Consider the following 273724-nt stretch of genomic DNA (forward strand, 5'->3'; position numbering starts at 1 on the left):
TATCTACACGCCTAATGATTGAATCACCACCAACTACAGTATAGTGACAGAGAGGTAGTCACTTAAGTATAGTTGTGTTGTGCCTTTGGGCTTGTGTCCTCTAAACAGACAGACAAAGAAGCTACAGTTTCCTCTTTCCCAAACTACTGGGATGTATGATGAGGATCTTTGGTTTACTGGGCTGAAGCACATTCTTCTTGTTAAGATAGATGACGGATCTTTTGCTGTACATACCATAACTATGTCAAAGGATAATACATTTGTTTTCAGCAGTTTACTGAGCTGACATGACTTCCTTTTGTTTAAAGTAGATACAAGATCACATAGATCTCTAGCTATGTTGTATAACAAAAAGCCATCAATTATCAATGGAGTATTAATTATGCAAAGAGTATTTGCTAACAGCTACAATTTCTCTAAAATGCCTGCTTCCAGGAAAGGGGACGAGTGGTTAGTCAGCCCTGCAGAAATTGCTTATTCACCCACAGAAGAGAAATGTCTATATTATTTTGCGCTTCAGTTCTTTGAGAACAAAAATAAAAATTGTCATTACAGTCCTGCATCTAACAAGGCATGTGTGTTCACTAGAATCCGTATAATCTCTGCATAAAAGTTGTTTCAAACTGATACGTGAGCAGACTTTTAAACTATAAATCATAGATAGGAATGTCCTCCTGTTCATCACAGCTCTATAGTTTTTAAATTGTTTCAGTCTCTGGCTCTGATGTTTCTGGATGGTCCAACTGAGCCTGAATGATTTCCCACAGAACCTGAGGCAATTGTTATATTTTTGGCATTAATGAGTCCATAGATTTGGGCATCTCAGTTCGAGTGGTAGGTACAGTTGTATGTCATCTGCAAGTGAGTGGATCTTTATGTGGTGTTTTAAGGCAATATCTATCCCTGGTCTGATATAGAGGTTGAGAAGCAGAGGTGACAGGAGAGCTCCCCGAGGTTCTCCATATTTTATTGGTTTAGGTTGCGATAGAGTAGACTTTAGTAGCATGCTTTGGGTCCTATGGCTCAAGAATGACTAGAACCATCAGAACGCTCAGTTGCCAACTCCAATATTTGCGAGTCTGGTGAGGAGGCAGCGGTGATCAATGGTATCAAAGGTGGCACTGAGGTCTAGAAGGACAAGTAGCCTGTCATTCCCTTTGTCTAGTATGTTCCAGAAGTCATTGATTTATAAGACTAATTCTCCACCAATAAAATATATCACTCTGACTTAGAGAAATATATTTTATAAATAAATTTTAGCCTGGGAAAAAAAGCATGCCTGTTTAAAACTTAGCTCTATATATTAGATATACAGTATATATAGATATAGATATAGATATATTGAAGGACCGAGACTCAGAACATTTACAAGCAAATTGGAATTTTATTTCTTACAGAGCAGAATTATAAAATTAAACAGGCAGTTACAAATAAAATCTTTGAACAAGGGAAAATGTGTCACAAAACAAGATATTGCTAAAGCAAAATGATTAATTTAGCTGGATTCAAAAGTTACTCACAATGATGCAGATCTGTAGAAGACATGTTGCAATATGTCCAACGCTGATTCCCAAGAGAGAGAGCATGGGTGAATCTTCCTGTTTTTATGGATGTTGGTGGATTGAAATTTGGTCAAATGAGGCAACAGGAGCAATTGTCCAATCCCAAGGCAGGAATTTGGAGGCTATGTCTCCTCCCTGAGGCTGGCATTGCATCCAATCGGAGAGCAGTTTTAATTCAAAACTTTTTCTTATCTCTGTCTGAGTAGCTATATATTGTGTTCCAGTACTGAGCATTGTCCTTGAAGACTGTGGAAGGGAGGGGGGGGGGGTGATGGTAGTTCATGCCGTCCTTAGCTGAATGTGGTTGTGTAAGAGATACTGGCATATACCCTGCCTTTCTTTTGTTCTCCACAGATACACCTTATGGTGCAGTAAAGTTCTGTTTAGCACTGGTACCCTCCCTAGCTGTTTTTTGTCTTTCTTCTGGGTAGATGGCTGAAAACAGTGCTGGCTCAAATCTTTCAGAAACCAAGTTAGAAATACACTTTCAAAATTCAATCATTTGTTGGCTCTGGCAATAAATCCATAATTTAACTCCAGCAAAATTAATCATATCATGCTACACCAGGACTGTTTCTGTGCTATGGAATTGTCTGAAGCCAGATTGGTAAGAGGAGAGGGCATTCTGTCTGTCGATGAAGGCCTGTAATTGCAATAGTATAGCCTTTTCCAGGATCTTGGAGATAAATGGGAGGTTGGAGACAGGTTTGTAGTTTGCTGGATACGTTCGGTAACTAATAGTGCCTGACAGTACGAAGTGTGGTAAGTCAGTATGCAACAAAGCACATGGTATGGCAGACAATACATACAGGAGCATGGCACGAATATGACAATGCAAGGCATGGCAAGGCATGGCAGTATAATACATACCTGTGAATGATAATATATGCTAGGCGTGGTATAACATGGAATGTCTGGCAAGGTGTGGAAGTATTAGAAATGACAGTGCATGACATGGCAAGGTAGTACATAAAAGCGAATGATAATATGTGTTAGGTATGACATGGTATGCAATGTATGGCAGGGCATGGTTGTATCATGGTTGATCTTTTGTGTACACAGTGGTATTTAGACAAGAGCTATTTCACAGAAGGTTAGAGGAAGAGGTGAGTTTTTAGCCACTTTAAATCATAATGCAAATTAAAATAACACTCCTGCTGCAAACACTTTGAGAACCTGACCCAGGAAGGGCATCTCAACTGCCGCGATCGTGGCAGTTTGGGAGGGGGGCGAGGATCATAATCGCGGCAGGGGAGATGAGGCATCTCTCCTGCCGCAATCATTGTGAAGGGGGGGGGGGAGGTTGGATTTTGTAACCGGTATTGTTTTTGACAGATGCCAGTTACAGAATCCAGCTTTTAGGCGAAGGACTGGCCCCTCCTTCGCCTAAAAGGTCTTGTTTTGGGCATTTGGGACTTGGGCTATTTTTTGGTTGATAATGTGTTCTAAGGTTAGACGTAGTGGTGTTCTGGGCGATTAAACTGCTGAACATAGAGGTAGGTCATTCTTTTTTAAAAAACTCATTTTGGACATAGAGCCTTAGGCCAAAAGGGGACTTAGAAGTTGTTTTTTTTATTATGCCCCTCCACGTCTTGAATTAAAATAACCGAATGCATTGAAACTAACGAGAAAGGACTTATCAAAGATATGGGTTTCCTATCATACTACAAACTGTAAATGCTTTGTTATCTTCTTATCACCTATCCATCTCTCCCTTCTCTACCTCCTTCCCCATTACTTTTTCCCCTTCAGACAATCATTGCAATAATTTTATGATTCACTCACATTTTCTAGTATTGCCAAGTTTATTCCTATGATGCTAACTGGAAGATGGGGGCTTTCATTTCTGACAGCCAGTCGAAAACTGAATTGTTCGTCTAATAAAAAGATCTTAATCACTGATTTTACATTTTGTTTTTATTTAGTAGCTCTTAACCATGGTATTTTCTGGTATTCAGCTGTCCTTCAAAACCTGAGATTTGCTTCCTTAGCGAGGTTTCTACCACCTTACTGTCATTAGCCTGAGCCCTGGGGTTTTAGAATTGAAGCTGATTATTACTGACAAGCCCTGGCTGTGAGAAGATGCTAGAAGAAATGATTTTTTTTTTTTTTTTTGCAATGTTATGTGTAATACTCAAAATCAAATCCCACAATTTTAAAAGGCACAAATGTTGAATATAAAAATGATAGTATTATTCTGTTTCTAAACATATTAAAAGGACTTATTGATTTACTCTTTGTACATTAAAATCAACGGCTCTCAACATTTTTGTTACATCATGGCATAGCTGATATTGGGCTTATTTTTTAATACAGCATACAATCAACTTTCTTTTCTGGACTCTACTTCCCCTATGGTATCACAATCTTCCCTTCCTTCCAACCCACTACCCTAACTATCAGTGTCATCTTCTCTCCCCTCTATGCATCTCCCTCCTCTCCTGATCCCAGCATCATGCCGCTGTACCAAGCCATGGTACGCCCCCACCTGGAAAACTGCGTCCAGCACTGCTCGCCGTATATGAAGAAGGACATGGTACTATTCGAAAGGGTCCAGAGAACAGCGACTAAAATGGTTAAGGGGCTGAAGAAGTTGCCGTACAGTGAGAGATTAGAGAAACTGGGCCTCTTCTCCCTAGAAAGAGGATACTGAGAGGGGACATGATCGAAACAGTCAAGATAATGAAGGGAATAGACTTAGATAAAGACAGGTTGTTCACCCTGTCTTTATCTAAGTCTTTATATAAGAACGAGAGGCCACTCTCTAAAGTTGAAAGGGGATAGATTCCGTACAAACGTAAGGAAGTTCTTCACCCAGAGAGTGATAGAAAACTGGAATGCTTTTCTGGAGTCTGTTATAGGGGAAAACACCCTCCAGGGATTCAAGACAAAGTTAGATAAGTTCCTGCTGAACCAGAACGTACGCAGGTAGGGCTAGACTCAGTTAGGGCACTGGTCTTTGACATAAGGGCCACCGCGGGAGTGGAGTGCTGGGCACGATGGACCACTGGTCTGACCCAGCAGCGGCAATTCTTATGTTCTTATCATCTTTGATTCTTTCCAATCCTCTCCCCTTCCACACTTTGCCCTGCTTCCAAAGCTGCTCTCCCTTTTTGGTTTTCCTCTTCTATTAACTTCCTTCTAAAGTAAGAAATGCACAAGGCCCTATATTCTTATAAAATTTTAGGGTCCTTGCATGGTCAATATTTCTGAAGGAAGCCAGTGCAGGAGAAGGCGGAAGCAGGCTGGGTGAGAAACCAGGAGCAAAACTCCTTTCAGCCATTGTTTTCTCTCTGAAAAGGTCATAAATTTCATGAAATACTCAAGGTTCATTTGTGCACTGGCTCCGTGGTGATGCCAGTGGCAAAGTCAGTTATCAGTTTAACACCTCGCTCAGCTGTGTCATTAACCACCTACACTGTGTTGACAAACTGTTCAGCAATATGGAAGTTTGGATCTTCAGACCACTTCAGTGATTTTCCCCTTTTTTAATGCCATCAGAAAAATATGGAATGAAAAAAATGGAAACTGCTGAACTAACCTCTTGTTCTACTAAACCGCATTAGCGGTTTTAGAGCAGGGAGCTGCGCTGAATGGCCCGTGCTGCTCCCGATGCTCAGAGAGTTCTTATGAACGTCGGGAGCAGCGTGGGTCATTCAGCGCGGTTCCCCAAGCTAAAACCACTAGCGCGGTTTAGTAGAAGAGGCCCTAAGTGTTTAGCCCTCGATGGAGACTATCCCAGTTTGCTGGTTGGGCTGAGAACTTTTCAGCAGCCCCTCATATTTGTTTATTTTTCCTCTTTCTTCTCTTTTCTTGATGGTGGGGTCCTTGAGTCGTCCAGATTTATTCCTCTTCAGTTCATCTTCTGTGGCCCTACTGTGGTGAGCCTCTGATGGTCTACGTGAAGAAAATTTTGTTGCTTATACTGTTGATCTGGGATAAATTTGGGGGTCCTCTTCCTTGGTTTAAATAATTAGGACCCCTTTTACAAAGCCATGGTACATAGTCCTAGTGTGGCAAATGGGACGCCGCCCATAGGAACTGAATGGGTATCATATTTGCCATGCAGGAATTGCTACTGCAGCTTTGTAACAGAGGCTCCTAACGAAGCAATTCCCTAGATTTCTTTTTTTTTTTTTCTAATATAAATTTTTAACCCACACAACTTTTGAACTTTGAACTAAGGAAAATTAAGAAATACCCCCCTCCCCCATTTACAAAAGCACAGAAGAGGTTTTTAGCGCAGGTCAGCGTGCTAAATGCTAGTCCGCATTGCTCCGATGGTCATAGAGTTCCTGTGAGTGTCGGAGCAGCAGAGAGCCTTCAGCGTGCTGGCCAGCGCTAAAAACGGTTCATAGACAACAATGCGGAAGACAAAGGCGTGCAGCGACAACTGAGCGCAAGACGAAGGCGCACGCCGAAGAAAATTACTGTTTTTAGGGGCTCCGACAGGGGGTTTTGTTGGGGAGCACCCCCAGTTTACTTAATACAAATCGCACCGGCGTTGTGGGGGGTTTGGGGGATTGTAACCCCCCACATTTTACTGTAAACTTAACTTTTTCCCTAAAAACAGGGAAAAAGTGAAGTTTTCAGTAAAATGTGGGGGTTACAACCCTCCAAACCCCCCACTACGCAGCGCAATCTGTATTAAGTAAAGTGGGGGTGTTCCCCCCATTCCTCCCCCGTCAGAGCCCTAAAAACAGTAATTTTCTTCAGCGCACGCCTCTGCGCTGCGCTCAATTGTCTGCTCGCGCCTTTGTCCCGGCGCGCTTTTGACCTGACACCCTAAAAACCTCTTACGCATTTTTGTAAAAGGGGGGAAATTATTTCCTAATTAGATTTTTGTCCTATTCTTATACTTATGATGCCTACATTAAAGAAGGGACTTTCTCAAAATCTGAAGGCACTCATCCATACACACAGCAAGCATTCAGACAGTGCTGTTGTCATAGCAGTTCACAGTACAAGTAGAAGATCCTTCATCCAAAATCCTTGGGACAAGGCACATTTTGGTTTGTGGAGCTCTTTGGATTTTGGAACGGTAAATGTTAAATCAGAAAATGATAGTGCATAAGACATAAAATTGCCACCCTGAGTGGAATCTTCAGCTCTTTGCCATTTTTCCATCCCTTCGGCTTGAATTGCACAGAGAACAGGAGAAACCCACGCACCTGCATTGGTTTCAGCCTGTGTCACGTCAGGGAAATGTACTACTTTAGTTCGCATCAAATTTCAGTTTTCAGAGCTTTTCAGTTTTCGGAATTTCAGATAAAGGATCTTGTACCTTCAAGACTTAGTTTAGTTCAACAACAGCTTTGCTAACCAATTTAGGTGATAAGGCGCTTCAGTACAGCTGGACTTGAAAATAGCTATCAGCAAACTGTCAGCAAGTTCTCTGCTCTATGGCAGCAGTTCTGCAAGCTTTCTGGTCTTAGAACCATATTGTAACTGCTGTTTTATTTTCACAAATCAGAATTTAAAAAAAAAAGAAACCCAAAACTGATCAAGATTGCTTCTCTCACAAATCAGATCCAGCTTACACAGTGCTCAACTTCCTAAAGTATAAATCCGTTTACCGGCCTTTCAACCAAATGTACATCATTCACAAATTTCGGTGTCAGGTCAAAAGCGCGCCGGGACAAAGGCGCGAGCAGACAATTGAGCGCAGCGCGGAGGCACGCGCCAAAGAAAATTACTGTTTTTAGGGCTCCGACGGGGTGTGTGTGGGGGGGAACCCCCCCACTTTACTTAATACAGATCGCACCGCGTTGTGGGGGCGTTTTGGGGGGTTGTAACCCCCCAAATTTTGAAAACTTCACTTTTTCCCTGTTTTTAGGGAAAAAGTTAAGTTTACAGTAAAATGTGGGGGGGTTACAACCCCCCAAACCCCCCACAACGCCGGCGCGATTTGTATTAAGTAAACTGGGGGTGCTCCCCAACAAAACCCCCCATCGGAGCCTCTAAAAACAGTAATTTTCTTCGGCAAGCGCCTCCGTCTTGCACTCAGTTGTCGGCGCGCGCCTTTGTCTTCCGCGTTGTTGTCTATGATCCCAAATTTCTGCCACAAAACTGACAAGCATCACACAGCGCTTTCAGTCCTCTCACCATTTATTCTTTCATCACTACCAATCCAATCACCTTTTATCACTTCTCTTGTTAAATTTTGTGGTCACGCAGGAGTACCTCAGTTACATGTCTAATCTCTCGTGTCTCTAGCCATGTTCCCCAACATTAACACAGCCTGCTTCACTGGAAACCAGCTCTAACAGCCTAAGATTCTCCCGTCAAGAAACCTCTCAGCCAGTCAGAAGCCTGAAACTGAAAACTCAGTCTGAATTGGCATACAAGTACTGACCCGCCTGCAAACCTTTTTGAACACAAACTCAAAGCTCTAAACTTTTTTTTTTTTCTAGACATAAGTTAAATAAATAATACTTTTCTATATTTTTTCAACAAAGGGTTTCTTTACTCTTTGGAAGCTTCGGTCCATTAGAGCTTATTTTGAAGTTTCATCATTTAGAATTTTGGTACAATCTCTTATATTAAGGGCTCCTTTTATCAAGCCGCACTAGTGGGGTTAACGCGTGTGACGTTTCATCACGCGCTAACCCCCACGCTGGCCTAAAACTACCGCCTGCTCAAGAGGAAGCGGTAGCAGCTAGCGCGGCCGGCGGTTTAACGCACGCTATTATGCGCATTTAAACCACTAGTGTGGCTTGATAAAAGGAGCCCTAAGCTGCGCTAGGGCATTAACGCGCAGAATTGCTGCGCGCGCTAGACCTTAACGCCAGCATTGAGCTGGCGTTAGTTCTAGCCACGTAGCGCATGGTGTAGCATGCGGTAATATCCTGCGTGCGCTAAAAACGCTAGCGCACCTTAGTAAAAGGAGCCCTAAGTCAACTTGATTACTGCAATATTGCCTACTCAGCAATTTCTGAGAAGAATAAGCAACGATTGCAAATGGTGCAAAATGCGGCGGTCAGGTTAATTTTTAGGTTGAAGAAATACGATCATGTAACACCTTCCTATCGGCATTGGTTGCCGTTGGAGGCACGTGTGAAGTTTAAGCTTGGTTGTTTTTGTTTTAAGGTTTTATTTGGTTTAGCTCCTAAATATATAACTGAGCTTTTCTCTTTTGCAACCAACAGACATAAGAGAAGCTCACACCTGAATTTTGTTTTTCCGCCGGTTAGAGGATGTAAATATAAAAAACATCATCAATATCTTTTTTTCATATCAGGCAGCATTATGGGGCAAAGATCCAGAACAATTGCTTCTGCTTACTGATACTTATGGGGAATTTAGGAGACATCTAAAAACATATCTGTTTTTGAAGTACTTAGGTAGCTTATTTGTAAAAATTTTATTATGCAATAATAAGATCTTTTTAGGGTTTTTAGTTATTGGCTTTTAACTTTTTAGTTTTATTCAATTTTGTTGTATTTTTAACTATTGTAAACCGCAAAGAACTTTACGGCCTTGCGGTATATATTATTATTATTATACTGTATTAACCAAGTTATATTAAAATACTTATTTTAATCCACTTCAACTGTTTACATCTACTTACTATATTGTAAATACCTCATGTCACCAAAATTTGTCAAAAATATGCAAAACCCCTCTCCACATCATAATAACATTGGGATCCTTTCACCATGCTGGATTGAGGTTTTTAGCACAAATCGGCATGGTAAATGCTCTTACGCTCGTAGAATTCTTAGGAGCATTGGACCACTTATCTCGCCGGCCTGTGCTAAAAACCTTTAGCGCAGCTTGATAAAAGGGAAAGATTATTTTTCGGTTCATAGACAAAACCGCCTAAGACAAAGGCGCGCGCCGACAACTGAGCGCAAGACGGAAGCATGCGCCGAAGAAAAAGTGTTTTTAGGGGCTCTGATGGGTGTTTTGTTGGGGAACCCCCCCACACTTTACTTAATACAGATCGCAGTGGCGTTGTGAGGGGTTGTACTGGAAACTTGTTGTGGAGGTTATACTGGAAACTTAACTGTTTCTCTGTTTTTTAGGGAAAAATGAAGTTTTCAGTAAAATGTGGGGGGTTACAACCCCCCAAACCCTCCACAACACCCCACAACGTGGCGCAATCTGTATAAAGTAAAGTGGGGGGGTTCGCCCCCCACGCCCCCTGTCGGAGCCCTTTAAAACAGTCATTTTCTTTGGCGTGCGGCTCCGCGTTACGCTCAGTTGTCTGCGCGCGCCTTTGTCCCGGCGCGCTTTTGACCTGACACCTATTTTTCTGACCACCCCAAAAAGTCAGAATTTCTTCACTGTTGTCCAATGATTTTAAAGTCCATTAAAATAAAACACACTATATTTAACTTGAAATAATGCTTCCCCAGACTTAAAACCCCTTAATTCACACTTTTTCCACCTTAACTAAACTTGGTGGGGGGGGCCTTTTATCAAGCTGCGCTAGAGGTTTTTAGTGCAAGCTGGTGTGGTAAATACTCTGATGCTCATAGAATTCCTATGCATGTCAGAGCAATTACCTCACCAGCCTGCTCTATAAACCTCTAGCACAACTTGATATATTGGGGGGAGGGGGGTTGTCAAACACTTGTAAACTCTTCCTTTTTTTTTTTTTTACTTTAATACACTCTGTTCACAAACCACACTAAAACTGTTCCTAAACTTTAAAATTGAGCATGTAATTTGTCCTACAATTTATGTATTACTCAAAATTCATATGAGGTGTTCAAAAATTTATCTATCACAAAGATAGATAAATAAATAGATTAATAGATAGATTAAAAGAGTTTCAACACATTTTTGTTTTATTTTACAATATAGTCCCCTGATAGCACTTACATTTGGTCCACTTTTTCTGCAATGACTTTAACCCTTTTGAAAGGAATTCTTCTGTTTGACCTTCAAACCGGGACGCTGCAACTTCCTTGATGTCTTCATCACTTGAAAACTGCTGTCGGTGAGATTTCTTCAAAACTTGGAACAGGAAATAATCTGAGGGAGCCAGGTCAACACTGTAGGGTGGGTGGTTCAGCTGCTGAAACCCACATTCTCAGATGGCAGCCTGGGATTGTCTTGACATGTGCACCGGTGCATTGTCATGAAGAAGTAGCACGCCTGGTGTGAGTTTTCCTCATCCTTTCTCTTTGATTGACTCCCGTAAAACAACCATTGAGGTAACTCTCCCTGGTTATGGTTGTCTTACGTGGCGTGAACTCCAGAAGCAAAAATTTTTCATCATCCCAGAAGACAGTTGCCATGACTTTGCCTGCAGATTTTTCTGTCTTTAATTTTTTTGGGGTGGGGGATGACTTGTGCTTCCACTGCATTAACTCCATTTTGGACTCAGGATCTATATGATAGGCCCAAGTCTCATCTCCAGTTACCAAACGATGAAAAAAATTCACTTGATCTTCACGGAGCATCTCCAAGTTCTTCTGTCAGCATTGGAGCCTTGTGGCCTTTTGACATGGCATCAGCATTCTTGGAACCGATCTTGCACTAACTTTGGACATGCCCAACTTTTCATGAATTATTTTCCAAACTATACCTTCGAGATGCCCATTTCTTCAGCTAGTCAGGAAACCATAATTCATCTGTCTTCATGTCAGCCCTTGATACCCCAACCCGTGCCACAAACTCCATCACTACCGCAAAAAGATCTCAAATGAACTATTCTGGTCCCAGTTTCTCAACAAACTCCCTCCCCTTCCCACTCACACGAACCCTGACTCAATCTGGCACAACTGGGTGACTCTTTCCGAATCCACGTACTGTGCCCTTGCCCCTCTAACCACTAAAACCATCTCCTATTCTCACAAGGCTCCCTGGTACTTCCCTTACCACAGAGAATTAAAACAGAAATGTCGGGCCCTGGAACGGAGATGGAAAAAATCAAAATCCCCCCTAGATAAGCAATCCTGGAGAGAAAACATCAAATCCTACAACTCCGTACTAAAAAAAGCTAGGAAGAATTACTATGGAGACAAAATCTCCAGGTCAAAAAACCAAAACAGTACACTGTTCCACATCTGGCGGAACCTAACTTCTAAAAATGACTCCGCCCCCTCCCCCCCTCCCATCTCCAAATGACCTAGCCAAATTTTTCAACGAGAAGATCACTACCATAAAGAGCTCATTTCCCTCAGCTATCTCCTACAACTCTCTCCCCCCAAAAGACTCTGACGCTATCCCTGCCGACAGATCATGGACTACATTCGATCTTGTATCCGAGACCCAGATCTCTAAACTTTGCCTCAAACTTAAATCCTGCAAGTGCATCCTAGATCCCTTCCCATCCTACCTTTACGAAAAAATCCCTACACAGGCCATCTCTTCCCTTACTAACCTCATAAACAAAGTCTTACTATCGGGCCTGTTCTCCACCGAAATGGGACACATTGCCTTATCCCCTCTTCTGAAAAAACCCGATCTTGACCCTTCCTCACCATCGAACTATCGCCCCATAGCAAACATCCCTCTTTTAACAAAACTTCTAGAGACCATAGTCGCCACTCAGCTCTCCTCTTACCTAGAGAGATTCTCCATTCTCCAACACTACCAATACGGATTTAGGCCCAATTTCAGCACCGAGTCCCTCCTAGTTTCCCTAATCTCAAAGGTGCAACAACTACATGCTCGAAACAAATTTGCTGTTCTCCTACAGTTTGATCTCTCCGCGGCTTTCGACGTCGTGCATCACGACATACTAATCTACCAACTTTCTGAGATTGGGATACACTCTTCTGTCCTAAAGTGGTTCTCAAACTTCCTTCGCGATCGTTCCTACATTGTCAACACAAACGGCTCCAAATCTGCTTCATGGACACCATCCTGTGGTGTTCCACAGGGCTCTCCCCTATCCCCTATTCTCTTCAACATATATATGACCTCCCTGAAGCTCCTTAAACTATCCCCCCTTGAAACAATTTACACATATGCAGACGATATCCTCATCCTCCTGGAAACAGATCCAAACCTTACAAACCTCCAAGAGAACATCACATCATGCATAATGAGACTTCATGCCTGGTCCCTCTCAGTACAGATGAAATTAAATTAATCAAAAACAAAATTACTCTGGCTCGGCCCAAAATTAGCCCACCTGTCCGCCCTCTTCACCCTACCCTCAGGCCCTGCTCTACACCTTGAGTTCTCAAGCAAGGTCCTTGGCATCACTATCGACTCCTCCCTTTCCCTCAATGATCACCTGAATTCCCTGGCAAAATCTTGTTTATTCAGCCTCCACATGCTGAGGAAAGTTAGATCCTATTTTCACCAAAAGCATTTCACCGTCCTTGTACAATCCATCATCCTATCCAAACTCGATTATTGTAACGCCATCTACTTAGGCCTAACGAAAAAAAGTCTTCGCAGACTCCAGCTTATCCAGAACACTGCAGCTAAGCTGATTTTTGCTAAATGCAAATATGACCACGTCTCCCCTCTACTTACCAATCTTCACTGGCTCCCAGTACTTTCCAGAATTCATTTCAAATGCTCCTGCCTGGTTTTCAAGATCATTCACGGCATCCTTCCGCCCCTAATCCCTCTATCCTTCCTCGCCCCGACACCAACTACCACCAGATCTGCCCACAGACATAAACTATCCTTCCTCTCTCTACACGGCATCCTCTACGCAGGTAAACTGGGTAGATCCCTCCTCTCCAAAATCACCGGCCTCTGGAACGACCTCACTGTCCCGCTGCGGAACCTGGACTCCCTCCAACTATTCCGAAAACAACTGAAAACCTGGCTTTTCTCTAGCATATAATAATCTCTTCTCCTGATTACATCCCCTCTTTTTATGCTTTGTAAACTCTTTCTCTTCTCTCTTCCCATATTTTTTAAACTCTGTAAACCGTGTCGAGCTCCACTTCAGTGGAGAAGATGCGGTATATAAACCTAAGGCTTAGTTTAGTTTAGTTTAAATTCTCAACTTTCTTGCACATTTCTGTGGAAGATGCTTCCACAGGCCATCCAGTTTGAGGGCCATCTTCACTTAAACTGCTTGCCCCAAAATTTTACTTGTTTAAAAGCAGACTGAAAACCCCCTTTTTGATATAGCCTTCAATCCATAAACCCCATTCCCCACTGCCCACCAACCAAGCCAGGAATTAACCATTCCCCTTAACTGTATCCATGACATCTTGTTTGTCAGTCTTGTCTGTTTAGATTAGAAGCTCTTTTGAGCAGGGACTGTCTTCCTTGTGACTCTGTACATGTCATATGTCTGGTAATGCTATAGAAATAATTAATAGCAGTAGTAGTAGTTCAGTATAATCAGGACTGAATTAACTTGTCCTGCTGATAATCTTGGCTGACTCTGTACTATTTAAATCCAATATAATTGTGCTGCTTTTTCAATGACCAGATGAAAGAAGTATAACTTATTAAATTAGCCATAGAGATACTGAGCAAATCCAATAAGAGTATCACCTACAGCTTGCTTGTTCACAATTATTCCTATTTAGAGTTACCATAAGTCAATAAGAAGATGGATAGGGAGCCAATGAAGTGATCTGAGGAGCGTGGTGCATAGCAATTCTGGTGGAATATAAGTCATGTAGCAGAATTTTGAACAGATTGAAGGGAAGAGAAATGGTCACATGGATATCCTGTGAGAAGCAAGTTGCAGTAGTCCTAGATGAGAAGTGATAAGAGTGTGGATATGGGTTTTGGTAGTGTGCTCAGAAAGGAAAGGTCTGATTTTGGTGATATTATAGAGAAAAAAAAAGACAGGTTCTAGCAGTCTGCTGGATTTGTGCAGAAAAAGTAAGAGAGAGGAGTCATAGATGACTCTGAGGTAGTGAGCTGACAAGGCAGGATAAGAGTGTTATCCACAGAAATAGAGAATAGCGGACGAGGAGAGGTGGGTTGCTTCTGCCCTGATGACCCCTAGACCACCAGGGATTTGAAATGTTGGTCTGGGAAGGAGAGCTACAAGGTGTGGCAGTTATTTTGGGAGGGAAAGGGAAGATGAGATTTGAGGGGTGAGTTTTTGCTTTTGGTGGGGGGAGATGCGAGGGAGGAGGATCAGATCAGGGGCCTTTCCTTGAAACATTCCACCCAAAGAAAGAGGTCCTAGTGGGCCGGGCAGAGGCAGCCTGTTTAGATTGCTGCCTCTGCTGTCCACCCACGACACATTTCATGGACAGAGGGAGAGAGGGGGGTTATAGATAGCATGGATCTGTGGGTGGGCAGAGGAAGGGAGGGTTGCCTGACTTGCAGAAGGAGAAGTAATCAACTGCAGGCAGCCCCTATCATTGGGCAGCCCTGGACATTTTGCAAAGCTCATTTAGTGGTAACTACATCCCTGTCAATAGCCCTCAAATATTTAAACATCCATATCACACCTCCCTTGTTCCTTTTCTTCTCAAAGGTATATACATTTACACCTGGAAGTCTGGCATGCCTTCTGAAGCAGATCTTAGACTATTTTGAAGTTTTCCTTCGGACTACCTCTTTCTATCCTTGATGACATACAGCTTCCAAAACCAAACATACACAGGGAACCTACACAAGGGTATTATTACCTCCTCCTTTCTGTTTGCCCTAGTATCAGTCCAGATTCTATAATAGACACCTAAATTTAGGCGCCTAGATTGAAAATTGCAGTTAGAAAACAAATTGCAGTTAAATGGAAGGCACCTAACTTGGTAGGCACCTACCACTTCTTGGTAGGCGTCTACTTCAAGGAACCTACCAGAAAATAGGAGTGGTTGTGGGCAGATCTTGGACGTGTTTTGACTTAGGCACACTCATTTAGGCTAAGAAAACTCTAGCATAAATAGAGTGCACCTAAGCTTTCAGCGCTTACCGGCACCTAAGATCACTTTAGGCGAAACTAGGTGTGATTCTATAAATGACACCTAACTTGTGATTGACACATACATGTTAGTCTCCGTTTATAGAATTAGGGCCTAAATTTCAGCAATAATACACTTTATTGTAGCAGAAAACAAAACTAACAAATGAATATGTACGATCTATGTGTATGAGGAATAAGTATCTCTAGTAATGTAAATGATAAAACAAAGACTGTAAATTTGCTAGATCAACATAGGGTTACCAGATGTCTGGATTTCCTCGGACATGTCCTCCTTTTCGATGACATGTCCATGGGTCCGGACAGCTTTTCAAAACCTGGCATTTTATCCGGGTTTTGAAAAGCTTCCTCATGTCTGACAAGAGCAGGCAGCGGGGGGGAGGGGGGCATGGCTAGGGTAGGACTGGGGCATAATGGGGTGGGATAGGTGGAACTGGGTGGGCCTAGGGATGGGTCTAGGGTTCTAGATTTTACTAAAGTAAAATCTGTTAACCTTAGATCAACATATAACAAAAAAATAAATATGCTGTCTCTCCTTTTAGTTTGTAAGCGATTGAAAAAGTTTGTAAAAGAAAAATTTAGGGCTCCTTTTTACAAAGCCACAGTAGTGAATCCTGGTATGGCAAATGCAATACAACCCATAGGAACTGAGTGGTCTGCTTTGCATTTGCCACACCAGGAATCACTACCAAGGCTTTGTAAGAGGGGCCCTTAATTTTTAAAAAACCAAAACAGATCCTGATATTATTTTCTAGGCAATGTAACTTTCAAAACTTCTCATATTTATGAATAGCACATTAACATTGCATTTTTATATTTTGGCTTATTGCACAATTTAAATTTCATGCAATATTATGGATGATTAATATTTAAAAAGTTGCCATAAATCATTTGCATGGCAACTTCATATCATCAATTTTTTCTGATGAAAAATAACTGATGGTAATTTATTTGTTCAGCATTTCTTTCTATAAATGCCTTATTTAATCCGGCAAAAAGTCATTTGCGTATGATAAATTCATTATTGCTATTAACAGAATAGATCTCAGAAAGAGGAAGCAGTTGTTAGGCATGTTGCTTATAGCTTAGCTAAAAAAAACCTAGGATTGATGATTTTCAAAGCAATTTAATTGACCATAAAGGGCTCCTGGCTGGTTAAATTGCCTGTTCAGGGTTAACTGCTAATTTTCAGCAGCACTTAACTAGTTAGTGCCACTGAAAATAATCAGCACTGAATTGAAAACCAACTATTAGGGGAGTCAACACTTGGCCAATTAAGTGCCAATATTCAGCACATAACCAGCCAGGTTAACTGCATAAATATGACCGCATAAATGTCATTCTATCTTCCCCCTACCCCCCACCCCCTTTTACCAAGCCTCAGTAGAGGTTTCTATTGCGGCCCGGAGCGCTAAATGCTCAGACGCTCATAGGAATTCTATGAGCATCGGAGCACCGTCAGAGCATTTGGCATCCCGGGCCACAGTAGAAAACTCTACCGTGGCTTAGTAAAAGAGGGTCTTTTTGTGGCAACTCGTAGCTGGTTCCAGAAACCCAGAAATTCCGTGCTGGTGCCTGGACATGGCCTGGAATTGAATTGCCAGGTTTTATACCAGCGGCAGTCAGCAAAACACTGATCGCTGCCAGCTGACTATCAGGCCATTATTGTTCAGTGTTTGATTCCCACTCGCCCCAGGCTCAATATATGCTGTAAAAATTACTTGAGGATAGGAGGAATATTTTACAGTATGTCAAGATTTAATTGGGCATCTTTATCAGCAAGGTATTAGGCCTTAGGAATAGATTTGTTCTGGGTCCTTGAAGTTTCTCTTGAAGTAAGCATAGCGGGGAAAATTCTGTAAATGGCATCAAAAAAGATAGACGCTTATAATAATGGCACATATCATGTGCCAATCATGCCTAGGCACCTTTTATATATCACACATACCAGCATATATATTTAAACATAGGTACCTGTAGTATAGGCCAGGGTTTTAAAGAGCTACATTATAGGCATCTAAGGGCTAGATTCACTAACCTGTTTTGCGTGCCCGATCCGTGGCCAATCCGTGCAGGCCCGACCAATCCACAAAACAAAAAAATTAAAATGAGGGCGATCGGCGGAACGCCCCCCTCGGATCGCACAGATTGCTAGTGTGTGATCCCGACGCATTTACAGACCATCTGTAGATGGTCTGCACATGCGTCTAAGAGCAGCAACTTTTTTTTTTTTAAACTTTTACTAGCCCAACGAGCCCGTGGTTTTAACCCGCTTTAAACCCATGGGTTAAAACTACGGGCTCACAGTGCGGGGAAGGGCAGGAGAGTCGGGGCAGCAGGAGAGATTTGGGGTGATAGCAGGGCGGCAAGTCGGGGCAGCAGGTAGGAGAGATTTGGGGTGAGAGCACGAGATCGGGGCAGGCAGGAGACAGCAGGAGATCAGGGCAGAGAAGCAGGGCAGAGAGCAGGGCGGCAGAAGGCAGGGCAGTTGGAAATGACCTCAGCGACTGATCCTCAGCAGTCGCTTATTTTGGATCGGCCAGCCCAATCGGTGTTGCTTTTTTTATTTTAGTGAATTGCTTCCTGTCTGCATTTGAATGCTGTTCCCCCTCATTTGCATGCATGGATCAGAGGATGATCGGGACAGAGGTTAGTGAATTGGGTCAGAGGGAAATCGGGTCACAAAGGGCTTGGAAACCGATCGGTACACGATCGGTTTGCTTAGTGAATCTAGCCCCAAGTCCTTTAAAGAATCACATCTAGTGGCACCTAAGTCCTTCTCCAACTCTAAACACACCTACTTTGGCGTTAAGTGTCGCTAGGCACCATGCAATAGGCACCTAAGAAGGCACCTAAGAAAGTAGGAGCCTGTCACCTAATTAAATGTCATAATTGAAGCCATTTAAGGCAATTTGGCCAATTAAATTAGGCACCTAAATCGGCAGTTTAGGTGCCTAACAGCCACAATTTGTAGAATTTCTCCCAAGAGGGCTTAATATTCAATGTTTTCAAGTTTCAAGTTTTATTATCATTTGATTGATCGCTAAATTACAAAAATTTTAGAGGGCAACAAAACAAACGAAGAACTAAACCTTGCCAAACATATTAAAACAAGAGGAAATAATGGGAAAAGAAATACAAATTGTTGAAATAGAGCTGTGATATAATAAAGATTATTATTATTTAATCATCACAGAATACTATTAATTGACTCCCTAGTAGTGGATATATGATAGTAGATAAGACAGTTATGGGAAAAAACAATAGGAAGGGAGAGAGCAATGTACTTCAGGGAAGTTAAAGAATGGAGTTGGAATGAGACTCCTAGTCAAGCTTTCTAATTATCAAATGCATCCTTAAAAAGAAAGCTTTTTAATTTGCTCTTAAATTTATCCAAATTGAGTTCTTCCCTTAAATAAATAGGGAGGGAATTCCATGTTTGAGGGGCTGTGACAGAAAAGATGACTTGCCGCCGTGTGTTAATAATTTTAAGTGAGGGAATAACTAGTAAATGTTGATCACTGGACCTCAATAATCTAGTTGAGGTATAGGGAATCAGTAATTTATGAATAAAAGCCGGAGTTTTGTATAGCAAAGATATGAAAGTAAGCAGACTTAGTTTATACATTATACGGTGCATGACTGGGAGTCAGTGCGCCTTCTTAAGAAGAGGAGTCACGTGATCGAATTTCTTAGCTTTCATTATAAGTTTAATTGAAGCATTTTGGATGATCTGTAGATGTCTGATTTCATTTTGGGCTATTCCCTTGAACAGGGCATTACAATAATCAATTTTTGAAATAACCAAGGAATGAATTAATATGTTAAGAGACTTTGGACATAGAAATTTTGAAACTGAATGGATTTGATGAAGTCTGTAAAAAGTTGATTTAACAACTAGAGTACCTGAATAAATGCATGTAAACCGTTCTGAGCTCCCCTGGGAGAACGGTATAGAAAATGAAATAAATAAATGTTACTAATGTGATCATAATAGGTTAATTTATCATCAAAGATAACCCCTAAGATCTTAATGCTACTTATTGACTCTAAAGTGGTACCCTTAATAGAGATTGGAAAAATGAGTTTAGAGCTATCTTTCCAGGGAAAGAACATAACATTTGATTTATTAACATTAAGAGCTGATCTGTTAGCGTCAAGCCAATAAAAGCTGAGCTCTTAAATCTATGCTCTTAATTTAAGCTCTTAATTTGGCCCTATTTTCTGAGCATAAGTTTTCATCTGAAAAATTTCCTTAAGATTTGAAAGTATGTGGTGCTTAAATTAAGATGAAACAGAACAAAACAAAAAAATGAAGTTCCAAGGAGAGGTCCAACCTGGAATTGAAGCGTACTCAGAAGCGTGGATGATGAAGAAAGTCTTTATTCATATAAATCAATATGACTCATCATCCATGCTTCTGAATATGCTTCAACCTCAGGTTGGACCTCTCCTTGGAACTCCATTTTTTGTTTTGTTCTGGTTATCCTTGTGGAGATCCACAGGGCTAACCTGTGGATCTCCTTACTGCCTAAATTAAGGTACCAGAAAGGGGCACCAATTCTATAATGGTGTTGCGGTGGGCGCTATCTACCATGCTACATTTGCCATATTAAGCTTGTATATATATAATACTATGGGCTCCTTTTACTAAAGTGTGCTAAGCATTTTAGCATGTGCTAATTATTAGCATGCACTAACCACGTACTAAACGCTAGTGCGTGCATGTTATTCTATGGACGCGTTAGCATTTAGCACACGCATAGATTTAACGCCGCTTAGCGCACCTTAGTAAAACGGGGGCGTATGTTTGTCATGCTATGTTTGTACTGTATATATAATATTATGTTTGCCATGCTATATATGCCATACTATGCTTGTATATATAATACTATGTTTGCATTGCTATGTTGTATATATAATATTATGGTTGCCATGCTATGTTTTGTCATACAATGTGCATCATTCCATATCATGTTTGTCATGTTATATTTTACCATGCTTTGTTAACTATGTTTTGCCATCTCTATCAGCCAATGTCCTGCCATGCCATGTTTGCCATCATCTTGTATAAATACACTTTAATATGTATGTAAACTTGTAACCCGTTCTGAGCTCTCCTGCACCAAAGCCCTTAGGAATTGAATGGGCTTCAGTGTATTATCGCGGCAGTATCACTACTGCAACTTTGTAAAAGGGACCGAAAGTTAGAAGTATAAATCCTTTGCATATCAGACACAAAGTAAATAGCATGCAAATCACTCTACTCCTTAGCAACTCTAAATAACTAATCAATTTACCAATGCTAAGATGCAGGCAGCAGTCCAGCAGCAAGACTTGGGGGGGAAGAGCTATCTTGTGTTTGCAATAACTGCCACATTTTTGTTGTTGTTGTTGGAATATTTATTTTTTAATGTAATTTATTTATTGAAAATATTGTATAAGAATAGTTTAGAAGCAAAGGGATTGTATACAAACATTATACAAATATGAGTTGAGAAACTAAGAATTATACAGCCCTTTCACTCCCCCCAATGCACAACAATGCCCCTAGAGTCAGTCAGATAAAGAATGGTCTAGGGTAGGGGTCTCAAAGTCCCTCCTTGAGGGCCGCAATCCAGTTGAGTTTTCAGGATTTCCCCAATGAATATGCAGAAGATCTGTGTGCATGCACTGCTTTCAATGCATATTCATTGGGGAAATCCTGAAAACCCAACTGGATTGCGGCCCTCATGGAGGGACTTTGAGATCCCTGGTCTAGGGCAGTGGTCTTCATTAATATTTAAGTCAGGACCAGTTTGGATTCACCAAATATCTTCATATGTGAGATATAACATTGCTAACAAGTGTATGCCGCCTATCTTTAGACTTTTTTTTATTGTGTGCAGCCCAAGGAGGTGAGCATTTTTAAATACATTCTTTGTTTTTGAAAAAATGCTTTGGCTCTTCCTTCCATCCACTTCCCCCTTTCTATTGAGCTTAGGTAGATAGAGCGTAGGGCCACCACTGGTCCCTAGGACTTGCATTGAAGAACACTGGTCTAGAGTTTCTTCTCATTCCAAAGAAGAATAAAAATGGATTGTATTGTGGTAAGGTCTGGATGCACTCCTCAAAAGTTGGGGAGGCAATTCTAAGACCTCATCTGGATCGAACACTATTCTCAATTGGATAAGGGGTTTCAGGACCTTTTTAGACCCTAACCAGCTCAGTATCTTCTCAGGCAGCCTTCAGGTATAATGAAGCTGCCGTCAACCATAACAGAGTTTTTGCCTCTAAGAAAGAAACTCAGATACAGACTTAGTTAGCATTGTACATCCTGCCACAGATCTTTCTCTTCATACCCTAGTGTACTTGGAGTGACTTTATAAAAGTCCAATTCTTCCTGCCAAAAGTCCACTTTACTCAAAGGAGACGTTCCTGTGACCATTCTGGGATCACACATTTGCTGACTCTCACTTCTCCACTGGAGAACAAAGCTTATAAAGATAGTCTATTTAGCCTTATTTGCATTTGTAATTACATGCACCTGACCTTATCCTCATTCTCCTCTAACACAGATTAGGGTGTTTTTTTTTTCCTTTTAGTTATTCACATCCACATCCTGAATGGAACACACATTTCATAACACTTTTCACGCATTTCATCCTCCACCCCTGACCGACAACTAAAAAAGAAACACTAACAAAGTACCCCTTCTCTGCATTACTGCATTACTGCATTTCTACAAACATTCACTTCCATTCAGTACAAAGTTTCTTGGTACCTTTGTCCCAGAGTTCTGTCTTGTCAAGTCTTACGTTCTGCTTGTAGAACTTTATGTCCCCCAAGGACCTCTTCAATATGTTCAGGCAGGCTTCTTTCTTATCAGGCTTAGACAGTTACTTTCACATCCTCTCCCCCTTCCCTTCTGGTCCATATACTTTTATGCAGGGCTGAGAAGTTCTGGAGTAACTTCACCCAGAGACCCACCCCTGGTTAACTCAGGGTACCTCTTCTGGTACCTCCCTCTTCCTGATGCTACTGGAAGGATTTGTCTATCCCTTCATAAGAAGATTCCAGACCAGGACCTTGCTTCCCCAAGATCCCAAAGAACCAGCCCATGGCTGCTCAGCCTCCTGGACAGTGTGGTACTCCATGAATGCAAGCCTGACCTTCTCTGGTCATCCTAGAAACAGTACCATAGAGCTCACCCCCCCCCACCCCCCTCCCCACACACACACCCACCCAGTGGCCTCTGGGCATATAGCAACCCTATACCAGCTATTCCTGGTCATTGAGCTCCCTCCTGTGGCATCTGCCCTACATGACAGGCCCCTTGATTGTCAAAGTATATTTGTTTCTAATTTGTAGTTCACCTTCAGGTGAGAAATTCTATTACCATGTAAGTTATGCATAGCAGTTCCCCCAACCCTAAAGGCTCCCTCTAGTGTACGACGCCCTCACTCATAATTGTCCCCTCTCCCAACCCAACAACTCTCCACCCCACATAGTAGCCCCTCACCTCGGCAAGCATCTACTGCCCTTATTCAAAACATGAACCCTAGCAGTAATACCACAAGACTGCCATTTTGGAATAAGGCACTGATGAGGGCAGGGGTGACTAGAGATTACTCCTGCCTGGACCGCTAGAAAATAAAGATTTCCAGTAGGGTAGGCCTGTGGGGAGCCTGAGGGAAAGGTGTGGGATTGGGGTGTGTGGGATTGAGGAGAGGACAATTATGGGTAGGGTAAAGTTATTCACTAAGAGGACTTTCTTGGGGAAACAGCTTGGGCAGCAAAAAGGGAGTATGATTGGTGGCAAGCCTAATAGGGAATGGCACACTTGTCATGCTTTGAACCATGCCAATACCATTAATAGATGTCCAGGAAGTATCAGGTCACGGCTTGGTGGTCCATGTTCCCAGGACAATAATGCTGCTTGTGAGGTGGCTCGTAAGCTGTTTTATTCTTTTATCAGAGTAAGTTAGCAACCTCTGGTACTAAAATATCACAGACTCCCATGATAAATCATGGTGTGGTAAAAGCATACCTCGATAACTTAAATTGTAATGATGGGTTTAGTGGATAGTTGGAACTGGCTATGGCTGGAATAAAATTAGAGGTGGCCAATAAAAAGAAAGAGGTCAGTGGCTAATAAGAACCGGGTTTCCATTTCTACTTAAGTTGATTAATGCCCTGCACTGCTTCGTCTCTTCCTATTGGCTGAAGCTGGAGCAGTAAGCTTAACTCAGGAAGGAGGATGCAGAGTCTGCATATGCACAGACAGATGTGGAGGCAAAATATAACAATAGCACCAGAAGCATAGAAAGCGCTCATTTTTGGAGGGCAAGAAGCTGTGGGATCCAAATGTGTGGAATACTTTAAGTTCAAAACTGGGTAATTAATAGCATTAAGCTACAACACCAGCTCCTTTCTACTGTGGGGCCATTTTTGTGAGATAAGCCCTGACATCTGGATGAAAGAATGGCCCCTTGATGGGGCAAAAAAGCAAAAGATGTCTCTGGGCACCGCAACCCTTTGAGAGTGTCATGAACGGGGCGCTCATTTTATCAACAATGATTAGTCAATGGATTATAAACATGTATCAGAAGATCTATTTCATAGTGGCTACCGCTTTAAAGTAAATAGCGGTGGATATAAAATTCATAGCCAACGGGAAAGTGGTAATGTAACATCAGAAAACTGTGTGCAAGCTTGCTGATTAGATACAAATATTTGGAGAGAGAGACCAATGCAAAGCCCTCAGGAGCACCTTGAAGAAGCTGAATTGTACATTATTAGTACCAAAACAGAAACACAGTATACCCTGTCAAGTTAATATACTATCACCAGAAACCCCTGAAGACCCACTCAAATAAGCTGAGAAAGCAGAAATAAATCTATCATAGTTGTTGACAGTGTCAAAGAGAGGCAAAAGAGCCAGAATCAGCAGCAGTGAGAGCTGACTGCAATCAGCTTGAGCTCTCTAAATTTACAGGCTTCAAATAGTGCTATTTCAGTGCTTTATGATAAATAAAAACACTGAAAAATGAAACAGAATTGCTACATATTATAATAGTTTTATGAAATATTCTACTGTTTTGAGATATAGGGCTCCTTTTACTAAGGTGCGTTAGGGCCTTAACGCGCGGAATAGCGCACGCTAAATTGCCCCGCTCGCTAGACCTTAATGCCAGCATTGAGCTGGCATTACTCTCAAAACGTGCTGTGCAGTTTAGCGCACGGTAATTTTGTGCATGCGCTAAAAATGCTAGCGCACCTTAGGGCTCATTTTACAAAGGCGCACTAGCGATTTTAGCGCATGCCTAGTGCGCACTAAAATGCTGCATGTGCTAGCTGCTACCGCCTCCTTTTAAGCAGGCAGTAATTTTTCAGCTACCACGTGCTATAGCACACGCTAATCTTGTGCATGCGCTAAAAACACTAGCGCACCTTAGTAAAAGGAGCCCTTAGTAAAACATAAGAACATAAGAAGTTGCCTCCGCTGAGGCAGACCATAGGTCCATCCTGCTCAGCGGTCCGCTCCCGCAGCGGCCCATCAGGCCCATTGCCTGAGCAATGGTCTATACCTATCTGTACCCCCAATCCCTTTTTCTTCTAGGAATCTATCCAAACCTTCTTTGAATCCATTTAGTGTTTTCTTGTCCACAACAGCCTCTGGAAGCGCGTTCCATGTATCTACCACCCTCTGAGTGAAAAAGAACTTCCTAGCGTTTGTTCTAAACCTGTCCCCTTTCAATTTCCCCCAATGCCCCCTTGTACTTGTGGTGCCCCTTAATTTGAAAAATCTGCCCCTGTCTACTTTTTCTATGCCCTTCAGGATCTTGAAGGTTTCTATCATGTCTCCTCTAAGTCTTCGCTTCTCCAGGGAGAAAAGTCCCAACTGCTTCAATCTGTCGGTATATGGGAGATTTTCCATTCCCTTTATCAGTTTGGTTGCTCTTCTTTGTACTCCCTCAAGTACCGCCATGTCCTTCTTTAGGTATGGCGACCAGTACTGGACACAGTACTCCAGATGCGGCCGTACCATTGCACGATACAGCGGCATGATGACTTCCTTCGTCCTGGTCGTAATACCCCTCTTAATGATACCCAGCATTCTGTTTGCTTTCCTAGAGGCTGTGGCGCATTGCGCCGATGCCTTCAGTGTTGCATCTACCATCAGCTTCTTCATAGACCTATTACTTTGTTCTGGTAGATGTTTGTACATAAAGGATGTGCACTGAAAAAAAAATATTCATTTTTGGAACATTTTCAGACTGATTTTTGGCCTTAAAAAACATGATCACGTAAGCCCTTACTATCTGAAGCTTCACTGGTTACCATTTGAGGCTAGAATTCTGTTCAAATTTGGCTGTATCTGTTTTAAAGTTTTATTTGGATGGTCTCCAACCTACCTCTCTTCCCACTTTGAATTGTATAATTCTAACAGGAATGTACGAAGATCCTGCTGGTTTTTGTTCCCTTCAGCAAAAGCATGTTGTAATATGAGATTTTTAGGGAAAACCTTGGCATTTCAGGCTAGTGAAATGAATTCCTATTGGAATGCTCTTATCCTCCAAACCCAATTTATTATTTATTTCAAAAACTTTTTAAAACTTATTTGTTTGGCAAGATGGCGACCAGAGCAGACGTGCGTGTTTAAGCTCCCGCTTCGGCAGCAAACTTTTTGCTAAAAATAATAATTACCTGCGATACACATGCCTAAGAGAAGGGGAAGGCAGAGAAGTATCCCTCTTTCTCTGTCAGCGTCTTCAACACCGCGACAGACTGCCATTACATCCTATGCAGTCTCATTATCTTCGGCGTCGGGCGTTTCCTTAGCTGAGCCCCAGGAGCGACTCAGCATGGACAGCGAGATATCGCTGAGCCCCTTGGGACCTGACCCTCCTACACCCCCGGTAATGGCATCGGTGATCGACCCCCGTGAAGAGGGACCTCAGGAGCAACTGAGAGTGGAGGCGATACCATTGCCGGTAACTCCGGGGGGAGCATCTTTGGAGGAGACAGCACTGCAGACAACTGGTGGTGAGCTCAGGGGAGGAGAGATCCAGGAAGTTAGGAGGACACCCGAGCAAAAACTTCCTCAGTTGCCAGAGCTCAAGCCTCTTGTCAAGCCGGCAGTGGTTACTTTGGACTCACTGTGGGAAGCCATAGAAAATTTGCAATTGGTATGTTCCGGTTTCATTTCCCTTATGGCTAATGTTTCAACTAAAGTTAAACAACTTGAGACTGATATTCAGGATCAAAAAGAGAAGATGGGGGAGATCCAGAAGTCTATGGCGGATATAAAATCTTCAACCAAACAGCAAGTATTGGATAAAACTTTTCTTCTGCGTAAAATAGAAAATCTGGAAAATCAAAATAGGAGCTTAAATCTAAGGATTTTAAATTTTCCTATACCTAAATTTAAAACACCTAGGGAGATTTTTAATGATTTTCTAACCTCAACATTGAAAATACCGGACGGGCATTTGCCCCCTTTGCAGAAGATTTATTTTTTGAAAAGAACACTAAGAGAGCTACACGTAAGTACAGATAAAGAAATTTCATCAATATTGGAATCATCAGATATTGAATTAACAGGACGGGCTACATTAATAGTTTCTTTGGTTTTTCACCAGGATAAAGACTCAATTTTGAGGCTTTATTATAATTTAAAACAAGTTTCCTATTTAGGAGAAAGAATATTTGTATATCCTGATGTTTCCAAATGGACACAATTAAGAAGAAAAGAATTCTTAGGTTATCGTGATAAAGTGATTTCATTGGGTGCTTCTTTTCAGTTAAGGTTTCCATGCAAGTGTTTCCTATTGTATCAGGATAATAAGTATATATTTTATGATCCCGACCAGTTGCGTTTCTTTTTAGAAGGGAAAGGGATTTCTTTTGCACCCCAGTGAAGGACAAAGTAATTCAAGTCTGTAATTAAAGCCGAAGTTAATGCTCTAATTTCCTTAATAATATTAATAAGTTGTTTTCTTTCCTGGAAGAATTTCTTTCTTGCCTTCTCTCTCCAAATTTGAGGACTATGTATTAAGGTATATTATTTCACAGCCATTTTGGCTTAATTTAATTTCTAAATCCATTAGTGAATTGGATGTATCAATTTCTGTTAATTTCCTGTTTAAGCACATTTTTGTACTTAAATGAAAATCAATAAATAAATTTTTAAAAAAAACTTATTTGTTTGAAAAATGTTCGACTTAACTGCATTTTCTATCTTGTAAGAAATATTTGATAAGTATGATCCTTATTTATTGTATGTTCAGTCTCTTCTCACTTTGAACCGCCTTTGAGATAAATTTTGATTTTGATTTAATTGTAATCTGTATTTTTCTGAGAAACCATTTGACAATTATTATAATTCGCTTTGTGTGAAAGTTTGGCGGTATACAAGAATAAATTATCATTATTATTAATTGCTGATTTTTAAAATCTTTTTTCAGTTTATGTCACAGATTTGTGTACTAATTATTATTTTTTATTAACATAATATGTTAAAAAGTTCAAACATGCATTGAACAAATCAATATCTTTAGGGGCCTTTTTACAAAACTAATAACTTATCAAACCCTTTTGCGGACCTTTCCCACATGCTAAGCCATTTTTAAGACTACAGTAAAAAGGATTTTCTAATTTCAGGGTTAATGGCCTATTCTGTAGGTGATAAGAGCTCACATGCTACTCCTGCACTAATCAGTTAGATATGGATCCTCTAAACCAGTGCCTCTCAAACTGTGTGCACCAGAGAGATTCCGGGTGTGCCATGAGAGATTCCAGAATTTTACTTTATTTTTTAAAATTCCCTTCATATGTATATACTAGAATAGATGACATGTATGTTACACACACAAGAATCTGTCAATGTTATGATTGTTTGTGTGCGTAAGGATATAACCATCCAGATAAACATCATTCTTTGATGTGACGGTCCTTGAAAACTAATGGTGAGTAATTTTTTTAAAAATTTTTTATGCAGTAGTTATTCTAACTTGAGCAACAAAGCAATCAAGGCTTTGTTACCATTTGGATCTTCTTATCTTTTCAAACTTGGATTTTCAGCTCTGACAGAAATTTTTAATTTTTTTTTAAAAAGAGAGAACTGCAGATGGTGGATGATGGAATGCATGTTTGCTTGTCGACTATCAAGCCCCATTTTGAGTTAATTTGCACTCAGAAACAAGCAAATCAATTGCATTGATTAGCAAAACAGTTTAGTACATCACTTTGAATTTCAACTGGTCAAACAGGAAAGTATCCTATGACCATATACTCAAAATGATGTATCAAATATGAAAATATATTTGTACCAATTTATATGAGAATTGAAACTGTTTAGTTATTGTTATTCTCTTCCCAAACCTTGTTGCCTCTCCTACTTACTAGGTTATGTTACTCCTCAACATGTTACCTTATTATTTGCTGTACTATCTGTATTTATACCGTCACTGAACCATTCAAGCTTGTATCTATAAACCTACTGAGTAGAGAGTTGCGCGGGGACAGAAATCCCACCCATCTCCGCCCATCCTCATCAGGATCCTCTCCGTCCCCACCTGTCCCCGCCAGGATCCTCTCCGTCCCCACCCGTCCCTGTCAGGATCCTCTCCGTCCCCACCCATCCCCGCAAGGAATTACCTCCATCCCTGCCCGTCCCCATAAAAAGCAGCAATTACTTCTGAAAGGATCATCAATTCCATAGTTTCTTTTACTGTTTTCCTTGTGGAATATCTTTGATGGAACCCTTTTTTTTTTTTCTGTTCAGGTAATTAACTTATAAACCCCCTCTTTTACTAAGGCTGACGTGTCCATTATATTATATGGACGAACCCTTCTTCCAAAGCCTTCCATCCCCGTGGGAGTCCCGTTGGCTAGAGGAGGGTCCCCGTGGGAGTCCCGTGGGTTATGGAGGGATTCCCGTGGGACCCCCGAGGTACCCGCAGGATTCCCGCAATCCCCGTTTCCATGCAGACCTCTACTACTGAGTGCTTCTGAAATGATGGGCTACAAAACCAAACAAATAAATAAATAATAATGTGGGATGGTGGTGTGGATGTCATTCATGCACATTGGTCAGCAGTATCATGACCTGGCATGGGATGATATTTGGTGGCCCTCCTTCAGTGGCCCCGGTTTAAAAATTACTAAAGACCACAGGTCTATGAAGTATAGTGAATGTGGAACAGAAGATAACAAGCAGATCATATGAAGAAAAAACTTGCATTTAATCAAAATTCTCCAAGGAATAATGCCCTATGTAGCTGCATTTCACCTACAAGGCTACATCAGGGGCATACAAATAATCCTAGGTCTATAACTAGTCACGAGAACTGATGGCAGCTGTGCAGGGAGTGGCACAGGACCAGGAAGGAGTGCAAAAAGCTTGCGCTTGTCTTGTGCGCCGCTCTGCCGCAAGACATGGAGGTAGCTGTCCAGCGAGGGAGGGGCAGGAGCATGTAAAGCGCCTGCCGATACAGCACTGGACCAACAGATTTTTTAAAAGGTACTGGGGGCTGCCTACGAGGTGGGGGGGCTATGCCTATGGGGGGTGCTGCCCTGTACCCTGTCCCAGCCTACCACTAGACCATCAGAGGGGAGATGGGGTACAGGGCAGGGCGGTGGGACAGGGTACACCAGTTGGTTAAATTTTTTTTTCTTAGTTTATCCTCCTGTAGAGGTGGGTGCATCTTATGGTTAGGTGCGTCTTATAGAATGAAAAATACAGTATATTTTTTATTTAGTAATTTCAATTCTACATATCAAGTATAGATATATAAGAAAAGAATAACATTGATGAAATATTTTACAAGAAATTTTACAAACAGAAAAAAACAAATTCTAAAGTTCACTTCAAACAGAGATTTGCAGGATAAACTGCATGTTCCATTTGGATTGTTTTGTTATTATTCTATTTTGTGTACTAAACTCAATAAAAATATTGAACACAAAAAAAAAAAAAGTAAATAATTCCTGATGGAAATCCAGTTAGCATCCTAACTATAAATATTGAGACCCATTTTCTGTTTTAAATACCCCTTTTTTTCATGTTCCAATAGAAATTTCTCCAAATAGGAATGATCAGAAAAACTATAAATTGTTTACCCTGATAATGTAAAATATATTTGCAGGGAACACAAAGGAACAAAGTTGCTCCAGTAGCCAAAACCCTGGCTTTCAGGGCCAAGAACTGTTTCCTACATTCCTGAGTAGCTCTCGTTACATCTGGAAAAATTTGAATTGGCTGCCCACAAAAAACAATTTTCATATTTAACGTAAGTCTTTAAAACTAGCAATTTATCTCTTTCTGACAAGTTGAACAAGTGGAAATTATATATTGTGTCCTCTAAGAAGGCAGTGAGTTCCCCAGCTGGTAATGCTGGAGCTACATCCACTGCTCCGCTAGTTGACATTGCTAGTGATGATGGCAGGTACATAACTTTCTGAAATGCAATTGCCTGAGATCCAGTTTTAAAATGTTCCAAAAATATTTTCTATGCAATATTTCAGCTGAAAGTAAAGGTGAACAAGGGAATTTTAAAAAGCGTAGATTATTAACAAGTAAATAATTTTCCAGTTGTTCCAATTTATGATTCAAAATCAGCCTAACTGATCGAAGTGCTTTCACTTGATTTTGCATCTCTTCACTAGCAGATTTAATTTTTGTAACATCATCCTGTAATACAGAGATAAAAGATACAACTTGACTAGAAAAAGTACATAATTGTACTGCTTTCCCTTTAACATAGTAACATAGTAACATAGTAAATGACGGCAGATAAAGACCTGAACGGTCCATCCAGTCTGCCCATTAGTTATACTCATTAAAAATTAATGATTATATTAACTTGTCTCTTTTGATATTTATGGAAAATAGACTGTAAAGTCCACGTGGTATTGTCCTACGTTCCAAATGCTGAAGTTGCTGTCCACGCTTTCTCCAGCCTATCGAACATCCTGTTTGTAGGATATCTACCATAAGTCTGGCCAGTAATATCTTCATGTTCCAAGTTAGTGGAGTTCCCATTGATGCCCTCCCCAGCCCATTCTACACAAAATCACCACATATGGGACACAGACCATGCAAGTCTGTCTAGTACTGCCCTTAGTTCTTTAATTTGCATCCTTCATTTTCTAATTAGGGATCCTTTATGTTTATCTCACGCTTTTTTGAATTCCTTCACTGTTTTACTCTCCACCACTTCCCTCGCGAGGGCATTCCAGGTATCTACCACCCTCTCCGTGAAAAAGAACTTCCTAACATTGCTCCTGAGTTTTCCTCCCTGCAACCTCAAAATATGCCCTCTAGTTTTACTATTTTCTCTTCTCTGGAAAATATTTGGTTCTATATTAATACCTTTCAAATATTTAAACGTCTGTATCATATCTCCCCTGTCCCTCCTCTCGAGTATACATATTTAGGTCTCCCAGTCTCTTGTCATACTTTTTTTGGGTTCAAACCCCTTATCTTTTTTGTCATCTTGCTCTGGACCATGTCAAGTCTTTTTATATCCTTCTCCAGATATGTACTCCAAAACTGAACACAATACTCCAAGTGCAGCCTCACCAACAACCTATACAGGGGCATTAACACCTCCCTTTTTCTGCTGATAAAAGAAAACATCGATAAACATTTGGAAAGAAACGGACTTCTGATAACAAGCCAACATGGTTTCTGCAGGGGGAGATCATGCCTAACTAACTTATTGCACTTCTTCGAAGGAATTAACAAACAGATGGACAGAGGAGACCCCATAGACATCATATACCTTGATTTCCAAAGAGCCTTTGACAAGGTGCCTCACGAGTGTCTACTCCGGAAACTGAAGAACCATGGGGTGGACGGAGACGTACATAGATGGATCAGAAACTGGTTGGCGGGTAGGAAACAGAGGGTAGGAGTGAAGAGCCACTACTCGGACTGGATGAGGGTCACGAGCACTGTTCCCTCTAAGCTGAGCAGGAGTCCTCCATCCACAGTCTCACCAATAGAGGGTGCTGTTTTACTGTCACATTTTTCAATTGTGAGGGACAGGCAAGTTCTGCAGGACTCCAGGGAACATACCTGTCCTTAGCGACTGAAAATATTCCACCCCCTAGTGGTAGCAATGCAGCTGGAGGACACCTGCTCAGCTTAGAGGGAAGACCACGAGTGGTGTTCCGCAGGGCTCGGTGCTCAGGCCGCTGCTATTTAATATATTCATAAATGATCTAGAAACAGGGACAAAGTGTGAGATAATAAAATTTGCGGACGATACAAAATTATTTAGTGGAGCTGGGACTAAAGAGGAATGCGAAGAATTGCAAAGGGACTTGAACAAACTAGGGGAATGGGCGGTGAAATGGCAGATGAAGTTCAACGTTGAGAAATGTAAAGTATTACATGTGGGAAGCAGAAACCCTAGGTACAACTATACGATGGGAGGGATGTTATTGAATGAGATTACCCAAGAAAGGGGCTTGGGGGTAATTCTGGAGACCACACTACCGGAAAGATGTGTTGAGAGTTGAGTCGGTTCAACGAATGGCTACCAGGATGGTCTTGGGGCTCAGGGATCTCACGTATGAAGAAAGGTTAAAAAAACTGCGGATGTACTCACTGGAGGAGCGAAGAGAGAGGGGGGACATGATTGAGACCTTTAAATATATCACGGGGCGTATAGAGGTGAAAGATGATATCTTCAGTCTTACAGGGCCCACGGTAACCAGAGGACACTCGCTGAAAATCAGGGGAGGGAAATTTCAAGGTGATGCTAGGAAGTACTTCTTCACCGAAAGGGTGGTTGATCATTGGAACGAGCTGCCTCAGCAGGTGATTGAGGCCAACAGCGTGTCAGATTTTAAGAGAAAATGGGATATTCATGTGGGATCTATAGGAGAGTAAGAATCAGGGAGTGGGTCATTGGTATGGGCAGACTCGATGGGCTATGGCCCTTTTCTGCCGTCAATTTCTATGTTTCTATGTTTCTATGACAATGAAGCCGACGGCACAATGCGCAGCGGCCGCTAAGAAAGCAAATAGAATGCTAGGTATAATCAAGAAGGGTATTACAACTAGGACGAAAGAAGTTATCCTGCTGTTGTATCGGGCGATGGTGTGTCCGCATCTGGAATACTGCGTCCAATATTGGTCGCCGTACCTTAAGAAGGATATGGCGTTACTCGAGAGGGTTCAGAGGAGAGCGACACGCCTGATAAAAGGGATGGAAAACCTCTCATACGCTGAGAGATTGGAGAAACTGGGTCTCTTTTCCCTGGAGAAGAGGAGACTTAGAGGGGATATGATAGAGACTTTTAAAGATCATGAAGGGCATAGAGAGAGTAGAGAGGGACAGATTCTTCAAACTTTTGAAAAATAAAAGAACAAGAAGGCATTCGGAAAAGTTGAAAGGGGACAGATTCAAAACGAATGCTAGGAAGTTCCTCTTTACCCAACGAGTGGTGGACACCTGGAATGCGCTTCCAGAGGGCGTAATAGGGCAGAGTACAGTACTGGGGTTTAAGAAAAGATTGGACAATTTCCTGCTGGAAAAGGGGATAGAAGGGTATAAATAGAGGATTACTGCACAGGTCCTGGACCTGTTAGGCCGCCACGTGAGCGGACTGCTGGGCATGATGGACCTCAGGTCTGACCCAGCAGAGGTATTGCTTATGTTCTTATACATCCTAGCATCCTTCTGGCTACAGCCACCACCTTATCACACTGTTTAGATGCCTTTAGATCCTCAGACACAATCACGCCAAGGTCCCTCTCTCTGCAGTGCTTATCAGCCTCTCACCTCCTAGTACATAAGGTTCCCTCGGATTTCTACCCCCATATGCATCACTCTGCACTTCTTCACATTGAATTTTAGTTGTCAGACATTAGACCATTCTTCTAACTTTTGCATATCCTTTTTTATGTTTTCCACTCCCTCCGGGGTGTCCACTCTGTTACAAATCTTGGTATCATCTGCAAAAAGGCTAACCTTACCTTCTAACCCTTCAGCAATGTCGCTCACAAAAATATTAAACAGAATTGGTCCCAGCACCAATCCCTGAGGCACTCATCTAGTCACCTTTCCCTCCGAGCGAATTCCATTAACCACCACCCTCTGGTGTCTGTCCGTCAACCAGCTTCTAATCCAGTTCACCACTTTGGGCCCTAACTTTAGCCCATGGAGTTTGTTTAAGAGCCTCCTATAAGGAACTGTGTCAAAGGCTTTGCTGAAATCTAAGTAAATTACATCTAGTACACGTCCTTGATCTAGTTCTCTGGTCACCCAGTCAAAGAATTCAATCAGATTTGTTTGGCACAATTTACCTTTAAGCAAATTTTCAGTCCGGGTGACCACTTGCCAAATATCTTTCAAGGAATATCACCCTCAGGAATATCATGAGTAGAAACCATCTCAACCGTATTAAAACTGATCGATTGCAATTTAGCTATCAGTTCCTCAAGATGCTACAATAGGATTTTGCACTATTTCAGGTTTGTCCTGCAACCCATTAGGTACAGACTCTATCTGAATATTTACATCTGCAGGCAGGGGTGGAGGTGATCTAGTATCAGGACTCAGAGATAACCCATCTGAAGAGAGAGAAGGTGAAAAAGTACTTACTGTTTGAGTAATTCCAGTCAAATGTTTGTCCATAGGACCATTAATCACTGGTGTAGATGCAGCAAGATTTTTTCATATATTCCCTTCATTTCCCCATAACTCATTCACTGTTTAGCACAGCTGGCTAATATACCGGGAGAGCTCTGAAACAGAGCTGGCTGATATACCGGGAGAGAGGGGTGGAGTCTGTAAACACTGCAGGCAGAGATAGAAGGCTCTTTTCTCAATTCCAACACTCTCCAGAACCTCCTGTCTTCAAACACTCTCACTTCACTCTGAAACAGAGCTAGCTGATATACCAGGAAAGATGGATGGAGTCTGTAAACACTGCAGGAAGAGATGGAAGACTCTTTTCTCAGAAGAAAGGTCCAGCAATCTACTTCTGGATTCTGCCATGAAAACTTAGTGGTGATGAGACAAAGAATTGACATATAGTGCTGAAAGTTGATCCCTTAGGTCAAAAGGCACTCACCATACTACTAGGGAAGAGTTGACTGTCTCCCTCAGTATGCCCAGTGTTTATGAAGCTGACAGATCAAAGCCACCAGGACGTCTAATGCTGATGTTGCTGAACAGAAAAGAGAGATCAGAAGCTGTAAAGATATTCTCAACATAGGAACATGGAACATACGAAGCATAAATCAAGAAAAACTGGAAATTGTTAAAGATCAAATGGAAAAAAACAAAATTGATTTGATAGGGATCAGTGAGATCAAATGGCCAGGACAGGGCTATTTTCAATCAAGCGAGCATTGAATCTGCTACTCTGGTCATGAAACACACAGGAAAAATGGTGTGGCATATATGGCGTGGCATTCATCCTCAATAATAAGCTTTCAAAGACGATACTAAAGTACAATGTTTTCAGTGATAGAGTCATGTCAATCTGTCTGCAGGGAAAGCCGATCAATGTCACCTTGATCCAAGTATATGCTCCAATGACAGATGAGAATGTAGAATTGTTCTATGAACACCTTCAAAATGTAATAGATCAAACACCAAAACAAGATCTACTGATCATTATGGGGGCTTCAATGCAAAAGTAGGAAGTACATCTGAAGATTTTAAAGTAATACCGGTTCTAAAATCTCTTATAGATGTACAAGTGTAAACTGCAGGTGCACAACCCTTCCAAAATCATCCCCTAAATCTGTTATACTGAATTTTACTCCAGATCAAAGGGGTGACGGATCTAACATGAGCCAACTCTCTCACTCTTGCTTAGCACATGATTGACCTCACTATAAGAAAACATAAGGAAACAGCATCTGCAAATCATTTGCCTATAAAACCTTGAATCAGTTAACTTGTGATATATCAACTTCTGATTGTTTTTGCTTTGTTTTATTTGCATTTTCTTCTGGCTGTTTTTCAATAAGTCAGAGTGATGATTAGAGCATTTCCATTTTAATACATATGCATTTCTCTCCCTTAAAATCCTAAATTAATTAGTGACCTTCTTAAGAACCAGAGTTTCCAGATGACCTTGCAGAGTGACATTTAATATTATCTTTGTGGGATACTCTTCAGTGAGTTGTTCTAATTCTCTGGAATGGTAAACTAAGATGTTTAGGCTGCATCATTTCACCAAGCAGAGCCAAAATAGCAGCATCAACATCAAACAAGGTCAACTTTAGTAGGGAGCGAGATTAATTCTAGTCACATCATATTAAAGTGCATCCTTTGATTGCATATTAATTTAACTATATCTGTAATTGAAAAAAAATTACTTCTCATTTATATTTAGGAAGACTTTCCATCACCTTCTGAGTAATAAGGCATTGCATATGCACATTAGATGTAACATTTTACATCTTGCAGTACTCTTTATCAACCTCTGAAGGTTGATCCTTATTGCCAAAGGAAGCCCATGTCATTTGAGGGCAGTGGGATCTGGAATCTGTATTGTAAATTCTAGAAGGGAAAGTAGGATGGGGATTGGTGGTTAGATCTGGGGTTTATGGATTAGATTCAGGGCATGGCATCAAAAAATTGGCAATAATAAAATTTGACGCTAAGCGCTATTCTATAAAAAGCACTTTGGTGGAAATTCTGTAAGAGACAGCTAAAGTTAAGGCATCTAGATCTATGCTACTGGTGCCTAACTTGCCCCCTCACCCCCTTTTATAAAACCGTGATAGCGGTTTTTAGCACAGGCTGGTGCGCTGCTCCTGACACTCATAGAGTTCCTATGAGCATCGGGAGCAGCGCAGAGCATTCAGTACACTGTCCAGCGCTAAAACCCACTATCACAGTTTTGTAAAAGAGGGGGTTAATTGTTTTAATCAACTTTAAATGTTGTAATAATTAAATGTACCATTAAAAGTCAATTAAAAACAAAATAAACATTAGGAGGCACTAGGTGCCTTCTGGGACCGGCATCTAGTGATACCTAACACGGAAGTAGGCATGTTTAGGAGTAGTGCCATACTTAGATATCATTAGGCGCCACTATGTGCGATTCTTTGACACACTTAGTTACCGGCAACATAGGCCTTTAAAACCCTGGCCTACATTACCAGTACCTGAGTTTTTTGTTAGGCGCCAGTAGCCGTGATTCTCAAATTGGTGCCTAAGCGTAATTGACATGTTACAGGTGCCATTTATCTAGTTGCCGCTTTGAGAATCTGCCCGTTAGAGTTCAGTGCCATTAGGTGCCATTATTGGCACCCAATTTTAGGTATGAGGATTTACACCAAGTAAAACCTGGTGCAAATTCTCACTCGGATCTCCCTTATTCCATAAAACTGTGCATAAATTCCAGGAATGACCCAATCCGCCCATGTGTGCCCAAAATTTTGTTTGGTGTCCTAAGCATACCAAATTTTCAGGGGGACTCATGGGGGACATGAGGATTTTGACAGAGTTGGGGGATGTTTCTAGATCCACACACATAACTAGGTTACAAAATCATGAGTCCTGGAAGTATGCTCTTTAGTTCTGGGCAGTAATTTTACTTATGTTCAAATCTATTTTATTAAGCAAGTACAACAGCAAGTACAACAGTAGTAGAAAACATGGTATACAATTTCACCCAACAACCGCGCCCTACCCCACAGAGAGAAACCCCCACCCCCCACACCCACCCAGAGAAACATACAACTCTCAAACATGGAAAATCAATGGCAAACAGATGCACTGAATCAAAGGTGGAATCTGTTCAGGATACGGCTACGACTCTCAGGGGACAAAATGTTCAAGTGTTGACAAAGTCTCTGCTCCGGCGACGAGAAGAACAGGCCAAACGGGCCTCCTAGCCCATAAGTTCATGAAGTCGATTCCTCCAATGCCAAAAGGAGGAGGGTTCAGGAGAGAGCCAGCAACATAAGATACATTTCTTCCCCAAAATAAAACATTTACTAAGAAATAATTTTTCAGAAGAAGCATACATGGACAGGAAGGAAAACTGGGCAAACAACATAGAAAGCACTGAGACAGGCACAGGTGTCTGCACCAGGCCCTGTAAGAAGGATGCCAGCACCTTCCAAAAGGCCTAAATCCCCTCACAACTCCAGATACCATGGAAATAAGAATTAAACTCCACCATCCCCTTGGCAATTATGTCACCTCCATTGCCAAGTGGTTTCATCACATTTACCCGGTCTGTATCAGGTCCTACCTTTCACTGAAAACTAGACCTAAAATATTTCCTTCTTGCATAGGCTCCAAAACCAGCTGCTCCATGAAGTAATCACTTATGACATCTAGAAATTTTCCCTCCCTACCATAAGACAACTGTGATATTCACCCAGTCAGTATTGGGATAGCTGAAATCTCATTCTACTTAGAACATCATAGCAACATAGTAAATGATGGCAGATAAAGTCCTGAATGGTTCATCCAGTCTTCCCACCAGTCATACCCATCAAAAATTCATGATTAAATTAACTTGTTTCTTCTTTGATATGGCTAGAAAACGTACTGCAAAGACCACCTGGTATTGTCCTAGGTTCCAAATGCCGAAGTTGCCGCCAAGCTCTCTCCAGCCTATCCAACCATCTCGTCCACAGAATATCTTCCACAAGACTGGCCAGCAACTTCCTCATGTTCCGAGTTAGTGGAGTTCCCTTTGATGCCCTCCCCTGCCCATTCCACACCGAATCACCACACATGGGACACAGATTGCGCAAGTCTGTCCAGCACCAGCCCTAGTTCCTTAATTTACATCCTTCATTTTCTAATTAGAGATCCTTTATGTTTATCCCACGCTTTTTTGAATTCCATCACCGTTTTCCTCTCCATCGCTTCCCTCAGGAGGGCATTCCAGGCATCTACCACCCTCTCTGTGAAAAAGAATTTCCTAACATTGCTCCTGAGTCTTCCTCCCTGCAAGCTCAGATTATGCCCTCTGATTTTACTTATACTCTATTCCTATCCGGAGGGGTAATTTGACTGCTGCAGCATAAACAATACAATAAAGTGAAGAAGAAATAAAACTTCAGTATCTCCTGCACCACACTAATATAGCAAACACTAGAAAATAGCAAGTACAGCTTAATCATCAGTCATAAAAACTCCACTCTCATCATGAATGCCGCAAACTGTCTCATGAGCAAACAAAGCAAAAGCCCAAATGTTCTACAGTCAAAGAACGGAGATCCAAGAAACAAAACAAAACCAGACTGTGGTGAGCAATGATTTTGATGAGGCGTTTATTATGACAAAATAAAAGTACAAATCCCCAAAATAATGTATACTAAGGGCTCCTTTTACTAAGGTGCGCTAGCGTTTTTAGCGGACGTAGGAAATTACCGTGCGTTACACCACATGCTACGCTTCTAGAACTAATGCCAGCTCAATGCTGGCTTTAAGGTCTAGCGCGCACGGCAATGTAGCATGCGCTATTCCGCGCGTTAAAGCCCTAGTGCACCTTAGTATAAGGAGCCCTAAATGAATGATGGACGTGTGATGTGATGTGGACCCTACACGGTCCGTGTTACAGCAAAAAGCCTTCTTCAGGGGTCCTAGGGGTGTGTGTGTGTGGGGGGGAATTAAAAATGTGAAGCATAAGATTAAATGTAAATAATTTTTAATGATAGCGTAAATGGTGACCAATACTGTGGGTGCAAAATGAAAATAAATAAAGTGAATGAGGAAGGATTCTCTAAAAAAGTGCCTGAGGGATAAATTGTGAAAAAAGCGTGAAGGGCACAGGAGCTAAAAAAGCATAGTGCGGAGAAAGGTCCAAAGACCAATCTAAGAGCATACGGATGGAAATAGTGAAGGCATCCGAAAAACAGACAAAAGCAATGTGTGTAAGTGACATCTGAACAAGAAAACAGTCTCATACCACCTCCCGGCGGTTCAAAAGTTTAGCTAGCTCTCTTTATCTTTCCAATCATGCAAGGACCAATTGCACAGCATTTAGCTCAATACTTCAGCTCAGCCATCCTCTTCTCTTATATATTTTCAAGAGTCCTGCATCCCATATTTCTCGACAGGAGTATTTCATGGATTGCGTTCTCAGGAGAAATCCGAAATAAAGTCACATCAAGAGCGGCTGCTTCAAAATGACCCCTCCAGATGGGAGTAGATTTTAAGAAATCAATCTAGACAAATTTAAAAATAAACTGAAAACTTTCTTATTTAACGATGCTTTTGTAATCTAATATCATTGGTTCCTTTTAATCAATATTCAACAAAATTTTGGACCTAACTGTCTTTTCTCCTCACATTCAACTATTTTTCATCCCATCCTTTTGTGTTTTCCATTTTTGGCTTCCCACTCTGCTCAATTACATTGTAACTTCTTCCCCTACCTTCCTCTTGTTTCCAGTTTGTCTAGTTATCGTCTGTGTCTAGTCAGTTTTTAATTGTTTTAAAATTCTTTTTATTCTGTAACTTTTATCCATGTGTAAATCGCCTTGAATATTGACAAGGCGATTAATCAAATAAATATTAAACTTGAAACTTGAAGTAGTTCTAAGTGGTATGATAATTTGCCTACTCTGAACCCGAAGATATTTTTCTGATTGTTGAAATCTCCCATTGCCATACTTCTCCAATTTTTATTAACCTCTTTTAGTGTGTCATTATCCTGGTCAGGTGAGCCTTGCACCCACTATTTATTTTTAATGATCCAACCTTTTTGCGCCCTGTGGTTCAGCAGCAAAGTGGAAATATTCAAACTCGGCTTTTCAATTCTTTCAGGCAAGACAGGGGAAAATAACATTTCAAATGCCTTAAAGAAATCTTCAGATAATTTTGTCTATATGCTAGGAACAAGTCCTCTCCCCATGTAATCAAGGAATGTGTGAAAAAACACTTGATTAACTAAATCTACTCTGATTATCATTCCAGAATGCCGTGCTGTTTACAGAGTGATCAGAATAATATTTGGCAGTGTTAGTAGGACTTTACAACTACCGTGTTCATTTTACATGGTCATATCTTGGGGTTTTGTAAGTGGCAAAGCCTGGTAAGATTAAGATATTTTTTTTTCTGTAGGTACAAAAATGGAAATTCTTTTAATTAACTCACAGAAATTAATGGCAGAATCTGCTGCATTTCACGCCTAGTTGGAGGGGCTTTTCTATAAAGTGGGTGCTATAATTTATGCATGAAACTGATTAGAATACCAGCATATGAAGAGCGTTCAATAATTTATCTACCTGAGTATGAAAGAAAGTAGTGAGTGTGTTGAAACAAGTCTGTGCATGTTGTGACATGTCTCAAGGTTACTCATGCACAGATGCAGCTCATTGCGAGTCTAACATTCCAAGAGACAGGATGTCACGAGAGTCCTCATGCGAATCAAGTAAGAAACCGCTAGATTTGGAGCACTGTTCAATGATAAAATTTCTCACAAACGAAGGGAGAAAGCCACAGGAGAGTCTGCCCCATCATCCTACAAAGTAACATTTTGGAGCAAGCAGCTTAAATGAAGATGACCTTCACAATGGATGGCCTATAGAAGCAACTTTCTCAGAAATGTGGAAAAAAAAGTTGAGGATTCAATTATGTCAGACAGATGAATTAAATTTTCCTGAATAGCTAAAAAAATTGGCATCATGGCAGGTACAGTTTGAAAAACAATTCATGAAAAGTTGGGTATATCCAAGATTGGTATAAGATAGGCTCCAAGAATGCTGATGCCAAGTCAGAAGGCCACAAGGCTCCAGTGCTGTCAGGAGAACTTGGAGATGCTCCATGAAGACCAAGTGAATGTTTTTTTTATTGTTTGGTGACTGGAGATCAGACTGGGCTTATCACAGAGATCCTGAATCCAAAATGGAGTCAATACAGTGGAAGCACAAATCATCCCCCATCCCATTTTATTAACAGCAATAACAATTCGTGGTATGAAAGGTTTTCAAAATGATACCAGCCAGCCTTGAGACCGGCATGATTTTCCTGTACTGTCATATTACAGCATGTATCCAAAGGAAAAAAAAAAGACATCTGCAGGGCCATCTTGAACATGGGACCCACAGTGGATAATTTAGTTTTTCCCACTAACTGCTTTTTGGCATATAACTCCCTTTTTTGAGAAAAAATTGTCACCAAATACTGTCAACAGTCTCTGATATATTTCCTCCACATCCTTTTTGTCATCTTTAAGATGATGCAACTTCATCATCTCATATGCAGATTCCTTCAAGTGATCCAAAACTATCTCTGGAGGAACTCATATCACCTTCAGGGCAGATCTGGACTTTTCAATCCAATCCTACACTAAAGGGACTCCTGATCTGTGGATAGCCACTAAAGTTTGGCATCTGTTTATTTCATGGGATGAAGTTTGAGGTTATGATGTTTTTGAACTTTTCTATGACTGTCGTAGACAGATAACAAACAAAGCAAACAGAAAAGGTAGGATTGGACAAAAGTCTTTCCAAATCAAAATGAGCTAAAAGGATCAATAAAAAGTTTATTATATGGAGTCACAAAAATGTTGACCTGACACGGCACCGTGTTTCAGCATATAATACACCTGCCTCAGGGGTCAAGAATACACTGGGTGAAGTTGCTATGAATACAGTCACCAGTATATGTAGAATAATGCCTTGTGGATCAGTGGTTGTCCAAATATGCAAGGTAAAACAAGGGAAACCAAAACTTTCATATGATTTATTTATTTATTAAAAAATTTATAAACCGCATACAACTATGCGATTTCCAAATGACATACATAGAATCTTGTTTCCCTCCAATTGTCACATAACAGATATATCAAGACAACATCGTTAATCATTCCTGTTATAATAGGAATAGAGCACAAATTCGATCAGTTCATTACATTAGGGATTTCTATTCCGCCATTACCTTGTGGTTCAAAGTGGATTACAAATGGATTGTCCGGAGATTAGAAGTATTTAGGGAGTAGTTTGTACATTTCTTTGATTGCTAGGATTACATCTGAGTTGTCATGATATTGGAGGTACATATGTAGTAGTTGCAGGTGATGCTTGGGACATTCCTGATTGTGTTAGTTCAGTTTTAAGTGTTTTTTGAATAGAAGGGTTTTTATTTCTTTCTTGAAGGTTTTGTAGTCTGTGGTAGTGGTCAATAGGTTGTAGAGTTATTGGCCAAGTGTTGCAGCTTGAGTGGCTAGGAGATTGTCATATAGTTGTTTTCTTTTGACGTTTTTGGTTGGAGGGTGTGTGAATGATGCATGGATTCTCCTATGTCTGTTTGAGGTGGATTGAACTAGTCGATTGTTCCAATAGGCTGGGCTGTCTCCATTTATTGCTTTAAATAGTAGGCAGTAAAATTTGAAGTGTATTCTCACTTGTATTGGGAGCCAATGTGAGTCGTAGTATGCCTCTGTGATGTGGTCGAATTTCTTCAGTGAATAGATCAGTCTTAGGGCTGTGTTTTGTATTGTTTGTAGTTGTTTTATCATGGTTGCTGTGCATGGGAGATATAGTACATTGCAGTAGTCTATTAGACCTAGGATTAGGGATTTACCAAGAGTTGGAATTGTTTCCTGTCGAAGAATTTTCTGACTTGCCTTTTTTTTTTTTTTTTTTAAGTTTATTAGGATTTTATATACCGCCTATCAAGGTTATCTAAGCGGTTTTTACAATCAGGTACTCAAGCATTTTTCCCTCTCTGTCCCGGTGGGCTCACAATCTATCTAACGTACCTGGGGCTATGGAGGATTAAGTGACTTGCCCAGGGTCACAAGGAGCAGTGCGGGGTTTGAACCCACAACCCCAGGGTGCTGAGGCTGTAGATCCAACCACTGCGCCACACACTCCTCACAAGTTTCTCATGACTGCAAATGATTTTTTTATTGTTTTGCTGATTTGTGGCTGCATTGTACAGGTCTGGACAGATACCTGGAGGACAAAGGGATTGAGGGGTACAGATAGGAGTAGAGGTAAGGTTATAGGGATAGGATTAGAGGTAATTCAAGCAGTGGGCCTGATGGGCCGCCGCGGGAACGGACCGCTGGGCGAGATGGACCTCTGGTCTGCTTCAGCGGAGGCAACTTCTTATGTTCTTATGTTCTCTGTCCATTAGCACTCCCAGGAGTTTTAAAGTGGGTTGAATGTGGTATGTTGTAAAGTTTATGACAAGGTTTGTTATGGTTGGAGTTTTGTTATTTTCGAGTTGGATAAAGTTTGTTTTGTCCGGATTTAATTTTAGTTTGTGGTCTTTCATCCATGTTGCTATTGTTTCAAGTGTTCTGTGTATCGTGTCTGCCATGGATGGTGCTGGTTGATTGTCATCTGCATAACTGTAGGAGGTTAGACCTTGTTTGTCAAGGTAGGAGCAGAGGGAGGCAACGTATAGGTTGAAGAGTGTGGGAGACAGAGGTGATCCTTGGGGTACTCCGCAAGGAGTTAGACCATGGCTTGGATTTTTCTTTGTTTGTTTTAACTCTGTATGTTCTGGATTGTAGGAATCCTTTAAACCATGATAGTACCTTTCCACTGATTCCTATTGAGTCCAGTATTTGTAGAAGGACATTATGGTCTACCAGGTCAAAGGCTGCGGAGAGATCTAGTTGGATAATTAGCATTTTTTTGCCTGTGCTGAAACAAGTTTTAAATCATACTTCGATGTCAGAAAAATTCTAGAAGGCGATTGTGAACTGAAATACATCTTAGCATAAGAAGGCATTATAAAATATAAGTTATATAATATAAATTATTACCACTTTGCTTTGAAACTAGTGTTAGAAGAACTCTTCCTAGATAAGTATACATAAACTTTAATCAACACTATTTACGAAGCTCAAGTACATATGGATATTTACCCCCTCTTCTACGAAACTGCGCTAGCAGTTTCTAGAACAGAGAGCCGCGCTAAATGCCCCGCACTGCTCCCGATGCTCATAGGAACTCTATGAGCATCATGAGCAGCGCGGGCCATTCAGCATGGCTCCCCGCACTAGAAACTGCAGTTTCATAGAAGAGGCCCTTAGTTTTTTCTTTTTCACTTTCTGCTTTACCAGATTCTATATTTATGTAATCTAATTTCTATCTCTTTTTGTACTGATTTCCTCTTTGTCTGTATACGTATGTCTGTCTTAATATCTGTCTCTTGACAATTTTAGCTGCAATTTTCATACTCTACTCAAGGTAGTTGCAGTTGAAGCTTGCATGCAAAGGGGCCCAGTTGGTATTAACCTTCCCATTCCAGATTAGGTTTCTTTGGTCTTCTCAGGAATGCCCCAGGACCTACTACACTGTATCTCTGTTCTCCATTTTACTTTTTTTTTTTTTTCTGAAATCCTCATGCAAACAAGGTAGTGGAAGTCACATCTAGTATGTTTGTCCCTGCATAGGGTTACCAGATTTTACTCTTGTAAAATCCAGACCTATGTTCCCGCCCCCATGCCTGCCCAGTTTTACCCATCCCCAGCCCGTTACACCCAAGTCACGCCCTGTTCAGTCCCAGCCCCAACCCCCCTCAACCCATTCTCATGCACAGAGCCACGTTGGGGGGGGCATCTGCACGCGTGCAGGGGTGACGCAATGACATTACACGCATGAGTGCATGTGGATGATGTCACTGCGTTGCATTCGCGCATGCGCAGATGCCCTCCCGACGCGGTCCCAAGCTGGAAGCTTTTCAAAACCCGGACAAAGTACCGGGTTTTGAAAAGCCGTCCAGATGCCCGGACATATCCTCTAAAAAGAAGACATGTCCAGGTAAATCCGGATGTCTGGTAGACCTATCCCTGCATGCATTGGTTCTGTAGTTTATTTCTCAGAGCCAATTAGAATACAGAACAGCATGACTATGAACCTGTAACCAGAATTGTCAGCTGTGAATCCAAGAAGTAACTGGTTTTCTGATTTTTATCATCTCCTATATAATACATATTTTATTCTCAAAGTGTTTCTCACATTTACACAGTCTTAATTACGTATTCATCACTGCAGCCACCAGCACCAGCAAAGCTGCAAACACCTTCTGGTGAGTTGAACTTTTATTCCCTTTTTAGATTTCTCACTTTATTCACACTGGCATTTTATAATGGAATCGGGATGCTCAGATAATGTTATAGAATAAGCACTTCCCACACTGGCATTAGGGTGCCTACATGGAGACATCCTGGTACAGAATTGCCCCCATAATTTGAAGGTGGGTGTATATATGAATGGAGTCTAAGCAGATTGTAGGCAGGTGTGCAGTTAAGCATGGTGAGCCCAATATAAAAAAGATATAAGCTCATAACTTTTGGGCCTTTCACAAAGCTGCGGCAAGCACAAACGCGTGCTTATCACAGCTAGGGTTACCATATGGCTCCAGAAAAAGGAGGATGTATTGAGATATCTGGGTGAATAGAAGTTAAAAATGTATGTCTCAATCTGTTCTCCTTTTTTTTTTGGTAATCCAAACCACAGCAGAAAATGGCATACCACAGGGTGCACTGAGACATACCATAGTTACGCAGTCACGAACTTCACCAGCAATCAACACTTGCCGAGTGGCCCAGGGATGCAATAAAACAAGCCTGTTTGCCATTTGGCAGAGACTCAGGAGACTCGTTGCATATTTGGATTAAGCTATTCTCTTGCACTAGCCGGTTTTCATTCCTTGTGGAATCTGTTTCTGATCCCAGCTGGTTAAATGCCTCTAAAGCAGCCTTATTTAACATTTAAGATCCTACGTGGAGAGTCCCCTGATCGTTTTCCCAGATTTGCTGAGCTGCTAGTAAGATCTACTGAACAACATAACACTAACCGTTTGATATTATCCTTTCCATCCCTGAAAGGAATTAAATATAAAAGGCTACACTGCCACTCATTTAACTATCAAACTATAAAAATGTGGCCCTCACTATCCATAGAGATTTGGCTGTTTCCTGAAAACTCGGCTCTTCCAAAAATCCTGGCTAGGAGCCTAGCTCAACCCTAATTTTGAACTATATGCTCATGACTATGATGTGAATAAACTACCCACAAATTCACTGCACCAGAAATCTTTGCTAGGAGTAAAACGAGACCATTTCCCGCACTATATATTTATGTTTGCATTGAAATAATTGCTCTTGTATTGTTCTTGTTGCATTAATTGCTTTTGCAACCCACCTTGAACTCCAGAGGATATGGCGGGACACTGTAGAAAGGGAGGGGCCATCTGGCCTAGGTGCCATCTTGATGAGGGCGCAGGCATCCATCCTCATCACTGCCACCTGCCTCCCCCCCCCACTGCCATGTGTGTGCACTACTTCCCTTCCCCCATACCTATGTAACATTCCTGGTGCAAGCGGCAACCCCCAAGCTGCTGTTGCACCAGTGTCAGCTCCTCCTCTGAAATCACTTCCTGGCCCTGCACCTATGAAGTGACATCAGAGGAAGACCTAGAATGTTGTAGAGGTATAGGGGAAAGAAAGCAGTGTGTACGTAGCAGGAGGGGGCGGGGAAGGAGCATGTGGAGGTGGGAGAGGCAGAGAAGGGTGCGGGGAGGGACGCCACTGTCCCAGGAGCCTCTCACCCTCGCTACACCACTGGCAGGACGCTAGACCACAAATAACAGAACCTCCCATTCCAGATGATGTTTCTTCAGTCTGCTCAGGAACTTCCCTGTACCTCTAAGTTTGTGATGCGCATGTGTAGCATGAAATGATTTTCTAATTCTGGTTGGAGTTAAAATACGTGGCATGATATAGTTAATGTTTCTAGAGTTATGAATTTTGAATTTGAATTATTGCCTGACACAAGCAATTATTAATTCTGAGGGACTTAAAGTAAAAATGATAATTTTATAATTCTGCTTGGAGTTAAAGTATATTAATTTGATGAATTTAAAAGTGAATTTCTGATGTGGTCTTTGAGCCAGCACAGCTATCTGTTCAGAAAAGTGTTAAATGCACCCATTCAATGGAGTACAAAAGAAAGCACTTCAGAAAGTGTTAAGTACACCTATTTAGATAAGACAAAGACATGGCCAAGGTGGATACCAGAGCTAAACAGAATTCTACTACCCCATAATAGAAGATGTATCAGTGGAATAGGATGTAGATCAACAGAAGCTCTTCACACCAAATTCATCTCTGGCCTAGAAGCTCTTCACACCATTTTAAGCCACTCAAAGAAGATGCAATCAGATGACTTCATCCTCCTGTTATCCACCTAGGAACAGAGAAAAAGGCTGAATTGCTATGCATCATGGGTCCAGAGAATAGATTCTATTTTTAGAACAGGTATCAGCCTTATAAGTATGAGAGGAAATCCTTTCTAACAACACGCTCACTCTCTCTCTGGAACCAGCCCTGGATCAAGCTGCAGCAACTTTTCATCTCCCTGGATCAAGCTTCAATACCACTCTCGGACCTACCAGGTAGCCTCTTCTCCATTTTAAGGACTATTCACATCATGAGTAACTTTTTGAATCCAGATAAATTGATCCTTCTGCTTTAGCAACATTTGTCTTGTGTAATACTATCTTTGCTTAACAATCCTACGGCTCTATCTGCTTGATTTTAATGCTTTAAATAAATTTTTAGTTTGATTATAAATGTTCTGAGTCTTAGTCCTTGAACAAATATTCACATATATATATTTAATTATTCTTACAGAGCTATGTTTTAATCAAGCGAGCTAACTTTCCTCAAATTAATAGTTCTTTATAATACATATTTCTCTAAGCCAGAGAGGGATATATATTATTGGTGGATTTCCATCCATTTAATAATAATTTTTATAACACATTCACTACCCATGTGATAAAAAATATAATTTATTTTTGGGCACAGTGATGTGTCTGGGAATGAAGAGTGAGTATGTTCTGTGCAAACCAGTCAACACAGCTTCATTACAACATGCTAACCGATTAGCGCATGCTTAGTGTGTGAGCCCTTATCACTTAAATAATGAGTGGTGGTAAGGGCTCATGCACTAATCTGTTTTAATGACCAAGTGCTTATGACAGAATTAATGCATGACCATTAATACAAAAAATTTGGAAAGTCAGCCATTTTACCCAATGGAAAAAATAGCTGTTAGTGTGTAAGAAAGACCCATGTAAAGGCATGCTAAGGTCACTTTTTACTGCTGTTTGGTTAAAAGGCCCCTTTGAGAGTTACGCTGATAAAATGACCTCTGAATTTGCTAGGGCTCAGTACATAATGTTATACTGAAAATGTCACCACTCCTGAATCTGAAAGCAGAAAAAGTAGATAGCAATAGGATAAAATTGAAGTCAGTGGGGGGGGGAGGGGGGGAGGAGTTAGGGGTTCAGAACTGATTTTCAGCACTAGGCTCATAAATTCAACTCATAAATCGAAATAAATGAATGGTAGGTCTAAATTTATAAAGCGCAGTTTTTATACTCCTAAATTAAGATAAATTTTCAGCTGAAAATTGAGGGGTCCATATTCAGTCCCTGGCGATATGCGGCTTATATTCAGGTTGATGTGGCAACACGGACACTAACTAATTACTGGTTGATATGCAGCCTAGACTAGTGTACAATTAGCTTAGAGCTGATTCCTGTGCCAAAGGTTGAGCACTGAATATGGCTAAACCTGAACTCCTTATCTTTCCACCTAAACTCACCTCCCCACTCTCACAGTTCTCTATTTCTGTGGATAACACTATCCTCCTCCCTGTCTTGTCAGCTCACAACCTCACGGTGATCTTTGACTCCTCTCTCTCTTTCTCTGCTCAGATCCAACAAACCGCTAAAACCTGTCGCTTCCTCCTCTATAATATTACCAAAATCCGACCTCTCCTCTCTGAACACACTACCAAAACCCTTATCCATGCTCTCAACAACCCACACTTACCCCCTTTTTTTACAAAACTGCGCTAGCAGTTTTTAATACGGAAAGCCGCGCTGAATGGCCCGCGCTGCTCCCGACGCTCATAGGAACTCTATGAGTGTCGAGAGCAGCGTGGGTCATTCAGCATGGCTTCCCGCGCTAGAATCTGCTATCACAGTTTTGTAAAAGAGGGGTAAGACTTCTGCAATGTACTTCTCTCAGGCCTTCCGCATATCTATTTCTCACCCCTTCAATCTGTTCAATATGCTGCTGCATGACTCATATTTTATGAGAGCTGCTATTCTCACATTACTCCTCTCCTCAAGTCACTTCATTGACTCCCCATCTGTTTCCGAATACAATTCAAACTCTCTTACTGACTTGCAAGTGCATTCACTCTGTAGCCCCTCAATATCTCTCCTCACTTCTCTCCCTCTATGCCCCTCCCCCCCATGAGCTCCGTTCATCGGGTAAGTCCCTCTTATCTGTACCCTTCTCCTCCATTGCTAACTCCAGACTCTGTCCCTTCTTTCTTGCAGCACCGTATACCTGGAACAGGCTGCCTGAATCAATGTGTCATGCTCCATCTCTAGCAGTATTCAAATCCAAGCTAAAAGCCCACTTTTTTGAAACTGCTTTCAACTCTTAACACCCACTCACTGCTGTCAGATACCTCTACCCATTGTTTCATTTCTTCTACCAGATTCTCCCCAACCCTGAAATGTCCTGTCCATCTGTCCAAATTAGATTGTAAGCTCTTCTGAGAAGGGACTGTCCATTGAATGTTAAATGTATAGCGCTGCATATGCCTTTCAGCGCTATAGAAATGATAAATAGTAGTAGTGCAACAGCTGAAACCTTTAGTAAATGCTGGTGCCCAACTGTTAAGTTGTTGCATTGGTCTTTGATTAATAAAGTGTTTTTGCATCTATGACATCAGCACAGTTTTATGGCGGTGTCTTTTTGAACACAGGGGCTCCATGTTTGGTTGCGATAAGCCCTGTGTATGAGCTACAACTCAGTAGATTTTGAATGGAATTGAATCTCAAGATGAGTGGAACTGAGACACAAGTAAATCCCTGAAGAAGATAGTGAAACGGGGACCCTCAGTGGATAGTGTTGGTACTCCAATTCCACACTATATGAGAAGTGTTTTGAATGTTGAAAAAATGAATTTTTCCTGTATTTCCAGGCGATTTTTCAGAGATTATTCACATAGCAGACTTCAAGTTTATCAAGTTTATTTAAGAATTTTATAAACTGCCTGAGTTGATTCACACACATCTTATAAGCACAAAAGTATATTATGAAATTATAATAATATTTGAGGAGCAATATGATGTAAGAAATGGTGACAATATGAGTTAACTACTCCATTTGTTTTCAGTTATGTGTCAGAGATTCACTGATACCTCCTCCCAATATATAAAAAAGGTTGGATAAGTTTCTGCTGGAATAGAACATATGCAGGTGAGGCTAAACTCAAATAGGGCATTGGCCTTTGACCTAAGGGCTGCCACGTGAGCGGACTGCTGGGTACGATGGACCACTGGTCTGACCCAGCAGCGGCAAATCTTATGTTCTTACGTTGTTTTCCACTTGTGTGCTTGCTTCCTAGTAGAGAGTCTCTTATGTTGGTTTATTGTTTTTTTGTGTGTAAGCGCTTTATATATTTGATACTTCGTCATTTTTCCTGTGGTCCTTTTTTATTGAGTGGAGTAATTCTAGCCTCCAACTCATGGCATTTTGGTGCAGAAATGTAACTTTCCTATAAAACCACGCAAAACCTTTCAGAACAACCCTGCCCCTTCGCTTGCCACACCCCCTTTTGACATGTGCACTAGGGGATTTGGGTGCCCAGTCATATAGAATAGCACGAAGGCAGATATGCCCACAAATCCAAATTATTGTCAAATAACTGCAATAACTGATTGTTTACATCAAGTAATTGCTAGTTAATGGCCCATTAAACAATTTTTGTGTGCATCTTTAATCTGTGCTGAAATTTGGGTGCCATCTGTACAATCTGGGGATTAGTGGGATATTTAGCAGCACTATCCAGTTATGTGCAGTTGAATTTCTGGGAATGGTCAGCTCAGTGGGGTTTAACCAGGCACATAAGAACATAAGCAATGCCTCCGCTGGGTCAGACCTGAGGTCCATCGTGCCCAGCAGTCCGCTCACGCGGCGGCCCAACAGGTCCAGGACCTGTGCAGTAATCCTCTATCTATACCCCTCTATCCCCTTTTCCAGCAGGAAATTGTCCAATCCTTTCTTGAACCCCAGTACCGTACTCTGCCCTATTACGCCCTCTGGAAGCGCATTCCAGGTGTCCACCACACGTTGGGTAAAGAAGAACTTCCTAGCATTTGTTTTGAATCTGTCCCCTTTCAACTTTTACGAATGCCCTCTTGTTCTTTTATTATTCGAAAGTTTGAAGAATCTGTCCCTCTCCACTCTCTCCATGCCCTTCATGATCTTGTAAGGCACGAAAGGCTCCCTTTGAATATAGATCCCTTAGGCGCATAAGTTTGATTGAAAAAAAGGGCACAAACTATGACTAAGTTAAAAGCATGAATTTAGGTGCTCAGCTTTTTTTGAATATTGAGCCTATAAATTATAGACTACTCTAATTTAAACACATTTCAGCAATTTAGGCGTGAGCATTTACACCAGCTCTATGGCTGGCTTAAAAGCTTTCACATAAATTATAGGCTCTGCCTAGACAGCTTTTAGGTACTTAGTTATCAAATAAACAAAAAAGGAAGAAATAAAGAAAAACAGAAAAAAAAATGATATACAAACTGAATCCCATCATACCATGTTGTTCCTTGTGACCCTGGGCAAGTCACTTAGGTCCAAATTCTGTAGCTGGCGCCAAATGATAGGCAACTATTTTGGTGGTGCCCATCTAGATAGGCGCCTATCTGAATTGATTAACAAGCTCAATTAAGCTTTTTAATCAGCACTAATTGAAACCTAGGCACCTATCAAGATAAAGCGATTCTGCAATAAGGCGCCTCTAAAAATGTAGGTGGCCTTCAAAAAAATTAGGCGCTAGGCACGTTAGGCATGGGCGTGGCTACATGTTAGGCGCCTTATTGCAGAATCGCTGCTCTTGAGCGTGCTTAAGCGCTCACATTGACGCCTAACTTTTAGTTGTGCCTATAGCTGGCCTATTTTTTGGCCTCCAAAATAGGTAAGAGCAAAAGTGGAAATGTCCAATCAGAATGGTGCACAAAAAGTGTCTTTCAACTCATCTGATAAATCCAAATGTCTTTATTCATCCAAAGTAACTCAATGACTCGACATGATCATGTTTCGGCCACCCGGCCTGCATCAGGAGTCTTAAGAGTCTTTGGGTATCAATTGGATAAATATGCTCTAAAACACAACGATCAAACCGTTGCTCCGAATCTTGTGGCGCTACAAACCAACACGATCTTGCAGTCCAAAATAGGTGCCACTCAGCGTGATCCATCAAACAGTACCCAATTTTACTTGAATCGCGCTGAACAGTGCCTACTTCGGCGCCTAACTTTTGGGCGCTTCTTATAGAATTTGCCCTTTAATTCCCCCATTGCCACAAGGTACATTAGATAGATTGTGAACCCATTGGGAAAGACAGGGAAAAATGCTTGAGCACCTGAAGAAATCCATCTAAACCATTCCAAGCTCCCCTGGGAGAACAATATAGAAAATTGAACTAAATGAATAAATCATAAATAAAATACAGCTGCAACTTGGAAGTTGTACGTGTAACAGACAAGCTACAAGACTGCAAGCTAAGGAAATTCGAGTTTAGTTAAAATAAATGTAGAATAAGAAGGGCTCAAATCAAAGTGCTAGCGATCTTAAAAATTTCTAAGAAGAATTCAAATGATTTAACAGCAAATTGTCTGTGATTAGAAACTCAGAAGAGAACAAATGACTAGCTGAAAAAAATGTTCTGAGCTCTTGAAGGCTAGAAAGTAAGTAAAGCACAGTTACTTTCTTGTAACAGGTGTTATCCAAGGACAGCAAACAGTTATTTTCACATATGGGTGACATCTCCGGTGGAACCCCGGTGAGGACATTGCAAGTAAAGGATGTGCATACAACTTTAAGAGCCTCGGGCACGCCCGCCGCATCTGTGCGTCAGCCCTCCTTTATCTTCCCATGGTGTGGAAGAGCCCCAGGTCAGTTCCAAGTTAAGAAACCAAGAAACGGAGGTGAGAGGGCTGTAAGAATAACTGCCTGCTGTCCGTGAATAACATGTGTTACAAGGAAGTAACTGCGCTTTATCCAAGGACAAACAGGCAGGGTTATTCTCACGTATGGGACTCCCTAGTTGCCAGGATCATGGTTTTGAAAAGAGGGTGTCTTCCACTTACCATGAGCCTGGAGAGACCAAGCTGGATGGGGAGACCTTAGCTTCATGAGGCAATTAAATGTTGTAAAAGAGCTTGACCAAACTGGCTATGTTGACTGGAATGTGCCTCAAGGCAGTAATGAGTAGTGAAGGTGTGACTTGAGGACCAGGTGGCTGCCCTACAAATGTCTTCAGTGGGAGTCAGTGGAGATAAGCTGCGGTAGTGGCCATGGCTTGGACTTTGTGTACCATGATACGACCATCAAGGGGCTGTCCAACTCTAGTATAGCAGAAAGAGATACAGTCAGTAATCCATGTAGAGGTGGTCCTTTTGAAAATGAAGACACCCAGTCTACTGGGATCAAAGGACAGGAACAGCTGAGTGTAGGTCCTGTGAGGCTTTGTACAAGTCAGGTAGTTAGGCAAGAGCTTGCTTGCAGTCCAAGGTGTGGACAGACACTTCATCAGAGTGAGAGTGTGGCTTCGGGCGGCAAATAAGGAAGCACAATGTACTGGTTGAGATGAAAGTCTGAGACCACCTTTGGAAGGAATCTAGCGTGGGTTGCATAAGGGAGATCTGGCACAAGGGCTTGGAGTTCACTCACTCGACGTGTAGATATGAGGGATATCAGGAAGGTCACTTTCCAGGTAAGGTACTTGAGCGATGAAGAAGAGAGTGGCTCAAAGGGAGGTATCAGGGCATAGAACTCTACATTAAAGTCACATGGCACAGCTGAAGGCTTGATTAGTGGTCTGTATGAAGCAAGCCCTTTATGATTTTGGACCCCCAACAGGTGTTTAGAGAGTGGTTTGCCATCTAGCAGCAGATGGTAGGTACTGATTGTGCTAAGATGGCCTCTGATGGAAGGGATTTGCAGACCAGAGACAGGTGCAAAATATAGTCAAGTACCACTGGCAGAGGACAAATGCCAGGATATAGCGAGCTAGCAGTGCACCACTGTGTGAAGTGAGTCCATTTGAGGTGATAGGACCATAGCATAGAAGACTTCCTAGAGGCTTCCAGGATGGCTACACTAGGGCCGAGAGAATTTTGGCAGCTAGCGGCTGAGAGAGAGGAACCATGCTGTGAGCATCAGGGAATGAAGGTTGGGATGGAGAAGGAAGCCCTCGTTCTGTGTCAGCAGTATTGTAAATACTGGAAGGCTGATGGGTCCCCTCGTCGTAAGTTGCAGGAGAGGGGGTCCACGGTTGGCATGACCATCTGGGTGCTATGAGGACTAAGGTGGCTCTCTCCTAGTAAAGGTTGATCAGAGTTTTCCCTATGAGTGGAAAAGGAGGGAAGGTATAAAGGAAATGATGACTCCAGTTGAGGAGATATGCATCGAGCTCCAAATGGTTGGAGTTTTAGAGTCAAGAACAGAATTTTATGGTTGTCAGGAGAAGCAAAAAGATCCACTTCTGGGGTCCCCCAAACTGAAAACAAGTGGTGCACAATTAGGGGGGAGGTTGCTGTGTTCTGCCTACCTGTGACTTGACAAGTTGGTGCTGTTGTGTTCAACCTCCCTCTCTTCCTACAGGGCGTTTGACGAGCTGTAGCTAGAAAGAGCGGTATGTTGAGTGAAGGCAGGCAGAACTTGCTTTCTGGCCCATTCTTCCTGCCTCAGCAGCAGGGCCAATGGAAGAGTTGCAAGATGCTTCCTCCTACCCTATCTCCCTTGCAATATGCTTGGACAGGACTAAATGGAGAGAGAGATATCAGGGCCACAGTTCAGCTTCATGCTCTCCCTCCCCCCTCAGTTACAACTTTAACTCCTTTTCTTCCTGTAGCGAGCATGATAAAATCTCAAACCCTGTTTCTTCTCCCTATTTTAGAACCCTTAGACAAATTCCAAAAGAAGCTTTGCTTTTGGTTATATCAATTATTTTATATGTCTGCTCCTGATCAGTGTTTCCTCTTATTCCTTTCTCAGAGGCTAAATAGTCTTGAAATCAATCAAATTCAATCACACTGTAGCACAGAGGGGTTAATATTGTTATCCAAGAACAGGCAAGCAGGATCATTCTCACATATGGGTAATGTCTCCGGCAGAACCCGGGCACGGATATTGTAAGTAAAGGATGTGTTTACAACTTAAAGCTCACCCGCAATGTCCATGCGTTAGCTCTTCTATATCTTCTTGCGGTGCAGAAGAGCCCCAGTTTTTTCCATTTCTAGCAAAATGGGGAAGCCTGGCATATGTGTTTACTAATCTCTTCTTTTTTCCAGAAACAATTTTGTGAGCCGGTTATAGGTGGATGGAGGGGGAGTGCATGACATCTGATGACCATGACAGGGGGCTCTGGTTTCCCCTTACTGCCTCATGCTGAGGCAGAAGACAGGCTTTTGCAACCCAGCCATTGCCCTTGGGCAGCCTCTACTAGTGCCAGCAGCCCAGTATAGGAGGTGCAAGTACAAGCTAGCAGTGTTACCTTGGTACCTTTGACAGGTACTACTTGGATACCCGGTGCAGCCTTAGCAGCTTAAACAGGCACTGGTGCAGAACTATGCTGGGGACAGCCTTATCACAGTCGCATCCCTCATTGGCATAACGCCATCGAGGGAGCCACATAAGAGACCCAAAAGTGCAAGTAAGAGACTCTTCCACATCAACCTTCTCAAGCTTTGGGTGATTTGCAAAGCTCTCTATGCTTTCCAGGAACACCTTCTCAATCAAGTCGTACTCATTCATATGAACAACCACGTAACGATCTGCTATGTGAACAAACAGGGAGGCACCGGATCTTGCCACCTTTGTCAGGAAGCGATCCAGATCTGGTCAGGGGCAGTTCCTTATCTAAAGGCTGTCTACCTACTGGACCGCAGAATCTCCTTGCAGTCACATTGAGTAGACTGCTGCAGCCGCACGAGTGGTCCCTGAATCCCACCATTGTGCACCAGTTGTTTTCAGTTTGGGGGACCCCAGAAGTGGATCTTTATGCTTCCCCCGACAACCACAAAATTCTGTTCTTTTGTTCCAGACTCTACACCTCCAACAGTCTGGAGTCCGATGCCTTTCTCCTCAACTGGAGTCACCACGTCTTAGATTCACTAAAGTATACGTGTTCTTAGTTTCTCCATAACATGTGTGTTATTGATCCTGATGACTTCTATGTACGTATCTTTGTAACCTGTTCTGGGCTCCTGGGGATGATGGGCTATAAAATTAACTAGCTAAATAATTCACCTATTACTACTACTATAACTATTTATTATTTCTATAGCGCTGAAAGGCGTATGCAGGACTGTAAATTTTAACATACAATAGACAGTCCCTTCTCAGAAGAGCTTACAATCTAATTTAGACAGGACATAACAGGGTTGGGGAGATTCTGGTAGAGGAAATGATACAGTAGGTATAGGTATCTGACAACAGTGAGTGGGAGTTAAGAGTTGAAGGCAGTTTCAAAAAAGTGGGCCTTTAGCTTGGATTTGAACACTGCCAGGGATGAAGCACAACGTATTGATTCAGGCAGCCTGTTCCAGGCATATGGTGCCACAAGAAAGAAGGGACAGAGTCTGGAGTTGGAAGTGAAAGAGAAGGGTATAGATAAGAGGGGCTTGCCTGATGAACGGCAAACACAGGGAGAGCACAGGGGGGAGATAAGTGAAGAGAGATATTGGGGGGCTTCAGAGTGAAAATAAGAACATAAGCCGTGCCTCTGCTGGGTCAGACCAGAGGTCCATCATGCTCAGCAGTCCGCTCACGCGGTGGCCCATCAAGTCCAAGACCTGTATAGTAACCCTCTATCTATACCCTTCTATCCCCTTTTCCTTCAGAAAATTGTCCAATCCCTTCTTGAGCTCCAATACCGTACCCTGCCCTATCATGCCCTCTGGAAGCGCATTCCAGGTGTCCACCACTCATTGGGTGAAGAAGAACCTCCTAGCATTGGTTCTAAATCTGTCCCATTTTAATTTTTCCGAATGCCCTCTCGTTCTTGTAGTTGTCGAAAGTTTGACAAATCTGTTCCTCTCCACTTTCTCTATGCCCTTCATGATCTTGTAAGTCTCTATCATATCCCCTCTAAATCTCCGCTTCTCCAGCGAAAATAGCCCCAGTCTCTCTAATATTTCAACGTATGAAAGGTTTTCCATACCTTTTATCAAACGTGCCACTCTCTTCTGAACCCTCTTGATTATCGCCATATCCTTCTTTAGGTACGGCGACCAGTATTGGATGCAGTACTCCAGATGCGGGCGCACCATCGCCCGATACAATGGCAGGATAACTTTTTTCATTCTGCTTGTAATACCCTTCTTGATTATTCCCAGCATTCTATTCGCTTTCTTAGCGGCTGCTGCGCATTGTGCCGATGGCTTCATTGTCATGTCCACTATTATCCCCAAGTCCCTTTCTTGGGTACTCTCACTCAATAACAGCCCTCCCATCGTGTAGCTGTACCTTGGGTTTCTATTTCCTACGTGTAAGACTTTACATTTCTCTATATTGAACTTCATCTGCCATCTCGTCGCCCACTCCCCTAGTTTGTTCAGGTCCCTTTGTAAATCTTCGCAGTCCTCTTTAGTTCTAGCCCCATTAAATACCTTGGTGTCATCTGCAAATTTTATTACTTCGCTCTTTGTCCCTGTTTCTAGATCATTTATAAATTCATTGAATAGCAGCGGTCCAAGCACCGACCCCTGCGGAACACCACTCGTGACCCTCCTCTAGTCCGAGCAGTGGCCCTTCACTCCTACCCTCTGCTTCCTGCCCGCCAACCAATTCCTGATCCATCTATGTACATCTCCTTCCACTCTATGGTTCTTCAGTTTCCGAAGTAAGCGTTCATGGGGTTCCTTGTCAAAGGCTTTTTGAAAGTCTAAGTATACAATGTCTATGGGGTCTCCTTTGTCCATCCGTTTGTTAATTCCGTCGAAGAAGTGCAATAAGTTCGTTTGGCACGATCTTCCCTTGCAGAAGCCATGTTGGCTTGTTATCATAAGTTTATGCCTCTCTAGATGCTCCTCGATGCTATCTTTTATCAGCGCTTCCGCCATTTTCCCCGGAACCGAGGTCAGACTTACCGGTCTGTAGTTCCCCGGGTCACCTCTCGATCCCTTTTTAAAGATGGGCGTAACATTGACTATCTTCCAATCCTATGGGATCACGCCTGTTTTCAGGGATAGATTACAAACCTGCTGTAGTAGTTCCGCTATTTCCTCCTTTAGTTCTTTCAATACCCTAGGGTGGATTCCATCCGGGCCCGGTGATTTGTCAGTTTTTAATTTTTCTATCTGTCTGTGTACGTCCAAAGCAACCTCAGAATTCAAAGGCTACTTCAAAGGATATTAATTTTTCTGCTTGGTCTCCTTTGAAGATTTGTTCAGGTTCCGGTATTTTGGATGTGTCTTCTTTTGTAAATACTGATGAAAGAACATGTTTAGTCTTTCCATCACTTCTTTCTCCTTCTTCACCACTCCCTTCCTATCTCCATCATCCAGCGGTCCCACCTCCTCCCTAGCTTGCTGTTTCCCTTTAACATATCTGAAGAACGGTTTGAAATTTCATGCTTCTCTGGCTAGCCTCTCTTCACATTCTTTTTTTGCTTTTCTAACCACAAGGTGACATTCTTTTTGATACTTCTTGTGTTTTTTCCAGTTCTCCTTGGTTTTGCCCTTTTTCCATTTCTTGAATGAATTCTTCTTATCACCTATCGCTTTCTTCACTTCTTTAGTTATCCACGCCGGGTCTTTTGTTCGGCTCTTTTGGCACCCTTTTCTGAATCTGGGGATATACAGATTTTGCGCCTATATTCAGAAATGGATGGGGAGCCAATGAAGTGACTTGAGGAGAGGGGTAATGTGAGAATAGCGGCTCTCACGGAATATGAGTCGTGCAGCAGAATTTTTAATAGATTGAAGAGGTGAGAGATGGGTGCGCGGGAGGCCTGAAAGAAGTACATTGCAGTAGTCTAAGCGCGAGGTAATGAGAGTGTGGACAAGGGTTTTGGTAGTGTGTTCAGAGAGAAGAGGACGGATTTTGGTAATATTATAGAGGAGGAAGTGACAGGAATTGGCAGTTTGTTGGATCTGAGCAGAGGAGAGAGGAGTCAAAGATCACCACAAGGTTGCGAGCAGACAAGACAGGGAGGAGGATAGTGCTATCCACAGAAATAGAGAACGGCAAGAGGGGGGAGGTGAGTTTTGGTGGAAAGATAAGGAGTTCAGTTTTAGCCATATCAGACAGGCAGGTAACATAGAAACATAGAAACATAGAAGATGACGGCAGAAAAGGGCCACAGCCCATCAAGTCTGCCCACTCCAACAACCCTACCCCCTTGAATTTACCCCCCTAGAGATCCCACATGTGTATCCCATTTCCTTTTAAAATCCTTCACGCTGCTGGCCTGAATCACCTGAGGTGGAAGTTCATTCCAACGATCGACCACCCTTTCGGTGAAGAAGAACTTCCTGGTGTCGCCATGAAATTTCCCACCCCTGATTTTCAGCGAATGGCCTCTTGTGGCAGAGGGGCCTTTAAAAAAGAAGATATCATCCTCCACCTCAATACGGCCGGTGATATATTTAAACGTCTCTATCATGTCTCCTCTCTCTCTACGTTCTTCAAGTGAATATAGCTGCAATTTATTCAGCCTTTCTTCATACGGGAGGTCTTTGAGTCCCGAGACCATTTTGGTGGCCATTCTTTGAACCGACTCAACTCTCAGCACATCCTTTTGGTAATGTGGCCTCCAGAATTGTACACAATACTCCAGATGAGGCCTCACCATGGATCTGTACAATGGCATTATAACTTCGGGCTTCCGGCTGATAAAACTTCTTCGGATGCATCCCATCATTTGTCTTGCCTTTGATGAAGCCTTCTCCACTTGATTGGCAGTCTTCATGTCTTCGCTAATGATCACCCCCAAATCACGTTCCGCCTTGGTCCTAACTAAGGTTTCACCATTTAGTGTGTAAGTTTTGCATGGATTCCTGCTGCCGAGGTGCATGACCTTACATTTTTTAGCATTGAAGTTTAGCTGCCAAGTCGAGGACCAATGTTCCAATAGAAGTAGGTCCTGCGTCATACTGTCTGGTAAAGTGTTCTCACTTACTATGTTGCATAGTTTGGCGTCATCGGCGAATAATGTGATTTTACCCTGAAGCCCCTGAGTCAGATCTCCCACAAATATGTTGAAGAGGATCGGGCCCAAGACCGAGCCCTGAGGCACTCCACTGATCACCTCCGACGTTTTTGAAGGGGCACCATTTACCACCACTCTCTGAAGTCTACTGTTTAGCCAATCACCGACCCATGTAGTTAACGTCTCTCCCAGTCCCATTGATTTCATCTTGTTCAATAGTCTGCGGTGCGGAACGCTATCAAAAGCTTTACTAAAGTCCAAGTAAACGACGTCCAGGGACTCACCCACATCCAGTTTCCTTGTTATCCAGTCAAAGAAACTAATCAGATTGGATTGGCAGGACCTGCCTCTGGTAAATCCATGTTGGCGGGGATCCCGTAGATTCTTCTCGTCTAGGATTGTATCTAATTTATGCTTAATTAGTGTTTCCATGAGTTTACTCACTATGGATGTGAGACTCACCGGTCTGTAATTTTCAGCCTCTGTCCTGCAGCCCTTTTTGTGGAGTGGGATTACATTGGCTGTTTTCCAGTCCAAGGGGACTTTTCCCGCCTTCAAGGAAAGATTGAAGATCACAGACAATGGCTCTGCCAGGACATCACACAGCTCTCTAAGCACCCTGGGGTGTAGATTGTCCGGTCCCATGGCTTTGTTCACTTTGAGTCTTGATAGTTCGCAGTAGACGCTGCTGGGTGTAAACTCGAAATTCCAGAACGGGTCATCTGAGCTATGCCTTGCTTGCAACTGTGGACCGGACCCTGGCGCCTCGCAGGTAAAGACTGAGCAGAAGTATTCGTTTAGTAGTTCGGCTTTATCGGAATCTGATTCTGCATAAGTCCCGTCTGCTTTCCTAAGGCGTACTATCCCATTTGTGTTTCTTTTCCTATCATTGATGTACCTGAAAAAGGATTTATCCCTTTTCTTAATGTCCTTTGCTAGATTCTCTTCTATCTGAAGCTTGGCCTCTCTGACTGCCGTTTTGACAGCTTTGGACTTGGCCAGATAGTCTTCTTTTGCTGCTCCTCTTCCTGAATGTTTGTAGGAAACAAATGCTTTTTTCTTTTTCTTAACGAGGTCCGAGATTTCTGTAGTGAACCACTGGGGTCTGTTATTCCTCCGTCGTTTGCTTGTTGTTTTTATATAGCGATTTATTGCTTCATGTAGGGTAGATTTCAGGTTTGCCCACATGGCCTCTACATTATTGGTTTCGGCATGGTCTTGCAGTGCCCGATGGACGAAGTCTCCCATGCGTTTGAAGTCAGTGCCACGAAAATTTAGGACCTTTGTTGTTGTGGTCGATCTGGAGAAACCCTTCCGAAGGTTGAACCAAACCATGTTATGGTCGCTGGAGGCCAGCGTATCACCTACCGAAACTTCTGATACGCTGTCTCCGTTGGTGAGTACCAGGTCTAGTAACGCCTGGTCCCTAGTGGGCTCCAATACCAATTGTTTGGTAGACAGGGAGTGGGCATCCCTCCTGCCATTTATTTGGGGTTGGGTTGGGAGAGGCATCGGTGGGGGACTTTTTTCATTGTTTTTTTTAATGGGGCAGATATTTTGCATGTGTAATATATGCAAAATATTTGTGCCATTGAAAAAAGAAAAAAAAAACCAGGCAGACCTGTCAGTAACACAGTTACCGATAGGTCTAAAGCAATCGAGTTTTAAGATCAGTAAAACCTGATGCTAAATAGCCAAGCGATGTTAGTGCATCAATCGCTTGGCTATTTTGCATGGGGTTTTACTAATATGTATCGAGGGGAAAACACGTGGTGGGCCCTTTAGTGCAACAGTTATCAGTGATCGCCGCTAAACCTGTGAGAACAGGTTTAGCGACGATCGCTGACTTTAGTGCATACCCCAGAAAGTTTGGTCAGAACATTATTTCCAGTTTGGAAAAAGGGTTCTCTAGAAATCTGTCTCTGTAATACTTTGCTTCTGTCCCTTAATTTTCCTCACACTACAATTCCAATTTCTGTGTAACTGTCTCAGCTTTCTCTGAAAAGTAAGTTTCATGCACATTGTAAGGAACTGTAAAATAATTTTACTACTATAAACTAATAATGATGATATATGCTCTTTCCTTACCAACAGTGCTGCAGCTTCTCATTTTCACAGCAAATTCCATTCTAAAATATCCCCGAGAATGCATCTTTTGCAGCTTAAAATAACAGAAAAATGTTTTAGTAAGCCATACGGTTGTGCGACCTTAAGGTGAGTTGTCTTTTCTTTTTCATAGTAGAAAAAGAAACATTTCCCTCTAGAGACCAACAAAGTAGGAACAGATTAATATGAAAACTTGTGGGTCAGGATACATCCAAATTCCTTTTGGCATCTGGAGAGAAAACAGAGTTAAGGATCTGCCAGGTATATTTAAAGGATCTCTCAAGATCCAACATCTCAATCTAGATACAGCAAAGAAACAGCTCAGAGGTTTTCTAGACATAGTAATACCCACTTGTGTCCCAACATTACTCAGGCCAACAGAAGTAAAAGTCGAAGATTCGCCTAGAGCTCCTAAATTGTCGATTTGCCTGCTGGTCTCTCTCCAAAGTCATGATTTCAGACACCACCTCAACAGTGTCTCTACCTGGCACATTCAGGGAGGAAATGGAATCATCAGCCCGCATTTATTCCATCACGGGTGTCACTTCTCTCACAACTACTAGGTTGGCCAGTAGGACCTCAGCAAAACACTGCATTCAATGGAGAGCAATGAACCTTTTTCCCAGCTACCCCTAGCAAACCATCCCCAGTTGATGTCATCTGACCACAAAGGCGTCCACTGTAGAGGAAATCAAAAGAGGAACTAGGATAGCTGCGCAGATGCATGCTCAAGGCAGGCAGGCAGAAGCCCGAGGTGTCAGGTCAAAAGCGCGCCGGGACAAAGGCGCGCTTTGACTATGAACCGAAGCCAGAAGCCGGAAGATTTTCTAGGTTTGCGAGTCAAAAGTTAGCAGTTAAAAGCATCTTTAAAAAGAAAGTACAGTCAAACCTCGGTTTGCGAGTCAAAAGTTTGCTGAGTGTTTTGCTCGTCTTGCAAAACACTCGCAAACAGGGTTACTCGCAAACCGAGGTTTGACTGTACTTTCTTTTTAAAGATGCTTTTAACTGCTAATTTATTTTTTTTAGAACTCCATCACTATTTTAATTAATTTTTACCAGATTTTTAGCGCCGTCTTTCCCCCTCCCTTACTCGTCTCCTTTACTGTGAAAATATTGTATTTCTTCCCTCATTTTCCCTTAGGCTCCGTTTTGTTTGTTGGTTGGCCTACGTTAATGAGGTCGTCTCCCTGTAATGAGACATGTACTACATGTTTTTAAACTTGTTCATCGCTTTGTATTATGATTAAGCGATCCATCAAATTTTATTTAAAAACTTGACCGTGTTTTGCCTCTCATTCAGGAACAGACCATGTTATTCGTGGTTTCACTATATTCACGATGGTTTTTAATAGAAAACAGCGAATAACATATGAAAAAGTTATTTGCAGTTTTTCTGTATTTGTGGTTCTGTTAATCCACTATCACAGCAAATACCGAGGGAGAAGTGTACATAATATATAGTTTACCGTTAATATTTGCCATAGTTATCCTCACAGTGCAGGTTTTTCAGTACAAGTTTATCCTAATTGACACACAGACAGTTTACAGGTTGGATTTGACAAAGTTACAATGCAAGATACGGTATAAGTTTCTTTATGTGACACATACCAGTTTCTGGTACTAATATTCATTGCTGTGTGATCCATCGCACATAAGTGCGGACCAATGTGCATATACGTTGGTATTCTTAAAATTTTCCCAAGCAGTGGGCATGTAAATGTTAGTGCCTAGTTTATAGGGCAGCTCTTTTAGTAACAATAATGGAGCTTGCATCGAATCCTGATTTACTAAAGTGAAATCCCTTTGTCAATATATGCTTCCTACAGTCTAATAGAAATTATTAATATTTCCCTATTAAAATAAAGGAAGGAACATGTTTATAGAGATTTTATATCAGGTTTTCTCAACTAGCTTCCCAAAATATTCTGCCACTTAAAAGCAACTATATTGTGATACTTTTAACTGCTCAGAGATTGCAGTTCCTTTAGTTTTTGACCCTATGGCAAGCCATTTATCATTGAAATGCCACCACCAAGATTTCCATCTGCCTTCCTTGTTCTCCTGTATAGCACACCAGTGAGTCCAACATCTGTGCCTCAGGATGAGTTTGGCTCAAAACCATAATGTGAATCATGTCTCTAATACATGGAGACTAGTAAAGAAAGCATTATATGTGAACTTTTGTTGTGGTGATGTGCCAGAGGTGGAAGGAAACTTGGGCTCTAAAGCTTAGCTTAGAACCATGAGGAAAGCTGTATTAGGATGTAAGCGGGACTGGCTGGTTTAAGTTTGAACAGGGGCTGGATTATCTCTAACCTTGAGTCGATATTCACTGGGAAAAATAACATTTTGCATTATTGTGTCAGCCCTTGCTACCCTTTGGGGGACAATATTGCTGAAATGAATACACTGCAAGTTGTATAAAAGTGATCCATGAGTATCAAATTATGTATTTAATAGACTTACGCTGTATAAACCAGCGGCTCCCACGCACATGGAATCACAATATCAATAGATGGGGTCAGAGACTGCTCTCCTCCTTCTGGACTGCCAGCGAGACAAATGCTTAGTAGGGGTGTTTAGAATGTTCACAGACCCTGCTATTGGTGCAGGCCTCAGTTTTATCTATTCTAGACTATTGCAACATCATCTATTTAGGAACACCCAAAAAAATTCTAAGGAAATTTGGTTTAAAAAAGAACGACCGTATTAGTCCATATTATCGTTTACTTCATTGGCTGCCTTTGGAGGCAAGAGTATTATTCAGATTTTCCTGTATCTGCTTTAAGCTGATAGCGGGATTGTCTCCAGCTTACCTTTTTCCTCATTTTGTGTTGCATAGACCTTCAAGAGAAACTAGAAACTTCTACTTATTTGCTTATCCAAAAATTAATGGGTGTAGATATAAGACCTTCTTAGATAGGACCCTAGCATTTCAAGCTGGTAGGCAACAATCTTGGTTAGATAAATGTATTCAGCAAGCTATGTTATCCTATTGCAGTTTTCGGAAATTAATTAAGACCACTTTGTTCGATAAGTTTATTACTTAGTGAGTTGTAGTATTAAAATTCTATTTTACAAATATTTATATTTTTTACTGTATTATTGTATTTCGCTGATTGTCTTTTTAGTGTAAACCGCCTAGAACTTTTGGTTATGGCGGTATAAAATAATAAAGTTATTATTATTATTATCCCGCTCCACCCCAATCCCATTATATGACTCAGTGTTCTCCTTTTATACTAGAAGCTCATACATGATACCAAGGGTTCCTTTTACGAAGCCACGGTAGCGGTTTAACACGTGTACTAGTGCGCACTAAACCGCCGGACCTGCTAGCCGCTACCGCCTCCTCTTGAGCAGGCAGTAGTTTTTCGGCTAGTGCGGGGGTTAGCGCGTGATTAAAAGTCACATGCGTTAAAGCCGCTACCGCAGCTTCATAAAAGGAGCCCCAAGTGTCTCAGCGCACATAGAGCTCTATGCTAACTTCTGCCACTTACAGCAGCTTAGGGAGGGAAGGAGGACTTGTGCCTGACATCACCATACTGTGCACCCCCTCCCCATTGCGTGTCCCTCCAGTGTAGCTCTTCAAATGATTTGTCAGCAGTGAGCAGCATCTCGCACCAACCTCAGCTCTCCTTCTGACACACTTCCTGGTCCCGCAACTAGGAAGTGATGTCACAGGGAGGGCTGAGGCTGGCGCAAGCAACAGGTCAGTGATCATTTGAAAAGGTAGGTTTAGGTGGGTGGGCAGAGAGGAAGAAAGGTGCGTCCCTCGCTAAACTTTTAGGGTTCCTTTTACAAAGGCGCGCTAGTGGTTTAACGCGCATAATACCGCACGCTAAACCACCGCCATGCTAGCCCTACCGCCTCCTCTTGAGCAGGCGGTAGATTTTAGGCCAGCGTTAACGCGTGATGAAAAGTCGCCGCCTTAACCCCACTAGCGTGGCTTGATAAAAGGAGCCCTTAGTATCGCCTTATTTTCGGCAAATGACCATTAAACCTTTTCATAGTAACATAGTAGATGACGGCAGATAAAGACCCGAATGGTCCATCCAGTCTGCCCAACCTGATTCAATTAAAATTTTTTTTTTTTCTTCTTAGCTATTTCTGGGCGAGAATCCAAAGCTTTACCCGGTACTGTGCTTCCAACTGCCGAAATCTCTGTTAAGACTTACTCCAGCCCATCTACACCCTCCCAGCCATTGAAGCCCTCCCCTGCCCATCTTCCTCCAAACGGCCATACACAGACACAGACCGTACAAGTCTGCCCAGTAACTGGCCTAGTTCAATCTTTAATATTATTTTCTGTTTCTAAATCTTCTGATTCTAAATCTTCACGCTAGCGGGGTTAGCGTGTAGGACATTTCATCACGCGCTAACCCCTGCGGCAAGCAAAAAAACTAACGCCTGGTCATTAGCAGGCGGTTTAACGTGTGGTATTCCACGCGTTAAACCCCTACCGTGCCTTGATAAAAGGACCCCTTGAACTCACTATGCTACTAGCTACTACCTTTATGTATAAAACATATGATATAAAACATTTATTTATATCCCACAGTACCTTACAGCTCAGAGCAGTTTATATCAAGAAGAACTACCAAATGCAGCGAAGATACATACGTATATGAACACATGCCTGAAATACATCTCTAACTGCCTCTTTTACAAAGCCTTGCGGCAACAGCCCTGAAGCCTTTTAAATGTCTATGGGCTTCGGGGCCGTTAGCACAGGGCAGCTGCTAGCGCGGCTTTGTAAAACAGGCCGTAAGATAGTTCAGACAAATTTATCATATAAGTAAGGTTTCAAAGATCTTCTAAATGTTTGATATGTAGAAGAATTTAGTAGCAATTGAGTAGTGGTTTTGCCCCAAACACCAGACTGATAAGATAAGAGTGTTTTCCAGGAATTTTTTGTACGAACATCCTTTCAATGTAGGAAAAAAGAAAATAGAAGCTCCGCGTATATGTCATAGATTCACATATAATACAAAATGTTTTGAAAGGTAAATAGGCGCAAAGCCTAAAAACATCTTATAGCATAAACATGCAAATTTAAATATCATTTCTATCCCCCCCTCCCTCCATACCATCCCTTTGGTTCAACTTCTCTCCCTTTATTTTCCCTCCCTCCATTCCATTGTCCACCATCTCTCTCCCTCTCCTCTGTTTTAAGAACCATTATTCCTTCCCCTTCCCCCCACCCTGCAGAGGGTCCCCGGTGATGTAGCAATTCTAGCTGCCGTCAGCCTCTGCTGCACATTCCCTCTGTCGTGGTCCATCCCAGACCAAAACAGGACATGACGTCAGAGGAGGGGCAGGACCGCAGCAGAGGGAACGTGCAGCGGAAGCTAGAATTGCTATGTCACCAGCGATCCTATGCAGGCCATAATTAGTTTTGAAAGTGAGACCGGGAAGCCAAGGGGAAGCCGGATGACAGTGGAGAAAAGGGAGAAACATGCCACCCTTTGGGGGGGGGCCTGGTGTTACTACTAGAAGTACACATAGGGAGGAGACCCAAAGAGAAGGGCATATGCTGGACTGAGAGTGACCCAGGTGCCTAAAGCCTCTCCTATGGGAGGGGCCTTAGGCACCTGGGCTAATCAGGGTCTTAGGCCCCTTCCTGGTGCATCCCAGGATGCACCAGGAATGGGAAGGCCCGTCATTCTGAAGAGTAGGCATCCCTCTGGCTGGCCTTGCGGACAGTGGGGGTGGGGGTGGGGGGGTGGGGGTTACCTTCTGCTGCCACTCAGCTAATTGCGGCAGGGAGATTCCCTTGCTCAACAGCAATGCGATTCTTTAAACAGCGTCTGTGACATGGATGCCGGTTAGGGAATCGGGATGGTTAGGCGGGGTTAGGTGTCTGTCCATTAGGACAGATGCGAGTCTATACAGGAAGCCCATGTGCAATTCTCAAAAGCCACTTAGGTGGCTGCTAAGTCCAATCATCCTATACAGAATCAGGCTTAGTCTCTCTAGTTAGTTAGGTGTCATCGACTCGTATTCGACTTGATGAATTACAGATCTAAAAAGAAATTGGTTTTGTGCTAGTCCAGTAAGGTCAACCAGTGTCATCCCCATGGTTTCAACATGGCCAGCCATCTGATGGTCCAGCCATCTGATTGCAGGATACCTTCTTCGCCTGGTTCTTTCGATCTTTCCAAACTTAATGTCCTTCTCCAATGATCTTTCTCTTGACAGTCATAACTTCATTTGGGCGTCGAGTGACATAGCCGGTTTGAGCTCTTCCAGAATCCATTTGTTAGTTCTTTTTGTGGTCCTTGGCACACATAAAATCCTTCTCCGGCACCAAAGATCAAATGAGTCATTCTTCTCTCTGTTTTGTTTCCATAGTGTCCAGCTTTCACAACTGTAATTGGCCACTGAGAAAATGAATGCGTGGACAAGTCTGATCTTTGTTTGGAGTGTTATTTCATTGCTTTTGAAAACTTTACTTTGGGATAGATTCACTAAGCAAACCGATCGTGCACCAATCGGTTTGCGACCCCTTAGTGACCTGATTTTCCTCTGATCGGATTCACTAACCTCTGTGCCAATCATCCTCCAATCTGTGCATGCAAATGAGGGGAAACAGCATGCAAAGTAGGAAGGACGCATTTCACTAACAAAATTCAGGCACACCGACTGGGCTGCTCGATCCAAAGGGAAACGACTGCTGGGGACCAGTCACTCACATCCTTTCCAACTGTCCTGCCAGCCCTGCAGCCTTGAAATAAACCTGCTCTCCTGCTCTCTGCCGCAATCTGCTCTCTGCCTCCCCGAAATGGCTCTCTGCCTCCCTGACTCTCCTGCCCTTACCCCGCAGTGCGAGCCCATGGTTTTAACCCGCAGGTTTAAAGCGGGTTAAAACCATGGGCTCGAAAGTGAAGTTAAAAGAAAAAAAAAATTGCTGCTTTTGTAAGTATGTGCAGACCATCTATAGGCAAAGAAGATGATCTGTGCATGCTTCAGGATTGCACACTAGCGATCCATGTGCTTGGAGGGGGGAGTTCCTCCGATCAACCCCATTTAAATACTGACCCGTTGTGGATCAGTCGGCCTGCTGCGGATCGGCCACAGATCGGGCAAGATCAGCAGGTTAGTGAATCTAGCCTTAGTCGGTATTCTACAAAATGTGTGCACAATTTCCATAGCAAACAACTGCAAGGGGGTGGTGGAACTGGGAGAGGTAGGTGCAAGTCGGGGATGTGCCTGGCACTTATGCACACATCTTATAGAATACGCGCCTAAGTTTCTACAATTGGGCATGAGCATTTATACCAGCCATTCAGCTGTCTTAAGTTGGGCGCATAACTGAGGACTTATGCTAATTGCGCATGCAATGGTCGATATAGAATTCATGTTCAGTGTGCAACATCCTGGAATACTGATATTTGACTGCTAAGTTACGCATTTCTGGATTCATATGCAGTGATTAAAGTAAAGACAATTATCAGGTAAAACATCATTTTCCCACTTTTTGATACTGTTTCATATTAGTCTTATTATTTGGTTTCAATTTGTTGTTTCCAAATTTACCTCTTTTACTCTATTTATGTTGATGTTTTGTCATTTTGTCAATGTTAGGCTTATCTCCTTGGTTAAATTTCTTCATAAAGGCAGTTAATACAGTAAATCCCAATAAATAACTAAGGGCCCCTTTTATTAACATGGTCCCCATCCCTATGGTCAGACCACTACACATACAACTTCAACATCAACTGGACCAAGACCAAACACACACCTCAATCTAAAAAAACCACATATACCACACGCAAACATATCGACCCAACCATTTTTTGGTCAAATGTAGACGAAACTATCCAAGACTGCGACCCAAAAAACTTCATCTCCCACTGGAAAAATGTGTCCACCAACATCCTTGATGATCTGGCCCCCCTACAAACCAAAACCAGAACCAGCAGGAAATCAGACCAATGGTTTGATAATGAATTGCTCCAACTCAAAAGACAGTGTAGAAGATTAGAAAGAAAATGGAGAAAAAAGAACCAAGATCAAACAAAAACCGACTGGAAAAAAATCAACAAACAATACAAAAATCTACTAAGGGATAAGAGGAAAAACTACTATACTAATCTCATAGGCACGGAAACCCAAGACTCCAAAAAAATATTCCAAATCCTGAAAGAATTAACAGACACCAAACCATACACAACCACCACGAACACCCCTCCACCATCACCCACCCTCTTAGCAGAACACTTCAAGAACAAAATTACAAACACCAGAGCCACTCTCATCATTAACCCATCCCATCAAAACACAATCACAATCCACCCTTCAGGAAAAGAGGCAACTGCAGCAGACAGAATTTGGACCCAATTCCCCAATATACAATGGTCAGAATTCAACAAATTCTACAAAAAATACAGTCATGCCTCCTGTGACCTCAACCATTGCCCCTCATATCTCCTTACCACCTCTAGTGTAAAATTCCGCACCATAATTCTACAATGGATTCAATTCACGCTCACAGAAGGCACATTCCCTGCCGACCTCAGCGAAATCATCATCACCCCAATCCAAAAAGACCCAAAAGCACCACAAAACCACCCATCTAACTTTAGACCTATAGCCTCAATTCCGCTATATGTCAAAATTATAGAAGGCCTAGTAGCCAAACTCCTCACCAATTACATAGATGACCACAACCTACTCCACCCCATGCAATCAGGATTCAGAACAAACTTCAGTACAGAGACACTACTAGGCTCCCTTATGGATACCGTCAGACAACACCTCAGTACAGGGAAAAAAATGCTTCTCATACAACTGGACCTAACTGCGGCATTCGACTTAGTGGATCACAACATCCTTCTACAGATCTTAGACGCAATAGGCATCTCAGATAAAGTATACTCTTGGTATGAAGGATTCCTAAAACTTAGAACCTACAGTGTAAAATCAAACAAAGAAAAGTCAGAATCCTGGTCAAACCCCTGCGGCGTACCACAAGGATCTCCACTATCCCCTACCCTCTTCAATCTCTACACTGCTTCTCTAGGAACGCATCTGGACAATCTAGGCATAACCACCTATAGTTATGCTGATGACATCACCATCCTCATCCCATACGATCATTCTAAACCTACCATGACAGACAAACTTCACCAAACACTTGAAACAGTCACAACCTGGATGAAAAATCACAAACTTAAACTCAACCAAGACAAAACCAAATTCATCCTTCTCGAAAATGACAAGGTCCAAACCACAACCAACCTAGATATAAACGCAATCAAATATCCCATCCAAACCACCATAAAACTACTTGGCATGACCATAGACAGATGCTGCACTATGCAACCGCAAATAAATAAAACAATTCAGAAATCATTCGCAATCATGAGAAATCTGAGACAAGTCCGAAAATTCTTTGAAAGAACACAATTCCAACTTATAGTACAATCCCTAATACTAGGTATATTGGACTACTGCAACATCCTCTTCCTTCCTTGCCCTGTAACGACGATTAGACAACTCCAAACAATCCAAAATACAGCTTTGAGACTCATCTACTCATTGAGAAAACATGACCACATCACTGAAGCCTTCATCAACTCACATTGGCTTCCAATCCAAGAAAGAATCCAATTCAAATTCTACTGCATATTATTTAAAACCCTACACGGAGACAGCCCATCATACTTGAACAATCGCCTCACCCAAGCACCCACTACCAGACACAGAAAAACGCACTCCCCATTCATACCCCCCCCAATCAAGGAAGTAAAAAGAACAAAACTACACGACGGCCTCCTAGCCACTCGAGCCGCAAGGCTGGACAACCAGATCTCCAACCTTCTGATGACCACCCCAGACTATAGGACGTTCAGAAAAGAAATAAAAACCATACTTTTCAAGAAATTCCTGAAGCAGCAATAACATCACGACCTCTTAGTAACTCTAAAACTGACATTTGATCTACCCATTACCGCACTAATAATAACAAAAGAACCTCCACTATGACCACCTATTAATTCTTTTACAAACCACCTCACCCTCAACAACCCGTTAAATGTTTATAAGATCTACAACTTACCTCTCTAGCTAATCATTGTAACTCTGTTTTTTTAAATTAACCTTTTGTAATCTGCCTTGAACCGCAAGGTAATGGCGGAATAGAAATCCCTAATGTAATGTAATGTAATTAAGATGAGCTAAAGGATTTTAGCATGAGCCAGCGTGATAAATACTCCAACGCTCATAGAATTCCTATGAGCGTTGGAACACTTACCTCACTGGCCTGCGCTAAAATCCTCTAGCGCAGCTTGATAAAAGAGGGGGTGGGGGGTAAATAAATGAAGTTAGAGCCTGCAGATTACACAGAGATTCTCACAGCTGGGCCTCTCCCTCCTAGCATTCAGCCAGTTCCCTCAGATATTTTAAAAACGGGACACTAATGCTAAATTTCCAAAGGGATTTTATTCAGTTCATCTGGAACAAAACAATTACAGGGAATAACGATTTTTTGATAGGCAGATTGTCCCCTTAGATTTCACAAAATGGAGGTGGGACTTAGAGACCAACACCAATTACCACTTCCCTGAGTGCAAAACACCATTAAAAAAAATCATCAATCTTGAAGAAAAATTGGAACATTAAATAGTATGACACACATAGAAGTTTTTATTGTTCCAATATATAGATAGATTTGAGCATAAATTAAATCTTATACACCACTGATATTACAGACACAAGTTTAAAGCATAAATTTAATTTACAGATTTTTGTTTATACAAATATTGGTCATTATATTAAGGTAATGGAGAGGTGCTAAACTAGTGTGTAGGTGAGGAGGAAAGACAGCATAATTCAGTCATTAATGAAGGCCTATAGTCCCAACAAGCAGCCTATGCCCAGTTGCAGCTGGACTGGAATTCTGTAACTGTGAAGAGGTTAGTCAGATCCATTAATTAGGCGACTGGCTTTCGGTAATGACAGAAAAATGCTCCAAGCTGAGTAAGACAGCTGGAAATAACAGAGGAAAGTATTTTTTTATTGAGCAGCTGCTGCCATCTGCTGGTGCATGCTTTAATCTGCAGTACTGGCTTCAAAATGTGAACAGTTTTGATCCCAAAATAATCTTGGGTTTTTTTCTGCCAGACTCATGGTTGTTTCAGTCTGACACATTTCCATGGTATTTGATAAAATTAATAGGCCTGATCAAACAACCGCCTGATATTCAGCACTGTTGAGCTGCCAGGAACGGCTTCTGGCCGCCTACGAGTGTTAAATTGGCTAACCGCCAATAGTCAGCGGGCAATAACTGGCTATTTCCTGCTGAATATCTCGGTCAGCGGCTAGCTTAGTCACCAGGCCGGCTAAGTTGAGCGGCCTGATAGACCGGCCTAAACAGCAGGTCTATCTTTTGCCTCTATGGCTTAGTCATTCAGCCGACAAATAGTGGCTTGGCCATCTCTGTCAAAAGTGGCTTAACATAGACTGGAAGTTCAATGCCACTCACTGGATATGACCCTGGTACTGAATTTCTGAGTCTATCGCTGTCTGCAGGAGGCTTATCTCCCATTGAGTACCTGTTGAAAATAATTTTGATGAATTTAACTCTAAGCATATAAAAACTTTGAGGCCCTTTAACTAAAAAAATGAATTAAAATTGAGCTTTGTGCATTTTAGCAAGGGACTTTGCTGTGTGTTAAGCCCATTGTTAATGCTGCCCTATAGGGCTTTTTTTTTTTTTTCTTTTTACAGGTCCCATGCCAAGTTTTTCATTACTGCATGAAAGTGTCAAAAATAATTAATGCAAGAACCCTTACCAACTCCTATTCAGGAGGCACTAAGGCCTGGATTCTCTAAACGGCACCAGTAGGCACTCATGCTCAATGAAAAACATCTTTTAAACAACAGTTTAAACCAGGTGACATGGTGACAAAATTCATCACCGTTCCTGTCCCCGCGGATAACCGCGGGAAACCATCTTCATGTCATTCCTTAAGGAGAGAGGAAAGAATCAGAGTATAATTGGGCACAACCACTGACCCGCAAACTTTGCTTTGAAGAATGCTGGTGTAGAAAGACCGAGGTTGAAATAGACACTAGAAAATGACATGGGATTATTTCCCGCGGTTATCCGCGGGGACGGGAACGGTGATGAATTTTGTCACCGTGTCATTCTCTACCAGGGATCTCAAAGTCCCTCCTTGAGGGCTGCAATCCAGTCGGGTTTTCAGGATTTCCCCAATGAATATGCATTGAAAGCAGTGCATGCTCATAGATCTCATGCATATTCATTGTGGAAATCCTGAAAACCCGACTGGATTGCGGCCCTCAAGGAGGGACTTTGAGACCCCTGGTTTAAACTGATTTTCAAGTAGGGTTACCAGACATCCGGATTTACCCAGACATGCCCTCTTTTTAGAGGGCATGTCCGGGTGTCTGGACAACCTTTCAAAACCCGGCACTTTGTCCGGGTTTTGTAAAGCTGCTTTTTTGGGACCGCGTCAGGAAGGCATCTCTGCCCATGCACGGATGCAACACGGTGATGTCACGCACATGACGCCATCGCATTGTATCTGCACATGCGCGGATGCCCTCCTTCCCGACGAGAACAGGTTGAGGGGATGGGGCTGGGGGCGAGTGATGTGGACATGTGGACAGAACTGGATGGGCCTGGGGGCGGGGCTAAGGGTAAAATCTGGTAACCCTATTTTCAAGGCATCTACCAGTGCCTAAAAATGCAGCACTGGAATCAAGCCTCCATAGGCGTTTACGGCACCTAGCGCCGCTGTAGGCATGGCTAACGCTACAAGTGGCATTAGGTGCCATAAAAACACCTAAGGAGACACAGTTCACATCAAAGGCAGGTGCTGGAAATGTAGGCCTGGAACACCCCGACCTACATTTCTGGCACTTACCTTTCCCAAAGATGTGATTCTCTAAACAGTGCCATCATGTGATTGACACGTAATTGGTGGCCACTTTTAAGGCGACCGCTGACAACAGCACCGGTTAGAGAATCCAGCCTAAATGGTTCCATTTAACTCTTTGTTTTTATCCAGTTAGTGTTAACACAGACATACCCATTCCCTACCCATGACACTAAGGTTGGCCAGAAAAACTTAGGGCTCCTTTTACTAAGCTGCGTTAGGGCTTTAACACACGGAATAGCATGTGCTACAATGCCGCGCACGCTAGACGCTAACACCAGCATTGAGCTGGTGTTAGTTCTAGCCGCGTAGCACTGGGTTAGCGTGCGCTAATCTGCTGCGTGTGCTAAAAACGCTAGCGCACCTTAGTAAAAGGAGCCCTTAAAGTTGGGAAAACTGTGCAAATTGAAGATGTCACATGAATTTGATTGTGTTGTATCAGAAAATAATTTTTTTTTTAAAAAACAACTTTTAAAGCCCATCCTGGAGTCACTCAACATCACTGATTACCTAAAGCTCCATTTTTTCTTAAAATTTGCTTTTATTTTTGCTTAATGGAGCAAATTTCTTGGTATTAGAGCTAAAGCTTTCGTGTTTTCACACTCATCAATGATACATTGATAAAAAGGCATTGCATGCAAAACAAATCTAGCAGTATTTTATTACATGAACCTTCAATATCTTCACTTTAGTGTGGAAAATAACAGAAATTTAACATACTTTGCTAACAGCTAAACACTTTGGTTTAGTCATCTACCGATGGCGTTCCAAACATTCAGGCATTCGATGTCTTCTTGAGATAGGATAGAGCCTGCAATGCTGTTCGACTCCTTGCAACAAGGCCTCACGCCGCGCTGAGTCTGTGGTGAAGCCAGTGGCAAAGTCAGTTATCAGTTTTGCACCTTGCTCAAGGATGGGCTTTAAAATTTTTTTATTTTTTTTATCTGATCAAGCACAATCAGCCCTACCATGACATGCTCCCTTCACAAAAATAATTTTAAAAAATTCTTCAACTGGTGCTTAGCATGCAGAAAATGAAAAAATTTACACAAAACACTTTGAAGTGTTTTGAGGTAAGTGTTTTCCAGCGTGCTAAGCACACATTAGGGATTAATGCCCTTTGGTGAAAGGATCCCTTCATTACATACAATTTGGCCCATTTGTCCTGTATCGTGTTTGAGGTCTTTTTCCACAGCTAAGGGAAAGTTGTGTGTATGCTAACAATTAATACCAAAGGTATATTATGTGTGGGGGATTGGATGTGTTTATATACTATACTCTATGGCACCGATATTCAGAGCCTGGATATTCAATAGAGGGCCATTTCTAGGTAGGGATTGTCTCTCACATGTTTAATGTACAGAGCTACGGACGTCTAGCAGCACTATCTAAATGATAAGTAGTTGTACTAGTAGTATTAGACCAGCTGTTTAAACAGCTTGAGTTGGCCACTAAGCTTAGCCAGCCAGTGCTTTAAATTTCACGGATAGCCAGATAAGTTGCACGCTATAGCCAGCTATCTGCAAGCCGCTAAGCACTAATATTCAACGGCCAGGAGCTATTCCTAGGCAATTAAATAGCACTGAATATCAGATGGCATGTTTAAAAAAAAAAAAAAAATCCAGCATAGTTTATTCCAAGCAGTTCTATCATGGTTTAGTGCAGGGATGTCTCATTCTGGTATCCAAAACCATTCTCCAGGTCCAAAATCTAGTCTGGTTTTCAGGATAGCCCCCATTAAATAGCCATCCATATTTACAATAAAGCTGTCTTGTACCTAATACTGTCAAACATCAGTTCAATTAATTCTCATCTTGCACATAACTCTATAATATGCTAAAGTACAAATATCACCTTACAATAACTTTATTACAATTGTCTACACAGCATGTGGTAGTACCTATATTAAAAGTGACTGTTACATTACAAAATTTAAACCATACAAACAACTTTTACCACAGCCACATAGGCCTTAAAATTTGCAGCAGGAAAATTGAATTCTTGAATTTTACAATCCACCATGTGGTGGCAGTTCACTCAGGCTGAAATGCTTTTTTCAATTCTTTTAAGTTGAGGTTCTCTTTTTTTTAGTGTGTCCACTTTATATTGCACTGAGACTGCTCAAGCAGTCCTTGTGTTGCCAGAATTCAGTTCGCACATGAAATATTGTCCACCGCCACACAGCTCCTGATTGGTAAGACCCGATTTTAGTGCAGGAAGAGACGGTCGGAGCATACCATGAGTGATTTATTTCACTCACCAGCTCTTTGGCTGCTCTATCCTGCCTCTCCCGTCTCCCCCACAAAAAACCGTATTCACAGTTTTTCAAGATTTGCGGGGGTTCCTGGAACGGAAACCCGCAAATATCGGGGGAGTACTGTACTTTATATTTATTGTAGATATCCTGAAAACCTGACCTGCCTGTTGCTCTCAAGGACTGGAATTGCCTACCCCTGAGTTAGGTGAAGAGGTATGCTTTTATCACTTTCCTAAAGCTGAGGAGTCTTTCATGAGATCTGATCTGCAGGGGTAGTCGATTCCAGTGGCTCGGTATGAAGTGGGAGTAGGAACGTCATTTGGCAGTTTGCAGTTGAAGAGCACGACCAGGAGGCATTTTGAGGCGTATTGCATCCTGGGAGTGGAGGGACCTGTTTGGCACATACAGAGGAAGCTTAGGCATCACATAGCCCTAGTCAAATTATGTGGATTTCTAAAGCACCAATATTTTGGACAAGGCAAAATATACTATAGGGATTCTTCCATTCGCCTTGCAAAGCACAGAGGAGCCAGCAGAGGTGGCTGGAGCCTTTCCTACCACACCTGGCTTCTCTGTTTCTCCTGCAGCACCATCACCATGAGCAGGGCATGATTAGTCTTTTGGTTGGCCCTTAGCAAATAAGTATATGCCCCCCCAATCACCAATAATATAAATACAATTTTAAACTGCCACAAATAGGGCTCCATATGGATCTGACTACATAGGAAAACCAATACACACACAATTTCCTGGAGGAAAAGTCCATAGTCTGTTATTGAGACATGAGGAAGCCTCTGCTGCATGGAATATTACTACTCCTTGGGTTTTGGCCAGGTACTAGTGACCTGGATTGGCCACTGTGAGAATGGGCTACTGGGCTCGATGGGCCATTGGTCTGACCCAGTGAGGCTATTCTTATGTTCTTTTGTTCTTAATCATGGATTTACAAAATAGTGCTTAGGCAGAATTCTGACAATTACATGCATATGTACACATATATGCAAAAAATGTCACTATTTAAAATATTTGTGCATGTAATTAATACATAAATGTCAGTGCCTATATTATAGAATTACCCTCTAAACCAGGAGTGGGCAACCATAATCTTTGAGGGCCACAACCAGTGGCGTAGTAATGGTGGGTGGGTGGGTGCCATCTTGGTGAGAGCGTCGGCACCGGTCTTCCTCTCTGCCCCCTCCTCTTCCCCCAGCCACGCATGTGCCTTCACTACCCTCTCCCACACCGTACCTCTTGTTCTTCACTGGCACAAGCAGCAACTTCAACCTGTTGCTCGCGCCAGCCTCAGCTCTCCCTCTGACGCCACTTCTGGGTCCCATGTCTGTCTCAACAGCAGACTATGGACTTTTCCTCCAGGAACTTGTCCAAACCTTTTTTAAAGCCAGCTACATTAACCGCTCTTACTACATCCTCTGGCAAGAGCTTAACAATTCTCTGAGTGAAAAAATATTTCCTCCTATTAGTTTTAAAAGTATTACTTCATCGAGTGTCCCCCTAGTCTTTGTAAATCTTGATGCAGTAAAAAAAAAAAAAATCGATCCACTTGTACCCGTTCTACACCACTCAGGATTTTGTAGACTTCAATCATATCTCCTGTCAGCCATCTCTTTTTTCTAAGCTGAAGAGCCCTAACCTCTTTAGTCTTTCCTCATACGAGAGGAGTTACATCCCCTTTATCATCTTGGACGCTGTTCTTTGAACCTTTTCTAGTACCGCTAGTCTTCCAATTTCCTAAGGTCTTCCGGCAGTTTTTCACAGTCTGCAATTGTTTTAGTGTCATCTGCAAATTTAATCACCTCCACTCGTCATTCCAATTTCCAGATCATTTATAAATATGTAAAATAGCACAGGTCCCAGTAGAGATCCCTGCCTGGGGTAGTCTGCATGTCCCGTCCTTTTCCCTCATTACACCACTGGGTCCAGGCTCTTTTTCCTGTGCCCTGGCCAGCTTCCTACTAGATCTGGAGTTATTTCTATGCTTGAGACCTATTTTCATATATGCTGCTTTGATCTCAAGCAAATTTAATGGAGGATATCCTGGAAACCAGACTAGGCTTTGGACCTGGAATACCAGAATGGGACAACCCTGCACTAAACCATGATAGAACTGCTTCGAATAAACTATGCTGGATTTTTGATAAACATGCCGCCTGATAGTCAGTGCTTGGCTCCTGGCTGTTGAATATTAGTGCTTAGCGGCTTGCAGATAGCCTTCTATAGAGTGCAACTTAGCTGGCTAACCATGAAATTTAAAGCACTGACTGACTAAGTTTAGTGGCCAAATCAGGCTCCTTAAACAGCTGGTCTAATACTTCTAATACTACTACTTATCATTTCCATACTGCTGCTAGACGTCTGCAACTCTGTACATTAAACATGTGAGAGACAATCCCTGACTAGAAACAGCTTAGATTATACTCGGATGGGGTAGAATAGAGAATGAAGTTTCAAGGTTGTTTTGGAAAGAAATATGTTGTTTCTAAAACAATTTTTCATTCTTGGCACGCAGTTGCGTTCATAAGTCTACAGTGATGATGGGAAATTACTCCTTTCTGTTTGAACATTTACATCAGCCTTCCCAAATGCCAATAAACAGCCTTTTATTATTTCACTGTAGATATAAAAGTGATTGCTCAACATTTTTTTTCCCAATTTCTTTTTAAATTATCTAGTTTCTCAAGGGGGCACTATAGAGCTTGCAGTTGGATGGACATGAGATTTGCTCTCTTAGCAACGTGACAAAAAAAATTGGAAACCATGTAATTAAGTTTTATGTTTCTTCCACATATTTATTGCAAGAGATAACTGTCATAAAAAATGGCTAAATCAGGCAAAACAGAAAGAAAAGTTTCACAGCTTTACATAGAGTCAAAGCCTTAAAAAAAAAAAAAAAAAAAGAACCTTTGGCAAAGATATCCAGGGTGTAGACATATGAAGAGCAAGCTGTAGAGGCCATGAAAATTGCAGGACATATAGACAAACATGGTTTCATTGGACAGAGTCAGCATGGGAAGTCCTGCCTCACAAATTTGCTTTATTTCTTTGAAGGTGTGAATAATTATGTGGATAACGGTAGGGTTACCATATGGCTCCAGAAAAAGGCGGAGCGAAGAGAGAGGGGGGACATGATTGAGACCTTTAAGTATATCACAGGGCATATAGAGGTGAAAGATGATATCTTCAGTCTTACAGGGCCCTCGGTAACCAGAGGGCACTCGCTGAAAATCAGGGGAGGGAAGTTTCAAGGTGATGCTAGGAAGTATTTCTTCACCGAAAGGGTGGTCGATCATTGGAACGAGCTGCCTCAGCAGGTGATTGAGGCCAGCAGCGTGTTGGATTTCAAGAGGAAATGGGATATTCACGTGGGATCTATAGGGGAGTAGAAGTCAGGGAGTGGGTCATTGGTATGGGCAGACTCGATGGGCTGTGGCCCTTTTCTGCCGTCAATTTCTATGTTTCTATGTTTCTATGTTTCTATCCAGGTTTTACTTCCTTTGAAAGCAGTGGAAGTAACGAGGACAGATTGAGACATCTGGGTTTTACTTCCATTACTTTCAATGGAAGTAAAACCCGGATGTGTCAATCCGCCCTCTTTATTCTGGAGCCTTATGGTAACCTTAGATCAGGGGTGTCAAAGTCCCTCCTCGAGGGTCGCAATCCAGTCGGGTTTTCAGGATTTCCCCAATGAATATGCATGATATCTGTTAGCATACCATGAAAGCAGTGCATGCAAATAGATCTCATGCATATTCATTGGGGAAATCCTGAAAACCTGACTGGATTGCAGCCCTCAAGGAGGGACTTTGACACCCCTGCCTTAGATAAAGATGAGACGGTTGATGTAGATTTTCAAAAAGCTTTTGACAAAGTTCCTCATGAGAGACTCCTGAGAAAATTGAAAAGTCATGGGATAGTCGTGGGAAGTCTGCATTTACCTTGCAGACTTCTGGATGAGGTCTAAAGCAACATCAACAGCTCCAGGTCTATGTTAGAAGAGGAAAGCATAAACCTGCTGCTGTTGTGGCTGCTGGTCATGCAGGCTGAAGACAGGAAGAAGCCATGGTACGCCCCCACCTGGAATACTTTGTCCAGCACTGGTCGCTGTACATGAAGAAGGACACGGTACTACTCGAGAGGGTCCAGAGAAGAGCGACTAAAATGGTTAAGGGACTGGAGGAGTTGCTGTACAGTGAGAGATTAGAGAAACTAGGCCTCTTCTCCCTTGAAAAGAGGAGACAGAGGGGACATGATCGAAACATTCAAGATAGACTTAGTAGATAAAGACAGGTTGTTCACCCTCTCCAAGGTAGAGAGAACAAGAGGGCACTCTCTAAAGTTAAAAGGAGATAGATTCTGTACAAATGTAAGGAAGTTCTTCTTCACTCAGAGAGTGGTAGAAAACTGGAATGCTTTTCTGGAGTCTGTTAAATGGGAAAACACCCTCTAGGGATTCAAGACAAAGTTGGACAAGTCCCTACTAAACTGGAACGTATGCAGGTGAGGCTGGACTCATTTAGAGCACTGGTCTTTGACCTGAGGGTCACCGCGTGAGCGGACTGCTGGGCGTGATGGACCACTGGTCTGACCCAGCAGCGGCAATTCTTATGTTCTTATGTTTAGGCCACTAAAGGACGAGAAACGAAGGCTGCTGTATTTTATGGACATCCACACGTAAGCCGAGCCTTCTGTATATGGAAATTTTAGAAACGGTTTGTGGCCTAGAGCCTCGAATATGCATAGCCAGAAAGAGGGTTGCAGGTAAAGCAGAAACACTGGATGTCCTGAGAGTCCTTGTGCGAATCGAGTAATAAACTGCTAGATTTAGAGCACCGTTCAGTGATAAAATTTCTCACAAATAGAAGAGAAAAAGCCAAACGAGATCCGTGAACACATGACTACAGTTTATGGTGAGTCTGCCCCATTATCCTACAAAGTAAAATTTTGGAGCAAGCAGTTTAAGTGGGATAGAGAGTCCATTGAAGATGACCCTCACACTAGACAGCTTGTGACAGAAATGTACAAGAAAGTAGAGCATTTAATTTTGTCAGACAGATGAATTAAGGTTTCCTGAATAGCTGAAGAAAAATAAATCTCAAGTACAGTTTGGAAAATAATTCATGAAAAGTTGAGCATGTGCAAGATGAGTTCCAAGAATGTTGATGTCATATCAGAAGGCCACGAAGCTCAAGTGCTGTCAGGAGAACCTGGAGATGCTCCATAAAGACTCCGATTGGTTCAGATACTTTAAACCCCTCCTATGGGAGGGGCTTTAGGTATCTGGGCCAATCAGAGGCCCCTCCCAGTGCATCCTAGGATGCACCAGGAAGGGGGCCTACAGCTCTGATTGTCCTGGTGCCTAAGGCACCTCCAATGGGAGAGGTCTTAGCTATCCAGGCCAGAATCTTAGGCCCTAACCAGGAAGTGGAAGGCCCACCATTTTGAAGAGGCAGGGCTGCTGGCAGGAGGAAGTGGGCATCCCTCTTGCTGGATTTGTATGATGAAGTATGGGGTGGGGGGTTGGGATGTGTGCGTGAGCTGACTTCCCCCAGCCCACCAGACCACAGGGCCTTTTGGGTACTTGGTGGGGTGGTGGAAGAGGGCCTTTGTATCAGAAGGGAAGTGGTCCGGATGGCCCAGATGCATTACAAGAGGCCAGATTGCCAAGGCAGGAGGGAGTGTGCATCCCTCCACTCTGTCTTATTTTTTTTGGGGGGGGGGGGAACATCACCATCGTTGGGGTGGCAGCCATCATTGTGTGGGGGTGCGGTGGCTGTCATTGGGTGGCCTACAGTTGTCATCGGGGGGAAGCTGACATTGGGGGGGCCCATGACTGTTGGGGGGTGGGGCTGGAACTTTTTTTTTTTTAGAGGACAGGTATTGTGCATGTGTAACACATGCACAACATCGATGCCCATTTTAAAAAATGAAAAGAATATGGCCGACCTTTACTCCGCTGGTAATCCACCACCCAATTTCTGAAGAGTGGTGGTGGTGGGGTTCTGAGGCTTTTTCCTCTCCCTGTTTGAGGGCTGGTCTTTTTCCTTGCTGAGTTCAATGCTTTAAATTTTATTCATTCAGTCTAAGTGGTGTGTGTTCACTTGAGTGTATACTTCTGGCTAAAGCATTTAGATGTAGTTTGCTACACCTGTAGAACAAGTAGACATATTTGGTTATATTTTGCTGAATAGGGGGGTTGTATTTCTGATAACAGTTACTGACATGTCTGCACCTGCCAGTTGCTTACTGTCATTTGAGGTAATCGCTAAATTTAGTGCATGGCAAAGTTTTAATATTAATGACCTCATTGTAATACTAATGAGGTTGTTTGCTTGGCAGAGTCGGAGAATGTATGAACACATGGAAATGCACATGGTGGGCCATTTTTACATTATGTTGGCAAATTAAGTCGTTGCTAAATCAAACTGGTAGAGCGATGATTGGTAGACAATCGAAGCTCTATAGGTTACTATGTAAGTCTAAGTGCTTTAAAAATACACCTCAGTATCTCTCAGACTGTCTCCAATATGAGCCCACTCTTTGCTAGTTCAGAACTCTCAGGGGCTATGGGACTTATTATCAAAAAAGAAAAACATCCCAAACTGGCATAAACCTTCCAGATCACTATTTTCAAAACCCATTTTTGTAGACAGATTTCTAAGCAGTTTGTCTGCATTGTGTCTAAATCTCAAAGGGGGCAAATAGGAGACATGTTTTGGGTGGGACTAGGGCAGGTTTATGATTTGGACATTTTTCTGCAATAATGGAACATTGTAGAACAGGGGTCCCCAAAGTCCCTCCTTGAGGGACGAATCCAGTCGGGTTTTCAGGATTACCCCAATGAATATGCATGAGATCTATGTGCATGCACTACTTTCAATGCATATTCATTGGGGAAATCCTGAAAACCCAACTGGATTCGACCCTCAAGGAGGGACTTTGGGGACCCCTGTTGTAGAATATGTCCAGAGCACGATTTGGATGTCTGAGGCTAGACCTGTTTTAATAATGAATAAATGCAAAAAGGCACCTGATAATGCAAAACTTACCTGATAACCTTTGGAGGGATGAAGGCATGCCTCCACCTAACTCCCACAGTGGTCACTGACACCCTACTACACCCAAAAGATATGAATAAAACAATACATACCTGCCTGTATGACTTCAGATGTTATGGCCAGTCCTATTATAGCAGCAAGGAGGTTGCTGGAGTAGCCTGGAGGCAGTGTAGTGAGCTGTAGAGATGGGAATTCAGGCCCATATACCACTCTAACTATTACACTTATGGTGGAATATGTGAGCCTTCCAAACAACACCCTAATCTCATTATACCTACATATAGGTGACACCTACAGGCATAAAGGCTATTGGGGTGGTGTACAGTTGAGACCAGTAGCTTTGAGGTGGGTTTTGGAAAGCTCACCGTCCAATATAAGGGGGTAATGGTGAGATGTTTACCTAGGACTTTTTATGTGAGGTTCACTGTAGTGCCCATAGGGTGCCCCACTGCTGTGCTGGGATGTCTATGTGGCTAATCTTCTATGAATGCTGACCCCTCTCCTATATCCCAATGGCTTGTTTTGTGTGATTTCCTTTGGATGGGTTTTGTTTTAGTTTTTTTCAAAAATGGTTCAAAAAGATTAATGCACTGAGGACCGACACATCTGAGAACTGGCTATTTTTGAAACAAAAAAGATGGATGTTTTCCTCATTTGAAAATAATTGTGGCCACACTCAGTCACAGTTTTACTCTCCACCACCTCTCTCGGGAGCGCATTCCAGACATCCACCACCCTCTTTACGGAGAGGGTGGTGGATGCCTGGAATGCGCTCCCGAGAGAGGTGGTGGAGAGTAAAACTGTGACTGAGTTCAAAGAAGCGTGGGATGAACACAGAAGATTTAGAATCAGAAAATAATATTAAAGATTGAACTAGGCCAGTTACTGGGCAGACTTGTACGGTCTGCGTCTGTGTATGGCCGTTTGGAGGAGGATGGGCAGGGGAGGGCTTCAATGGCTGGGAGGGTGTAGATGGGCTGGAGTAAGTCTTAACAGAGATTTCGGCAGTTGGAACCCAAGCACAGTATCGGGTAAAGCTTTGGATTCTCGCCCAGAAATAGCTAAGAAGAAAAATAAAAAAAATTAAATTGAATCAGGTTGGGCAGACTGGATGGACCATTCGGGTCTTTATCTGCCGTCATCTACTATGTTACTATGTTACTATGTCACTATGAGTTAGACGCAGGGATCTCAAAGTTGAGGGTTGAGGGCCGCAATCCAGTCGGGTTTTCAGGATTTCCCCAATGAATATGCATTGAAAGCAGTGCATGCACATAGATCTCATGCATATTCACTGGGGAAATCCTGAAAACCCGACTGGATTGCGGCCCTCAAGGAGGGACTTTGAAACCCCTGAGTTAGAGGGATCTTGGAGTCTTGCTGGATTGGGAAGAGGGAGAGAGAGAAAACAAGGAAGTAGAGAGGGAAAGATAGCTGGAGGAGAGGGAGAAAGTGAGGGAAGGGGGAGAGGAGATGGAAGAACTAAGGTAGGTTTACCAGATGTCCGGATTTCCCCGGACATGTCCTCCTTTTCAAGGACATGTCCTGGCGTCTGGACGGCTTTTCAAAACCCGGCACTTTGCCCAAGGTGCCGTGTCAGTGGGGGCATCGTCGTCTCTCTGCCCCGCCCCGTCACACCATGCCACATTCGCACCATCCCTCCCCCCCCACCTCTGTAAATCTTCGCTAGTGCAAACAACTTCTCCTGCCTGTTGCTCATACCAGCCTGGTTCCTGGGTCATGGGGCCAGGAAGTGATGTCAGTGGGAAATCCAACGCTGGTCCGAGGAGCATGCTGCAAAAGCCACTAGTGTTGGTAAAGATTTAGATGTACGGGGGGGAGGGGGAAGGGACAGCGATAGTGTGAAGTAGGGGCGGGAAGGAGTGGGGAGCGGGGATGCAGAGAGGAGGGAGCGTGGGGAGGGACAGGGGGTGCCACCGCCCCGGTCGCCTCCTACCCTTACTACGCCACTGGCCACAACCACCTTCTGCTGTCCCGGTTGCTAACAAAGACAATATTCAGTGCCAATGGCCACATACCAAACCTGGCAAGTAGGATCAATTAAGCAGAAGTCCTAACTGCTTTGTTTAGCTATGTGGGCACAGCACTGAATATACAGACATTACCCTGCATGTTCACTGCTACCTGCTCAATATTGACTGGCAAATGCTTGCATTGAATTCCCTTAGCAGAAGGCTTGGCCCCTCTCCTGACAGCCCCCATTTTCTTTTTCCACAAGCTCAACTTCACCAGCTAAATCAACTATTTAGCTTGAGCTCCTTTCTGTGCTGATCTCCTTTCATCTCAGCAGGATAAGCTTTCTCTATCTGCCCCTTAGTTAGGGTCACCAGATTTTCCGGAACGAAAATCCGGACCCGTGGCCCAGCCCCCAGGCCCTCCCAGTTCTGCCCAAGTCACGCCATGTTCCGCCCCCAGCCCCGCTTGTCGGGAGGGCATCTACACTTGCACAGGTGTGACGCGTGTGACGTCACCACGTTGCATCCGTGCATGCGCAGATGCGTCCTGATGTTGCTTCTAGCTGGAAACCTTTCATAACCTGGACAAAGTGCTGGGTTTTGAAAAGCCGCCGGACCCCTGGACATATCCTCGACAAGGTGAACATGTCTGGGGAAATCCGGATGTCTGGTAACCCCCACCTTAGTTCTTCCATCTCCTTTCCCCCTACCCTCACTTTCTCCCTCTCCTCCAGCTATCTTTCCCTCTCTACTTTCTTGTTTTCTCTCTCTCCCTCTTCCCATTCCAGCAAGACTCCAAGATCCCTCTAATTCAAGGGTCTCAAAGTCCCTCCTTGAGGGCCGCAATCCAGTTGGGTTTTCAGGATTTCCCCAATGAATATGCATGAGATCTATGTGCATGCACTGCTTTCAATGCATTTTCATTGGGGAAATCCTGAAAACCCAACTGGATTGCGGCCCTCAAGGAGGGACTTTGAGATCCCTGCTCTAACTCAGGCAAAAACCTCCATATCTCTGTCCCTAAGATTTCTCTCCTTCCCTCTTCCACCCATCTCTCTCTCTTCCTCCTCAGGAGCAATCTCATCAACTTGTTCCATCCATACCCAGGTATTCCTTCCAACTTGTTCAGCACCCTGCCACCCAGGCACCCCGTCCAGCTTGCCCATTTATTCCCCTCCCCCCCCATACAATAAAGCCCCTTAATGTGTTTTCCATTTCCTTCACAGCTGTTCCCCCCCAAAAAAAACCCTTTCTTTGCCCTTCCCAGCAAAACATATCATCTTCTCCCTCTCCCCTGTCCATATATCAGAAGAAAAACCCTAAAAATGTTTTCTCCTCCTCCCCTTCCTCCCTGCAATAAATACAGCCTCGTACAAGGACGACACAGCTAGCTGTGCTTACGAACCAATACATAGCAAAGATGAGGACAGGGGCTCCTCATTGAGCCACATCCTCCTCCTTTGCCACCCGGTGTCAAAATTCTAGTTGATCCACAGGATTCTACAGCGTACCACATGGTTCTAATTAGGTATTTGACACTGAGCATTAGGAAGACATGGCCCAGTGAACATCTGCTCTCATCCTCCATGCCATGCATTGCTAAACACAGCTAGATGTCCATGAATAAATAGGAATGGGAGTACCGTAATTGCTATGGGAAGAGGAGTTAAAGAAGAAGACAACATATTGAGATGTTTTTCTTGCACAAGATTGGAGGGGGAGAGGGGGTGTTGAGGAGAGAAAAAAAGTTGAGGGATTTTCCAGCACAGAGGGGAGAGAAGACAATCAATGCTGGCTGCCACTGCCTTTGCTGCTATCCTTTTCCTGTGTAGAATTCTGGTGGCAAGTGAAGCAATCTGCACAGGGTAGGAATTATACACAAATTCTGTATTGCACAGATGTGCAGAAATTTTCCCAAGGGTAATCATAACCACACTAAGATAAGCACTGCTCTTGGTGTCATAAGGGAAAACAATATCATACCAAGACAGAATGACCTTGTGACTACGGCAAATCCTCTCAAAAAAGCCAAACTCCTTTATTGAGGTCAAATTAGCACAATGAAGGCAGATATTAACTAGGGTCCTATGGCAATATAGTAAGAAGTAAATTGAGCTGACAAGGATTTACAGTCTTTTCCAGCTGTAATATTCTGTGTTTCATTGTGCCTTGCCTCAACATATTGACACAACACTCAAAAATGCATGAGAAGTGGGAGTTATTCTTGCATAGTATCAGAATGTCCTCAGAGTCAATATAATTTTAAGCGAATATATCCCACAACAGTGACAAAAAAAAAAAATGTGAGAGGTACAAGGGAACTTAATTCTGCCATCAATTTTTAACTGACTGGCTGAAATTGTTCCCATGATTACATAAGAGAAAAGAAAAACAAACACAAGAACATAAGAACAGCCTTACTGGAGGGGCCTAAGGGATCTGGCCAATCTGAATCTTAGGTCACTCCCCAGCGCATTTCACAATGCACTGGGAGACAGGCCTAAGATTCCGATTGACCCAGGCACCTAAAGCCCCTCCTATGGGACGGGTCTTTGGCATCTGGGCCAATCAGGCCTTTAGGCCCCTCCCCGGTGCATCCCACAGATTAAGTTGGGCCTACCGTACGGACAGAGGAAGCATCTGGTCGGCCAGTCAACTATTAAAGGCTTGGTGGGGGGGTTTCCAGCTGGGTTTGGGGTTCCGGCTGGGGGGTCAGTGGCCTACCATTACGGGGATTGGGGAGTCCCTCCCAGGTATGGTCATTACAGGGGGTGTCTGGCAGGAGGGACTGGGCATCCCTCCTTCTGCGATCATTACAGGGGGTGTATGTCAGGAGGGACTGGGCAACCCTCCTGCCACAGTCATTACGGAGTGGTGTGGGGATGTCCGGTAGGAAGGACTGGACATCCCTCCTTCCGCAGCCATTATGGGGGGTGCATGGCAGGAGGGACTGGGCAACCCTCCTGCCATGGTCATCACAGATGGGTGTGGGGGTGTTCAGTAGGAAGTACTGGGCATCCCTCTTGCCGCTGTCATTACGGGGGGTGTCCAACAGGAGGGACTGGGCATCCCTCCTTCTGTGGGATGTGTCAGTGGGGTGGCGGCAGGAGGAATTGGGCACTTCTCCTGCCGTGGACATTCAGGAGTGGGGGGGTCCAGCTTCAGGGGTCCCGGCAGGAGGAACTGGGCATTCCCTCCTGCTAGTAGTCTTCACAGGGGGGGGGGTGTCCCTGCCACAGCTGCTAAACTGATCAAAGCAGCGAGGTTCCCTTGCCGATCAGTTCATCGGCCGCATTTACTTGAAGGCGCCTGAAATTTCAGGCACCTTCCACTGGCCTAGGAAGGCACCTAGGGTTGCCTAGGGCCACCTAAGAATATAAGAACATAAGAATTGCCGTTGCTGAGTCAAACCACTGGTCCATCGTGCCCAGCAGTCCGCTCACACGGCGGCCCTCTGGTCAAAGACCAGTGTCCTAACTGAGATTAGCCCTACCTACATTCTGGTTCAGCAGGAACTTGTCTAACTTTGTATTGAATCCCTGGAGGCCACTTCCAGGTGAAACCATGCCCACGCCTAGCCTTAGACAAGGTTAGTTTGCCCTATGTGCCTCACTAGGTTCTCGGAGGCGCCTATAATATAATATAGGAGTTCTTTTTTCAAAAACATTGGCTTTTAGGCAGCGGTAGGCCACCTAAAATCGAGACGCCATTTATAGAATTTGCTCATTCCCTTCCCTGCCCAATATCACATTTCTACCCTCTGTACACTCTATCCTCCTCTCACTAATCTCCATGGCTCTCTCACATTAGTCCACTATTCCCTGCATCTTACCTCCCTCTCTTTTTAGCACTAATTTATAAAAGGGATCTTTCTGTATTTATGGATAAATTCCTCCACACATTTTGGTATGATCTTTATTTGCTATAGATTTGCTATAGATTTGCTATAGTTGTCCTTTATCTTTATCTTTATTTTCCGTTGTTTTTCATCCACACATCCGGGGGCTGGGGAGGGGGGTGGGAGCGGGAAGAGGGTATATCTTTTGTTTTGGTATTATTCCTGATGGTAATGATGGATGGGGGAAGGAATTGTTATCTTTTGTATATATTCTGATTGTTTATAAATGCTTATTTGATCATTATTATTATTTGTATGTAAATTATATTGCACTTTTTGTTGGCATTAAAAATTAAATAAAGTTTATTTTTTTAAAAAAGTACCTATAGCATAATAACTTTGAACATAAGAATAGGCATATCAGGTCAGACCAATGGTCCATCTAGCCCAGTATGCTGCTTCCAACAGTAACAGAAACCCAATAGTAGGAACATTCAATGCTACCGATCCTAGGGCAAGCTGTGACGTCTCTCATGTCTGTCCCAAGTTCACCAAGTTTATTTGATATACCAACCATCTATAAATATCTGGTTGGTTTACAATGCTAAAATTAGGTTAAAAGAAAAAAAAAAGGGTCAGTATATAATTAACATACCGTATATAATCGAATATAAACCGAGATTTGGGGGCATACAAAGACAAATTTGATATGAGAGGTACTGGGGCAAGGGTAAGAATAAAATTACATCGAAGCTGAAATAAAATTTAAGAGGAAGGAAAGAAGGGGTGGGGATAAAAACTAGAGAGGGGGTGGCTCTTCTTAGTTTCTGTATCAATAGCAGACTATGGACTTTTCATCCAGGAACTTGTCCAAACCTTTTTTAAATCTAGATATGTTAACCACTGTAACGTCTGGTGATAGTTTCAGAGCTTAACTACTCGTTAAGTGAAAAAATATTTCCTCCTATTCGTTTTTAAAGTATTTACCATGCAACTTTATTGGGTGTCCCCTAGTCTTTGTTCTACACCACTCTTGGCTGCAAGAGTGACAAATACTCTATATTAGTAACAAAATATTAATAGCAATGCACTGGTATAATCCTTATAGGCTTGAAGCCATTCTAATATTCTAATTAACATCTAATAATCCTAGACACCTTACCTTATTTCCCATGACACACTTCCCGAGTACATTATTCCATTCACTATTTCTCTTCCCTGAAAACTAATAAAAAGCAATTATGCAATATATATTTTCTCGTCCTTAGCATCTTATGACTGCATCTACGAGTATTCTAATAGAAATAAATTTCAGTTCTAATCCTAAAAGTCTATAAAACCTAGGAACTCTAATATAAACAAATGGGAAGCAATCATGTGTGTGCATAATTTAGTCAGGCTTAACCCTACACATGGCAGAGCACAATTCTGTAACAATGCACCCATATTTAGATGCATAGCATAACAGGTAAAATAAGCACCTATATTTAGGCATGAGTATTTATAACAACCTTGGAGCCAGGAATGTTAACGAGTGAAAAGAGAAGAAAATCTCTAAAATTAATGGGGGTCTGAATGTACCTGATTTTCATTTTTATTATATCGCATCATTGGCCAAATATGGAGCCTACTGGATTACTAACACTAGTACCCAAGATTCACCAACCTGGTTTGACCTGGAACGATTTTTATGTGCACCACTACATATTTCATGCTTGTTGACGGTGCCAGTACCCAAACTCTTGAGAAAATACTCCTTATTGAGTGCAACGCAGCATGCCCTTCATATACTAGACACAATCGCAAAGATTTCAGTTAAAGACAGTCCACTCTTGTCCATTTGGAACAACCCCAAAATCCAAATCAATAGTAAATCTCTTTCATGGAAGAGGTGGCAGCGGGCTGGTTTGTGGTCTCTCCATCAGATAACCACTCTCACTTCGTTTGTTCCCTTTGACACAATTTGCTCTACTTACTCGTTGTCTCCTTCTGCTTACTCACAGTGGCTTTCTCTTACTGAGATGTTATCTTCTATGTCTATACGCTTTGATTATATGACATCCACTCACACTTTGTATCACTGGTCCACATTGGCTATATCAAAAGGTAAAGCGATATCTCTCTTTTATAGTATTCTAAGAGATCACTCTTTTACATTTTCCTCTCACTCCATGAAACATTGGGAACCTATGCTGACAACCTCACTTTCTGATGTTGACTGGGAACTCTTTTGGTCCTCGACAAACCGACCTCTTTTATCATCCAGAGTCTCACAATCAATGTTCTTCATTATGTGGAATGCGGTATGGACACCTTTTCGGATGTGGAAAGCTAATCTAAAACAAGACTCTATATGTTGGAACTGTATGAAAGAAGTTGGGACTCTTGATCACATGCTTTTCCATTGTGCTCAAGTTCGTTCCTTTTGGACGTGCATTTGGGACACCATAAAGTCTATTACCAATTGTTCAGAAGAAATTTCCTTTGACACTATAATTCTCCGATCTCAACACCCTTGTTTTACACAATCTAACTGTCCTCCTAAACTCATTGATGCAATGTTTGTGACTGCCCTTATGCACATCTTGAAAAATTGGAAGTCCTCTTCACTACTAAACTATACCTTCTGGTGGAATTCTTTGAGCATGTATCATAAATTTGAATCATATGCTTATGAAAAGAAAAATATAATTCGACTTTCCAAAAATTTGATACAATGTAAATCACCCTGGAAATTCCTGGACTCATATGTTAAATCTATTTCATAGACACTCCTCTCTTCTTCTTCTTCCTCTTCCTCTTCTTTTTCTTCCTTCAATTTCTCTTTCCTCTTATCTTTCCTTTTACTAATTTTTCATGAACAGTCCTAGTACTTTAGATCTTTTAAAACGATTCAATTCTACAATGCACAATGTAACTGAATATTAGTTATACTAAATGTTTTGTTTTAAATTTTGATACCATGTACTTGAACTGTTTCCTATATTTTTTCAAAAAATCAATAAAAAAATATTGAAAAAAAAAAAAAAAAAAGAGAAGAAAATCATCATAATAATAATCATAGCACAGATAAATAGATTTATCAGGAAGTTAGTACAGTACTTCCAAGATGAACATAGGTCACGATACAGATACTAAGCGCGAATTGAAATAGGAATAGTATGAACACAGTATACGATACTAAATTTGATGTATACATTATGGAGCTCATAATCAAAAAAAAAAATAACATCCAAAAAGGGACCTAAATCGGTACTTGAACGATCAAAAAGCCAGATCGTCCAAGTACCGATAATCAAAGCTGATTTTAGACATATCTAAAACCAGCTTAGGCCTTTCCCCTGCATCTAAACGCCTAGAGTGAAAAGAGGCATTTTTAGAGGAGGGGAAAGGGCGGGAGGTGGGCCGACCTAGACCTAGTTGTACAGCAAGTATAATCAAAACCTTGAACAGGTTACCTACTCATAACTTATATGTTTTGACTTAGACCAAGTCAAAACAGGTATAAGTTCCGAAAAGGGGCCACTGAGCTTATCGCGGCTGCCGTGATCAGCTCATTGGCCCGGGCATCCTGCCCACCCCCCACCACAACGATTGCGGCAGGAGAGATGCCTCATCTCCCCTGCCGCAATAGCGATCCCCGAACTACCGTGGCACTTCGGGGAATCGCTATCGCATCAGGAGAGATAGCCAATCTCTCCTGCCGCGATCCACTCATCCCCTGAACTGATATGGGCTAATGCCGCTTTGTAAAAGGGGGTGGGGGGTAAATAAGACCATAAATAACACCTTAAAACTAAAAGAACCTAATGATAAGAACCGGTTAAAAATCCATTATGAGGAGTGAAAAGGGGGTTTTAAGGTCATCTCAGTCTTCATTTACTTTCTCCTGCACTCGGAGCATCCGATAATGTCATCACACATGGATGAGGTCATTGGAATACATGAGGGTATTGAGGGGTTTTTTTTTTAAGCATTTTTAAGGTTTTATGAGCAATTTCTGCATTGAAAAATTATGTTTCTGATGTAAGTTTGCTCAGCATGAGATGCTCTTTCAAATGAGGCCATCAGTTATAAAACTGGTGCAGGCTTAAAAAATTTAGAGCCTCTTTTACAATGCCACGGCAGCAATGCTGCTGTGGTAAACGCACTGAAGCTCATAGGAACTGAATGGGTTTCGGTGCATTTACCGAGGCAGCATTGCTACCATGGCTTTGGTAAAGGGGCCCTTAATATATTTGAGTCACCATGAACTTTTTTACTCCTCAAAATTTATTTTTTAAACTGTTGAGATGTTCATATGTTCTTATCATTAGAATCTCTTAGTTTAAGGTGTTATTTATGATCTTATCTCATTGGTTTAAAGTTATTTTCTTACAGTCCTTCAGTCAGTCAGTACTGAGTGCCTCAGTCAGTTCAGACCAACTGGCAGCGGGTAAGTCATTCAGGAATCAATGGCAATGTGCCATTTAGTCTGGAAAGACAGTCCCACAGTCGGTCAGGACTTACTGACAGTGGGTGAGTCAGTCAGGACAGATTGGCAATGGGTCAGTCATTAAGGAGTGATAGTTCCTCATTCAGTCAGGATTGAATGACAGCAGGTCAGTCATTTAGGATTAACTTGTAGTGGGGCAGTCAGTAAGTCAGAACTAACAGTATCTCAGTCAGTCAGGACTCGACCAAAAGCTTATTTTAATTTTCAATCATGTTTTCAGTTTTGGATGAAAATTGCCCTATTTTCGGTGGAGGCTAAAAATGTTTGCTTTGTTTCATTTGTTTCCCTCTCACTTTCCCTCTCCCTAAGAACATAAGAATAGCTTTACTGGGTCAGCCCAATGGTCCATTAAGCCCAGTAGCCCATTCTCATGGTGGCCAAACCAGGTCACTAGTACCTAGCCAAAACCCAAGGAGCAGCAATATTCCATGCTACCAATCCAGGGCAAGCAGTGGCTTCCCCCATGTCTTAATAACAGACTATGGACTTTTCTTCCAGGAATTTGTCCAAACCTTTCTTAAAACCAGCTACACTATCCGCTTTTACCACAACCTCTGACAACGCATTCCAAAGCTGAACTATTCTCTGAGTGAAAAATATTTCCTCCTATTGGTTTTAAAAGTATTTCCCTACAATTTCTCCGAGTGTCCCCTAGTCTTTGTAATTTTTGACGAAGTGAAAACTCGATTCACTTGTACTTGTTCTACTCCACTCAGGATTTTGTAGACTTCAATTATATCTCCCCTCAGCCTTTTCTTTTCCAAGCTGAAGAGCCCTAACATTTTTAGTCTTTCCTCATACAAAAGGAGTTCCATCCCCTTTATCATCTTGGTCATTCTTCTTTGAACCTTTTCTAGTGCCACTATATCTTTCATTAGATAAGGAGATCAGAACTGAACACAATACTCCAGGTGAGGTCACACCATGGAGCAATATAAAGGCATTATAGTATCTTTAGTCTTAAATAATTCCTAGCATCTTGTTTGCTTTTTTGTCTGCCGCTGCACACTGAGTGGAAGGTTTCATCGTATTGTTTACAATGACACCCAGATCCCTTTCTTGGGCTATAACCCCCAAGGTGGATCCTAGCATCCGGTAACTGTGATTTGGGTCATTCTTCCAAAAAGCCTTCGACAAGGTACCTCACGAACGGCTACTAAAAAAGCTGTGGAACCACGGGGTGCAAGGGGATATCTACCGATGGATCAAACACTGGTTGGCAGGCAGGAAACAGAGGGTTGGAGTAAAGGGCAAATACTCAGACTGGCAATGGGTCACGAGCGGAGTTCCACAGGGGTCGGTGCTAGGACCTCTATTGTTCAATATATTTATTGATGATCTGGAGACGGGGACAAAATGTGAGGTTATCAAATTTGCTGATGACACCAAACTCTGTAGCAGGGTTAGGAACACAGAAGACTGTGAAAACCTGCAAAGGGACCTAACGAGACTGGAAGACTGGGCAAATAAGTGGCAAATGAGTTTTAACGTAGAGAAATGCAAAGTCATGCATGTAGGGAAAAAGAACCCGATGTTCAGCTACAAAATGGGGGGAACACGGCTAGGGGTGAGTAACCTTGAAAGGGATCTGGGGGTGATGGTTGACACATCACTGAAACCATCGGCGCAATGTGCGACAGCCTCAAAGAAAGCAAACAGAATGCTGGGCATCATCAAAAAGGGTATCACAACCAGGACGAAGGAAGTCATCATGCCGCTGTATCGCGCAATGGTGCGCCGCACCTGGAGTACTGTGTTCAATACTGGTCGCCGTACCTCAAAAAGGACATGGCGGTGCTCGAGGGAGTGCAGAGGAGGGCGACTAAACTGATAAAAGGTATGGAAAATTTCTCTTACGCTGACAGGTTAAAAACGCTGGGGCTATTCTCTCTGGAGAAGAGGAGACTTAGAGGGGACATGATAGAAACCTTCAAAATCCTAAAGGGCATAGAGAAGGTTGACAGGGACAGATTCTTCAGACTGTGGGGAGCCACAAGCACTAGGGGTCACTCGGAGAAATTGAAAGGGGACAGGTTTAAAACAAATGCTAGGAAGTTCTTTTTTACCCAGAGGGTGGTGGACACATGGAACAAGCTTCCGGAGGAGGTGATAAGCCAGAACTCTGTACAGGGGTTCAAGGAAGGTTTGGATAGGTTCCTGGAGGATAAGGGGATAGAGGGGTACAGATAGAACTTGAGGTAGGTTATAGAAGTGGTCAGTAACCTCTTCACAGGTTGCGGACTGATGGGCCGCCGCGGGAGCGGACCGCTGGGCAGGATGGACCTCTGGTCTGACCCAGTGGAGACAACTTCTAAAAAAAAAAAAAAAAAATATGCATCACTTTGCATTTGTCCACATTAAATTTCATCTGTCACTTGGACTCCCAGTCTTCCAATTTTCTAAGGTCTGCCTGTAATGTTTCACAATCCACATGCAAGAACTGTGACAGAACGGGACCTAGGAGTAATCATTAGTGAAGATATGAAGAATGCCAATCAGGTGGAGAAAGCTTCATCCAAGGCTAAACAAATTCTGGGTTGCATCCGAAGAAGTTTTGTCAGCCGAAGGCCTGAAGTTGTAATGCCGCTGTACAGGTCCATGGTGAGACCTCATCTGGAATATTGTGTTCAATTTTGGAGGCCACATTATCAAAAGGATGTGCTGAGAATGGAGTCGGTTCAGCGAATGGCCACTAGGATGGTAGGAAATGTTCAAATAAAGAAGGGCTGAGACTGAAGAAGGAAAGAAAATTGGAGAGACTGAGGTAGGAAATGTTCAGAGAAAGAAGAGCTGAGACTGAAGAAGGAAAAAAAATAGGAATAAATACCTACAGGGAAACACAACATCAGGAGCATACAAAGAAAAAAATACAGCATAGAGGTTTGCAGGAATAAGGAACACATAGAGAAAGTAGAGCAGAGACCCCTGCAAGAAGAAAAAAAGAGCAAAGAGACTAGGGATGAGAAAGAGAGCAGACATGCTTGCAGGAGAAAAAACGAGGCAGTAATGTTACAGTTGGAGAGTGCAAAGTGAGGAAGAAAGCAGAGACAGCGCTACACAGGGAAATGGAGGGGGAGAGAGATAGAAAGAAAAAAAAAAGACAGACATATATTCTAGCACCCGTTAATGTAACGAGCTTAAAGACTAGTCTGTAATAAGATGGCTGAGGGACTGGGAGAGCCCTCAGTGTGTGCATACAGGATACGACAACTGACTGATGGAGCAGCTGGGAACCCTCAGGGCGTGAGTCTGCGATACGATGCCTGAGGGGCTGGTAGCCCTCAGTGTGTGCGTGCAGGATAAGACAGAAGTACTGAAAGAGTCCAAGGCTGGAGGCAGCCTGGTACTCTGCGAGTATTGGACAGAGTTCTGAGGAGCGTCCAGCAGAGGGACCAGCTGGGTTGGTGGCAACTGGTGGAGCACCAGAAGCTGCAGAAGACCTGGAGGGCCAATGCAGGTTTGAGGAAGGATTCTTGAGAAGACCTGAAGAGATGGAGTCCAGGGAGGACTTGGAGAATGACCAGGAGGAGCTGGGAAGACCTGGTCAGGGTTTTAAAGGAATGTGTGATGTGTATGTAACCCTGCATTTGTGTTTTAACAGAGACCAAAAGTGCCTAAGAGAAGTGGAATGTGATGGGTGTTAAACCGTTCGGCCCGGCCACGTAATAACAAACCCCCCTCTTTTATCAAGCTGCACTAGAGGTTTTTAGAGTGGGCTGGTGAGGTGAGTGCTTCGACACTCATAGGAATTCTATCAGCATCGGAGTATTTACTGAGCTGGCCCACGCTAAAAACCTCTAGCACAGCTTGATAAAAGCCATCCTAAATTATCTCCAATTTATCAGTTTAGTCACATAAGAGCTACATCTTAGACCATTCAAAATATCTCTTGTGGTCAAAAAAGTCTGTGTCTTCCTTGTTTAGTCTCACCTCACCATTCAGCAGTCACTGGAATGCCCTGCAACCCCTCCACTTTGTAGCTGTCTCTCTCATCAATGCACCCTCAGTATAGCCCCAATGCTACATGTAATTACAAAATACTTTCCATGACCTTCTTACTTCTTCCCCTGATTCAGAAATCCAGGCTGACCTTGTGAAAAGTATTTCTCATTTCCACTGTGCATTATTTCACTCAACAAGCCTCCCCTTTATGACTGTTGCAGAGTACCTCCCACATACAGTTCTCAGATATGCTAGGCCAAGTGTGCTCATGGAAATGCATTTTTCTCATAGGCAGAAAATGAGAGAGACTAATAACATGTCCAGCCCATGTGTGTGTGGGTGTGTATGTATGCGAGCTATGTGTCTATTATCATTACAGATGAGCCCACAGCTCATTACTCCTGTTAGGCAGAGAGAATACCTCCATTTCATGGGTAATTAAACACTTTCAAATTCAAGGAAACATGCCATGATCTATATTGTTTATACACTTTTCAGAGTTATTCTCTATCATGCATGTGTTCGTTTAATTTCAAAAGAAAATTTTTTTAACTTTATTTAGTTTTTAATGCCAACAATTTATATACAAATAATGATAATCAACCAAGCACTTATAATCAATCAATATTTATACAAAAGATAAAAATTTCCTCCCCCATCCATCATTACCATCAGGAATAATACCAAAACAAAATATATACCCCCCTGCTCCCACACCCCCTGGATGTGAGGGTGAAAAACATCGGAAAATAAAAATAAAGATAAAGGACAACTATAGCAAATCTAAATAAGACGTCAATGGACCCCAAACTAATTTGAATATCTTATTATTTTTAAATGTAAGGGGTAATTTCTGTTTCTAATTTAAATAACATTATCACAACTGTATGTTTAAATACACCATAATAAGACGATGATCTCTCTTCACAACAGATTTATGAGCAGCTAGTTTGTTATAAAGAGGGCTTGTGATGTCAGAATTAGGATTCTACCAGAAGCCTTTTGCCTCATTTTCAATAGGAGAAAGCACAATTTCTGTTTTATGTATTGAAAAACAGTGGAAATGTGCATATGGAAGCAAACATTTGTAGGCTGGTTGATCTCATACCATTGTGTCTAGGTTGGTGATCCACAAACAGGGTTCTGCAGAAAACAGAATCCAACTCTTTTTCAGCAGTCCTGCACGTGAGGACATCAGCAGCATGCTTCGGACGACGACGCTGGCACTTCTGCACATGCTCAGTTCAGCATTTGAATGTGTACATATAGAGAATAGTGGCATTTTTGCAGGTAAGTGTACACTTAAGCCAGGAAGTGGATGGAAAGCTATTTAGTGCTGTTCTGTAAGGGTGCATGTCAATGGCATAACCAGCAGTCAATTTGGGGGGAGACCCATAGCTGAACTGGGGGGGACATGAATTTCCTTTTTGCTCTTCACCTTCCCACTGCTGCATTAAAAATCATCTTCTGCTCTCTCCCCCTCCCCCTGTGTAGGTCCAGCATTTCTCTAGGACATACCACCCCCCACACCTCTGGACCTCCAGTCCCAGCAGGTGACTGGCACTGGCAGTGAAACAGACTTCTGTGGCTTTTCCTCTGTCGTGTCCGTCCACAGGGAGTTACATAATAAGAGGTGGGACACAATATAGGAAAGGCCCTGGCAGGAACCACCGCAGAAGTCTTTTTCACCACCTGTGCTAGTCAGCAGGGGTGGGGGGGGGGGAGGGAGCATAAAGATACCATGGGGGAAAGAAGGGAAGAAGGAAGCAAGGAAGAATAATGCCGGACAGGGTTGAGAATGGGTGAACAGATAGCAGAGGTCAGCAGGCAATCCTTGCAACGGTTGCTGCAACTTTGGAGGGGGCCTGAGTTCAATCTGAAGGGTCCCAGGCCCCCTTGGTGCTTGTAAGTGACATGGTGCATAAATGAAATGGAATATTCATGTGGGAGGGGCATGGACAGTGCTGCCACTTACATGCACAATTTACAGAATACTTTAAACTACGTGGCCACGTGGCCCTTGCCACATTCAGGTGCCCATAGCTACACCAAGTCTATGGCTGCAGTGACTGCCAATGCTTAAATGAAAGGCACACACTGATGCTGGGTTATGTTAGTGTTCAATAACTGAATCTGCCCTTAAAGGCTCTCACCACATGGCTTCATGCGCCTAAAACAAAGCACCCATATATACAATTGCCCCCTATCACTGTTCCCTCTAAGCTGAGCGGGAGTCCTCCAACTGCATTGCTGCCAGTGTGTGTGTGTGGGGGGGGGGTTCAATATTGTGTTTTCAATTACAAGGCTAGACAAATTCCCTGGAGTCCTGCAGAGCTTGCTTGTCCCTCTCTGACAGCAATAAAGTTGGAGAACTCCCACTCGGCTTAGAGGGAACAATGCCCCCCTATTTTAGGGTTACCATTTTTCAGGCAGCAAAACTCCAGACACATGGCCCCACCCTGTTCTGCCTCTGGCCCTGCTCTGTTCTGTCCCGGCCCCACCTAGTTCCACCTTCGGCTCTGCCCCATTCCATCCCAGCCCCTCCCAGTTCAGCCTCCAGCCCCACCCCCAACAAGCCTCCTCTCTTCTTCCCTGACAAGCTCCGGCCACTTCTGAAGGGCCTGGAGTATGCGCAGATGTGAGTGACGTCATCTGTGCATGACTCATATAACCTCCAGATGTGGCTGGAGCTCATCGGGGCTTTCCAAAACCCGGACAAACTGCTAGGTTTTGGAAAGAGGACATGTCCAAGTTTTCCTGGACATCTGGTAACCCTACCCTATATGTATTAACTGCATGCCACCTCAGATAAACTGTTGAGAGCCTTGATGTTCTGGGACTGGGTTGGGTCAGAGGGGGAGTGAGAGCCACTGGTCACCAGGGTTGTTTATGGGTTGGGATGAGACAGGATAGGAGGAGTCCCATATAACTGTTGGGGTATACTTACTTTATGCTTTTTAATGTCATCCTTCCTATTTGTACCTGAGTCATCATTGACAGGAAAGGTGACATTTATCAATGAGCTGTGGATATGGTGGCATGCTCATTGGTTATAGCAAGGAGTGGCATGGCCATGGGTGGGCCTGGACCTACCCAGTTTGGGCTCAGGCCCACCCTAAATTTCATTTCCTTTGTTGTGGCTGGCGAGAATTTCTGAGCCCTGCCAACTGAAGATATCTTCCCCATCCAAAGAGTTTACATGTTGGGCATCTGCCAGCACAGTCTTGGAGCCCCCACTGCCACAACCCACTCCCTCCCTCTTTCACATGCATGCTTTTCATGCTTGGGCAAAACTTAGCATATGTGCAGGAAGGCTGGTGGCTGGCGGCAGCAGCTCCGGTACAGTTGCCAGCGGCTACCTAATATGTAAACTCTTTCAGTGATGAGGAAGACTTCAGCTAGTGAGGCTTAGGGATCCCCACCAGCACAAGTATGCCATTTACTTTAGGAGGGGCACGGGGGAAGCAGAAGAGCAGAAATTAAATTTGGATTTGTTTTTGGAGGGATGTAGATGAAATTTTTGGCCCACCCACTATGGTCTTGGGCCCACCTGAAATCATCTGCCCAGCTACGCTACTGATAGCATGCTATCGTATATTTTTAAAATTTGTTTTAGTGGCAGAGTGTGGACTCTACTGAAAAACTTTCTGCATCTGTCCCTAAGTTTGTACTTGAAGGTGGAGGTTCAAATGACTTGCACAAGATTACAAGGAGCTATGGTGGATTTGAATTGTGTCTCCCTAGTTGTGAGCAGGGCAGGATTAATTCGTCGAGGGCCCCTAGGGCACACAAGTGCACTGGGCCCCCTGCCCCACCCCACCCCACCATGCGCCCAGGCGGAAACAGGAAGCTGCATCAGAGGGAAGCTTTGGGCAAGTAGCACCACTTGCACAATTACAGTTTCCGTTGCCTTTCTTACCTGCGTTGCTTGCTTGTCTTACTTTTCGTCGATGGGTGGGGGGGGCCACATTGCCAATCGGGGTGGGGCCCACATTGCCAATCGTGGGGGCCCACGTTGCTGATCGATGCTGGAGGGGCCCATTGCCGTTTGGAAAAAACAATGTTGATGCCCTCCTTCATCGGGCCCCCCCTGACCATTTTGGGCCCTAGGAACGTGCCTACTTGGCCTATTAGTTAATCCTGCCCTGGTTATGAGCCTCCTGCTCTAACCATTAAGTCACTCATCCACCTCTTTTTAATAGGTTAGGGCCGGTTTCTCAAAACTTACCATGCCTTTAACGATGGTCACTAAATCAGTTCCAGCCAGTTTAGCGTGCCAGTATTTTACCACCCAATTATCAGAACAGCTCACCGTGGTTTTTTCCGAGCTTCCTAGCAGCCTCCGACTCTGCCATGCAAATGTAGTACAATGAGGTCATTACCATTAAAATGGTAGTAAATTGAGCTCATTTATATTTACACAAGCACTCTGGGCAATTCTCTATCATCGCCTGGTGATTCTTCAAATGAAGCACCAGCTTTTAACGACCAAAAATTACTGACTGGTCCGAGGGTGCTGGTACTGTGAAAAGCTTAGGTGCAAGTATCTGGCTATGGCTCATGATAAAAACTTTTTTTAAAACACACTATTCACATAAATTATAGTAATATAATGATGGGAAAAAAAATCTCCAAAGCATGCGTCTCAAGCATGTGTAATAAAAGCGCTTGTGCTATATGCACTTGTTGAAAGCCAATGATTGCACCTCCCCTCCCTTTCCCTTCATCTAATAGCACTGGCACACCTACGATTGACACAGCTTAGTGTTTACTGGTAGTTCTCTACCCCTCCTATCCACCCATGCCTCTTTGCATGAACTATTCTGCGTGTGTGCTGATCACTATCACCAGCGACTAATTTCATGTAAATTTGTCAATCCTCCGCAAACCTCATTTGCATGCGCAGTTCTTTGAGAATGACTCATCTTTTTTGGCCTACATTTCAAATAGACATGTCCGCTAAACTGATCGCAGCAAGGAAATCTTCCTGCCGCGATCAGCTGGGGGGCCATAGCAGGGAACCCCCAAACCCCACTGCAAGACAACCATCAGGAGGGATGCCCATTCCCTCCTGCCACCACAACCAAATCCCCCTCCCCCACTGTCCATGGCATGAGGGATGCCCACTCCCTCCTGCTGCAAACTCCAAAACAATCCAAGGCAGGAGGGATGCCCAATATCTCCTGCCACAGACCCCGGCACTGGGAAGGAGGCCTAAGATTCCAATTGGCCTAGGTGCCTAAAACCCCTCCTATGGGAGGGGCCTTAGGTGCCTGGGCCAATCAGGGCATTAGGACCCTTTCTGATACATCCCAGGATGCACTGGGGAGGGGAAGGCCTGCCATTCTGAAGAGGCGGGCCTGCTGGCTACAGGAAGTATCACTTGAATCCACTTATTCTAAGGCACTCTTGCTCTCTTCATTACTTTCTCCTTGCTTGTTTAAATAATACATACAATACTTAGCCACCTAAAACTGAATGTGTGGGCTGGATGATAGCGGCTATGAGTGGATCCCTGATGAAACTACGGTGAAACATGTCGGGTCCAACCGCTTAGTCGGCTGAAAAGTAAAGAGACAGTTGACTATTATCAAGATAAGTAAAATTATAAAATTAACAATTATAAAAAGTAAGAGATTTAAATAAAACACGGTAAATTGTTAAAATGGAGCCCAGACCGGTGAGGAGCTAACACATGAATCTCCCCGTAGAAAGACTCTTAGTGTGGGACGGAGGAGTGATGTTTCTGAGGTCTTGTGGCTACGTATTGTATGTATTAATTAAACAAGCAAGGAGAAAGTAATGAAGAGAGCAAGAGTGCTTTAGAATAAGTGGATTCAAGTGATATTTGGAAAGTTCTGAGGTTAAATATAGCAGCCATTGACGACTGGGATTGGCTAGAGGGAGTAGGCATCTCTTTGACTGGCCTTGTTGAATAAAGTACAGGGGGGGTCTGGGTGGGCTTTGAGGGGTGGAGGGATTTGGGGGTGCCAGCAGGAGGATGTGGGCATCCCACCTGCCAGGGATGCCGGGGGGTGCCAACAGGAAGGAGTGGGCATCCCTCCTGCCATGGACATTGTGAGGGGTTCGAGGGTGGAGGTGGGAGGGAGTGATCATCCCTCCTGTTGGCTGACTTGCAGTGGGGTTCAGGGGCTCTCTGCCATTGCCACTCAGCTGATCGCGACAGGGAGATTCCCTTACCACGATCAGCAAAGCGGCAACGCGATTCTCTAAACAGCACCTGTGATATGGATGCTGGTTAGAGAATTGGGATGGTTAGGCGGGGTTAGGCATCTGTCTGTTAGGACAGACATGATTCTATATGATCACGTCACCCCCCTATTAACAAAAGCTCACTGGTTATCAGTAGAACAAGGAATCACTTATAAAATATTACTACTAACATTCAAAACTCGCTTAAGTAACCAGCCAGCATTCATCAACAGGCTTCTCATCCCTTATACCCCACTCAAAACTCTTCACTCAGTCACACATAACCTCCTCACTATCCCATCTCTAAAACATATTAATACAATGCGATCTAATATCTTCTCTGTTACCGCACCCTCCCTCTGGAGCTCCACACCGAATTACTCAAGAGAAGAATCAACTCTAAATCAATTCAAATCAAAACTAAAAACATTCCTATTTACCGACATATTTGGACATTTGGACAAAATGAATCCCATCTACTATGGTCTTTTCCTACCTCATGTTTGTCCCTTTTTTGTTTTCTTTCCTCTCCTTATTGTAGGCGGTATAAAACATTTTAAAATAAACTTGAAACTTGACGCCTTGGTGTGATTATCAAAAGCCGCTTAGGCAGCTGCTGAGACCAAGCGTCCTATACAGAATCAGGCCCTTTATTGATTATGTGCTTGAATCCCTCCCCTCCCCCCAACCTGGTCCGTAGAAAAACTGTCTTGCATGAAATCAGTCCCTGGTGCAAAAAAAGATTGGGGGCCGCTGCTATAGATATCTGGGATAGGATTACCATATGGCCACAGAAAAAGGAAGACAGATTTAGACATCTGGGTTTTACTTCCATTGTATTTATGCTTTTTTAACCTGTAGGGAGGGAAATTCAGTCAGGTCCAGCAGGGAATGCCAGTGCAGAAAGCTAACCAGCAGGGAGGTCAGGCTGAGCTAGACCTGGTGAAAAAGAATTCTGGGGTAACCTTGTGGTAAAGGCATTCTTTTTAGAAACATGATAGCAGATAAGGGCCAAATGTCCAATCTTCTGCCCATCCGCAGTAACCATTATCTCTTCCTCTTCCTAAAAGATCCCACGTGCCTATCACATGCTTTCTTGAATTCAGACACAGTCTCTGTCTCCACCACCTCTACCGGGAGACTGTTCCACGCATCTACCACCCTTTCTGTAAAAAATGTATTTCCTTAGATTACTCCTGAGTCTATCACCTCTTAACTTCATCCTATGCCCTCTCATTCCAGAGCTTCCTTTCAAATGAAAGAGACTCCACTCATGTGCATTTACACCACATAGGTATTTAAACATCTCTTCTAAAGTATACATATTGAGAGTGTGGTGCAGTGGTTAAAGCTGCAGCCTCAGCCCACTGGGGTTGTGGATTCAAACCCACACTGTGCCATTCTGACCCTGGGCAAGTCACTTAATCCCTCCATTGCCCCAGGTACATTAGACAGATTGTGAGCCCACTGGGATAGAGAGGGAAAAATGTTCACGTTCCTGAATAAATCCATGTAAAACTATTCTGAGCTTCCCTGGGAGAACAATATAGAAAACTGAATAAATAAATAAATCTTTAAGTCTGTCCCCATATGCCTTATGACAAAGACCACGCACCATTTTAGTAGCCTTCCTCTGGACCGACACCATCCTTTTTATATCTTTTTGAAGGTGCAGTCTCCAGAATTGTACATAATATTCTAAATGAAGTCTTGCCAGAGTCTTATACAGGGGTATCAATACCTCCTTTTTCCTACTGGCCATATCTCTTCCTATGCATCCTACCATCCTTTTAGCTTTTGCCGTCATCTTTTCAACCTGTTTGGCCACCATCACACACAATCACACCCAAGTCCCGCTCTTCTGTCATGCACATGAGTTCTTCACCCCCTAAACTGTACCGTTTTCTAGGGTTTTTGCAGCCCAAATACATGACCTTGCATTTCTTAGCATTAAATTTTAGCTGCCAAATTTCAAACCATTCTCCAAGCTTCACTAAGGGCCTGTTTTATAAAGCCACGCTAGCGGCTGCCGTCCGGCAACAGCCCCTTTAAATCTCTATGGGCTTCGGGGCCGTTACCACGCAGCAGCCGCTAGCGCAACTTTGAAACACAGGCCCTGTCTTTCTTCATTCATGTCATTCACACCATCCTGGGTGTTTACTATATTGCAGATTTTGGTATCATCCGCAAAGAAGTAAATCTTACCTGACAGTCCTCCAGCAATATCTCTCTTTTTGTTTTCCACATTGGTGTACCATACTTAAAGGCTTCATATGTATGCATTCATTTGAATGCAATGTGTGGCCATGTATGCCACTCTGAGGTTCACCAGCTTTTTGCATCAGCCCCTTAGATTGAAAGCCCTTCAGAGACAGGGAAATACCTAGTGAACCTGGGGTCAGACAAACTCTGTACCTAGTGTACAAGGGGTCAGACAAATTTTGCTTGACACCACTCTCATATTTCAGGTGCAATTCTTCTGGTGTCCCCAGAGACAGACTGATAAGGCCACATTCATATCCTATAAGATGCTTTTACCTTCTACTATTTCCTCGCAGGCGATATATGCTGAGAAAATGGGAACTTTACAAAAACCTGACTGCTCATTTCAGCTGAAAAGGTTGCGTCATCTGACCTTTACAAGAGCCAGGAACAGCCAGCTCTGACTTTTGCTTTGGTTAGAGAAATGCCTCTTTGAAGGACACCTATCTTATCTTATTTATTTTGAGCTCTGATCTGTTTGCCAGCTTCTTCTTCTTTCAGTTGCCCAGCACAAAGATTGCATTTGTATTAGACTTACTTTATTAAATAGTTATGTTTCAAGTTGTTGGGTACATTTTGTGTATCTTCTGCTTACGACTCCCTCGATTTATAACAAGGCTGCAATGAATGCATTCATTCTGTGCTGCCCTTTACTTCCAAGCCCAAGGCTTCTTCAAAACTATGCTGAACTAGCTATGTAGCATTTTACATACATCCAGAATTAATGCAAAAATAAAATAAAAAATTGGATTGCATATGTAACAAACTGCACATAGCTTATATTTGTATATATTTTAAATAAAAAATAATATTCTTATGGGTTTATATATTCCATTTCTGTGCCTACAGAAATATCAAAAATTTACCTACTTCATGCTATCTCAGTGGCATAGCGAGGGTAAGAGGCACTCGGGATGGTGCCGCTCCTCCCCCGCTCTCATCTCTTCCCCCCTTCCTTTCCCTTCCCCAGTACCTCTAGTTGAAGTTGTTGCTTGCAGCAGTCAACAACATGCTCCTCGTGACCCCGTTGGCTCTCCCTCTGACGTCACTTCTTATGGCACCCGGAAGTGACGTCAGTGGGAGAGTTGATGGTGTCACGAAAAGCCCGTTGTTGACCGCCGCGAACAACACCTTCAACTAGAGGTATGGTGAAAGAGAAAGGGGTGCATGCATGGGAGGAGAGGAATGGGAAGAGGGGGCGGAGAGGAGGAGGGGTACCGGCACCCCCATCAAAACGGCGCCCGGGGCACCCACTTGCTATGCCACTGTGCTATCTAATTCACGCAGGAATAGCACAAGATCTCTTACCACCTAAAAAATAGGTGGCAGTAAGTACATTTAAAAAATACATTTGTTTATTTAAAATATTTATTGTTTGAAAGAATGATGAGAAGAATTGAAGTAGATATAATATAATTAATTAAAAGAAATTTAAAAAAAAGAAAAAACAAAGGAAATATATATTTTAAAAGTGTAAAAAATAGATAATAAGGGTGGCTGGTGGTTGAAAGCCAATTATTACAAATGAGAACGTCCAAAACAGTTGGATATTAACACCTTATGGCAGATACTTTCCAAGTCTGAGGCTATTCCACCACCTAGTAAGTTGGATAATAGGGTATAATACTTTTGAGTTTTATGATATTATTTTCTCAATGATATAAATATAATATATAGTGGCAGTAAGTACACACATAGTAATTTTTTTAGCACATGGTCATTAATACAAGAAATAGAAAAAAAATAACATTAGGGTGTGGGAGAGTCTTGCATAGGATACTCTAAGGCCACTTGCTACCGCAGCTTGGTAAAAGGACTCCCTTAGCTCAATAAAAATGTATTACCTTATTTTCCATTTTTGAAAAAAAAAAAAGTATTAACCTTTAAAGTGGAATTATGAAAATTTGGCTATTTTCAAAAATGTAAATTTACGCTTCCCTCCCCCCCCCCCACTCCCACTGTACTTTCCTTTTAATTTTTGCAAACCATGTCGAGAGAGGTGGTGGAAAGGAAAACGGTGATGGAGTTCAAAGAAGCGTGGGATGAACACAGAAGATCTAGAATCACAGATCTAGAATCAGAAAATAATAGTAAATATTGAACTAAGGCCAGTACTGGGCAGACTTGCACGGTATGTGTCTCTATATGGCCTTTTGGTTGAGGATGTGCTGGGGAGGGCTTCAATGGCTGGGAGGGTGTAGATGGGCTGGAGTGAGATTTGATGGAGACTTTGGCAGTTGGAACCCAAGCACAGTATTGGGTAGAACTTTGGATTCTTGCCCAGAAATAGGTAAGAAGAAAAAAATTAAAATTGAATCAGGTTGAGCAGACTCGATGGACCATTCGGGTCTTTATCTGCCACCATCTACTATGTTACTATATTTATAAAGAAGATGCGGTATATAAGCTTAAGGTTTAGTTTAGATGAATTATATGGCTACCATATTACTTTATCTATGTCCCAAGACATTTCCGGGATTGACATAATGCAAGTAAAAAGTCTTCTTTAATAACAGGAACTAGAAACACCTGCACAGCTCTAAGATAATTCACAAGGTCCACCCAGGTTGCAGTTGTACTGTACTTTCCTGTCAGGTCCTCATCGCAACAGCCATCTGGTACTATATTGGACCATTTTTAAAGAGGTATTACAGCAGGAGGCCGAGATTATGCGCATGTTTCGTGCATTTTCTCTGTGGATATCCTGAAAAGCTGACTGGCTGTGGGATCACCAAGAAAAGCACAACTGGCCCTGCTACTAAGATGACTAGGTATAGAGCAGCATAATTTTATTTTATTTTATTTTTTTTGGGGGGGCAACAGCGCAGCTCCAGTACAGCACTTTAAAGATTCTGTGAGCTGGCACAAGGCTTTTCAAGCTGTGCTCAAACTTCCACCACTGTGCTTTCATTTATGAGTGCAGTACTGAGCTGACTGGAGGTAAATTATCAGCAATGATAGGGAGAGGAGGGAAGGATAAATGAGATGCTGGATGGGGTGGATATGGGAAGGGAAGGAGAGATGAGACCCAGCGGGTTAGGGGGTAGGGAAGAAAATGAGACCGAGGAGGAGGTAGGAACAGAGAAAGAGAGATATGATGCTGAATGAGGGCGTTATGGAGATGGAGGGAGAAATGAGACCCAGAGAGGTTAGGGGTAAGGAAGGAGAAACATGATGATGGATGGGTGAAGAAAGTAGGGAAGGGGAAATAAGAGGAGGGGAAAGGGAGATGCTGCACTGCCTCAAGGCGACTCACTTTCAACTATGGAGAAAAGGCATGTGCTAAACTCAGAATCCACACTTTACTGTTCTGCTCATCTGTTCTGCTCCAACCAGCCTTGAGCCACATTAACACAACTAGCCTGAAAAGTATGACAAGGCTCAGTCCTGATATTGTAGTGCAGTGCAAGCAGGAGAAGCTTGCCAACCCCGATACCATAACATTAAAAGATAAATTAAATATTTTAAAATCATGGTTCTTTCATTTTAAACCCCATTCATTAATCTCAAATCTTTTAGCACATTTTCTATTTCAGCTACAGAAAAGAATATTTTCTCCAAATATACTGTACTCGTGTTTAAGCCCGTTACATTAACTGGTGCTAGAATATATATCTATCTGTCTTTCTTTCTTTCTTTCTGTGTCTCTCCCTGTCCCTGTCTCTTTCTTCCTTTCTTTCTATCTCTCTACCTCCCGCTGTCTGTCTGTCTCTCTCTTGCCCCCTGTCTGTCTGTCTTTCTTTCTGTCTCTCTCCCTGCCCGCTGTCTTTCTATGTGTCTGTCTTTTGTTCTTGTGCACTGCCTGCCTGTATTTCTGTCTCTTTCCATGGCCTCCTTCTGTCTCCCCCCCAAAACCAAACCAAGATTGCTCCCTAGCCCCCTTTCTCTCTCACCCCCCCCCCACTTCGCTGTGCAGCAGCAGCATTTCCCTCCCCCTTCCCTGTGCAGCAACAGCATTTCCCTCCCCCTTCCCTGTGCAGCAGCAGCATTCCTCCCTACTTCCCTGTGCAGCAGCAGCATTCCTCCCCTTCCCTGTGCAGCAGCAGCATTCCCACTTTCCCTGTGCAGCAGCAGCATTTCCCCCCCCCCTCTTTCCCTGTGCAGCAGGGTAGCAGCATTTCTCTTCCTTGTTCCTGGCCGGCTCCCTTGCTGAAGTTATTTTTGAGTTCAAAGCCGCTGCCACGGCTCCTCTCACGATCTGCGCCTGCATTGGAAGCCTTCTCTCTGACGTGATGTCAGGCAGGCTTCTGAAACAGGTGCAGCTCATGAGAGGAGCCGCGGCGGCGGCAACGGACTGAAGAATAACTTCAGTAAGGGACTGCAGGCCATGGCTAGACCTAGGGGACCTGTGTTAGACGGAGTGAAAGCAGGAGGGGGGAGCTGCCACTGTGGTTGCCGCCTCCATGGTTAAGGTGCCTCTGCATGTGCAGAAGGAACCAGCGTACCACCACTGGCTCCTTCTACTGTGCATGTCTGACACGGAGGCACACATCACGGAGTCAGGGATCACAGCGTTGTAAATGCGCAAGGGCGCTTAGGGTTTTATTATAGAGGATATTTCTTTGTATCTCTGAGGGAGGGTGGAAGATGGAGGGAAATTGCTTTAGGCTGGATCCTATCTCCTTCTGATGTTTCATAGGTATGGAAGCATTAAGCAGGACAACACATGGGTGCATCTTAAGTCACTTCATTAGCTCCCTATCTGCCATCGCATACAGTTCAAGCTCCTATTGCTGACCTACAAGTGTGTTCCTTCTGCTGCCCCTCAATATCTCTCTTCGCTTTTCCCTCCTTATACACCTCCCAGAGAACTCTTAGCTTTACCCTTTTCCTCCACTGCCAATTCCAGACTTCGTTCCTTTCATCTAGCTTCCCCCTATGCCTGGAATATATTACCCAAGTTTGTCCGTCAGGCCCCTTCCCTTATTTAAAAGCAGACTGAAAACCTACCTTTTTGATATAGCCTTCAATCCTTAGCCCTACTCATATGCCCTCCAACCAGCCTGCTGACTAATCATTCCCCTTATCTGTATCCATGACATCTTGTTTGTCTGTCTTGGCTGTTTAGATTGTAAGCTCTTTCAAGCAAGGACTGTTTTCTTCTTCTTTGTGACTCTGTGTAGCGCTGCGTGTGTCTCGTTATAGAAATAATTAATAGTAGTAATAGTACATCTTCCCCCTAGCCAGCACTATGGGAAATATTGAATCACCCTCTCCACATGTCTTTTTACTACTACTTGCTACAACTATTTTATCATTTCTATAATGCTGAAAGGCAAACGCAGAGCTGAACATTTTACATTCAATAGAGAGTCCCTTCTCAGAAGAGCTTACAATCTAATTTGGACATCTCAGGGTTGGGGAGTTTCTAGTAGAAGGAATGATACGATGGGTATAGGTATCTGACGGTGAGTGGGAGTTAAGAGTTGAAAGCAGCTTCAAAAAAGTGGGCTTGTAGCTTGGATTTGAACACTGCTAGAGACGGAGCATGGCGTATTGACTCTGGCTGCCTCTTCCAAGCATGTCTGCATTCTACTTCCTCTGCCAGGCTGTATGCGGAGGGGACAAACTGGGGCAACCACCTCAGACGTTGTACTCCTGGTTGCTCTATGTATGGAGTCCTGCAACCCAAGGTCACTTAACAGTGCCAGACATCTTCTGTAGCAGCTTTGCATGTGACAGAGATAACAACACCAGAACAAGAGAGTTTCCCACATTCTGACTCTGGCAACAGCTATCAGCCTGCAGATAAGCAGTAGCTCGCAGAGAATAGAGTGGCAGGCATGTCAGCCAGATGAATGCAGTAGTATGATGGGAGGGTGGGAGGAGAGAAATTGAAGGGAATGGGGGTAGAGAAAAAAAGGTGGTGGTCTAATGTGGATGAGAGGACCAGGAAGGAGAACTGGAAGGAGACTGTGGGGGGGAGGGGAAGTAGAAACTGGTAGAGGGACGGAAGAAGAAAAGAACTGATGGGATCAGTGGTGGTGGGAAAAAATATAAAGGAATTGGTGGGGGACTGATAAGGAAAAAAAGAGACAAAGGAGAGGGATGTATGTCCAGCTGGCCCTACAAGCCCAGCTAGTCTGTTTGGGATGGGGTGATGGAGAGAGAGAGAGAGAGAGATTAGCTAGGCCAATTGGCAAGTTTAGCACATACTCCAGAGAAAGAGAGAGCAAATAGGAGAGACACCCAGGCAGGGTAAGCAGTCTAACCAGGCATGTCTGAAAAAAAAAAAAAAAAAAAAGAGTCAGTCAGCTGAACAGATACTGTCTGTATGTGGTATTAAAAGATTATCTGCAGTGTGGCCTGTGGTATGGTCTGTCTTGTACAGTGTGCATCACGCTGTCTCTGTCTGATTGTGGTGTGTCTCTGGGTCTGTCTGAGAGCAGTAATATAGCCAGACCCGGTATTTTGGATATGCCCATAGTTAACTTGGATGGGACCAGCATCTACCCTCCCATCTCTCAAGCCTGCCCTCCCTGGTGGCCATGGTGCCTGGTGCCTGCCCTCCCTGCCTGGTGCCTGTCTTCCCTGCCTGGTGCCTGCCCTCCCTGGTGGCTACATGGCCATGGTGCCTGCAGCAACTCATTTTTGCTACCAGTCCCGGCTTCATTCTTGAAGGCTTTCCTCTGTCACGCCCCACCCTCACTGACATCACGTCCTGTTTCTTGTCTGGTGGATTGTGGCAGAGGAAAATCTTCTAGGCCAAAGTCAGGGCTGGCAGCATAAATGAGTCTCGGCAGGCACCATTGATACATGTAAGTTATACCAAAGAGGGATAGGAGGGCAGATGCCAGGGGAGAGGGTAGTTTGGTGCTGCCTCAGGGTGGACCGTAAAGTGAGGGAAGATTACTGCACAGCTTGCAGGCTCTGCTCACAATTTTCTGCACCATTATGATCATACTATGCAGAAAGGAATTTAGTGTAAAAGAAAATTGCACAAGGATTCTCACTGAGATCAGCACACTTTCATTTAAATCCCATGGCAATGATCTCCTTGCATAAAATGGACCTGTGTAAAAATAGCATGGATTAGTGGTACCCATATTGATAACTATGCTTCTTAAGCTGGATGCAAAGAAGTGGAAGTAAGACCTGAAAGTAAATCACATGAATTTCTAATGCTGGGGCTTTAATACATGCTCTAAGGAAGATTAAACACTTACACCTGGATTCTCTAACCGGAGCCGAAGTCGGTGGCCACCTTAAAAGCAGCCACTGATCATGTGTCAGTCGCATGACAGTGCCTGTTAGAGAATTGTGCCTCAAAAATCCACAGGGCTAGCCATCAGCTGATTGTGGCAGGAAAATCCCTGATCAGCTGAGCTGGCAGGACTTCCTGAAACCGTGGCTTCAGGGAGTCCTGCCAGCTGAGCTGATCGAGGATTCCCCTGCTGTGATCAGCTGAACCAGCAGGGAGATCCCTATTTCCTCCCTCCCTCCCTCCCACCCACTGATCCACTAGCCCACCTCCAAAGAGAGCCTCATCCCACTCAGCCTGACACCCCTCTACACCCCCAACATCCCTCCAGTTCCCCTCCCGACACCCCTCCCTCCCACACACAAACAACACCCTTCCAACATCTCCACACCCCCCCATACCTTTGGATGAAACATCGGCAGGAAGGATGCCCACCACTCCCTACTGCCGATAGGACCACCTCTTCAAAATGGTGGCCTTTCCCCCTCCCAGTGCCTACATTTCCAGTGCCTATCTTTGCGTGAATCGTGCCTATGTGGGCGTTTTAGGTCACCTAACACCACTTCCAACATTGGCCACACCTACTTTGGGGTTTAGCAGCCTAAAGCGCCTATGTAGGTGCGATTCCGGCACCTTTTATATAGGCACTTTGGGGAAAATTCTATAAGAAGTGGCCAAAAGTTAGGCACCGATATAGGCACGGTTCAGCGCGATTAAAGCACAATTGGGTGCTGTTTAGTGAATCATGCTGAGCAGCACCTATTTTGGAGGCGCCCATTAGATAGGCCAGCTCTAGGCACAACTAAAAGTTAGGAGCTCATGCGAGTGCTTAAGCACGCTTAAGAGCAGTGATTCTGTAAGAAGACAGCTAACACGTATCCACGCTCATGCCTAACATGCATAGCGCCTATTTTTTTGAAGGGCGCCTATATTTTTAGAGGCGCCTTGTTACAGAATTGCGCTTTCTTGATAGGCGCCTATGTTTCAATCAGTGCTGATTAAAAAGCTTAATTGAGCTTGTTATTCAATTTAAATAGGCGCCCAATTAGTTGGGCGCCTCCGAAATAGGTGCCTAACTTTAAGCGCTGGTTACAGAATTTGGGCCTTTATTTTTACCGTTGCTCGACATTTTAAACAGCATTTCTCAATTAGCTTATGTACGGTGCCTAGGTTTTGGCGCTGTTTATAGAATATCCCCTTAACTCTTTCTTACGTGGCTATCATGTCTGCTTCTTCTGTTTTGTGAGAATTTTAAGGACCTGCAACATTTTTCTTGCATTGTTTATGGGGACGGGTCAATGAAAACATAAACAGCAGGGGAATGAGGCAGTAGCGTACCGGGGGGTGGGGGGGGGGTCGGGGGTCGACGGCACTCAGCAGCATCAATGCCCCCCTCCCCCCCCGCTGAGTGCCGTCGCCATTGCAGTCCAGGAATTTTCTGGACCTGGCCGGCTGTGCACCCCTCCCTAAGGCTGCACCCAGGGCGGATTTCCCCCCCCTTCCCCTCCCCTTGGTACGCCACTGGAATGAGGAGCTGAGGTGATCACATCACCCTCTGCAGGTTAAGGGGGAAACGCTGCGACTGTGAAATGAAGACTAGAGCACTTGACTGCAGGGATTTGAATCATACCTTACCAGTTGCACATGCCAGATTGGCACATGTGCGTAATGTATGCACATTCAATTCCTCCAGATGCAGAATACTGCTTGTGCTAAACAAATACTTCTGTTCTGTGTTCACAGAAGAAAATCCTGGCGAAGGACCGAGATTGTCTGGCAAAGTTACACGAGAAAATGGAGTAGATTCTGCGCCGTTCACGGAGGAGGGTGTTTATGAGCAACTTGAAAAACTGAAGGTGGACAAAGTGATGGGACCAGACGGGATCCATCCCAGGATACTAAGGGAGCTCAGAGAGGTTCTGGCGAGTCCTATTAAAGACTTGTTCAACAAATCTCTGGAGACGGGAGTGATTCCTGGGGATTGAAGGAGAGCGGATGTGGTCCCTATTCATAAAAGTGGTCACAGGGATGAAGCAGGAAACTACAGGCCGGTGAGTCTCACTTCAGTTATTGGAAAAATAATGGAAGTGTTGCTGAAAGAAAGGATAGTGTACTTCCTTGAATCTAATGGGTTACAGGATCCGAGGCAACATGGCTTTACAAAAGGTAAATCGTGCCAAACGAACCTGATTGAATTTTTTGATTGGGTGACCTGAGAGCTGGATCGAGGACATATGCTAGATGTAATTTACTTAGATTTCAGCAAAGCCTTTGATACAGTTCCTCATAGGAGGCTGTTGAACAAACTTGAGCGGCTGAAGTTAGGACCCAAAGTGGTGAACTGGGTCAGAAACTGGATGTCGGACAGACGCCAGAGGGTGGTGGTTAATTGAAGTTGCTCGAAGGAAGGAAAGGTGACTAGTGGAGTCCCTCAGGGTTCGGTGCTGGGGCCAATCCTGTTCAATATGTATGTGAGTGACATTGCTGAAGGGTTAGAATGAAAAGTGTGCCTTTTTGCAGATGATACCAAGATTTGTAACAGAGTAGACACCGAAGAGGTAGTGGAAAATATGAAAAAGGATCTGCAAAAGTTAGAGGAATGGTCTAATGCCTGGCAACTAAAATTCAATGCAAAGAAATGCAGAGTAATGCATTTGGGGATTGATAATAGGAAGGAACCGAATATGCTGGGAGGAGAGAAGCTGATATGCACGGACGGGGAGAGGGACCTTGGGGTGATAGTGTCCGAAGATCTAAAGGCTAAAAAACAGTGTGACAAGGCAGTGGCTGCTGCCAGAAGGATGCTGGGCTGTATAAAGAGAGGCGTGGTCAGTAGAAGGAAGAAGGTGTTGATGCCCCTGTACAGGTCATTGGTGAGGCCCCACTTGGAGTATTGTGTTCAGTTTTGGAGACCGTATCTGGCGAAAGACGTAAGAAGACTTGAGGCGGTCCAGAGGAGGGCGACGAAAATGATAGGAGGCTTGCGCCAGAAGACGTATGAGGAGAGACTGGAAGCCCTGAATATGTATACCCTAGAGGAAAGGAGAGACAGGGGAGATATGATTCAGACGTTCAAATACTTGAAGGGTATTAACGTAGAACAAAATATTTTCCAGAGAAAGGAAAATGGTAAAACCAGAGGACATAATTTGAGGTTGAGGGGTGGTAGATTCAGGGGCAATGTTAGGAAATTCTACTTTACGGAGAGGGTGGTGGATGCCTGGAATGCGCTCCCGAGAGAGGTGGTGGAGAGTAAAACTGTGACTGAGTTCAAAGAAGCGTGGGATGAACACAGAAGATTTAGAATCAGAAAATAATATTAAATATTGAACTAGGCCAGTTACTGGGCAGACTTGTACGGTCTGTGTCTGTGTATGGCCGTTTGGTGGAGGATGGGCAGGGGAGGGCTTCAATGGCTGGGAGGGTGTAGATGGGCTGGAGTAAGTCTTAACAGAGATTTTGGCAGTTGAAACCCAACCACAGTACCGGGTAAAGCTTTGGATTCTTGCCCAGAAATAGCTAAGAAGAAAAATTTAAAAAAATAAAATAAAATAAAAATTTTTTAAATTGAATCAGGTTGGGCAGACTGGATGGACCATTCAGGTCTTTATTTGCCGTCATCTACTATGTTACTATGCTGCTAACACATGCCCATATGTGAATGTTTCCATGGTGACTAGCACGCTATCCTATGTTTCTGCATGTATTTATATATAATTTGGTTGCAGCACATTTTATTTTACAAGTGCATTAGAAAGCCGTGCGCAGAGCTTCAGCATGTGATTGTAATACATAACTTACCATACCAGCTGCTGAGTATGCTGCAGTCTATGTCTGTTTGGGTGTGTCTTTGACTCTCCATGTCTGTCTCGTTGTGAAGTTTAGTTTAGTTTATTAAAATCGTGATTTGCCGCCTTTCGGGGGAATCCGAGTAGTATACAATTAAAATCAATTAAAAAGAAAGGAACTACAAAAAGGAACAGCACAGTCAGAAAATAGCATGAAAGACAAAGGTTGTTCCAAGCTAACTGCTCACACGAATCCTTAGGAAGAAAAAAAAAAAAAGGAATGGAAAAGTTTGAGAAAACAGATGAGACTTAAATTTAAGACCTGATACTGTGGGAGGCAATCCACAGGGAGGGAGCAATATAGAAAAGACGTCTGCATATCTATTCCTTTCAGCAAACATAAGAAATTTTGAAAAATAAAAAAAACACTGGAGTTATGAACTAGAGAATAACACGGTGGTTGTTACCCGCGGATAGCCGCAGCTAGCTACAGGTAACCTGCCGAAATAGTGACCAAACAAAAAAATGGTCACCGCGAGATCGGGGGCAAGGCCATTTACCGCCCCATGGAGTGGTGAATGGTGAGCACGCGTAGTGAACGAGCGTGTGGTCCAGCAGTCCCCCTCTCCCACCAGCCATCCGGCCGTGCATCTCTCTCCCTCCCTCCCTTTCCCTTACCTTCTCTTGTGGCGAAACTGGTGATTTCTATAAGGCTATGCATGTATTACAGCTGGAGCCTTTAAGTCACATCGCGTTGCCTGCTGGAAAAGTCTCCTCTGACTCAACTTCCTGTTTCCAGTTGCATCAGAGGAGACTTTTCCAGCAGGCAACGCGACTCGACTTCAAGGCTCTGGCTGTAATACAGCACATAGCCTTATAGAAATCACCAGTTTTGCCACAAGAGAAGGTAAGGGAAAGGGAGGGAGGGAGATGCACGGCTGGCCGGCGGGAGGGAGCTGCTGGACCATGCGAAGGATGCTGGGTGTGGGGGGATGGAAAGGAGAAGACGCTGAAGCAGCCTGAAGGGAACTGGGGAAGAAAGAGAGGGGATAAGACGCTGGGAAATGGGGAAGAGAGAGTAGGAAGAAGATGCTGGGAAATGGAGAGAGTAGGAAGAAGATACTGGGAAATGGGGAAGAGAGAGTAGGAAGAAGACGCTGGGAAATAGGGAAGAGAGAGTGAGGAACAGATGCTGGGAAATGGGGAAGACAGAGTGGGGAGAAGATACTGGGAAATGGGGAAGAGAGAGTGGGGAGAAGATGCTGGGAAATGGGGAAGACAGAGTGGGGAGAAGATGCTGGGAAATGGGGAAGAGAGATTAGGGAGAAGACGCTGGGAAATGGGGAACAGAGAGTGGGGAGAAGACGCTGGAAAGGAAGAAGACAGAGATGCCAGACTATGGGGGAGCGGAGGGAAGAAGATGGGTGCTAGACCAATTGGGGGGTGAAGGGAGAGGCATAGTAATAGAGCAAATGGAAGACGGAGAGAGACGGCAGACAGTGAATGGAAGGAATTGAATGAGAAGATGAGGGAAGCAGAAACCAGCCAACAAAGGTAGAAAAAAAATTTCTATTTATTTATTTTGCTTTAGGATAAAGTAGTATATTAATTGTGTTTATAAAAATTTATAAACAAAGCCCTGCCAGCTGAACATCTCTTTCTCTAGTTCAGCAGCCAGAACTTTGATTTAAAAGGAAAGAAAAGGCTAAATATTGCAGTACAGAGGCTTGTATTGATGCTGCGGGACGGGGATGGGGCAGTGAAAGGGATGGTGGGGACGGGGACGGGGCAGTGTAGGGGACAGTGGGGACGGGGTGGTGAAGAGAACGGTGGGACGGGGATGGGGCAGTGACGGGGACAGAATTTTTCCCCATGTCATTCTCTATTTTGAACCACTGAGTGGCAGTGTGGTTATGCCTGTCTCAAGCTGATTAATTGATAAGAAACTAAGCTGCAGTAAGGACTAATGTGTGCTTAGTACAGATTAAAATCCATTACCACGGGGCACTCTCAGGCATCCCGTGGTAGTTATCGAATCAGCGTGTACTTCCCACAGGCAAAAAAAAACTTTCTATATGGAAAGCAAAAGTCTGGTGAATATTTGAACTTGAATAGGGAACAGCAATAGTGAAGGGCAAAGAATCAGAATTAAACAAATTTGCAAATCCCTCCTATAAATAAAGAGAGAAAGCAACAAAAACAACAAAAAAAAGCCATAAATACAGAGACCCACCTCACACAAAAACTCCCATTCACCACAACAACATGCATATCAGCCTTCAAAAAACCTCCCACAAATGTGTAAATCCTTGCATCTAAAAGATAGGCATGGATCCAGCACTAGGCGCCCAACTTGGAGCATCATTTATAGCAGTGATCTCAAAGTCCCTCCTTGAGGGCCGCAATCCAGTCGGGTTTTCAGGATTTCCCCAATGAATATGCATTGAAAACAGTGCATGCACATAGATCTCATGCATATTCATTAGGGAAATCCTGAAAACCCGACTGGATTGTGGCCCTCAAGGAGGGACTTTGAGACCCCTGATTTATAGAATAGTACTTAACCTCTTTTTTTTGCACCATATGTAGAATTTGATATGGGTTAGACCAGGGGTAGGCAATTCCGATCCTCGAGAGCCGGAGCCAGGTCAGGTTTTCAGGATATCCACAATGAATATGTACGAGATGGATTTGCATGCACTGCCTCCTTGAGATGCAAATCTATCTCATGCATATTTATTGTGGATATCCTGAAAACCTGACCTGGCTCCGGCTCTCGAGGACCGGAATTGCCTACCCCTGGGTTAGACTACCTAGTGGTGCACTATAGTGCAAGCATTGTTGTGACTTTAGTAGCCTTGCTTTTCACTTTCTTCACAGTGTCCATACCTGGACATCATAATTCTATTAATTTTGTCCCAGAAAAAAATTACAATTAATAACACTGGCCAACACTCGTTTTGGTGCCTCAAATGTTAGACCGGTTTTGGGGTCTGATTCCAAAAATGGCACCAGTTTTCTCCTATCACTCTCTTCACTCTGCTTGCCCATTAAAAAATCAGGATATTTTAATGTAGTATTTAAATTCATATCTGTAAAGCATAAAGGAAACATATTAAAAATGAAATGAAAAATGTACAACATGAAAATCTCCTTATTTAATACCACTTTTAAGGCAGCCGCCAACTTGGGTGCCAGTTACAGAATCTGGCCCTTAATAGATAAGACCGTTTTTTTTGGGCATCAAGTAATACAGCTAATGCTGGAGATGCCATATTGTTGGCCAAACAATTAACGCTATGAAATAATCGGACATTGTCTCCAGTGTATCTGCCTTGCATAAACCCGACTTGGTCCTTATGAATCAATGCATCAAAGGCCTTGATCAGATGGCTTGCAAGTATCTTGGCCAAAACCTTATAAACGTTAAGCAATGAAATGGGTCTATAATTCTGGACTCTTGCGAGTTCCCTCCCTGGATTTGGAATGAGCAAAATATTTGCCTCTGACAAGGTACTATTCTCCAAGAGAAAAGTATACAATGTCTTATAATGCTTGGCCAAACAAGGTGCAAGGTCAGAGCTAAAAGCTTGATAAAATTTATCTGTGTACCCTTCTAGTCTCTGGGCCTTATTTAGAGATAGGCCTTCATTGCTTCCTTGATTTCTTGAATCTCTAGTAACATAGTAAATGACGGCAGATAAAGACCTGAACGGTCCATCCAGTCTGCCCATTAGTTATAAACTTGTATGGCCTAGTTTATCCAAATCAGGGTGTGGTAAAGATTTCAGAAAAGTAGCACCATAAGCACTGTCAACTTCTATTTCGGATAGGAAAAGTGTGACATAAAACATCTCAAAGATTTTAAGATAAGAACATAAGAATAGCCATTCTGGGTCAGACCAATGGTCCATTTAGTCCAGTATCCTGTTTCCACAATGGCCAATCCAGGTCAGAAGTACCTGGCAAAACTCCCCAAAGTAGCAATATTCCATGCTACCAATCCCAGAGCAAGCATTGACTTCCCCCATATCTGTTTCAATAGTAGACTGTTCTTCCCGGAACGTATCCAAACTTTTTTTAAACCCATCTACGTTAACGACTTGCCAGTTACAAGTGAGAAGATTCCCATCTTCAACATTAATAAGCAGATCAATTACTGTAGGAAATGGGTGCTTAGAACTCCCACACTAAAGCTAACAGTATGAAATAATTGGACCAGAGCAGAAAACTAGCTCACCAATGCTCAAAGGAAATGGTATTCAAATTATATGCATGCTGTAAAGGCGACAAGGGGACAAACATGCTTGGAGTATGTTTTATAGTTGGAGAAGAGTTTTATGCTTGGAGAAGAGTTTTATAGTTAAGTGCAGCTCTTGTGCACATGTGCTAGGCAAATCCAAAGGTGAAAAAAAATACATCAGCACCACTCTTCTGAACCTTTAAATACAGGTTTTTTTTCCATTGAAAGGCTTATATTTACCATATTTTTCGCTCCATAAGACGCACCTGACCATAAGATGCACCATAGATTTAGAGGAGGAAAACAAGAAAAAAAATATTCTGAACCAAATTGTGCACCCAACCCCCTCACTCCCTGCCAAGCTCTGCACCCAACCTCACACTCCTTGCCAGGCTCTGCACCCTGTCCCCCCTCCCTGTCAGGCTCTGTACCCTGTACCACCACCCTGTTGACTCCTTTGTCTGCAACCACTCCAACTTGGGCTCTAGATGGATCACAGATGGAATTTTTAAAAAAAATTCTGTGTGTCTGTTTCAATTCTCTTTGAACTTTTCAGTTATCTTAGAAAACCTATCTCATCCTCTGACGCATTAAAAGATGCCACAGTGGCTTTAATTTATATACAAATTAAATAAATAAATGAAAAAGTCAAGCTCTCGCCTTGATATAGTGTACTCAAGCCATCACAAAAGCGAAGTTTGGGGGAGGAGGGCTTGGCTTCCCTCTTTTTTGGCTCTTTTATGCAGCTTGCAGCTGTTTTAATTTCTAGTCACCTCATTCTTTCAGTTCACGTGTATCACCTCTCATTTCGTTTCACTCATTCACCACCAGAAAACTTCTACTCCAGGAAATCAAAGTTAAGCAGAGTGACAACAAACAGAAACCCTGGCAGCACTTCCCGAAGAAGAAAGACGAGCAGGGTAGGCATGAGGGAGAAAAGGGAACAGAATGCACTTTATCCACGCTGGACATCGGAGCTGAAACCCTGCCCGTGGACTGCGGTGGTGGGGGAGAGGAGGGGGACGAGCCCCCGGCCATGGCATTGCACGCGCCCAGTTTCATTGCCCTTGCCGGAGGAGAGAGAAAGGGGAACTTCAGCGCAGGGCTTCGGGGTACTCCTTCTCTCTTCACACGCCGCATACGGGAGAAAGAAAAAAGTTGACTCTGCTGGCCAGGGCCGGATTTAGATGAAAAGAGGCCCTAGGCTATTCCACTTATGAAGCCCTTTCACCTCCCATTTTTAAGTTTGTATTACATGAGAGATAATAAAATACATCATTACTGCAGTGGCGTACCTAGGGTATGTGGCACCCGGGGCCCATCATTTTTTGACACCCCCCCCCCCCTCATGTAAAATTTTTTTTTTTTTTTTTTTTGCAATAACCATGAAATGGAATAAATGGTCAGAATAGAAACAGGCAGTGAAAATTTTCTTTTTTTTTTTTTTTTTTTTTCCAAAGTATTTTTATTGAGAATGGCAAAAGGTCCAGACAAGCAACCATGGTCTGTACAGAAACTTATACATTATCAAAAAGAACACAGAATGAGAGTAACAGCAACAACAAGCATGAACAAGCCTCTCCCAAGAGAAAATTGCCAATGAGAGGCATAGCAATACACAACAAAAGGCCAAAACTTGGGGCAAGCAAACAAATCCCACCCCAGAACCCACAAGAATAATAAGCCGGACTAGACCCTCAGCCATATTTTATAATGAAAAAAACCCCCACAAGCAACAACACCCAGACCGCTCACCAGACACACCAATCCGCACAACAAGCACCCAAGAAACACCCAGCCACCACCCAGACAAAACTACCAGACACACCTACCCCACCAAGCCCAGACCCAACCCCCCCTCCCCAGAGAGTGCAAGCGCAAAGTGGACCGTGAAAAGGGCAGCTGCAGAAGTGGAAAGCCCCAGATAAGTAGGTTAGCTAAAGAAAGCCCACAGATAGAAGAAATCAGGATAACAGAAGTTCCAACAAATGCTCCCACAGAAAATTTTCTTTTATTGAACCTCATTTATGTAACCATTATTCCAAACATAACATAACATAAATTATGTCTGAATTGTCATGACATCAGAAGTACATATGGAGTAGTTGCAGGTGATGCTTGGGACAGTTCTGATTATGTTAGTTTGGTTTTATGTGTTTTTTTAATAGAAGGGTTTTTATTTCTTTTTTTAAGGTTTTGTAGTTTGTGGTCGAGGTCAATAGGTTGTAGAGTTGGGGGTCAAGTGTTGCAGCTCGAATGGCTAGGAGGTTGTCGAACAGTTTTTTTCTTTTGACGTTTTTGGTTGGAGGGTGTGTGAATGGTGCGTGAGTTCTCCTATGTCTGTTTGAAGTGGATTGAATTATTTAGCTGAAGAAATTAGTTACCCCCCCCCATTCCACACACATTAATTCTCTTCCATTTTTGTTCCCATTATAAAAAAAACACTGATAAGTTCCCAGGAAAAAAATACATTAAAATAAGAAGTGAAAACAAAGGCCCCTACAGATGAGAACATAACATAAGAATAGCCTAACTGGGTCACACCAATGGTCCATCATGCCCAGTAGCCCATTCTCATGGTAGCCAATAGTGCTGCCCGATTCAGAGAAAAATATTTCATTCGATCCGATTCACCCTGTTGAATCGATTTTTCGATTAGATTCACTGTTAATGACACCGCTTTTTAAGTTTAAACAAAGTATAACAATAAATTTCACAACAACAATAAATTTCACAAAGTACTTAAAAAAAAAAAATCACATTTTTCCATTAAAGCAGTTCTGGAGACATTTGCTTGAACAGTCTTTTTTCCCAGTCCATAAGCAAGCAATATGAAAAAGATTTCCTTAATTATCTACTCAAACATTTTTGCTATTTACTTTCATTGTACCTATACTATTATTCAGTAGAAAAAATGGACTTAACTGTGCAGGAAATGAATCTCCTCATACACCCACCATATAGTGCAAAAATGTGCAAAGGTCTGTTTTTTTCTTTCGATCACTACATAGCCTAATGCCACACAAGCAGCGCTGTTACAAACATATTCTGAAGGTCAATGCTAAGGTTGACAAAGTTTCCTTCCTTGGACCAGAAGGAGATACTGACAAACCACTGGAAGAGATTCTAAAACAACTACCCAGAAATAACACCCAAAGACCCACTCAGTGTGTGAACCAGTTGAGTGGAGTGGACTAACTGGGGGTGGAAATGGGCCCAGAGTTTGCTCAGCAGAATTTCCCAGACTACCTCTTCCTCTCAACACACTGACATGCTACCACCACCACCAACACTAGGAACACCTCACCGAGTATGCCAGCAATGCTTATAAACTTTATAAAACACATTATTATATTTTCTTATAAAGCATATATTTTAACTGAACTCAGCCTTGCCATTCACAAAAATAGAAAAGTTCCCATTTCAAGCTGTCTCATGTACACTTTTCAAATCTAACATATTGTAATCACAAAACAGAAAATAAAATTATTTTTTCTACCTTTTGTTCTCTGATCAATATTCAAATCTTGTTGGTCCCAGGCTCTTGTTGTCTTGCTTGCCAGGGTCTCCTTTCTCCGTGCTAACCATCCGTCTGCCATCTCTGTTCTCCCCTTCCGTTTCCCTTCCCTCTCCCGGAGATCTGGCATCTTTCCTTTTTTTTGTCTCCATCCACAGATTCACCTTTTCTCAACTCCCCACCACCCCAGGATCCACCATCTCTCCCTTTCTGTTCCCAACTATCCTCCTATCCAGTATCTCTATCCCCCCTCCACACCATCCCCTGTTTCCAAGTTCTCTCCCTTTCTGTTCCTTCCCTCCCTAAATCCCATTATGCACCATCTCTCTCCCACTCCTCTGTTTTTAGACCCATTATTTCTAACCCCCAAAGTCTGGCATATGCATGTATCTTTGAACCCCCCCTTCCCTCTCTCCCTCTGTGTACTTTTACACCAGGACCCCCCCTCCCCCGAAGGTCTGTCCCCCCTCCGAAGGGCTACACCCCACCCCTGAAGACCTGCACCCCCCGAAGGACTTTACCTCCCACCCGAAGGTCTGTCCCCCTCTGAAGGCCTAAACCCCACCCCTGAAGGACTGCACCCCCCCCCCGAAGGCCTGCACTCCCTTGAAGGTCTGCACCCCCCCGAAGGCCTGTCCCCCCCTTGAAGGCCTGTCCCACCCCCTTGTAGGCCTGTCCCCCCTTTAAGGCCTGCCTGCCTGCCTTTCCCCCCCTTGAAGGCCTGTCTCCCCCTTGAAGGCCTGCACCCCCCTTGAAGGCCTGCACCCCCCCTTGAAGGCCTGCACCCCCCCTTGAAGGCCTGTCCCCCCCCTTGTAGGCCTGTCCCCCCCCTTGTAGGCCTGTCCCCCCCCTTGTAGGCCTGTCCCCCCCCTTGAAGGCCTGCCTGCCTTTCCCCCCTTGAAGGCCTGCACCCCCCTTGAAGGCCTGCACCCCCCCTTGAAGGCCTGCACCCCCCCTTGAAGGCCTGCCTGCCTTTCCCCCCTTGAAGGCCTGCACCCCCTTGAAGGTCTGCACCCCCCCAAAGGCCTACACCCCCCCCCCGAAGGTCTGCACCCCCCTGAAGGCCTGCCTGCCCCCCTTGAAGGCCTGCACCCCTTGAATGTCTGCACCCCCCCCCCGAAGGCCTGTCCCCCCTTGAAGGCCTGCCTGCCTGCCTGTCACCCCCTCCCCCTTGAAAGCCTGCTTGCCTGCCCGCCCGCCCCACCCTGAAGGCCTGATGCCCCGACCCACCCCGAAGGACCGCTCGCCCCCCTGGCCTCCCCGCACCACCTATGAACAGCCGCAGCAGGATCGCGAACTCAGCGTCGGGTACCAGCCCTAAGGGGGTGTTCCCGGCCTTGCCGTTCAGTCCCCCGCCACCCCCGAAGGACCGCTCGCCCCCCTGGCCTCCCCGCACCACCTATGAACAGCCGCAGCAGGATCGCGAAGTCAGCGTCAGCGATCCCTGCTGCTTCCTGCGCCACGGTCCCGCCCCTCCTCTGACGTCAGAGGAGGGGCGGGATCGCGTCGTAGGAAGCAGCGCAGGGATGCTGACGCTGACTTCGCGATCCTGCTGCGGCTGTTCATAGGTGGTGCGGGGAGGCCAGGGGGGCGAGCGGTCCTTCGGGGGTGGCGGGGGACTGAACGGCAAGGCCGGGAACACCCCCTTAGGGCTGGTACCCGGGGCGGCCCGCCCCCCCCGCCCCCCCTAGGTACGCCACTGCATTACTGTGATATATATCAATATGTTAAATGAAACATGTTGTTATTGGTACTAACCTTTATAAAAAATGTGACGGATAATAAATAAAAAAAAGTCGTGAACACTTATTTGGACATTTATTCTCAGCACCATATATAGTACTTGTAACAATAACTAATCAAACATAACACACAACATTGCCCCTTCCTATGTCCATAGTGCCCCCAGTGCACCTCACCCCCCCTCTGATGCCCGCCTGCCTACCATCCCCCTTCCATTGAACACCCTCCCATGCCATCCTGCCTGCCTGCCTTCCATTAACCCCCCCCCCACACTCACCCTCTGATGCCAGTCTGGGCTGCCCTGTCCTGACGGATCCACGTTTTGCCTCTCTCCCCGCGGGGCTGGGCTTTGCCCAGCTGTTTCCGGACTAACGTCTATCCCTCCCCGATCCTCCTCCCAGGGCGAGAAAAAGAAAGGGAGAAGCCGAGTCGGCGCCCCATTGTGGCCAGAGCTGGTTCCGATCCCGAAGCGTAGAATTTCTCCTTATTTTCGGTTCAGTGTTTTAGTGTTCACTGTTTTTAGAATAGTGTAATTTTAATTTTGCTAACAATTTGAATGTAAGCCCCTCTTGACCTTGAGGCCCTAGGCACAATGCACCCACTTTTCCACCCCCTTTTTGGGGGTGGAAAAAGTTTATCTTACGGGGTGAAAAATACGGTAACAGGCTTTCACTTTTGGGTTTGCTTAGGGCTACCAGACATGTCTTTTTAGAGGACAGACTTTCCAAAACCTGTCAGTTTGTCCTGGTTTTGGACAGCCCCGATGAGCTCCGGCTGCATCTGGAGGGCATCTGAGCATGCGCAGATGATGCTGCACACATCCGCACATGTTCCAGGCCCTCCAGACGCAGCCGGAGCTTGTCAGGGAAGAAGAAAAGAGGTTTGTAGGAGCAGGTCTGGAGGTTGAACTGGGAGGGACTGGAGCAGAAGGGAGCGTAGCCGAAGGCGGAACTGGGCGGGGCCAGAGGCGGAACAGTATGGGGCCAAGTGTTTGGATTTTTGAGGCCAATAAATGGTAACCCTACTGGTGCCAGCCTTAAAGAGGAGGAGAAAAAGCTGTAAGTTGCCACACAGGTTCCTGCTGCCCCACTTGGCAATTAAGTTCTGTCTTTGGCTGGTAGATTATGGAGATCCCCTCTGGCCATACTGCTCCACTCAATTGGCTCTATTTACTGTTTTGTTGCTTACCCTCCCCAAATTCTGACACCATAGGCCAGGGGTTTTGAACCCAACCCTTGAGGCACCCCCAGCCATTCAGGTTGTCAGGATGACCAGAATGACTATGTATGAGATAGATTTGCACACATCGCCTCCTTTGTATACATATTTTTCTCATATTTACTGATTGTGGATATCCATAAAACCTGACCAGCTGGGTAAGTCCCAAGGACTGGGTTGAAAACCACTGCTCAAAACTACTTCCAAGTTCATGTAGTGGTAAGCTGGCCCTAGAAGGGAGGCGGTAGGGGAAAATAGCAATTCTGTTGAAGAAAGACTAAGAGAAGCTGAAAGAATCCTGACAACTGGGAAAAGAACAGTAACACTGAAGAAAAAATTCATATAGGCCTTGCAATACTGCAATACTCAGGGAGAATTTAGAATTTATGTTTCCTAAGACATTATTCTTCATATATACAGAGTATGTTAAACTGAATATTTGGAAAAGCCATGTAAGGACAACATGCACAAACTGCCAAATATTTGTAAGCTGGGAGATCAGGAAAATACAATGCCCTAAGCAATACACTAGCAGTGAACAATAAAATCAGTTAAAGAGGTATTTCCCGATGAAAGAACTTTAATAGCTCCAATTAAAGCTTGTGATTTAACATTCATTAGCCTTCTAAAGGCACCATCTCTCATAAGAACATAAGAATAGTCATACTGGGTCAGACGAATGGTCCATCTAGCCCAGTATCAATTTTCCACAATGGCCAATCCAGGTCACAAATACCTGACAAAAACCCAAATTGTAGCAACATTCCATGCTACCGATCCAGGGCAAGCAGTGGCTTCCCCCATGTCTTTCTCAATAACAGACTACGGACTTTTCCTCCAGGAAATTGTCTAAACCTTTCTTAAAACCAGCTACGCTATCTGCTATTACCTCAACCTCGGGCAAACACGTTCCAGAGCTTAACCACTCTCTGAGTGGAAAAAAAAATTTCTCCTATTGGTTTTAAAAATATTTCCCTGTAACTTCATCGAGAGTCCCCCTAGTCTTTATCAGCTCCTGTGAGTCCTTCAAAGACAGGAAAATAGGGACCGGGGGGGGGGGGGGGGAAATACCTGGGCAGTTGTGAATGAGAGCTCATCATACTAAACATAAGAACATAAGCTTTGCCATGCTGGGATAGAGAAAAGATGCATCAAGTCCAGTGTACTGTTTTCAACAGTGGCCAATCCAGGTCACAAAAGAGAAAAATAAATTGTATGCATGTTATCCTAGAAAAAAAAGCAGAGGATGTTCCTAAATCCATCTTAAATAATGACTCATTTGTTTTTCTTTTAGGAAATAATTCAATATTTTTAGCCCCTTTTTAAAACCCACAATTCATATACTGGTTCCAACTGAGCTGGAGTAAAAAAAAAATATCCTTCACTAAACCAGTAATTCTTAACCCAGTCTTTGTGCACATCCAGCCAATCAGGTTTTCAGGATATCCACAATGATAATGTATGCAACTTTATCTCATGCATATTCATTGTGGGCACCTTGAAAACCTGATGCGTCCGGAAGACTGAGTTTTGAACCTTTGGAAACTATGGCAGTGATTTTTTTATTTTTTTCTGCCATGGCCCCTGAATAAAAATAAAGCACCAGTGATGGAACTTTATTTGATTCATATAATCAGCTGCAGTGGCTTTTTAAATGGCACCGCTGAATATATGTTTAAATGATTACTGTATTGCTGCATCTCGGGAAGGGGTAAAACGCGAACCTCACGGACCTGACGGACCTCGCGGATCTAAAACCGCACGTCCTTAAAAATCTGAAGTCCGTGTCCGTGCTGCTTGTAGTTTCTGTCTCTTACAGACCTCTATGAGATTTAAGCGCTGACGGATCCGTCTCAGCATAGGGAGGGAAAAGTATTAGGATCCGTCAGCGCTAAAATCTCATCGAGGTCTGTCAGAGCCAGAGACTAGTACTGGAGCGGCAGAGCAGAAGCCTTCTTATGTATAGGTTTAAGTCTGCCGGATCTTTTTATTACCGTTTTGCGCTCTGCTTATCCTTTAAGCCCGACATAGAATTTGGCTCTGACAGACCTCGATGAGATTTTAGCGCTAACGGATCCTAATACTTTTCCCTCCCTATGCTGAGATGGATCGTCAGAGCTAAAATGTCATAGAGGTCTGTAAGAGACAGAAACTACAAGCAGCATGGACACGGACCTCAGATTTTTAAGGACATGCGGTTTTAGATCCGCGAGGTCCGCGTTTTACCCCTCCCCCTGCATCTCCACAAAACATGGGACTTCTTGTTTGCTGGACTAACTTATGAGTAGAAGTTTTATGTAGAGTGACTGAATTTCAGTGCTCTAGGTATAATATTCTACATTTTTAAGCTACCAAAATGAAATTGCTTCATTATACAGGAAGAACTTTTATTTATGGAACAAACCTATATATAATATGTACCGTATACCGCTTTGATTGTAACCACAGAAAGGAGGCATATAAGTTAAGTTCTCTTAATGTCACTAAAGCAGTGATTTTATTAAGACATTGCACATAAAGAGTAATTTTTTTAAAGATTTTTTTTTATTGGTTCGTGATTAAAAGGGGTCAGAAAGTGTTAATATAAATCAATAAGGTAAATGAGCTCCAATCACTCTGGAATGTCTCATTTAATAACAAAGATTCCTAATACATCGTGTCATTAATTTGAATATAATTAAAAAAGAAAGGGCCCAAGCTTTGAATATAATTAAAAAAGAAAGGGCCCAAGCTCTTCTGAGCTAAGCACACATGATGAAAGATAGGGCTTAACCTTGGCAGGCCCCGGGCCCAGAAGCCTCAGTGGTTCCCAGATAAGCAGGGGAAAAGCCTTGTGTACAGACCTTGATGTCTGAGTAAAATCATCTTTGTAACGAAGGACACAGAAGAACATTTTAAAAAAAGTGGTGGGGGGGGGGGGAGAGAAAAAAATGTTCCACAACTTTTTCAAAACTAGTTCTCCCTCAGTTGGAATTCTTTTGTAGCATTGACGTACGAGATTTAAAAAAAAAAGAGAGATAAGTTCTCCTAATGCAGTTTCTAACAGATCACTGCTAATTACTCGCACGGTTTGTCCCTCCTCCATCCTAGAAATGTTACTTTTTGCAATGTTTCAGAAATGTTGTCGAATCGAGCATGCCTTTGGGCCGAGTCCTGCAGGTGCAGCTAAGACCTTGGCAGGAAACAAACTGATTACTGCTTAGGAAAACAGCTACAGTGTTTTGTTAACGCGCGGCCAAGGTCTTGAGCAAAGCATAAATTCTGACGAGAAAGGACTCCAGGCAGTTAAAACCCTCCAGCTCTTTATAAGGTAAGTTCTATTGTTATTACAAGGATTATTATTGTTATTCTTACCGTTTCGTTCTTTTCAGAAGATTATGCGTCTTTTGCAAAAGCTGCCCAGGTAATGTGCTCGTTTTACTGGTTAGCAAATTATTTTGAAACGCATTTTCAAACTTAGTCTGTCTTTTTCCTTCTTTTGCAAAGCATCCTCGAATTTTTTTAAATCCCAGGGCTAACGAGGTTTCGGATGAGGCGCTTTCAAATAGAAATGCTTTATAAACTGAGCGGATAGGTTGTTCCTACGTTTTGCCGCATATGCAAATATTAACCGCTTTGGGCAGCTGCTTTATTTTCTGCCAGAGCGTTTTCACAGATGTTAACGCGCATTCAGAAATCCAGATGTTAGATGTACTATCTTCTGCAATCCTATCATCTCGCAGAATCCCAGCACTGGAAATTCTCAATTTTTTGTTATTGTTGTTGTTCTGGTTACCTTTATGTTCTTTTCCCTCCAGGTTTCTCGAGCGTCTCCGCTGAGTCCGTTTCGGGATCATTTTGCTCGCGGTTCCTTTTTCCTATGCATATACTTCTTTGAGAATCCGATCTAAAGAGGCATAGGGCATGGGAAAATGGGGCGGCCGAGGTCCTCCACCCTCAAGGCAAGGCAAGACAGACACCGAGCCTGAAGCTGTGCACTTAGAAACGGACTGCACCCCCTTTCTTGAAAGTGTTGATGTGACAAATCAGTGCCTCTAATAATGATTATAATCCAAATGTCAGAAATCCTGAGGACGTTACAGCCACTGTAGATATAACCAGTCAAGTTTCTGTTCTGTTGTTCACAGGTTGCAAAGTTCGCCACAGGGTGAAATTGGATTTGTAAATCAGAATGACTTTACAGTATGGAATAAACATTTCTATGGGCATTATTTAAAGCATCTTTTATCTTGTGTAAAGTGATAAACAGAATCAAAATTTAAACTTTGTTGTTTTTTTTTCTCTCTGCAGGCAATTCTGTAGCAGCGTTTGCCAGTTAGCTCCCCAGTGCTATATTTCAGTGTGATATTTTTCTTATGACCTAATTTTAAGACGTAATTTTAAGACGTAATTTTAAGACGTAATCTTAAAACGTAATTTTAAGACGTAATTTTAAGACGTAATCTTAAGACGTAATTTTTTGACATGCATAAAAAAATGTTATTTAAAATGTTTCAAATAAAGCTGCAAGAAAATGTTTAATTGGCACTTACCTGGTATTTGCAAAGTGAAAAGTCATGAAATGTCTGTACTGCAAATTATTAAACCCTATGTCAAATGTTCTATAATAATTCAATAAAGCACTTCATATTTTAATCACACGATTGGTTTATTGCATACTATTTGAAGGGCATGAGCAGATTAATAAATGACAGCTAGAATTTCCCATGGTGGTATTAAATTATTAAGAATTAATTGGTATGTCTTAAAGTTAATAGGAACTGGTAATAGTTTTGAGCTTATTTACATTGTGAATAATACTTTAAGATTAAAATAAGTGTGTTTTATAATTAATTCCCATGTGAAATATATGAATGTTTGAAGCAATCACTGTTGGTGTAATTGGTAAGTTTATATGTAGTAGAAGTATTAAATTGTGTTGTTAATTTTCACGCTTTAGACCAGGGGTAGGGAACTCCGGTCCTCGAGAGCCGTATTCCAGTCGGGTTTTCAGGATTTCCCCAATGAATATGCATGAGATCTATTTGTATGCACTGCTTTCAATGCATATTCATTGGGGAAATCCTGAAAACCAGACTGGAATACGGCTCTCGAGGACCGGAGTTCCCTACCCCTGCTTTAGACAAAGACAATATAACAGCATGATTTAATATGTAGATACAAAGGTATTTATCAGTGGTTCCCAAACCTGTCCTGAGAGATTTGCATACCTGTCACTTCCATTATATGCAAATCTCTCTCATGCATATTCATTAGGGATATCTTGAAAACCTGACTGGCTGGGGGTCCCCCAGGACAGGTTTGGGAACCACTGGTATATATCACGGATAAGCAAAATTAATTTGTAACTAGGGAAATAGAAGTTCTCCAGTTCTAAGGTGTTATAAGTGGAACACATTGAATTAAGTATATAAATAAAGATAGATAGATGTAGCCTATATAGATAGAGAGATATTACATTACATTAGTATTTATGAATCACTACTATGCCCCAGAAGGAGTTCAATGCAATATAACAGGGGTCTCAAAAGTCCCTCCTTGAGGGCCAAATCCAGTTGGGTTTTCAGGATTTCCCCAATGAATATGCATTGAAAGCAGTGCATGCACATAGATCTCATGCATATTCATTGGGGAAATCCTGAAAACCCAACTGGATTCGGCCCTCAAGGAGGGACTTTGGAGACCCCTGCAAATATATAATTTAGAAGAGCCTGGCCATAGCCAGGGATTACATTATTTCATTAGGGTTCAAGACACAGATAACTTGGTTTGTGTTCATGTAGGCCAGGGGTGTCAAAGTCCCTCCTCGAGGGCTGCAATCGTCGGGTTTTCAGGATTCCCCCAATGAATATGCATGAGATCTACTTGCATGCACTGCTTTCAATGTATGCTAATAGATCTCATGCATATACATGGGGGAAATTCTGAAAATCCGACTGGATTGCGGCCCTCGAGGAGGGACTTTGGCACCCCGATGTAAGCCTATGATTAGGACATATGGTTTGGAGAGAAGATTGGCTATATCTAGCTATATCAAGTACAAGGGATGGCAATTCAGTCTTGCACACATTCCATCCAGCCCCAAACTTTTTCCCTCTTCCCCAAACCACTCTCCCTCCCTCCATCGTTCCCTACTCCCACGTCCCTTGCACTGCTTACCTCTTTAAATTCAGGCTCAGATAATGGTGATATGCATTTTTACATGAGTTGCTAATTAACACATTTAGAAATTAAAGGTAAACAAACAAGCACACAGCAGGAAATGAACAAAACAGCACTAATATTGGTAAAATAAAAATACAGTTTTCAGAGAGGACAATAGCAAGGAGAATTTCCAGGTTCTGATGCTAATCCATATTGTTTGATCCGGTGATATTATTGCCTGGTGTCTCAGGCTGTCTCCTTATTACCCTACCCCCCCCCCCCCTCCATCTCTCTCATACCCACTAACTCACGCCCAAGCTTTTTTTTTCCTCACTGCCCTCTTTTGCTCTTTTTCTGTCCCCCCAGTCCATTTATAACTCCCCTCCCCCACCCTTCATGCAAGACTACTATTGGGGCAACCAGGAAAACTGCCCTGAGTTCCCCTGGCTCTGGGGCCTCAAGCCTGCACAAATTTGAAAGAAACACTCCTTGTTGTCATGCTCTAGGTCTCCTTCTCTAAGCCCCAGAATGGATAAAATCCTCCTCCTGCAGGTCAGCTCTTCTTTGTGCATCAACAGGTCTCCCCCTCAGCAAGCTTTTTTTTCTTTTCTTTACACTTGTGCTTTCTTTTTCGTTAGCTCATTAATTCTGCCTGTGATGTCATCCCTAATGAGTCACATTAAAGTGGAACAAAAAAGTGGAAAAACTTACCTTTTTTTAAATTTCATAAAATGCTCTAAAATCTTATTTACTATTAGTTTTTATGTTTTATCTGGGAAAAAAAATCATGCAGTAATTTTGAAGGTATTATCTACTATCGGAAAGGTATGATCTGGCTTAAATAATAGCTCTGTTAACACACCTGAAAAATAAATGGTGTTCTATCACTAATGTCATACTAAGTGATTATCAGTGGTTTCCACTCATTAAACACAATTCGGAGCATTCTTAATTTTTAAAAAAATGGTATAAAATTATAAACCCTAATTTGTAGAACTAGTGCCTTTTTATTATAATGAAAGGTAATTGTGCCACTGCATCATCATTCTACAGACACAGGCATTGCCCAGCCCCTCAATAGCTCTATCTCTCTCTCTGTCCATCTCCCACTGTCACTTACCCCACCTTTTACAAAATCATAGCCTGGTTTTTTAGTGCCAGCTGCTGTGGTAACAGCTCTGACTTCCAATGAATGTTGGAGCTGTTACCGCCACGGCCAGTGCAAAAAAACACACTACGGTTTTGTAAAAGGGGGGGGGGGGATGTCATTTTTCCATTTCCCCAGGTACAAAATAAGTACCTGTATATATGTAAACTGCTTTGAGTGTGGTTGTATAACTTCAAAAAGGTGGTATATAAGTCCCAATCCCTTTCCCCTTTCAAAAGATTTTTCTTCTCAGCAGTCTGTTAGAATTTTCTCCTCTACAATAAATCAGAACATACCAATATTATTATTATTTGAGGTTAGCTCACATCTTTTCAGTATTAACTCAAGGTGAGTTACATTCAGGTACATTAGGTATCGCCTTTTAGTTATATTTACAGTAGGAACCAACAAATTAAAAGCCTCGTGGTACAAAACCGAGTGACGGAGAAGTGTCATCAGTACCACGTGATATTCTGTACATCATATGGAGAAACACAATACCATACAAATGGAGAGACAGAAAAGACTGTGTTTTATAAAGTACCCTTTTTGCAGCTGTCTAGCGATGCCTAAGTATGAGATCCACACTAGAGAGTTGCGCAGGGACAGAAATCCCACCCATCCCCGCCCGTCCCCACCAGGATCCTCTCCGTCCCCACCCTTCCCCCGCCAGGATCCTCTCTGTCCCCACTCGTCCCCGCCAGGATCCTCTCCGTCCCCACCCGTCCCCATCAGGATCCTTTCCGTCCCCACCCGTCCCCACCAGGATCCTCTCTGTCCCCACCCATACCCGCCAGGATCCTCTCCGTCCCCACCCGTCCCCGTCAGGATCCTCTCCATCCCCACCCGTCCCCGCCAGGATCCTCTCTGTCCCCACCCGTCCCCGCCAGGATCCTCTCTGTCCCCACCCGTCCCCGTCAGGATCCTCTCCGTCCCCACCCATCCCCACAAGGAATTACCTCATCCCCGCCCACCCCCATAAAAAGCAGCAATTACTTCTGACCGGATCATCAATTCCACAGTTTCTTTTGTGTTTGCGCTGCTGTTTTCCTTGTGGAATCTCTTTGGTGGAACCCTTTTTTTGTTTTCTGTTCAGGTAATTAACTTATAAACCCCCTCTTTTACTAAGATTGACGTGTCCATTATATTATATGGACGAACCCTGCTTCCAAAGCCTTCCATCCCCGTTAGAGTCCCGTTGGCTGGAGGGGGGTCCCCGAGGGAGTCCTGTGGGTTAGGGGGGATTCCCATCATCCCCGTTCCCGTGCAGACCTCTAATCCACACAGCTTTTATTAATTGGCTTAATCGGCATGGTAGTTACCAGTTTTCAGCCAACCCCCCAAAAGTTTTTGGTGCCAAATTCTTAGGCTGCCTAGCGATACTTAAGTGGAGGCACCCTCCGAAGCCTAAGGACGCCTGATGACACCTATCTGAAAAAGCAGGCATGGTTAGGGGCAAATAGACGTCATTGAGTTAGGCATCAAGGGTCTTGACATGGGCGCTGCCAAATTAGGCAAGTGAAAAGCTGGTCTAATGGAACAGTGCCTATGTCTAGGATGCCTAGTGACACCTAAGTCCGCTTAGGCACCACTAGGTGGGATTCTATAAATGGCGCCTAGCGGCTGATTGACAATTGCGCCAAGCCACACCAACAATGCTAGGCACTGTTGATAGAATCAGGGCCAAAGTACCTAAGGGGCCTTTTACTATTTAGTTAGTTACCCCCCCCCCCTTTTTTCAAAACCGTAGCACAGTTTTTAGTGCTGGCCGTGGCGGTAACAGCTCCGATGCTGTTACCGCTGCGGCAGGTGCTAAAAACTGTGCTATGGCTTTGAAAAAGGGGGAGAGGGCCCCGCAATGTTCCCTCTAAGCTGAGCAGGTGTCCTCCAGCTGCATTGCTACCACTAGGGGGTGGAATATTTTCAGTCGCTAAGGACAGGTATGTTCCCTGGAGTCCTGCAGAACTTGCCTGTCCCTCACAATTGAAAAATGTGACAGTAAAACAGCACCCTCTATTGGTGAGACTGTGGGTGGAGGACTCCTGCTCAGCTTAGAGGGAACACAGGGGGTTAGTTAGTTATTCATTAGCATTTTTTATTGACTTTTTGAAGAAATTCACCCTAGGCAGTATACAGCACGGAAAAGTTGACAATTACAGCGGTAAAAATCTTCAAATAACCCATTGTATGACATAAGAACAGCTATACTGCGTCGGACCAATGGTCCATCTAGCCCAGTATCCTGTTTCCACAGTGACCAATCCAGGTCACAAATACCTGGCAGAAACCCAACTAGTACCAACATTCCATGCTACCCATCTAAGGGCAATCATTGGCTTCCCCCATGTCTGTCTCAGTAGCAGACCATGGACCTTTCCTCCAGGAACTTGTCCAAACCTTTTTTTAAACCCTTCTTTGTTAACTGCTGTTACCACATCCTCTGGCAAAGCATTCCAGAGCTTAACTATTCTCTGAGTGAAAAAATATTTCCTCCTATTGTAACTTCATTGAGTGTCCGCTAATCTTTGTAATTTTTGATGGAGTAAAACATTGATTCACTATACCACTCAGGATTTTGTAGACTTCAATCATATCTCCTCTCAGCTGTCTCTTTTTCAAGCAGAAGAGCCCTAACCTCTTTAGTCTCTCCTCATATAAAAGGAGTTCTATTTTCTTTATCATCTTGGTCGCTCTTATTGAAGATTTTTTTTAAAATTTCACGGCAATCAGAATTGAACACAATACTTAAGGTTAGGTTGCACCATGGAGCAATACAGAGGCAGTATGAGCCAATCAGAACCTTAGGCCCATCCTAGTGCATCCCAGGATGCACCAGGAAGGGAAAGGCCCACCATTTTGAAGAGGCGGGCCTGCCAACAGGAGGGACTGGGCATTCCTCCTACTCTCTTCTTCTATATAAGGTATAGGGGTGGGTCAGGGGGCATGGGGGGGGGGTCTGCGTGGCTGAGACAGGAGGGAGTATGCATCCCTCCTCCCAACGATCTTCACAGGGAGTGTGAGGGAGTCCTGGTGGCCGTGATTTTTGTGGGGGGAGGGTCTGGAGTTTAGGGGGGTCTGGGATTTTGAGGCAGGAGGGATTGGGCATCCCTCCTGCTTCTCTTTTTTTTTTGTTTGTGGTCTGCCGTGGCCGTAAAGCAGCTCCAAAATCACACTTTCCACCCCACCTTTTTGGTACTTTGCCTCTACACTCTCTTCCCCCTCCCCACCCCTCCCAATGCCCAGAGTTCCCTTGAGCTTTCTCTTCTGAGAAAAGGAGGAAGAAGAGAATGAACGGCAAAGGGGACAGGGAAAAAGAGAGAGAGAATGGAACAGAGATGGAGGGGAGGAAGGGTGAATTAGAGATGTAAAGACAGAGAGGTTTCCAGAGTCAAGGTGTGAAGTAGTGTAGTAGCCAGGGTGATACTGTAAGACAGCATTTTGCCAGACCAGAGCAGTGCATGAATGATTTTATGGTGAGAATACTAAAAGGAAATTTCAAAACCATTCAAGATCATTAAAACCTTTGAAGTAAAAACGATGAACTATTTTGACACTCACCAGAGAAGACTTAACAAAGATTTGAGGTTCCTATCACATTAGAAATCATAAAATTATACTACTTTGTCGTCCTCTTATCACCCATCCATCTCTTCCTGTTTCTATCTCCCATCACCCACACCTACCTTTCTCTATGAGACTGTCATTGGAATGCTTTTATGTTTCACATATACTGTATATTCTGATATGTCATCATTTGCTCATTTCTAAAGAAAAAGGAATTCCCTTCAAAAGCTAATCAAAAATGCATTGTTAGTTTGTGCTTTGTTTTATTTCTACAGTGTCAGAGTGAAATTTGGATTAGAAGAATGGAGATAGGTGTCTCTGTTACAGCTTAGGTCATCTTTCCTTTCATATCATCTCCCCTTTATCTTTACTTTACCTCTCTTCCCCAATCCTGTATGCCCTCTCTCACATTTATTACATATTATGTATTATGTATTTATTTAGATTTATATCTGGTGTGGAAGGGTGATGAAGGGAGAGGGAAGTGGGAGAGAGGGGGAGAGAGAAAGCAGATGCTGATGGAATTGGGGTGCAGGTAGAAGGAGAGACAGACAGAAGGGGGAAGGATACTGGATGGAATTGGGTTAGAGGGAGAGAGTGGGGGCAGATGCTGATGGACATGGGGGAAGGGAGAGAGAAGGGGCAAATGCTGATGGATGTTGGGTAAATGGAGCGAGAGAAGGGGCAGGCATTGGATGTTAGTGGGTAGGGGAGAGGAAGAAGAGCAGATGCTGGATGGAAGTGGGGATGGGAGAGAGAGAGAAGGGAGCAAACACTGGATGGATGCTCCAAATATGGCTAATTACTCTTACATTGATCCCTAAAGCCCAAAATGTAGAACTCTCTAACCCCTCAAATTACAGAGCCATAGCTGGAATCCTGATAATAACCAAACTTCTTGAAACACCTCTCCGCCTACATTGAAGAATACTCATACCTCTATCCTACTCAATTTGGATTCCTCTCAAATCACAGCACAGAAATACTGTTATTGACAACCACCAAAATTAAGCAATACTTGAGCATTGATCACTAGGCAATCCTTCTCCTATTTGAACATATTCACTGCCTTCAATTCAGTAGACCATCATAAGAACATAAGAATAGCCTTACTGGGCCAGCCCAATAGCCCGTCAAGACCAGTAGCCCGTTCTCATGGTGGCCAATCCAGTTCCCTAGTACTTGGCCAAAACCCAAGGAGTATCAACATTTTTAAAAAAATTTATTGAAATTTTAACATATCACTTCACAAGATTAAGCTCTTGTTATAAAAAAACCAGATAGAAAAAATAATAATACAAATCAGCAATTTCACTGCTAAACAAGAGGAAAAAAGAAAACAATCTTTTTTAGACCACTAAATTAGGAGGAGATAAAAAATAAGGAGTGAAGAGTAACTCCAATAGAAAGAAAAGATATAGATATCAATAAAGGCATAGGCTTAAAAAAGAGCCTGAGAGCTAGTCTCGACAAGCGACTATAACAATGGGCTGGATGGCTCAAGTTGGTCGAGCTACAAGGTTTTAGCTCATCGAAAGATGAGCGGGTATTTGGTAGTCAGCTCAGTTGAGTGGTGATGACGAGGGTCAGGTGACCCTGAAAGGTGGGGGTGGGGGACATGGAAGTCCATGCGTACCCCTTAGGCTCTTCAGGGGATGAGCAGTTAAGGGAAAATGAGCTCAGGTGAGCGAATCTGCCTTGATGCAGATGGCACGGAATGGGGCATGGAGGTCCATGCCACCCCCCCCCCCCCTAGGCACTTGCTGACATGGCGGAGTCAGGGGTATACAATTTTGAGTGCTTGTCAAATTGCAATGCTTTGTAGCTCGGGAGATGAAGCAATTGTTGATTGCTTATTGGTTGTCCCCAATAAACAAAGCTGTGGCCTGGTTTTACCATCAATAAAGTGTCTGTGGTTTATTTACTGTCCATGTTATTGCTGTGATTATATGAACTTTGGTAAGCAAGTATAACGAAGGGTTTTGTGATGTGGGGTGTGAGGGGCGACAACTTGGCCATTCCAGATCCATATGTTACAACATAATTCCATTATTCTAATTACCGTTCATTGAATCTTTTTAGCCGCCAAGTTTTTCAAGTCCAGAAAAGCTCGCAATTTGTCTGGGGTATAAAAGACATATCCTGTATCTTACTCCCAGATATTTTATCAGACATTTGCATGGGTATGTTAGAAGAAATGTTGCTCCGAAAGTCAATGTCTCAATATGCATAGTTAGAAATAATTTCCTCCACTCCTGTGTAGTTCTTGTGACATCAGGGAATATTAAAACTTTTTCCCCATGACAGAAAGTCTGAGGGTTATGAAAATAAAGTCTCACAATAAGATTTATATCTTGTTCAAAGACAAGAGAAATAAGTAATGTAGCCCTTTCTATAAATTCAGACAATGTTTTCTCTAGTAATTCTGTTACATTTAAAGACTTTTCTGGTTGAGGAAACAATTCCACTTCTGTTGTAGGACCATCTTTTTTCTTAGCAGGCAAATAATAAATTTGGTTTACTGACGGAATATGTTCAGAGGAAATTTTTAACACTTCTATTAAGTATCGCTTCCACATATCTAGAGGTGCCACACCAAAAACCTTCGGAAAATTTTAAAAAATGAAGATTAAACCTTCAATTGTAGTTCTCTATCTGTTCAATAAATAAATAAGAAAAAAAAAAATAAACAAAATCTCCCACAGCAAAAATGTAATTAAACATAATAACCAAAAATAGCTGTGAATATACATAAAGCCAAATGACCAAATGCACCAACAACGAAGGAAAAGCCTCAGAACCCAGTCGGGGGAGAGAAACCTTTCTCAGACTAGAAAGGGCAAAAGCACTTCATTGTCATAAAAACCTCCATTGTGTGCACATACAATTAAATCTGAACACATTTTGCTCTCTATTTCAAATTATATACATTTAAATTACACTTATCTTTTCACCATGTATATCCAGCATGTATAGCTAATCAGGCTCTCTGTCTGACGATGGCCAATCATTTCACCATAGGCTGCATCAGGGAAAACGGGACAAAGCTCAAGTCGGCACACACTGTGCTCAAACAGCCCACCCCTTTTTCATTGAGAGTAGCATGATATCTTTTTCAGTTTAAGGGAGTTTTGATTTTATTTTGACTGGAAGCAAAATAGCATTAAATACTCAAAGGGCTAAATTCACTTAGCAAATTTGCAACCCAATTTCCCTCCGACCCGATTCACTAAACTCTGTCCTGATCATCCTCTGATCCTAGCATGCAAATGAGGAGGAACGACATTCAAATGTAGGCAGGCAGCAATTCACTAACCAAAAACTGCAACACCGACAGGGCGAGCTGGCTGATCAGCAAACAAGCGACTGCTGGGGACCAGTCGTTGACTACTTTCCGACTGCATCTCCTGCTCTCTGCCCCGACTTTCCAGCTCTCTACTCCTGCTCTCTCTGCCCCGAGCACCGCCCTGCTTCTGCCATGACTCTCTTGTGCTCTCTGCCCCCGATCTCCTGCGCTCTCTGCCCTGAGCACTGCCCTGCTTATACTGCAACTCTTCTGTGCTCTCTGTCCCTGACTCTCCTGTTCTCTCTGCCCCGAGCACTGCCCTGCTTCTGCCCCGACTCTCCTGCGCTCTCTGCCCCGAGCGCTGCCCTGCTTCTGCTCCAACTCTCCTGCTCTATCTGCCCTGACTTTCCAGCTTTCTGCCCCCGAATCTCCTGCTCTCTCTACCCCGAGCGCTGCCCTGCTTCTGCCGTGACTCTCTTGTGCTCTCTGCCCCCGATCTCCTGCGCTCTCTGCCCTGAGCACTGCCCTGCTTATACTGCAACTCTCCTGTGCTCTCTGTCCCTGACTCTCCTGTTCTCTCTGCCCCGAGCGCTGCCCTGCTTCTGCCCCGACTCTCCTGCGCTCTCTGCCCCGAGCGCTGCCCTGCTTCTGCCCCAGCCTTCCCTGCAGTGCGAGCCCATGGTTTTAACCCGCAGGTTTTAAGCGGGTTAAAACCACGAGCTCGCTGGGCTTGCTAAAGAGTTTTTTTAAAAAAGGTTGCTGCTCTTTAAGCATGCACAGACCATCTACACATGATCTGCACATGCGTCGGAATCGCTATACAGGGAACCAGGCGCATGGTTGGAGGCGTGATTCTGATCGCCCTCATTTACATGAGGGCGATGCGTGAATTAGCCCCCCAGACACGGATTGGATCGGATCCCTCATGGATCCGATCTGATCTGTGCTCTTAGGGCTCCTTTTACTAAGATGCGCGAGTGTTTTTAGCGTTCGCTAAAGATTATCGTGCACTAACCATGTGCTAAACGAAAAATACTAACACAAGCTCTAAGGAGGCGTTAGCGTTTAGCGCGTGTGGTATTGTAGCACACGCTAAGCGCACGCTAAAACGCTTAGCGCACCTTTGTAAAAGGAGCCCTTAGTGAATCTGGGCCAAACAGTATCATCTACCCCCAGCAGATTATTCTGTGAAAGTTGTGGTTGTTTGGTGTTAACTTCACAGCTGTTCCAAACAAAGACCCATATCCCTAGGGATTATATTTAAGCAAGCTAATATTTTGGTCTCATTTAGCTTTTGTCAGGGCAGACCAAAGAAAGCTGCTGAATGAAAAAATACAGTCTTTTGATAACAAGACTGTCTCCAGCATCCTATGCCTAGTCAAAACGGTGCCAATGATCAATCTGTATAAAGTCCTTCAAGCCACAAACCTGTTCCCAATAAACCATCTGGAGACCTAAGATTAGGACCACAATAACATGATTTTCAAAAAAGAGCCAAAAGTAATCTATAGGACAGGTTTTATTTCAGTTCACTCTGAATAGTACTGGTTCTAGGTCAGTAAACATCCGGACAATTTCCACCCACTAATTCCAATCTATAAAATTACCACCTAGATCAATTCCCACCTACTCATAATGGGACAATTTCCCTCTTTGACCAGACATACACCCAATAATTAACAAAACACCGGGGGGGGGGGGTGCGTGTTTGTCGGGGGGGGGGGGGGAGCCAGTTTTTTGACAGGTCTGCCTGGAGTATTTTCTTTTTTTATGGGGCAGATATTTTGCATGTGTAAGACACGCAAAATATCTGTGCCATGGAAAAATAAAATTTAAAAAAACAACAGGTCAAGAAACTGGCAGACCTGCCAGTAACACAGTTACAGGTCTACAGCAGTCGGGTTTTAGGATCGTAAAACTCGATGCAAAATAGCCAAGCAAATGTTAGTGAATCAATCGCTTGGCTGTTTTGCATGGGGTTTTACAAATTTGCATGACCGAATCAGAAAATGAGCGATCGAAAGGAAAAACACACGGTGGGCCGTTTTGTGAATCGGGTCGGTTAGCAGTGATCGTTTAGCGATGGTTTAGTGACAATCGCTGACTTTAATGAATCGGGGCCTTGGTTGGTTGGGCTGAGAACGTTTCCTCACCCCTCATACAAAGTCATACTAATCCCACAAAAAAAAAAATTGCTAATCTAATACTGCCTATATTTGGGCAAAAGAGCTTCCAGATGCCAAAGTGAACTCTTAATTATTATGCTTAAGTGCTTTGAATAAACAGCATTTACTTTCAAACAATTAATCCCACTGATGCCTAATTGACTATTAACATTTAATAGCACATCAAAGGACTTGAACTTGTTAACATTTTTGTTGGGAACAGTAATAAGTACAGAGGGCAACCAATTTCCTTATCTGTCATATTTAAATTAGATTCTTATGCTGTAAAACTGACTCTGCACTGTCCTAATTGGAGCAGTGGGATTGTTTTTACCTGGAAAATAAATTTCAGGGATCATGAATCTTTAAACTGGATGAGGTGCTAGTTTCCTAGTTAGAAATCCCTTTGATCCTGCTCCTTGTCCAGCTGCCACCCAAATAGCATTGAAAATGCTACAAGATCCCTGGCGCCTTCCTTTAAAATCGGAGGGGTCCTTACCAAGACATTCAGCATCTGCATCCTTTCTATATAAATATCTGTATCCCTTCACTCCTCACCGGTGACGGGACAAAAGCGCGTGAGACTTCGGCGTGTCGACATTGCAACGCAGACAATTCGGCACAAGACTCCAGCGCCCCGCCTAAAAAGTTACTTTTAAAGAGCTATGATAGGGGTGTGGGGGGACACCCCCAATTTACTTCATACTCTGCGCTGCCGTTGGGGGGGGGGTGGTGCAACCCCCCACATTATAGAGAAAACTTAACTTTTTCCTAAAAAATCTCCCCACCAATCTACAACACAATCCATATCACATTCCTTTCACGAAGATGAGAAATGTGAAAATTTCAAATAGCATAATTTGTTGCTAAGGTACCCAAACTAACTATAAACACTTTGGCACATCATTTTTATTTTATTTTTTTTTTTGGGGGGGGAAGCTATTGAAAAAAAAATACACTCAAAAATGGAAAGAATCCTCATTAATTGTATTGCAGTGGAAATATGCCCATTGATGTAACCATATAAGGGGCCACCCAGTTTAAACTGGGTGGCTAATAACATTGGGCGAAGTCAAAGCCCAAAAGAAAAGGATTGGATGGGGATGGGGGAGAAGAAAAAGAGTTAGGGTAGATACTGAGAGGCAAAGGAATATAATTGGTGGGGAATGAGGAGATCAGGATTGGCTGAAAGAGAGGGGAAGAGGGAAGAAGGAAAGTGATTGGGAGTTGGAGTTGGCGGGTAAAAGTAGTATTATGAGAGAGGGGAAGAAGAGTACGGTGCTGGAGAAGTTGGCGTTCCCCTCCCTCCCACCCGGTTGGGTAGGAGAATTGAAGAATTCGGGGGTGCTGTTGAGATTGGTGTTTTTGGGGGGGGCTGTTTTGGGGGTCACAGCTTTGGGGATGGCCTAGAGGAGAGCATTTGATTACAAATGGTTTGAAAGTTAATATATATGATATGGGAGTTGAATTATGTTCTCGTGGGCGGCACCGCCACGAGTTGAGGTGGCTTGACGACACCGTGGGTCACCGGAGAATGGAAAGAAATGATAGGTGGAGACTGGAGCTAGTTCAATACCGATTAGCACCAAAATTTTTAGAAATTGTTTGAGAATTGGTTGCATGTTAAGTGTTATAATAAAATTGATTATTGAAGATGATGCTAAATAAAGCTGGGGCCAACTTTTTGCCAATTCAAGAGCGTATTTGAATTATTTGAAAGGGGTGGGGTGAATATGAGTTATATATGCGAAGTGTGGCTGATGGATGAGTCCCAATGTTATTATACCCCAAAACAACCCAGTACCTGTTTAATTATCTACAGTAAAACCTTGGATTGCAAGTAACTTGGTTTGCAAACTTGTTTTGCAAAACATTTTATTACATTTTAACTTGATATACAAACAATGTCTTGCAATACAAGTACATACAGTATACACATATCACAACTGAGCTAATGCTTCTTCTCTTGCTGACACTGCAAGAGTGTAGTGACTTTACAGTCTATGGCCCAGAAATATCAAAGACGAGACAAGTTAATCTAATCATGTATTTTTTAATGAATATAACTTATGGGCAGACTGGATGGACCGTCATTTACTATGTTACTATGACTGTTCTAAACAAGCAAAGTCTTGCAATACGAGTACATACAGTATACATGCGTCACATCGCTACAACTGAGTCGATGGTTCTTCTCTCTCTGATGCTGCAGGAGTGTAATGACTGTTTTAAATGAGTGAGGTCTTGCAATACAAGTACTTATAGTATTTTGTATTAAAGTTTTTGGGTTATGGAATGAATCGTCTGAGTTTCTATTATTTCTCATGGGGAAATTCACTTTGATATACGAGTGCTTTGGATTTCAAGCATGCTTCTGGAACGAATTATGCTTGCAAACCACGGTTTGACTGTACTTACTTTCTTCATGTAGTAAGGACAAAAATTACATTGCCTTCGACTGAATTGCTGTATATTTGCTTATTTGTTTTTTGGTTTTTTTTTAATTTCAATAAGTTTTATTTGTTTGGGATTTTTTTTTTTTTTTTTAATTATTCATTTTCTTAGTAAATCACTGAGTTTTGAGATACAGTTTTCATTTCAGATCAACACATGAAATCCAATATTCTTTATAAAAGATTCCGGTTTTGTTGTTTAATGAAGCTAGTTAAAAGCATGCTGACCTTCCATAACAGACTTATAATGTATAATTGAATGCATAGAAATAAAGCTTTGGATGTTAGGTTGGGCTTCAAGAAAATGTTGAAAATGCAATTGTTTGTAAATGCTTTCTTATGATGAGATATTGTACAATGTAATTACCTGAAAATACCTTTTTGATAGCTATTCTGGATCTTATAGCAAGGTTTTTTTTAATGTATTGAAGCATGTATGTACTGTCTACTATTTATTACTGTTATGATGTAAACCATATAGGATACATACAGTATATACATTTTTAAATAAATAAAAACAAAAATAATTTTTTCATTGTTATTTATTAAACTTTATTTATGGAATAGGATAGTAGTGGAGATAACATTGGTTCAATCATACCCCTTGAAGGACTCTTATCCTTCAAAGAAAATATACAGGAAAGACAAGGGGCTAGATTCACTAAGCCCACGGATCCGATCCGAGCCGTGGGCAATCCAAGGCCGGGTGATTGATTCTGAACGTGCCTGCTTGCAAAGCAGGCCGATCAGAGACACGCCCCCCCCCAACCGACCGCACGGATCGCTGAAGAGCAATCCTGGCACATGCGCAGACCATCTACTTTGCCTGTAGATGGTCTGCGCATGCGTTTGCAGTCTGTGCTTTTTTAAAAAAACTTTTTTACTCATGAGCCAGTGGTTTTAACCTGTGGGTTTAAAGTGGGTTAAAGCCACAGGCTCGCACTGCAGAGAAGGGAGGCAGAGCAAGAGAGTATAGGGGAGATAAAAGGCAGGAGAATCGGGGCTGAGCCCAAGGTCTTTTTTTTTTTTCCCCCAAATATAGCAATGATGTGGAAAAATTATTTTAGGACTCTGTTTAAATCAGTTTTGCAAAATGAGAAATAAACAGGTTAGGGTGATAGGGCATCTATTGTAATTTAAACATTGGAATGAAATGTTCAGCATCTTGTTTTGTGAAAATATGTTCATAGTGACAGAAAAGGAAAAAACTTTTGGAACATTTTTCTTTCTTTCTTTTAGTCCCTCCGGGCTGGCACAGACCCCATCCTGTTGTTCTTATTGAAGTTTTTCACGAAGAATGCGGTATTTTTCTGCTGTTTTCGGTCTGTTTGTTTGTAGTTTTGGGGGGAGCATGTTTAATATAAGTTACTAAATAAATAAATGAATAAATATGAGCAGCGACATTGAAGGTCCTTCTGCTGATCATTATCCAAGAGTGGTTATGTACCATCGGGGCAGATATTTCGTCTCCGCCCTTTGGGACATGGAGTTGGTCTGTTTCCTTGTGCTTAGTTATTTCCTGCTTGGCTATTCGTCAGACTGATTGTACATGGGACTGCACAGCCCACTTGTACTGCAGCCAGGAGTTGTTGTCTCAGTCTCCACCTGCTGGCGGGGGGGGGGGGGGAAACGTGGACCCATCCGCTCTGTGCTGGTCTGGAGGGACTAAAAGAAAGAAAATTAGTAGGTAAGAACATAACTTCCTCTTGCTGATTAGTTATAGGAGTTGAAAGTGAAAATGTTAAATGCCAGCTCCATACTATGGGGAAATGGTAATCTTTGGGTAGGGTATTTTCTGGGGGTGGGGGCACTTTTGAGATAGTTATAAAATGGTGATACATGTTTTAGTTTATTGCAGTATTCAATATAATTTCTAAGAGAAAAGGCATAATTTCAGGTTGAGGGGTAGTAGACTCAAGCGTAATGTTAGGACATTCTTCTTTACGGAGAGGGTGGTTGATGCATGGAATGTGCTCCCAAGGAAGGTGGTGGAAAGGAAAACGGTGACAGAGTACAAACATTTATTATCTGGTTAGTTATGTTGCCACTAGGTATGGAGTTAGGAATCTTGTGATTTAGGAATTACAATTAGGCTGATCAAAGGTAAGAACGTAAGAATTGCCATACTAGAACAGAAGGAAGGTCCATCAAGCCTAGTATCGCGTTTCCAACAATGATCTCACATACCTGGCAAGTTCCCAAGGATTTTATGTTGCTTATCCTAGGAATAAGCAGTGGATTCCTCCCAAAAAAGCAAAAATGAAAACTCTGTGGAGATGGTGATGTTCAAGATGCAGGCTTTATTAAAAAATATATACAGTTTGATAATCCACATAAAATATATCTAGGACCCAAACCATTGGGAACTGAGAACCCAACACGGTCCATGTTTCGACAATGCTGTCTTCCTCAGGGGTCCCTAAAAGTCCTATGAGAACACTTGGATTAAAAAGTAAAAACAATACTGAGTCATAACTCTGCGAGGATGAGGATTCCTCAAGCTATCTCAGTAACGGCCTATGGATGTCTCCTTTAGGAAATTATCCCAACCTTTTTTAAACCCTGCTAAACTAACTGATTTCACAGCATTCTCCGACAACAAATTGCAGAGTTTAATTACACGTTGAATAAAGAAATATTTTCTCTGGTTTGTTTTAAGTCTACTACTTGTCGCATGCTCCCTTGTCCTAATATTTTTGGAAAGAGTAAAGAAACGATTGACATCTTCCCTTTCCACTCCATTCAGTATTTTATAAACCTCTATTATATCACCCCTGAGCAGTCTCTTCTCCAAACTGAAGAGCCCTAGCTGCTTTAGCTTTTCATCATAGGGAAGTCGTCCCATCTCTTTAATCATTTCCGTTGCCCTTGTCTGTGCCTATTCTAATTCCGCTATAACTTTTTTGAGATATAGTGACCAGAATTGCACACAGTATTTGAGGTGCAACTGTTCCATAGAGTGAAACAAAGACATTATAACATTTTCGTCTGGATGGACTATTTGGGTCTCTATCTGCCGTCATCTACTATGTTACTATGTTTTCCATTACTTTCCTGATTACATTATCTGTCTCTAGTCATTTACTTTAGTTCAACGTGCAAAACATTTTACTAAAGAACTTGGCTAACAATTATGATTATTTGAAATCACGGAAATGTTATAGCTGAATTGAAAAGTTGTAAGACGGATTTAATGGTTCAGATTTCACTACTTTGCACCTGTTTGGTCTTGCAACTAAATTATGCTTTAAAAAATGTGTGCAGTGTCAGTGTGGTCAAGAGTTCAGTATTGGTTTTCACACAATTGCACTCTATACATGGCAGATAGTTGGAGAAATCACATTATTTGTAAATTGGGATAAATTGTGACAATTTAGAAATAATGAGGTGTGAGGTCTGCTTCAAGAAGCTTTGATCCTTAGCCTTCCCTGAGATATCTGAGGTTTCTTTAGTTTTCTGGCCATCCCTTTGGCGCCAAGTTCAAGCTGAGACATCCTCAATTACAACCACCAATATAAACACAGGATCTTTAAATTACGAATGAAAATTGGAAAAGGAAGAACACTTTTTAAAAAACAGATCACAGAAGTTAGCAAAATCTTTAATATCAGAGCTGGAATTTAATAACAATGGGATCTGGATGTGCCCTTTTTGCTCCCTGTGACTCACACCCCCTCCCGACCGATGTTACCCTGATAAACCTCCTACCTATTTAACAATAACACGCAAAAACAACTTTTGGTAATTAGCCGCAGCTCAGTTTATTAATAAAATAATTAACATATTATAATTTCCATCAAACAGTGATTAACATAAATCAAAGAGCTCCTCCCGAGCTACCAAAAAACAAACTTTCAGTGCCCTCGACCCTGCCACCTCAACAAGGGTCAGAGGGGTGGCATGTCCCTCATGCCCCTTTATCCGGGTCACCTGACCCCCCAGGCACGGCACCCCGCCGGCCCACCGCTCATCACCCGATGAGCCCAATGACCGAATAGCTCGGGAGATCCGCCCCCGAACTACTCCCAAGAACAGGAAAACAAAGGGAGGGTGGGAGGGAAAAACGCCCTGGAGGACCCAAACGGCTGAGTCCTCCACTGCCCCCCCCCCTTTAATCCCCTCGCCTCCGAACCGCCTCCGCCGCGCACCCTATCAAATTTAAAGTTGGCTTTCGCCTTAAGATAAGCCAATCAGCCGCCGAGCGAATTCCTCCGCCCCCCCCGACCGCCCCGGCCGAAGAGCAAAACGGAGGCCCACCAGCCCCGTATTATATTTTGCCCTTCGACACGAGGTCTCGGGCTCCCATAAATCTGTGCATTTCTTAAACTGCAAAGTGATTTATTTAGCATGAAATTCAATGAACCTATTCTTGCATTTGTTGTATTTTCTTGATATAACTAGTTTTGAAGTGAGCCTCGGGTTCAAGCACAGTATCAACTTTTCAGCATTTTTTTTTAGGTTCTGTGATAAAAGGTTTAGGGCTAAATTCACTAACCTCACAGATCCGATACGATCCATTAGAGATCCGATCCGTGAGGTTGCCGGCCACCCGATTCATGACGCGTCCTCATGCAAATGGGGGCGATCGGAGTCACGCCCCCAACTGACCGCACCGATCACTGAACAGCGATCCTGACACATGCACAGACCATCTTCTTTGCCTGTAGATGGTCTGCGCATGTGTTTGCTGTCTGCTTTTTTTAAAAAAAACTTTTTTACTCGCGAGCCCATGGTTTTAACCCGCGGGTTTAAAGCGGCTTAAAATGGGAAGGGGTAAAACGCGGACCTGGCGGATCTAAACCCGCACGTCCTTAAAAATCTGAGATCCGTGCTGTTTGTAGTTAGTTTCTGGCTCTGACAGACCTCGTTGACAATTTAGTGCTGACGGATCCGTCTCAGCATAGGGAGGGAAAAGTATTAGGATCCGTCAGTGCTAAAATGTCACCGAGGTCTGTCGGAGCCAGAGACTAGTTCTGGAGCAGCTCTAAACGAATCCTTTAAACTGGTTTCCTGCAGCCCCAGTAAATCGGCTCTGACAGACCTCGATGACATTTTAGCGCTGACGGATCCTAATACTTTTCCCTCCCTATGCTGAGACGGATCTGTCAGCACTAAATTGTCGCCGAGGTCTGTCAGAGCCAGAAACTAACTACAAACGGCATGGACCTCAGATTTTTAAGGACGTGCGGGTTTAGATCCGCGAGGTCCGTCAGGTCCACGTTTTACCCCTTCCCGCTTAAAACCATGGGCTCACGCTGCAGGGAAGGGTGGCAAGCAGGAGAGTCAGGGCTGGAGAAAAATGTCTCTGCTCCTGCTCGCTTCTATTGTTGCAGGGTGTTACAGGCTGCTTTGGGGGCTACTGCGCGTGTGGGTTGGAGTTGGGAGACTCAGGAGTGGGAGCTGGCAAAGGAGAGGTGCCCGGAGGCTCTGCAGACCTTCAGACGTTGGTGGCGGGTTTACAGCAGGGCTTCACTGCGGCGTGTTCTGGAACAGAACAGAACACGCCGTAGTGCAGCCCCGCTTTCGGGGGAATGGCGTCAGTGCAGGACTGTCGTTGCGGCAAGAGTTTGGCGTCTGTATACTGCTTCTGAGGGGCGGGAGAGTCGGCAAGGACGTGAGCGACTGGTCCCCAGCAGTCGCTTGGTTATGGATCGGCCAGCCCAGTCGGTGTTCCTCATTTTTTTCAGTGAATCACTGCCTGCCAACATTTGCATGTCGTTCCCCCTCATTTGCATGTGCGGATTGGATCGGGTGCGGATACGCTCGGGAGGAAGGTTAGTGAATCGGGTTGCAAAGAGGTTCCTAAATGGTCGGGGCATGATTGGTGGGCTTAGTGAATCTAGCCCTAAGTTTTTTCCCCCCTCACTTTTGGGTAGACATTTACAAATTACTACTACTGTATATATTGTATTTTATACATTATTAAATTAGAAATAGCAGAACTAGAACTCAAATTTTAATTTTGCCTATTGTAGATTCGGTTGCCTCCTTTTTATCTTCGTTCCCCCCCCCCTCTAATATATTTTAATTTTTATATACATTATTCATACAGTTTAAGTAAATACTGCCTAAATTCTAACCAGTCTGCCTTGCCTTATTTTCAAATATCGTTCCTTACCTTAAAATCGGATAGATGTCTTGTTAATTCACTTGAATGTGCAGAAAAAAATGTTTACTAAAGCATCGGAAAATATGTTGATAAAATATCAAACGAGGTTCATGCTTTACTAATACGAGTCAAGTAGGCATTGAATTAGTCTAATAAATTTCACTTTTTTGTTTTTATTAATTAACCTTTATTTCTGGGTATTTTTTTTTAACGTGTAAGGTAGTAATTAATTACAAAAGATCAGTGTAGTTTTTAAAAAATATATATATAAAGTGCGCTTTTCATTAACAGTCTATTATGTACTGCAGCAAATACTAATTGCAAATAATTGACTTGTTAGCTGAGAAAAAAAAAACGCACTCAGGATTCAAATTAATAAATATAAGACGTAAATTGCAGCGAAACAAAAATGGGATATCCTTAATGAGCATAGCTGAGAATCAATCTCACACACTTAAATATTGACCAAGCTTAGGTAACCTGTTAATGTGTTTGTTGCCTACGTCATTGGCTGCACCCCTCCATGTTTGCATCACAAGTAAAACGAAAACAATCCTACAGACTCTCTGGAGCCGGCTCTGCAGACATTTGCTGGAAGTGTGAACTTCGAATACGTAAGTTAATTAGCCCTCGCTGATGGCAATTAGACGTTTCTTTCTAGGCCTCCTTTGATGCGGTTCTCGCTTGCAAATGAGCCGCCTTATAAATTTCACCTGCTGGCCCTGATCTAATGGGACCGTTTGCTAGAACAATACCGAAAGTTAGACGAGACAAAGGGTCAGAAATGGCTAAAAAAAGGTCGATCGGGTTTCTCTCTCTGAGTAAAAGGCAAGGGCAAAGCGAGGACGGGGTGGACAGGCAGTGGATGAGCGCCAGGCCTCAGCCCCCGGCACCCACGTGGTTCTCCAGAAGCTCCCTCTTACATAAAACTTCAGATCTAGAGGTTCACCCGTCTTCTCTTTGCACGGAGACGAATCCGAACGCCTTTACCTCGCCCTCTCCTGGTAAGTATATTTAGATTAAAAGCCATTACTCTCATTTGTAGCAAGAAATTTATATAGAACTATATAGGTAGGTTACAGTTTTTATCATCACTTGTAGTATGAATATCAGTGACATCATATGGTTAGGGAAGACGTCACTGACATGTTTTCAATAGTGGCCCCCCAAACTTGGAACTCCCTACCACAATACATAAGAGATGAAAAAGAACTCAGTCTTTTTAAAAATAAATTAAAAACCTTTCTTTTTAACGATGCTTTTAGTCTTTAATATAAACATAATTCATGCAGTGTAGCCAAGTTTATTTCTCCTTATTTTTTTCCCTGACTGGTTCTCTCTTCTTTTTTTCTAAACATTAACTATGTAACTTTTCCCTTTTATCCTCTCGTATTTCTGTTGTGTTTGTTTATGAGTCTGTTTTTATACTCTTATTTACTTAATTTTAATTTGTATGTTTATTAATATGTTTATTATAACTCGTAATTCGCTTAGTAAATTATGGATAAGCGATTCATCAAATTTATAAATAAACTTGGTAAACTTGGAAGAGATTAGGTCGAACACTGAGAAACTGATTTATTGAAGATCTGCCACATTTTAGTATTTTTATGAACTATGTATTGCTATATGGTCCTTAGTTTCATTAGCAAAGGTTAAACAATTGATTTGATTTGCCTAATGTTAAGCTCTTATAGTGTTCTTTTTAAACTTTATTTAGTTTTTCATGCCAACAAAAAGTACAATACAATTTATATACAAATAATGATAATCAACCAAGCACTTATAATCAATCAGTATCTATAAAAAAGATAAAAATTCCCTCCCCCATCCATCATTACCATCAAGAATAATACCAAAACAAAAGAGATACCCCCCTCCCGCTCCCACCCACCCTGGATATGTGGGTGAAAAACAACGGAAAATAAAGATAAAGGACAACTATAGCAAATCTACAAAAGATGTCAATGGACCCCAAACTAATCTGAATATCTTATTATGCCCCAGCAAGTCAGATTTCAACTATAGTGTTCTATTAATGATACTATGTAATATGTGAAAATTTACATAAGTGATTTTAAATTAATTATTGAATATTAAAAAAAAAAGATCAATAATACCAGAGGTTTGTTGTCCCATACATGTCTCTATGCATAAGATTTATAGATAATGGAAACAGACTAGTTCTAGATTCGCCACTTGAGAGAACTTTCATATTCTGTGACATTTTGCATCCTATTGGTTCAAGCGCCTTCGTCACTGGGCGGGAATTGCTATTTAGGAAAAGGGAAAACAAATAGACTTTCATATATACTGCTTTCCTGCACGATAGGTCTCACATAGGAAGGTTCTCCTTTCTGTGATGTTACTTGCAATTTATTTAAATTCCTGGACTGCAATATCATTAGTATAGGTCCTGTCCTGTGAAAGAGCATATTTTTCACCATGACAACTTATGTTCCTCGTTCATATGCACCAGAGTCCTCAATGGAAGGATCCTAGGTCTGAATACAAAGTAGTGACAGAGCAGGTTTTATAACAATGGGCCACAATTATTTAAGAAACAAGAAGAAGTAACTTATAAAGCAGTTGTCTTGCTAATTTTTAATTGAGGGCCATTTTGAGTCCAAAAGTGTTGAAGGAGAGCAGACACATCTTCCTACTTGGGGACATGACGCCAATAACCTTCTCGACATTCATTCCTACCAGAACACCTGGCCTTGCAGACCACAGATAAATCCTATGCAAATACAGCCATAACATTTGCCACTCCAGTAGAAGCAAGAATCCTTGCTCCATGCAACATGTTATGATTAAAATTCAAGCACCTTTCCAGCGACGTTGTACCGCTGCTGTGGCGCCTTGCTGAAGAGCTTATGAGCACATTTAAATATTTAAAAGCCTTTAAATGTTGTATGATGATATTATTTGAGAAACTTGCCCAGTATTGATGAGAGGAGGATCTTTTGTGTTTTGTTCTATTTTGAAAGTATTGCCCCCTCGAGTAATTCAAAATCCCCGGTCTGTTTGGATCAAACCTACATCAGTCTTTGTTATTAAACTTTCTTCTATTTTCTACTTCCTTCTCAAATCTACTTTTCCATGTCTTCCTTTCCTATCTATCCATGTGCATCAACTCCTCCCTCTCTGCCCTTTCCTTACACCCCCATCCATGTGTACCATGTCCTCCCTCTTTCTTATCCCCTCTTTCCATCTTTTCTTAAACAGCATTTTTTCCATCTCTCTTCTCTTCCTCACCAGTCCCATTATGGTGCTCTCCCTTTCCTCTTCATCCCTTTACAGCATCTCTTCCCTCTCCCCCCCTAATGGTCTGACATCTTTATCCTCTTCTTCCCCCAGTCTGGCATCAATCACTCTCCTTTCCATCCCTTCCCTTCTCCTTTGTGGTCTGGCATCTCTTTGTCCTCTTCTCCCTTTCCCCTACCTCTCTCTCTCTCTCTCCTTCCCTCCCCTTCCAGTAATCCATCTCTCCTTCCCTTTCTCCCTTCTTTTGATCTGGTATTTCTCTTCTTCCCTTCCTTCTTTCTCCCTACCCTAGTCTGGAATCTCTCTCTCTCCTCCTTCCCTTATTTTTGTCTCTGTTCTGCTCTCTCTAGAGGCAAGCCTAACCTGGGGCAGTGCAGATGACTCCTCTTCCGGGGATGAGAGTGAGAGTCTGATTTCTGGCCATTCGGAAGTTTCCAAGAGAAAGGAGGGGGAAGAGACCCCCAGATTTGAGCTGCAGCGCCGAATGAGGACAGCATTCACATCCCACCAGATCAGCAAGCTGGAGAAAACTTTTGAGAGACAGAGATACCTGGAGGCATCTGAGAGGAAAAAGCTGGCAGCATGCCTTCAACTCTCTGAAATTCAGGTACTCTTTTTAACACTTTGTAGAAAATCAATTAAAACCCGTTCCCTCAGTTTTAGTGTTGTCTGACGATAGAAAGGGAAAGGGATTGGGACTTGTATACTGCCTTTTTGTACATTTACAACCACCCTCAAAGCAGTCTATGTACAAGCATTTTTCCCATCTGTCCCGGTGAGCTCACAATCTTATCTAATGTACCTGGGACAGTGGAGGATTAAGTGACTTGCCCAGGATCACGGGGGTAGTGCAGGGTTTGAACCCACAACCTTAGGGGTGCTGAGGCTGTAGCTCTAACCACTGCACCACACTCTCCGGAAACCTACCATAAGCCCAGCTTTGCTAAACTCGCTCCCTGCAGACGCAAAGAGAAGAAAATGGCTAAAGAAAACCGGGCCCAAATTTTTGTATGTGTATACATCAGTGAAAGAGAGTGGGTGTTTCGTTTTAAGCTGCAATTTTCTGTTACCCCCCATTATGTGTGCTGCTACCACAACTGCCAAAATAATTCAGACTCCAAAAACTATTATAAATTCATTTTGTGTCCTCAGGTCAAAACGTGGTTTCAGAATCGTCGGATGAAGTTTAAACGGCAGATTCAAGATCAGCAGCACGGTTTCTTTCCAACACCGTCTCTCCCAGGTCTTTATTCCTACGAGCAAGGACCTTTCCAGAACGCTACAGACTATCAGAGCTACTCCTATGGTACATCTCCGCAAGGACTGCCCTCCCTGAATCCTGCCATTCACCAGTTTGGTCCTGTTCCATTGTACACTTGCCCGCAGTCCACGGTCTATCCCTTTCAAGCTCCTAACCTACATTACTTCTACCATAACTTTGCAACTCAAACCCCAATCTACCCGGTCCTAATAAATAAAGCGGTCCTAGAACAGTACAATCCCGCCCACCAGGTGACCCTGACCAATCCCTTGAAGTGTTGAAGGGATGATGGGAGTACGTTTTGCAATTAAAACACTTAAATTGTATAAGGGGGTTTATTTATAAATATTTAATATATCAGAATTAAGCATTTCAAATAAAAAAATTACTTTATTTTATTTGCTTTTCAGTTAATTTCAGTTGTTCTGCTGGTTTTTAGCTTTATAACTTGATAAGGCTGCTTTATATGACAGCCAAATAATGTAGGTTCATGTACACAATTATTTGCACTCTGTCATTTTCATATATCTTAGCAGCCTATCAAAGCTGTAACATTCTAAGAATATTATTGTATTGACGGCAGGAGAGAAAGATTCCCCACTGGGCAGCTTTGCCTGTGTGCACAATCTTACTATTGTCTTAAGGTTCTTGGGTTTAAATGTCAGGATCATTTACAGATTAGGGTTGGTCTGTCCTGTAACACGATTTAGCGCTAAACGAATTTGCAAGGCAGGTACAAATGATATACGTCATGCTCTCTTGATTTTGTAAATAGCTGTTGGCACGGGCCTTTATCTTGCATGTTGAAATTAGTGGAAATTAATCTGGTGAAAAATTTTAGGTAAAAATATAATCTAAATGTGCCAGTGTTCTTTAGTTTTTGGAAACTTAGAACAGGACCTGTGTGTGAATTCTGTTGAATTTGGTATGGAAATTCCCTTGCAATTTGATCTTAATTCCTTTTAAAATGTTAGCATTCTGGCAATGAAAAGTATCACATATGTTGGCTGTCATAGCATTCAATACTAGTTTTTGTATGAATCGCACAAGTGGGAACCTTTCTTTCCTATGCTAAAAGTTTTTTGTATGCTGCAGCTCTGACATACTTCTAATCTACATACAGTATGAGGGGGCGCTGAAATGTTCTCAGCCCAGTCAACAAAACTGGGCTGAGAGCGATACATTTAGGGGCTCCTTTTACAAAGCCGCGCTAGCTGAAAATCTACCGCCTGCTCAAAAGGCGGTGGTAGCGGCTAGCGCACGCGGCAATTTAGCGCACGTTAAGGCCCTAGCGCATCTTTGTAAAAGGAGCCCTTAGTCCAGCGATTTTTCCACTTGATTTTGTCCCATATTTTTCTGACAACAAAAAAAAAAGTGGAAAATCACTGGACTAGTGTATAGCCCTCGAAGGAGACTGTCCCAACTTTGCAGGTTGGGCTGAGAACTTTTCAGCGGCCCCTCCTATGTGTAAGGAGTACTAGTGGCCGAAGTGTAATCTGAACTGTGTTTACTGATTCTTAGCCCAATGGACTATTCCTAAAAACAGAAATAGCAATAGCAGGTGACTTAAATGCAGCTCTATCCAGGCACTAACAGCTTTTTAAAATTAATTTAGTTGAGATGGGGGACAGTAGTGCTGCCCAATTCTGGGAAAAGTTTTTCAATTCAGTTCAGCCTATTGAATCGATTTTTTTTTTAATCTAGTTTGATTTACTTTTCCTGCCCAATTGGGAGTTAATTTCATACATCCTGGCAGGTTTATTTTGTAATCTTTCCACCCACCCCACCCCACCCCACCTTTTGCTCCCTCCAATCCCATACTGACGCTGTGGTGTAAACATAATAAAAAATACTTTTTCTCTCTCCATTAGGTCCTAGCTCATGTTCACGGTCTAGCACCAGCTCTGGTAGGATACACATTTCAAATCTGACATATTGTAATCACAAAATAGAAAATAAAATTATTTTTTTTCTACCTTCCACTGTCATATCCAACATTTATTTGTTTCCCATTTTCTACCATCTCTCTCTGCCTTGTGCCCTGGGTCAAACCTTTCTATTCCCTTTCATGCAGCATCCCTTCTTTCCTCCCCTCCATTATCATATGCAACATTTTTTTCTCTTTCCCCAGGCATCGTCTCTCCCTGCTCTACTCCCTTTGTCCAATATTTTTCCCTCTCTCTTCTCCATGTATGTCTCCCTCCCCTCCACCATATGAAAGATTTCTCCCTCTCACCCCTCTCTACCTCTGTTTCATCTCTCCCTTCCTCTCTTCCACCCCAACAATTCTTCCTCTCTCCTTTCTCCCCCCATGTGCAACATCTTTCCTCTCCTCCCATCCTCCTGAGCAGCAGCTTACCTTCTCTCCCATCCATCTCCCTGTGCATCAGCACCACACTGATCCTACCACCGTGAAACCAGACATACCTCTGAGGACTCCTAAAGCAGCGGCAGCACTCTGAATGGGCTGCTTCGCAACCTGCCCCGCTAGGGCTTCCGTCTGCCATGTCACCGATGAAGCGGCAGAGGAAAGGTCTCGACGGGGAAAACTGTGAAGCAGTCCGTTCAGAGCGCTACTGCTGTTTTAGGAAGCCTCGGAGGTATGTAAAGTTTCGCCATGGTGCGGGTCGCTGAATCAGTGAGTCTGATTTTCTTAAACAGTGAATCAATTAATTGACGTGAATTGGCGAATCGGACAGCACTAGGTGACAGAAGTGAGGAAGGGGTATCACTAGATACTAGGGACTTTTTTTCCCCTTAAGGTGGGCCAGGTGGTTGGGTGGGGAGCCTGGAGGAAACCTTGCTACCAGACACCAGGGAATGTGTTTTTTTTTTTTTTTCTTTTATGGGGTAGGAGGAGGGAGATATAATAGGGGATTTCCTAAGGGTATCAAATAGGAGCCCTAGACATTGAGAGCATGTGTGTGTGTGGGGGGGGGGTGTCTGGTAGGGGAGAGGACACTGGTACAGAAAGCTAAATGGTTAGGGGGTCAGGATGGGCTACGCCTACCCTGCATCTAGTGGAAAAACTCACATGGTAACCATGCAGATTTTTCTGTTTTTGTTTCGTGCCACAGCGTGGCTTCCTATGTATTCATTTGCAATGTGTAGCCATATATGCTGCATGATCAACTGCTTCCTGCACTGCTCGCCGGCGTACCTAACTTTCTGCTTTGGCTCGTTACTGCTTAATTTGCACATAAGTTTTTACTGTCAAGGCAAATGCTAAGCCCTCGGCGCTTATAATGTTTTGAATCTTTTCCATTAGAGGGAAAATATGTTTCACATCAAGGCCCTCTTTTACAAAGGCGCGCTAAGCGTTTTAGCGTGGATTTAGCACGCGCTAAATTAACGCGTGCGCTCACCGCCAACGCGTCCGTAGGACAACATGCACGTGTTAGCGTTTAGTGCGTGTTTAGCGCACGCTAATATTTAGCTTAGCGCACCTTTGTAAAAAGGGGGTAAGCGTGGAAGAAGATGCATGTTTTGCCAATTGATGGCAATATCCATCTTCCTAAATCTTTAATTTGGGTTGACAATTTGACCTCTCTATATTAAAATATGAACATAAAGAATAGTCATACTGGGTCAGACCAATGGTCCATCTAGCCCAGTATCCTGTTTCCAATAGTGGCCAACCCTGGCAGAAACCCAAACAGTAGCAAAATTCCATGCTACCGATCCCAGGGCAAGCAGCGGCTTCCCCATTTCATTTCATATCATTCTTGGATGAAGGAACAAAATCATTGATTTTATGTACTTTGCGGGTCATTTTGTGCAAAACAATTTCCAATATCTGAAGTCAATCTATATCTACAATAATATAATTTGAAAAAGTTATACTCATTTCTTGTGCATTATGACAGATCCCCAGCTGATCCCTGGCTTTCCCATCACACCACCTTTATCAGGAATCCCCTATGCTTATCCTAGGCTTTCTTGAATCTCATGCACTGCTTTTACAGCCACCTGTGATTATGGCCAAAATTAGCACATGGTTAATCTGTGTTAATTGTTCAGGCATTCCCAGATTTATTTTTTTGCCATGCAATAGAATAAAAGTTGTCATGAATTAAGGGTTTTGAGTTATCTGCCAGGTTAACTGTTAATGTGGAAGTTGTTACCAGGCATTAATTGTGAGATGCATCCTCGCCCATTACGTGGCATTTTCCAACATTAGCTGTTTAATGTGGCTTTAAGTGAGTGTTAACAGCTAATCCACTGTGCTGTTAGTGTGGTGTCATAGTTAACACATGCTAAAAAGCTGACTAACACACATTAATGGGCCCTTTAAGATGTTGCTGTAAAAACTCCTTTAGCTTGTTTTTTTGTGGTGTTGTTTTCATATTTATTATAAAAATATTGCTTGGTGAGGCCAATGCAGGATGAGAGAGAAGATGCCTTTTAATCAAGTATAAGTTGTAAAATGCTAAAATATTAATAAACAGCTGCTGTACTTTCAAAGAACCTGGGTTGCCACATGTCGTTGTGGTGAAAGAAAACCAAATAATTTGGAGCTTGCATACTTGCTGTGACCAAAAAGTATTACACGTGATTTTTCCTGGTCTAATAAATGCCCTTGGACTTATCTGATAGGGGGCCATGTAATAGCCTAAAGATTAATGTACAATGATATGTATAGTGTAATACAAAATAACAATCATTAAATTATTCTCCTTCTGGGATCAAAATGTCAACAAACGTTCATTCTCATGGATTTTAAGCTACATTTGCATAACATGAACATTAATATTTGTCATTTAAAATCAAAGAGCATTTTATAATACATTATCCACATAAATTAAAATTGAACTCAATATTCATTATAGTCTATAATTTAAATAAAAATTGCAAGACATATTAAGGATATAAAACAGACATAGTGAAACACTCTTTGCTAAATATGGCTGAAGGATGTCAATTGTAATTATTATAAATAGGGCAAGTAAATTTTCTTGACAAATGTAGAAATTTAAGCACTTCTTCTAAATACAAGGAGTCTTACTCCTGCTTAACCACACTCTAGCTTTATGTTTTCTGAAATGTGGCAAGGCATTATTTCACCATACTGTGCACATTCTCAATCTCTGTCAAGAAGGAATTTTAATCAGCTCTTGGCTCAAATTTTACCTTTGCCTTAGGGCTCCTTTTACAAAGGTGCGCTAGAAGTTTAAAATGCCCCGTGCGCTTGCCGCTACCGCCTCCTTTTAAGCAGGCAGTAGTTTTTGGGCTAGCGCGTGCTATAGCGCTCGCTAATTTGGTGCGTGCGCTGAAAACGCTAGCGCATCTTAGGGAAAGGGGAGGGAGAGCAAGAAGAGGAGCAGACACCGCCCTCTTTTAGTAAGGTGCGCTAACCGATTAGCGCTCACTGATCGATTTAGCGCACACTAAACGCTAACGCGTGCATGTTAGTCTATGGACGCAATAGCGTTTAGCGCACGCTAATCGGTTGGTGCACCTTAGTAAAAGAGGAGGTAAGGGCCTGACCCTGGAAATGGCGCCCACATTGGCCGATGCCTACAAAAATGGCACTGCCCATGTGTCAATCACACATAGCCTCTGTTGCCAGAATCACAGCTTTGTTAACTATAGGTGCTGGTAATGTAGGCTGAAGTTTTCAAGACCTACATTAACACGAATCGAATCTACAGAGGCACCTAAGGTCATTTCTAGCTGAAACCATGCCTACATTGACCTTAGGTGCGGCTAGGTGACTCTGTAGAAGTGATTCCAGTGTCCCTTTTTTAGGTGCCTATGGGCGCCTACATTTTTTATAATTAGGTTTTAATTGGTTTTAAACGACACAGTCAATTATGACACCATTTAAACCATTTAAGGCCCCCTTTTATCAAGCCATGATAGGTTTTTTTTTTTAATCACTTGCCGCTGCAGTAAAAACTCATAGGAATTCAATGAACGTTGGAGCTTTTACCGCAGCAGCCTGCGATGAAAAAAAAAACCCTATAAATTCTTTATTCATTTTCAAAATTACATTAGTGTTAAAAATATTCATTCACATGAACAATAAATGCATCACTTACACACAATCATTGATATATTTAATAAATTCTTATCCCTTTCCCATCCCTCCCACCCATATATTCCATTATCATATAAAACATGTAATAATTAAATTCCCCCCTCCCTACACCTTAATTTGATAAATACAAGGGAAACAATTTCAAATTAATCTTTACAATACTTTGTTAATGGTTTCCACACATCCTGAAACTTCTTAAAATATCCCCGTTGTAATGCAATAAACCTTTCCATTTTATAGATATGGCATAAAGAGTTCCACCAAAAGTTGTAATTTAATCTCCTTCAATCCTTCCAATTATGTGTAATTTGCTGAATGGCAACACCAGTCATTATAAGTAGTAATTTATTGTTATTTGCAGAAATCTGACTTTTTGCTCTCATTTCCATACCAAATATCACAGTATCATAGGCTAATGCCACTGGGTTATCTAATAAATTATTAATTTGGTCCCAAATTGATTTCCAAAAATTAATAATAAATGGGCAATGAAACAATAAATGATCCAAAGTTCCTGCTTCCTGATGACAATGCCAACATCTATTAGACAAAGAATTATCTAATTTTTGTAACCTAACAGGGGTCCATAACGCTCTGTGCAACAGAAAAAACCAAGTTTGTCTCATAGATGCTGACACCGTACATTTCATCCTCCAAGACCAAATTCGTGGCCATAGAGATGCAGTAATTTCATTTGGCCTTAGTCCCAATACCAGTGTTTTTCAATAATACCAACCCACTCAAATACATTGGATGAAATGAATAAACTAGGTTGGTGTGCTTCAAGTATAGGTTTCTTCACTAAGATACCTCAGCCCCACCACTCCACCGCTATGTTAGTTTCAAAAAGCGGGAGATTTATGCGGTGCCTCATCATAGGTAAACCATTATTTAGTGCTGTGTCAAATTTGTTATACTCATAAAAATGTTTATAATTTAAATAAGTTAGAATAGTGCAAAAGTTAAAGAATGTATATTTAGCTTCTACACACAGCTGAACCTGGGAGTCTGACCCGACATGTTTCGCACCTATAGTGCTGTCTCAAGGGTCTCCCTGTGTGAAAACAAAAACAAGTGTGTAGGGAAGCTGTAGTAACACTTTTCTCTATATGCTACCTCCCCCCTAAAACAACAAATTCACAACAACTTTCACCATCTCAATTCAAGCTTACCGAGGCCGCCGTTGTCATCCGACTCACAAGTGCAGATTCTGTGAAAGATGGCGGGGGGGGGGGGGGGAAGTAGCATATAGAGAAAAGTGTTACTACAGCTTCCCTACACACTTGTTTTTGTTTCCACACAGGGAGACCCTTGAGACAGCACTATAGGTGCGAAACATGTCGGGTCAGACTCCCAGGTTCAGCTGTGTGTAGAAGCTAAGTATACATTCTTTAACTTTTGCACTATTCTAACTTATTTAAATTATAAACATTTTTATGAGTATAACAAATTTGACACAGCACTAAATAATGGTTTACCTATGATGAGGCACCGCATAAATCTCCCGCTTTTTGAAACTAACATAGCGGTGGAGTGGTGGGGCTGAGGTATCTTAGTGAAGAAACCTGTAATTTCATTTGGAGCATTGAGATTAAAAAAAAAACCCTAACGCGGCTTGATAAAAGGAGGCCTAAGTTAGGCAGCAGTAGGGCACCTACCACCGCCTAACTTACTGCGCCGTGTCCAGAATCAGCCCTTTAAGGAGTGATTATCAACAAAGAAAAATATCTGGAAACATCGGAAGAGAATAAATATAGATAAATAAGATAAAGTATATTATTAAAAGTCCTTCACTACATCCATGATGTATCCCTTTAAGAAGTGGGATAGCGATAGAGCCTGTGGCTGCTGAGCTCTTGCGCCAATGACAGGGGGTTTGGGGATGGAAGGGAGCAGAGACTTGTATTTGGAAGTACAGGTGGTTGCAGGGGAGACCCAGGAACACTGAGGAATGGCTGAGGGGTCAGCAGGGAATATCTTAGATTACACGTTGGCAGTGAGCAAGGCGGAGCCGAAAATGCTCTCTGGGCTGGACAAGCAGGAGCCTGGTGCTCAGGACAGGTGTAGCGCGATTGCAGTACGCTAGTAAAGAAAGCTTCCACTCTGGCATCCTGGGTTTGACGTTTGAACTTCATTCGACGGTTCTGGAACCAAGTTTTGATCTGAAACAGATAATAGATACAATAGTTATATACTGAACCCCCTCCAGCATCCTCCTCTCCCAAGAAAACATACTATGAACACAACCACACAATAGATAAAGCAGCATTCTAAAATCCATTTATATTAGTAGATATCAATGCTATCTCAAAGCAGAGCTGTAATAAAGATCTCACTCCAGAAGATATCTCAGAGACGTGGGGCCTTTGAAGTAGCATCTGAAATAGATCTCTGGCACCAGGCTGAAGGACAAGCTAGGTCCCCTGCAGCACGCAAGACTTGTTTAAGGAGACCAAGCAGGGCAGTCATTTCGGGCAGCAGCACTGCAAGAAGCCCCAGTGAGAAAGCTGAATGATGTCACTGAAGCAGAGTTTCCGGATGCCTGGTTGGAACCAGTGGGCCTGATTCTATAAATAGCACCTAAATCCGTAGGCGCCTAGAAAATTATCAATTGTTTTTAGGTGCCATTTGAAGAATCGTGCCTAGCGTAGGCGACGGTAGGCATCATAATGTTAGGCACCAACATATTAGGCCAAGGTTTTCTTGGCCAAATTTGCTGGTGCCTAACATTGACGCCTACCGGTGCCTATGGCAATCCATGAATAAACTTGACTCCCCCCTAAACACGCCCACTTTTCAGGTAGGCACCTCAGTGTAGATACCTACATGGCACTTACCAAGTTAGGCACCTATCCCAAAAATTTTTAAATTTGTTTTATAATATGTTTTTAATTTTTAATGGTGCTTTCAGTAACCATGCCAATTAAACCAATTTTTTTAAAAATAGGTTAAATGTCTAACTTGGTAGGCACGCTGATCCAGGCACCTACCAGCAGGAGCCATTTATAGAATCAGAACCAGTATGTCTAAATAGTTTGGATACCTTCACAGAGAGCTTCTTCTGATGATCAGACAGCAGTACTTTTTAACTTTACATTACATTTCTAGACCGTAAAACCCCTCAGATCGATGCGGTTCACAAAAAGTAAAAATATTGGACAATCCCAGAGATCTACAGATTAGACATTAAGGGCTCCTTTTACTAAGCCACGTTAGGGCTTTAACGTGGGGAACAGCGTGCGATAAAATGCCGCACGGGCTAGACCTTAACGCCAGCATTGAGCTGGCGTTAGTTCTAGCCGCATAGCACGGGTTTAGCACGCGCTAAAATGCTGCGTACGCTAACGCAGCTTAGTAAAAGGAGCCCTAAACCTTTCTAATTCTCTAGAAATCTTGTGAATAATATCAGTTTTAGAAATTTTCTGAAATGAATGTAAGAACAAGACCTTATGAATAAAGAACTGGTGCTACTTTCTCTCTTACTGGTTTCCATCTGTGGTCTGAACTAGAGAATGACACGGGGACAAATTTTTTTCCCGGCCCCACGGGAACTCATTTTCCTGTCCCCCCCTGCTCCATTCCTGCAAGCTCCGTCCTCATCTGCACAAGCCTCAAACCCTTTAAAATCATAAGTAGCAACATTCTAGAGCTCAGATTGTGATGTCATAATGCCTCATTCCACCAGTGCCTAAGCTCCGTTCTCATCTGCACAAGCCTCAAACACTTTCAAATCATAAGTGTTCGAGATGTTGCAGTTAAGGCGGAGCTTACAGGAACGGGGCAGGGACAAGGACAGTAACAAAATTTGCAGGGATGGGACAGGAAAATTGAGTTCCTGCGTTCCTGTCTCCAAGTCATTCTCTAGTCTGAACCTTGCAGTAACTTATAAACTAATGGGGTGTAACAGCCCTGGGGGACAATGCTAAAATGTTCCTAGTAGAGTTTCACTCTACTGCAGGAAAATTGCCCCAGTATGCTCAAATTAATGAGCATGCAAATTAATGCTGTACTAAAATCACAACAGGAATCTGCTGCTCAGTGCAAAAATGTAAATTTTTATGTCAGTGCCTGAACGCTGATTAGCTCAGCCTCTGACAGAATTGCTGACATTAATAAATAAGAAACGTCACGGCAAACTCCTTAACTCTGACCCAACCCAACTCTTCTTCCCACCCAGAAACATATCCTTGATGCCTACACCATGATCTTATCTCACTTGCTCCCCTTTCCCAAAACCTTAAAAAAATATTCTGGTGGTCTAGTAGCCTCCTTGCCTGACCCCCATCCTTCCAGGTCACTTGTCCCTGCTTTTCCAGAGGCCATCTTCAAATCGGCAATGTCCGGTCTCATATGGTGCCTCCTGGGATGCACTGGGTGAAGCCTAAATTCCATATAAGAGAGATGGTGTCTAGAGAAGGAGGAGCGGATGCGCATAACTCTTGCCTCCTACAAGGTATGGAAATCTGGGGGGAGGGGGAAGGGCAAGCCGGTTTTCACTGGATCACTAGGTCAAGTGACTAGGGGCTGGGCTGGGCCAGGTCTAGCCGGGGAGGGGGGGCACAGGGCCACTAGAGCATTTTTTTAATATATTGGGGGAAGGGAGGGATGTTTAATACAGGATGGGCTACGAGGGAGGCCATTTGATCATCAGGATTTTTTTTTTTTTTTTTTTTTTTGGGGGGGCAAAGCACAGTAAGGGTGCCACTAGAGACCTCTCCTCTCAATAAACCCTTCTAATTTTGCTCTGGACATGACAAAAAGTTACCCACGCTAAACACACTTAAGATATTATTTTAGCAGGTTGTGGGATGTATAATGACCACATTAATATGTATTCAAATGCATGTTAATGTGCTCTGTGCTAACAGTTTCAGGACCTTCATTGAAACCATTAGACCATTCAATTCACGATAATGTGCGCAAACGTAGTGCTAACCCCTTTTAATGTCGGCATTAGTTTTGAGCATCAGTCTCTGGGTGTTTCATATTTAAGAAGGAAGCTAGTACTGAGCAGGGGTGTAACCTCAGGTAAGAACAACTGTTTTATCACTCCTACCAGTAGGAGGTGGTGGTGCTAGGCTCATATAAGTAACCATCACATGTCCAGTGGGACTGGAAGGCAGCTTATGTTTGTGAAAGGAGGCAGTGGTGGCTAACACTGGCGGTAGGGGGTGGGGGGGAACAGAGAGGACAGTTGCTTGCCTGAGGATGGGGGAAAAGTGGTGAGGCTTGTTTCAGGGTAGAGTGAAAAGTAAAAGAGCAATGTTACATGAGTATGGAGTGGGTAAGAGATAGCAAATAATCACTGTGCTTGGAGTCAAGGAAAGGGTAGGGATATATATGTACAGGCTGATTTCCCCTGTGGCCACACTCCTGAGGCTGTGGCTCACAAGGAAATCCTTAAAAAAAAAAAAAAAAGCCCTAGGCATTCTGGTTTCCAGAATATTTACATCCACTACCTCCATTGTTGGCAAAACTATCTTATCAATATTCACTGTGGATAACCTGAAAACCAGTCAACCTATGGGATTCTCTAGGACAGGGGTAGGGAACTCCGGTCCTTGAGAGCCGTATTCCAGTCGGGTTTTCAGGATTTCCCCAATGAATATGCATGAGATCTATTTGCATGCACTGCTTTCAATGCATATTCATTGGGGAAATCCTGAAAACCCGACTGGAATACGGCTCTCGAGGACCGGAGTTCACTACTCTAGGATCAAGATGGGCTCCTTTTACTAAGGTGCGCTAGCGTTTTTAGCCAATTAGCACGCGCTAACCCCTGCGCGATGCGTAAAAACTAATGCCAGCTCAATGGTGGTGTTAGCATCTAGCGCGTGCTAAGCGCAGCTTAGTAAAAGGAGCCCTTAGAGTTCTCTCCCTCTGACACTAAGACAACCCGTGACTCTGAAATGATTTCACATGCCTTTTTCTTTTTTTAAATCTGATAACTCAAGTGAGTGGTTACCTGGATCTCAGAGAGTTTCAGTACCTTCGCCAGCTGCCTTTTCTCGCTGGCCCCGATATATCTGTGCTCCTGAAAACTTCTTTCCAGTTCCCGCAGCTGCTTCACAGAAAACTTAGTGCGAGGGCGAGCGCTGGCATCCTCCTGTGGCTGGAACTCCTGACTGGCACCTGCCCTGGCAGGGGTTCCCCTCTCTCCACTGCTGTCCTGCTCCTCTAGGCTCAGTTTCTCTGGGGATCTCCTCCCCTTCTCATATCCTGCAAATTAGTCACACAGCATGTTCATTAGACATACTTTTAAGAATAATCTTTTTTTTTTAAAAAAAAACAACTATTTTACAACTGGTCTAAAAATAAAGTGTAGTCAGAAAAGCAGAATATTATACCTAAAATGGAAGCACCCTCCCCCCCTTTAAAAAAAACACACACAGCCAGCATGCTGAATGCTCTGTGCCGCTCAGATGGTCATAGCGTTCCTATGAGCACTGGAGCCGCGCAGAGTATTCAGCGAGCCGATAAGCGCTAAAAAGCTCTTGCTTAGTTTTATGAAAGGGGGGGTTAATGTTTCTGTTTTCATAATTTAGTAGTGATGTCATGAAGTTGTATACCCAAAGTTAAAATTATCTCTTCATAGTTACCTTTTAAAGTCATGACAAATCCTTTCATTCTTATTTCATAAATGTAGGTTCATATCAAAGTCTTGAATCACTTCTGTCACATTTGTTTATAACTTTGAAAGTGCATGATCATTGGTGTCAAACTTCCTAAACCAACTCAAGAAAAGACTACTTTTTAAATGTGATCTCAAACAACTCCTACATATCACACGTTCTTGCTGAATGGTTAAATTTAACTGTATGTGGTCTCATAAAAAAATGACCCCAATTCAACGCCCCCCTCCACTTACCTTGTGCCTCTGGCCTTAATGTCCTCGCTGATGATCCATCATACATCTCTTGGCACCCACTTGGCAAGCTTTGAAGTGCTGGATTGTCTTTGTGCCAAATGTCGTGGTTAGTCTGGCATTTAGAGGTTAAAATCCCATCCAGTCCCTTTCCGGAACAATTTCTTAAACCCAAATCTGTGCTTTCGGGTCTTCTCTGACTGCTCTGGGCAAGCCATTCTATGGAGAAAATGCCTTTTTCCATCCTGCTTTACTCTCCTCTTTCCAATAAATCAAACCAACTCATTTTTGCCCCGGCAGCAGACTACAAATATTTAAAGCTTGCCGCCTCACAATTTGCATGAAACAGTGCCAGGTACAATAGGCCTCGGGGTATTGATATGTTTAATCTGGCTTTTCGGGTGATTGTTACATCCCAGCTAATCTCTGAATACAGTACTTCACAGATAGCATGTGCTACCAAACCCGGCACCAAGTTCATCTATTAGCCTCAGCTATATCAAGGTGGTAATTGCATCAGGGCTCTTCATACTGTTGACTCTAATTACCTTTGAGTTTTAGTCATTCATTGATTTTAAGTGTTTTTACAATATACAACAGAAAAAAAAAATCAGTTAAATTCTTAAACTTTTATTATGTTTAGCCAGAGTCAGAAGCACTTAAAAGATATCTGTATACAGACTGAAATCTCTTCTCTTTAAATGGTATCATCTATAAAGGGAGTTGTTACTTACCTGTGATTGTGTGGAAATATCTTATGTTATGATATTATTTATGACTATACTGATTGTGTGAAACTGTGTTTGGAAGGGTGATTACATATTAAAAAAGAAATAGCAGCTATCCAAGTAAAAATGTTTCCAAGATTTAAACTTAAATATTCAGCCCTGCTGGCATGTGGAGAGCCCATATTAGGGTGGGCCACTCATACAGCTTAAAAATACAGGACCAACCCCCCCCCTCAAACATTTATAGAATCAGATCCTTTGTGTAGTTCCGTTTATAATCCTCATAGCCAAGATGCGTTTGACAGAAGGAAGAGGAAACTACCGATGTGGCCTCTGAGTAGTGACCTCTGTTGCTAAGGGCCAGCTCAAGTCTATCCCATGCCTTGGCTGAGCCTTCAGCTTTGTGCCATGCCATCCTACCTCAGCCCAGGCCAGCCCACCCCACCTCACTCTGCTATTGAGACAGACATGGGGGAAGCCACTGCTTACAATTGGCTAGATTCACTACGCAAACCGATTGTGTACCGATCGGTTTGCGAGCCTTTTGCGTCCCGATTTCCCTCCTGCAGTATTCACTAACCTGTTTTGCGATCCAATTCCAATCCGCGCATGGAAATGAGGGGAACTGCATGCAAAGTAGGCAGGGACGCGATTCACTAAACAAATTTGACGATTTGACTGTGCTGGCCGATCAATCCAAAAAGCGACTGCTGAGGACCAGTCGCTGAAGCCCTTTCCGACTGCCTTCTGTCGCCCTGCTCTCAGCCTTGTCAGCCCCAATCTCCTGCTTCCCCGATCTGCCTGCCTGTCCCGACTGTAGCTGCCCCGATCTGCCTGCCTGCCCCAAGCTGCCCTCATCACCTACCTGCCCCGACTCTCCTATCCTTCCCTGCAGTGTAAGGCTGTGGTTTTAACCCACAAGCTTTAAAGTGGGTTAAAACCACGGGCTGTAAAAAAAAGTTTTTAAAAAGTGCCGACGATCGGTGCCGGCAGATGGGAGTGTTCACCCAATCGCCCCCATCTGCATATTGCAGTTTGCTTAATTTGTCGGACCTTCCCGGCAAGTTAGTGAATCTGGCCCAATGTTGTTACTATTTGGGTTTCTTCCAGGTACTTGTGACCTGGATTGGCCAGTGATAGAAACAAGATACTGGGCTAGATATATCTTTAGTCTAAGCCAGTATGGCTATTCTTATATTCTTATGTTATAGCGTCTCCCCTTGCCATCTAACACCTCCCCCCCCCCACACACACACACAATTGTCCAACATCCCTTTATTCCCCTTCTCAGCAACTTCAGTGTGGCCAACACATCCATCTCCATGCTAATGGAGTTTAAAACCCCACCCTTAGCAGTATGCAAGGAGTGAGTCAAGGTGTAATTCAGGAGTCTGGATCTATGCTGCACAAGAGAGAAAGTTTAGGAGGTCGTTTTAGAAAGGATTTTTCATGTGTATGTGTCAGTATCCATGGGTAAAAGATCTTATGCAATTAATTCATGTAAAAGTATGCACTGTGCAATTAGTAGCATAATTGCATGTGACTTTTTACATGAACATGTATGAGATGCAATTTTTGCTGTACACGTTCCAAAATATTGGAATTCGATACCATTGGCACTTAAAAGAATAACTTCAGTAGATAAGTTTAAGGAAAACTTAAAGACCTATGGCCTATATTCACTAAGCAAACCGATCGGTTTGCGACCCCGACCCAATTCACTAACCTTCTGGCCGATCCTGTCCACACCCGATCTGATCAGCGCATGCAAATGAGGGAAATGGCATGCAAATCTAGGAAGGCAGCGATTCACCAATATTTTTCAGGCACACCGACTGGGCTGGCCGATCCGAAACCAAGCGACTGATGAGAACCAGTTGCTCCCTCCTTTCCTGCTCTCTCCCACCCTGAAATATCAGCCCTGTAGCCCTGTAAAAACTCCACTCTCTGCCGCCCTGCTTGCCTCCTGTGTTCAAGTAGCAAGCCTGCTTTCTCTGTCCGCCTCGACTCTCCTGCTCTTTGCCGCCCTTCCCCGTAGTGCAGCCCCACTTTAAAACTACAGGTTCGCACTGTGGGGAAGGGCAGCAGACAGCAGGAGGGTTGGGGCGGGTTTCGTGTTCTGTTATGTAGTTTGACAGTTTCCCCCCCCTTGGCTTTTTTAAAAGAGGCTGCAGCGAGTCCTGTTGGGAGACGAGATCGGGCCCGGCTCAACCCTTGACCATGTCTGCCTTTGCCTGCCATTACTTCCCCAACCCTTCCCCCTTTGTTTTGACCTCGCTGGTGCAGGAGAGTGGCGCATGCACGGATCGCATGTACAGCCATCAATGATGGTCTGCACATGTGTCGTGATCAGTCTTCAGCGATCCGTGGGATCGCTTGTGGGGGTGTTTCCGATTAGGTTATTTGCATGGGGAGCCTTTAGTGAATGGGTTGCCCAGCAAGACTCGGAAATGGATCAGAACCAGATTGGAAGGTAAGGGGACTTTAGTGAATCTAACACTATCTCTTCTTTGACGCATACTCTCAGGTATAATGGGTAGCGCTGTGGAGATCTTGGAAGACAGAAGAATACCACTGTTTTAAAAATTCTTGTTTTGAATAATGTGTGTATTATTTTGTATAACGTATATTTTAAATATGTTTTAGATTGTAAGCCAACTCAAAGGTTTTCACTAGGGTGGGATAGAAAATGTTATTAAGTGTTATATTTATTGTTAATTTGTTTGGATATATTGTTACACTTATTGTATATTTGAAAATGAATAAAGATTTTTTTTTTAAAAAGAAAATGTTAAATAAACTTGGAAACTTTATTTACCGTATTTTCGCGGATATAACGCGCGCGTTATACGTGATTTTACGTACCGCGCATACCCCTCGCGCGTTATATGCCTGAGCGCGGTATAGAAAAGTTTTTAAACATAGTTCCCACCCCGCCCGACGCCCGATTCACCCCCCCAGCAGGACCGCTCGCACCCCCACCCCGAACGACCGCTCGCACGCGCTCCCACCCGCACCCGCATCCACGATCGGAGCAAGAGGGAGCCCAAGCCCTCTTGCCCGGCCGACTCCCCGACGTCCGATACATCCCCCCCCCCGGCAGGACCACTCGCACCCTCACCCCGAAGGACCGCCGACTCCCCAACAATATCGGGCCAGGAGGGAGCCCAAACCCTCCTGGCCACGGCGACCCCCTAACCCCACCCCGCACTACATTACGGGCAGGAGGGATCCCAGGCCCTCCTGCCCTCGACGCAAACCCCCTCCCCCGAACGACCGCCCCCCCCCCAAGAACCTCCGCCCGTCCCCCAGCCGACCCGCGACCCCCCCTGGCCGACCCCCACGACACCCCCACCCGCCTTCCCCGTACCTTTGTGTAGTTGGGCCAGAAGGGAGCCCAAACCCTCCTGGCCACGGCGACCCCCTAACCCCACCCCGCACTACATTACGGGCAGGAGGGATCCCAGGCCCTCCTGCCCTCGACGCAAACCCCCCTCCCCTCCAGCCGACCCGCGACCCCCCTGGCCGACCCCCACGACCCCCCCACCCCCCTTCCCCGTACCTTTGGAAGTTGGCCGGACAGACGGGAGCCAAACCCGCCTGTCCGGCAGGCAGCCAACGAAGGAATGAGGCCGGATTGGCCCATCCGTCCTAAAGCTCCGCCTACTGGTGGGGCCTAAGGCGCGTGGGCCAATCAGAATAGGCCCTGGAGCCTTAGGTCCCACCTGGGGGCGCGGCCTGAGGCACATGGGCCAAACCCGTCCATGTGCCTCAGGCCGCGCCCCCAGGTGGGACCTAAGGCTCCAGGGCCTATTCTGATTGGCCCACGCGCCTTAGGCCCCACCAGTAGGCGGAGCTTTAGGACGGATGGGCCAATCCGGCCTCATTCCTTCGTTGGCTGCCTGCCGGACAGGCGGGTTTGGCTCCCGTCTGTCCGGCCAACTTCCAAAGGTACGGGGAAGGGGGATGGGGGGGTCGTGGGGGTCGGCCAGGGGGGTCGCGGGTCGGCTGGGGGGGAGGGGGGTTTGCGTCGAGGGCAGGAGGGCCTGGGATCCCTCCTGCCCGTAATGTAGTGCGGGGTGGAGTTAGGGGGTCGCCGTGGCCAGGAGGGTTTGGGCTCCCTTCTGGCCCAACTACACAAAGATACGGGGAAGGCGGGTGGGGGTGTCGTGGGGGTCGGCCAGGGGGGTCGCGGGTCGGCTGGGGGACGGGCGGAGGTTCTTGGGGGGGGGCGGTCGTTCGGGGGAGGGGGTTTGCGTCGAGGGCAGGAGGGCCTGGGATCCCTCCTGCCCGTAATGTAGTGCGGGGTGGGGTTAGGGGGTCGCCGTGGCCAGGAGGGTTTGGGCTCCCTCCTGGCCCGATATTGTTGGGGAGTCGGCGGTCCTTCGGGGTGAGGGTGCGAGTGGTCCTGCCGGGGGGGGGGGATGTATCGGACGTCGGGGGGGGCATCAGGCTTTCAGGATGGGGACAGACCTTCAAGGGGGGACAGGACTTCAAGGGAGGACAGTGCAGGAAAGTCAGGGGGGGTGAACGGAGAGTCGGGACAGCGCACGGAAAGTCAGGGCAGTGCACGGAAGTCAGGGGGGGTGAACGGAGAGTCGGGACAGCGCACGGAAAGTCAGGGCGGGCGAAAGGAGAGTCGGGCAGCATGCGCGTTATATGCCTGAGCGCGGTATAGAAAAGTTTTTGTACATATCATCGTGATTTCTGCGCGCTATACCCCTGTGCGCGTTTTACAATGGTGCGCGTTATATCCGCGAAAATACGGTACTTTTTATATTTATGCAATTAAAATAAAATTAACCAAGAAAACAACTTGTACAGAAAAGAAGTAATTTAAGGTACAATAGTAAGATACAGGTACAGGAAGAAGATTACTCCTCAAGTCCACCCTTCCACCTGGGTTTAAAATTACCTCCCTACCCAGAACCTGGGGAAGAGGGGGAGGCCTAGCCATCACAACAAGAGATGCTTTCGAACCCACCATCCTAGCATCAAAATCCTCAACGGCCTCGAAATTCTTTCCTGTAAACTTCAATCGGACCAGCTAGAAGATAGCTTAATCATTACCTTATTTTACATTCCTCCCAAGAAATGTCCCACCGCCAAAGACAATTTCTCTGAATTCCTCCTCACTAACTCAATTAAAGGTCCCTGCAACCTACTGATCGGCGACCTAAACATCCACCTAGACCAGGTCGATCGGAATGACACGAAAGAGTTACTCTCCCTCACCACCTCTCTAGACTTCCCTTGAAAGAACCCACCATAAAGGTCACCAATTTCATCTAGCAACCTTTTCCTCCAAAGACCTACTCCACACCAAGATTCTCTGGGAGCTACCCTCTTGGACAGACACTCTATGGTCAGACCACGGACTTTGCAACCTTCAACTTAACTGGCAAGCAAGACGCCACCCATCTTACCCCAAGCTGAAAAAAAGGACCAAGAAAATGATATCCACCAGAGGCTTTATCAACCCAAATGAATTCTGGTCACACTATGACCTCTCCTCCAACCCAGATCTCGACTCATTCACAGCTGATTCTTGGTCCAGCACAAGCACACATATACTAAACACTATGGCCCCCATTAAAAATAGGAAAATGAGAAACAAAACCACTGACGGTTGGTTCGACCCGGAACTAGAATCAATGAAACGAGAACTACGAAAACTCGAAAGACTATGGCTGAAATCCGGTGAAAGTAAAGACAAAACAAATTGGAGAACAAAATTAAAAGACTATAAAAATCTTATAACATCCAAACGCACCAACTTCTACGCTCTAAAAATCGGCTCCCCTTACCCCGATATCAAAAATCTTTTCAAAATAGTCAACAACCTCTTTGACATTCAGACCCTAACCTGTCCTACCTCTGAATCCCCTCCTCCAGCCAAAGCCCTAGCTGAGTTCTTCAACAGCAAAATCTCCAATCTGAGATCCTCCCTATCGGGCGCCACTGCCAACCATCTGAACTACCTAGTTGCTCAGCCTTCTGACGAACCTTCTCTGGAACAACTTCACAATCCCAACCTGGCAACAATTCTCTACAATGTACTCAAAATACGCCAAATCCCACTGCAAACTAGATGAGTGCCCACCTAAACATAGAAACATAGAAGGTGACTGCAGATAAGGGCCAAGGCCCATCAAGTCTGCCCACATCAATGACCCGGTCACTTTAAAGCCAAGTTACTCACCTGGCTCTCTTCCCTTTTACTATCGGGAACTTTTCCTGAGGACCTAGGCCAAATCCTAATTACCCCGATTGTAAAAAACCCCAAGGAACCCATTAACCTGACATCAAATTATAGACCCATAGCGAACATCCCCTTCTTCACAAAACTAATGGAAGGTCTGGTCAATCAAGACCTAGTAAACTATCTGGACAAATTCAACATTCTAAACGACAACCAGTCAGGATTCCGACCCGGTCACAGCACTGAAACCATTATTGCCTCCCTACTAGATTCCCTCCACTCCCTGTTCAGCCAGGGCACAAGTGCGCTAGTACTCCAGTTCAACTTAAGTAGTGCTTTCGACATAGTCGATCATTCCATCCTCTTAGACTGCTTAGTGTCAATCGGTCTCTCAGGCAATGTTTTAAAATGGTTCCGGGGATTCCTTACAAAAAGGTCATACCAAGTTTACAGCGACAACACACATTCCTCCAGCTGGATAAACGCATGTGGGGTCCTGCAGGGCTCTCCCTTCCCCCCCACTCTGTTCAACATTTACCTGGCTGCACTAGGGAACCTTTTGCAAAACCTGAAAATTAAATTTTACATTTACGCTGACGACATTTCCATAATCTTTCCCCTAACCAGCGTAACTCCAGAGACAAAAAGTCACCTGGCATCCATCCTCAAGCAAATCGAACTATGGATGTCCGACTTCAAATTGAAACTCAACTCAGATAAAACCAAATTCTTCCTGGCCAGTCCAAACGACAAAATCAAAGACTCATCAATCTCCCTAAACGGTCAAATCTTTCCCATCACAGATTCCATAAAAATTCTAGGAGTGACTCTAGACCGCAACCTCACCTTTGAAACTCACACCGACCTACTAGTCAGAAAATGTTTCTCCATCCTATGGAAATTAAAAACCATCAGAAAATACTTCGATGCACCCTCATTCCGCTTACTGGTCCAATCCTCCATCCTGAGCTTACTCGACTACTGCAACATTATCTACCTGGGTTCCTTCAAAAAAAACTATTCAAAGACTACGTATCATCCAAAACTCAGCAATTCGACTGATCTTTGGGCTGAAAAAATGGGAACACATAACTCCCTACTACCAAAAACTCCACTGGCTACCCCTGGAGGCAAGAGTGCTGTTCAAGTTTACCTGCCTCTGCTACAAATCCATCCATGGTTTGGCCCCCTTATACATGGTCCCCCACTTTATCATGGATCGTCCATCCAGACCCACTCGCAAAGCTCATCTCATCAGCCATCCAACTCTAAAGGCCTGCCGTTACAAAAGACACTTGAACGGAACTATAGCCTTCCAAGCAGGTCATCTAAATGACTGGCTGTGCAATATTTTCTCGCGCTCCTCATCCTACCTATACTGCAGAAAATTATTAAAAACTAATCTATTTAACCCGATTTGTAGCCCAAGACCCCCTACCCTACCCTTGCCCCCTAGATCACCTTTTCTCCTTCCTTCCCGCTCACCTTACTCTTAACCCCTTATATTGTACCAGCTCCCCTGCTTACATCTATTAATTGTATCTATTTTGTGGATTGTTTCCATTCACTGATTGTATTTGCTGATTGTACCCTTTCTCTGATTGTACCCATTCGCTGATTGTCCAGCCCTTCTTTATTGTAAACCGCCTCTAACTTCTACAGCTTTGGCGGTATATAAGAAATAAATTATTATTATTATTAATATTATTATACTGGAGAATCAAGTCTTCAAAGGAGAAACTTCAAGAAATACATAAAGAAAAAGAAAAGTATGTACTTGCAGAACTAAGAAGGCTCTAGGCCAGGGATGTCAAAGTCCCTCCTCGAGGGCCGCAATCCAGTCGGGTTTTCAGGATTTTTCCAATGAATCTATTAGCATACAATGAAAGCAGTTTATAAATCTTTCCTGAATTGCTTATGATAATTTCAGATAATCCACATTTTGGATTTGTAGTTGTCATTTCTTTAATAAGACATTAACTATTTTTTCTGCGGCCCTCCAAGTACCTACAAATCCAAAATGTGGGGGTCACAATTTTTCCAATTGTGGGTTATCATTTGCATAGCGATCCCTGTCATAATTAGGAAAAACCTGCCCTTGTAGTGATCCATGGGAGGCTTGATATTAGGGGCATTTTCAAAACACAAAAATTCCAAAACAAACCATCTAAATCGGCACTTGGATGTTTTTCTCATTAAAGCGTCCAAGTGCAGATTTTTGAAACAAAGATTTTAGGGCTCCTTTTATCAAGCCGCGCTAGCGGTTTAACTCGCACTAGCTGCTACCGTCTCCTCTTGAGCAGGCGGTAGTTTTTAGGCCAGTGCGGGGGTTAGCGCGTGATGAAAAGCCACGCACGTTAACCCCGCTAGTGCAGCTTGATAAAAGGAGCCCTTAGATGTATCGCGGGAAGTTCACCTTCCAGGACGTCCAATTCTAAAAGGGCATGTTAGAGGCATGTTTTGTGCGGGATTTGGGCTGGCTGAGACTTGGACATCTTGCGGCAATAATCAAACCTCTTGCAAGATGTCCTGGACGAAACTTACCCCCTGTTTTACTAAGGTGCGCTAACCGATTAGTGCATGCTAATCGAATTAGCGCGTGCTAAACACTAATGCGTCCATAGACTAACATGCATGCGTTAGCATTTAGCGCGCGCTAAATTGATTAGCATGTGCTAATCGGTTAGCACACCTTAGTAAAACAGGGCCTTAGATGTTCTGAGCTAGACCTGTTTTAGAAGCGTCTAAGTGCCACAAAGGTACCCAAAATAACCAGATAACCATTGGACGCATGAAGGTATGAAGCCCCACACTCCCCCAGTGATCACTGACCTCCATCTCAACCCACAAATATCTCAATGAAACAGTACCTGGTATGAGATAGCCTCAAAGAATTTAGATGTCTTTAGCTAGTGAACTACAGAGAGGAGGAGCCAGGCCTACAAGCCACTCTAACCACTACATTTATAATGGAAAGTATGAGCCCTCAAAACCCTACTATACTGCCATACAGGTGCCACCTACAACCATAAGAGCTATTGGGGTGGTAGACTAGTGGGTATAGTAAGTTTTGGGGGAGTTTTGGAGGACTCACCATAAATAAAGGGGTGCTGAAAAGTTCTCAGCCCAACCAACTTCCTAAATTCTGAGCATTATTTTGCCACTCTAGCTGAAAAGAGTGTTATCTTATTTTAAAAAGTGCCAATTTGCAGACTTGTAATGCATGTTTTGACATTGTTTTAGATCGTTGATTGAACCATGCCAACAAATTGGACTTTTCAAGTGTGAAACTCTGAGAAATTCCTATTCCTGCAGAAGAAAACGCCAAAGGAAATCTGCTTTTCGTGCTGGCCTCGGCACTCCTTCTGACATTACTTCTGGGTCCCGTGACTAGGAAGTGATGTCATAGAGAGAGCTGACACCAGCACAGGCAGCAAGTTGGGGATGCTGCTCGTGCCTGGGAAGCAAAACAGGTACAGGGAAAGGGAAGGGGCATGCATCGGCAAGGGGGCAGAGAAGAGGGTGAGGGGACGGCATCACCCCAGACACCTCCCACTCTTGCTACACCAGTGTGAGAGGCCCCAAACAGTGTCAACTCCTGAAATAGTTGACCATGTCCATGACCTGATTTTGGCAGATCAGTGAATATTAGCTAAAACAATTGCTGAGACACTACACTTCCCCCTCCCCATTCGCGGTTTCCACACTCGCGGTTTCATATATTCGAGATTTTTTTTGGGTGGGGGAACCCATATTTTACCACGTTCCTGTTTCTCTCCAGCCTTCCTCCCGGCATCCTGGCCTTACCTGGTGGTCTAGCAGGCTTTCAGAGCAGGAGCAATCTTCCTACACTCCTGCCCCGTGTAGCTCGCCAATAGGAAATGGCTTCCGTGAGCTCCCATCGTAGTCTCGAGAGACTGCGGGAACTCACGGTAGTCATTTCCTATTGGCGATCTGCACGGGGAAGGAGTGTAGGAAGATCGCTCCTGCCCCAAAAGCCTGCTAGACCACCAGGTAAGGCCGGGATGCCAGGGGGAAGGCGGGAGGGAGGTGGGGGTCGGTCAGAGCCAGACTAGAAGATATTCGCGGTTTTTCTCAATTCGCGGTCCGGCTTTGCCCCTATCCCCCATGAATACCGAGGGAGAAGTGTATAGATATCTAGAGGACATGTTGGGTGTATAATCCACGAGTAACTGGATATGCAGAAGTTGTCAGCCCAAATGTTCAATTGCTGATCAGAAACGACGTTGAGTGGACACTTCAAAATTGATTTTGCAGTATTTTCAGCGAGCTGGTGCCAGTTTTTTGGAACGACTAGTTACACCACTATGATCCTGAGACAAAACAACAGTCCATGCAATGGCAGCACTCAGGCTTTCCAAGGCCAAGGAAATTCAAGTTTCAAAAGTCAGCAGGAAAGGTCATGGCCACAGTGTTTTGGGATCAGGAAGGTGTTTTAATGGCTGACTATCATCCAAGGGGCAAATAGTTAATGCAGAATACTACTGTAACTTGCTGTGCTGAATAAAGGAGGCATTGAATGAAAAAAGGAGAGGGAAGCTGCAGAAAGGAGATCTCTTTTTGCAAGACAATGCAACTGCTTACAACACTGGCAAAACGATGGTTGCTTTGAAGCAGTTGGGATTTCAGTGCATAGACCATCCACCCTACTCACTAGATCTTGTTCCATCTGACTATTTTCTGTTTCCAAACCTTAAAAAGAGTTTGAAAGGACAACAGTTTTAAATTGATTCGGAGGTGATTGCAACAGCAGAGCTTTATTTCAGTGACCAGACATCTGAGTATTTCTTGGGAAGGGTTACAAAAACTTTAGACATAATGTGCCAAGTGTGTTGAACTTAAGGTTGAATATGTGGAATAACTTGCAAGTTTCATGGCTCCATGTCATTCCCTTCTTGGTTGGGCTGAGAACTCTTCATCACCCCCTCATACATCTGGCACCCTTTATGTGAAGTTCACAGCAGTTCCCTTGAAGGTGCCTCACTGCTCTGCTGGCATGTCTATGTTGCCAGTTCATTACAATGCTGGCCCTTCCCATCTCTAAATGGTGCCAATTTGGACATTTTTGTGGTAAAAAATGGTGAATAAAGTTAGACATCCTGGCGGACTAGATGTTCTGGAGGCCAAGATGTCCAATAGATGATTTAAAAAAAAAAAAAAAAATTGGATGTCCAATTCAATAATGACAATTTCTCTGCCTCTGACTTTGTACGTCTTGGAGGAAACAACCAAAGTCGGACTTAGGCCTCCTTTTACTAAGCCACAGTAGAGGTTTCTACTGTGGCCTGGAGAGCTAAATGCTCCGAAACTCATGGGAAGTCTAGCATTGGAGCAGCATCGGGACATTTAGCACTCTGGACCGCGGTAGAAGCCTCTACTATAGCTTAGTACAAGGACCCTTCATGACCCTTCATGTAATTGCTTTCATCATATGTGTGAAAAAGGGAAGGGACTCATAGATCAAGAAAGTTTGTATGCCATAGCATCATTCATAGGTTTCAGAAAATATTGCTCTGTTTGGAAATAACATTATAGGATCTGAGCAAAGAGGAAGAAATAATGGTGGAAGTAAGTAGATGATATCAGACATGTGGAGCCACTTGTGAGGAAAAACAGACTAGTACATTTCCAAATAAATGACCTTAATTCCTTTAATAAGGAGATCAGACAAGTGGGGAGGCCCATTGTTAGAGTAAGGGGGTTGCTGTTCGGGAAGAGATCAGATAAAAGCGAGAAATGGCCCCTGTTACAAGTGTGTCTGGCCAGCAGTCTCCTTCACAAGCACCCTGATTAACACTTTTATTAGTTGTCTCAGTAAACAGACTGCATTCTGCAGTGTTTTTAGGAGATAGAGAGCAGTCTGACTTTCTTCTAATGAAGCATACTTATTTAAACTGATCTATCTTGTTCATTTGTCTTCCAGGGTTTTTCCTTAAAGTAACTCCTTGCCACTAATGGCTGATTCTCCAAGGATGAGTAGGCTATGTGCAAACTTGGGGAAATATGACCTGAATTTTGCAAAAATTCTAAGTCACACAAATGGTAAAAAAAAAATAGATAATTAACTACAAAAATAAAAAAAATAACAGGAGGTGTTTGGCCTCCAGCATTTTCCTTCTCCTTTACAAAGCTGCGCTAGCGTTTTTAGCGCCGTCCATGGCTTTATGAATTCCGACGCTCATAGAATTCCTATGAGCGTCTGAGTTCTTACTGCCGCGGCTGGTGCAAAAAGCGCTAGCATGGTTTTGTAAAAGAGGGCCTTCATTTTTTCACATAATATTAGAAAGATATTTCAATTTGTCTTGAGTAAAATAAGATGTGTGCCATTTTAGTCCAGTTTAAAGGTAATAAAGAAACAACTCAGAAAAAAAATTAAAAAAAGAAGATGATATCTGTTTATCACTGCTTTCAAAGGGAGAACCTTCTTCTTCAGGTCAGATATGAGCAAAAAATGATAAAATATCAAAATATGTAAGTGAAACCTAAAAGCATTCCAATGACAGTCTTATGGGAAAAGATACGGGTGTGTGTGGGCTGAGAAATGGAGACATAGATGAATGATCAGAAGGTGTCAAAGAAATACAATTTTATGGTTTATGATGTGATAGGAAACCCAGTTCTCTGTTAATACTTTTTTTTTTCCTGGTATAAAAATATTTGACCATCTTCAAACATCTTACCTTGCTAGATTGTTTTGAATTTTCCTCCTAGTAATTCCGTGCTTTTTGGAATTTTGAGTCATGACGTTTCGAAAGCACGCCTTTTTGTGATTTTTCTCCAGCATGCCATAAGAGTACTCCATGTCAGTTTCCCCTGAGGAAGGCGTTGTTTTAAATGATGAAACTTGGATCCTTGTTGGGACCATTAGCATGAATATAGTTCTTTTTGGCTGACAGGATGCCTCTTTTGCCTCTTTCTCTTTACTGTTTGTGTTTTGAGGCGAGGCCTGTCTTCTTTCCTTTGCCGCTTATTATTCTAACCATAAAGTCCTTGATGCAGTGCTTTGGTCTTGCAAAGTGCTCTCCTACAGAGGTGCCACCCTAGTTAGCTTTGTGGTGTTTAATATGATGCCTGAGTGAGTTGGTCTGACCTCTTTCCCCAATATACAGTATTGTAGTACCCTTCTTCATTTTCTGCGTTGAATGATATATTTGAAGCATATGAGAAAGGGCATGAGTAGGATCCCCTTATGCTGAATACTTTTCCCATGGGAATAATTGTGGGGTTCTGTGATATCTACTGGCACAGTTTGCAGATTGGCATATTGCAAGGACTTGTGCCATTCTCTTATGAGTTTCTGTTGGGAGTTTGCTTTTCACTAATTTTTGCTTGACATTAGGGTTTATTTGGAAAGCCAGAAATGATGGCTTTGGGAATATCTCTTTCAGTAATTCAGCCTTCTGGACTCTGTTCCCTCTAAGCTAAGTGGGAGTCCTCTACCTACATTCCTGCCAGTAGGGGGTGCTGTTTCACTATCACATTTTCCATAATGGAGGACAGGCAAGTTCTGTAGCACTCCAGGGAACTTGCTTGCCCCTAGTGATTGGAAACACAATATTGTAGCACCACCTCCAACTGGCAGCAGTGTATTTTGAGGACCCTTGCACAGCTTAGAGCAGTTGTCTCAAACTCGCGGCCCGCCAGGTACTATTTTGAGGCCCTCAGTATTTTTATCATAATCACAAAAGTATAATAAAACAATTTATATGTCTCTTTAGCTAAAAATGACAATATTATTATTAAGACTTAGCCAAAAGGAAAGACTTATAAACTATAAAGAGTTTTACCTCATGCAAAATTGTCATTTCTGTAATAAGACATTAACAATTTTTCTGAGGTCCTCCAAGTACCTGCAAATCCAAAATATGGCCCTGCAAAGGGTTTGAGTTTGAGACCACTGACTTAGAGGGAACAGTGCTCCTGTAGTAGTGGATCTAGGGGCCCTGATGCTCTAAGCTTACCATGCCTTTAGCAATCAATGCAAAACCAGATCTAACTGGTCTAGCATCAAAGTATTTCAGCTTCCGATGTCCAAAATGACTAATCGTGGTCTTCTCCATGCTTTGTATCAGCCTCCGATTTAAAGCAAGCTCATCAATATTAAAATGAGCACTCTGGCCAATGCCCAGACATTGATGATGCACAAAATGAAGCGCTAGCCTTTAACGCTCCAAATTTAACAGCAGATCAGGAGATGCCAGTAGTGCTAAAAGCTTGTGTGTTAAAGGCGTGGTCTGGGGCTGCAGATTGCATGAGAGTGGAAGTTGATAAAAAAATAAGGGGGAAACACTGGATATGTCCCATAGAAGCTGTGTAGAAAAAAGCATATATATATCTTGCGTTTTCACATTTGCATGGGTTCACACCCTTGACGTGCTCTTATGACGTCCACCAATAATGCACTTCATGCTCATGCATACCTACAACATATGGCCTCTTTTACAAAGTCACGCTAGCGGCTGCGCTGCGCTAACGGCCCCGAAGCCCATAGAGATTTAAAGGGCTTCGGGGCTGTTGTCGTGCGACTTTGTAAAAGAGGCCGATAGTTTTTCCTAATGCATGCACATATTAACGCCTCCCTGCGTGACAAGAGCAGGCAGTGGGGGGCGGGGCTAGGGTGGTATTAGGGCGTTTACAGGGGGGATGGGCTCATTTCTAACCTAAAGAAGAAGATTCTCCCTTTGAAAGCAGTGTTAGACCATTATAAACAGATATCACCTTTTCTTTTCTTGTTCTCTTTTGTTTTGTTTCTATTTATTACTTTTAAACTGGACTAAAATGGCAAACACATTATTTTACCCAAAGACAACTGAACTATCTATCTAATAGAATATGACAAAATAAAACGCTGGAGGTCAAACACCTCCTGTTATTTTTATAATTTTTTTTTTTTTAACCATTTGCGTGGCTTAGAAATTTTGCAAAATTCAGGTCATATTTCCCTTTTGCCCATAGCCTACTCATCCTGTGGCTGATTTGGAGAATCAACCTTTAGTGGCCAGGAGTTACTTGAAAGAAAACTCCGGAGGACAAATGAACATAACAGAACAGTTTAAATAAATATGCTTCAGTAGAAGAAAGTTAGCCTGCTTACTATAGGTGCCCTAAAAACTCTGCAGAGCGTTGTCTGTTTACTTGGACAACTCATAAAAGTGTTAATCAGGGAGCTGTAATAGCTGTCACTTCTTACTCTTATCTGAAACCTCCCTAAGAGCAATCCCCCTTCTCTATCAATGGCCTCTCCACTTGTTTGATCTCATTATTAAGGGCCAGATTCACGAAACGCACTGATCGTATCCCGACCAGTTTGCGATCATTCTCCGACCCGATTCACTGACCTTGTGTCCGATCCGTCTCCCACCCGATCCGATCCGCCCATGCAAATGACGGGAAATTGCCTGCATAAGTAGGAAGACATCGATTTACTAAACAAAAGAAGAAACACCGATTGGGTCTGCCGATCCAAAATGAAGCGACTGCTGAGGACCAGTCGCTTACTGTCCTTTCCGACTCTCCTGCTCTCTGCCACCCTGAAATCCCAGTATCGAGGTTACAAAACAAAACAAAACACGCTGTACATTACTCCCCATATATTCTGCAAAAAGCACAGTGCATTGCGAGCCCGTGGTTTTAACCCGTGGTTTTAACCCATGGGTTGAAAGCGTGTTCTGTTGCATAATCTGGCTAAAGCGTGTTCTGTTCCATTAAATTGAAATGTCCACTCAAGTAAACTTTGTTTTGACCTCTCTTGTGCGGAGAGCAAGCATATGCGCGGATCGCATCTACAGCCAACCAGGATGGTCTGCGCATGCGTCGCGATCGCTTTTCTGCGATCCATGGGATCGCGGTGGGGCGTGCGTCCGATCAGATAATTTGCATGAGGACTCTGTAGTGAACCGGTCGCCTGGCAGAACTCGGCCACGAATCGCCTAACAACGATCCAGACCGGTGAGTTTAGTGAATCTAGGCCTAAAGGAATTGGAACTAGATTCTCAAAAGTTTGCATTAAAAACTGCACTATTGGTTGCCATTAAAGTGGATTTAGAAGACCAGGTTGTTCAGCTCTCTTCCACTGTATCCTATAACTTTTACCCTACATTTTTATTGAGAATATTCTGAGGTTTATAGTGCTATTACCTGCTTTTTGTTTTAGTTTTGTTTTTAAGCTATATGAGTGACCCACCCTAGTATGGGCTCTCTACATGCCAGCAGGGCTGGGCGTTTAACTTTGAGGACCAGATTCTCTAATAGCACCATTAAAATTCGGCAGGTCACTGTAGCACATTAAATCTGACAATTTCAAAAAAGACGAGTCATTCTCGAAGAACCGTGCCATGAGGTTCGCGGAGGTTCACATGAGATCAGTCACTGATGATAGCGATTGGCAAATGTGCAGAATGATCCACAAAAAGAGGCATGGGTGTATAGGAAGGGTAAAGAACTACCAGCAACATTACGTATCAATCACAGGCACGCCAGTGCTATTGGATGGAGGTGAGGTACAAATGTTGGCTTTCAACAAGCGCGTATAAGACATGCCTTTTTCTCATCACTATACTGCTATAATTTATGTGAATAGTGTGGTTATTTTTTATTTTTATCATGAGCTACAGCCAGAAACATGCGCCTGTTGAGTGCTTTTCACAGTATCGGCACCACCGGACCAGCCGGTAAATTTTGGCCGTTACAAGCTGGCGCTTCATTTGGAGAATTACACAGTTATAATAGAAAATCACCCGGAGTCCTTGTTTAAATATTAATGAGCCCATTTTACTACCATTTTAATAGTAATGACCTCGTTGTACTACATGGTAGAGTCAGAGACTGCTAGGTAGCTCAGAAAAGACCACGGTGAGCCATTCTGATAATCGGGAAGTAAAATAATGGCACTCTAAACTGGCTAGAACAGGTTTAGTGACCATCATTAAAGTCACAGTAAGTTTTGAGAATCCGGCCCTAAATCTTGGAAACTTTTTTTCTTGGATATTTCTTGGTTATTTCTTTTTAATATGTAATCACCCTTCTAAACACAGATTCAAACCATTAGTACAGTAATAATTGATACCATAACATAATAAGATAATTGCACACAATCACAGGTAAGTACCAACTCCCTTTAGAGATGATGTCAATAATGATGTATCATTTAAAGAGAAGAGTTTTCAGACTGTATTCAGATTAGGGCTAGAGTCACAAAGGGTATCCAATCCAATCCGTGTCCGAGGGTGCTGATTCATGAATCACCCTTGTGCATGAGGATGATTGGAATCACGCCCCCATCCGACTGTTGGGATCGCATTCTAGTGATCCCGACGCATGCGCAGACCATCTGTAGATGGTCTGCGCATGCTTAAGAGCTCCAGTCCAGTTTTTTCTGGAGATTCCGCTCTCCGCCTGCCCTCCCCAGCCTTTGGGTTGTTCTTGCCAGGTACCGGATCTTTCTGGAGACTAAAGCACAAGCACAATAGAAGAAAAGAAAAGCCAGCTTGCATGGATGGAGCTCTAGGGTTTTCCTCTCTTCCCTGGGATAGAGTACAGGGCGTTCAACTCTGGCTCTCATTTTTGGGGGTTTTCTTTTGGATAGTCTTCGCACACAAGGACAGCCCCCTCCATAGAGCTCCAAAACATCCTAAAACCATGTTTCAACTGGCAGCATCCTTTTTTTTACCCTTTTTTTATTTTAACTGGTTAAAACCATGGGCTCGCAGGGCAGGGAAGGGCAGTGCAGGGCGGCAGGACTTCGGGGCAGAGAGCAGGAGATTTGGAGCAGGGCAGGGCAGCAGGACTTCGGGGCAGAGAGCAGGAGATTTGTGCTTGAGTTGGGGCAGAGAGCAGGATATGCAGTTGGAAACCACTGAACGACTGGTCCCCAGCAGTCGCTTTTGGAGTTGATCGGCCAGCCCAGTCGGATCAGATTGATTGTGTTGTGAATTGCTGCCTTCCCTACATTTGAATATTCCTCCCCTCATTTGCATGTGCGGATCGAAGGATGGTCGGCAAAGAGGTAAGTGAATCGGGCCGGAGGGGAATTTGGTCGCTAAGGGGTCAGTTTGCTTTGTGAATCTAGCCCAAAAGTTTAGGAATATAACGTTGATTTGTTTTTGCTCTATTGTATATTGTAAAACACTTAAAATCAACGAATGACTAAAACGTAAAGGTAATTAGAGTCAATAGTATGAAGTGCCTTGATGCAATTACCACCTTGATATAGCTGAGGCTAATAGATGAACTTGGTGCCGGGTTTGGTAGCACATGCTATCTGTGAAGTACTAGAGATTAGCTGGGATGTAACAATCACCCGAAAAGCTAGATTAAACATATCAATACCCTGAGGCCTATTGTACCTGTACTGTTTCATGCAAATTGTGAGGGGGCAAGCTCTAAATATTTGTAGTCTGTTGCGGGGAAAAAATGAGTTGGTTTGATTTATTGGAAAGAGGAGAGTAAAGCAGGATGGAAAAAGGCATTTTCTCTATAGAATGGCTTGCCCAGAGCAGTCAGAAAAGACCTGAAAGCACAGATTTGGGTTTAAGAAATTGGTCTGGAAAGGGATTGGTTGGGATTTTAACCTCTAAATGCCAGGCTAACCATGACATTTGGCACAAAGTCAATCCAACACTTCAAAGCTTGCCAAGTGAGTGCCAAGAAATGTAGGATGGATCATCAGCTAGGACATTAAGGCCAGCCTCACAAGGTAAGTGAAGGGGGAATTGTGAATTGGGCTCATTTTTATGAGACCACATACATTTAATCATAAAGCAAGAATGTGTGATATGTAGGAGTATTTACTTCGTTCTTTATAGAAGAAGATGTAAGAGATCTACCTGAACCGGAATTAGTTTTAAAGGGTGATGATGTGGAGGAATTGGAAGGAATCTTGGTGAGTCTGGAAGATGTACTAAGCCAAATTGACAAGTTAAAAAGTGATAAATCACCTGAATCAGATGGTATACATCCAAAGGTACTAAAAGAACTCAAATATGAAATTTCTGATCTGCTGGTAGTGATCTGTAACCTGTCGCTAAAATCGTCTGTAGTACCTAAAGATTGGAGTATAGCCAATGTTACGCTAATATTTAAAAAGGGTTCCAGGGGAGATCCGGGAAATTACAGACTGGTAAGCCTGACTTCAGTGCCAGGAAAAATGGTGGTTACAATTATAAAAAATAAAATTGTGGGTTCAGCCGAGGGAGATCTTGCCTCACCAATTTGCTTGACTTCTTTGAAGGTGTGAATAAACATGTGGATAAAGGTGAGCCAGTTGATGTAGTATATCCTGAGAAAATTAAAGAGTCATGGGATAGGTGGAAAAGTTCAGTTGTGGATTAGGAATCAGTTATTGGATAGCAAACAGAGGGTAGGGTTAAATGGTAATTTTTCTCAATGGAGGAGAGTAAACAGTGGAGTGATTCTGGGATATGTATAAGGACCAGTGCTATTTAACTTATTTATAAATGATCTGGAAATTGGAACCGACAAGTGAGATGATTAAATTTGCAGATGACACTAAACTGTTCACAGTTGTTAAAACGCCTGAGGGTTGTGAAAAATTGCAGGCAGACCTTAGGACAGGGGTGTCGAACTCAATCAGAGAAGGGGCCAAAATCTAAAATCCAGCCTAAATCGCGGGCCGAATGGTTTACTGAACAGTCATAAACTGACAATGTTAACCAGAAATGTGAATTTAAAATGAGTGGAACAATCTTTTCCTTAACAGTGCTGTTAACCAACTCACATGCTATCAAGCAAAACAGTAATATTGGTATCAAGCAAAACAGTAATATTGGAATGTACCTAAAATGCTCATTGTTTTGTTTTCTGGCTAGATGTCTGACACCGTTTTCCCCGGATTAATGAGTCAATGTTCGGTTTTATTTCTTGGGCTGTAGCAACCCGCAAAACAGCATGGAGGTTGTCATCGGTAATGCGTGATCTGTGCTTGTTTTTGTTCAGATTCATTATTGAAAACATCTGTTCACAAAGATAGGTGCTCCCGAACATGGATAGAATACGGGCAGCATGAAGTCGGAGCTCTGGCATTGAGTCAGGGGGCAGTAGAGGGTAGAAGTCCTCAATTTCAACATCCTGAAACCTTGATTTCAGGCCACTGTCAGACTGAAGCTCGATTATCTCCATCTGAAGGTGATGGGGCACATTGTTGACATCAACTGTAAAAGGATTGGCAAAGATGTCAAAGCCTGAGTGCTGTGTTCTAAAGTCAGAGAAGCGCCGCTCAAATTCACTTAGTAAACGGCTAACTTTGGTAGCCAGCCGACTGCAAGGAAAAGTACCAGAAATAGTGGTTGAGATACTCAAACAAACGGGAAAATGGGCAAGATTGTCCTGTTCCAGTTGGGACTTCCATAGTTGAAGTTTACGCTGGAATGCTGTGATCATGTCAGACATCTTCGTGATGACTTGTTTGCGTCCCTGCAGCTTCAGATTCAGTTGGGCGAGATGCTCGTATATGTCACACATCATAGCAAAATCACATAGCCAGGCGGGATCCGACAGTTCAGGCAAGGGCTTTCCTTTACTTTCCATGAAAAGAGCAATTTGTTCTCTGAGCTCAAAAAATCTTTTGAGGACTGCGCTCTTGCTCAGCCATCTTACTTCTGTGTGGTATGGCACGTCTCCATGCTCTGCACCCACCTCCTGTAAAAACTGCTGGAACTGGCGATGATTCAGGCCACGTGCCCGTATAAAGTTAATAGTTTTTAATGACTGTGGTCATTATGTCATTCATGTCTAGAACTTTTCCACACATAGCCTCTTGGTGGATAATGCAATGATAAGTAATCAAGGGTGTGTGGCAGTGACTTTTTTGCATTCTTTCCTTCATTAGTCCAACCAAGCCTTTCTTTTCTCTGCACATTGAAGGTGCGCCATCGGTAGTTAGCCCCACCAACTTTTTCCAGGGTAATTTAAAATTATTTATAGATTTCTCCACAGCCTCAAATATATCTCTACCAGTCGTCGTCCCATGCATGGCAGCTACATCCAAAAGTTCCTCAGTGACAGAGAGGTCGGTCTTCGTAGCACGTATAAAGATGGACAGCTGCGCTGTATCAGTGTTGTTTGTTCTTTCATCGATAGCAAGTGAAAAAGCGAGATAACTGCATGCCTGTTCGGCCAGCTGTGATGATAGATTTCCTGAGAGTTCTGGAACTCTGTCTGCAATGGTGTTTCTTGACAAACTGACATTTTGAAAACTCTGTATCTGGTCTGGGCATACTTGCTCACACACTTTTAGCATGCATTGCTTCAAAAAGGCACCCTCTGAAAAACACCTTGAAGTACGGGCAATTTCTTCAGCCACTATAAAGCTTCCTTTCACTGCAGCATCATTTTTCGCTGTAGCCTTTGTAAACATTTGCTGCTGTGATTGTAGTTTGCCTTTTAGTTCTTTAACAATTTTATGCTTTTCTTCCAAAGTATATTTGCCATACTTAACATTATGTTTGGTGTCAAAATGACGACGTATATTGTACTCTTTCATCACCGACACTGTCTCATAACACAATATACACACTGGTTTGCCCTCTCTAAGCACAAACATGTATTCATTTTCCCATTTGTCATTAAATTGTCTGCCTTCACCGTCAACTTTTCTTTTCCTGGACATTTTGGGATCAATATTGGCAGTAAAAGATGTAGTTTATTGGAAATCTGCGTTAGAAGGAAAAAGTTGAAAACTGCACAGGGATAGCTTGATTTGGCAGATGGAGTGAAGAAAAAAAAGTCAGTCAATAAATGCCTGGCTGGGTACAGATAGCAGATTCTGTTGCGATTTTTATGCCTGCACTTTATGCCAGGAACTGGCAGCTTCTGCTGTGTATTTTTTATGCCCGCACACTCACTCTCTCCTCTGCTCTGCCACCCGCACAACCACATCGGATGCCGGACTATAGATCACGCCTCCTGAATCTCGCGTGACTTGTTATCTATGCACATGCGTAATAGATAGCAAGTACGGCCGGCGAGATCACAAGCCTCCTATGTCAACGCGCGTCATTGTGATGGAACGCAGCGGCGTGCAGTGATGACAGCGCGGTACGGGCCACATTGCAAGGCCTGGCGGGCCGGATTTGGCCCGCGGGCCTTGTGTTTGACATGTGTGCCTTAGGAAATTGGAATGAAATTTTATGTGGACAAATGCAAAGTGATGCACATTGGAAAGAATAACCCGAATCACAGTTACCAGATGCTAGGGTCCACCTTGGGTGTTAGTGCCAAAGAAAAAGATGGCCAATCAGGGACTTTCTTAGACTCCTCCCTAAGAAAGTCCCTGATTGGCTGAGGTGCCCCGGCCCCTCCAAAGGGAGGAGCCTGAGGCACCTCAGCCAATCAGTGCCTTAGGCCTATCCCTGTGCATCAGATGATACACCGGGGCGGGGCCTAAGGCCACTATTGGGCGGCGGCGGTCAACAGAGTAGGAGCAGGAGGAGATTCCTCTTGCTCCTGAAGATTTTGGTGGTGCGTAGGAGCAGGAGGAGGGTCTGGACACCCCTCCTGCTCCTAAAGATGTTGGGGAGCCTTGCCCAAGGATCAAGAGGGACCAGGCACCCCTCCTGCTCCCAACTATTTTATAGGTACCGGGGTGGGTGGGACGGGCCTGACCACCTGGGCCGACCAGGAACGGGCTGGGGGGTGGGAGGCCTAGGAGCATGAGGGACTGAGCACCCTTCCTGCTCACAACTTTTTACTGCCGGGGGTGGGCCATGCTAGTCGACGGAGGGAGGACGAGGGCTGGTCGGGGAAGTGCCGGGGGGGGGGGGGCAGGGCAATGCTGCATGCATGCAGCATTTTTTTTTAAACACCAATGGCAGGAGGGAGTTGGTATCCCTCCTGCTTTTTTCTCCGGGGGGGGAGGGGCAGGCACGACAGAGCAGGACAGGCAGGAGAGATCGGGGCCTTGGGGGGGTGTCGGGCAGATCTCTCTTGCCTGCTCCTGGATTCTCCTGCTCTCTGCCACCATTCTGCGCAGTGCAGGCCCGCTTTAAAACCACTGCAGGGAACGGTGGCAGAGAGCAGGAGAGTCCGGGAGCAGGCTGCTTCTCCTGTCACTATTGTCAGGGTGTACGCATGAGCGGGGATCGCGCTGGCCTTGGGTAGGGGGCGTGCTAACAATCATCCCCATTTACATGCAGGCCTTTACTGAATCAGTAGGCTGGCATGCATTAGGAAACAGAATCGTGCACGGTTTGGAGATTTAGTAATTCCTGCCCCTAGTTGGTTGGGCTGAAAACTTTTCAGCATCCCCTCGTAATTTGTACCTACCTTGTAAATGTGTTTAGCACTAAATCGTGTTACAGCACAGATCAACCCTAATCTGTAAATGATCCTGACATTTAAGCTCAAGAGCCTTAAGACAACAGTAAGATTGTGCACTCAGGCACTGCAGCCCGGTAGGGATTCTTTCTCTCCTGCCGTCAATACAATAATATTCTTAGAATGTTACAGCTTTGATAGGCTTCTAAGCCATATGTAAATGACAGAGTACAAAAATTTTATGCATGAACCAACATTATTTTTCTGTCATATAAAGCAGCCTTATCAAGTTATAAAGCTACAAACCAGCAGAACAATTGAAATTAACCAGTGGCGTACCAAGGGGAAGGCGGTCCGCCCCGGGTGCAGCCTTAGGAGGGGTGCACAGCTGGCCAGGTCCTTCGTGGCACTTCCCCATGCCCGCCCGAACGCCCACCCGACGGACCGACAACAGGCCCTAACCGACGGACCGACAACAGGCCCGGTCCGACAAACCTCCCTGCCCTGTGGCTGTGAGTCTAAATTACCTTCTTATAGCAGCTGGAATCTTGAAGCTGCATGTGGCTGCCGTAAAGGTCATCTCTGACGCAACCGGAAGTTGCGTCAGAGACGACCTTTATGGCAGCCATATGCAACTACAACGCTCAGCTGCTGTAAGAAGCTAAATATTGCAGTACTGAGGCTTGTATGGATGCTGCAGGGATGGTGACGGGGTGGTGAATGGGATGGCAGTGATGGGGCGGTGAAGGGGACGGTGCAGTGACAGGGACAGATTTTTTCCCCACACCATTCTCTAGTACTCACGTCAAAAGCTTCCCTTTAACTCAGCTTCCTGTTTCCGCTTTTGACTGAGCACCGCATTGCCGATCTGAAGTTCTGTTGATGCCAGGGGTAGAAGGAGGCCCGTTGCCGATCTTACGTGTCATCGCGGGAGGGGGGGGTTGCAGATCTTGTTGCCAAAATTAGAAAGGTGAGGAAAGGAGAAAGATGGGCCTGTGGTGGATGGAGAGACTGAGAGAAGGGGGCAGATGATGGAAGTGGGGGGAAAGGGGAGAGAGAAGAGGGCAGATGATGGAAGTAGGGAGAAGGGGCAGGTGATGGAAGTGGGGAGAAAGAAGAGGGCAGATGATGGGGGAAAAGGATTGAGTTAGGGAAATACTGGTGGGGGTGAGGGAAAGAGGTGGTGAGCTGTAGGTACACAGTAAAAAAGGAAATTGATGAGAGGGTAGTAAGAATATAATCTAGATGGATGCAGAAAATAAATTGAAAAGGAAAATGAGGGAAGAAAGGGATTGCAGAAGAGAGGTGTGGGAGAGGGAAGGAAAGGAGAGAAATGCCAGACCAATGGGGGTGAAAGAAGAGATGGAAGGAGGAGGCATACAGTTTCTGGAAGGAGCATAGAAGGAGAGAAGATGGCAGACAGTGGACGGAAGGAAGAGAGTAACAAGAAGATGAGGAAAGCAGAAACCAGAGAAGACAAAGGTAGAACAAACATTTTCTATTTATTTATTGCTTTAGGAGACATGTGTCACTGTTTCTGTGGTGTTGCATTGTATGCAGAGTTCAGCTTCTTGCTGGTTCAATTTAATCTTTGTCTTTGTATTTCTATTTTATCCCCACTTTTATAAAACTGTGGAGTGTTTTTTAGCGCCAGCCGTGGTGGTAGCAGCTCTGATGCTCAGAATTCTATGAGCATCAGAGCTGTTACCACCGTGGCTAAAATCCACACTACAGTTTTGTAAAAGGGGGAGGGGTTAGTTTGTGAAGACATATTCCATAGTAGGCGAAGGTGTTTTCTGTGTTCTGTGTGTTCAAAAGACATGGTTTTCTGTTAGGATTGACGGTGTAGGATTGATCTGTACTAGTCTGGCTTGTTTAGTTTTACAATGGGTGTATTGATGTACTGCTCACTGCAATATGTAAGATGCTGCCTTTTCCTAGGTACTCATGTGTGACATGTGGCTTGTTACTAAAAATCATGTTTTTCATACAAATGGGGGGGGGGGGGGGGTGCCAAAAAATGATGGGCCCGGGTGTCACATATGCTAGGTACACCACTGAAATTAACTAAAGAGCAAATAAAATAAAGTAATTTTTTATTTGAAATGCTTAATTCTGAAATATTAAATATTTATAAATAAACCTTCTTGTACAATTTAAATGTTTTAATTGCAAAACATACACAATTTACAGAAGCAGGAACTGCTCCCATCATCCCTTCAACACTTCAAGGGATTGGCCAGGGTCACCTGGTGAGGGGGATTGTACTGTTCTAGGACCGCTTTATTTATTAGGACCGGGTAGATAGGGGTTTGAGTTGCAAAGTTATGATAGAAGTAATGTAAACTAGGAGCTTAAAAGGGATAGACCGTGGACTGCGGGCAAGTGTACAATGGAACAGGACCAAACTGGTGAATGACAGGATTCAGGGAGGGCAGTCCTTGTGGAGATGTACCATAGGAGTAGCTCTGATAGTCTGTAGAGTTCTGGAAAGGTCCTTGCTCGTAGGAATAAAGACCTAGGAGAGGTGGTGTTGGAAATAAATTATTCTGTTGATCTTAGATCTGGTGTTTAAGCTTCATCCAATGGTTCTGAAGCCACATTTTGACATGAGGACACAAATACATTTATAATAGTTTTGGAGTCTGAGTTGTGGTAGCAAGAGCAGGGTTACCATATGGCTCAGTAAAAAGGAGTTAAAAATTTTTAATTATTTAGCGTTGTATACTGTGATTTAAAAAACATCAATTTAAGTCTTATCACAGAGTTATTAATTGGAACTCCCTAAAGATGATATCATAGTACAAACGTAAGGCAGTTCTTCTTCACCCAGAGAGTGGTAGAAAACTGGAACGCTCTTCGGGAGGTTGTCGTAGGGGAAAACACCCTCCAGGGATTCAAGACAAAGTTGGACAAGTTCCTGCTGAACTGGAAAGCACGCAGGTGAGGCTGAGCTCATTTAGGACACTAGGCTTTGACCTAGAGGCCGCCACTTGAGCGGATTGCTGGGCACAATGGACCACTGGTCTGACCCAGCAGCAGCAATTCTTATGTTCTTATGCAGTATCAGTAAAAAGGAGGACAGATTGAGACATTCTGGTTTTACTTCCACACTGGAAATAAAACTCGGATGTCTCAATCTGTTCTCCTTCCTCACTCTTCACCCGTGATTGCTTACTTCCTGTTGACCAAACAGGAAGTAAGCAATCACAGGTGAAGAGTGAGGAAGGAATCGAATTTGAAGTTACAACCAGCGCGAGGGGGTTCTCTGAAGAAGCCTATCGGCGAAACGCGTTAGAACCCGCCAGCATACACTGTATTGAGACTTCTACCTAATCACCCTAAGTTAAGTGGCCTTTTGCACATAAGTTTATTATTTAGAAGAACACAGTTTTTTTTATAATATTGGATATTTACAAGGATACTACAAATGACACAATGATGTAATGAACAAACATTAAATCGCCTTTCTACCTCTTGAGGATGGTGCAATGATAGACTCCGTGAAAGTCCCTACAGGGGTTTGTCCCAGGTTTGGAGATTTTCTTTCCTTCTATTGGATCTGAGCACCTTCTTGGTTCAAAGGTATTTTACATTTTTGGTTCCTTTTTTTGTTTTGTTTTTGGTTCTGACCACTTTTGGGACATTTTGTTTGAATTATTACCCAGTTGTTATGTTTTCCATGGAGCCATATGGTAACCCTAAACAAGTACACATAATGACTGTAGTCCTGTAGAAAACAGCAGCTTCAAACAAAAAGCTCTCTCTCATATGATTCATATGTATTGCACTGTTACTACTTGAAAATCAATAAAGATTTATTTAAAAAAAAAAAAAGAAATATACCAATACAAAAATTTGGGCTTGATTTTTTTTTGCCATTTTCTCCCCTTTATGTCTGTAGGGAGCAAGTTTACCAAAGTGGGACTTATGGTAGGACTCTATAAACAGACATCATTAAAACTGTGGCAGGGGATGTTTCTGCAAAATGTTAAAAGAGTACGTAAATTTCAGAGTTGAAGGCATGCTGCTATTTTTTTTTCTTCTCGGACACCTCGGAAGAGGTAGGAGTTGTTTGTACTGCCCCAGATTAGGCTTGCCTCTAGAGAGGACAAAATAAGAAAGACAAAAATCTACTTAAAAAAAAATAAAAACAAAAGCCCTCAATCTGCTTCTTAAAAGAGGTCCTAGCAATTGCTACCCAATGAGAACCCTGTCATAGCAGCCAGAACTGTGGGAGCCAGAGAACTCCCCAATATTGAGGAAATGCCTTAACTGTGCCCACCAAAGGAGTAATTTCTCTTGGGTTTAGCAATCCCAATCATTTTGAGAATTTGGCTCCAAAAATCTGTTAGTTCAACTGAGAAAAAAAAAAAGGTTGATCAATGTCTGTAATTCTAACTGTTCTCTCTTGTTCCCCTTATAAGTCACTTCTTGTTTCTTAAATAATTATGGTCCACTGCTTCAAAACCTGCTCTATCACAACCAATACGCCCTCTAAGGATTGGCCAAGTCCATGCTAATTTTTTTTCATGAGAGCAATCTATATATATAAAATCGGAGGTATGTATGTGTGTGTGTATGTGCCGCGATCACGCAAAAACGGCTTGATCGATTTGAACGAAACTTGGTATGCAGATCCCTCACTACCTGGGATGATATGTTCTGGGGGTCTCATGGCCCACCTGCACACGTGGACGGAGCTACAAACATAAAATCAGATTTCACCCATTCATGTCAATGGAAAAAATGTAAAAAGCTGCCATTCTCACAGTAATTCAAAAACGGCTTGACCGATTTGAACGAAACTTGGTATGCAGATCCCTCACTACCTGGGATGATATGTTCTGGGGGTCTCGCGGCCCACCTGCACACGTGGGCGGAGCTACAAACAGAAAATCAGATTTCACCCATTCATGTCAATGGAAAAAATGTAAAAAGCTGCCATTCTCACTGTAATTCAAAAATGGCTTGACCGATTTGAACGAAACTTGGTATGCAGATCCCTCACTACCTGGGGTGATATGTTCTGGGGGTCTCGCGGCCCACAACTCTATGTTGCTTGCTCAAGGGTGGGTTCACCCAAGAATTTATATGTTCTTGCTCCTGGAGGTGAAACTAAAAATGTTGTTTATAATCACGTTTTGCGTTAGTTGTATTGTATTCATTTTGTCAAATATTTCACATTATAATTTGAATATTGTACTTTTTATTAAGCTGTAAAAAATTAATTTCATTCACCACTATAAAGTATCTTTATTTGTATCCATTTACAGTGTTATTGCTATAATTAAATACCCGTGCAACGCCGGGGCATCAGTTATATATATATAAAATCGGATGTATGTATGTATGTTCCAGCATAACTCCGAAACGCATGGACAGATTTCAACCAAACTTGGTATACATATCAATTGCTATCTGGGAAAAAAATACTGTGGGGGTGGGAAGGGGATGACATGTAAAGACTCATTGAAAAAGACAGATATTGCTTTGACCAATGGTGTGAAGCTTGGGGAATGATGTCACACAGTCAGAATGATGTCACAGTCAACAGTATATAAGGAAGTGCCGCTGTGGTGTGGTGTGGTGAAGCCGAAACTGAAAATTTGTGTGATGTTATTCCTCAGGTGAATGTTCCTGAAGGGAATTTATATCCGGGCAACGCCGGGTGATCAGCTAGTAAGTTCTAAAAACCAACCATTTTCTAGATTTGCACGTATTTTTTGAGCAACCATGTAAACTCTATGAGCAGCGCTCCTAGAATGTACGAGCGATTGCTCATGTGTTCTGCTTAGATCACAATAAACTAATTTGTATTCAAACCTGAGCTTCCACCGAGGGCTCAGATGCAGTGGCCTAGTAAGGGGGTGGGGATGGGGGGGTTGTCCGCCCCGGGTGCCATGTTGGTGGGAGCGCTGGTACCCCTTCTCCTTTCCACCCCTGCCTCGTCCCACTCCTATCGTCGCCATGTGCACCCTCCTTCCTTCCTGCCTATAGGAAGTGACATCATCAGGAGAGATGATAGGGTCGCGAGGAGCACTTTGAAGTTCTTGTTGCTTGCGGCAGTGAACAACCAGAGAGAAGGGAGGGGGGCACGCATGCAGAAGGGGGGGAATCAAGGAAGGAGTGGGGGAGGGCGGGAGGAGGTGCCCCGCTCACCCTCACTATGCCACCACCTGGATGCATATGGATGGAGAACAGTTGTCCTATTGGTCATGGAGAAAACTCTTTATGAAGTCTGATACTTTTCAGGGGACCAACACTAATATTAGTCCAGGAATTTTAAAGAAATTGCGAGTACGTGTAGCTTCACAGAAAAGGGAATCTATGCGAGACCTATCGACAGAAAGGGGGTATATGATATCCCATCTGTTTTTCCCTTTCCCTATGCAGTGATCCCCGTCCCAGTGGCAAAGACACTTGAAGTAGCAGGATGCAAAATATTACAGAATTTGAAAGTTTGCTCAAGTGGTAAATCTGTTGCCCTTATCTATAAATCTTACATAGAGAGAGATGTATGGGACAACAAATTGCACTCTGGCTGGTCATGTGCACAGGAGCCAGGCCAGGAGAACACTATCAGGTAAAGAGAGGGTAAATAGGACAATTAGAAACTCCCCCAGGGTTCTGGGACACTGATCCCAGATCTATATGTATAGTATAGAAGTAGCCAGCTGCTTAGAGAAATTCTCTTCCAGCTCCCAAAAAACTATTAACCAGAGAGAAACAGGCTGTTTCTCCCTACTCCAAACTTTTGGGAGGAGCCTTAGGCGTCTGAGCCAATCAGGGGAGTGGAAGGGCCACATTTTGCACTGGCAGGCCTTAGAGCAGGAGGGTCCGTCTTCCATCCTGTTCTCAACTTTGAACAAAGGTGGGGGGAGAAAGGTTTGAGGGAACAGCCTTTTTGGGGAGGAAGGGGAAAGGGTAGGGGATGGTTCACAGAGATGGGGGCACCTGGAAAAGAGGGGGCCTCTGTTGGCAGGAGGGTGGGCTTCCTTCCTGCCATTTTCACTGCCACGTGGTGGGGAGGAGAGTTTGCCTGGCGGGAGAGAGTGGGCATCCCTCCTGCTATTTTTGCTGTCGCAGATTGCTGAGGCAGGAGGGAGTGGGCATCCCTCTTGTCTCTCACAGGGGTGGCCATCATCATCAGGGGGGTTTGGGGACCCGCATTTGTCTTTGAGTGGGTTGCGACAGCTGTGGTTGGGAGGATGGGGGGGGGCCGGCATGACTTATTCTTTTTTTTAATGGGAACAGATATTGTGTGTGGATAACATGCATAACATATATGTTCATTAAAAAAAAGTTTCCAGTCCTGAATGGCTGAATAGCAGGAGACTGCTTCAGGGCTTTCCCTACCTCTCAACTGTTCGGGCTTCCCCTGCCGACTCTGCGCATGTGTGAGATTCGCTCTCACAGTGATCCATCAGACAGAAGAGACAGGGATTATGACGAACCTTTATACAAATGTATCTTGTAAAATAAATTATGTGGTAATATATGATTCAGGTTATTTATCTGGCAAGATCCCAAGGAGAAAGCAGATTATCCTAGGAATAAGCAGTGGATTTTCTCAAGCCATCTTAATAATGGATTATGGACTTCTCTTTTAGGAAACTATTCAACCCTTTTTAAAACCTTGCTAAGCCAACTGCTTTCACCACATTATCCAGCAACAAATTTCAGAGTTTAATTACATATTGAGTGAAGACATATTTTCTCTGGTTTGTTTGAAATCTACTACTTAATAGCTTTATCACATGCCCTCTAGTCCTAGTATTTTTCTCTGTACCTTTTCTAATTCTGCTATATCTTTTCTGAGATGCGTCAACCAGAACTGCACACATTATTTGAAGTGTGACCACACCATAGAGTGATACAAAGGCATTATAACTAGAGAATGACACAGTGGCTGTTTCCCATGGCTAGCCACAGCTAGCCATGGGTAACACGGTGAACTGGGAAAGAAATCGACTGGTTGACACGGGTTTGGGGACAAGGCCATTCACAGCCCTGTAGAGCAGTGAATAGCCTTGTCCCCGCAATATGCCTTGAATTGCCTCCCTTCTGAACCCTTCCGGTCATCAGCCCCCCCTCCCCGATAACAGGTGCAGCAGCAGCCCCCCTCGCAAGAAAAGCAGCCTCTTCCCTCCCTATCTTGGGTCAAACAACCCTCACACCCTAACTCTCTGGCTCTCCGATCGCCGGTGGCAAAAAAAAACAAACCCAAAACAAAAAAACAAACCTGAGACTGTCCTGGGTCGGCTCCTTCGTGCCTCCCAGGGCAGGCCTACCAGCCAGTTGGAAGCTTCTTGTATACGTAAGGTGACCATACGTCCCGTTTTGAACGGGACTGTCCCATTTTTAGATCCCCTGTCCCGTTTTCCCCATACACAGCTTCGGGATGCCAAAATGTCCCATTTCAGGGACAGCGTCCTGAAGCTGTCCGTGGGGATAACAGGATAGGTGATTTCTTCCCCTCCCCCCGGACTAGCACCTGCTGCTGCTGCCTACCGCCGCTTCAAACACCCTTCCCCCCTGGGTCTGCCGCCGCTGCCAACTGCCGACTGCCACAACTAAAGCAGTAAGGTCCAGCTGCCGGCCCACAAACCTTCTTCCCGATGCCAGAATTGATGTCGGGAAGAAGGTTTGTGGGCCGGCGCCTGGACCTTACTTTACTTTAGTTTCAGTGGTCGGCAGCGGACCGGGGGGGGTGTTTGAAATGGCGGTAGGCAGCAGCAGCAGGGGCCGGTCCTGGGGGAGGCAGGCTTCAGCGCTGAAGGGAGGGAGAAAGGCAGGCAGGCTTGCTTTAGCATGGCAGGGAGGGAGGTAAGCTGGCTAGCTTCGGGGGTAGGGTGGAACAAAAGGTGGAAGGCATTGAGGGGGCCACAGGAAGGGGCACTGGGGGCAGTAAGGACATGGGAAGGAGGCACTGGGGGCACTAAGGACATAGGAAGGGGCACTAAGGACATAGGAAGGAGCACTAAGGACATGGGAAGGAGACACTGGGGCACTAAGGACATTAAAAGGGGCACTAAGGACATGGGAAGGAGGCACTGGGGGCACTAAAGACAAAGGAAGGGGCACTGGGGGCACTAAGGACATAGGAAGGGTCACTAAGCACCTGGGAAGGAGGCACTGGAGGAACTAAGGACAAGGAAGGGGCACTAAGGACATAGGAAGGAGGCACTGGGGGTACTAAGGACACAGGAAGGTGCACTAAGGACATAGGACGGAGGCACCGGGGGCACTAAGCACATATGAAGGAAGGAGGGAGGGAATAGAAAGGGACAATTATTGTGCCTGAGTGCAGAAAGGAAGAATAGGATGCACAATCAGAAGGAAACGCAACTAGGAAAATCACCAGACAGCAAAGGTAGGAAAAATGATTTCATTTTCAATTTAGGGATCAAAATGTATGGCTAGGGTGGGATTGGGGGCGGAACTGACAATAGATGTCCTGTTTTGATGAAAAAAATGAATGGTCACATTATGCATACGGCGCTGCTCCAGGAACCTTCTTGCTGTTGAGTCCCTCCTTCTAATGTAACTTCTGGTAAAATTGGAAGATACATCGGAAGGAGGGACTCGGTGGCAAGAAGGTTTGGAGCAGCACTGTGTGCAGGAAGTTTCCAACTGGCTGGTAGGCCCACCCTGGGAGGAGCGTAGGGGGCCGACCCAGGAGAGTCACAGGTTTGTTGCTTTGTTTTGTTTTTGCTGGATGTGATCAGGGAGTCATGGAGGGAGGGAAGATGCAAGGGCTGTTGGACCCATGATAGGGAGGGAGGATAGTTCTGGACTCGCCGGGGGAGGGGCTGATTCTGCACCCATGAAGGAGGGAGGGGTTTACTTGGGCTGCTGGACTCGCTGGAGCTGAATGGAAGGGAGACAGTTGCTGGATCTGGTTTGGAGGAGAATGGAAACAGGTGCTGAACCTATGTGGTGGATGGAGTGGAGCTGGAGGGAAGGGAGAGGTTACAGATGTACACCTGGGTGCTGAAGGGAGGGGATAGAGGTATTGGACTCATGGGAAGGGGGCTAGAGGGAAGGGAGAAAGGTGCAGGACCTGCAGGGAGGAAGAGAGACAGAAGGAAAAGGAAAGAGAAAGAGAAAAGCTGAACCAAGGGGATGAAGGAAGAGTGAGTGAAATATTGAACATAGCAGAGGGAGGAAAGAGAGATTGTGAGAGATACATTGGTGTAAGGGAGCAAGAGAGGGGAGAAGCTGGACATAGGGAGATATACTAAAAGAGGTGAGATGGTGGGCATGGATGGGAACATAGGAACAGGGTCAAAAAGGGGAATGCTGCATGGGGTGGTATATGGACACAGAGGGGTAATGCTAGACATGAGAGGGTACATGGACACAGAGAAGATGACAAGACATGGGGGAGAATAAGAATGCAGAAGGAAGATGCTGGACAGGGGGGATATAGTGGAGTGATATTGTACACAGGAGGATGGGGTCACAGAATGGTGAGATTATGAAGGCATGGAGATGGGCACATGGGAAATACTAGAAAGGGATGTATAGGAGACAAAAAGAAGGGAGACGCTGAACATGGGGAATAATACATACACAGAGATAGAAGATGGATGGTGAGTATGAAGAAAGAAAAAATGTCAAGTGGGCAGGAGACCCTGGCAAGTAAGTTAAAAGAAGACAAAAGAAATCAAAGACCAGAGCCTGAGACCAACATAAGCTGAAGAATAAAATGATCAGCCAATAAAAGATAGAAAAAAATAATTTTATTTTCTATTTTGTGATTAGAATATATCAGATTTTAAATTTGTATCCTGCTAGAGCTGGTGTTAGACATAACTGGGGGACTGCAAAGCCCAGGCCGTGCTTCTTTAGCTTCCAGCTGGTTTAGGGCTCTCTCTGACCAGGAGACAGTTGCCCTAGTTGCACTCCCCTAAAACTATTCCTGCCATGTGTGAGTGAAGTATTCGGTTAGCTTGATTTTTCTATGTAGCAGTCTGTAGTAATTTGACTTCAGTTTTTTTGATAGTGGAGGGGATATTTGTGAGGGGGAGGAGAGGGGTGACAGGGGTTTTGTATATTGTATATTGTTTCTTTTTATACTTTAATAAAATAAGTTCAGTATAAAATAATAACTATTTGAGGCTTTATGCAGATGGGATCAGATAGTTTGTGGGGATGGGGCAAGGATGGGGACCTAGCTCGTGGGGATGGAGCAAGGATGGGGACCGAGCTCACAGGGACAGGGACTAAGCTGGTATGGATGAGGCTGAGCTCACAGGGTGGGGACGGGGACAAATGTTTTCCCCTTTGTCATTCTCTAATTAATTTTTCATTCCTTTCCTGATAACTCCTAAAATTGTATTTGCTTTTTTAGCCGCCACTGAGCTGAGGGTTTAAACACTGACCCAACCAACTTATCCGTCTGTCATTTCCTTAATAGTCCCCTATCACCTTTTAGCCCACTCTGCGTGTCTGTCATAATTAGATTGTAAGCTCTTTTGAGCAGGGACCGTCTCTTGATTGCACAATGTCCAATGCTGCATGCACCTGGTAGCGCTTTAGAAATAATAAATTGTTGTTATTGCATGCAAACTTGTTAGTGTATCATTGCAGCGGACCCATGCGGTATTACTGACCTTTTTTAGTGCATGTAGCTGTAAGTGAACACACAATCCTACACTTTGAAAGATTCAGTGAACACAGATGGGCAGCCGGCAGGACATTTGTTTTTTTCTTTTTTGACAGGAGGGAGGAAGGAGCTGTGCCTAGCCATTGCTTTTCTGAGCAAGCACTAGGCATAGTTCCTCCCCCCTCTTACCAGTGATTCTTCTCACAAATAGCATCTCCAGTGGGGGGGGGAGGGGGAATCACTCCCGCCATGGTATTTTTTTACCCTGATGTGGGAGCTTTGCGCATCCTGCCCTGTGACCCCTCTCTTCTGATTTTCATTGTTCGAGCAAACAGTCCCATTACATCAGGGCCAGCAGGTGAAATTTATAAGCTGGCTCATTTGCAAGCGAGAAACCACATCAAAGGAGGAATAAAAAGAAACATATAATTGCCATCAGTTAGGGCTAATTAACCTACTTATTCCAAGTTCACACTTCCAACAAATGTCTGCGGAGCCGGCTCCAAAGAGTCTGTAGAATTGTTCTGGTTTTACTTGTAATGCAAACATGGAGATGTGCAGCCAATGACGTAGGGCAACAAACACATTAACGGGTTACCAAAACTTGAAAAATATTTCCACCATGAGGCTGTGAACTGCATTGAACTATGGCCTAGATTCACTAAGCAAACCGATCATGTACCGATCGGTTTGCGACCAGATTTCCCTCCGGCCCAACTCACTAACCTCTCCTGCGATTCGCTTCCAATCCGTGCATGCAAATGAGGGGAAACGCATGCAAAATAGACAGGCACGCGATTCACCAAATAAATTTTTGAAACCGACTGGGCTGGCCGATCAACCCAAGAAGCGATTGCTGGGGACAAGTTGCAAACGTCTTTCTGACTCTCCTGCTCCATTGAAGCCCTGCTCTCTGCTGCCCCGAATCTCTCCTGCCTGCTCACCTGATGCTCTTCTTTAGATCTCTCCTGCGTGCTCTGCCCCAAATCGCCGCCCTGCTCTTCCCCGATCTCTCCTGTCTGCTCTGCCCCGAATCGCCACCCTGCTCTTCCCTGGAGTTCTCCTGCCTGCTGCTCCAAATCTCTCCTGCCCTTCCCCGCACTGCGAGCCTATGGTTTTAACCCGTGGGTTTACAAAGGGTTAAAACCACGGGCTCACTGGGCTACAAAAAAAGTTATAAAGTTAAAATTTAAAAAGTCGCGGCTCAGAGGGGTCTTAGACGCGTGCGCAGACCATCTACAGACGGTCTGCGCATGCGCGGGTTCGGAAGCGATCCATGTTGGAAGATGAGGGTGTTCCTTCGGTCGCCCTCATTTCAATTTTTTCCTGCTGTGATCGCCCACGGAAGACAGGTTAGTGAATCTAGCCCTATAATAGGTTATGCGGTATATAAATGATAATGTAATGTAATCCATGCTAATTAAAGTTATTCCACACTTTTCTTGACACTTTTTGTTTCAATGATATGAAATGAAATGAAGAGTGTCAAGGAAAGTATGGAATAGCTTATAAGTCTCATGGCTCCACTAACATACCTAACATACATAGTAAATGACGGCAGATAAAGACCTGAACGGTCCATCCAGTCTGCCCATTAATGATACTCATTTTAAAAATACATGATTTGATAAACTTGTCTCTTCTTTGATATTTCTGGGCCACAGACTCTAAAGTCTGGTATTGTCTTAGGTTCCAAATGCTGAAGTTGCTGTCCAAGCTCACTCCAGCCTATCCCGTTGTTTGCAGGATATCTACCGTAAAGTCTGGCCAGTAACATCCTCATGTTCCATATTGGTGGAGTTCACATTGATGCCCACCCCAGCCCATCCTGCACCGAATCACCATATATGGGACACAGACCGTGCAGGTCTGTCCGATACCGGCCTCAGTTCTTTAATTTGCATCCTTCATTTTCTAATTAGTGATACTGTATTTCTATCTCACGCTTTTAAAAATTCCATCACTGTTTTCCTCTCAACCACTTCCCTCGGGATGGCATTCCAGGCATCTACCACCCTCTCCGTGAAGAAGAATTTCCTAACATTGCTCCTAAGTCTTCCTCCCTGTAACCTCAAATTATGCCCTCTAGTTTTACCATTTATTCTTCTCTGGAAAAGTTTTGGTTCTATATTAATGCCTTTCAAGGATTTAAACGTCTGTATCATATCTCCCCTGTCCCTCCTCTCCTCCAGAGTATACATATTTAGGTTTTCCAGCCTCTTCTCATACTTCTTTTGGTTCAAACCTCTTAGTATATTAGGGGAGAAAATGGAGACCAAAAGGAGGCAAAAAAAAAAATCCACAATAGGCAAAATTACATTTTGAAGTCTAGTTCTGCTATTTTCAATTTAATAAAGTAAATATATACTATATATACAGCACACACACACACACACATATATATATATATATATATATATAAATCACTTTGCAGATTAAGAAATACACAGATTTTAACTCCATCTGAGATTTCAAAGATTTCGCCAACTTTTGTGGCCTGTTTTAAAAAGTGTTCTCCATTTTCCAATTTTCATTCGTAATTTAAAGATCCTGTGTTTATATTGGTGGTTTTAATTGAGGATGTCCCAGCTTGAACTTGGTGCCAAAGGGATGGCCAGAAAACTAAAGAAACCTCAGATATCTCAGGAAAGGCTAAGGATCAAAGCTTCTTGAAGTAGACCTCACACCTCATTATTTTTAAATTATCCCAATTTATCCCAATTTACAAATAATGTGATTTCTCCCAACTATCTGCCATAAATGGACTGCAATTGTGAAAACCAATATTGAGCTCTTGACCACACTAACTAGGGGCTAGGCTAGATTCACTAAGCAAACCGATCATGTACCAATCAGTTTGTGACCCCTTTGTGAGCCGGTTGTTCCCTGACCCGATTCATTAACCTTCCTTCCGATCCAATCAGCACCCAATCCGATCCACGCATACAAATGAGGGAAATGGCATGCAAATTTTGGAAGGCAGTGATTCGCTAAACAATTTCTCCAACACCAATTTGGCTTACCAATCAGAAAAGAAGGGACTGTTGAAGACCAGTCGCTTCTATCCTTGCCGACTCTCCTGCCCTTTAAAACCACAGGCTCGCAATGCTTTTAGCAGAATATATAAAAAAAGGAATTTTTCCTTTTTTATATATTGTGCAAAATACATTGTGAGCCTGTGGTTTTAACCCGACAGTGCCCCCCCTCCCCTAATCCCCCAAAAATTCCCACCCGCACTGATGCCCGCCACCGCTGCTGCCCACCCACCCCTCCCCACACGGAAATGAATATGGCAGGAGGGATGCCAACTCCCTCATGCCATCACAAACTCGACCTGGCTGGGCCGGGCCCACCCCCTCCCCATACCTTTAGCTAGGCAGGCCGGACCAGCTTACCCCTCTCCCTGTACCTTAGGCCATTGTTTTTGGCCAATCAGGGACTTCCTTAGACTCCTCCCTAAGGAAGTCTCTGATTGGCTGAGGCACCCCAGGCCCTTCCCAAGGAAGGCGCCCCATGCACCTCAGCCAATCAAGGCCTTAGGCCCTCCCAGTGCATCATGTGATGCACCAGGAGGGATCTAAGGCCACAGTGCTTCGGAGAAAGAGGTCTGGAACAGGAAGGACTGAGCACCCCTCCTGCTCCCATTTTTAAAGGTATGAGGAGGGGGGTGGGCCGCGAGTGGGCATCCCTCCCACTGACAAGGGGGTGTTGAGGGGTTGCTTGATGACTGTGGTGGCGACAGGAGGGAGTAGGCATTCCTCTCGCTGCTGGGGGGAGGATCAGGGTGGTTGTTTGACTGCGGCAGCAGGAGTGAGTGGGCATCCCTCCTGCCAATCTTTTATTTGGGGTCTTTTTAAATTTTAATTTGTGGGTGCATTCTGCACATGTGCCAATCACTATCACCAGTGATCACCACATGCAAATGTAGTGACCCTCTGCATGAACCTCATGTTATTTTTAAAGAATGTCTCACCTTTTTAAAATCTTTACAGTAGCAGCCATGAAAGTAGCCCGTCTGATTTTACTCTGAACTTTAGAGAATCTTCCCCTATGTGAAAAAGTGATATGTTCAATTACTCACAGTTACTTCTATTAAAGCGTTTAAATGCATTTTGCCTTTACTTTTTGATTTACCCTCGTGTTTATATACTGTAAAAACAATGCTGATTTTAAAGGAAGGTATCAGGGGTCTGGTGGCATTTTCAAATGTTTTTTTTTATTGGCTGCTGGACAAAAGGGTTTTCTAACTAGGAAACTAGCACTTCATCCAGTTTAAAGATTCATTCCCCTGGAATTTTTTTTCCCAGATAAAAACAATCCCACTGGGACAATTAGAACAGTGCACAGTCAGTTTAGCATAATAAGAATCTAATTTAAATATGACAGATAAGGAAATTGGCCACTGTCTGTACCTATTACTGTTTCCAACAAAAATGCAAATAAGTTCAAGCCCTTTGATGTGCTATTAAATGTTAATAGATAGTCAATTAGGCATCAGTGGGATTAATTGTTTGAAAGTAAACGCTGTTGGTTCCAGGCACTTAAGCTTAATAAATAAACTTTGGTATTTGGAAGCTCATTTGTCAAAATATAGGCAACATTAGATTAGCAATTTTTTGTGGGATCTGTATGACTTTGTATGAGGGGGTGCTGAAAAGATCTCATCCCAACCAACTTCCTAAATTCTGAGTGTTATTTTGCCACTGTAGCTGAAGAGTGTTATCTTATTTTGTTAAATACCAATTTGCAGAAACAAAATTCTCTGTTTCAGATCATTGATTGGTCCATATCCATGTCATACTCTTCTTGGCTGAGAACTTTTCAGCACCCCCTTGTATGTTCTTTTTTTTACTTTATTATAAAATGAAACGAATTAAGAATTCTTAACTAGCTTCCAGACACAATAGAGAACTGAACTTCATCATTGTATCTGTAGGTTTTGGTTTGGGTTTTTTTTTCATGTACAGCCTCTTTCTAAATCTCCCTTCCCTTTCAAATGCCAATGCCACACGTCTCCCATGAAACAGAGAAAAGTCATATTCTATGTTGCATGACAGAGGTGTGACATTTCAAAGGAAAGGAAGATGGAGCAATTTTAAAAGGTGTGTGTAATGAAAAGAAATGAGGCAATAGTGAAATGCTATGTACGAAGAGGTGCTGAAAAGTTCTCATCCCAACCAAGAAGAGAATGATCTGGATAGGGTTCAATCAATGATCTGAAACAATGTCAAAACATAGAATTTTGTTTCTGCAGATTGATAAAATAACATTCTCTTCAGGTACAATGGCAAAATAACACTCAGAATTTAGGAAGTTGGGCACAGATGCACTAAACTCACCCAGTGTCTAACGATCATTGATAAACCAATTTGAACTGGTTTAGGGATGACCTAATTTGCCAACTGATGTACACAATGACTCACCGCATGCTTTTCCGTGCATTCATACATTCTCCGACTCTGTCATGCAAACAAACTCATTAATATTAAAACAAGGTCATTAATATCAAAATGAGCCCTCTGATCGATGCTCTAACATCGCTAAGGCATGCACTAAATTTAGTGATGGATACTAAGGGCCTGAAATTACCAACAGGTCTAGACAATCCAGTCATGTTTAAAATTAAGGTGTGCCTGTTCTTTTTTTTCAAAGTATTTGGAACAATTATGTTTTTACTGCTCATTGTGGGATGTGTTTTTTATAGGGCGTGACCAGAATACTATACCCTGTGGCAGCTGGGATGTATCTGAAGGGAGCCTAAGGTCCTGATTGGCTCAAGCATCTAAGGCCCCTTCCACAGTAGAGGAGCCTTAGGTGCCTTGGCCAATCAGGGATTAGGCGCCTCTTAGTGTATCTCAGGAAAGAGGCCTTTATTGGCACAGGTGCCTAAGGCCCCTTCCCTGGAGGAGGGACCTTAGACATCTAAGCCAATCAGGATCTTAGGCCCCTCCCAGTATATCCCAGGATGCACCAGGAATGGGAAGGTCCATCATTTTGGAGAGGCGGTGCTGGCAGGAGGGACTGGGCATCCCTCCTGATCTCTTCTTCCATATAAGGTATGGGGCGGGGCAGGGTATATGGGGGGAGTCAAATGCTTGAGGCAGTAGGGAGTGAGCATCCCTCCTGTGAAGGATCTTCATGGTATGGTGTCTGGGAGAGCACGATCTTTGTGGTGGGGGAGGATGTCTGGATGGCTGTGATCTTCATGAGGAGAGGTTTGGAAGTGTAGGGTGTATCTGGGGGATTGTGACCACGTGATCACGATCTTCATGGGGGGAAGGTCGGGAATGTGGAGGGTCCAGCTGGAAGAGGCAGGAGGGAGTGGTCATTCCTCCTTCCTCTTTTTGTTTTTCTGGGGCCATCATTGGGGGAGCAGCCATCGTTGGAGAGTTTGGCACAATTTTTTTTTTTTAAATGGAGACAGGTATTGTGTGTATAATATATGCACAATACCTGTGCCCATTAAATAAAAAGAAGAAAAAAAGTCTTCCTGCCCAGACTTTCCCTGTAGCACAGCTGTTCGGGCTTCCCCTACTGTCCCTGCGCATTTGTCAAAGTTGGTTTTCCGATGATGGGTGGTGTGGTATTATGGCATGCAAAGTCATTGGAAAATCAATCGCCAATTTAAAATCAGACAATGAATCGGCCCACAGCGACCCACTCGGCTTTAGCAACTATTTTTAGTGCATCTGGGCCTTGGTTGGTTGGGCTGCAAACTTTTCAGCACGCCTTCATACATTAAAAATGAGCAAATGGTCTCTTGCATCTCTTTATCTACTGAAAGAAAAGCAGTTATGGCATCTGCCATAGAACTATGTTCAAAGGAAGATAGTGGGCAACAATGGGATTTAATAGTTTGGGAGCTGTTTACCGATTAGGCTATCTCTATTAAATATTTTGGGAGGGACAGCAGAAATCTAAATCACTGACTTCCAGCTGCCCGTGGTTAAGGTAAATTTGTATAAACCTTCTTCAAGAAGCTGCTCAAGTTTCTCCCTAATAACCACTGTTTGATTGTGGAAAAACAAAGCAAAAAAACGTCATAATTCATATTATTTATGTCAGATCCAACTTAGTTTCTTTATTTAGAGATTCAGTGAAAAAGGCTAGATGTTCAAAACCTTAGTCAATTATTTTGCATATCAAAAAATACTTTTTATTTTGTCAAATATGCCAGTCTGTTCCAACATGTATTTTGAGAGGGTGCTGAAAAGTGCTCAGTCCAACCAACCAACTTCTTAAATTCTGAGTGTTACTTTGCGACTGAGTGTTATCTCATTTCATTAAGTGCCAATTTGCAGAAACAAAAATGATCAGTTTTGACATTATTTCAGATCATTGACTGAACCATATCCATGTCATTCTTGGCTGGGCTGAGAACTTCTCAGCACCCCCTTATACATCTATATTACAGCAGCCAGTCTTAATTTGTCATGAACAGAAAGTAAAAATAAATATATCAGCAGAGAGGTATGTTAGATAGATTATGAGACAGATTAGGACAAATGACTGTTGTAAACTGCGTAGATAATTAATAGGCGATATATAAGTTACTAAAATAAAATATAAATAAATAAATATAGAAACATGATGGCAGATAAAGGCCAAATGGCCCATCTAGTCTGCCCATCCGCAGTAACCATTATCTCTTTCTCTCTCTGAGAGATCCCACGTGCCTATCCCAGGCCCTCTTGAATTCAGCTTCACAGAGGATTAGACTGATATCATTTCTAAACTCATTATAATTACCATTCAGAGTGAACTGAAATAAAACCTGTCCTATAGATTATTTTTGGCTCTTTTCTAAATCATGCTATTGTGATCCTAATCTTAGGTCTCCAGACAGTTATTGGGAACAGGTTTGTGGCTTGAAGGACTTTCCAGGGGTGTCCAACCTTTTGGCTTCCCTGGGCCGCATTGGCCAAAAATTATTTTTCTGGGGCTGCACAAACGCGCAAAGTTTGCAGCAAAACAGAGGAGGGAGCCGGCAAGACGGTAAACACCCGGGGGCAGCAGAGGAAAACACTGCATCGCCGTCGACCGGGGCTGCACAAAATACTTCACAGGGCCGCAGATTGCTTTATACAGATTGGTCATTGGCACGGTTGTGACTAGGCATATGATCCTGGAGGCAGTCTTGGTATCAAAAGACTTTGTATTTTTTCATTTGTTCAGCAGCTTTCTTTGGACTGTCATGATCAAATCTAGATGAGACCAAAATATTAGCTTACTTAATGGTGTAATCCCTAGGGATATGGGTCTTTGTTTTAATCCTGGTGGAATTCTGCGTGACTGCGCAACACAGAATTTGCGCAGAATTGCACAGTCACAGAGAATTCCTCTTTCCCACATAGAATCTCAGATGATAGCAGCTGCCACACAAAAAAATGGCATGCAACCCAGTTTCAGTTATTATATCAGGCCCACAGTAAACTGATGACCAATCTGAAGGCTTGCTGCCCTTGCCAATAATTCTCCTCCCCCCAAGACTACCTACCACCCTGGTCCAATTCCTCTACCCACCACAAGCAGCCTTCCTCCCCCTCCTATCGACAGAAGAAGAAGCACTTAATATAACATATTTCTTGCTGCTAAGGGAAAAGTCTCAGGGCCCAATTCTCTAAAGTCACCATGCATTTAATGATGACACTAAGCCATCATTAAATGCACATATTTTACCGCCCAATTATCAAAATGGCTCACTGTGGTCTTTTCCGTGCTTTCTTGCAGCCTCCAATTATACCAGGGATCTCAAAGTCCCTCCTTGAGGGCCGCAATCCAGTCGGGTTTTCAGGATTTCCTCAATGAATATGCATGAGATCTATGTGCATGCACTGCTTTCAATGCATATTCATTGGGGAAATCCTGAAAACCCGACTGGATTGCGGCCCTCAAGGAGGGACTTTGAGATCCCTGAATTATACTATACAAATGTCATACGAGGTCATTAATATTAAAATTGTAGTATAACAAGGTCAATAAAATTTTAAATGAGCTTTCTCAGAGATTCTTGAATTAGGGCTGATATTTACAATGGACCACGCTGTCGTAGCCTTACTTTCCTGTAAGTGCCTGAGTGCTGATTGGCTCAGGCACTGACAGGAAAATAAACCAACTCAGACCTGCCACCACGAAAGGCTCTGATGGCTCCTAAATGGAGCCCACAAACAAGTCTGGTGGTGTAGTGGCCCCCTGCCGATGCCTCCCACCGATGGCCCTGGACAATTGGCAAGCTGGTGAGGGACCCCAAGCACCGCCTGCTGAGGACCTCCTCCAAAAGTGGCCAGAGCTCTCCTCCATGAAGCGCAGCAGTCACTGGCTGCATCCCTGAGCCACTGAGGTGCCAGGTCAGCATCTGTGACTCAATGATGCTGCTTCTGCCTGCCAAGCGTGGCAAAAGGAACCCCTGGCCATCTTCATAGGAAGTCCTCAGCTGACATAGCTTGAGGGTCCTCATAAGATGGAATATTTATATTTACATTAGAGACTCTTTCAGAGACCAGTTTACAAAGTATGTATTCTTCGCAATTAATATTTCCAAATGAATAAAGTGTCTTTTCTTATTTGTAAATGGGTCTTACCAGAGCCTTTAATTCCATAGCATAATTAAATGAAATAACTACAAATGAAGTTTATGGGGATAGAAGAGATTCCAGTGGGGACATTATCGATTTACAGTGGGGACGGCTTTGATTTCTGTCCCTGCGCAACATTCTAGTTATGAGGCACCATTGGCTGCAATTCTGCAAGGACCCTAGGTGCTAGAAGTGTAGGCCCTGGCCTACATTTCCAATGCCTAGGGTCCTTGCTAGCTGTGATTCTGTAAGCGGCGCCTGTCCGTGATTGACACGCATCAGGCACCCATTTTCTAGGTGCCTGCCATGGCGCCTAAAACATCTATCTTTTGTTTTTGAATATTACCTTTCTAGATATGTTTGTCATCTATCATTTTTGAAAAAGAAAACGTCCAAATGCAAATTACAGAAAACAAGCCATCAGGATGTAGAAGGGGCCAGCAATTTCAGTAGACTGGCCACAAAGACATCCCAGCAGAGCAGTGGGGCACCTTAGGGGGCACTGCAGTGAGCTTCACATAGAAGGTCCCAGATACACACCTCACCATAACCCTCCCCCCCCTTATGGTTTACGTATAATGAGCCCTCCAAAGCCTACCAGACCCATCTGTTTGCCACCCCAATAGACCTTATGCCTGCAGGTATCACCTATATGATGGTGCAGTAGGTTTGGGGTGGTATTTACTCCACTGTGAATGTTTGCTTGTAGACTGTTGAGCTACTGGGAAGACAGGATAAAAATCTAAATAAATAAATATTTTGTGGGCTCACACGCTCCACTACAATTATACTAGTTTCAGTGGGATATGGGCCTGGGTCCCCTTCTCTGGACCACCAGGCTACTCCAGAGACCTGCTTGTCGCTCTCATAAGACTGCCCAGAACATCTGAAGGTGTCATATAGGCAGCTTTGGGATTGGGGGGTGGGAAGGAGTTAGAGATCTGGTAATCTGGTCAGTTTGGGCACCTTTTAAACACATTTTATTCATTTTAAAACAGTTCTAGTCCAAATGTCCAAACTGTGCCCTGAATGTTTTCTAAAATGTTTGACTATAGCAGAAAAAGGTAATAAGCCCACCCTAGTCTCACCCATACCCATACGCCTGCTTAAGATTAAGACAAACATAGAAATTCATCTAGAAAATAGGTTTTGAAAATGGCAATTTGGACGTTTTGGTAGCGATTCTAGACACGGCATATGCAACAAAGCCCATTCAATTTCTATGCGCTTCGCAGCATTTGCCGCAGCAGCATTCACTAGCACGGCTTTGTGAAAGAGGCCCTAAATGTTGGCAGCCAATGACCTGCACAGTCAATCCTCTGTGGACTTATTTCTCTTCACCAAACTATTATGTGGTACTTTAACCCTTAAAATAAAAATATTGTCAGAACCTAATGTTCTCAAGTGTCTCCTGATGGCACACCCTTAGAAGGTCAGGTTTTTCAGAATTGCCACTCACATATTGGTGGGCCATTGTCAGGGCCAGATTTAGATGAAAAGAGGCCCTAGGCTATTCCACTTATGAGGCCCTTTCACCTCCCATTTTTAAGTTTGTAAATTACATGAGAGATAATAAAATACATCATTACTGTGATATATCAATATGTTAAATGAAACATGTTGTTATTGGTTCTAACCTTTATAAAAAATGTGACACGGATAATAAATAAAAAAAAGTCGAGAACACTTATTTGGACATTTATTCTCAGCACCATATATAGTACTTGTAACAATAACTAATCAAACATAACACACAACATTGCCCCTTCCTATGTACATAGTGCCCCCAGTGCGTCCTTCCTCACCTCACCCCCACTCCGATGCCTGCCTGCCTCCCATTCCCCTTCCATTGAACACCCCCCCAATGCCATCCTGCCTGCCTTCCATTAAATCCCCCCCCCCCCCCCGATGCCTGTCTTGGCCGCCCTGTCCTGACGGATCCACGTTTTGCCTCTCTCCCCGCTGGGCTGGGCTTTGTCCAGCTGTTTCCGGACTGACGTCTTTCCCTCCCCGATCCTCCTCCCAGGGCGAGAAAAAGAAAGGGAGAAGCTGAGTTGGCGCCCCATTGCGGCCGGAGCCGGTTCCGATCCCAAAGCGTAGAATTTCTCCTTATTTTCAGTTCAGTGTTTTAGTGTTCACTGTTTTTAGAATAGTGTAATTTTAATTTTACTAACAATTTGAATGTAGGCCCCTCTTGATCTTGAGGCCTTAGGCTGAAGCCTAGATAGTCTATAGGAAAATCCGGCCCTGGCCATTGTATACTAATCTATATCATGCATATTCATGATGGTAATCACAATCTGGCTTGGTATAGGTGTACCTCAAGGAGAGAATTGAGAAGTACCAGTACTAGCCAACCTGCAAGAACTACAGCCATTTTTTCTGGGACAAAAATGCTAATATAGAATTGACCTAGATCTCAATTCTTCTTGACTGAGCATTTTGAAGAGACTTAAGACAAAGAGTGAAACATAAAAATATATTACTTTATTCAACTATTCAATATGAATAAAACATACTCTTCATTAACAGAATACTTGTCATAATCACACTGTACAATAATACTTTTCTGCGGATTCTGCTTCCCAATGAGAAACATTGTGCAAAACTGCAAACCAATGTTCATTTAGCTATCAAAAATTGTTGAAAACAATGTGACTGCCATCTTTGTTCATTGTTAGAGCTTTACATAGTTCTACATAATCTTGTCTGAAATGGGCAGAAATAATTTTCTTAAAGAGGAAATGTTAAATTGCATTTTATATTCTCAGGATCAGCGAACTGTATGAAAATTAGAATTTGCCTCTAAGGTATTGGTCTGGCTCCTAGTTTTGTGCTCCAATGACTAGATTACACGTCTACCGTATAAATAGGATCCAGAAGAAGTTGAGAGTTTTCAAAAAGAGTCAACCTCTCCTGGGCTATCAATTTCAAGGTTTTTCCAACCATGCCAGGTGGCTGGAACTGGAACAATGGGATATGGGGTTACAAGTTGCTAAAAGTTTTGCTTTGTATAACCTTGGTGAAAGGTTTTCTCGCCTAACCTAATAATAACAACAATAATAATGGGAATATTGAAAAGGAGGCACATTCTGCTGCCTATAGTGAGTAATATTGTAAAATGAAGCTGGATGGAATGTATATGGGCTCGTGTCCTGCATCTGCCGTTTCATCTTCATGCGACGGTTCTGGAACCATGTTTTTATCTGTTGGTAGAAAAAAACAACATTCATATGGCTGCTCAATTGAGACTAATCCACACACTTTATAAAATCTCTGTCTTCCTCCATTCCAGCTGGCAGGAGTAGTCAACAAGCATTATGTCCTATGCCAGTGGTTTTCCAATCTGTCCTGTGAGGGAGGGCGGCTCAGGATATCCACAATGAATAAGTATGAGATACATTTTCATATAATGAAGGTAGGAGGCAACGCCTGTCTCATGCAGAGTCATTGTAGATAGCTTGGTAGTCCACCAAGACAAGTCTGAGAAGGACTGCCCTAAGCTGCTACCTCCTACTCTGCTGGTTTCCCAAAGTCAGATCCACATAGGGCATTGCAGTCTTGACTTAGGGGCCCTGCAGTTCCAATTTCAGAAGTCAAGCTGGCAGAGAAGGATATAACAGTGGTAAGAAGTAGAGAACGACACAGAGACAAATTTTTCCTCGTCCCTGAGGGAAATCATTTACCCGTCCTATCCTGGAAAGTTATTTTCCTGTCCCTGTCTGCACAAGACTCAAACACTTTAAAATTATAAGTGTTCGAGGCTTGTGTGAGCTTACAGGAATGGGGCAGGGATGGTGACAAAACCCGTGGGGATGAGACGGGGAAAATGAGTTCCTGCGGAGATGGGGATAAATTTGTCTCCGTGTCATTCTCTAGCAAGAAGTATTGCTTGCCAGCTGAGGTGATCTAAAGAGGGTTGGGATAGGTGAGGTGCTGATGTCAGGGAGTGGAGAGGCTGAAAGGAGAAAAGAAAAAGGGAACATGAGAAACCAAACTTTTTTTTTGTAAATCATGTTTATTGAGGTCAACCAAAGTAACAAAGGCATACAAGAAATATAAGTGCAACCAGGTAATACAAAGGCAAAGAAGTACAAGCGGCTGGGAATGGTATAAAAAAAAATACATAACGAGCAGCTGCACCAGCATAGAACATAATACTGGCATAGAGGTTACACGAATGCATATGGTGCTGAGATATGAAAAAAGGTCAGGAACCAGTGTAATAATAAATTGTAATAGAACAATATCTGAAGTTTCAGCTGGCATGCTATGTTATGCAACATTCCACTACATCAGTCCTGTTTACCCCTATCCAATTGGTAGGTTGTTTGCTTACTGCGGCCATAGCACTGAATTCAAAATCTACACTGGGATTTCTGTCAGGTATCCCAGCCTCTGGCCAAGTCAGCCATTCATCCTTTTCAGATGGCCTTAACCAAGTGTGAAAATGATTGGGGAAGGCATTGATAAACCATCCCATTAATTAAAAAAAAAACATGGTAACACAAGTGACTGTCCCCATAAGTTGTTTGCAGCTTGTGTACAGGGGACTAGCTTTACTTTTTTTAAGATCTGAAAACTATACAAAGAAAGATTTTTCCCTAAAGATGCCATATGAAAATATATGAATGAAACACTGAAGTTCCAAGAAAACAGTACCTATTATATTCTAATAACTGCTCTGTATGCATCAAGATGTAGATTCACTTGTTTCAACTGACACTTTGAATTCTACCTTGTTGGGATGAGACTTTTCTACATGTCAAACTATGGTTATGTCTTTTCTTTCAGAAATTGACTGGGATAGGTTTTTTAAAATTGTATTTTAAGAATAGAATTGGACATTTCTATGGTTCTGTCTGGGTTTTTCCTGATCTGTCAAAATCTTCAAGTTTATTTTCAATTTGATTAATTGCCTATTCCAAATTCTAAGCAATGTACAAATCAGCAAAATACATAGTTAAAATATACATAAAATAAACATACATAACTAACAAAGGGACTAAGTTTGCAAAACATAATAAAAAACTCATTTACGAACACAATGAAACAATAGGCAAGGCAAGGAAAGAAATACAATCTAAGTAATGTAGGAGTCAACAATTAGAGGTTAAGCACAACAGGAAGGGAAAGACAAAACTGAATAGAAGGTTTAAAAATAAACAGAACAGTAGGCAATTCAATTAAATATAGAATGCATCTTTATAAAAAAAACTCTTAAGTTTGCTCTTAAACTTTTTCAAGTTCTTTTCCTCTCTTAAGTAAAGTGGGAGTGAATTCTAAGTCTGAGGCGCCGTAATAGTAAAGATAAATTGCCATCGAGTATTGATAATTTTAAGAGAAGGAATGACCAATAAACGTTGGTCATTTGATCTCAATAATCTATAAGAATTATATGGTATCAATGCTTTATAAATAAAAGCTGGACTTTTAAATAAGAGAGATTTGTCAGAAGAGAAGAAAAACAATGTTTATTTTTTTAAATAATTTTTATTCTGCATATCCTACAATTCTATATGGATTACAAATTATTCAGGTACTCAATAATTTTTCCATATCTGTCCTGGCCGGCTTCCACTCTATCTAATGTACCTGGGGCAACAAGGGTCACAAGAAGCAGTATGGGATTTGAACCCACAACCTCAGGATGCCGAGGCTGTAGCACTAACCACTGCACTCCCTTATATCTGGAGTTCAACAAATTGGTGCTTGCTTCTTTTTTTAAAGTATCAATGTAAACGTTTAACATATTACAAGGATGTGAAATATATATTTTTTCAACCATCTCAGGTGGTATCATTTTTGAGTGGTAAGAAATCTGTAGAAAGATCTCTTGGTTTCACCAAGACCAATGGAGATTTTGGTTGACCTGCATAATTTAGAAATCCAGCTTGAGCTTGGCTTTGTTAAGACTAATTTCTTATTGTGGACGGTAAAGGTTGATCACTCAAAATTTTCTTTTTCATAGCTGTATGATTTTCCTCTTAATAGGGTCCATTTTACAAAGCTGTGGTAGTGATTCACCTGCAGTAAATGTGACACAAACCATTTAATTCCTATGGGCTGTGCCACATTTGCCTTGGTGGGCTTTGTAAAAGAGGCCCATAGTGCTTTTCTTAATATTTCCTATCTAAGTATTATACTTGTATGATAAATCTGTAATCTTATAAACATAAAATAAGAAAACTTTCCTTTGACTGATGATAGATAATCCAACTTTTCAAAAGTTTTTAACAGACACACTATAGGAGAGAAGCATTATGAAAGCTACAGCCTCAGCACCCTGAGATTGTGGGTTCAAACCCACGCTGCTCCTTGTGATCCTGGGCAAATCACTCAATCCCCCTATTGCCCCAGGTACATTAGATAGCGTGGGAGCTGACCGGGACAGATAGGGGAAAATGCTTGAGCACCTGAATAAACTCATGTAAATCGTTCTGAACTCCCTTGAAAAAACGGTGTAGAAAATTGAATAGATAAATAAATGAAACCAAGGCCAAGCTTCTCAAAAACAAAAATGTGGTCCTTGCAATGGAGTGGATGGGGCCACCGCTCACCTGAACTTCTGACAGTTTAAGTCTATCAGCCAATCGATGCCTCTCATTTGCTCTCAGGTACTTCTGCTGGCAAAAGGTTTTCTCCAGGGTGCTCAGCTGCTGGGCACTGAATGCCGTCCTAAGCCTGCGCCTCAATCTGCAGCTCTCTTCCGCTGTGGCTGGCACCTCGTCTGCTGGCTCTCTCTCTGGTGAGGTGCAATCTGAACGACACGTCTCGCTCTCATAGCCAGAGTCTGCTCCACTGCTACAACTTGGCCCGGCACCTATAAGAGAAAGCGAGATTTCCGTCAACCCGTGCTCATCATTCCAAAATCAGCAGAGAAAATTGCACCTTTGTAAGAGGTTGTTTTGGTCTTTTTTTTAAGTTCAAACAATTTTTATTGATGCAAACAACAACAAATACAACATTAAAACTTGTATAGCAATGATGATGCATCAAATATAATAATATGATGAACATATTGATGTGGTCAATATTACATACAACACCAAGGTGCTTTGTATAATAATGATCAAAGCCTCCAACATAATCCAGATAAATAAATGAATATTGCACTCTCTTTGGACGCCTCAGCCTCACCACTCCTCCGCTGTGTTAACTTGGAACTGCGGGAAGCATTACGTGGTGCCTCATCATTGGCCATCCATTTTTATAACCTTTGCATCAAAACTGCTTCATTTTTCTTAATAAATATGTAGCTTTAAATATATAAATATGTAAATATAAAGTGCTTCAAATAAAGTGCTTCAAGTAAAGTGCTTTGTACTTAGCTTTGGTACTTAGCTCAATTTAATATACAGCCAACATCTGGGAGCCAGACCCGACATGTTTCGCCCACAAACGAGCTGTGTCAAGGGTCCCCCGAGGTGGCTACCGTCTCATAGAACAGCAACGGAGTCAGATGACGGTAGCCACCTCGGAGGACCCTTGACACAGCTCGTTTGTGGGCGAAACATGTCGGGTCTGGCTCCCAGATGTTGGCTGTATATTAAATTGAGCTAAGTACCAAAGCTAAGTACAAAGCACTTTAATTGAAGCACTTATATATTTAAAGCTACATATTTATTAAGAAAAACGAAGCAGTTTTGATGCAAAGGTTATAAAAATGGATGGCCAATGATGAGGCACCACGTAATGCTTCCCGCAGTTCCAAGTTAACACAGCGGAGGAGTGGTGGGGCTGAGGCGTCCAAAGAGAGTGCAATATTCATTTATTTATCTGGATTATGTTGGAGGTTTTGATGTATATGGACTAGTACCAGATAAAGAAGCTATATACTTAACAATATATTGCCATAGATATTAATAGTATAATAATGAGGCATCGAGTAAAATACATCCCATATAAACCTGGAAAATACCTTCATCCCCCGTCAAACCCCACTCAATCTATGTATGACTACATGTTTTAAATCACTTAATACCCTCTACCATCCCTCCCCAAACCCTCCCTTCCCTTTCCCATCCAAAGGTACTCTCCTCCATCCCCCATCAAACCTCAATAGGATTACATGTTTTTCTACAAAGGCCAATAAAGTTAAGGGCGATAACCCTCCACAGCTATTGTGAATCAAGGGCTCCCAGGGCTTCATAAAAAGGAAAATGCCAATCTGGAGCCTATTAGAAGCTGCTTCCTTAGTAGACCAATGGGAAGAATACTACTAAGGAAGCCAGACTAAAATTACACTCTATCCACGCCCACTCTACACTATGCACTTTATTTATTTAATTTGTTTCTATCCCGTTCTCCCCAAACAGCTCAGAATAGGTTACAGGTTAACATACATAATATATCTAGTTAACAGGTTACTAAACTAAACTAAACCTTAAGTTTATATACCGCATCCTCTCCACGGAAGTGGAGCTCGGCACGGTTTACAAGAACTTAAAATATAAGAAGAGAAAGGAAAAGGTTTACATGAGCTTACAATTGCCATAGTTAGAATACGTTGTTTTTTTGGTTTTTTTTACACAAATTTTTATCCTAACTCAGCACATACTAGGAATCTAACACCAACGTACATGGAGGGGCATAATCGAAAGGGACGTCCAAGTCCGTTTACGTCCATCTCGCAAGTCATCCAAAGTAAAAAAAAAAACCAGCTTAAGACACATTTTCAAAAGATACGTCCAACTTTTTTTTTCGTTTCAAAAATCGTCTAATTCTACGTCCTGCCGATCTGATCGTCCAAGCCACTAAATCGTCTATCTTTATACTACATTTCTGTCTAACTTTCCATCCAAGTCCAAAACGCCTAGAATAAGCCCTGTTGGACGTGGGAGGGGTCTGCAAAGTGATGGACTGCACAACCACACATGCCCCTAAATAGTGGGGTACCTTACAGGGCACTGCTGTGAACTTCACATGTCTTCTCCTCCCTACAGCTCCCTTTTAGGTCATGATGAGCCCCCCAAACCACCTCCAGCATTCCCTAGATCCACTTATCTACCACCCCAATAGCCCTTATGTGCCAGCCCTTATGTGCCAGTACTTATATGCCAGTACAAAAAGGTTTTGGGGGAGAATAGGGGAGTGCACATGTTTAAGGATCAATGCAGTGATTATAGGGGCTTATGGGCATGGGTCCTCCTCTCCATGAGTCCCTAACCCACCCCCAAGATGACTTAAGCTGCCTCTGGGCTGGATGACTAGGCTTTCCTATGCCAGGTGATGATGGTATGGAGGCTGAATTTTAAAGTTATGATTAAAATTTTTATGGGGGTGGAGAGGGGTTGGTGATCACTGGGGTAGTGTGTGGGGGTCTGTATTGTGTGTGCAGTGCTTAGGTGGTTTTTTGTGACTTAGACCATGTTTTACATGGTCTAAGTCAGTGGTTCCCAGCCCTGTCCTGGAGGACCACTAGGCCAATCAGGTTTTCAGGATAGCCCTAATGAATATGCATGGAGCAGATATGCATGCCTGTCGCTTCCATTATATGCAAATCTCTCTCATGAATATTCATTAGGGCTGGCCTGAAAACCCGATTGGCCTGGTGGTCCTCCAGGACAGGGTTGGGAACCACTGGTCTAAGTCACAACGTCCAAGTTCCGTCTAGACTCTGTTGTAAAAGTTTTGGTTATACATGCTGTACGACTAAGTCTAAGCCAGCCCACATCACGCCCAACTCCACCCTCGACACGCCTCCCGAAACACCCCATCTAGTTTTGGTCGTTCAGCGGCACTATGAAGGCCTAGGTCGTTTAGAAATACATCCAAAACCCGTTTTTATTATCGGCACTTGGACGTTTTTGAGAAATGTTCGTCCAAGTGCCGACTTAAGCTGGTTTTTGGACATTTTTCTCTTTCGATTATGAGCCCCATAGTGTATACAGTTTACATTGGTGGCCCTTGAGGACTGGATATAATGCCCAAAGAGATAGGCTCTGAGGAGTGGTCCCAACAACGCAAAAAAAACCTCTTGCACAAAGTTAAACCTGCTCTGGAAAAGTATAAATCTGCATCTGTACTCTCACGATAGTAATTCAGTGACAGGACACCAACCTTTTCTTTATAGAGTACTAGTGCAATTGGCAAAAATTAGCATACATTGACCTGCCTAGATGTTAGCCAGAGCATTTGTAAATACAGAGCACTATAATCAGTAGCGTAGTAGGGGACTTTATGTGTGGGTGGTGGACCTCCCTGGGCACAGTCTTTGGTGGGGGTGCCGGCACCTCTCAGCCCCCCTCCCCATGCCACACTCTTGCCATCCCTTCCCCCTATATCTCCCACAAACCTTTGTCAGCATGAGCAACCCCCATAGCCCGCTGCTCGCGCTGGCCCAGCTCCCCTCTGAAATCACCTTCTGGTCACAGGGCCAGGAAGTGATGTCGGAGGGAAAGCCAATGGCAACATGAGCACCAGGCTGGAGAAATTAGGCACCGTTCCATTAAGTGCAATTAACACCAGTTATGAGGTGTTACTTGCCAATTATTGTCACCAATTTAGCCTTTTAATAAAGGGCCTCTTTTATGAAGCCATTCTGCACAGGTAACTGCCTCAAAGCCCACAAGAATTTAAAGGATTTCACTAGTGCGGCTTTGTATAAAGGGGGGGGATGTAAATTAGGTACCTACATCAGTGTAGGCACTGGCCCTCCGTGCCCAACAGAGCTAAAGAAAACTTTTATTTACTACTTTTCTTTTTTACTTTTTTGCGAGCCCATGGTTTTAACCCGCAGCTCGCACTGTGGGGGAAGGCAAGGAGAGTCGGGGCAGAAGCAGGGCGGTGATCGGGGCAGAGAGCAGGAAAGTCGGGGCAGAGAGCAGGAGAGTCGGGGCAGAAGCTGGGCGATGATTGGGGTAGAGAGCAGGAAAGTCAGGGCAGAGAGCAGGAGAATCGGGGCAGAGAGCAGGAGAGTCGGGGCAGAGAGCAGGAAAGTCGGGACAGAGAGCAGGAGAGTCGGGACAGAGAGCAGGACGGTGATTGGGGCAGAGAGCAGGAAAGTCAGAACAGAGAGTAGGAGAGTCGGGGCAGAAGCAGGGCGGTGATTGGGGCAGAGAGCAGGAGAGTCGGGGCAGAAGCAGGGCGGTGATTGGGACAGAGAGCAGGAAAGTCAGGACAGAGAGCAGGAGAGTCGGGGCAGAAGTAGGGCGGTGATCGGGGCAGAGAGCAGGAAAGTCAGGGCAGAGAGCAGGAAAGTCGGGGCAGAGAGCAGGATAGTCGGGGCAGGAGCAGGGCGGTGATCGGGGCAGAAGAACACTTCAGAAATGACATTTTAAGCATCTGACAAGTGAGACAGGCTCAGGGGAGAGGCAGAGAGGCAGGATTTCAGGGCGGCAGAGAGCAGGAAAGGACAGTAGGGGCAGAGAGCAGGGCAGTCAGAAAGGACCTGAGTGACTGGTCCTCAGCAGTCACTTATGTTTTGAACGGCCAGCCCAGTCGGTGTCCCTCATTTTTTATAGTGAATCGCTGCCTGCCTATATTCCCTCTCATTTGCATGGGTGGATCAGATCTGGACTTAGGTTAGCGAATCAGGTCGGGATCGCAAAGGGGTCGCTCAGTGGTCGGTAATTGATCGATGGGCTTAGTGCAGCTAGCCTAATGTAAGGAAATACCATGGGAACAATATTAATAGCATGCAAATTCTATGTGCAGTGTTAGCACTGGTATTGGGAGATTAAGGGGGAGGAATGAGCCTGGTGCAAGCACACAAGAATACGGTGGTAAATGCTTCTCACGTGCGCATGCCCAAGCAAACCCAGAAGTAAAACATACACTGGTGCGATTCATCTGTGCCTTTAAATATAAGCGTTTCAATTTTTTTTTCACCTGAAAAGCTTATATTTAAGTGCTAATGTATGTTCTCGCTTACACCTTTGGGTTTGCTCTGACTCACACACATTCATCTCTCACTACCAGTGCTTAGGGGCTTGTACAGGCTTCCTTCTGCTTCCAAATTAAATAATAATTTTAAAAAGCATTTAAGAGAAAAAAAACCATGGGAAATCTTTTCTTCAAGCATCCTGATGCCAGCTCTGAGCTGGCTTTAGGTTTCCAACAGGAAGGCACTGTTCCCTAGCACTGGGAAGACATAGGAAATGACCTGGTTAAGATATGTTTGGCTACATTTAAATACAATTTGCACCCATCTTTGGTGTGCAAGTTGCTTATTGCGCTACAGCCTTTAAGCATTCTGGACCTGATTCTATTAACTATGCTCTAACCCCTCATTTTACCAGGGCAGGATTAATTCGTCAAGGGCCCCTAGGCACCCAAGTACACTGGGCCTCCTGCCCCGCCCCACCCCACCATGCGCCCAGGCGGAAACAGGAAGCTGCGTCAGAGGGAAGCTTTGGGCAAGCAGCACCACTTGCACAATTACAGTTCCCGTTGCCTTTCAAGTTTCAAGTTTATTAAGAGATTTTTTAGACCGCTTAATCAAATATCTGAGCGGTTTACAATGTAATAGTACATAAAAATAAAAACAATAAAAGCGTACATCATTATAAAAACAAATAAAAACAAGGGGTTCTGGAAAAATCCAAATATAAGAAAACACAAACATATGGACCTACGCAAACAATAGGGAAGTGGGGAAGAACTACAGCTTTTATAGAAAAGGTAAACATAAAAGGAAAGTACGGTAGGCTAGGGTAAGATAGCAGTTTACTTTATAATTGAAATTTTCAAAGATTTTAAGAGTTTAAGATTTTTGAAATTTTAAAAATATGCAAATATTAAAATATTGAAATATTAAGACCTTTCTTTTACTTTCCGTTGGCCGCGTTGCTGATCGGAATGGAGCCCGCGTTGCCGATCGAGGGGGGGGGGCCCGTGTCACCGATCGATGCTGGAGAGGCCCATCGCCGTTTGGAAAAAACAGTGTTGATGCCCTCCTTCATCGGGCCCCCTGACCATTTCGGGCCCAAGGCACGTGCCTACTGGGCCTATTGGTTAATCCTGCTCTGCCTTTTACAAAACCGCGGAAGTGGTTTTTAGCGCAGGCCGGCGCACTGAATGCTCTGCACTGCTCCCCGCGCTCATAGGAACTCTTTGAGTGTTGGCAGCAGCGCTGAGCATGCCAGCCTGTGTTAAAAACTATTTTTGCAGTTTTGTAAAAGTGGGTGGGGAGTGGGGGAGTAAGTTAGGTGGTAGTAAATGTCCTATCGCTGTCTAATTTAATTGCTTTAATTTGTGATAAACAGCGCAGTAATTGACTGCATCCTTTAGATTCAAACGGTTTTATTGATGCAAACATCATCAAATGCAACAAATATAACATCAAGGTTTCTGCATCCTTTAAAACCAATTAAAAAATGATTTTAAAAAAATGGTGGTGCCTAAGGGAGCCTCCAAAATGGCCACCGTTCTCCCATCTACAGAGGTGCTTTATGATGCCTGATGCCATTGTAGGTGTGGCTAAAACCAGAAGTAAGTATCAGTTGAGGAGTCTTAAATAGTTTATCAGGTTTAAACTTTTTAGCTTACAGACCTCAGTGGTACCACCTGTATGCCACTAAACTTTTAGATCATACAGAACATTGGCACCCCTAATCGTCATCGGCCTCTTATAATAATAACTTTTTAAATATTTTGAATGCTTAAATAGATATACTCATCTTATGCTACGCGGGTAGACCTACGTTTCGCCCCTAAGGGCTGTATCAAGGAAATCCCCCTTAAATCAAACCGCTCATGCTCCCCGCGTTCGGAGAAACTGAAGGGAGATAGGTTCAAAACAAATGCAAGGAGGTTTTTTTTCACCCAAAGGGTCGTGGACACTTGGAATGCGCTACCGGAGGAAGTGATCAGGCAGAGTATGGTACAGGGATTCAAACAGGGATTGGACGGATTCCTGAGGGATAAAGGGATCGTGGGTTACTGAGGGAGGAGCTGGGATGTAACACAAGTATAGAAAGCTAACCAGGTAATAAGTGTAGAAACCCAACCAGGTCGTGCATGTGCAAGGCCGGAGGGTTAGGACTTCGATGGGAAGATAGGACTTCAATGAGAAACCAAGGTGGCAAGGGAGCCCCTTCTGGTGATTCAGACAGGTCGTGACCTGTTTGGGCCGCCGCGGGAGCGGACTGCCGGGCAGGATGGACCTATGGTCTGACCCGGCGGAGGCACTTCTTATGTTCTTATGTTATAGATTTAAACCAGGAAAACCAGAAGTGGCATTAGGCATTATAAAGCGCCTCTGTAGCTACGATTCTTATGAAAGGTACTGGAAATGTAAACCTTTAAAACCCTGGCCTACATTTCTAGTGCCTAACTTTTCACAAAGCCGCAATTCTAGAAACAGCGCTGTGGCATGATTGGCACATGATCAGCAGCCGCCATCAACAGAGCCGTTTATAGAATCCAGCCTTTCTGGGCACAATAACGCCAGTGCTTGTCTGGCGCCAATCATCTCTGTAGCCCCCTTTTTTACAAAACCGTAGTGTGGTTTTGTATTCCGGCCGTGGCAGTAAGAGCTCCGATGCTCACAGAATGCCCTATGAGCGTCGGAGCTGTTACTGCCACGGCCAGCGCTTAAAACCACGCTAGGGTTTTGTAAAAATGGGGGAAGGGGGAAGTTAAGCACACAACTGGCAGTATTCTATAAGTTGTGTACTCGGATTGTGTTCTTGGGCAAGTCACTTAACCCCCCCCCCCCCCATTGCCTCAGTACAAAATTAGATTATAAGTCTTCCAGGAGACAGGAAAATATACAGTAGCAAAAAGAAATTAGCATTGTTCTAAATGTCTTTTTCCTTAGGGTATGTTACATGGCTTGTTCAGGGTTACAGAATAAACAGTGCAAAAAAGTCAGGTTTGTGACAAACTTAAAATGTCTTTCTATAAGCCGCAATGATTCCCTGTTGAAAAAATTGTGGGATATAAGAAATTGTATTGTATTTATTGGGGGGGGGGGGGGAAGAAACAATCTGCTAAGCAGAATGACATCCAATCATTTTTAAGGCTAAAAAATTTTGAGGCTGGGTTTTACCTTCAGATGTCATTATTTCAAAACACTATAAGGCCCTGATATATTGCAGGTTTTCCCCAAAATTGAAAACATCTTCATAGCCAAATGAATTAAGACTTTTGCAGTTCAAATTGTTTAATATTGTATATGCAATGGGCAACTGGAATACCTCCTATTAAAGAAGCCTTCACCAGGATTTATTCAGGAGTGTGGCGCAGTGGTTAAAGCTACAGCCTCAGCACCCGTAGGTTGTGGGTTCAAACCCAGCTGCTCCTTATGACCCTGGGCAAGTCACTTAATCCCCCCATTGCCCCAGGTACATTAAATAGATTGTGAGCCCACTGGGACAGACAGGGAAAAAATGCTTGAGTACCTGAATAAATTCATGTAAACTGTTCTGAGCTCTCCTGGAAGAACAGGATAGAAAATTGAATAAATAGTGTGAAACGTTTCAGGCTCTGATAACCAGAGCTGCTATTGTGACATCACAGTGCCTCATTCCACCAATGCCTAAGAGCCAACTTCATGAGTGATGTCACAATGGCTTGATTGTCCTATACTTGGCTCACTTTTACTACATTTTGATTTCTAGAGTGAATCAGTGGTTAAAGCTACAGCCTCAGCACCCCTGGGGTTGTGGGTTCAAACCCAGCTGCTCCTTATGACCCTGGGCAAGTCACTTAATCCCCCCATTGCCCCAGGTACATTAAATAGATTAAGTTCTTGAATAAATTCATGTAAAACATTCTGAGCTCCCCTGGAAGAACAGTATAGAAAATTGAATAAATAAATAAAATTTACTGTCACACACCTACTTAGCATAGTTTATGAATCAAGACCAATGCTGTGTGGGAAAAAAAAATATAATCCTGCTCACCTTTAATTGATTAGTAAGCTTTATTCAATTATTTTGTTTCCCTTTTCGCATTCCATTTCAGAACATTCTCATCTACCATAACTTTAATTATAGATTTAAGATGTAGTTATTTTCTTTAACGTTTAAATAATGTTTATTGGAGTTAATTAATGAAGCTAAGACAAAAAATTCCACTAAGGGCTCCTTTTACTAAGGTGCGCTAACCCCACGCTATGCGCCAAGAACTAACGCCAACTCAATGCTGGCGTAAGCGTTTAGCGTGCGCGGCAACGAGGTGCGCGCTAAAACCGCTAACACAGCCTTAGTAAAAGGAACCCTAAGAGTCTTAAGCAACATAAGAGGTCATGAATACATCTTGACAACTGATCCACTTATCTCTTTCCTCTCAACAGCGACCTACTGTCCTTTTGATCACTTTTCTCCTCAACAATGAATTTCCTGTCTAATTACTTCTCTTTCTTCTTCCCCTCTTGAAGTCAGTCAATTTGTACCTTTGCGTAATCTTTTGTAAACCGCATAGAACTTCACGGTATTGCGGTATATAAGCTGTTATTATTATTATGAATGCCTCTCCCACCACACGTAGAAAGGACACTTCACACTAAATGATACATTAGTTAAATAAAATAAATAGAATTACTTAGTGAAAAGTCACCCATTGATGTTGCATTGCACACAGTAACAGAATTGTACGTTTTGCAAACAGATTTACCTGCTAAAGAGGCAGTCTCTCCAGGGCTGAGCTCTTTTTCGCTTTTCTTTGGGAGCCCTGTCCTTTCTCCAGCTCGGGGAGTCATCTGCAGGCTCGGATAAGTTACAGCTTCATTGTCTCGAAGAGAGAAACAACCACTGAGGACTGACAGCGACTCCCCTAAAGCGTCTGCAATGCTCGCTTCCCTGCTCGTTTGGCCACGGCTGCTCTGGGCGAGCCATTCGACGGAAAAGGGGGTTCTGGCCATGCCGTCTCTCAGCTGTTGTCCGGTCAGCGGCTGGATTTCATGGAAAGCCCAAACTCCTGGGCCGAGTCATTTATACTGAACCCCTCCAAGAAAAAGTTGTTTGTGTATGTAAACAAACATCAAAGCACCAGATAAATAGCATCTAATTATCATCAATTATCCCAATGCAAAGAGCTGGCTGAACGATTCACACAATATGCAACTCTGCTAGGACTGGCTCCAGAGTGTCTGCCCTATAGTTAGTAGTTCCCTGGTAAGCGATTTGCATTACCTGTTATATCCTTCCCCTCCACTGCAAATCATCCATATGCCTCAGCGACACCCACCCATCCCCCAACACACATCCCTTTAACCTTTTATCTCCAAGCATCAGCGATTGGCGCTGTTTCCTTAAATGTTCATTTTTCTTATGTGTATCAGCAGCATTTAATTGCCAATTTTCATATTTTTCTTTAACTATAGTGTATCAGATGCTATGATAATGGCTGCTAATAACATTTTAGCTCAAAATGTTCTATATGCAAATGTTTTGTGCAATACACCAGATACGAAGGTTACATAAGGACCTCTTTATAAACCTTTTTTTTTTATTGTATCTGATGCCAATGTGCTGATCAGTTTTGAAATATTTTGATATTTAACAAGATCACTAATGTCACGGACGAAGGGCTCCTTTTACGAAGCCGCGTCAGCGGCTTTACCGCGCGGGACTTTTCATCATGCGCTAACCCCCGCGCTAGCCGAAAAACAACCGCCTGCTCAAGAGGAGGCGGGAGCGGCTAGCGCGGCCAGCAGTTTAGCGTGCGCTATTACGCACGTTAAACCCGCTAACGCGGCTTCGTAAAAAGAGCCCTAAGTAATTTTTATTATTCCGGACTCTGCTTTGGCATTTGCTGGTGGCTAGGTGATGGCTTTGCTTGGGGGAATTTATATGTAAAACTTTTCAGGAGTTAAGTACCTACTTTACAGCGATAAAGGGATTGTCTGTTTCAACAAGCTCCACCATAGGGTGTTTACTTAAAGGAGATTAGTGCACTGGAGACAAGTTAGGACTAGCCTTTGTCAGATGCACAAATGAGTTCTACAAACATTTCTTTCAACTACAGTTGTATAATTCCTCTCCCATATACGAAGCATGTGTTGGTTACAAAGATTTTTAGTCATTATATGTTATTTTTAGTTGTTATATGTTCACATATTATATGTGGTCTTATATCCCGCCAAATCCTCACTAAGGGCTAGATTCACTAACCTTCCGATCCGTATCCGATCCGTGGGCGATTGGAGGCAGGCCGACCGATTTACAAACCATCTTCATGCAAATGGGGGTGATCGGAGGCACACCCACATCCAACAACATAGGTCACTGGGTAGCGATCCCGACGCATGCGCAGACTATCTACTTTGCCTGTACACTTCCCCCTCCCCATTCGCGGTTTCGATAATCACGCTTTCACATATTCGTGATTTTTTTTTTGGGGGGGAAGAAAAAAAAAAACAGCGTTAAGTCTTCCCCCCGGCATCCCGGCCTTACCTGGTAGTCTAGCGGGCTTTTGGGGCAGGAGTGATCTTCCTACACTCCTGCCCTGTGCAGATCACCATTAGGAAATAGCTGTATGGAGTTCCCGTCGTAGTCTTGAGAGACTACGGGAACTCACATCAGCCATTTCCTAATGGCGATCTGCACGGGGCAGGAGCGTAGGAAGATCGCTCCTGCCCCGAAAGCCCGCTAGACCACCAGGTAAGGCCTGGAAGGCAGGAGGGAGGCGGGGGTGGGTCAGAGCCAGATATTCGTGGTTTTTTGCCATTCGTGGTCCGGCTCTGCCCCTATCCCCCGCGAATCCGGAGGGAGATGTGTAGATGGTCTGTGCATGCGTTTGCAGTCCGTGCTTTTTTATTTACTTTTTTTTACTCACGAGCCCGTGATTTTAACCCACCGGTTTAAAGCGGGTTAAAACCACGGGCTCACGCTGCAGGGAAGGGAGGCAGAGCAGGAAAGTATAGGGGCGGCAAAAGGCAGAAGAATCAGGGCTCAAGTGACTGGTCCTCAGTAGTCGCATGTTTTTGGATTGGCCAGCCCAGTTGGTGTGCCTGCTTTTTGTTAGTGAATCGTGGCCCTTCCTACTTTGCATGCCGTTTCCCCTCATTTGCATGCACAGATCGGAATCAGATCGGCACAGAGGTTAATGAATCGGGTCAAAGGAAAATCAGGTCGCAAACCAATTGGTACACGATCGGTTTGCTTAGTGAATGTAGCCCTGAGTGGAGTTCAAGGCAGGTTACAATAAACAGTAATTTTCATTAAATAGAAGTACAGTGTAGTTACTATGTATAACTTCTTTGTAGGAAAGTAAATTAATAGAAAACCAGTTGTGTAATGATACATAGATATTTTCAAAGTATCTATTTATAGTGAACACATGTTTTCTAGGAAAATCTTTCATTGTTTGCAGCTGGAAAATGACAAGAATGAGAAGCTTGAACCTTTTGGTAGTCTACAATACATTTTATTGAATCAGTATGTAGGAATAAGTCAAAACAATGCTGGACAAAATGATTTTGTGGGCTAATCAGTGTTCTCTCTTTGATGGAGCTTCCCTGTCCTTCCCCCAACAGCACACCCCCAGCATACCTCCCCCCCCACACTGCATCTCAGAACCCTCTGACATCATTCACTCACCCTGCCATCACTGAATCCTCTTCGCCATCACAGAGCCCCACAATCATACCCAATCCCCTGCCATCACAGAACCTTCACCCCTTATGGAAACCCAAGTCCCCCTTAAGCATGCCTTGACCCCTCAGCTATCACAGAAATCTGAGCAGAAAGCTTACTCCCCACCAGAAGAGTGTTCCCCAACCTTGGCAGGGAAAGTCTCCATGTATGGGCATGAGCTCAACATGTGGCAACTTCCTACAAATTCGACCCCCCCCCCAAGCCCATATATGGAATCCTGACCTCTGGCAATAATATTGTGATATTACCACCAGAAGTTTCAGTGGACACTAGGTGGGAAGAAAGTGGTCATTGCTTTCACCCAGTATGCACCAAAGTGAGCCCACTAAGGTAAACCTGGGGACTGGTCAGGGATGGGGTGTAGAGCCTGGCACATAGCAGGTCGGTTGTGAGGACCTTGTGCCTGCGAGGGGGGGAGATGTGAGTCTGAGGGACACTGCCACATGTCAGGCTCATGCCTGCACATAGGGGTCTTCCCTGCTGGGGGTGGAGAGATCAGGGGGGCATTCTGCAAGTAGGTAGTGAGCTCTGTGCTTAAGTGTTTTTTTTGTGACAGTAGAGGGGGAAAATCTGGGTATGTTCAGGGGTTTTGGTGATAGGGGAGATTCAAGTTTGCTTGGGGGGGGGGGTCTGTGATGATAGGAGGATCAACTTGTCAGGTTTACTCAGGAGGGGGTTTTGTGATGAGGGAGCTACATTATGCTCTGGAGTGTTTGGGTTTACATGCTGGTGATGTGGTTAAGTGATGGTGGAGGGCTAGGTGACAGGTGTGTTCTGGTGTGCAGTGGAGGGAGAGCACTGGGATGGCTGGGACTGTAGAATCCCATACATTGGATTTTACCACTGTCCTTAATGTAGGCACTTAGGGGCCCACACAGGAAACTTGCTGTGTGATTAACGCTAGCATTATATAGTTGAACCATGAGAATGCAATGCAGGAAAGTTTTCTGTGTGGGTGTTAACTTGCATGGAAACCCTTACCATAAACTAGATGAAAATGCATGTTAATGTTGTCATTACTTTCCTGCAGCCACGCAAAAAAAAAAAAAAAAAGTTTACCCAGGTGTTGTGCTGGAAAACTTTGTACCAGGTCCAGGATGGCATAAAAATGTTTGGGTTTTTTTCAAAAAAATCTTTATTAAATTTTCAAACTACAATTATGCATGCAAATGATTCATATACATATATTACAAGAAAAGCACAATAAACATACAGATATTAATAAGCAATTATTTCCCCCACCCTCCCACCTAGTAATTAAGAAAATAAATACCCACAAGAAACTACCTAAAAAAATCCCCGAATCAATGCCAATGCAAACCCCTCCTCTCCTCCCTCCCACCCTTGATGTGCATGTTTAAAGGTCACTAAAATAAAGTTAGTTATCATTCCTTACAAAATTTAGCCAATGGCTCCCAAACATCCAGAAATTTCCTATAACTTTGAGAAGCAGGGAGGAGCGGGTGTCTAGTGGCACCCCTTCTCTCCTTCCAACCCAACTACCCTGCCTTAATTGCTTCCTGGTCCCCTCTGCCCCAGATATTTAACAAGAATTTTGTGAGTCTTGTGAAATCTTAGTGGATACAAGTCTTGTGAAATCTTGTGGTCTTGTGAGCTCCTCCTGACCTGAGTCTCCTCCCTTTCCCATAATATTAAAAAGAAAAGATGTCCTGGTAGTTTAGTGGCCCCTCTGGCCCTCCTGACCTAACTCCCTTTCACTAATATTAAAACAATATGCTCTGATGGTCTGGTGGCCCCCAGTCCCCTCCCTTCCTCCTACTACCCCCATCAAACATACATAGATTTCTTGGCAGTCTAGTACTCTCCCTTCCCCCCAGTCCCACTAAAATCCCTGATAGTCTTGTGGGCCCCCACCCATTCCATGGCCCCTATTTAAGATCCCCTGATCACACACTTTGAGTGAGGCAGAAGCAATGCCCACTTGTTGCTGCCCTAGTCATGGGGTTAGTTTACAATATAGGAGAATTTCTCTCATATACCAAACAGAATTAAATTGAACCCCCGAAGGGGGCCACGTTTTGCTTTACTTGGAGTTCAAAACCAAAGAAATAAAAGGAGATGCAACTTCCCCTATACTAAAAAATATAAAGATAGATGTAAATTCCAAAAATCAACATATTCAAATCACAAAATTCAAAATAATTTATTCTACTTTTGTTTGGCCATTTAATCCACTTTCCTCTGTCTTCTCTTAACTCTATTTTCAGAATATCCAGTCCATCAGACACTTCTCTCCCCTACTGTCTTCCTCACTTTCTCTCCTATATCCATCTTTGACATTGATCTTATCTCTCAGTTTGCTTCTATTTAATTCTCTTTGTATCCACTAAGATTTCACTACTCCTTCATACCATCCATTCTTCACTCTCCCTCCTTTTACTGTATCCATAGCTTTTCATCTTTTCCTCACCTAAGCACTCATTCCCCATCCTTTCGGCAAACTTCACCATCCACTATGCTCGATATCACTCCTCCTCTCTTTTTCTCTATCAAGAATTTCCCCTTTACACTCCTCTATCCAGCATCTCTCTCTCTCTCTCTCTCTCTCTCTCTCTTCCCTGTGCCCAGAATCCCCATCTTTCTCTCTATATATATATTCAGCATCTCCTTCCCTCTTTCTTTCTTCCATATGTCAGTGTCTCTCTATCTATCCCCTCTCTATATCTAACAGCTCTCTCTATATATCCTTTCTCTGTTTCTAGTATTTCTCTCATCCCTTCTTATATCCAGAATCTCTCTCTCTCCTCCCTGTGTCAAGCATTTCCTCGCCCCTCTCTCTCCTTCTATGTCCAGTAAAAGGAGTAGTCTAATGGTTAGTGCAGTTGGCTGAAAACCTTCTCACTGCTGCTCTCTTAAACTTCCATTGCTCTAGTTCCAAAAAAACATGGAAGTCAACATTCAAAGCAATTTAAACAGTGAGCAATAGTTTCTGGCTTGTTATATCACATGTTTGGGGCTAATTGGTCATTTTCAGCAGTACCTAACTGGTTAGTGCTGCTGAGAATGTCTGGGTAGTGCCAAACTCAAAACCCTATTTTTTGGACCATTCTGGGGGCAGAATCAACACTTAGCTGGTTAAGTGCCGCTATTCAACACTTAATCAGCCAAAAGTCACAGTGTAAACAGGACCGCATGGAAAAAAAAAAAAAAAAAAAATCCATCCTGCTATATGCAGTGCCCCATGGCCAAATAAATAGCTTTAGTTGGCTCCAGAAATTCGGTGCTGAAGCCCAGACTTGGCCTGGCATTTCTGGGCATAATGCTGGTGGCAGTCAGCAAAATGCCGAACACTGCCTGCTGAGTATCAACCCACTAGGGAAAGAGATAGCACAGTACCTCTATGTAATTATTTAAACTGCTTTGGGGACCCAGAGCAGATCATAGAGGTCAGGATGGCAAATCAGAGCTACTTTGAGGACCCACATACATTTTAGTGGTCATTAGCAGTCTAGTCAAGCCTTAAATATTTTAAGATGATGAAGGAATTGTCCAGTTCATCCTTGATGTTTCTTTAAAGGGACTACTATAGAGGGCACATACATGAGAGGGACAAGTCAGAACTTGTTTTCTTATATACAGAAGTGAAGAGCCCTAGAGGCAGCAGAGAAATCTCTGGACAAATATAGCCACCCCCTCTCAATAAAGGTACTGCACTATTAAAACTGATTGCATCATTCAATTAATTGTCTTTCATGCAACTGTATCATTAATACCAAACTCAATAAAATGGGACAGACCCTGAATAGAAACCCAGTTCTGCAAATAGATTTCTGCATCCACATTACTAAGGGATGCAGTGCAGAATTTATTACTCATTATATGCACACAAAGGAAATCTTTAAAATCTGGTGTGTCATCTCAACTGCAATGATGCAGTACAGCGGGTGAACTAACAATATCCCTCCCCCTAAAAAAAAAAAAAAATCAAATCCCAGTCAGTATTCAGCTAGTGGCAGTCAGGGGGCTGTTTTTTTTAAATGCTCTTACTTGCTCAATTAGCCCTGGATAATCAGTTCCAGTGCTTGTACATGGTCTGGCACTGATTATCCACAGTCAGCATTATAATAATAATAATGATTTTTTTTTTTAATTCTTTATTAATTTTATAACTTACATCAAGTATATCAACTTTGGTACTATTATTTTAACATATATATAACACTTGAAATTCTACAATTAATCTTATCAAATTAAATTTATCCCCTTCCCTCCCATCCTTTTATATTTCATAAAATCATTTTTTCAAAAATAAATTCCTTGGGTGCCTTATAAATTCCTTATATACTGCCATACCGAAAAAATTATAGGCAGTTCACAATAAGATGAGCTAGTACATGGGATACAGATAAAATACAAATTAGAATAATGGACTTAAAAACAGATAAAAACAGAAAGCATTTACAATATAATGCAGAAAAGAAAACAACAGTTTAAAATTGGGGAAGCATTGTTGACAGTTTAAAAAGAGCTGTTAAATGCCAGCCAGACAGGCAATAAAATACCGGCATGGCAGGGAAAGAAGTCATACATAGAACCGATAAAATACATCAAGTTGAATATAAGGAACTTGATTGAAAAAATGAAGCAGACTGCATTAAGATAGCAGCCTATCAAAGAGTTGAGTCTTTAACAATTTTCTAAAATCAAGATAGGAAGAGACCTCTAACATAATTTTTCCAAGCCATACATTCAATTTAGCGGCTTGAAATGAGAGGGTTCTTTCAAGGATCTTCTTATAACGACAGGATTTTATGGAGGGATATGAAAACAAGTGCACTCTACGTGTGGTCTTTTTGGCATGACTCAAAGAAAAATGATTGTATCACTTTGAGACTTTGTTAGTATGTTCCCCAACAGCAGATCCAATTATACTCAAATATATCCAATCTTACAAGTTATATTCACTTTTCAATTGTATGGACCTTCTGACTGCAGCCGGGCACCACGCTACCGGTTGTTTAACTCTTTGTCAGTCCAATCTTTATTAAAGTGCTTTTTATAAAATACATTATGTCTAAAGTGTTTTTTTTGTAAATCTATTTTATCATTTTATCTTTTTAGCTTGTAAATTTTCATATTTCCAATGTTATCACTTTCAAGAAAATTTGAACAGAATTTTCGACTCTATTAAGAAAAAAAATAAAATAATAACCACTGATTGGCACTAGCTGAAGGTTGACTGGGATTTTTTTTTAGGGGGGGGAGGAGGAGGGATATTGCTAGTTCATCCACTGAACTGCATCATTGTTGCTGAGATGACACACAAGATTTTGAAGATTTCTAGGTGTGTATATAATGAGTAATACGGTAAATTCTGTGCTGCATCCCTTAGTAAGGGTGCTTCTGTGGATGCAGAAATCTATTTGCAGAACTGGTAGTGTGTAGGGTTTCTGTTCAGTTTCCGTCCCATTTTATTGAGTTTGGTATTGATACAGTTGCATCAAAGACAATTAATTTAATGATTCAATCAGTTTTAATAGTATCTTTATAGAGAAGGTGGCTGTATTTGTCCAGAGATTTCTCTGCTGCCTCTAGGGCTCTTCACTTCTGTATATAAGAAAACAAGTTCTGACTTGTCCCTCTCATGTAGGTGCCCTCTATAGTAATCCCTTTAAAGAAACATCAAGGATGCATTAGACAATTCCTTCATCATCTCATGTTAAATATTTTAAGATGATGAAGGAAATATCCAATTGATCATCTTAAAATATTTAACATAAGAACGACAATGCTGAGTCAGACCAGTGGTCCATTTAGCCCAGTATCCTGTTTCCATAAATTATATAAACATTCTTCTTCCAATTGTGAAATTGTTCTGATATTCATAAATGGGTATATATTTGTGCAATTTGCATTTCAAACTCTTCATGGATTATGGTTTGAACAAGTTCCTGGAGGAAAAGTCCACAGTCTGCTATTGAGACAGATATGGGGGAAAGCCACTGCATGGAATGTTGCTACTATTTGGTCAATGCAGGTGACAAATACATGGCAGAAACCCAAATACAGTAGTAGCAGCAGTCCATGCTACTGATCCCAGGGCAAGCAGTGGCTTCACTCATATCTGTCTGAATAGCAAACTATGGACTTTTCCTCCAGGAACTTGTGCAAATTGCATAATATACAGTATACCCATTTATGAATATCAGAACAATTTCACAGTTGGAAGTTATTGCTGTTATATAGATAGGGGGAGAACACTGAATATATGTAGAGTGCTCACACACATACAGAATACTGTAAGTTATGCAGGTCCCTGCTGAATTTATGTCTCCAAACTATTGCCAAGTCTATGGCTAGTTTAACCACGGGCATATAATGTTAGGTGCTCTGGTACCTGCTAATACCAGTATTCATTACAAGAACCTGGGCACCTAGGTTCCAATATAGAACAGGCTCCTACCAGATGTCCTGGGGATATCTAAATGACGGTATTACTTGTGCAAGGGCTTCCTTAATAACAGTATTCAGCTACTATACTTATGGCTAATTTAGGACTGTCATTTTTGTCTTAAACTGCTTAACAATGTATAAAGGGAGTAAAGTAAAAAAAAAAAAAAGTCTATTTGGGCAGTAGCGAAGCAAGGGTAGGAGGTGCCCGGGGTGATGGTGCCCTCCCCCATGCTCTTCTCTACTTCCCCGCCTGCCATGTGCGCACCCCCCCTCCCTTTACTTCCCCCATACCTCTCCAACTTGCTGCCCGTGCAGCCCTCGGCACTCCTGATGTCACTTCCTAGTCCCGCGACCAGGAAGTGGCTTCAGAGGGAGAGATGTGGGCAGCAGGTTGGAGCGGCTGCTCGTGCTGGTGAAGAGTTAGAGGCGCAGGGGGAAGAAGGAAAGGCGCATGTGTGGTGGAAGAGGGGTGTGGTAAAACAGAGGGCAGAGAGGAGGAGAGGTGCTGGCGTCCCCACTAAATTAGCGCCTGAGGTAATCTGTCTCCCACCTCCCTTTTACTATAGCACTGTACTTGGGAATACCTAGAAGTCTTGGTTGATGAACTGAATATTAATGACCTCTGGATATGACCAAGTGGCCTCCTTTGTTTTATACATCATTGGGGGAAGGGGGGGGAGGTTTTCAGCTTTCTCTTTTTTTCCATCTTAAACATTTAACTTCGTGGATACCGCCTGATACCAAAACCTTCACTCCATCCTGGTATTATCAGGATACTGCCAAAGCAATTAGAGGGAATTCTCAGCAGCACTAGTAAGAAGCAATTACTGTATTTTATTTATTTATTTAAAAATTTATATACCGCATAAAAATTATGCGATTTACAAAATTACATGCATACATATTAAAAATACTAAAACATGTTTTGACAGAACAGACACAATAAAACATTAACTAACAATATCATTATTAAAACCTTTTTTCAAATTCATCCTACAAGATGGAAAGACGAAATCCCATAAAACATTTACTGGACGGTAAGGCAGGAGGGAGGCGGGGGTGGGTCATAGCCAGCCCAAAAATTTATTTGCAATTTTCCCTATTCGCGGGCTGACTCTGTCCCTAACCCCCGTGAATATTGAGAGTCTGCTGTACTCAGTTTTAGAGTTGTCTCCATACAGGGTGATTCTATGACCTAGATGTCTGCATTTATTCATTCCTTACACATATAATTTGGGCACATGAACAACTCTATTCCAATGTGTCGCATACTTTTTAAGCTGCTGGCACACTAATCTTGGGGCTGTGCCTGGAGGGCACCCGGAAATGCACGGACCTTGAAGTGATGACATCACGCAAATGCATGATGTCATTACGTTGATATCCACGCATGCATGGATGTCCTCCGGTTGCAGCCTCTTATTACCACCAGTTGGGGGGGGGGGATGCTGTAGAAGGAGAGGTGAGGAGAAGGAGCAGAGGTGCCGGTGAGCAGGAGAGGCGCGGGCGCCGGCTGACTATAGGACATGCCTCTTGCTGCAAGAGGCACATTCTGTAAGCAGTCAGCCAGTTCTGGTGCCTCTCCTCGCTGGCATCTCAGGAGACACCTGGAATCCTCCAGGGCACACTAGTTTGCGTTACACTGCTCTATTCTATAACATTGCGTCTAATTTCGGGGTCTGCCTCCGACTAACTCATGTCCCTCTCATGGCCACACCCCCTTTTGAGTTGCATGCTGAAATTTAGGTGCACATTTTATACAAAGGGCAAAGGACAGATCTACTGTACACTTAAACCCAAATGACTGCCAATTAATGCCAATTATTGATTAATAACAAATAATTTGTGGCACCCAAATTTTAGCAACCTATATAGAATCTGGGGGGAGGGGGGCAGATAATGTGTTCCTCTTCATAATACGCTTATCTGATATTGAATAAAATGACTGACAGCCATTATCCTTAGATAGCACATGGCAATAAGCTACTTACAGTGTCTGGTGAAAATGGTTCTTTTGATGGCTCAATGGCTCTCCCTAGGAGACTGGTGCCAGGTGAAGGACTGGGAAAATAAAACATAGACACAACTTCCTTTTAGCAGTTAATATGAAAGAGCATCAGATTAGTACCACCAGTGAATTTTAGCACCCATAATCCAAAATTCCAATGAAAACAGAATCCTGGTGTCTGTAACTAGATCTGAATTGGTATGTCAATGTTTAGGACAGAAAAACAAGAAAAAATTTGCCATATTAGATCATTTTAACAGAAGAAAACAAGCAGAATATACAGAGAAAAAATTTGTATTTAACCAAAATGCTTTCAGGAATAGTGTCTGACTAGGCTATGTTTCACCTACAAGGCTGCGTCAGGGGCATAAGAACATAACATTTGCATACTGGGACAGACCAAAGGTTTATCAAGCCCAGAATCCTATTTCCAACAGTGGCCATCCCAGGTCCCAAGTACTAGGCAGAAACCCAAAGAATTGCAACATTCCAGAGCTGAGATTGTGATGTCATGATGCCTAATTCCACCAATGCCTAAGAGCCAACCTCATCAGTGATGTCACAATGGCTTGACTATCCTATACTTGGCTCACACAAGAACACAAGAGTTGCCATACTGGGACAGACCAAAGGTCCATCAAGCCCAGTATCCTGTTTCCAACGATGGCCAGCCCAGGTCCCAAGTACCTAGCTAGATCCCAAGTAATAAAACAGATTTTATGCTGCTTATTCACCAAAGCTGAAGAAATAGTCCTGGCTTTGTAACAACTGTTGGTGAAATGTAGCCATGTCAGGCACTATTCCTCAGAGCAGTTTGATTAAATACAAGTTTGTTTTTTTTATATGATCTACTTGTTGCCTTCTGTTCCACATTGGATATAGTAAATCGTCGGTCTTGCTCTTTTCGTAGTCCATTTTAATGTTGGGAAATAAAGGTTAACCCACAATTATATAAGGGGACACCTTTTTAGCGGTTCTTCTATTAAGGTGTGCTAATGGATTTAGCATATGCTAGCGATTAGCATACATAAATGCCCAGATTTTGTAACCTGTGCTATTGTTAGAGCTGCCTTAAAAACAGCCGCCAATCGCATGTCAATCACGCAACGGTGCCGGGTACAGAATACAAACATAAAACCTTAGCAATCAACATCACAAAGCAAAATCATAAAAATAATATTCTTAAAATAAACTCACTGTGCCGCTGAGAACCCCGGACGTGTCACAAAAATGTAACAATTGTGTTTTTAATCATTTTTAAAATCTTAACCGGTCAGAGCATATACCCCTTTTACTAAACCGCGATTGCAGAATGCTCGTAGAGTTTCCTATGAGTGTCAGAAGCAGTGCGGAGCATTCAGCGCAGCTCCCTGCGTTACCGCCGTTTAGTAAAAAGGGGGGATAGCTGTAAACTGTCCCACTAATGCATTAAGACCTGCAATGCAAAAGGCAATAGCTCTGGTTTCAGCACATCTTCCTCACATTATTGGGTCTAGTAACTTTTGACTTTCAGATCTCAGCGCTCTATTAGGCTAATAAGGTTCCACCACTCTAGTAAATAATTTGATGAATTACAGAAATCATTTTATGTTGGACCCGAAATACAATTGGCAGCCAATGCAATTTCATTATGACAGGTGTAATATGGGCTGTTAATTCAACACCTATAAACAATCTTGCTGTTGCATTTTAAACTAAACTAAAACTTAGCTTTATACACTGGGTCATCGACCAAAGGAAGCTCAACTCGGTTAACAATAATTAAAAAAGGAATTGGAGAATAGCCAGTCAAAAATTCTGTTTTCTAAAAACAAATAAAATTTTTATTGAACTGAAAAAAAAAAAGGAATACTAAAAGAAAAACAACAGGAAATTACAAAGGATGAATTTTCAAAGTAAATAAAAAGCAAATAAAAAAGTTTTTAAAGCTTGGCAGAAGAATTGAAAAGGACTAGGGCTTCTCAGAATTAAAGGGAGTTCACGCCATAATTGAGAAAATTTGAAAACCAAAGAATTGCTAAAGTTCTTGACTCCTTTAATCCCTTTTCTGGAAGGGAGGGAGCGTTTGAATTGTTGAATGCCTCTTGCAATCTGTAAACGTTCCATACCAGAGGAACAAGAGGAATAAAAATACCATCTAAAATTTTGAAAGTAATGCATGCACATTTAAATTGAACCCTGAAATGCCCTGCTCCTCATTTTAGAACCACCGAGGCAAAGAGTTTTGCAATAGTCTAATCGGGATGATACCATCCCTTGCACAACAGTTCAGAAAGTGTCTGGCGCTGGGATCCATGCCCAATTGTTAGGCACGCAAATTTACACTAACTTGCCTAAATTATGCACAGATCTCCCTTATTGTATAAAAGCTGTGCGTAAATTCCAGGAATGCCCCTCCTATAGCCACATCCCCTGTTTGGATCTGTGTAAAATTGACGTGTGGATCCTGGCGCCTAAAGATGTGCATGCAATTTTCTATTAATGCTAATTAGCACCCAATTATTCATGCTCATTGACTCATTAACCTTTTCCTATCGTAATAAATTTTACATTACGCTGGTTCCAATCGTAATTACTATAGCAAAGTTTTGTATTATTCACCGTTATCATTTACGGCTGTTGTAAACATAACGTAAATAAGTCATAAGTCTGTAAATTCAAATATTTTGTGTTCCTGGCTCTTTATTAGTCCATACTGACTGTTTATCCACGATGGCAACAACATTTTAGGAATGTCCCGTCATCCGGGACACACGATAGGAAAAGGTTAATAAGTTAAATTGCATGTACAAATTGGGTACGCATCCATATTTGCATGCACAAGGGCAATAATGCTTGCTCTTAAAAGTGTCTGCTATTTGCTCACGGTGTGCACCCATGCATGGTAGAACGTGCACGTGCAAATGTGCAAAGATTCATGCATGTGTGCCCACTGGGGAAAAGCACAGACTATGCACAAATAGTGCACACTCTATTAAGGATAGTGCCCATAATGGTGCATAAATGATTGGTGGAGAACAAACAATGAAGGTGACTGATCGGCGTTGAGATTCCTTTACTGTTTAATATGACTCGACACGATTGTGTTTTGGCCCAGAAGGGCCTGCCTCAGGAGTCTGAATAATGATAATGAATCATAAACCATTTCAGGATTCAAAGGCAAGTTGGATGCATACCTTCTTGCAAAACACATTGAGGGATATGGTTAAACAAGGTCTTCAGCAGGGAAAACATGGATTGGCCTCCACGTGTGCGGGTTGCCGGATTAGATGGACCTGGGGTCTGATCCGGTGAAGGCATTTCTTATGTTCTTATATTCTTATGTTCATAATCTTCATGTAGAAATCTTTAGACATCTGACTATGTGATTCATCATCATTATTCAGACTCCTGAGGCAGGCCCTTCTGGGCCGAAACACGATCGTGTCGAGCCATATTGTTGGTTCTCTGCTTTCATGGTGGTGGAGGTAGTGTTTCTTGTTTCTTCTGGCACCAATGATTGGTGCCAAAAAAAAAAAAAAGCACTGCTCTGCAAGCTGTGCTGAAAGTTAGGTCGTTAGCCTGGGAAACATGACTAAATTTAAGCATGCCCAACTATGGCAATGTGTGAAACAAAACTCTTCTATCCAGCCCAAATTTACCACAACATCTAACACTGATGGGTACTGGATAAATAATTTGTATATAGTTTTCTTATGTATATCTCAAGGAAGCCTCAGCCCCACCACTCCACCGCTGTATAATCTCGCAACCGCGGGAAGCATTACGTGGTGCCTCATCATTGGCCGTCCCCTTTAATGTGCTTAGAATAATTATGATAATTTATATTGTTCAATAAATATATAAGAATATAAAGTGCTTAGTACTTAGCTTTAAATCAGCTTAAAATTTGTTTCCTGGTCAGCCAAACCTGGGAGTAAGACCCGACATGTTTCGCTCAAAGAGCTGTATCAAGGGTCACCCTAAATGAAACAAACCAATTTTAGAGAAGAAGCTACAGGTCATCTATACATGACTTATCCTCCTCCCTCCAAAGTTATAACTGTTAATGTTATACCCACTACTTCTTCTTGTACAAAAAACCTTACTGAGGTTGCCGCTGTCATCCGACTCCACTATCAGTATGTGAGAAAGATGGCGGCGGCGTTCCTACCTCCGATTTAAATACTTCCCCTAAACTTGTCATTGTACACACCCCCTCTACCTCATTCGTTCATCCTCTCAGCCAATCACTGTCATCCACTCTATCTCACTGTTGAGCCCCTCGGTTCAAGCGTATCTAATGTAAAAATATATCGCTGTTCACTCTCATTCAATCTTACTGGATCTGGATTCTCGGCTCTTCTCTGCCCTGACTCTTCGCTCTTCTCTGCCCCGATTCTCTGCTCTTCTCTGCCCCGACTCTCCGCTCTTCTCTACCCCAACTCTCCTGCCCTTCCCGCAGTGCAAGCCCGTGGTATTAACCCGCGGGTTTCAAAGCGGGTCAAAACCACGGGCTCGCGAAGTAAAACAAAAGTAAAAAAAAGTTTCCAGCTCTGCCGGGCACGGAGGGCCAGCACTTGTGCAGGCCATCTGCAGACGGTCGCTGGAGAGCGATCCATGCGGTCAGTTGGGGGCGTGATTCTGATCGCCCTCATTTGCATGAGGGTGATTCATGAATCAGTCCCCCGGCCACGGATCGGATCGCTCACGGATTGGATCCGATCTGTGGCCTTTGTGAATCTGGAAGCCCTAAGTGACTTGCCCAGGGTTACAAGGAGCAGTGTGGGCCTGAACCCACAATCTCAGATGTGGTGCAAATGCCCATTCCCAAATTTACAGTGGCTTTTACAAAGCTGTGGTTGAGGTTTCTACTGCAGCTGGCAAGGTAAATGCTCTGACACTCGTGAGATTTCTATGAATGCTGGAGCATTTCCCTCATCGGTTTTTCACGCACCAGAGGTCCTAATTCTTTAATTATGTGTGTAATTTAGAGGACCACCCCAATTCACCCGTTTCCCGCCCATTTCTGCGCTTCCTTCTTTAATTCACGTGCAAAATGTAGATGCAGATACTAAGGGCTAGATTCACTAAGCAAACTGATCATGTACCGATCGGTTTAAGACCTGATTTCCCTCCGGTCTGATTCACTGACCTCTCTGCCGACCATCCTCCGATCCGCGCTTGCAAATGAGGGAAACAGCATGCAAAGTAGGCAGGGACGTGATTCACTAACCAAAACCCTGCAACACCGACTGGGTTGGCCGATCACAAACAAGCGACTGCTGGGGGCCAGTGGCTCAAGCCCTTTCCGACTGCCCTGCCTTCTGTCACCCTGTTGTCTGCCCTGTCAGCCCCAATCTCCTGCTGCCCCGATCTTCGGCCTGACCCCGAACTGCATCCCCTGGCTTTAATGGAAGGAGCTGTCTTTTCTCCTGCAGCCCCGACTCTCCCGCTGCTCGACTCTCCCGCTTCCCTGATCTCCTGCCTGCCTCCAATGCCTGTCTGCCCTGACTCTTCCACCCTTCCCCGCAGTGCAAGCCTGTGGTTTTAACCTGCAGGCTTAAAGTAGGTTAAAACCACGGGCTCCCAAAAAGTTAAAAAAAGAAAAAATTCTTTGCTGGGCCCGAAGGTCCAGCGCATGTGCAGACCATCTACAAATGGTCTGTGCATTAGCTGGGATCATACAGAGTGATCCGGGCAGGTAGGCGGGGGGGGGGGGGGGGGGGGTGATTCCAATCGCCCTCATTTGCATGAGGGCGATTCGTGAATCGGCTCTGATCCGAGCCCTTAGTGAATCTAGCCCTAAACCTGAATTTACACAGGTAACCCTTAATTGATTCTACTTAATGCCAATAATTATTGCTTGTTAAAATGCCAGTGAAAATGAAACAAACACTTTCTGGTGTTTCTTGTTTTAAAATTCCTGTTTGAAATGAAGAAATGAGGGTGATACCATTGAGAGGCATGAAAAAAAAAATCACCACCTTTCTGGTCATTGCTTAAGTATTAGAAGTTATTTTCCATTCTGATTGGAAAATCATTTACAATAAATACCAATAAAATCAGACTTTCACTAAGATTTATTTTTTTCCAGCTGATTTTCTTACAAAGAGGGATCAGAATGCATATTATCCCCTTTTCTATATTATTATTCTTTGACTGATATATTTTATTGAGTACCTGAACTTTTGAAGCCCAACTAAACTGTTGTCTCTCCAAGCAATAAAATTATACAATAGAAACACTCCAAGCTATTTAGACATTTGAGTTAGAGATGTCTACAACTGCTTGTCGCCAGTCTTTTGATTCTGGACCCTAGAGACAGGTCCTTTAACTAATCCTTTGATAAGTATTTTCAAGGGCACAGGGGTTAGTCTTTGTTAGCTAATTGGTACTCCAAATGCAATCTGTCCTCCCCCTCCTAACTGAAGAAAGACCAAAGGTCACCAATTCAGTTAATCTAACAGAGTTAATGAGTTATTTAACATCTCTGCTGGTTCCTGATGAAGTGTAAATCTGAGCTCTCTGATCTCTATTTAGCATTTAGACAAACCTTATTTTGAAGCTGGTGGCTTGTGTTTGGAACTAACCAGCAAATTCCTAGTGGCCCAAGCAGAAAGCCATGCTGTAGCACTGCATCAGTTAGTGTGGGGAAGGGATCTCGTGGATCTAAACCCGTATGGCCTTAAAAAGCTGAGGTCCGTGTCTGTGCCGCTTGTAGTTTCTGTCGCTGACAGACCTTGATGAGATTTTAGTGCTGACGGATCCGTCTCAGCATAGGGAGGGAAAAGTGTTAGGATCTGTCAGCGCTAAAATCTCATCGAGGTCTGTCAGAGCCAGAGACTAGTGCTGGAGCGGCAGAGCAGAAGCCAAGAGAGCGGGGACATAGGTTTCGGATGTGTGTTATGGAAAAGAAGTCTCCAAACTCCAGCACTAGTCTCTGGCTCTGACAGACCTCGATGAGATCCGCGAGGTCTGTCAGGTCTGTGAGGTCCGCGTTTTACCCCTTCCCCTTAGTGTGTGGTTTCTATTGCAAAAATAGTGTTGATATATGGTAATAATGCAGTACGAGGGGATGCTGAAAAGTCACTTAGGGCTAGATTCACAAAGCCCACCAATCGAGTCCCAACCACCCTTTGGGACCTGATTTTCCTCCGACCCGATTCACTAAGCTCTGTCCTCCGATCCGATCTGGTCCGTGCATGCAAATGAGGGGGAACGGCATTCAAATGTAGGCAGGCAGTGATTTGCTAGACAAATCTGGAACACCGACTGGGCTTGCCGATCAACAAGAGAAGCGACTGCTGGGACCAGTCGCTCACTGCTTTCTGACTGCATCTCCTGCTCTCTGCCTGGATACTCCTGCTCGCCTGCCCCGAATCTCCTCTCGCTGCCCTGCTCTCTGCCCCGACCTCGCCGCCAAGCTCTCGCCTCAAATCTCCTCCTCTTGCCACCCCAACTCGACACCCTGTTCTTGCCCCAAATCTCTCCTGCTGCCCCGACTCACCGCCCTGCTCTCGCCCTGAATCTCCTCCTCTTGCCGCCTCAACTCGCTGCCCTGCTTTCACACTGAATCTCTCCTGCCGCCTCGACTCGCCGCCCTGCTCTAGCCCCAAATCTCTCCTGCCACCCCAAATCTCCTCCTTTCGCTGCCCCGACTCTCCTGCTTTTCCCCACACTACGAGCCCATGGTTTTAACCCGTGGGTTTAGAGCGGGTTAAAACTACGGGCTCACGAAGAAAAAGAGAAGTATAAAAAGTTAAAAAAAAAAAAAGTTGCTGTCCTGTAAGCATGCCCACACCATCTACAGATGGTCTGCGCATGCATCGGGATCGCTATTCAGTGATCCCTGCAGTCGGTTGGGGGCGTGATTCCGATCATCCTCATTTGCATGAGGACATGTCGTGAATCAGCCCCCGGACCTGGATCGGATCCGGATCGGATAGGTAGGTCTGTTTAGTGAATCTAGCCCTTAATCCTCCACTGCTCCAGATACATTAGACAGATTGTGAGCCCCATCGGGACAGATAGGGAAAATGCTTGAAGTACCTGAATGTAAAGTTGTAAACCGCTTTGAGTGTAGTTTTAAAACTACTAAAAAAAGCAGTATACAAGTCCCAATCCCTTTCCCTTTGATTCCATAAAAGATGCCTAAAATTAGGTGCTTAGATTGGCACATCTGCTGCAGAGGATAAACAGGCAGCATTAAAAAAGGCCATTTCCTAGAGTATTTATTATTGGTGTGTCTATCTTTTTGAACCATTAAAAAAAAAAAAAAAAAATTCAAATAAAAAATGTGCATAAACCAGATGGGACAAAGGAGGGGCCAACATTCTTAGCAGATTGGCTACACAGACATTTCAGCAGAGCACTGGGGCACCCTATAGGTAGGGTTACCATATTTTTCTCTGGGAAACCCCAGACACATGACCCCACCCTGTCCTGCCTCCAGCTCTACCCTTTTCTGCCTCAGCCCCACCTAGTCCTGCCTCTAGCTAGTTCTGTCACCAGTCCCGCCCCATTCCACCTCAAGCCCCGCCCCCCACAAAGCCTCCTCTCTTGATTTTTAGTTAACAATCCACACATCCACACATGGATGGAGGGGAGAGGAAGGGTAGAGAGAGTGTACCTAGGAAAAGGCAATATCTTACTTACTGCAGTGAGCTGTAGAATATCAATACACCCATTGTAAAACTAAACAAGCCAGACTAGTACAGATTGATCCTTGCACAGTTAATGCTAACAGAGAATCATGTCTTTCATATACACAGAACACAGAAAACACCTTTTTATGTAAACCACATACGTTTTATGTGGTATAAAACATTTTAAAATAAATCAATAAAATAAAATAATTTTCCTACCTTTGTTGTCTGGTGATTTTATTTTTCTACACATTTTCCCAGTCTCTGGTTGCACTTCCTTCTGTTTGTGCCCTTAATTCTATTTCCAGGGCCTTCTTATTGATTTGCTGTTTCTCTCTCCTTCACTTTCAGCACTACAACCATCTTTGGCATTAACATTCAATATTCAACTTTCTTCAATTTTTCTTCTTCCTTCTCAGTTCTGTCTAGTATTCCGTATCTTCCATTCCCATCTATCCAAGTGCACCTTCTCCTCCCTTTCTCTGTCTTCCCCTCCCCTCCATCCATGTGTACCATATTCTCTCTCTTTCTTCTCCCCTATTTCCATTTTTTCCATCTCTCTTCTCTTCACCCCTTCCATTCTGGTGCTCTCCCCTTCCTCTCCATCCCTTTGCAGCATCTCGTCCCTCTCTCTGCCCCCCTTCCTAGTGGTCTGACATCTTTCTCCTCTTCTTCCCCCAGTCTGGCATCAATCACTCTCCCCTCCTTCCCTTCTCCTCCTTTCTGGTCTGGCATCTCTTTGTTCTTCTCTTCTCCTTCTCCCCTACCTCTCTCTCCTCCTTCCCTTCCCTGATCTAGCATCTCTCTCTCTCCTTCCCTCCCCATTCAGTAGTCCATCTCTCTCCTTCTCCCTTCTTGTGAACTAGTATTGCTCTACTTCCTTTCCTTTTTCCTCCCTACCCTAGTCAGGAATCTCTCTCCTCCTTCCATTCCCTTCCATAGTCTGGCATCTCTCTCTCTCTCCTTCCCTCTCCCTCCAGTAGTCCATCTCTCTCTTTCCTTTTCTCTCTTCTTGTGGTTTGGTATCTCCTCTTCTCTCCTTGTATTCCCTTCTCCTCCTCCTATTCCTACCATGGTCTAGCATTTCTGTCCTCCCCTTCACTGGAGGTCTGGCATCTTTCTTTTTTCCCTCTCCATCCCCCTCGGTCTAGCATTTCTCTAATCATCCCTCTCCCCCAATCTCTCAACTACCCAACCCCCCTGCGTTCCTCCCCTCCACAAGATCTGGTAAGGCAGTCACTCTTTCATCCTTCGGGCAACCGGCAGCATGAGTGAACATGCTGCCTTCAGTGGCTAAGCTTAACCTCTTCTTCTGCTTCCCACCTATGAGGGATACAGGCGACAAGAAACAGTAGCAGAGGAAAAGCTTCCTGGCTGCTGAAAACATTGTGTGTTCATTCAAACTGCCGGCTGCCCAAAGGATGAAAGAGCTGAAGAGATGAATCCCATGTAGGGGGTGGGGGGTGGATGGTACCCCGGACTGCAGAGAGCAGCCGCTTGGCCTGCTCCAAGATACATCCTGGTGGTGGGAGAGAGGTGGGAAGTGCTGCTCCTGGTGTGCAAGAGTTAAGAACTGCTGTGCTGGGCTCTGTAGAGAAGTGCACGGCTTAGAGGGAATATTGCCCTACACTCCATTGCCATCCAGTATCTTGCCCCCTCACCTCCCCACTGCTGCTGTATGCTTCTTGAACCAGCAGCAGTGGCTGTAAACTTAAATGCATTCATCGTGGGACTTTTCTACACCTCCCTGCGGCTGTCGGCTCTGCTCCGGAAGAAGGAAGTGACATTGGAGGGGGTGGGCTGGCAGCCATGGGAAGATGCAGGAAGGTCCCGTGATGACTGAATTAAAAGTTTGCTTCCGCTGCTGCTGGTTCAGGAAAGCAGCACCAGCAGGGTAGGGTGGGAGGTTCAAGACCCTGTGAGCTAGCTGTGTAACCCCTTGGGAGTGGCCTTAGACATCTGAGCCAATCAGGGCCTAGGGCCCCTCCCCATGCATCACATAATGCACCAGGGAGGGAAAGGCCCGTCAATCCAGAGCGGCAGCCCTATAAGTGGGATGGACTGACTTTCTGTCCTGCTGCAATGTTTCTAAGAAAGTATAGAGGTGTTTTTGGGGGGATGGGGAGGAGAGAGACCTCCAGCCTTTTTTTTTTTGGTGGGGGACAGGGTAAGAGATGTTTGGGGAAGCGCAATAGGGTGGCACATGACGCAGGAGTGGGCTTTCAGTAGCAGGAGGAAATGGACATCCCTCCTACTGTATCACTGTTGTTTGTGGGGAGTTGCATTGGCAAGAGGAAGTGAGCATTACTCCTGCCAATTTTCTTTCATGGGGGAGAGGGGGGGTGGCATGGCAGGAAGAAGTAGGCATTCCTCCTGCTGTTTTTGATGGCAAGGCAGGGGGGGGGCAAATGGTAGGAGGAAATGTTCATTCCTCCTGACGTTTTTCGCTAGTGGGGGATATTCCCACTGTGTTCTTGGTTCACCGGGGAGGACCGTCATCAGTGTGTGTGTGCTTTATTTCTTCTTTTTTTTTTCTAATGGGGCAGATATTGTGCATGTATAACATGCACAGCAACTGTGCCCATTGAAAAAAAAGGTTAGACAGGTAAGTGACTGGTCTTGGATTGCTAAAAGCAAGGGGGAAGAATATTGGACATAGTAATAGAGGAGGAGAGAGGTGGCATGGTGCTGGAGAGAGGTGATAGAAGGAGAAATGGGCATGGGGCTGGTAGGCATTGGTAAAAAATGCTGCACATGATCCGGGGGATGAGAGAGGGAGAAATGTTGTACTCATGGAGAGACAGAGAGAGAGAGATGTTGGTTGGGGAAGGGAATGAGGTCCGGAGTAGAGAGTTGCGCAGGGACATAAATTCCACCTGTCCCCGCCCATCCCCATCAGGATTCTCTCCGTCTCCACCCGTCCCCGCAAGGAATCCCCGCCCGTCCCCATAAAAAGCAGCAATTACTTCTGACAGGATCATCAATTCCACAGTTTCTTTTGTGTTTGCGCTGCTGTTTTCCATGTGGAATCTCTTTGGTGGAACCCTTTTTCTGTTTTCTGTTCAGGTAATTAACTTATAAACCCCCTCTTTTACTAAGGCTGACGTGTCCATTATATTCTATGGACGCGTTAGCATTTAGCGCATGCTAAATCGGCTAGCACGCCGAACCGATCAGCAAGGCTTTCAGTTGTGTGCATGCTGAACTCACTGCTCAGCATGGCTGTTTCCACCATGGTGCCGGACTGGTCTCTCAGCTGCGGCAGAATTTAGTAGGCCTCAGTAAGTCGAACCCTGCTTTCAAAGCCTTCCATCCCCGTGGGAGTCCCGTTGGCTAGAGGGGGGTCCCTGTGGGAGTCCTGTGGGCCAGAGGGGGGTCCCCATGGGAGTCCCGTGGGTCGGGGGGGATTCCCACAGGACTTGCGGGATTCCCGCGATCCCTGTTCCCATGCAGACCTCTAGTCCGGTGGAAAGGAAAAATGCAGGAGTCAGAAAGAAAGAGACTCATGAAATCACAAAACAACAAAGGTAGGAAAAATGATTTTATTTTCAATTTAATGATCGAAATGTGTCAGCTTTGAGAATTTACATCTGCTGTCTATATTTTGCACTATATTTTTCTGTTTTTCTATAGTTGTTACTGAGATGACATTGCATATTTTAAATTGGCTAATGGCTTGGAGTTATTAGGTAATCTTAATAGAAGAGCCTATAAACTATGGTTAAACCAGGAAGGTGGAGTAGAACCTCCCCAAAATAGCTTCTATATAGAAATAGTTTTATATAAACCTACCTTTAGATCACATTTTGGGTGGCCACGTCGTGAAGCCACAGCTAAATTGAGGGATCACAGCCCTGAGGATGCCCCCGAAGGGTGAAACATGTTGGCAATTTCATCCCTCTTGGTCCACCACCCAAGCTAAGTACTATTTATATAGCTAACTTATAATAACAGTATCAGTAAGGAAGCGACCCAATGACAATATGGTGCATAAAGCCAAATGTTATGAAAGTTATTGAACACTTGGTGGCACTTCTGAGGGCTGGTAGGTTTATATAAAACTATTTCTATATAGAAGCTACTTTGGGGAGGTTCTACTCCACCTTCCTGGTTTACCATTGCATATTTTAAAGTCATCTGCCTTGACTTCTTTGAAGCCTCCTCCCCCAAATATAAATGATAATTAACATTTTCTCTGCATACATGGCACTTTGTTGTTGTTTTTTTTAAATTTTGTGGTTACCATTATGTATTAAAAGATTATATTGTGTGCATATGAAAAATGGATGTAAGAAATTGTATTACAATTAGTGCTATTATTATGGGGGTGGGGTCAGGGGTGAAGCCTGGGCAGGTCAAGGGCAGAGCTTGGGTGGGGGTACTCAGTTGATATTTGTTAGATTTAGGGGGTACTTGACTTATTTCTATAGTGCTACCAGACGCATGCAGCGCTGCACAGAGTTACAAAGAGTAAGAAAACAGTCCCTGCTCGAAAGAGCTTACAATTTAAACAGGGAAGACAGACAAACAGGATGTCATGGATACAGTTAAGGGGAATGGTTCATCAGCAGGCTGGGTTGAATGCAGAGGAGTAGGGTTAAGGGTTTAAAGCTATATCAAACAGGTGGGTTTTCAGTCTGCTTTTAAACAAGGGAAGAGAAGGGGCTTGACGGACCAGAGACCATTGCAGAAAGCAATCCAGGGCAGGATGGTCAGGTTGGAAAGAGACAGGGGTTGCTGATATGCATTGATTCCTCTCAACCAACCCTTCTATGCTGCCCTGGACTTAGAAAAAAGTTTGCAGCAGAAATAAATTGAATAGCTACAGAATTTATAATGACCACATTACATTTTTATGCATTGTGCAGTGATGGTTTCCATGTGCATTAAAACCTACTCTAAAACCCACTTGCTCGGCCGGTAAAACCCACAGTAAAAATTTTTACATCATTAGCCCCTTTCTGTTACAAAGAGAATAGGTTTCTGCAACATCATACTGCCCATTTTAAATGCATACCCTGCCATCTACTGGCAGAAACTGGTAATTTTGTCTTTCAAAAGATGCCTCGTTAGCCTTACTGTACCACAGTGGCACATTGAACTACTGTACAGTATGTGATTTCACCTCAATGATGTTTCTTTTCTCCAAGAATTACTTTGTTGGAAATATAAACACCACTTTCTGAGTTATGTACTCAGTAAAAATGGTGAAAGCTCTGGCAAAGTGACAGTAGCACTTTGGGACACTTTCAGATAATTTCACTGAAGATATGGAAAACCAGAGCTGCAGGAAAGGTAAAGATCTGTGTTCTACAGAGTTGTTTGTGTCAAAACATATGGTTATAGAGAATGGTGCATTGTAAAGGCAGCTACCCCTAAACCCAAATGCACACAGAGGTACTTCATTGGACTGACACGCAGCTTTTAGTCAGATGGCATGGACCAAAGGGATGCAAGTCATGTCTCGGATACGGGCTTCTATGATAGGATGTAACATCAATGCCACGGAAAGGGTGACACAGAGCTCTCCATTCATATACAGTTGTGTGTTGGTACGAGTATGCATAGCTAGGGTCAGGTGACTGTTCACATACGCATGAGTCGAAAACCTTTTTCTAATGCCTGTGTAGCCAGTCTGTAATGAAATGAATTGTTCATTAGAACTAAGAGTCAAACAGTCTGAAACAAAATTATTGAAATTACAACATATGAAAGCTGTGCCTTTTTGGGCTTTTGCAGAGGGTGGGAGAGGCAGATCTTTTTGCCTTCTGCTACAGTATGGCATCTCGGAGGGCACATAGATTTGCCCTCAACTCTACCGGGTACATCATCATCAGGCCCATACAGTTCCAGGATGTCCCAGAAACCCTGTGTTATTTCTTGACACATGGCCTTGATTTGATACAGGATCTCCGGGCAACTAGACTCTTTTTTTTTTTGGGGGGGGGGGGATCCAGCTGTGTTGGGGGGATCCAGCTCTGTTGGGGTGGATCCAGGATCTCCAGGCCACTATACTCTGTTGGAACCCGATGGGGATCCAGCTGCTTCAGTAGGATGGCAGGGTATTCAGGTTGGGTAGCCAGATACTCTAGGAAATCCTCACCTTGGCACTCTGCCCTCGACTATTCCCACCTCTTCCTTTTCTTCTTCCTGTAATGGAGCTGGAACATCCAGGCTCTCTTTTCCTCCTGCACAGTAGCTGTATGAGCTCCAGTGCCCTCCTCCTTCTCCTCCATCGCCTCTTCTTCATCTTCTCATTCTTGCTCTTCATCCTTGTCATCTTCTTTTTTTAAACTATGATTTTTATTGACTAATTTTTTTATATCCACATGTCCACACTTACATGTCATCAAACCATAATTGGAAGGACATCCTGGATATGTCCTTTGATTGTTAAATCTCAATCTTTCTTCAAATTTAGGAAATTGTTGAAAACTTATTTATTTGACAAATTTGTATGTTAACTTTTAACAATATATTAGTGATGTTGTATTTTAAATAGGTATAAGTATTTTATTGAATTGTATTTCTTCACTGAAATGTTTCAGTTTTTTTCTTGTTGTAAACCACCCAGAACTACTTGTAGGGCAGTATATAAGAAAATAAATTATTATTATTATTATCATAAAGAGGAAATGGCAAAGAACAGAGGTGTTTATCAGCTATCTTTGTGAAGAGTTTTTGACCTCGATTTGATGCACTTCTATCCAGGTATTCATCCGTCACTGGGATTTGGAATGGGGGAGCTTTTTACATATGTTTATGATGGTAATTTTTTGTGTATTCCAGGATGGATCTTCATTTTCTTACTTTGAGACAGCTCTAATAGCGAAACGCTGGCTGATGTCAGTTTGGTAGATCCCTGGTCATAGATAAGCTCTTTCCTTTGTTCATAAATTACTTTGTAATTATTGCATTGCACAAAGCCTTTTTTGCATGTTTAGTGTTTTTCAGCCACTGAAAATATGTGACTGAAGGTTTTTTTTAATTCTAGTGATCACCCCTTATATTGCCTGCCATTCTCTGGGAGACAGTGGGGTTCTGAGGCTTTCTCCTCCTCACTTTCATCGTTGGTGACTGTTTCCAATGTTGTGGTGAATACCAGCTTTTTTTCCTAAGTAGCATTGTTGATTTGAGTGTTTACACAATTATTCTACTTGGTTTGAGTTTGTTTTATAAAGAACAGAGGTGTGACAAATCGAAAAAGCAAGATTGCTTATTTTTGAAAAGCAAACCACCATGCGTCTAGAAATATATATTTTTTGAAAATCTTCTATCTGGACGTCCAGGCCATTGGGACGCTCAGACCGCCAGGACGTTTATCTTTATACATTTTTTGACCAAAATTTCATCCAAATCCCAAATGCCCAGAACAAGACCATTTGGATGAGGGAGGGGCCAGTCCTTTAATGGAATGGCCACTCAGGCATGGTAACAGAGCAATGGGGCACCTTAGAGGGCACTACTGTGAACTTCACAAAAAGGGTGCCAGATAAATGTCTCACCAGAACACCCTTATAGGTTATGGTAAGCCCCCCAAAACCTACTATACTCACTTGTCTACAATCCGAATAACCCTTATGGCTGCAAGTGACACCTATATGTCAGTAGAGTAGGGTTTTGGTTACTGATTTTCCACCATAAATGTAGTGGTTAGAGTGGCTTATGGACCTGGGTCCTCTTCTCTATGGTTCATTAGCCCACTCTCCAAGCTATTTAAGACACCTTTGTGCAGCTCTACAAGGCTTCCCCATAACAGATGCTGCTGTTTTAGAGACAGGTATGTACCTTTTTGTTCTCATTTTTGTGTGGTGGAAGGGGGGTCAGTGAGCACTGAGGGAGTGTGAGGGTGCCTTACCTTGAAGCGTGCAGTTTGGGCATCTTTGTGGCACTTAGACCTTCTAAAACAGGTCTAGTTCCAAACATATAAGTTCCATCCAGGATGTCTTGCAAAATGTTTGATTATTTATCACTGCAAGATGTCCATGTCTAACCCACCCTTGAGGCTGCCCAAAGCTCACCCATAATCTAATCTAATCTGGTATTTATACGTCACACTATGCCTACTATGTTTCAAGGCGACTTACAGAAGGAAAAGGAGACATATTAATACATTGTAGAAAACCTAAGGTAAACATTACAATACAAGGATGTACTGAAGGAGTATGAGGACTTTTGGGATTTCTCAAAGTAGAGAATGCTGTTCCGGGTATTTGTTGAACAGAGACTGCGGGGAGCACTCGTTGCCACTGGACGCTGGAAGCAGTTTAATCTGAAATTGGGACAGCAATTCCTTAAAAAAAAATATTGCATGATAATTAAAAAGACCCTTGTGGCAGGCCATGAGCCAAAACACTGGCACTGTCGGGTCTTTCATTTGAAATAAATAAGTATTTGTCCCAGTTCTGCAGGCGTTTACACTTCTTTATGGATCTTATTGTCTTTTGCTCTGCATTTGGATTCCCTTTTTTTATGTGTTGTCATTTTAAGCATCACCATGCTTTTTTTTTTCCAAAGAATCATTTTATTTTTCAAAATAAATATACAAAGTATACAGATAATTATTATAAATATACAAATATACAAAAGATAACTCAAACATGAAACAGACTAGTTGTACATATTGCAGTTAATAAGCAAGGCGATAGTATTGATTATAAGCCAATACAACTAGTGCCTCATGTCAAACAAATCCAGCAGGGCCAGTACATATAATTTCAGCTGAAAGTATACATATGAAACATGGAAGAGTTCCCAATGAGCATCACAAATGACTTAATTAAATGATAAGAAGCGACTCAATATATATTTTATGGATATTACATTGAAGTAATTTATGTCAACGGTCTAAATCACAATAAAGTTAAACAGGTCTCCATACTCTAAGAAATGAGCTAATAGAATGATGTTTTTCAGCTATTACACTTTCAAATTTGTTGGTTATGCATAACGTGTTCCACCGTATGATGTATTCTACCTTAGATAAGTCCTTCCAACAGTGCAAGATATTTTTAATAGCAAAAAATAATAGGATGTTAAGTAAACGGCGGTCAGGCTGATTTTTAGTTTGAAGAAATATGATCACGTAACACCCTCCTATCGAGTACTGCATTGACTGCCAATGGAGGCATGGGTGAAGTTTAAGTTTGGTTACTTCTGTTTTAAGGCTTTGTTTGGTTTAGCTCCCAAATATATAATTGAGCTTTTCTCTTTTGCAACCAACAGACATAAGAGAGACTCACATCTGAATTTTGTTTTTCCGTCTGTTAGAAGATGAAAACTTAAAAAAATCATCAAAATATTTTTTCATATCAAGCAGCGTTATGGGGGTAAGGATCTAGAACAATTGCTTTTGCTTACTGACACTTATGGGTAATTTAGGAGACATCTAAAAACATATCTGTTTTTGAAGTATTTAGGCAGGTAATTATGCACTATTTTGATCATTTTAGTGTCTCTAATTATTGGCTTTAAACTTTTTTAGTTCTATTCAACTTCTTTTATTGGTTGTTTTTTTTTTTAACTATTGTAAACTGCATAGAACTTTACGGCCTTGTGGTATATAAACTGATTATTATTATTATTAAACGGGCACTGGACTTAGACATAGAGTATGTGAGACCATGTTGTCCAGGAATAATAATTTTAAGATGTAAGGGTTCATTAATATTTAGAATGGTGGATATGGTGTTCCAGACTTTATTCCAATACAATTTAAGATGTGAGCATTGATATAACATGTGCGGCAGTGTACCTTCAAATTTTCCATATCACCATGCTTTGTTAACTAGGTTTCTCAATAACTTACTAATGCAGAATAAAAAGCAAGCTAAAAACATAGAGAAGGACAGATTCTTCAAACTTTCGAAAAATAAAAGAACAAGAGGACACTTGGAAAAGTTGAAAGGGGACAGATTTAAAACGAATGCTAGGAAGTTCTTCTTTACCCAACGAGTGGTGGACACCTGGAATGCGCTTCCAGAGGGAGTAATAGGGCAGAGTACAGTACAGGGGTTTAAGAAAGGATTGGACAATTTCCTGCTGGAAAAGGGGATAGAGGGGTATAAATAGAGGATTACTGCACAGGTCCTGGACCTGTTGGGCTGCCGCGTGAGCGGACTGCTGGGCATGATGGACCTCAGGTCTGACCCAGCAGAGGCATTGCTTATGTTCTTATGTTCTTATGTTATGTAAAGTATATTATATGGTTTGCTCAGTGCTCCTGCTAACAAGTCATGTACATGATTGACTAGTCGCAAGAGGAACCATCACAGCCCCACCATGTTCCTCATATTTATCAAATTATTCTAATGTATAGTCATTCAGCTGTTCAAAGCATGTTACTAGAAAACTGTTTTTACTTATCTTAATTCTGGTAGAGGGACTTTTGGTGGCATGATGTCTATTATACAATCAAAGCAACTCCAGTCTTGCATTTCATAAATGCGTTGCAGGGTTTCACAGTGTTCATAGCATCCAAAAATGTCAAGTCATAAAAAACACCCATTTTTCAAAGCGTTATAGTGAAAAAACAAACAAAACCCCAAAAATATTACCAAAAATCAAAAAATGTATATAATGTTCCATATAATCCAGAAAAGTCCCATATAATCCAAAGCATATGTCTTTAGTTTGCTATAAGAGTGCCGAATTTATTATATTCTTTTGAAAAATCCCATTATGTGTAGTTAATTATGTTTACCATCTCAATCAGACAATGGTTGCCTTGCTATTTTATACCATACTAGTCTTTAAGCCCGTTACATTAATGGGTGCTAGAATAGATGTGTGTCTGTCTTTCTTTCTTTTTCTCTCTTTCCTCGGCTGTCCACCACCACCCCTTCCCTGCTCCCCCTGTCCAGCAGCAGCACTTCTCCCTTCGTTTTACCTCCCCCTGTCCAGCAGCACCTCTTCCCTGCTCCTCCTGTCCAGCAACAGCCCTTAGCCCTTCCTTTACCCTCCCCCTGTCCAGCAGCACCTCTTCCCTGCTCCCCTTGTCTAGCAGTAGGCCTTCTCCCTTCCTTTTACCCCCCTCCCATCCAGCAGCACCTCTTCCCTGATCCCCCTGTCCAGCAGAAGGCCTTCTCCTTTCCCTGCTCCCCCTGTCCAGCATCCGCTAGCCTGGGCAGCCTTGGGGCTTTTGCTAGGTTGGCCCACCTACATTATCGAAGTGGGCCGGCCTAGCAAATGCTCCTGCATTTGCTGGTCAGGGGGTGAGAAGAGGCGTCCCGGCAGCGCAGGAGTCACACCGCCGCTGAAATTGCCATCGCAAGTTGCCCCATGAGCCGCAATCCGCCCCACACGCCAGAAATCAAATTCGGCACGGACAGACACAGCACAGTGGCAGGGATCACAAAACCCTAAGTGTGCATGCGCGCTTAAGGTTTTATTATAGAGGATGATGCCTGAGAGTGTGGTGCAGGGATTATAAATACAGTCTCATTGCTCCAGATACATTAGATAGATTGTGAGCCTGCCGGGACAGACAGGGAAAAATGCTTGAGTACCTGAATAAATTCATGCAAACCATTCTGGGCTCCCCTGGGAGAGCAGTATAGAAAATTGAATAAATAAATTATAATCTGGCAGCTTCAAGGATTTGAGGGGGGGGGGGGGGGTGATGAGGCTGTACATGCTGGCTATTCCTGGCAAGAAAGGCTTTTGGAACATGATAGAATGTGTGCTGTCTTTAACCAAAGGAGCATGAAGCTACTGTTCTGCATATGTGGATACTGTAACATAGTAACATAGTAACATAGTAGATGACGGCAGATAAAGACCCGAATGGTCCATCCAGTCTGCCCAACCTGATTCAATTTAAATTTTTTTTTTTTTTTCTTCTTAGCTATTTCTGGGCGAGAATCCAAAGCTTTACCCGGTACTGTGCTTGGGTTCCAACTGCCGAAATCTCTGTTAAGACTTACTCCAGCCCATCTACACCCTCCCAGCCATTGAAGCCCTCCCCTGCCCATCCTCCACCAAACGGCCATACACAGACACAGACCGTACAAGTCTGCCCAGTAACTGGCCTAGTTCAATCTTTAATATTATTTTCTGATTCTAAATCTTCTGTGTTCATCCCACGCTTCTTTGAACTCAGTCACAGTTTTACTCTCCACCACCTCTCTCGGGAGCGCATTCCAGGCATCCACCACCCTCTCCGTAAAGTAGAATTTCCTAACATTGCCCCTGAATCTACCACCCCTCAACCTCAAATTATGTCCTCTGGTTTTACCATTTTCCTTTCTCTGGAAAAGATTTTGTTCTACGTTAATACCCTTTAAGTATTTGAACGTCTGAATCATATCTCCCCTGTCTCTCCTTTCCTCTAGGGTATACATATTCAGGGCTTCCAGTCTCTCCTCATACGTCTTCTGGCGCAAGCCTCGTATCATTTTCGTCGCCCTCCTCTGGACCGCCTCAAGTCTTCTTACGTCTTTCGCCAGATACGGTCTCCAAAACTGAACACAATACTCCAAGTGGGGCCTCACCAATGACCTGTACAGGGGCATCAACACCTTTTTCCTTCTACTGACTACGCCTCTCTTTATACAGCCCAGAATCCTTCTGGCAGCAGCCACTGCCTTGTCACACTGTTTTTTCGCCTTTAGATCTTTGGACACTATCACCCCAAGGTCCCTCTCCATGTCCGTGCATATCAGCTTCTCTTTTCCCAGCATATACGGTTCCTTCCTATTATTAATCCCCAAATGCATTACTCTGCATTTCTTTGCATTGAATTTTAGTTGCTAGGCATTAGACCATTCCTCTAACTTTTGCAGATCCTTTTTCATATTTTCCACTCCCTCTTCGGTGTCTACTCTGTTACAAATCTTGGTATCATCTGCAAAAAGGCACACTTTTCCTTCTAACCCTTCAGCAATGTCACTTACATACATATTGAACAGGATTGGCCCCAGCACCGAACCCTGAGGGACTCCACTAGTCACCTTTCCTTCCTTCGAGCGACTTCCATTAACCACCACCCTCTGGCGTCTGTCCGACAGCCAGTTTCTGACCCAGTTCACCACTTTGGGTCCTAACTTCAGCCCTTCAAGTTTGTTCAACAGCCTCCTATGAGGAACAGTATCAAAGGCTTTGCTGAAATCCAAGTAAATTACGTCTAGCATATGTCCTCGATCCAGCTCTCTGGTCACCCAATCAAAAAATTCAATCAGGTTCGTTTGGCACGATTTACCTTTTGTAAAGCCATGTTGCCTCGGATCCTGTAACCCATTAGATTCAAGGAAATACACTATCCTTTCTTTCAGCAACACTTCCATTATTTTTCCAACAACTGAAGTGAGGCTCACCGGCCTGTAGTTTCCTGCTTCATCCCTGTGACCACTTTTATGAATAGGGACCACATCCGCTCTCCTCCAATCCCCAGGAATCACTCCCGTCTCCAGAGATTTGTTGAACAAGTCTTTAATAGGACTCGCCAGAACCTCTCTGAGCTCCCTTAGTATCCTGGGATGGATCCCGTCTGGTCCCATCGCTTTGTCCACCTTCAGTTTTTCAAGTTGCTCATAAACACCCTCCTCCGTGAACGGCGCAGAATCTACTACATTTTCTCGTGTAACTTTGCCAGACAATCTCGGTCCTTCTCCAGGATTTTCTTCTGTGAACACAGAACAGAAGTATTTGTTTAGCATATTTGCTTTCTCCTCATCACTCTCCACATATTTGTTCCCAGCATCTTTTAGCCTAGCAATTCCATTTTTTATCTTCCTCCTTTCACTAATATATCTGAAAAAATTTTTATCTCCCTTTTTTACATTTTTAGCCATTTGTTCTTCCGCCTGTGCCTTCGCCAAACGTATCTCTCTCTTGGCTTCTTTCAGTTTCACCCTGTAGTCCTTTCTGCTCTCCTCTTCTTGGGTTTTTTTATATTTCATGAACGCCAACTCTTTCGCCTTTATTTTCTCAGCCACTAGGTTGGAGAACCATATCGGCTTCCTTTTTCTCTTGTTTTTATTGATTTTCTTCACATAAAGGTCCGTAGCCATTTTTATCGCTCCTTTCAGCTTAGACCACTGTCTTTCCACTTCTCTTATGTCCTCCCATCCTAACAGCTCTTTCTTCAGGTACTTTCCCATTGCATTAAAGTCCGTACGTTTGAAATCTAGGACTTTAAGTATCGTGCGGCCGCTCTCCACTTTAGCCGTTATATCAAACCAAACCGTTTGATGATCGCTACTACCCAGGTGAGCACCCACTCGAACATTAGAGATACTCTCTCCATTTGTGAGGACCAGATCCAATATCGCTTTTTCCCTTGTGGGTTCCGTCACCATTTGTCTGAGCAGAGCCTCTTGAAAGGCATCCACAATCTCCCTACTTCTTTCCGATTCCGCAGACGGAACATTCCAGTCCGCATCCGGCAGGTTGAAATCTCCCAACAGCAGAACCTCCTCTTTCCTTCCAAACTTTTGGATATCCACAATCAGATCCTTATCAATTTGCTGCGATTGAGTCGGAGGTCTGTAGACTACACCCACGTAGATAGAAGTTCCATCTTCTCTTTTCAGAGCAATCCATATCGCTTCTTCCTCTCCCCAGGTCCCTTGCATTTCGGTCGCTTGGATATTGATCTTTACATAGAGAGCTACTCCTCCACCTTTATGACCATCTCTGTCCTTCCTAAAAATATTATATCCCAGTATGTTTGCATCCCATCCATGTGATTCACTGAACCATGTCTCTGTGATAGCAACAATATCTAGATCTGCCTCTAATATCAGGGCTTGCAGATCATGAACTTTGTTGCTTAGACTGCGAGCATTTGTGGTCATCGCTTTCCAGCTGTTTTTCAGCGATAATCTCCTTTTTCGTATGGATTTTTGTGTCGTTTCACTTTCCGTTGCAATACTAAGAAATGAGTTGCTGATATTGCTTATGTTGCAGCCTTTACTACTATCACATCTTTTCTTTTGCCGGGGGTGGTCTCTATAATTGTCCTTCGTACATACACCACCCCCACCTTCTAGTTTAAATGCCTAGAAAAATATTGTCTAAATTTCTCTGCAAGGTTTCTTTTTCCTGCTGTAGTAATATGTAGCCCATCAGTGCAATATAGCTTCTTGTCCTTCCATGTATTTCCCCATCCTCCTATGTACCTGAAGCCTTCTTGATGACACCAGGTTCTGAGCCATCTATTAAAGTCCTCTGTGTTTTTCACTCTTTGCTCTCCTTTGCCATATGCAGGCAGTATTTCAGAAAAAGCTAAAGTCTTTACAAAAGGTTTCACGCCCTCACCAAGCTCCCGAAAAGCTTTCTGTGCTGCAAGTGTGGAGTTGTTTGCCAGGTCATTTGTTCCCATCAGTGTTAAAATCCTTAGTTTCTTCCTTAATTATAGTCAGTATTTGCCTGGAACTCCTGGTAGCCGAGGATCCTGGAAGACATTTCACTATTTTGGTCTCCTCGCCCTGTGTTCCAAGGTTAATGCCTCTGATGATGGAATCCCCCAACAGTAATAGTTTTCTGTTTTTGGCTTTTTTATTTGTACTTAGGGTGTTCTTGTTCTCTTGAGTTTCCTTCATTGGTTCAAGTCCCACCTCCCTTCTGTTTTCCTGAGTATCGCAGTGCACTAGTGGAGTGAAGGAATTCTGTAGAGGTAATATTAGTGAAGGTGGATGTTTCTGTGTTATATGTCGCAGTCTTCTTGAGCCTACTGTGACCCATTTATTCCAGGGCTGTTTTATTCTTTGAGATAGAGGTGGTAAGTTGGTATGATTTTGTGGAGTGATGGAAGCTGCTTTAATTGTATTCAATTCCTGTTTAAGTTTGCAGAGCTCCTCCTTAATACTGGCAAGTTGAAGATAGATGGGGCAAGCCTTAAGCCTCCAAATAGTATGTCTTGGAATTAAAGCACCACAGTGATTGCATAGAATAAAGGTCATCTTACTGTCATTTAGATGGAGAAGTGCAGCTGGTATATTTATAGTCAAGTGAATCTTGGGCACTCTGTTAAAGTGGTTTAGCTAGCCAAAACAGAAACTTGCCTTTGGGCTATGCTCCATATACATTTCAGATTTCTCTTTCTTTTGGGAGAGACTCCTCACCTCACTAGTGGGGAAGACCTCACAATTTTGAACATACTGTATCACTTGCTATACCTGAGAAAACCACTAGAGGTCTCTACATTCTCTTTCTATTTTGCACACTACATGACAGAATGTGTTTCTATTTCTCCAGTGTTGCATTACATGTAGATTCTGACTTCTTGATGTTTCCAGTTCAGTTTTTGTCTGTATTCTTCAAGGATTAATTTGTGGTTACTTGTGTTATATTTGATGAGGTCCATGGTCTGCACAAAGTTGAAGAATTCTGCTAGCTAGTATTTTCTGTGTAGAAATCTATAGCAGTTCAGTTTGTGCTGTTTTCCCAATAAGAGATATGTTGGTGTTTTATTTTCTGGGGTAATATTTTTAATGCTCCTTTTTGTAGGCTCTGTGGCCAGCTGCAGAGTGGTAAACTAAAATGGGCACTTGCCCCAATCTCCAGTCTTACACCCTTAGGGTTATAATACTTGCAGGGACAAAAAAAGAGGACACAAAATATAAAAATGCTTTGCTATAGATATATTTAATTGTAGCAAATATGTCAATGGCTTTTATTTAATGAACATACAGAACAACTTTAGACAATAATCTACTTTTCAAAAACATCCGAATTTGAGTTTGACTGAGTCTACTGAGAACGACTGTCTCTTGAATGCTGGGTATGACTAGTAGTGTTATAGAAATGATAAATAGTAGTGCAGTAGTAGTTGTAGAATCTGAGCCCAAGCATACTTATCAGAAGATCAGATATCCCTCAAAAACCTTGGCTCTTCTTAGAGTACTGTGTAGAATTTTGGAGGCCATATTTTGCTAAAAATATGCATAAAACTTGAAACAGTTCAGAGGAAGGCAGCCAAAATAGTGTGGAGTCTGCACCAGAGGCTCAAACCCCCTTCCAGCCCAGCATCAACTGTGTACTAGTCTCAGCTCCCTCCCAATCTCAGGCCACCCTCCTCTACCATTATTCCTTTATACAGCATCAGAAGCATGTTCCTTCACTCTTCCATGAGATAAATGAGAAAGTCTTTGCATCACATGTGATTAAAGTTGTGCTGAATGAACAAAATTTCTTAACAGATTAAACCAGCAGGGAAACATAGAGGAGATCAGCAAAGCCTTTCTCTCTCTTCAGCACCCGTGTCTAGACTGAAGCACCATTAATGTTTTTGACTGTTATGTGGGTAGATGTGTTGGTCTTAGGCAAATTAAAGAGAAAAAGGATGGATCTAATATTGAGACCATGGGAGGCAGCCCGGCTATCTCCCATGGTTTGCAGTAGTGCTGCCCGATTCAGGAAAAAATTTTTTGATTCGATTCGATTCAGCCTATTGAATTGGTTTTTTGATTCGATTTTCCTGCCCAATTGGGTGTTTTTTTTTAAACATCTTGGTGGGTTTATTTTACAACCTCTTCACCCTCTTTGCCTTCTCCTAACCACACTGGCACTGTGGTGTAAACAAAATAAACAAACAAGACTTTTCCTCTCTCTATTAAATCTTAGTTCATGTTTGCGGTCTGGCAGGATACACATTTCAAATCTGACATATTGTAATCACAAAACAGAAAATAAAATTAGTTTTTCTACCTTTTGCTGTCTGGTCATTATTCAAATTTTGTTAGTCTCAGGCTCTGGTTGTCTTCTGATAACTTGCTTGGCAGGGTCTCCTTCTTTCTCCCTGCTAACCATCCATCTTCCATCTCTTCCCTCCCCTTCCGTTTCTCTTCCCTCCCCAGGAGGTCTGGCATCTTTCCTTTTTTTCATCTCCCTCCACAGATCCACCTTTTCTTAACTACTCTTTCATCCAGCATCTCTCCTTCCTTCCCCACCACCCCAGGGTCCACCATTTCTCCCTTTCTTTTCCCAACTACCCTCCTATCCAGTATGGGGGGTAATAATAATTTTTAAAAAAGTCTAAAAAGTGTCCTAAATGGCTACTTGGACGATCAAAAAGCTTGATCGTCCAAGTACCCATAACCAAAGCTGGTTTTTAGACGTATCTAAAACAGCTTAGGCCTTTCCCCTGCCTCTAGATGCACAGAGAGAAAAGAGGTGTGTTTAGAGGAGGGGAAAGTGCGGGCAGTGGGCGGGAGGTGGGCCGACCTACACCTAGGCGTACCACAGGTATAACCAAAACATTTACAGGTTGCCTAGTCGGCACTTAGACCTTTTTGACTTAGACTTAGTCAAACCAGGTCTAAGTGCCGAAAAGGGGACGCTGAGCTGATGGCCACTGGCGCCATCAGTTCAGCGGCCCGGCAACCTACCCACCGCAACCATCGCGGCAGGAGAGATGCCTCATCTCCCCTACCGCGATGCCATCACTCCTCTACCCGAACTTCTGTGACCCGCGGCAGGAGATATGCCCTATCTCTCCTGCTGCGGGTCGCGGCAGTTCCGGTAGAGGAGTGATGGCATCGCGGTAGGGGAGATGAGGCATCTCTCCTGCCGCGATCCATCACCTCCCCTCGCAATTAACATCGGGCCAGGAGGGAGCCCAATCTCTCCTGACCCCGGTGACCCCTCCTGCGACTCATTCGGGCCAAGAGGGAGCCCAAGCCCTCCTGGCCCAGGCGACCACCTCCCCGCGACTCGTTCGGGCCATGGGTTGGGGCTGGGCCGGGTTGGGCCCATGTGCCTCAGGCCCCACCCCCAGGAGGGGCCTAAGGCTCCAGGGCTGTGGGTGGGGCTTTGGGACGGATGGGCCAATCCGGCCCCATTCTGCTGTTGGCTGCCTGCCGGACAGGCGGGTTTGGCTCCTGTCTGTCCGGCCAACTTAAAAAAAGGTACGGGGAAGGGGGTGGGGTGGTCGTGGGGTTTGCTGGGGGGTCACAGGTCAGCTGGGGGGGCGATTGGGGGTTCTGGGGGGGAGGGGGTTTGCATCGAGGGAAGGAGGGCCTGGGATCCCTCCTGCCCGTAATGTAGTGCGGGGTGGGGGTAGGGGGTTGCCGGGACCAGGAAGGTTTGGGCTTCCTCCTGGCCTGAACGA

At 43.3% G+C, this 273724-nt stretch overlaps 3 protein-coding genes and 1 long non-coding RNA gene across 4 annotated transcripts; 1 reads left to right on the forward strand and 3 right to left on the reverse strand.

The window, feature by feature from the left end:
* Positions 1 to 48371: 48371 nt before the first annotated feature.
* LOC117359173 lies at positions 48372 to 92965 on the reverse strand. Its single transcript, XR_004539173.1, has 3 exons — positions 92906 to 92965; positions 63674 to 63746; positions 48372 to 48514 (listed from the first exon to the last, which is right to left on the reverse strand). It is a non-coding gene; the product is annotated as an uncharacterized LOC117359173 (long non-coding RNA).
* A 6532-nt stretch (positions 92966 to 99497) lies between these two features.
* On the forward strand, positions 99498 to 160159 carry LOC117359753 (homeobox protein pv.1-like). The gene is made up of 6 exons (XM_033942972.1): positions 99498 to 99592; positions 101301 to 101470; positions 155795 to 155847; positions 158462 to 158504; positions 158851 to 159107; positions 159653 to 160159. Exons 1-6 carry the CDS (start codon positions 99498 to 99500, stop codon positions 160040 to 160042), a joined length of 1008 nt encoding a protein of 335 aa, XP_033798863.1. The 3' UTR covers positions 160043 to 160159.
* Positions 160160 to 162728: 2569 nt separating this feature from the next.
* Positions 162729 to 172715, reverse strand: VENTX (VENT homeobox). The gene is made up of 5 exons (XM_033942973.1): positions 172670 to 172715; positions 171767 to 172020; positions 167737 to 167963; positions 164039 to 164074; positions 162729 to 162945 (listed from the first exon to the last, which is right to left on the reverse strand). Exons 1-5 carry the CDS (start codon positions 172713 to 172715, stop codon positions 162792 to 162794), a joined length of 717 nt encoding a protein of 238 aa, XP_033798864.1. The 3' UTR covers positions 162729 to 162791.
* A 47827-nt stretch (positions 172716 to 220542) lies between these two features.
* Positions 220543 to 235168, reverse strand: LOC117359944 (homeobox protein vent1-like). Its single transcript, XM_033943430.1, has 3 exons — positions 234641 to 235168; positions 224638 to 224900; positions 220543 to 221283 (listed from the first exon to the last, which is right to left on the reverse strand). The coding sequence occupies exons 1-3, from the start codon at positions 234885 to 234887 to the stop codon at positions 221122 to 221124; spliced, it is 672 nt and encodes a 223-aa protein (XP_033799321.1). The 5' UTR covers positions 234888 to 235168; the 3' UTR covers positions 220543 to 221121.
* Positions 235169 to 273724: the final 38556 nt, after the last annotated feature.

This window comes from Geotrypetes seraphini, chromosome 4, assembly GCF_902459505.1.
Source record: "Geotrypetes seraphini chromosome 4, aGeoSer1.1, whole genome shotgun sequence".
Classification (NCBI taxonomy): domain Eukaryota; kingdom Metazoa; phylum Chordata; class Amphibia; order Gymnophiona; family Dermophiidae; genus Geotrypetes; species Geotrypetes seraphini.

Bases quoted from the DNA above. Each gene is read 5' to 3' on its own strand.
- VENTX (XM_033942973.1), bottom strand. From the start codon at position 172,715: ATGTATGATGGATCATCAGCGAGGACATTAAGGCCAGAGGCACAAG. The intron at 172,021-172,669 runs GTAAGTGGAGGG...ACTAATTTGCAG, and splicing joins ATTAAGGCCAGAGGCACAAG to GATATGAGAAGGGGAGGAGA. The intron at 164,075-167,736 runs GTCTCCCCTGCA...AACAAGCTAAAG, and splicing joins CCATTCCTCAGTGTTCCTGG to GAGTTTTTACAGCAACATCT.
- LOC117359753 (XM_033942972.1), top strand. From the start codon at position 99,498: ATGCCTGAGGGGCTGGTAGCCCTCAGTGTGTGCGTGCAGGATAAGACA. The intron at 99,593-101,300 runs GTATTGGACAGA...CATTGTGTCTAG, and splicing joins GGCAGCCTGGTACTCTGCGA to GTTGGTGATCCACAAACAGG. The intron at 159,108-159,652 runs GTACTCTTTTTA...TTGTGTCCTCAG, and splicing joins TTCAACTCTCTGAAATTCAG to GTCAAAACGTGGTTTCAGAA.
- LOC117359944 (XM_033943430.1), bottom strand. From the start codon at position 234,887: ATGGCCAGAACCCCCTTTTCCGTCGAATGGCTCGCCCAGAGCAGCCGT. The intron at 224,901-234,640 runs GTAAATCTGTTT...TTTCTCTTATAG, and splicing joins AGAGACTGCCTCTTTAGCAG to GTGCCGGGCCAAGTTGTAGC. The intron at 221,284-224,637 runs GTGAGCGGTGGC...TTCTACCAACAG, and splicing joins TTAAACTGTCAGAAGTTCAG to ATAAAAACATGGTTCCAGAA.